The sequence below is a fragment of the Dreissena polymorpha genome, chromosome 1 (genome assembly GCF_020536995.1).
Source record: "Dreissena polymorpha isolate Duluth1 chromosome 1, UMN_Dpol_1.0, whole genome shotgun sequence".
Taxonomy (NCBI): Eukaryota; Metazoa; Mollusca; class Bivalvia; order Myida; family Dreissenidae; genus Dreissena; species Dreissena polymorpha.
In genome coordinates this window covers 87,440,345-87,728,702 of record NC_068355.1, presented here as the reverse complement: position 1 = coordinate 87,728,702, position 288,358 = coordinate 87,440,345, and the positions used below count along the sequence as shown (strand labels likewise).

Below are 288,358 nucleotides of genomic sequence, written 5' to 3'. Positions count from 1 at the left end.
AGAGGATAGGCTAGTAATTCAAAGAGTGTTTTAAATATTATAAGGTAATAAGACATTGTGAAGCAGGCAAATGAAAGCCATAATCACTTTTGATGTAAATTCGTCAAATAAATACCTTAAAAGCGCAATGCTCCATGCATTATTTTACACTTTTGCTGGCTGCACTAAATGTATGTTTGATATTTGTAAAAGCTGTTCTTCCTTGTTTTGTGTTTCAGTGTAAGTAAGACACCGCTGGTGTCTCGGTCCCTGCTCCAGGTGACCCCCCGCACCCCCACACCCTTCAAGAACGCCCTCGAGATGATGAAGCAGGCACAAAACAACAAACACATAGGAATTGTGAGTACCAGGCACAGATCCAGTGATTGTTATGCCCCCTTTCCAAGAAAGTTTTTGCACTGTCCGTCTGTAAGTCTGTCTGTCAGTCTGTCTGTCACACTTTTCGTGTCCGCTCTCTATTTCAAATACTTTTCATCCGATCTTTACCACACTTGGTCAGAAGTTGTATCTAGTCAATATCTAGGTCAAGTTCGAAAATGGGTCATGCCGGGTCAAAAACTTGGTCACTGGCTCACTTAGTGCATTTCAAGGATTTAGCATGGTAAAATGCTCATAACTTCTATCAAAGTGTTTATAGTAGGCATTTGTCATCCTATGGTGACAACTTTTGTTATCCTTTGTTATAAAGTCCCGGAAAACAGCACTTTCCCAATGGAAAAACAATTGAAAACAAGATGTGTTTGTGAAACACAATGTCCCCCTATATGAAGTTTGACCTTGTAGGATGACCTTGACCCTTCACCACTCAAAATGTGCAGCTCCATGAGATACACATGCATTTTAAATATAAAATTGCTAGCTTCAATATTGCAGAAGTGACATTACATGAGCAATTTTGACCCATATATTTGACCTTGAAGGATGACCTTGACCTTGACCTTTCACCACTAAAAATGTGCAGCTCCATGAGATACACATGCATGCCAAATATCAAGTTGCTATCTTCAATATTGCAAAAGTATTCATAAAATTAGCGATTTGGGCCACATATATTTGACCTCTGACCTTGAAGGATGACCTTGACCTTTTACCACTCAAAATGTGCAGCTCCATGAGATACACATGCATGCCAAATATCAAGTTGCTATCTTCAATATTGCAAAAGTACTCATAAAATGAGCGATTTTTGCCACATATATTTGACATCTGACCTTGAAGGATGACCTTGACCTTTCACCACTCAAATTGTGCAGCTCCATGAGATACACATGCATGCCAACTATCAAGTTGCTATCTTGAATATTGAAATACTGCAAAAGTGTACATTAAATGAGCGATTTTGACCCATATATTTGACCTTTGACCTTGAAGGATGACCTTGACCTTTCACCACTCAAAATGTGCAGCTCCATGAGATACATATGCATGCCAAATATCAATTTCCTATCTTCAATATTGCAAAAGTTATTGCAAATGTTAAAGTTGGCGCAAACCAACCAACCAACAGACAAAAAAAAAGCCCTAAAAACAATATGTCCACCACTACTATAGTGGGGGACATAAAAAATTCCCAATTGCTGTCCAAAAAAATCCCAATTAAAGGTTAAAAAAAATTATTCATCTTCATCGATTCTCTAAAGAAATATAATCTTGAATACAACTTAATTAGGGGGCTATTTTGCTCAAAGGACTTTAAAACAATTATAAACAATTGCCCCTGAACACTTTTAACACATAAACTCTGCTGATAAGAATAGTGTAACTTCCCGCTTTTACAGGTAATTATACCTCCATTACCATTGGTAATGGGGGCTATATAGGAGTCACTTTGTCGGTCGGTCAGTCTGTAGGTCTGTCCCGAAATTTCATCCGATCTTCACCAAACTTGGTCAAGTTGTATCTAGATGATGTATAGGTCAAGTTTGAATATGGGTCATGCCGGGTCAAAAACTAGGTAACAGGGTCACTTAGTGTGTTTTTTACCGAAAGTTTGTCCGGACCATAACTATGTCATTGAACGTTAGATTTTAAAATAACTTGGTACATTTGTTTACCATCATGGGATGGTGTGTCATGTGAATAAAGTACGTCAATATCTCCAAGGTCAAGGTCACACTTGGAGTTCAAATGTCAAATGCTTGTCCGGGCCATAACTTTATCATTTATTGTGAGATTTTAAAATCATTTGTCAAATTTGTTCACCATCATTGGACGGTGTGTCGCGCGAAAGAATTACGTCGATTTCTCCAAGGTCAAGGTCACACTTGGAGTTCAAAGGTAAAATGCTTGTCCGGGCCATAACATTATCATTTATTGTGAGATTTTAAAATCATTTGGCAAATGTGTTCACCATCATTGGACGGTGTCGCGCGAAAGAATTGCGTCGATATCTCCAAGGTCAAGATCACACTTTGAGTTCAACGATAAAAATAGCCATAAATGAGCTTGTCTGGGCAATAACAATGTCATTCATTGTGAGATATTAAATCCATTTGGCACATTTGTTCATCATTGGACGGTGTGTGGCGCGAAAGAATAACTTTGATATATTCAAGGTCAAGGTCGCACTTTAAGTTCAAAGGTCAAAAAGGGCCATAAATGAGCTTGTCCGGGCCATAACTATGTTGTTCATTGTGAGATTTTACAATCATTTGGCACATTTGTTAACCATCCAGGGCCCTCAATCTATCAAATCTGCCTCCGAATTTCGGCGGCAGTCCCCCACCTGAAAAGTATACTTTTTTCCCCTTTTGGGTGGGGAAAATTCCCCCCCCCCCCCCCCAAAAAAAAATAATAATAATATTTTATTTTTGTTTAATACAAAGATGTGTCTCATGATTATTATATCTCAATTCTATTTCAATTTAATCTTTTCAAACATACTAAATTATGAAAAATGCAATGAATATAGTGCAAACATGTACAAATGTAATAATGAGAGAGTAAGTAAAAAAAAAAACCAAAAAGGGAAACTCCGCAAAAATTCCCCCTCCTAAGGGCTGCGGACCCCTTCCCCCAAAGTAGTGTGAGGGCGCTGCCATCATTGGCTGGTGTGTCGCACGAAAGAATTACGTCGATATCTCCAAGGTCAAGGTCACACTTTGAGTTCCAAGGTCAAAAATGGCCATAAATGAGTTAGTCCGGGCCATAACTATGTCATTAATTGTGAAATTTTTAAATCATTTTGCACATTTGTTCACCATCATTGGACGGTGTGTCGCGCGAAAGAATTACGTTGATATCTAAGGTCAAGGTCACACTGTGAGTTCAAAGGTCAAAAATGGCCATAAATGATCTTGTCCGGGCCATTATAACTATGTCATTCATTGTGAGATTTTAAAATTACTTGGTACATTTGTTCACAATCATTGGACAATGTGTCATGTGAAAGAATTATGTCGATATCGCACTTTCCAATATATCGCGCTTTGGCTATGGCTCCCAAAAATCTGACGAGCCTGATCACTAAATGACATGTTTTAATCTGAGAATTCGCTAACAGCAAAAAACGGTTCTAGCTAGTATTAACACCCTTTATAACATGACTTACCCTCCAGTAGTGAAATAACGTAATGCTCAATTTTGTTTATTACACGGGTGTTATTTCACTAGTTATATAACTATGCAAATTAGCCGAATCACTTAAAAGATATTCATACGCCCTGTCAAAATAATCAAAACAAACATGGCCTGCTTTGACATATCTGTCAATGACAAGGTGCAGATTGATGGCCAAGGATATGGAATCGTAACAGAAATTGTTTTCCGCGGATTCGCCACACTCTACATGGTTAAAATTATTGACAGTGACTTTGAGGTAGAGCTAGAACGGGAACGATTGACCGTTTTGCCGAACGCTGGGACGAACGCTGACACGGATCGGATGCCGAGACAAGGGCCCAGCAGGTTTAATATCGTTTCTGACTTAAATGTTGAGAATTTTAATCATCAACAGACCAACAAAAACACTATCAAAAACTGTAAATGGCCTAAAGATATTGAAAGCCTTTTTTGCGGAACCCGAAATAAATGAATTCCGCGATATTCATGAAATCCCTGAAGCAGAATTATCATCATTACTTTGCCGATTTTTAGTCAGTGTAAAAAAACAGAACGGCGACGATTATGAGCCGTCTGTAATAAGAGGAATGGTGTCCAGCTTTGATCGCCAGTTACGGAGAAAGGGTTATGGCCAGACAATATCGCAGGGTCCTGCTTTTAAGAAGGTCATTGAAACTTTAGCCATGAAACAGCGTCAACTGAAATGGAGCAGTAAAGGCAATCTCCCTAAAAAGAGTGATCCACTGTCTGATGACGACATAAATCAATTATGGGCTTCGAAACAGCTCGGTGTATCTACCCCTGATACAATTCTTCAGACTTAATGGTTGTATAACACCATTCATTTTGGTTTGCCAAGCTGTCAAGAACATCGTGATATGTGTTGGGGTGACATTTCCCTGTTCACTGACGAACATGGCCGTGAATATTTGCAGTTCACCGAAAGACAAACCAAGACGCGTTCTGGTGAGAACCCTAGGGATGTGAGACTTGTAAAGCCGAAAATGTGGGCTAATACACAAAACCCTAATCGATGCCCTATTAGTGTTTACAAGACTTATGCCGACAAAAGACCATACAGTTATAGTAATGCTGATCATCCTTTTTACATTGCAACAACAACTGTTCACCTACCTTCACTCCAGGAAAAATGGTTCAAACGAAATCCAGTCGGAGTAAACAAGCTTGCCTCTATGTTGAAACGTATGGTGAAGCAGGCTGGCATGAATTCTGACAAACGACTGTCAAACCACAGTGCAAGGAAATACCTCGTCCAAAAACTAAATGACAATAACATTCCTCCAAACCAAATCATGCAGATCTCTGGTCATAGAAACATTGCCTCCATCAATAATTACAGTCACATAAATCCGATCCAGCATAGGAATATTTCACAGATCCTGCACTCGAATTCAAATGAAAACACCTCTATGAACTACACATTAAATCCCTCAACACAGCAGTCTACATCCCTCATGTCGAATGAATCTCGTTCAAATTTCCATGTAACAGGAGGAATTCAGAATATCTTCAGTGGCCCAATTCACGGAGGAACATTCAACGTGCATATTCATCAACACGCGAACGAAGCGGAACCATCCAGAAAACGCATTAGATGCATCAAAAGTGACACTGATAGTGAATGATTTTGAATCCGTGTACTGTGACCTCAATAAAATTACACGAAAAAGGCACGCGCGGAATACATAAAATACGTAGCTATGAATTGGATGTCGGAACATCTGATGCTCTTTTTGTTTGTTTTGTTTAAATTGTTTGATAAGCTTCACCCGATTAAATTCAATAAATATTGACAACTTGACACCGAGAAATTATGAGCTTTATTTATTTGTTATAAAAAACAACAACAACAAACACGAGTGTTCGTCCAGAACTACTTCTCATGCTCAGGTACACACAATGACCGCATTAATAGAATCTTGCATTCGTGGTCGTTTTGTATTGAATTTATTTAACTCGTCATCTAAATGAAGATAAAAACTTGGCAAGCCTCGTTTTTATCTTCATTTAGATGACTCATTTAATAAATTCAATACAAAACGACCACGAATGCAAGATCCTATATATATTTCGCGGCTTACTATTGAACGCAGTGAAGCGTGAAAAACAGTCTATTAGTGACAGTGTTGTTCACACACGGCTGAGGTTGTTTTTAACACTTAAGAAATAACCAATTAGTGTCATTGCAAAGGTAATAATGGCAGTTTAATGGTATATAAATCGTTAAATTTCGGTACTGGTCATGAATTTCTTTGTCCTGATAAAAAGCGCGCGAAAATTGGCGTGGGTGTATTTATTTGTAAATAAAAATTTCGTAGCGGGTACAACATTGAGATAATTTAATTTCCATTAAAAGTTTCGTTGTAAATATCAACTAAAGTACCGCGGTATCTCGCGAATTATGTGGCATTGACATTTCCTCTTAATAAATTATAATTCAAACATGCTGTATATCATTACCGTTACGCTGTTTCAATTCTTTCATTAGGACTATTTATAAGGGTAAATTCGAATCTATGCACAATTACATTTTATACGTTTTTTTTAACGGCAAGAATTCTTTTAGCTGATTCGCGAGCGATCGTAAATGAAAATAAAAATATAATATACATTTTGTATTTTATGATAAATACAGATACTTATGTAGTAATGAAAATGTTTATTGTAGAAATGGTTTGCAATTATTACTATACAAATATGTAGCAGTGCCATAAATTAAATGTAAACATTGGGGAAATTTGACAAATTAACCACAATACAATTAAGTTAGACATTTCCCGGGTTATATCGCGCGCAGGAAATATTGCGCTCGCGATCTTTGGACCCCACCAACCGCGATATATCGTCATTGCAGTGTATTTGGGTGGTAAAATAAACGCACGCTAATATGATATACGACAAGGCGTTTCTTTAAGGATAAAGACAGTATTTTTAAATACAGTCAGGTACAAAAAGGCTGTACAGGCCATTTATTGTCCCCTACCGGTTTTTACGCTCTGTGTGTCCGTCAGTGCGTGAGTCTGTCACACTTTTCTGGATCCTGCGATAACTTAAAAAGTTCTTAATACTATTTCATGAAACTTTAAACATAGATAGATAGCAATATGGACATTATGCACGGCATTTCATTTTGTTCCTACGTCAAAAATTCTGGTTGCTATGGCAACAAATATAATTAAAAAAAAAATATATATATATTTCTGACAATGGTGGCGCCGGTAGGGGACATATATTGCTTGGCAATAGTCTTGTTAGTTTTCCTTTTTGTCCCCTACCGGTTTCACCGGAGGGGACTTATGGTTTGCGCTCCGTCTGTCAGTCCGTCCATCCGTCTCACTGGATCCTGCGATAACTTTAAAAGTTTTTAATATTTTTTCATGAAACTTGGAACATGGATAGATGGCAATATGGACATTATGCACGTCATTGCATTTTGTTCCTACGTCAAAAATTCTGATTGCTATGGCAACAAATAGACTAGAAATACTGCTGAAAATGGTGGTTTTCTGGATCCTGCGATAACTTTAAAAGTTCTGAATATTTTTTCATGAAACTTGGAACATGGATAGATGGCAATATGGACATTATGCACGTTATTTCATTTTGTTCCTATGTCAAAAATTGTGGTTGCTATGGCAACCAAAAAAAATATCTGCAAATGGTGGGATTTCTGACAATGGTGGAGCCGGTAGGGGACCATATTGCTTGACAATAGCCTTGTTCTAAATGGAATTGCAAGTAGAAACATTTTTTTTGCGTTTTGAAAAATGAATTACTTGCAAACAAGTTAAATTTGAGTCCTGAAGAACCGGTGTTACACTTGTAGCTGTAAAAGTAAGTAATGGGTCCAGAAAAGTCTGTCAGCCATAGGAAAACATCATTTGAAATGCATGAAATAAAGAAAAATCCCAGAGAGCTGGCCATCATGGCAAACAAAATATTCAAGTCGAGCACCAATTTGCAGTTGACTCCCCACTAATCTTTAACTTGGGCCAGGCGTTGTTATAAATTTACCAAACTAAATGGCCAGCAATAGTTTTGGGACTTATGAAGAGACTAAGGATATGATGAAAAGTATTTTTTTGCTTAGTTTTAATGCATCCTGATCGATGGATCGGGGTATATTGTTTTTGTCCTGTCTGCCTGTCTGTTATTCTGTCCCAAAACTTTAACCTTGGTTAAAGTTTGATAACTTTTGCAATATTGAACATAGCAACTTGATATTTACCATGCATGTGTATCTCATGGAGCTACTCATTTTGAGTGGTGAAAAGTCAAGGTCATCCTTCAAGGTCAAAGGTCAAATATCATTGTATTTTTCTTTCCTAAAAGTTTTATCATAACTTTTTTAATATTGAACACATCAACTTCATATTTGGCATGCATGTGTATCTTGTGGAGCTGCTCGTTTTGAGTGATGAAAGGTCAAGGTCATCCTTCAAGGTCAAAGATTAAAAAATAAAAATAAAAAAATTATTTCTCCATTCAATCTCTTACTTCTCGTTGAGCTGCACATTTTGAGTGGTAAAAGGTCAAGGTCAACCTTAAAGGTCAATGGTCAAATGTATGGCTCTTCAGCGGCGCAGAAGGGGTAATTGTGTTCTGACAAACACATCTCTTGTTTGGTGATAATTTGGACCATGTTCTGGGAAAACAGGGCTTAAGAATATGCGTTAAGTGTCGTCTCATATTACATATTAGTTGTGCAGTTGACACTTTTTTTCAGGGACAACACTTTCTGCCCTGACTGGATTTTTGTTTAGAAGAGACTTTCTATAAGCTAAAAATTCCATCTAAGCAGAAAGTGTCCCACCTGAGACTTATCTGGAACAACGCTTTTTGCACATGCATTAAGCCCCATTAACCCAGAACGGTGCTTATGTTAACCCAGAACGGGGCCTAAATTTACCCAGAACGGTGCTTATGTTAACCCAGAACGCGGCTTGAATTTACCCAGAATGGTGCTTATGTTAACCCAGAACGGGGCTTGAATTAACCCAGAACGGTGCTTATGTTAACCCAGAACAGACTTGAATATACCCAGAACGGTGCTTATGTTAACCCAGTACGGGCCTTGAATTTACCCAGAATGATACTAATGTTAACCTAGAACGGGGTTTATTTACTCAGACACTGTGTTCACCCTGTAGAGCCCCATCCACCTGGATGATGTGGAGGCCATGATACGAGAGGACACTGGCTACGAGGCTGACATGTCCACCGCCACCTTCACACATGCCAGGCACAACAGGAAATTCGCACGGCTGGTAGGGGCTGCACATTGTTTTATTTAGTCTGAATCTATTTATTGTAGCTTGATTTAATTGAAAGCCTTAGGCTTATTAAAGCCTCTCAAGTTGGTTTCCTTGGTAGAGCCAGTAATTGGTTTCTTTGTGGAAGATCGTAGAAACTCGCCCACAGTGGGTATCGAACCCTTGACCTCTTCGTTGCTAGGTGGACACCATTTCCACTACACCAAAGAGGCTGCACATTGGCTTTAAGTGTTCAAAGATTGGGAAACCATCTTTGAATTCCATATTAAAGCTTTGACATTTCATTATTCCCGCAAAAGCCTAGGATATAGTTTTGGTGTTTTCCGTCCATCCATCAGTCACAAACTCTTTAGGGCTATATCTCAGAAACTAGAGCAACGTCGGCTATTATCGACAGTTTAAGACATTAGACCTACCCATTTAGATGACAGCCGCTGCAAAAAGAAACGAAAGCTATATATAGAATACTTAACGGACGCTCTTGCCATTGGTTGGTATAAAATATCGGCGCCAATTTGTATAAGTAAAAAAAGGGAGGTCATCATAAGTTGACTGTGCGGAGGGCGTTATTGACAGGATTCGGCTATTACAGACATCGTACACTTTTTCAAGTAAACAATTCAAAAACTCTTCTAACTTGTCATTATTTAATTCCATTTTATCGTGAGCAATTTAAACATAAACATTTGACGATACGACCGTCGCTGGACCAGGACGAGTCCTTGCCTCCAGGACACGCCCACTCAGCTTATCTAAGAGCGTTGACCTCGGCACCGAACGTCATGGCAGCTTTGCGTTTAGACATTGTCTTATTTCGAACGGCCTCAATAGCCCATTTTCTTTGGCGAATTATGGACTCTAACTTGTTTTGACATATATTTACCAGCAACAAAACAGATAATGCAGGTCATATTACAATGTTATGCACACCTAAACATCATTACATTTTTTACAATTTAGACGGAAGCAAAAGACAAAAAAAAAATTTACCCTTCTCCTGTGTTAATAGATCTAATTTTTCAGCAAACGAATTTCAAAGCATCTATATAAAAGAACCAAATTATTAAAGAATTAGCATATAGTAACCAAATTAAAGTTGAAAACATAGGGAAAATATGAGGACTCTCCTTTTGCCTGCTGCAAAGACGTACTAGAAGGCCTTTCTTTTATGAATCACATATCGCAATATCGATAGGTGCAAGATCTATAGCTGAACGCGATATATCAACACGTTTCAATTAGTGTTTAGACCTTTAGTTATTTTTTTTATTAAAATAAAAACCTGTCAATAATTGCCTATTGCATCAATTTGCGTCGGCATTTATCGACACATCTGATATCTGAAGTTTCAATGTCAAATCACGCACGATTTTGCTATGCGAACGTTGTTCCATGTATTAAACTTGTATTTAAGTAGAAAGGTATTCAATCGAGTGCAGCCAAGGACACATGACATTGGTACAGAAACGGCATCCTCCTTATCGTATGTGTTAACGTCATGAAATTTTAGTATAGTAAAATTGTACTTACTTGTTTTGTTTGCGTACACAGTTGAGCTCGTTCAAATCAAAAAGATCAAAAAGTGGCGTGTTCATGTATTAAGAAATTTATTACGTCATTTACCATCTTTCTTGGAATAAAAGGCCAAAATCAGGAATTGACGATAACTACCGACGGTCGATAATAGCCGACGTTGCTCTATATAAGATTTGAACAGAATCTTCATAGGTGTATAGATATAAATGAGGAGAAGGCGGGAATATCAGTTCAACAAATTTTCTTGTTTTGACATGTTTTGCAAAGGTTTATACAGTGTTTACTTTACCCTATTTATTTCTTGACCAAAGTGTTCGTCATGTACTTGTTATATAGGATAGTTCTGCCTTGAGTCATCAACAATTTTGTTTGACACTGTTGTAGCTCTTTGTTTTAGGCATCAGGGCTTTCCACAGGCCATTAAACGATCCCTTACCGGGGCGTTTGAATTTCGAAATCAGAGTCCCAGGGGCGCTTGAAACTTTCGAATCAGTGTTTTTTTCAGTAAAAGAAAGTGGAGATCGTAAAAAAAAATCAAGGTTTCTCTATCAGTGTATCAATATTCCCTGTTTTAAAAAAGCACTCAGTACCTACTTTCAAAAATAATCGCCATAAACACCACATGGTGTAATGGATAATCCACTGATAAGAGAACAGCATGACAAGCATATTGATTATTCTAGCGACATTACAGTCATTTAAATGCTGACAAGGATGTATCACATTAAAACTCTCAGGTAACTTTCCAGTCGTCAAACTGTGATGTTCATCGTCCAATCGGTTACGCGAATGCTTATGAGGGCGGGGTTAACTATCGACCATTATTTTTTATTGACGTTGGGCACGAAGTAAGAGTTTAATGCAGCTTGATCAGCAATATAGCAAGTAAGTTGTGCAAATAACTCCCGGCTAAAGTTATGCAGTAACGATTTAATTCCAGTACATCAGGCCTTTTTCTGTCTATTTTGGGAAAAAGTAACTAGCAAAATTGGGATTTTTCGAGTCGCGAAATCTTCCAAATTGGGAAGAATTTTCATCGACAAACGCATTATTTGGGAAATTATTTTTCTTATTTAATCTAATGTTTTCATACATAGGTATAGTTCCCAAAAATGCTAAGCAAGAACTAAGAAGTATTAAACTGTTTTTTACCATGCAAAAGTCATTGTCCACTGCTAACCTAAGTATGTGTATGATAAGAAAGAACACAGACTTTGTTATGCTTGGAGTTCAAATAAAATACATAGCTCGAGATGTCATTAAGGATTTTTTATGAATATTCACAAAGGACCTGCATCCAACGTATTTTTATTCAAAATTTAAGTTGCCAAATGTCTGAAGGCAACCATTTTTTGAAACACAAAAGTAAAGCTGAACATCATAAATGTACAGTATTGAAATGTTAAGAAGCTACAAAGGGTAGTAACTCTGAATCTGGCAGTGGCAAATGTTCATCACTTGCTTGCAAATGGGCGAGTCAGATTCTGGGTTAACCGTAGACTGACTGGCGGTAGTATTTCCCCACAAAACATCAGTTTTTGTGTGCTTTTAGAGTCATTTTTTTGTATTTTTCTATGAAAGTACTTCGAATGATGCGACCTTTTTTAGACTGCGTCCGATTTCCGTATTTTTTAACCAAATTTACTCTTTCGAACCACAGTAACGTTGAAAGTGAGACTAGTCCACATTTATTTACCTCAGACCATCGATATGGATTCTCAACCAATTTACAATAATCAATGCTTACACATGGTTATCACTTATACATACCTGATAATTCTGAATAATCAAGCACTTCAATATTTAAAAGCTAATTCTGACCAAAAATGACCGTAAATGTGTCTTAAAAAAGGCATAGACACAAGCGGCCGCCATTTTGTCTGAAGTCTTAAGATCGCAAAATTGCATTATGGAACACTCGATACGATGACATTCTACGCATTGGCACGTTAAAACACGGTGCCCGATTATTTAAAACACGGTATCTACTGGGAAACGCAATTTTCGGCTTCGATTATTTCTGTCGGAAATTGGGAATTTTTCTTTGATAATTGGGAAAAAACATCGATATTTGGCATCGGGAATAGGTCCGACTATCGGACCCGTGAGATAGGCCGAAAAAGGCCTGTACATGTATATTTCATCATGTCCCTTTATAGAACTGATTCGCCTCGTTTTTCTGACATTTATTCAACACATAATGCCCTTTAACAAATTTTCGTTGAATTAATTACGCACACTTGTAAATGTTTCGTCCGATAATCGATACTTAGAAGGCTGATGATGGCAACCGGTCGTAATCCTCTTGGACAACATGAATGTCATGCATAATTCCGTCAAAACATTTATTCGACTCGTAAAGTGTTTAAACAAATTATCGTTGAATTCATAACTCAACTGTTAATATTTGTTGAAATCTCAGATATGAATAATTAAATTTTTAATCCGAAACCCATTCCCGTTAGTCGATGTTAACGCGTTTTTAATCCGAAACACACTTCCGAATGCAAATGATACCGCAACCTTAAAATATTCTTGCTTCAAATTAGCAGTGCAAATTTATTTTGTGTCGAATCTTTTTCTCAATTAAAAAGAGCGCGAAAAGTATGCAGCATGTACAACGTCGCGTCATTTGCATAGAAAGCGTACGTGTATTGAGCGTTTTAACAAGCACACAACATGTCAGGGGATTGATACATGTTCAGAGGCAATATTTCATCAAATCTATAAATATTCACTTAAAATTTATTTGATACTATAGAAAAATGGCAAGGTTTGTGTTTAAGAAATAATTGAGAGCTTTTATCGTAAATATTTACCAGGAAGTGATAAAAACGGAATAAACGGGATTATCGGGTAATAAAAAGAGACTTGAAAAGTAGTAAGTATACAGTAATAGAGTCGGGTTAAACGTATGTATTGGGGAATCGTTTGAGTCGGGATTTTACTATCTGTGCAGGAAAGTTTTATAACAAACAATATAAAAAATTATTTATAGTTTTAAATGACTGGGGGATTTTCTTGAAGAGTCATAGCGCACCAAATGAATACTTTTTGCGCTGTTTTTCTTTGAGTTATAACGCACCATAGAACGTGAATTGACACGTTAAATTTTTTAAAAAATCAACGTCGTTAGGGGACACCCCTCCCGAACCACCCCTATCAGCCCCGGGGCGCCTGACAAAAATCCTGTGGAAAGCACTGGGCATGAATGTAAAGTTTGAGACAAGGTCTTCTTTCATTGAATTTGTTTTACTTGAATTGTTAACTAACTCTTAAATTGTCAACCATATTTCTTCATGTGATGTTCATTGTAAGTGAGAAGTAAAGGTCATTGCATCATCCAGATTCAAGGACTACATGTTCTTCAGTTACTATAACAACGGTAGACCCCCTATGGATGTTGTTAGTCCCTTATTGATGTTACATGGAGGGACTATAGGTTTACCCTCAGTCTGTCCGTGTTACCATGTGTACCTCAGAAACTGTAGACTGATAACTCAAAAAGTACTTAAGCTAGCATGAAAAATTTCAATATTTGCATGTTATTTCAGTTTTTGTCACGCCAAAATTGTGCTTGCTATGATTACAAAAATAATTGCATACCAAAATCTGCATCCTGCCATAACTAAAATAAAAAGTACTTTTTAAACATCTAGACTTATTACACTTCCGGATACCCTGTTTTTTTCTCCGACATTTCCCCGCTAAGGGACTGCTGTTCTGTCTGTCACAAAGCTCTTGTTTTCAGTCAGTGCCCGGCCCTAGGGGCGCCCGTCAGTCCCTCGGTGAGAAGTGGCCAGCCACTAGCTCCAGTAACCCTAGCAACGAGTTTTCTAGCAATGAGTCGCTTCTCCTGTCACCTGAGACTCCGGTAGGTGCACTGGCATTTAAAGTGGTTTTCCAATTGATTTTTTGAGTCGGCCCTTTTGCGACATTGTGAAAAATGTGTCGTAAATACTCACAATTGTGAAAACACATGAGAATGTTTTGCTAGTATCAAATGATAACTTGTAATATTCCTGTATTTAAATCATTAGGCATCCAGTGATGTGACAAAAATAATTCATTACTCATACAGCCAGGGGGGTTTCTACTATTTAAAAAAGGCCGTAAAACGGACCTGATCCCAAAGGAAACGGACCAGATCTCTAACCAAAATTATTTTAAAAAATCCCAATTCCCCCCCCCCCCCCCCCCCCCAAAAAATAAATATATATGATTTTTATCCAAAATGGCCAGGAAAAGACCTGTTGTGTCATGAATTGTTTATAAAAAAGATCCCAATAGGGTCCCTTTTGTCGATAAAAAATTCCCAAGTTTGCCACTTTTATCGATTAAAAAAATCCCAATTTGACCAGACTCCTTTTACCAAAATGGCTGGAAAACCCCCTGACAGCCCTAAAGGTATTTTTCATATTTTCGTCAATGATCTCACTCAGTTTTGTGACAAGGATTTACAACTATGAAAAAGGCTGTTTAGCTTTGGTGAAATTGCTGATAACAACTACATTATCAGGTCATTAAGAATAATTGAAAGCAATATACAAAATGTGTAAATTCTGTTATTTTTTCACCTACCGTCTCGTATTATACGTTCATTGAAAAACTAAATGTATATAAACATTTAGAAAGGCTCTTGGCTCGTAGAGTTTTTGCTTGGCAACCTAATTTCAGGATAAGGTTTCCCGTCTGGGCAACCAGCCATATCAATTTATTTTGCATCCCTGCATATATGTGTTTATGTAACAGAGCAAGTCCCTGATCGGAGACACAAGTCTCCTGTTCTCTCCACCCTCCATCATCAAGGAGACGCTGCCAGACAGAGAGCTGGAGGACGCATTCACAGCCCGCAGCAAACACATTGTGAGTACCAGATCTGGGCTAGCAGCGCTCTGAAAAAATGGGCTTAAAGGGGCCTTTTCACAGATTTTGGCATGTTTTGAAGTTTGTCATTAAATGCTTTATATTGATAAATGTAAACATTGGATCTAAAAGCTCCAGTAAAAAATCAAGAATAAAATTTAAAAAAGGAAAAAAAAGTAGACTGCATCAGGGCTCGAACCAATGACCCCCTGGAGTTCTGGAGTAAAAACCAATTAGACCGCTCAGCCATCCTGTCGAGTATATATGAATGACGTATTTGTACTTTATATAAGCAATCTTCGTAGTTTCACAAAGTTAAACGACAACAGAACTCTCCAAATTATTCAATCGTTTCGCGTTGCAACGCTTTCTAATTTTTAGGTTTTTAAATCGTCAAAAGATGCATATAATGGCTATATTAGACCATGGTAAATGTTCAGTATTACTGTTTCCTCACAAATATCATAACTTAAACGAAAATTTGTGAATCTGAAACAACTTTTTTCAATTTTGTCAATATACCAAAACGTGAAAAGATCCCTTTAATGCATGGTGTTTTCCCAGATTAGCCTGTGAAACAGGGCCCTCAATCTATTAAATCTGCGGCCGAAATTCGGCGGAAGTCCCCCACCTGAAAAGTATACTTTTTTCCCCTTTTGGGGGGAAAAATTCCCCCTAAAAAAAAAAAATTTTTTTTTTTTTTTTTTTTTTTAATAGAAAGATGTGTCTCATGATTATTATATCTCAATTCTATTTCAATTTAATCTTTGCAAACATACTAAATTATGAAAAATGCAATGAATATAGTGCAAACATGTACAAATGTAATAGTGAGAGAGTAAGTAAAAAAATCCCCCAAAAAGGGAAATGCCGCGAAAATCCCCCCTCCTAAGGGCTGCGGACCCCTTCCGCCAAAGTAGTGTGAGGGCACTGGTGAAGTTCGCACAGACTTATCAAGGACAACCCTTTCTGCCTTGACAAGATTTTTGTTTAGATTAGACTTTCTTAAAATGAAACATTCTATAAAAGTGGAAAGTGTTGTCGCTGCTGATGCAGTCTGCATAGGCTAATCTCTTATGACACTTTAAGATGATACTTAAGTCCAGTTTTCCCAAACCTAGCTCTGGGTCTTGCATCTGCCCTCACTCAAACTCCACAGCCTGGGGCTTTTCATATGCAATGTTATCCTATAACCAGATGAAAATCGATAGTATAACAACGATCGTATAAACTTTACCATTATACTATAGCTATTTTTAGATCAGATTTGGGTTTTTCTAAAACACATTTTTGTCAACTAGGGAAAGATAAAATTTTCAAAAATGCGATTTTATGATTATTAATCGAAAAAGAGAGGAAATACTAGAATAAATAGAATATTATGTGAGTTTTGGATAAAGATCAAGTTTAACATGCGAGGCTCGAACCGTGGTAGTGCTCGGCAAGCCTTGCGCTACCTCGGTTCTAAGCCTAGCATGATAAACTTGATCTTTATTCAAAACTCACAAAAATTCACTATATCTCTTTTCCCCCATAAGAAGCAAAGTGAAAATGGCTTTTGCAACCAGCATAAAACCAGAACAGCCTGAGAGTCTGTTCAGGTTTTATGCTGTTTGCTGCTCATCAGTAACTAAGGGGTGGAAATGAAGCCTTTAAACTTGAATTTAGCAAGAAGAGTTTTATTAAATTCATTTTTCTAAGGGACTACAAATGCTTCAAAATAGGTTTCTAAATGGCAAAGGGTTAACTCTCACTATGAAGTGTAGACGTGCACAACACTTGTTCATTCCCAGTTAATGCAGTGATCAACACATTCCTCAGTTAGTTGCCTATGAATGTTAGTGGAGTGTTAATCATGATTGTGACTAAGCTGGTTCTTTGGGATATAAGATATTTTTTTTAAAACAAAGCGAACAAAAAAGTTGTATGAATTTAATTAAATGTGTTCTGGATATGCAAAAAAAGTGAAGTGTGTTCTGTGAGAATGCTTGAATTATTGGAATTTGATATATCATCACATAATACTGTCTGTTTATGTTAACAATGCACGCTTTGAAGACTTAACCATTTCCCTCTCAGAAGTAAAATGAAAATGGCTATATGCAAACAGCATAAATCCAGAACAGCCTGTGAGTAACTCGCAGTCTCCTCAGGTTTTATGTTGTTTGCTGCTTATCAGTAATTGGGTTGGATAGAAGACTTTTACACTTGAATTTTGTAAGAAAGGTATTCAATTAAATCATCTAAGGGACTGAAAGCAGTCAAACTGTGTTTCTTAGAGTTAAAGGTTTAACCTTTGTATTCATGTTGACAGCCAAAGCCATCCAGAAAATCCATTAAGAAGATTCACTTCACTGAAACTCCAACAAAACGGACAAAAATTGAGGTACAACGTACAATAATCAAATACTTATTTTAACCCTTTCCAAATCAGAAGCAAAGTGGAAATGGCATGTGCAAACAGCATAAAACCAGAACAGCCTGCGAGTAAGGGTAAACATATCAAACCTCTTACCAGAAAGTGCAGCTAATTAATGTTATATTTAGGAACTTTTTATGTCCCCCAGTCTATACTGGGGGACATATTGTATTTGCCCTGATTGTTGGTTTGTTTGCGTCAAACTTTAACATTTGCCATAAATTTTGCAATATTGAAGATAGTTGGAATTGGAACCTTTCTCTGGGAAAACAGGGTTAAATGCATTTGTGTAAAGTGTTGCCGGATTAGCCTTGCAGTCTGCATAGGCTAATCAGGAATGACACATTCTGCTATGATGTTGTTTTTCCTTTAAAGGAAGTCTCTGAGCAAAAATGCATTGAAGGTGGAAAGTGTTGTCCCTGATTAGCCTGTGCTGACTTCACAGGCGTATCTGGAACAACACAATGCACATGCATTATGCCCCTTTTTCTCATAGCGTAGATCATTTATATATTGCAGACTGCGGACTGTTATTGTAAAACCAAACTTGGATGGAACATTCTTAAGTGGCTGTTATTACCTGTCCTGGCTCTTTATGCTTTTTCGAGAAATGTTATTTGAAAAAAATTGTGTTAAATTGTGTCCCACTTGTTATTCATTTAACCACTAATAATTTCAGTTAAACGCCAAGTTTACTGAGGTTGCATGCGGGCTGACTGCAGACCAGCGTCTGATGACGGAGCTGGCACGGAGAATCACCAATTCTTTGCAGCCCCGAGCACTGGGCTTCCAGTTTGAGAATGCTGTGTGAGCAGGGAACCGTCGTGTGGTTAACATTGGAGTCAAATTCTGGGAAAACTGGGCTTAATGCATGTGCGTAAAGTGTCATCCCAGATTAGCCTGTGCAGTTTGCACAGGCTAATCAGGGACAACTCTTTTCACTTCTATAGAATTTTTTGTTTAAATGAAGTATGTTTGAAGCGAAAATACTGCTTAAAGTGTTCTCCCTTATTAGCCTGTGCAGACTGCACAGGCTACTCTAGGACGATACTTTAGGCACATAAATTAAGCCCAGTTTTTCTCAGAATGTGTCTTAATGTGGCTATGGTGGTTATTCTTTGTGAAGGCTATGTGAAGACATTTGGAGATCCTGTATTATCACTGGCCAAGGCGTAGACAGTTTGAAAACACAATGTGAAGGAATTCAACTGGGAGTCCTGTGGAATGTTACAGTTGGATTCTGGGTAGAAAATTCTGTTGTTTGTTCCTAGTTGAATACGCTGGAAGTACTACCGTCCCATTATGACTGGCACCATGTGAGGTCTTGTGTGTTCTGCAAAATGTGTTTGCTTCCATTCTCACAAACTGGCCTATTTGTGTAAATATTAAATATAAAGTGCATTTAATATATTTCAAGTGACATTTATTGTGTATATATGGGACGGTCCGATGGACAGCTGTCATTCAGCTTAGTTTTCTTACTTTGAACTCGCACAGTCTGCAGGAGCTACCCCAAGAGTGATTGCACAGCCTGGCGTGGAGCTACGCCTGCTACACATGGCATAAGATCCATTTTTGCATGAAGGGGCTCGTTTATATCCAAGCTTTAAACATTATTTATTTATTACTGTACTTTGATAGTAGTTGTAACTTTTTGAAGCCCCATAAACACTCAAAATCAACATTTGTTTTCTTTAAAAAAAAGTTAACCCATAAAAAATCAATAAGAAACACTGATTTTTGTATGGATTAGCATTATATTTTTTAATATTTTACGAAATATTCGTTGATTTTGAATGATTATGGGGCTTTGAAAGAAGGCAGAAGTAAAGTGTAATAGTAACTCTGTTAGTGTCATATGTTTCTATGAACGGTCTTTCATGTTCAATGTTGAAGTTGTCACCTTCCCTTTATAAGCATGATAATGTGATTGTCACTTGTGAAATTCTGTAGACCAGCAATTTTCATGACTCAATTATTTTATATTGGTACTAACCAAAGATAATGAACTGTGGAAACTGTTGATTATTACATCAGTGCTCCAGCTAGGCCTTAATGAAAGGGCACTCCGCCCTGCCCTTCCAAAGCTCCGCCCGGACCTTTTTTCTATTAAAAAATAATATTTTTTTTAGACATATTTTAATTTAAAAATCTCATAATACATTGTTATTAATTAATTCCTCATTATAGACATTTTATTTGCATGGTTTAATAATAATGGAGATAATATATTCTAACAATTATTAATAATATAAAAATTACTATGCAACAGGGAGCATTACAGATACGACTGCATGCTGGAAAGTGCCCTTTTGACAAAATAGCACACACACACACCCCCCTGCCCTTTTCAAATCCTAGCTGGAGCACTGTACATTGTCTATGCTGTGAGTGAAATATTGTTTGTATACATACACCAAGAATGGCATTAGTTTAAATTTGAGATTTTACCAACATCAATTAATTGAAAATAAGTTACCAATCATACTTAAACATTATTTTGCTCGATTAAATTATTTCTTTACTTACCTAAGTCACATTTTATTTTCACCTCATTACAGGTTTGCCTCAAATAAAATGACATAAAAATTTTACTCCAACCTCTGAAACATATAACTGCACTAAAATGAATCTGATATTTGTTGGTGTTTTTTTTTTAAGGATAAAAGTGAATGCTTTTAATATCCTTTATTTTGTTATACTTTCATCATTTGTATGTGCATTAACATTCAGATGTATTATTTTGTCAAAAGCTAATATCTGTCTTATTTTTTGTGTTAATTTATTTGTGTTGTTTTTCACTGATGACATGGCAGGTATATATATATACCTATTAGAGGCTAACAAACACTAGTTATGATCATTCTGTTGGTAGAGTTATTAATGTTTTGTTGTGTTGTTTCTTTTGGAGTATGATTGTGTTATGTTTTGCTTTTTTAAGAGTTTTATAATATTTTATTTCATCATTGTGCTAATTATAAACAACTAATTGATATAATTTTTTGGTAATAATTAAAGAACATCAAGGTAAACAATAGCAGCTAATATTCATAAATGCTATTGTGCGTTTTTATGTGTTTATATTTAATTTTAAGTCACTTTTGAGGCTGACTATTAAACAACGTATATAACCTTGAAAAACGCTTATAAAAAACATTTCATTCTTTTTCTTTCAAAAATGCAAATGTATGTCTATTATACTGACCTGGTTGTTCTACAGCAAAGGGTACATTCAAATTTTTTTTTGGGGGGAGCATATAGTCGCCACTTCATCTGTCCGTCCGTTTGTCTGTCCGTGCACAATTGTTGTCCGGGCTATTTCTCAGCAACTAATGACCGGAATTCAATGAAACTTTATGGGAAGCTTTACTACCAAGAGGAGATGTGCATATTATCAGCAGGTTCTGGTCGGATGATTTTTCAAAGAGTTATGGCCCTTTGAAATTTTCCATTTGCTGTTCATATATTGCAATTCTTGTCCAGTTTATTTCTCAGCAACTAATGACCGGAGTTCAATGAAACTTTATGGGAAGCTTCACTACCAAGAGGAGATGTGCATATTTTCAGCGGGTTCTGGTCGGATGATTTTTCAAAGAGTTATGGCCCTTTGAAATTTTCCATTTACTGTTCATATAGTGCAATTCTTGTCCAGTTTATTTCTCAGCAACTAATGACCGGAGTTCAATGAAACTTTATGGGAAGCTTCACTAACAAGAGGAGATGTGCATATTTTCAGCCGGTTCTCGTCGGATGATTTTTCACAGAGTTATGGCCCTTTGAAATTTTCTATTGTACATATAGTGCACTTCTTGTCCGAGCTATTTCTCAGCAACTTATTACGGGAATTCAATGAAACTTTATGGGAATTTTCACTACCAAAAGGAGATGTGCATATTATCAGCCTGTTCTCGTCAGATGATTTTTCACAGAGTTATGGCCCTTTGAAATTTTCCATGTACATATAGTGCAATTTTTGTCTGAGCTATTTCTCAGCAACTTATTACGGGAATTCAATGAAACTTTATGGGAAGCTTCACTACCAACAGATGTGCATATTATCAGCCCGTTATGGTCGGATGATTTTTCACAGAGTAATGGCCCTTTGAAATTTTTAAGTTGCTAAACCATCCATTGTATTATTTTGTCCAAAGTTATGCCCCTCAAGACGTTTCCTTTTATCTGAATATATAGTGCAATATTGTGACCAAAAAAAATTTTGGGAAGCATCACCCATCTCCGACGGTTTCTTGTTTATAATAAAAGTAAAGATATTGTTTGTGCCAACAATATAACTAAAATATCTAGACACCATTAGACCAAGAATATACATAATTAAGCTGCCAATGATGTCATGATTTTTGTCTTAAACTCACCAATTAAAATTCCTCTAAAATGGTGTAATTTTTGTGTAACTTATTATTATTTCTCCTGTCCATTGTTAGCTCACCTGTGAAGGAAAGCTTTTGCGATCACCCTATGTTCGTAATCTTTTATTTTGTTGTGTGGGTAATCAACTAAAAGGTTTTTACCACTCTAGAGGCCACAGTTTTTACTTAGTCTTGGATGAAAATTTGTCAGAATATTTATCTTGACAATATCTTGTAAAAGTTAGATTTTTGGTCTTGTGTGTCCAAAAACTACATGTAGGTCTACTCTTTTTTTAGGGAATATTGTTACCACGAAAGAAGCCACATGTATAATTCAATCTACATTACTCTTGGTCAGAATGTTTATCTTGACAATACTAAGGCTGAGTTTAAATCCGAGTCATGCATGTCCAGAAAAAAGGTCACAAGGTCAAATTTGGAAAACATTGAGCTTGTTACTACTAGAGGCCACATGTATGACTCAATCTTGATGAAACCAGGTAGGAAAGTCCATCTTGACAAAATAAAGGTCATGTTGGAATCTGGGTCATTTGTACAAAAAGTAAGTCAACAGGTCAAAAACTTAATAAATAAAAATTAACGCTCTTTATCTTGCCATAGTCTGGAACAAGCTTAAATTTGGGTGGCCGTTGAACAGTTAACTCAGAAACCTAGTCAATTGTTATCCCTCTAGAAGCCACATTGTTGACTCGATCTTGATGCAACTTTGTAAGAATGTTTGTCTCAACATTATCAAGCCATATATTAATCAGCATCAAGTTGGGCTAACAACTATCAGATCAAGTCTTAAAAAAAGGACTGTGCTCTGTGAAAATGGGGTTTAATGCATGTGGGTAAAATGTTGTCCCAGATTAGCCAGTGCACTCTGCACATGCATTGAACTCCCTTTGTACAGAGCACGGCTCAACTGTGTACCTTGCACTCAGGTGGGCGCTCTAGGGCCATCATGGCGCTCTTGTTTCATTGCTGTGCTGCTGTTGTGTTAATGACTGCATTAATGAAAGATTTTGTACTTTTTCTTTGTAGTAAATGAATTTATAAAACATGAAGTGTTGCAGAGTATTGTGTTGTAGTTTAGTTGAAACCTTATTTATTTGTGTCTTGTTCTGTGAAAATTTGGCAAAATGCATGTGCGTAAAGTGTCGTTTCAGATTAGCCTGTGCAGTCTGCACAGGCTAATCAGGAACGACACTTTCCGCTTAAACTAGATCTTCGGTAAAAAGGGTCGTTCTTTAAACAAAAAATACCATTAAAGCGGAAAGTGTCGTCCCTGATTAGCCTGTGCAGAACAAGACACATTTTAGCTTGATTGCATTGAAAGTACATTCTACTTATTTAAAACACTCTTGAGACCGTTTCCTGGGCCTAGAACCAGTACTTGGTGTCTTTGGGGGAAATCTTAAGTAGGCTCCCACAGTGGGGATCAAACCTGTTACCGCCCGGTTGCTTGGCAGACACCATATCCATTACACCAGGGCAACCTTTGTTGTTAGTTTGAAAACTTAAGACAAGTTTTGCTAAACATGTTAACAATCATATGCTAACTGGCACGTTTATGGTATGACTTAAACTTGTTCCAAGTTTGATGTGAGCGGGAAAAAACCCATCCCATTCACATTCTTGATATCCTGTTAACGGGAAAAATGTTTGACATTTACAATGTTTGACATTTACATAGAAAAGTTTCCAAAATACACATGTGAGCCACGCTCTGTGAAAAGGGGGTTTGATGCATGTTTGTAAAGTGTTGTCCCAGAATAGCCTTTGAAGTCCTTACAGGCTCATCAGGGACCACACTTTCTGTCTTAATTGGAATTTTGCTAAGAGACTTTCTTGAAACGAAAAATATAAGTGTAAAAAGTTGTCCCTGATAAGACTGTGCAGAGTGCACAGGCTAATCTGGGACGACACTTTACACACATGCATTAAACCCCTTTTTCACAGAGCTTGGCCAACATGTATATGAAAATATAGGATTTTAAAATATTAGAATCAGTTGACAGGCTGAGTTAACCCTTTGACAGTCATGTCTGTTAATATGCAATGTTGGATCCTGGGACTTCTTAAAAAGTACTCAAGATACTTTGATGAAACTTACACATATAAACGGGAATGTGTAGATTATGCATGATCTCTTTTTTATGCTCCCTCAGTAAGAAGTCTAATTTGATGGAATTGAGTTTGCCTGGGTTCTTCTAGATGTCCATCATTCTGTCGTACTTCCTTTCTGGTCCAATTATTTTTCTCATATTTATTGCCCTTTGATTACTTCTTTCACTTTTGTTTAAGTGCGATATCTCGGAAACAAATGATCCAAATCCAATATAAATTGATATGTTGAATCAATATAGAGTGGACATGCACATCATTTTCATGTTGTTTTGGTCAAATGTTTAGCTTTAGCCCTTTTGAAATTACATGTCATTTTCTAATGGATATTTTTTGTTTCTTGTAAGATCTTTGGAACTAATTTCAAACAAGGATTTTATCAAACTTTCGATGCACTTACCAAGACGAGATGTGCATATTATCAGCCGGGTCTGGTCAGATGATTTTTCACAGAGTTATGGCCCTTTGAAATTTTCCATTAACTGTACATATAGTGCAATTCTTGTTCGGGCTATTTCTCAGCAACTAATGACCGGAATTCAATGAAACTTTATGGGAAGCTTCAGAGTTATGGCCGTTTGAAATTTTATATAAAAAAATTCTTGTCCCCCCAACTACTGTGCCCTCAAGACGATTCCTTTTATCTGAATATATAGTGCAATATTGTGACAAAAAAACAAACTTTGTGGAGCATCACCCATCTCAGAGGGTTTCTTGTTTATTCAGTATCCCTACACTGTTGACATGTTCATATTTTCTCTCCAGTGAGTTTTTAGGTAATTTCTGCTCCTTGATAACTTTCTACACAATTCATACATTGACAAAATGCATAATTGGAGAGCGTTCATCACCGATATTATTGAATTCACCAGACTTTAAAGGTTGGGTGAAAGTTACTAAAAATAGAACTCCACTTTGCTATTCACAGACTCATCTTGATGAGTATTTTAAAGGAACCTTTTCAGCTTTTTGTAAATTGAGAAAATTGTTTCAGATTTGCAAATTTTCGTTGTAGCTATGACATTAGCAAGGAAACAGTAATACTGAGCATTTACTAAGCTAAAAAATATTCATTGTATGGATCGTTTTACGATTAAAAAATTGGAATATTATAAAGCGTTAAAAACACAAAACAAATAATTTGGAGAGTTCTTTTTTATTTAATGCTTTCCGGTGGTTTATAGAGAAATATCAGTGAATTAAAACTGATAATTTCACTGTTTCAAACAGTGAAAATTATCAGTGAGAATTATCGATAATTTTCATTGTTTACTGTGAAATGACGTCATTTTTTTTACGAAATGATGTCATTATCCCAGGAAAATTCGTTAGTTAAACTCTTGAACAATGTTTATAAACTGTGAAAAATGCATTAAATAAAAAGAAAATTTGTTGGATTTGGTGGATTATCGACTTTAATTCACTCGTGATCATAGAAAACATATATTTTCACTCGTGGCTGCGCCACTCGTGAAAATATTATTTTCTATGATCACTCGTGAATTAAAATCGATAATCCACCGGATCCAACAAATATCCTCTATATCATTATATTTTGTGAAATTACGAGGATTGCTCATATACAGTATTAAATAAGCCACTCGCTGTATGAGCACAGATGGGTGGGTGGTTAAAGTGCTTGACGTTTACTCCAAGGGTCAGTGGTTCCTTGTTGAGAATTAATTTTTTTTTTTTTTTTAGCTCGACTATTATAAATGAAATATATATAGTGGAGCTATCCTACTCACCCCAGCGTCTGCATCTGCTTTAGCGTGCAAATGTTTAAGTTTTCGTACTACCCCAAATATTTCCTATGTCCTTTGACATATTGCTTTTATATTTTGCATACTTCTTTACCAACATGACCCCAATCTATAAACAACAGCAGACAACTGTTTCAAGCATTTTAACAGACTTATTTCCCCATTTATACTTAGAATATGCATATTATTGATAAATCTATGTTAAAGTTTGCGTACCACTCCAATTATTTCCTATGTCCTTTGACATATTGCTTTTATATTTTGCATACTTCTTTACCAACATGACCCCCAATCTATAAACAAGAGCAGACAACTGTATCAAGCATTTTGACAGAATTATGGCCCCTTTTATACTTAGATAATTAAACAGTTTGCTTAAATTGCCATAACTTCTTTATCTATAATCACATTTGATTCATACTTCGACAAAACAACACTTACCTGACAAACCATAATGCACTCCACCCAAACCATACCCCCATGCCCCACCCCAGAATCAGCCCCCCCCCCCCCCCCCTCGACAAAAAAAAATAAAAATATATCTTATTTTTGAAAGATCATCTATTAAATGGCCACACAATTTTATTCTTGTTTTTACTGGATCACTATAGTTCCAGTATTTACATTTATGAATTTTAAGCATTTAATACAAACTTCAATACAAGCCAAAATCTGTGAGAAGGGCCCTTTTAGTTTTGCAGAAAGCTCAGTCTGTTCATGCAATCATTCTGTTCGTGTTAAAAATGCGCCAAGTGCCGCCAAAGTCAAAATGTTAAACAAACCATGGTAACAGATTTGACATTAAATTTATAATATGAACAACATAACATTATTAAAACGAATCAGTGATTCAATCGCCATGAAATGAAACCCATCTTTGTTCAATACTTGATTTCTTCAAGGTGTTGTTATTGAAAAATAAAAAAATATTCTTTTTTTTTAAACCCAATGATAGTGTTCCCTACACCTGGGCTCAAGATATTTTAGATTTTCTTCTTAGAAATCATAAATACCAAGAAATGTGTCAATCCATGAATGACTTTGGGGCAAGAAAGGGTTTTAGGGCTGCAATTGCAAATATTCTGGACACAGAATTAAGACTCTAAAGCCTGGTTCACTTATAACGTTCAACATCTCTTTTTCAGGGCTGACATTTTCAAAACACTATGGAAGAAAATCCTACTCCTTACTACTGTAGTTTCATCAAAACTTCTCTCGTACATAGATCCAGACAGAAATATTTTTAAGTAATCGTGGGACTCAAAAATAGGTAATCATTTCAGACAAAGAAGAAGTCACATCCTTTACTATTACGCAATTACTAATTTACAATAACTTGTAAATGCTTTACTGTCTACCATGTTCAGTTGCTAATAAAATTTAAGTCAGAATGGGGGAAAGGAGGGGTGAACACAGACTCCATGATGTCTTATTTTGAAACACTTAAACTGACACAACATCAGTTGTCTATTTGTCTGCAAACATCAGTTGTCTATTTGTCTGCACACATCAGTTGTCTATTCATCTGCAAACATCAGTTGTCTATTTGTCTGCAAACATCAGTTGTCTATTTGTCTGCAAACATTATTTGTCTGCAAACATCAGTTGTCTATTTATCTTAAAACATCAGTTGTCTATTTATCTGCAAACATCAGTTGTCTATTTGTCTGCAAACATCAGTTGTCTATTTGTCTGCAAACATCAGTTGTCTATCTGCAAATATCAGTTGGCTATTTATCTGCAAACATCAGTTGTCTATTTATCTGCAAACATCAGTTGTCTATTGTCTGCAAACATCAGTTGTCTATTTGTCTGCAAACGTCAGTTGTCTATTTGTCTGCAAACATCAGTTGTCTATTTGTCTGCAAACATCAGTTGTCTATCTGTCTGCAAACATCAGTTGTCTATTTATCTGCAAACATCAGTTGTCTATTGTCTGCAAACATCAGTTGTCTATTTGTCTGCAAACATCAGTTGTCTATTTGTCTGCAAATCAGTTGTCTATCTTTCTGCAAACTTCTTCTCTAGGTAAATAACCCAATCTGTGAGGCTGGCTCCAGAGTCTGGAAGCTGAAATGATGACAATGTTTCAAAAGAAAGAAATTAAGGGAAAATTATCTGTTTTATACACAATCTTATTTTTTTTTGGACAATGCTGCCGACACTAAAACAAGATTTTCCTATTTGCAATGCAGGTGGTTATGCATGTAGAATTCAGTACACAAGCCACACTGTTTCAACATGAACCATTCACCATTATTTTTTAAATTATACTAATCATGTCAAGAAATACAAATAAAGACATCATTTCACTATGCACTTAAAAGAAGCGATCATTACCTTCAACTCAAAATAAAGTCATCATTTCACCCTCAACTCAAAATAAAGCCAATATTTCACCCTCAAATCAAAATTAACCAAAGATTCAACTTTCTGGTATAAAATAATTGCAAAAGTAACAATGATTCTGAATTTTTAAAGACAACACGTAGGTAATACAGAAGACAGGCAAGTTGAAATATAGAACTTTAGAAAAAATAGTTTGCAGTTTGTGAAAATGGGCTTCACGCATATGGGTAAAGTGCCATCTCAGATTAGTCTGTGCGGTCTGCACAGGCTTATCAGGGACAACTGTTTTCGCCTTAAGTGGATTTTCATTAAGAAGAGATTTCCTTTGAACGAAAAACTCTATAAAAGTGGAAAGTGTCATGCCTGATAAGGCTGTGCAGACTGCACAGGCTAATAGGGAATGACATTTTACCCGCATGCATTTAGCCCAGTTTTCGCAGAGCAAGGTTCAACTGCCTGCTGTGAATGAAGTGCTTACGTCCGTTAGCTGTAGAGCAGGTGTGTCCTGCAGAGTGATGCCCCTTGTTGCCGGGTAGTCTCGGGGCACGCTGAGGGTCACCATGGCCTTGCCACATCTCCCCACCAGAACACGCAGCTTGCACTCTTCCTATAGAAACCAGTAGAGCTGGGAAAACTGGGCTTAATGCATGTAAGTTAAGTGTTGATCCAGATAAGCCTGTGCAGTCTGCACAGGCTAAATTGCTGCTAATCAGTGATAATCTTGTAAACAAAAATTCAAGTGTCAGTGGAGAGTTTCATCCCTAATTAGACTGTGGGAACTGCACTGGCTAATCTGGGATGAAAGTTAACACACATGCTAAATGTCCAGTTTTCACAGAAAGAGGCTTACAATACAAAACATAATGTAAATTACTAGTGTCCAATCTTAAAACAAACGAGCGATTTCTGAACATCAATGCATTCCCTGCAAACAGGTCAAGAAAACAACATAACAAGTGTCTTTAACTGAAAACATGTTTTCCAGTTTATAATCAAAATGTTTTGTTTTGTTTTCAGAGAGTATACAATATCATATCTTAATTGTTTATTATACTGTATCCATAACACGAGTTTTCAAGAGAGTTGAAAACTTGGTTGATTAGAAAGTAACTTGATAAAATATTGGTAGATGAAATAATTGTCATTATCTTAGTATACTGTACAAGTTTTAATACAAGGTTTATCAGAAGGGGATAATCACGTTATAGTAAAGATGGCGCGACGTCCATGCTGTTTTATACCCTTTATTAATTTTTGGTAATAAGATAATTTTTCCAGCCATATCGTTAAGAAAAGTGATATGCGTTTATTCCATATTAAAATTTGCTAATTGTATCTTGACTATACTTGCTGCAAATTTTCTTAGTGGAGCTGTTATTAGGTCATCCCGCTAAGAAATTTGGCAACGAGTAGTCGAGATTTCGAGCGAATATTAATACGAAACAACTTTCTTGCTCATATGACTGGACAGTGCTTGGCATTAAACAAGATGTGTTTGTGAAACACAATGTCCCCCTATATGATGTTTGACATTGTAGGATGACCTTGACCTTGTGAAGGATGACCTTGACCTTTCACCACTCAAAATGTGCAGCTCCATGAGATACACATGCATGCCAAATATCAAGTTGCTATCTTCAATATTGCAAAAGTATTCATAAAATAAGCCATTTGGGCCACATATATTTGACCTCTGACCTTGAAGGATGACCTTGACTTTGACCTTTCACCACTCAAAATGAGCAGCTCCATGAGATGCACATGCATGCCAAATATTAAGTTGCTATCTTCAATATTGCAAAAGTATTCATAAAATGAGCGATTTTGGCCACATATAATTGACCTCTGACCTTGAAGGATGACCTTGACCTTGACCTTTCACCACTCAAAATGTGCAGCTCCATGAGATGCACATGCATGCCAAATATCAAGTTGCTATCTTCAATATAGCAAAAGTTATTGCAAAATGTTAAAGTTGGCGCAAACAGACAGACAGACCAACAGACAGACAGGGCAAAAACAATATGTCCCCCACTACTATAGTGGGGGACATAAAAATTAATACAAGTAATAAAGGGTATAAAACAGCGAAAAATACCTTTGTTGGCATGGACGTCACCATCTTGAATATCATGTGATTACCCCCTCTGAGTATAACAGCCCACTGCAGGCAGTGTACCTGTATCCAGTCAATGTCAGGCAGTGTACCTGTATCCAGTCAATGTCAGGCAGTGTACCTGTATCCAGTCAATGTCAGTCAGTGTACCTGTATCCAGTCAATGTCAGTCAGTGTACCTGTATCCAGTCAATGGTGTGTGTCAGTGTACCTTTATCCAGTCAATGGCGTTTGTCAGTGTACCTGTATCCAGTCAATGGCGTGTGTCAGTGTACCTGTATCCAGTCAATGGCGTGTGTCAGTGTACCTGTATCCAGTCAATGGAGTGTGTCAGTGTACCTGTATCCAGTCAATGGCATGTGTCAGTGTACCTGTATCCAGTCCATGGCGTGTGTCAGTGTACCTGTATCCAGTCAATGGCGTGTGTCCTGTTGAGCAGATCTATCTCTGACAGGAGTGGATAACAGCGGACCCACTTCTCTCTCACTGCAAGTATCAGGTACGGGACGTCTGTGCACGCCACCTCCTGGTCCACCAAGTCATCTATGTTGAAGAGTTCGTTGTTGATCTGATACAATAAAAGATTTGTGGAGGTTTACTTATAAAGGGATCATAAAACATTTTGAGGTCCTTAATTTTTCACAGATGCAACAAAAATGTCTGAGAGTGTTGCAGTAAAGATTTAACACAATTTAAGAGGCTTGGAGAACCATGAGCCTCTCACCCCCTCTCCAAAAAGAGAGCTATTTTTCACAGGAATAGCACCTGAGAAATCAGGGCGTTACTGGTGCCAATTATATTTAACAAGGGACAAAATTGTCACAAAACCAGGTTTTCAATCAAATATATTTATAACTAGAGCTTTGTCACAGACGTGACGTCAACCCCAATATGCTGCATTGACACAGAATATTTTGCATGCTGTCTTCACAAAACAAGAGAAGCTAATTTATGGCGATTTTTAAGAACTATTATGCCATTATCATTTATGGCCATTTTGACCTTTGAACTCTTGAATTCTTTCCCATGACACACCGTCCAATGACTGTGATCAAAATTACTGTACAGTCATTTTTAAATTTCACAATGAATGACATATTTATTGCCCGGACAAGCTCATTAATGGCCATTTTTGACTTTTGAACTCAAAGTGTGACCTTGACCTTGGAGATATCTACGTAATTTTTTCTTATGACACACCGTCCAATGATTGTGAACAAATGACTTTAAAATCTCACAATAAATGACATAGTTATGGCCCTGACAAGCTCATTTTTTGCCTTTTTTGACATTTGAACTCAAAGTGTGACCTTGACCTTGGAGATATCAAAGTAATTCTTTTGCATGACACACCGTCCAACAATGGTGTACAAATGTGCCAAATGATTTTAAAGTCTCAAAATAAATAACAAAGTTATAGCCCGGACAAGCTCATTTATGAGCATTTTCGGGACAGACCAATTGACCGACCAATCAGTTGCAAAACTGCATTTGCAGCAAAGTAGATAACAGCAGCTGCAAGTGCAAAAACATCTTATTTATGAGCCCTTACCGTAATTACTCTATGTTTTCGGACACTTAAAAATAAAAATAAAAATTCGTGTCCGAAAACTTAGATACAAACAAGATGTGTTGGTGAAACACAATGTCCCCCTATATGACGTTTGACCTTGAAGGATGACCTTGACCTTGTGAAGGATGACCTTGACCTTTCACCACTCAAAATGTGCAGCTCCATGAGATACACATGCATGCCAAATATCAAGTTGCTATCTTCAATATTGCAAAAGTATTCATAAAATAAGCGATTTGGGCCCCATATATTTGACCTCTGACCTTGAATGATGACCTTGACCTTGACCTTTCACCACTCAAAATGTGCAGCTCCATGAGATGCACATGCATGCCAAATATCAAGTTGCTATCTTCAATATTGCAAAAGTATTTATAAAATCAGCGATTTGGGCCACATATATTTGACCTCTGACCTTAAAGGATGACCTTGACCTTGCACCACTCAAAATGTGCAGCTCCATGAGATACACATGCATGCCAAATATCAAGTTGCTATCTTCAATATTGCAAAAGTATTCATAAAATGGGCGATTTTGGCCACATATATTTGACCTCTAACCTTGAAGGATGACCTTGACCTTGACCTTTCACCACTAAAAATGTGCAGCTTCATGAGATACACATGCATGCCAAATATGAAGTTGCTATCTTCAATATAGCAAAAGTTATTGCAAAATGTTTAAGTTGGCGCAAACAGACCAACAGACCAACAGACAGGGCAAAAACAATATGTCCCCCACTACTATAGTGGGGGACATAAAAATATTCACAAAATACAGGTGTCCGAAAACTTAGAGTCCAAAATTGAAGTGTCCAAAAATAGCGTCAATTGTATCAACGAATACCGGTAATAGCACGCGCTTGTAAAATACCATGCCGTATAGTATAAATTAGTTATATATGTTTGCAATGCATTTTTAATAATTTTAAATGCTTAATTTATTTGACAGAAAGTTACTACAAGGTTGTACTTTGACCAACGAGTTCAAAGATGAGCAAGTGATGTACCGATAATCGCTGTTATGAACCTGTAATTAACGCGATAAAAAAGCAATATATGTATTCTTTGTTTGTTCATTTCCAAATATTTGTTGTCTAACACCTTCCATCACATTTTGAAGCGTTTAGTATTTGTCACAGTTATTTTACTGAGAAGCTGTAGTACCATTGCGGTTGATAATTGAACTGTTAATTGGCACTACCCATGGTAATTGTCACAGCGCTTATGCTATCGGGCGAAACAATTGTTTAATACCGGTTTACAAGGTAATTTACACAATAACGCAAATGTAATGGTCCGTTGCCCTCAGGCATGCGCCTGCCATGTTTTATGATGTTAATCTGGTTGTAAAACCCCATGATCGAAGTGTCATTAGATATCAGAAACAGGAGCGACATTTGGTAAAATAGCGCTGGTAAATATACTGTCCGAAAACTTAGAGACATTAATTATGGTCGAAAACCCGTGTGTCCGAAAATTAAGAGTCACGAAAAATAATTATTTTTGCTAAAAAAAGGGGTGTCCGAAAACTTAGAGTGTCCGAAAACATAGAGTAATTACGGTAATTCCATTGATGTGCAAATAAACATTATGTATCCATCTAAAATGGATGATATAGTGGCAAGTGTTAATGTGTAGGAACCAAAACATGTTTGAATTAAGATTTCTTTATAAACACAGGCAATGATATTATGACAAGCATAACCTTGACCTTGAAATGGAGATTGCTTTCTGCTCACAACACACCAAGCATCTCACCATGCTTAATAATTTATTTTAAAATCAACAAGAGATGTGTTTGTCAGAAACACAATGCCCCCTATTGCGCAGCTTTGAAGCCATAAATTTGACCTTTGACCTTGAAGGATGACCTTGACCTTTCACCACTCAAAATGTGCAGCTCCGTGAGATACACATGCATGCCAAATATCAAGTTGCTATCTTCAATATTCAAAAAGTTATTACAAAACTTAAACGTAGGTTAAAGTTTTAGGTAAGAAAAATACAATGATATTTGACATTTGACCTTGAAGGATGACTTTGACCTTGACTTTTCACCACCCAAAATGTGCAGCTCCATGAGATACACATGCATGCCAAATATCAAGTTGCTATCTTTAATATTAAAAAAGTTATCAAACTTTAACCAAGGTTAATGTTTTGGGACACACTGACACAATGACAGACAGACAGGCCAAAAACAATATACCCCCGATCTTTCGATCCGGGGGCATAAAAAGGTAAACAAACATGATACATGTATAAACATATTATGCACAAACAGGGTTAAAGCCTATTACCATGAAATGAAAAACATGTTAATCAATACATATAGATGCAATTTGAAAATGTGCAAAATTGTCATTAAATCTATAGCCTAGTTAGCAAGTAATTTATTATTTTTTAAATGGTACCGCTTTTTAAACCAAAAGTAGGATTTCTAGACGCATACGTCTATTTCGACAAATGCTATTCTTTTTAAGTTTAAAAGCGCAAAAAAGACATTTCTACCTTGTAACCACCAGATATATTCTAATTGGCATAGATAAAATATGTTTCTTCTTTATACTTAAATTTACTATGCCAAATAAGTTATGTGGCTTTAATCATGCATTTATCAACAAATATTAAATACAAAAAAAACTCTAAAATATGAAACGCTAAAAAGTAATAAAAGTAACCTGAAACATTCATTTTAGTTGACTCCTAAACTATCATTGTATTAAGTAACAACAGATAATAACAAACAGAAGCTTTGTGTCCTTCTAGAGAATAACCATATGAATCAACTGGTAATTTAAATGCCAACATTTATAAAATTATAAGGTATTTTTGAAAATTATGACATTATATCAATGGAAGACATATGCGTGACGGAAGAATGCCTCTCATGAATTTTACCTGTATATGTTTTAATTTATTGTTTGCATGCATCTCTCTTTAATTTTGTAATTTATAGCTTATTTTATCATAAGGTAGCTACTTTCATTTGTATAATGTGTACTGTTTATCACACTAATAGAAATTCAATACAAGAGCACACCGCCTTGCCGGTGCAGACCGCTCATTTTTTTTTCTTTTTAAAGGTGAAGGAACCTTTCTCAATTTCAATCACAAAGGAAGGAGGGGTGGAGTGGAGGGAGGTGTATAGTGTGGGGTGTAGTCATTTATTACATTTTCTTCCAAAAATGAAAAAAAAATGCAATTTTGTTTTTTTTTGGGGGGGGGGGGATTTTGGGTGGGATGGTTGGACAGTATTTCAAAATAAAATAATACAAACAAATATTTGTGTTTTTTAACCATGTTTAAAAAAAAATGGGGTGGGGTTGGGTTGGGGGGGGGGGGGCGGGGGTATAGTGTTAGGGTGTGGTGGTTATTCATTAGATGATCTTTAAGGAAAAAAAACACTTTTTGGGGGGGGGATTCCGGGGGGGGGGGGGGGTGGGCTAAATTTTAGCAAAATTTAATAATTTGACATTGAGAGTCAAGGTCATTCAAAGGTCAAGGTAAAATTAAACTTGCCAGGTACAGTACCCTCATGATAGCATGAAAGTATTTGAAGATTGAAAGCAATAGCCTTGATACTTTAGAAGTAAAGTGGATCTAAACAAAAAATTTAACCATATATTCAAAGTTACTAAGTCAAAAAAGGGTCATAATTCCGTAAAAATGACAACCAGAGTTATGCAACTTGTCCTTTACTGTCCCTTTATGATAGTTTGCGAGTGTTCCAAGTATGAAAGCAATATCTATGATACTTTAGGGGTAAAGTGGAAAAATACAAAAGTTAACCAAATTTTCAATTTTCTAAGTATAAAGGGCCAATAATTCCGTCAAAATGCCAGTCAGAGTTACACAACTTTGCCTGCACAGTCCCCTTATGATAGTTAGTAAGTGTTGCAAGTATGAAAGCAATAGCTTTGATACTTTAGGAATAAAGTGGACCTAAACACAAAACTTAACCAAACGCAGACGCCAAGGTGATGACAATAGCTGATATTTATTTTTTTTAAATCGATGAGCTAATAAAACAAGAGATATGTTTGCCAGAAACACAATGCCCCCTAATGCACGGCTATGAATTTATTTATTTGTGACCTTTGACCTGGAAGGATGACCTTGACCTTCCAGCACTCAAAATGTGCAGCTCCATGAGATACACATGCATGCCAAATATCAAGTTGCTATAATATCAAGTTGCTATTATCAATATTGCAAAAGTTATGACCAAGGTTCAAGTTTTGGGACACATACAATGACAGACACATACAATGACAGACAGACAGGCAGACAGGCCAAAAACAATATACCCCCGATCATTCGATCCGGGGGCATAAAAACCCACATAAGATAAACCTAAGCTCTTGAACATGTCTGGTGTTTCTAGTTAAGAACCCATTCCTTATCCAACCTTCTCAAGGGGTAATAATTAACACACAATCATTGATTCCATGTAATTTATCAATATATACAAATCAGGTGACCCAAGGGATATGCAAAGTTTTGATGTCAGAGGCATGATTAGAACAATATTTGATTTGGCCTATATACCATGTTACACATCAAAATATTTTTGCCCCTACCCTTACATTTCAAAGATGGTGTTTTTAGTTATTTACTATATAAGCCTATATAAAATAGGTTTCTGCTGGGGCTTGGCCAGTTTTTATCAAAGTGGCAAAATAATAGCCATGTTTGTACAGAACCACTATAGAATGTTAAACAAATATTTTAAGCCTAACCATTGCAATTCAAGATTAAGATTTTATAGTTATTTTCTATAAGTCTAAAAAAATCATGTGACCTTTAGGGAATGGCCTGCTTTGACCCCAGGGACATGATTTGAAAATCTCTGTGGAGGTCCACTAGTAGATGATATTTAGCACCACATGTCAGCCTAGCAGTTTCGGGGGAAATGAGTTTGTAGTTCTGATTACCTACATATGCAACAGACTGGAACGATATTCCAAACTTTGAAAGAGGTCTGTGACTTTAGAAATAATTCCTGTAAAGTTTCATGAAAATCTTCAAAGCAGTTTAGGAGATGTTGTTTGAAGCAAAGTATTAACAAAATCCTAAGCACAACCCACCACACATGACAACAGGCGCCCGATGGCCACCGACCATAATAGCCCAAAATGGGCTCCTGGTGCTAAGGTGAGCTAAAGATCTTGTGTCTGAAAAGTCATTTTAGTAGACACACACAAGTAACCAAGCTAGTTGGAACAATACAATCATCCAGGTCTTTTGTAAAATATAAGAGGAAAAGATAACATTTCAGTGTTTATTTAACATTAATGGAATTTGTTATTCTACTTAACAAGACCAGAACTATCTCATAATTAAATATGAATACACAAATTTTAGCTGTGATAAATATCAGTATAGATTCACTTAAATTTTACACTGTGGGGTGTTAGCGTATGTTACAATCAGTTATCATGTATAGACAAGTTTAAACCTTAATATACCAAGAGGTTATCAGTTGACACTGTTCAACAAGAGTTTATCAGTTTAAAATGTTCAAAGCTCCTTTAAGTTTGACTAATTAGAGGCTTAAAATTAGTACCACAAATGTGTATTCAATGGAATACTTGTAAACAACATATCTTCAAGTTAATAACAGTGATCAATAACGATTTTAGGTGAAAAAAAGGTCCATAAATCTATTCAGAAAACAGGAAGTAATTTGAAAAACCTTTCAACAAAATGGCGACTGTTTTAAGTTCAGTTCAGAAAAGTTCTGATTTTGTGAAGGACTATAGTTGTGATGCTTGTGAAAGTAAACAGATCGTAGAAACTGCAGAGATGTATTGTGAAACATGTCTTAAGTGTTTTTGTGGAAAATGTATTTATCATCATAGTCAATTATTTGCTAACCATACCACTTATGGGAGAGGAGACATGGACAAATGGCCTCTCACTAAGGAAATGAACAACTTTATTCAGACATGCCAGGCCCACACAGACAAGAAACTAGAAATGTTTTGTGAGGATCATAGTCAGCTGTGCTGCAGCAATTGTGCTTTCCTAAAACACAGGTATTAATCAAAGCGCTGAAGGCACTGTACGTGTTCGCTGTTGTATAAGTTTAGACGCAACTCAGTTTAAAAAATTATGTTATAGCTTTTTATATTGCAAGTTTTATATGAACACAACCCATTCAAATTTATAAAAAGTGTGTCTTAAAACACAGGTCCAGATGTTGTTTTTTTTTTAAATCATTAATAACAAGAAATATCTTTAAAAAAGATATACGGCGTTGATTGTGGTCGATGTTTATGAACGATCAAAAGTTATCTCTATGAGATAAAAAGTAGCGGATGCCTTTTTTCTGCGCAGTTGTTAGCTACATCATAAGCAAATCAATTACGGGGTGTTGCGCCAGATTTCGTGGCTTATTTTGCTTTATGTGATATTATTACTCAGATATCTATATTTACAGAATAGAAAAACACAAGAAACATGAAAATAAACGAGTGCATATAGGTCAGCCGGCAATACTCGAATCTTATTTAATTGCATAATTATAGTATAGCGAATTATTGTGGTCATGCTTAATAAACTGGTCTAAATGGATAAATATTTCTAATTAATTTTATCAAAATTGGTCCTTATCATGCAAATTTTGAAACCATATTAAAAATCGATGATTGACATACCACAATAATATCGCCGAATATCTTTATTTAGTATCTTTCTGATCAAAACAGACTTCAAGTGCACAAAGTTTACGAGACGGCGTTTATATAAAGATTTCTGCAACTGACCGCAAACTGACCTTGATACCTTGCGGATTGGAATGCAATGCATTACAGTCACTACGTTATTGTCAGTTAGACACAATGATCGCAACCCCTTTTGCGAACTTCGGTGATGAACTGTATATAAACTCTGACTTTCACAAAATGACCGCGTATTGACCCGAAATCTCGCGGGTTGAAATGCAATGCAAGTAAGTACTAAATATGACAACATAGCCTTTAGTTAAACGCTTTTGCGCTGGTAATTCTCTGAAAATAAAAGGTGAACGCACAAACTGTATTTATGTCGAAAATTGATTGTAAAACTGTTCTATCTATTGGGCCTTTTCATTAGAGATAAAATTGTTTCATGCAGTAAAACAGTGTTACAAAGACGCGGATATGTTTCCAATGTTCTGGTGTTATACTCAAATCAGCCAATGGAATAAATGAAGTGCATTCATTCGTAGCTAGCCGCGGGAAATTTTATTTGAGTATTATTGGACACTTACAAAGGTCAAGTCAGGGTGAAAAGCTGGCTTATTCAGCTTACGCCGAAAAAAAATAATTTAAGCTTTATTTTGGGAAAACAGGGCTTAATGCATCTGCATTAGTTGTCATCCCAGTACCAGAGACTCTCTTTAAACGAAAAACATTTTAAAATGAGAAAGTTCGTCCTTGATTAGTTTGTGTGCATTGCACAGGCTAATCAGTGTGCACAGGCTAATCTTTTTTGACATGCATTAAGCCCCGTTTTCCCTGAAAGCAGCCAATATGTACAGATTTCAATGATAAACACTAGACTGGCCAATGTCGTCTTACAAGCTGTTAAACCCCATTAGTCATATACACCCACTGCAGTGTACCAGTGGTGAACTATAAACAGGCAGATGTGGTGGTTATCTTTCCTAGCAGATGCTCCTAGCATTTGTCGTCTGCATAATTTTACTGCAACAGGCAGTGGTTGTCTTTCCATAGCGTAGTTAAGCAGTTAAGCGCATACTGATTTACAAAACTTGCTCTGTAACATTAGTGAGCTAACGCACACACTAATAACATCTGTTTTAACTTACAGGTATGTTCAATTATCAGGGAGAACTTAGAAAAATTTGACTTTGACAAACATTGATGGATAGATGGATGGATGGATGGATGGATGGATGGATGGATGGATGGATGGATGGATGGATGGATGGATGGATGGATGGATGGATGGATGGATGGATGGATGGATGGATGGATAGATAGATAGATAGATGTGAAAGTGTCAATACTGTGAAAGTGTCAATACACAACTGTTAGAATAAAACCACTGTACACATGCAAAACCACACATCTGATCCAGAATTAGTCTTACGCCAGACATTTGAACCAGATTAAATCAAATATTAATGACATAGCATTAATATTCAAATAATAAATTAACAAAATATATTTCAACTGAAATACACTTTCATTAATATGTATAGTTGTATGTTCACAAGCAGATTTTTTGTACTTGACAATCTACTGGTACTCTAATTAGCAGTCTTGGTTGAAGTGGGGTTTTCCCTTTGAGAGATAATGATGGTTATTCAACAGAAACAAGAAATACATGAAAAATATATTCATAAAAAAACAATTATAATGCACTCAAAGCTAGTCAATTAGTAAATTAAGTTGGAAAAAATATTTACAACAAACAGTAGAACTAAAAGACTTGATTATAATATCTCACATTCCTCAAATGTTTATGAGATTCCATTTTAACTAGGGATGCAAAAGGACTTAAAGGTTAAAGAAATCATTAATCGGTCAACCTTACCGGTACAGTGAACAACCTTACAAAGTACAATTTTTATAGTATAAGTTAAAAAATGTCATATGGCTCATACATTCACTCTCTATAGAAAAGAAAGTAATTCAAGATCGATTGCATTGATTTAACATAAGCGGGCAATATATCAGTTTCTACATAAAAATGTATTATAACATTTATTTTACTAATTTTGTAAATGTATGTAAGATTTGTATATACTTTTTCCTTTGTAAACGCATACAAGTAAAAAGTTATAAGTACTATACAATGTTCATTTTCATGTGTCATTTTATTTTTGGTTGGAAAGCTTATGTAACGTTTGAGTCATATCACTAACAACAATATTGTGTTTCCTTGTTCATTCCGTTTTAATTTTCTAAACTCAAATTCACAGAATATAAAGAGGTTTAAAATAAAACTAATTTTGAAGGAAATGGAAATTATATATTCTAAATTATCAGTATATTCATTTAATAGCGGTGTGACTGTGTATTATGACCTCAAATTCTGCTACTTACTGTGTATTATGACCTCAAATACTGCTACTTACTGTGTATTATGACCTCAAATACTGCTACTTACTGTGTATTATGACCTCAAATACTGCTACTTACTGTGTATTATGACCTCAAATACTGCTACTTACTTATGTTTTTTAACGTACCGTACCACGCAACTTCGAAGCAATTACATAAATACTAAATTTAATGATTTTCTTTGATAATGTTTGGTCAGTGTTTTTGTGCTTAAATTAGTTCAATAATTTGCTTAAAACTTGCCTCAGACTGTAGTGGTGGCATTGTTTATTACTACTAATAATATTAATTTCAGATATTAATAAGATGTTAAATGGTCAAGATTAAAACAATGAATGCTATTTGGATAAAAACTGTTACTTATAAACACTTATTTTCGCGAGCAATCAGTGTTGGATATTGGTTAACAAACATCAAAATAAGTCGTCCAATGTCTCAATTGATTTTTATTGCATGTTAGATAAATGTGTCAATTGGAATACGGACAAAACCCCTCCCGGATAAAAACCCTCCCGTCATTTTCATAGGGGGCGGACGAAAACCCTCCCATGAATAAACATGGGCGGACAAAAACCCTCCCATGAAAAAAACGGGGGAGGACAAAAACCCTCCCATGAAAAAACGGGACCGGACAAAAACCCTCCCGTAAAAGAAACACTTAGTGTTGCATTCATTAATCCTATAAAATTACCCATTGTGTGTATTGTGTTTTCAGGGGTATGAAATTGAAAGAAAATATGTAATCATTAACTGTAAACATACCGCTTTCTAATGTGCATATATATCCGATAATCCAATATGATAACAACATCAATTAAAACATAAAATGAGGCCATTTATAAACAAGTGAATTTAAATTTAGATTGAATGCAATACGATACAGTGCAACGATTAGTCGCGTCATATGCTCATTCATGCAAAACACGTGCTTTCCGGGAAGTTTCTGAAAATTTTGCGAAATATTTAATTTTGCTTCGACTGTAACGTTTTCAATTGCATTTTTGCAGACAATATATAAAGCATACTGTATTGTCAAATATGTCAATGATTCAGTTATTTAGGCCCACTTATCAGCTAATCATAACAATTAACTAGTTAATGGCATACAATAATATGTATCAAAATAGCAAACTGTGAATCTGCAACTGCGGACAAAAACCCTCCCGTGAAAGCAATTAAACACCGACAAATGTAATTGCTTCACACATTGTTGCATTCATTAATCCGCAAAGTTTACTCAAAATATCAAATTGTGAATCTGCAACTACTTTTAGTTTTTAAGTAGTTTATAACAGAATCAATTAAAAGCAATTAAACGCCGACAAATGTATTTGCTTCACACAATGTTCCATTCATTAATCCGAAAAAATCACTCAATGCTGACAACACTTGTTCAAAATATCATACTGTGAATCTGCAATATATATAAAGCAATTTGTTTGTGTAAGGGCACACAAGTGTCTACAATGTTGGTTTTTGTTTATCAATTGATTATGCTTATTTGTCAATGAAAGTAACATTATACTGTCTAGACTTCATAATACTTGTTATAAAACGAAATAAAGAATGTCTTGGGAAGCCTGTGTCCGCCTCTGTTATTTTTGCGATGATGACTAAAAAAGAAACACGACTTTGATGTTCTTAATGCACTGGCCAGAGCACAATTTGATATTTTATATATTTTATAGAAACACCCTACTTGTTATTCATACTAAGTAATCATAAATATCGTAGTTCTTATCATACTAAGTTATAATACAAATCTTAGTTCAAACATATATAATTGAGTCAAATGGGTGTAAAATAACAACATTTCAATTCGGAAATATTTTAATTAGTCATTATATAGTGTAATGTTACCTACTGAAGTGAAGTCTCTATTACAAAAAATAAATATCTCGGATAACCGACAACAAAATACAAATGTCGGAAATGACCGATTTCGGATTAAAATTCATAAATAATTGTTGATAGTTGAATTCGTGGCTCAGATTTCACGGGAGGGTTTTTGTCCGGTCCCGTTTTTACATGGGAGGGTTTTTGTCCTCCCCCGTTTTTTTCATGGGAGGGTTTTTGTCCGTCCCCGTTTATTCATGGGAGGGTTTTCGTCCGGCCCCTATAAAACTGACGGGAGGGTTTTTATCCGGGAGGGGTTTTGTCCGGCATTCGTGTCAATTACGTGTAGGCTAATAGCCCCCTCTCCCCGCAGTGTTCAAGTTAAATTTTTGCAAGTAAAACAAAACAATAGTGCAAATTTTCAAAACATATCCCCTGTTTGTAATTATAAAGGAACTGATTTATTGCTTTATTTCTTTGTTTGTTGACACGTAATTTATAACCCTCGTAGGGGATGCATGTTGTTATAACCAGATGCTATCATAAGTTGACAGTATGTCGCGCACAAATGGTAAAATTATACGAGTTATTTCATGATAAAAACATTATTTATTTAAATACTCAGGTTAACCTTTTCAAAAAAATGTTACCGGTTAACTGATCATATTGGTGGGTTGACCAGTTAATCTTTTGCATTCCTTATTTTACCTTATGACCTTAAAATCTATAGGCATCTTCCCTTTCTCAGAAGTTATCAATATACCAATTTGCATGATCTAAGATTGAAGCATTCTCAAGGTATTGTACAAAAACAAATTTACAGAGACTAGCGCCAGTGGCCTTGACCCTTGACCATTTAACGTCAATAGCGATTTTACTTTCCTCCCAAGTAAACATTATACCCTTTTGCAAGGTTGTAGGTAAAAGCATTCCCTAGATATCAAATGGAAACAAAAGTTCTATGAATCGGCTTCTGACATACCTAACAACCTACCTACAGATGAACAAGTTTAAAGCAATATTCCCCCACTTCTTCTAATGGGGGGGGGGACACAATAATATATATTTTACCAATGCCATCTTATAATGTATTGATTTGTGTATTTCAGACAATGCAAGGAGGTGACTCTTATTTCCGAGAAAGTAAAAAGCCACTCGACTGATCTGCACAGTCTGACAGACAAAATTGAAACTATTCTTGACGAACTGAAACAGTTTCATAGCAAACAAGAGGCCACCATTCAGTCTGTGGAGAGTTCATACAAGCAAACACTACAAGAAGTCAGCGATGTGCGTTATAAATTAAATGCTGCTTTGGACGAGCTTGAAAAAATCACACTGAAAGAACTGGATGATGTGAGGACTGCACTGCAAGCCTCCCTCAACAAAGACGTAGATAACTGCAACCAAATGAAGGGTGAACTGAAACAACTCGGAGATGCTGCACAAGACCTTGCTGACAGGAGTAAGGAAGAACTCTCATTTATAGTTGAAATGAAATGTCTTGACAAGATTCTGGAGTCAGAAGAATACCTGAAGGAGATCAGTGTTAAAGCCGACAGGTCAATATCATTCCTAGCCAACACAGAAATTGAGCAGATTTTGACCAAACAACTAAATCTAGGGAAAGTTTTACAGACAACCCAGTCATTGGCAGTGCCACAGGACCCAAATCATGTATTCACTGTAAAACAAAAGAGTGAGTATGATGTAAGAATACCAAGTGATAAATTAACATGCTGTATCGCAGGCATTTGTGTTATCTCTGATGATAAAATCCTTGTAGATGACCACTATAATAATAGAGTGAAGCTGCTGGACAAGAAGTACAATGTGATAGCCCACTGTGATGTGCCAGTGTCTGAATGTGACATGTGTCAGATTAGCGCATGTGAGGCGGCTGTAACTGTGGATAATGGGGTCCAATTCATCTCTGTAGCTAATTTACAGCTTGTTAAAGGCAGGAAACTTCAGTTTCCACATCCTTGATAAGGCATTGCCCATCATGCAGGCAACCTGTATGTCACCTCCGGTAAGGCTCTGTACCAGTACACTCTGACTGGAACACTTATTAAGAAGATCTATGAAGATACTGCTCCTAGCACTCCAGGTGAACATACATTGTACATGTTATATTTCTTTATGATCATAATAAAATAACTATGATTAAAAGCAGGATGGTGCAATTTAATAAAAAATGGAACATAATTGTTTTTATTTTGTAAGTTTACACACTCATTTTTATTTATTGACTAAAACATTCAAACTCTACATTGTAAAGTCACTGGCACTGTCAGTAATTATAGGTGTGAAAATAGACTTCAAACTCACAGATGAGCACTTTCTTATTGGATGATACTGATAAAAACGAAGTAGAAATTGAACTGCTATCTAACAAGTGATAATTCCAAAGGTTCATATAAATCATGAATTTTGTAATTTAATTAATATATACAAATCAGAACAACAAACAACTTTGAAGTTACAAGAAGTTTGAATAAACAGTAATCTAAAAACAGTGAAATACTGTATGACATTCTGAAAACAAAACTTCTTATACAATGAATTCCACTCTATATATACATTCTTAAATATTATTATCATTATATATATATATTAAGTATTAAAGAATTGAAGTGTGAAAAGCATTACATGTTCATGTTTTCAGTGTGGAATTGTGCTGTGAGTCCAACTGGAGAAAAGATCTATGTCACCAACAGGTCAAAGAGCACGCTCCAAACACTGTGCCCAGATGGGACCCTGATATCCACCTTCAATGATCCTGAACTACAAGATCCGCATGGTGTCCATGTAACACCTGCAGGTCAGGTCCTTGTCTGTGGGTGCTACTCCAACACCATCATACAGGTGGATGGAGAGGGCAAAAGAAAGCTGGCTACTCTCGCTACAAGGAAGGATGGAATGAAGTACCCAGGGTCAGTCTGCTTCAACAGCAACACTAATGAAGTCATTGTGGGCGGATGGAATAACAACAAAATCCTTGTACTCAAAATGTAATAGCCAGCATTAAGCATTTGTATGTTACATACAACAACATCATTGTCTATATTACCTTTGAAGACATGTCATTTGTATTCAGGTGGACATTAAAAGCATGCATATTTCAATAGTTCAACTCTCCATTTTTACTTGAAATGCCAGGTAATACTCAGTTGTCTGATATGAAATGATAAGTTCAATGAGCAGTTGTTTTTTCCCTTATAATACAGTTGATTACTTTAGGAAAATCTAATTGTTCTTGTCTTATTATTATGTATACCTTATTGTCCAATCCACCATAAGCTATGTGACTCTGGGATAAATCAGCTGTTACACATTTTCTCTAAATTGTACAATTACTCACATATTATATCTCACTCTGTCACTTTCAATCAGGATCTCTTAAAAGGCATGATGACTTTCAAAATCTAATAAATAACAAGAGCTGTCTCCATCAGAAGACATATGCCCCCGAAAAACGCTTTTTCGAAACCTAAACGCAGATTTCGAAATCTAAACGCAGACCATTAGTTCAAGGTCAAGGTCAAAGAAGACAAAATGTGTGTGCGTATGGAAAGGCCTTGTCCATACACACATGCATACCAAATATGAAGGTAACATCTGAAGCGACATAGAAGTTATGAGCATTTATTTCGAGCGGAAACGCATTTTTTTTATGATTCAAGGGCAGTAACTCAGAAGTGCCTGGGCAAATTTAGCTGATTTTCGAACTTAACCTAGATTTTATTGCCTTACACATCTTTATGAAGTGAAGATCCGATGACAATTGCTGGAGTTATATTGAGCGGAAAAGAGAAAAAAATCAATTTTTGAATGATTCAAGTGCCGTAACTCAGGAGTGTCTTCGTCAATTTGGCTGAATATCGATCTTGAACGAGATCTCATGACCATACACATTTTCATGAAGTGAAGCGAAGATCCTATGACATTTGCTCAAGTTATTGAGCGGAAACAAAAAAACGCAATTTTTCAATGATTCAAGGGCCGTCACTCAGGAGCGTCTGGGTCAATTTGGCCGTTTATCATACTTAACCTAACTGTTATTGTCTTACATATTTTCATAAAGTTTGGTGAATATCCTATGACATTTGCTCGAGTTATTGAGCGGAAACGAGAAAAAAAAACAATTTTAAGATGATTCAAGGGCTGTAACTCAGGAGAGTCTGGGTCAACTTGGCAGATTTTCGAACTTGGCCAAGATCTTATTGCCTTACACATTTTCATGAAGTTTGGTGAAGATCTGATGATAATTGCTCGAGTTATTGAGCGGAAACTAATCCGGACAGCAGACTAACGGACTAACAGACGGACGTACGGTGCGATTTTCATATGCCCCCAGAACCTATGTTCTCAGGGCATAAAAAAAATGACCTGTTCAATTTTAAAACTCAATCTTTACTCACAACTGAGATATTCAAGTTTGAAAAGTGTTGAGTTAGAAAAGTCTCTAAGTGTATTCATTTCATTCATTAAGCTTGTTTCATGGTTTTGCCAGAAATTGCTAGTAAGTAGTATGCAGACACGGGTTAAAAACCACTAATTTGGTCTGTAACCTGCCTTTAATACTTAGGCAAAACATATTTATAATTAATATCATCTGAAAGACAATACTTTATTTAAATTTCACCTATAGTCTATAGTAATGGGTACTTAGGCCAAAAAAAGAGAGGTCCGTTTCTGGTCACCTTGGAAAAAAAACAGGGTCGGTAGGTAGGGATTTTTTAATTCTGGTACTAGAATGGAAGGCTACTAAAGCTTATAATAAAAAATACATGTATATGTGCTTTGTTTGCTTGATATTTCATCTTAAATGAACGAAAATGAACTCTTTTTTTTGGGCAACCCCAATAAAAAGTTGAGGGTCCCCGCCGATTCGGGAGACATGGTCGGGCTACCCGAAACAACCTATTTTTTTTTGGGGGGGGGGCTTATAATGCATACGCTACAAAAATCTCTACCGCTTTGTTTACATAAGTCAGTAATTTGCAAACTGTGCAAGGAATTGTTTGATTGGCTTTAAACAACTACACAACATCTTTAATATAGTTACAATCATTATCCCCACGCTTTTTGAAAAAAAGGTGGGGATATTGTGGTGATCTCCGCCGTCCGTCCGTCCGTCCGTCCGTCTGTCCGTCCGTCTGTCCGTCCGTCCTGGCCACTATCTCCTCCTACACTAAAAGCACTAGAACCTTGAAATTTACACACATGGTAGCTATGAGCATATGTGCGACGGTGCACTATTTGGAATTTTGATCTGACCCCTGGGTCAAAAGTTATAGGGGTTGGGGTGGGGCCGCGTCAGAAATTATCACTCATTTTTTTAGGTTATTTTACATTTACTTCTTTATTTCTACACCGATTCACTTCAAATTGATACTGGACCTCACCTATGACAATACGGTCAATCTCAACCATGCATGGCCCCATTCCCAACCCTGGGGCGCCCCGCCCACATAGGCCACACCCACCAAAAATTTCCATTTACTATAATTTTTTCATTTCTACACGGATTCACTTCAAATTGATACTGAACTTTTGTTATGACATTAGGGTCAATCTCAACTATGCATGGCCCCAATCCCAACCCTGGGGCGCCCGCCCACATAGGCCACACCCACCAAAAAAATCCATTTACTATAAAAAAAATTTAGGTTATTTTACATTAACTTCTTCATTTCTACACTGATTCACTTCAAATTGATACTGAACCTCTCTTATGACAAAACGGTCAAACTCAACTATGCATGGCCCCGTTGCCAACCCTGGGGCGCCACGCCCACATAGACCACACCCGCCCAAAATTGCCTTTTACTATAATTTCTTCATTAATACACTGATTCACTTCAAATTGATACTGAACCTCTCTTATGACAATACGGTCAATCTCAACTATGCATGGCCCCATTACCAACCCTGGGGCACCCCGCCCACATAGGCCACACCCTCCCAAAATTGCCTTTTACTATAACTTCTTTATTTTTACACCCATTCACTTCTAATTGATACTGAACTTCTCTTATGACAATACAGTCAATCTCAACTATGCATGGCCCCATGATCAACCCTGGGGCGCCCTTGGGTCAAACATGCGGCGTGGGGATACGCGTCGGCCTCTGCCGCGCCATTTCTAGTTCAATATGTCATGCTTTTGAACATGGAACCACTACTTGCAGTTGAAACTATAGATTCTGTGAATGAAAACATAACCAAGAAATTTATGATTTGGAATGTTTTTAGGTACTATTTACTATGATGCAATTAAAAAACAAATGCTGATGCATTTTTTATTTGCACACTCTTTGCAATATTTTCGTATGCTATACTGTATTTTATTACCTAAGTTGTGTCTAAAAAATGGTAATGCACAATATAAAGTGGGAACTATTAATGAATGGGTGTGTTTTTGATCCCTGACATGTGATATTTTATTTCCCTGCAGTATTTATGGTAAAAATTATGTTGTAAAGGAAAACTAGAGCATTGTCACAGACGTGACGAATACCCCCATATGCCGCATTGACACAGAATATTTTGCATGTTGTCTTCACAAAAAACAGAAGACACCATTCTCAATGTTTAAAACGCACTAAGTGACCCCGTGACCTAGTTTTTGACCCGGCATGGCCAATGTTCAAACTTGGCCTACACATCATCTAGATACAACTTCTGACCAAGTGTGGTGAAGATCAGATGAGAACTACTTGAATTAGAGAGCGGACATCATGCTGAATGTGTAAAACGTACTAAGAGACCCCATGACCTAGTTTTTGGCCCATGTTCAAACTTGGTGTAGAGATCATCTAGATAAAACTATTGACATTGGATGAAAACTACTTGAATTAGAGAGCTGACACCATACTCAATTTTTAAAACGCATAAAGTGACTCTGTGACCTAGATTTTGACCCAACATGAAGCAAGTTTGAACTTGGCCTAGACATTATCTAGATACAACTTCTAACCAAGTTTGGCGAAGCTCGGATGAACACTACTTAAATTAGAGAGCAGACACCATGCTCAATGTTTAAAAACACACTAAGTGCACCCGGACAGACAGACCAACCGACAGACCAGTTCACTGCTATATACCCCCCTAAACTTCGTTTGTGGGGGTATAATAATTTCACAGTTATAAATTATTAAGTAATATGTATTATTGCTCAATCTACAAATTGCCAAACTTTATCCTTCATAAAAAAGACATATTTCTTATATCTGAATCTTTATTTTAACAAGAGGGCCATGATGGCCCTGAATCGCTCACCTGCCTAACCAAATACAATCCCAACCCAGATTTCATCAAGATAAACATTCTGACCAAATTTCATAAAGATTGGATGAAAACTGTGACCACTATTGTCTACACAAGGTTTTTCTATTATTTGACCTAGTGACCTAGTTTTTGACCCCAGGTGACCCAAATACAATCCCAACCCAGATTTCACCAAGATAAACATTCTGATCAAATTTGATAAAGATTGGATGAAAACTGTGGCCTCTATTGCCTACACAAGGTTTTTCTATTATTTGGCCTAGTGACCTAGTTTTTGACCCCAGATGACCCAAATACAATCCCAACCCAGATTTCTTCGAGACAAACATTCTGACCAAATTTCATGAAGATTGGATGAAAACTGTGACCTCTATTGTCTACACAAGGTTTTTCTATTATTTGACCTAGTGACCTAGTTTTTGACCCATGATGACCCAAATACAATCCCAACCCAGATTTCATCAAGATAAACATTCTGACCAAATTTCATAAAGATTGGATGAAAACTGCGACCTTTATTGTCTATACAAGGTTTTTCTATTATTTGACCTAGAGACCTAGTTTTTGACATAGTGACCTAGTTTTTGACCTCAGATAACCCAAATACAATCCCAACCCAGTTTTTATCAAGAAAAACATTCTGACCAAATTCTATAAAGATTGGATGAAAACTGTGACCTCTACTGTCTACACAAACAAATTGTTGAAGGTTTTTCTATTATTTGACCTAGTTACCTAGTTTTTGATCTCAGATGACCCAAATACAATCCCAACCCAGATTTCATCAAGATAAACAATCTGACCAAATTTCATAAAGATTGGAGGAAAACTGCGACTTCTATTGTCTACACAAGGTTTTTTTATTATTTCACCTAGTTTTTTACCTAGTAACCAAGTTTTTGACCCCAGATGGCCCAAATACAATCCCAACCCAGATTTCAGCAAGATAAAGATTCTGACCAAATTTCATAGACTGGATGAAAACTGCGACCTCTATTGTCTATACAAGGTTTTTCTATTATATGACCTAGTTTTTAACCTAGTGACCTAGTTTTTGACCCCAGATGACCCAAATACAATCCCAACCCAGATTCCATCAAGATAAAAATTCTGACCAAATTTCATAAAGATTTGATAAAAAAACTGCGACCTCTGTTGTCTACACAAAGTTTTTCTATTATTTGACCTAGTTTTTTACCTAGTGACCTAGTTTTTGACCTCAGATGACCCAAATACAATCCCAATCCAGATTTCATCAAGATAAACATTCTGACCAAATTTGATAAAGAATGGATGAAAACTGCGACCTCTATAGTCTACACAAGGTTTTTCAATTATCTGACCTAGTTTTTGACCTAGTGACCTAGTTTTTGACCCCAGATGACCCAAATACAACCCCAACCCAGATTTCATCAAGATAATTATTTTGACCAAATTTCACAAAGATTGGATGAAAACTAAGACCTCTACTGTCTACACAAGCAAATTGTTGACGGACGCACACACGCACGCAAGCACATACAGACGCCGGACATCACACGGTCACATAAGCTCACCATGTCACTTTGTGACAGGTGAGCTAAAAAAGCATTCAAAAACTAACAGATAATATTGATCAACCAGTTACTAGTATACAATATGACATGAAAAATTGACATAAGTTAAAATTTCATGTGCCATTTTTTTTATCAGACCCATGCAGTCCCTCTTACAACCTAGATTAAACAGTGCTGAGTGGGGCAAATCATAACCTCAGGGGCACAATTAGAATAAACTTGGTAGAAGTCCACATTACCATGTTACATGAAAAATACCAAACCTTTGGGCCTTGTGGCTTTAGCGATGATTGTTTGCTATATACAATTACAAATAAGGAAAACAGGTGACCCTAAATTTGACCCCAAAATATTATTTGAACAAACTTTGGAGACCATTTTACTATGCTACGTAACAAATACAGACATCTGAGTCTTGCACTTTCAGGGGAGATATTTTAAAACTCCAATTTTTAGCTCGGATTTTTAGTTTACGGAGAAAACCTGAGGTATTGTCATAGCCAGCTCGTCCGCCATCCACTTCATGCTTAAACCTTAATATTGGCTCTAAAATCAAAGTGCTTCCACCTACAACTTTGAAACTTCATATTTAGCTACCGGTACCCCTTGATGAGTTCTACATGCCATACCCATTTTTGGGTCACTTGGTCAAAGGTCACTGTGACCTCTAATATATATGTATTTTTTTATTGTCTGACAAGCTTTCATTTATAGAAAACTGCACCCGCAGCCAAGCATTGGCACCTGCTATGCGGTGCTCTTGTAAAATCTATTTTACATATGTGGCAGACAGGAACGATTTACACAACTTTCAAAGAGAGGCACAAAGGATCATTTTATAAAAAAGTGGCATTCAAATTAGATTGGTTACCTCCCCTTATCTTTCGCTACTCTCTATATAGGGATTGGTACAAGCTAATTTTACCGGTCCAAAATTGGGCCGGTTATTTTTAGAAACATATCAGGGGAAATAATCCGTGTACTGTTTCCGGTTTATTTTCCCAAACTTTTTGACAGCTGACAGGTAAGAATGAAAGCTCGTTCTAGTCAAATAAGATTCATAATACATATGCAACTTGAGTACTACATGATACATAATATCCTCGGGTTACTTAAAAGTGGAAATTCTTGATTTGTGAGCATGTGAATTTTTGTATTTGATCTAGTTATCAATGGAATGATAGAGAGATTAAACAAAATAATCCGGGGAATGCCGCGCGCGAACCATAACATTGTAACGTCACGTCACGAACTGCGCTACCGATTGGTCTTCGCGTTACCCAATTAAAATCGCCGATACATTAGCCTGTACCTGTTGTATATTATAGTCAACGAAGTCAACGGTTATATTCAACGGGGGACCAGTTAACATTAAAATCTGCCCAGCACTTCAGAAAAAGATGTAAGAATAAACAGTTAATGCATTCACTGACTGGCAAAATTTTTCCTAAAAATCAAAATTAGCATCAACAACGATTTTCCTAAAAATCTAATTCGAAATATGTGCTCATGTCCTCTAAAAATGAAAGTATGCATGTGTTCCAAATATAAAACTTACCATAACAAATTATATTTAGGGTTTTTATTCATAAACAAATATGCATGATATTTGACCTTGAAGTATGACTTTGACTTTGTATCCAGGAACATGGGAGTTGTAAAGGACCCTTCGTCTGGTTACTGAGAAAAATGAATTTGATAATAATTACTTTTAATTTACCTACATATATTTTTTTCTTAGAACTCAACATACAATGTCACAACGTAAGAGATACAGTAACAAAAGCACAACATAAAAGTAGAAAATAAATTTACAAATTGAGTGTTTCCAAATTCAACCTGGAAAAAAAGATAACATTCAATTAAAAAAACAGTTTCTTTTTTTCATTCATTTACAGAAATAAACCATCTTACATAAAATAAAGTTTTTTGAAGCATGAACAAATCTACCACATCATGCTACCAGTATTAGAATCTGTTCTGATGACCTAATTACTTGAACCTACAAGTTTTCACCCTTTTTTTTGTCCTAAAACACTTTTTTGGATTTCAAGAATCATTGATGTTTATGAGTGGTGGGATAGATTTATAATATAGTTGTGTCCATTTTCATAGATAAAACACCAACCTGACAATACCTGATTTTCTAAAAGACAAAAAGCACAATAAAATTGATTGTGGTAAATCTAGCACATAAACAACAATTGATCGTGGTAAATCCAATAAACAACAATTGATCATGGTAAATCTAGCCAATAAACAACAATCGATCATGGTAAATCTAGCCAATAAACAACAATTGATCATGGTAAATCTAGCCCATAAACAACAATTGATCATGCTAAATCTAGCCAATAAACAACAACTGATCATGGTAGATCAAGCCAATAAACAACAATTGATCGTGGTAAATCTTGCCAATAAACAACAATTGATCATGGTAAATCTTGCCAATAGACAACAATTGATCATGGTTAATCTTGCCAATAAACAACACAACAGAAGTCCCCTGAATGATGGGCAAAATATTCCTCAGAAAAGGTCAACCCTTTACCTCTTAGATACAAATTTTCACGCATTTGTAGTCAATTAGAAAGTAAATTTAATTAAAGACTTTCTTACAATATTCAAGTATTAAAGGCTTTTTTCCAACCCTTAGATACTGATAACAGCAAACAGCATAAAATCTGAACAGACTGCAAGTTACTTGCAGACTGTTCTGATTTTATGCTGTTTGCACATAGCCATTTCACTTTGCTTCTGAGTTGGAAAGGGTTAAGTGAAGGATTATCAGTCAATATTAACCAATAGCCAACAAGTTGTCAGCATTATGGAAGCTATTGAACAGCCTGGGTTTAAATGCGCCTCATTCTGGGAAAACTGGGCTTTCGGCATGTTCTAAAAGTGTTGTCCCAGATTAGCCTGTGCAGGCCGCATAGGCTTATAAGGGACAACACTTTACAATTTTATTGCATTTTTTGTTTAAAAGACATCACTTCTTAGCAAAAATCTAGTTTAGTTGGGGCTGAACTGGCTAAACTGGGGTGACACAACACTCATGCATTAAGAACAGTTTTCCTAGAACTCTAATTAACTGATAATTAATAGATAATTAACTGATAAACATCACTAAACCAAAATTATTTCTCAAATTGGGTTTTACCTTCACACTTGCCAACCGTATTTCATCCCTGGATTCAGGGTCAAAGTTCAAGGTCAGCTGAAGTTTAAATTCTGCAGCTTGGTCGACGTTGGCGGACAGTTGTGAGGATCTGAGAAACTCAACTCTCAACCTCTCCGGGGACAACTCCACGACCCGGACCCCAGTCTGTGTCTCAAGGAAGGCACAAATCTCTTGTAATCTGGGAAATACGAACATTAGAACAGTTTTTTTACCCATGTAAGCCTAGTGGACTCTCCCATCCTTCTATATTGGATCAATTTATTTCCAAAATTAGGGATGTCTAATATATTTATTTCTATATTTAGAATATTTCAAACAGAAATTCCTTTAAGCAAACAGCGAAGACCCTGATGCGACGCCACATCATGCAGCGTCTCATCTGGGTCTACGCTGTTTGCTTAGGCCTTTTTTCTAGACGCTAGGCATAAATGGGTTAATCAAGCTGTAATTTATATAGAATGTAAAAATCCTGTAGTCATAAAACAGCATATTTCAAAAAAGAACAGTCCTAGTTCCATATTCGCATCCAAATACTAGTAACCAACCTTTTTAAAGACGGCCCACGTGTTTTCTTCTTCCCGGTTATTTTTGACATGGCCGCCAGTTCCACCCTCGCCTTGGCCACGCTCGCCTCCAACTCTGCCCGGTGAGACTGTAGACCGGCCAGCGTAGATCTCAGTGTAGCTATACTCTCATCACAGGTCCCCAGGGCCCGCTTCACAGCTGGAGGATCTAAAGCCATCCGAGACTCAAATTTGGCTCGCTGTATTAACAGGTAGAAAAACAGTATGTGAAAATTAAATACCTATTGTTTTTTATTCAACTTTGACTGACTGCCATTTTAACAAGCCAAATGCTTCTGTTAAAAGTATTTAAAAATCTGGCTACATCATACCACTTGTATGTTGTTCATTCAATACATAGAACAATTTGATTCTTATGTAAAACACTAAATAGAATAACATACAAGAACATGAAAGATAAGTACACATTTAGTAAGACTTGCCCAACATAACTATAGAGCTTCCAGCATGCAGTTTTCTCACCTTGGCTTCGAACACTTCAAGATTCCCCTCAACAAGCTTGATTTTCTCCTGAAGTTTCTCATAACCTAGAACATGATAGACACAACATGCCTGAAGTTTCTAATAACCTAGAAAATTGTAAACACAAGCCCGAAAATTCTCATTTCCTAGAAAATTGCAAACATAACATGCCTGAAGTTTCTTATAACCTAGAAAATTGTGAACACACCGTGCCTGAAAACCCTCATAAACTAGAAAATTGTAAACACAACAGACACTTACTTTCAGTCAGTGCCCCCATGCTGGCTCTGTACAGACTACTTACTGTCAGCCAGTGTCCCCATGCTGGCTCTGTACAGACTACTTACTTTCAGCCAGTGTCCCCATGCTGGCTCTGTACAGACAACTTACTTTCAGCCAGTGCCCCCATGCTGGCTCTGTACAGACTACTTACTTTCAGCTAGTGTCCCCATGCTGGCTCTGTACAGACTACTTACTGTCAGCCAGTGTCCCCATGCTGGCTCTGTACAGACTACTTACTTTCAGCCAGTGTCCCCATGCTGGCTCTGTACAGACTACTTACTTTCAGTCAGTGCCCCCATGCTGGCTCTGTACAGACTACTTACTGTCAGCCAGTGCCTCCATGCTGGCTCTGTACAGACTACTTACTTTCAGCCAGTGCCCCCATGCTGGCTATGTACAGACTACTTACTTTCAGCCAGTGTCCCCATGCTGGCTCTGTACAGACTACTTACTGTCAGCCAGTGTACCCATGCTGGCTCTTTACAGACTACTTACTTTCAGCCAGTGCCCCCATGCTGGCTCTGTACAGACTACTTACTTTCAGCCAGTGCCCCCGTGCTGGCTCTGTACAGACTACTTACTTTCAGCCATTGTCCCCATGCTGGCTCTGTACAGACTACTTACTTTCAGTCAGTGCCCCCATGCTGGCTCTGTACAGACTACTTACTTTCAGCCAGTGTCCCCATGCTGGCTCTGTACAGACTACTTACTTTCAGTCAGTGCCCCCATACTGGAACTGTACAGACTACTAACTTTCAGTCAGTGCCCCCATGCTGGTTCTGTACAGACTACTTACTTTCAGCCAGTGCCCCCATGCTGGCTCTGTACAGACTACTTACTTTCAGTCAGTGCCCCCATGCTGGCTCTGTACAGACTACTTACTGTCAGCCAGTGCCCCCATGCTGGCTCTGTACAGACTACTAACTTTCAGTCAGTGCCCCCATGCTGGCTCTTTACAGACTACTTACTTTCAGCCAGTGCCCCCATGCTGGCTCTGTACAGACTACTTACTTTCAGCCAGTGCCCCCGTGCTGGCTCTGTACAGACTACTAACTTTCAGCCAGTGCCCCCATGCTGGCTCTGTACAGACTACTTACTTTCAGTCAGTGCCTCCATACTGGAACTGTACAGACTACTAACTTTCAGTCAGTGCCCCCATGCTGGTTCTGTACAGACTACTTACTTTCAGCCAGTGCCCCCATGCTGGCTCTGTACAGACTACTTACTTTCAGTCAGTGCCCCCATGCTGGCTCTGTACAGACTACTTACTGTCAGCCAGTGCCCCCATGCTGGCTCTGTACAGACTACTAACTTTCAGCCAGTGCCCCCATGCTGGCTCTGTACAGACTACTTACTTTCAGTCAGTGCCCCCATGTTGGCTCTGTACAGACTACTTACTGTCAGCCAGTGCCCCCATGCTGGCTCTGTACAGACTACTAACTTTCAGTCAGTGCCCCCATGCTGTCTCTGTACAGACTACTTTCTTTTAGCCAGTGTCTCCATGCTGGCTCTGTACAGACTACTAACTTTCAGTCAGTGCCCCCATGCTAACTCTGTACAGACTACTAACTTTCAGTCAGTGCCCCCATGCTGGCTCTGTACAGACCACTTAATTTCAGTGAGTACCCCCATGCTGGCTCTGTACAGATTACATACTTTCAGTCAGTGCCTCCATACTGGCTCTGTACAGACTACTAACTTTCAGTCAGTGCCCCCATGCTGGCTCTGTACAGACTACTTACTTTCAGCCAGTGCCTCCATGCTGGCTCTGTATCTCTCCTTCTCTTCCTCCACTGCCTCCTTCATGGCATTCTTGTCCTGACGTGCCTCCTTCAGCTCCAAATCTGATATACAGGCATGTTTGTTTATTAGTCTTCTTGTTCACCACTTGCAGCAGATTATATTATGGCAGTAAGTTAAATACGTTCCTGGGCAAGCAAAGCTCATTAACCACTAAGTGTACATACTTACGTCAGCAATTAACGAACTTAAAATGCCTGTCATATTGCAAGTGTTGTGGGTGGATATATTTACTGATTGCAGCAGATTATTTCATGGTGGTCAGAAAACGAAATTTCCTGGGTAAGCTTTGCTAGTTTTACAGTACAAGAATACACGCTTATGTCCGTACCTAATGGCTGCCTTACTGGAATAATATCAGCCCATTGGTGCAAAAAGGTACCATGTACCTTCTAATTTCAATGTCACATGGTACTTTTTTGCACCAAAGGGGCGATATGTGGAGGAAAAAATGTAGAGATAGTAGAAAAAGAATGGATGTAATGATATAAGATATAACGGATGTAAAGATAGTAGAGAGATAAAAGGGATGTAGAGGTAGTATAGTTAGAATGGATGTAGAGTAAGAATGGATGTAGAGATAGTAGAGGAAGAATGGATGTAGAGACAGAAGAGGAAAAATTGATGTAGACAGTAGAGGATGAATGGATGTAGAGATGATAAAGGAAGAATGAATGCAGATATAGCAGAGGAACAATGAATGTAGAGATTGCAGATGAACAATTGATGTAGAGACAGTAGAGGATGAATGGATGTAGAGATGGTAAAGGAAGAATGGATGTAGAGATAGCAAAGGAAGAATGGATATAGAGATAGTAGAGGAAGAATGGATGTAGATATTGTAGAGGAAGAATGGATGTAAAGATAGAAGAAGAAGAATGGGTGTAGAGATAGATGAGGAAGAATGGATGTAGAGATATTAGAGAAAGAATGGATGTAGAGAAAACAGAGGAAGAAATGATGTAGAGATAGTCGAGGAAGAATGGATATAGAGATACTAGAGGAAGAATGGATGAAGAGATAGTAAAGGACAAATGGATGCAATGATACTAAAGGCAGAATGGATGTAGAGATAGTAGAGACATAATGGATTTAGAGATAGTAGAGGCATAGATGGAGAACGGATGTAGAGATAGTAGAGGAAGAATGGATATAGAGATAGTAAAGGAAGAATGGATGTTGAGATAATAGAGGGAAAATGGATCATCCATCATCCATCCCTTCTAGAGATAGAAGGGATGAATGGATGTAGAGATAGTAAAAGAAGAATTGATTTGAGACAGTAGAGGAAGAATGGATGTTGAGATAGTAGACGAAGAATGGATGTAAAGATAGTAGAGGAAGAATGGATGTAAAGATAGTAGAATGAATGCTGAGATAGAAGAGGAAGAACATTTTCTGCCTAAACTGGATTTTTGCTAAGAAAAGACTTTCTAAAAAAAAAATCATAAAAACAGAAAGTGTTGTCCCTGATTAGCCTGTGCAGACTTCACAGGCTTATCTGGGACGACACTTTACTCACATGCAATAAACCCTCTTTTCTCGGAGCATGGCACATTTTTGTTTGCTTTTCATTATAACGTAGCAATAAAATAGAAATGTGTAAATGAGTTAATATGACATATAGCCAGAGACTTATGCAGCAGAGCCTTGTATATTAAGCCTTATAGTGTTTGTACATACACATTATTATGGAAAAGTTGAATTGTGTTATTATCAGGACCAGAGCTATTTACACTCATAAAGCATTTTTAATTCTTGTCCACATCATCACACCTTGTTGTAAATTAGACAATTAAAAGCTGTGCTATGATTTTATCTAGTTAAAAAAACGATAATCTATATTTCTACATCATTTTGATGCAATAGTGTACTACAGTCAAAACTGAGAACAGCGGTCAGTCAAGGAAAATGACCAAAGTGACCGTTGTTGACGAGTGACAGCTATTATCGGATCACCACTTTTTAGTTGGTTGGTCAGTTGGTAGTATTGCCATGTCGTTTGCACACAGTGTAAAACAAAGGCCAATTGCCTATTAAATATTACAGAATAATGTCTTAAAAATTGATTTAATTTCATAACTGTTTTTAAAGTGAATTTATGACTTTATCAACGATAGAAGTGTTATGCATCTTGTTCATTCAGTAAATCCAAGAGTTCGTATAACATGCATTGGAATATATTTTTAAGTACAGATTGTCGCGTGTCATTGACGTCATGTCCAAACAAATATAAAAGCGGATTCGCTGTCATAAACCGAAAGTACAGTATAACTGTATTGTTCTAATTCAAAGAAAAAAACTACAAAATCTTGTAAAAAAATGTTAAGTTTGTTATAAAAGTTGCAATTCAATGTATATTTTTTTGTGACCAGTCGATCATCAATCCTTTTATCGCCTTCTTATAACAACACTTGCCAGGCCCAGCTTAGTGTTGTTTTTAGCACCTTATCAGCAATAAAGGTCACTTTTGTCATGCGCTCACGCTTCATCGTTATGAATGCAGCCGATAATTGCTCCTAAGACACAATTTTATTGTTATGCGCACCTGTTTCCTCTGTGTTCTTAATTTTCACAACTCGAAACGACTGACGCACGACCGTTGTTTTCAGTTCAAACCTTACTTTCGGAGTGAAATATATTTTCCGTTGGCCGTTATGGACAATTGACCGTTATTCTCAAGTGTAATATAGAGTGATTTTCGTCAGGGGGAATCCAGACTGACCGTTGTCTGCAATTGACCGTTATTCTCAATTGACCATTAGGTCAGTTTTGACTGTATTGAATGGTATGAGTTTGTTGAAAAGATACAGTCACTGATAGATCCCAACCAAGGTGTTGATATAATGTATTCAAGTGTAAGGTTTCATTACAACATTCAAATCATTTCAATTAGTTTATAAAAACTCGATGTTATCCTCGTGGAAATTGTGCATTTCATGCATAATTAAATTATATCAAAACATATATTTTTATGCATATTAACATTTAAAAACACAAACAAATTAATTATTTATCGTTATCGTCTTTACGATAATTAATTATTGAAATAATAACTGAGAGGTATACTAAATAAACAAAATTGGAATCGCTTATTAGGCGGACGTATTGTACAATTTTACTTTGATATGCGCACCCGTCGCTTACATCATGATTTTAACAAGATGGCGGACATTCAGAATTAAATTGTGACTCGGTAAAAATGGCAAATAACGTCGTAAACGATCGAATTAACTATGGAGATCATACATTTAGAAGGAAAAATTAATGAAATGTCTGCGATAATCAACGATGCATAAAAATGTTTTAGATAGCAACAACATATTTATTTGTAATCTACTCATTGGATGTATGTCACGGAAAGGAGTGTTTGCATATTGTAAGCGATCAGTTTACTCGCAATGACAAGATTATCGTTAGAAAATGGGATAAGACAAACATGGTTTCATTTGTATGTTAGTGCATCTGTGAATAATCAGATTCATATGCATATATTGCTTTATTATGTTTGTCGTGCTGTACAGTGTATTGAAATAGCATGGAACTTAAATGTACATTGCAAGGTAAATATATTAATATAAATCAAAGTAAGTTGAATACATCAATCACCATTAAATGTGCTTGTTTATATTTTGTTTTTTTCCACAACTGCCTCTGATGCGATTACATGTTTCTCCCTAATTCAGGTATTCACAGAATGTTTTTGCCCTTTTTTACCTAAACTGAGCGCTAAAATGCCCCTTTTTTAAAGTAATGTGCAATGCCCCTTTGCCCTCCTGGGAAAAACACTAACATTGGAGGCCTTGATATGAGGTTTCTACCAGTAAATATTAAAGTTTAATTACATTTCCTCAATTTATTGAGCTATTTTGCGACTGAGGCTACTGTGATTTATCAATCGATAGAGGAATAGGCAAGCATTAGGAAGATAAATACTTGGATAGATCACTTATATCCTGCTGGGACTGAGGCCATTCTGACTTGTCCATGGCCAGACTTACCTATATCCTGCTGGGACTGAGGCCACTCTGACTTGTCCATGGCGAGACATTCCAGGTACTTTTTCTTGCCATAAAGGGACATGTAGACATTTTTCTGTGGTTTTAGCTCCTATGAAAGGATGAAAATGAATACAGTAAATTGAATATTGGTTAATACACAACAACACTAATTACCGGTAAACCCTTTTTTTATGGGATTTGTTCCCCAATTTCAACAATATTTAAGTTATATCACCACGTCCAGTCAGTTAACCTCATCAAAATTTTCAAAGGTATGCTGGTTTACTATTACTAAGGCTCCATTGGTAATTGTCAGCTCGGGCACTACTTAAAAGTACCCCAGGTACTTTTAAGTATACTAAATTGTACCCTGGGTAGAGGAAATATACTTACACGTATCCGGGAATACTAACAGTAACACTTTATTGGTCATTGTCTGCTCATTTTTTTCAAATTAATTATGTTCATATTCATGTCAATATTTTGAAAAAAATGCCTCTTTATTATAGAAACTTGTACTTACAAAAGCATGTTGAGGACAGTTTTGAACAATGGGAACTTTTTTTCGTAACTTTTTGCGCCATCCGATTTTGGGTGGGAATAAAACTCTGATACAGTCTAGTATAAGCCGTATACATTCAAGTATATTTTCTGTACCTGGGGTATATTGTAGTTTACTTAAGAATACCCAGTTTTCTTTTACGAAGTACCCGAGCCAACAATGACCAATTGAAAATGTAGTGCACATACTTATAAATGTCAGTAGCTGAAAACTGCGGTACTTGATTCAAAGGGAGAGAATCATAATTTGCGGAGGAAGTAATATCATCCATAATATAATCTACACACATAATGTGGCCAGTCCACAACTTCAACCCTGGATCTTTGGATTTGTAGTTAAGTGCTTTATCAACTAAGCCCATATAATTCAAACAATTTTGAATATAAAAAATCAAAAATGTTGGCAATGGCACTTGTGAACTAAGAAAATAAACTATGTGTGATCTACCTCCTTCAGAATGTGATGAGATTTCATGATATCCTCCATTGGTGTGCTGTTGATATGGCACTGAGATTTCAGCTCCTCCAACACACTGCAGAAATAATTACCGTAATTAATCTATGTTTTTGGACACTTAAAAATAATTAATTTTTTTCTTGTCCGAAAACTTAGATACAAAAAATATTCACAAAATACAGGTGTCCGAAAACTTAGAGTCGAAAATTAAAGTGTCCGAAAATAGCGTCAATTGTATCAACGACTACCGGTAATAGCAAGCGCTTGTAAAATACCATGCCGTAAAGTATTAATTACAGTTATATATGTTTGCACTGCATTTTAAATAATTTTAAATGCGTAATTTATTTGACAGAAAGTTACTACAAGGTTGTACTTTGACCAACGAGTTCAAAGATGAGCATGTGATGTACCAATACTCTCTAGTATGAACCTGTAATAAACGCAATAAAAAAGCAAACTGTGAATTCTTTGTTCATTTCCAATAGTTGTTGTCTAACACCTTCCATTGTTCGTAAAACTTGCAATAGGGTGCATCACACTTTGAAGCGTTTAGTATTTGTCACAGTTATTTTACTGAGAAGGGGTAGTACCATTGCGGCAGATAATTGAACTATTAATTGGCACTACCCCTGGTAATTGTCATAACTCTTATGCTATCAGGCGAAACCATTGTTTAATACCGGTTACAATGTTATTTACCCAATAATGTAAATGCAATGGTCCGTGGCACTCAGGCATGCACCCACCATGTTTTATGATGTTAATCTGGTTGTAAGACCCAATGATCTAAGTGTCATTAGATATCGAAAACAGGACCGAAATTTGGTAAAATACCGCTGTTAAATATACTGTCCGAAAACTTAGAGACTTTAATTATGGACGAAAACTCGTGTGTCCGAAAATTTAGTCACGAAAAATAATTATTTTTGCTAAAAAAAAGGGTGTCTGAAAACTTAGAGTCTCCGAAAACATAGAGTAATTACGGTAGTTGGGAAAATCAGAGATTTAATTGAAGTAGAATTATGTTTTTTGACTAGTCCAACTTGTTGACGCTCTCAAATATTAAACAACTTTTTATACTGGTAATATATGCAGCTTACAACGGGGGAAAGACCAAAACAATGGTGGAAAGTTTTCCTTCTTTGTCTATATTGTTGGGCAAGTATCTTGTGCGCAACATTCAAGCCCCGATATCAGACAGTTAATATCAACGGATTGAAATAATTGTTACATACCTGAGTAGATAATTCATTTCTCGATAATGTTTCGCAAAAATTATGTAATGACACTTTGAATTGTGCACCCCTGAGCAATTTAAGTTCAACCACAATTCAAATTTTCAATATCTCTTGATTCCCTCGCTGTGTAGATATATATCGATAATGCAGCCTCGATATAAACCATGTGGTGTTAATATGAAGAATAAATGGCGGAAAACACAGTTTGCGCTCATCTGTTGTGGCGCAGAGCGTTATATAATAAAGCGATGTTATTATACTTTTATGGATTAATTGAACATTGTTTTTTTTCTAAAGTGAAAATTAAAATTTTGCAAATTCTGAAATAAATAACATCTTTTATTTGTATATGGTACATAAATAAAAGTGATAAAGATCCGGTGAACTTTTTTACCTGCGAGTCCTGCGTCCTGGACTCACAAAAACCTCTGGTGATGCAAAGTTTCAAGTTATGTGAGTCCGAAAAAATGCATTAAAATTTCTCCAAAAAAAATATTGTTTAATATTTGGACGCATTCTTTCAAATCAGGGACTCATAGATTTGCAAGTTATCGAGTCCCAGGACTCAGATGAGAAAATTTGTAAAAATATCATTGCAGATCGTGCAGTATACCGTCCTATGTAACATAAAATGTAAGTACATATAACAACACAGACAGAGATGTGAAAAAGACATGCATAAAAAGTAGCTGAAACTAAGAAGAGTGAATCTATAGAAACTGCACCATATCCGTTTCGAACATATGCTTATTAAATCGACAAAGATGAGCATACTAGATCTACTTAGGTAAAAGTCCGTGTTAAAAGCTTTTGTTAAATAAAAGTACACGTACACGTTACACTGTAATGCCTCCTTCTGATCGGTTTATATTTAAATCTGTTTCGTAACATGGCGAGGGGTCAGTGCGATTTAAGCAAAAGTTCAACTGAAGAATTAATGCCTTTCTAACTTCAATTTGACAATATTTGAGGTAAAAATGGACTTCTGAACTAAAACATTATGAATTGGTAATGTAATTTTGGAATTTTACAAAAGTTGATGAAAATTTAAACTTTCTGGTTTCCACCGCGTAATTGGTCCTTCGCCGATAAGATGTTTGAGCCCATATAAATTATAAAAAGTATGTCTAAATTCTTTGCGTGTCTTATAAATAAGACTCGTTTTTTTTACGTGTTTTGCATTTATTTCATATTTGACTGCTAGACTTTGATGCACATGTTAAATATCGTGTACATCATAAACATATATTGTGTCAAAATACGTAAATAAAATTATTCAAAATTTACAAAGCGACATTTGCAGAGCAAGTATCGTGACGTTACCTGTTTCCGATAGAGACCTATTTCCGATAGGTTCCGATGTTGCGCGTGTTTTTGTTTACTACATGATGTCACAGGTAAACAACTTGCAAGCAAGTGCGTTCGACATTGGTGATTTTTTGTATCCCACCAATTTCGTGAAAATGCTACGAATTAAGGTAACAAGTTTACTTTTTACAAAAGTGTAAGTTTTTAACTGGATTTCTAAATACACTTTTTGTGACATAGTAAACAAGGTCTCAACACATCAATTGCATATGAACGCTCAATACGACAGCCATGTTTTGTTCCGTAAACTCCGCCCACTGTAATGTCACGGGTAAAGTTCCTTAATGATTATTGTAAAATACTACACCCTGCTGTAAACACGGGTTATAGATTAACATGTTCTGCTTAGACTTATTATATGGGAATGGATTTCGATTGCTCATAATATGTTTTCAGTTATGTAAATTGACATCAATACATTGGCAAATCATACAACACATACTGCTACTCTGCTGGATAAGCAAAAAGGCAAAAACTGAGAGAAAAAATCTTTTTGCTTAAAGCTTTGATCTCCGACTTCCCGGGGACCCATGCATGCAAAGCGGCGTTCGTATTCACCGACAACTCTAACTAGGGCGTACATGGCAGTTAAAGAGGATAACATCCCCGTCTATAAGGCTTCTAAGATGTAGGGAGTGCCTCTAACCGCGTTGCGCGATCGCGTAGACAGCATAGTGTCGGTTGATACCGTGAAAAATGGACCCTGGCCGCTGCTTTGTCTCAGTGAGGAACAGCTACTGGTCGAGCATGTGAAAGGCCTAGCTCGTGTCAGGTATGGGTACACTCGCGCTGAAGTCTGCACCAAGGCGTCCGACTTTGCTGTTTACCTTGGGAAACGGGGAAAGGAAAAGAAACCCCTCAGTCTCAAATGGTTCTATGGCTTCATGGGCAGGTGGCCGGAACTCAAAAGTTGTTAAGCCATCCGGACTTTCTGAACAAAGAGCAAGGTGTGCATCTAAGGAGGTGATCCTGAACTAATTTGAATAACTGAAAAATATCTTCGACAGGTAGGAGTTGCACAACAAACCTCACCTTGTGTACAACATCGACGAAAAGGGCATCAATACCGAATATAGACCACCAAATATTGTAGCTGGCTTCGACGCACGTCCTCAGGTGATGGCTGAACGATCGAAAATAGTGACAGTGATCGGGGGAGGAAATGCCCTTGGTTCCCAGACACCGCCATTCTTTGTATTTCCCGGTCAAAGGATGCTACCCGAGCTTATGGTCCGAAAGAATGAAGGGACTGAGGGCATGATGACGCAATCTGGTTGGTCAAACAGCGAAGTGTTTCTTTGTATATGAAGATGCACTTCTTGAAATATGCCATGGGACGTAACCAAGAAGATATCACATTATTGTTGTACGATGGTCACAAGAATCATATCTCCATCGAACTCATTAAATGGGCAAAACAGAACAGAATAGTACTATTCATTCTACCACCTCACTGTTCCCATATTTTACAGCCCACGGATGTCGGTTGTGTCGGTCCATTCCAAAAGAAATACAGCCAGGAATGTTTATCATACTCCAGACTGCACCACCAATGTGTGACCCGGTACGATGTTTGCAAATTGGCGTGCAAAGCATACACTGTAGCTCTGTCGCCTGTCAACTTGCGAAGACTGGAATTTATCCGTTGCAGAATGCCATTGACACGGTGACTCAGGGTTCTCAATAAGAGCTGGCCGCTGGCCAAATCGGCCGTTTGAAATCAGATTTTGACCGGTTGAAAATCACTCAGATTCGGAAAATCGGCAATTGACTTTTCGAAATTTGCATGTCTTTTTGGTAATTTTGCTCCTTTTTGCTATAGGCAAAGACGTCGCTTGATTATCTCCCTTAATGCATTACAACAACAACAATAATGAAAAGGTGCAAATTGGAATCTGTCAAAAAGCAGTCAAATATTTTGACGTTCTTTTCATCACATGGTGAGTTTTTGTGCCTGATTGCTTGTGTTTTTTGTGTTAATGCAAAATTTTTGTTCTTGTGAAAGTTTGTTTTAATTCAGTTACGTTTCAAACTAGAAGTGTCACGCAAAATTTGCATGGTAGACAGATGATCAGGCCTTTTCTGCCCATTCCTGTAGGGCTGAATTTCGGCCCCTTTCCCAATCCAAAATCAAAGTTTTTTTCTTATCAGAATAAATTGACCAAATAGGAACCTTGTGCAAATAAACCCATCAAAATAGAAAAAATTGACCCTAAAAATCGAGTGCGATTACGTATCCGAAACATGTATATATCAGAATTATGATAAACTTTATTTGTGAAAAATCGTAGTAAAAGTCCAGAAATACGAGTTAAAATTTTACACAAGTAATAGAGCTTTTTTCATTTATCTTTTGTTAGTTAAAAAAGCTAAAATTCATAAAATGCACAAAAAATGCTCAAATTTAAGTGCCTGGTTGACCATTAAAATAGCAATAAAATGGCCTAAAATGCAGGAAATCAAATGCTCAATTTTAGAATTTTACGGGGGAGCATGCCCCCGGACCACCCTAGAAGGCCTGTTGGTTTCACATTTTGGCCTGTTGGCTCAAAAGTTATTGAGAATCCTGGTTACTAGTCTAGGCCATGCCATAGCACCTTCAGAGCTGTATGCACCCACATGCGAAAAGCTGGCTTCTGGTGCGGATAACATTATCCAACATGAACCTGACATAAACGACGGTGCAAAGTTCTTGAGTGACTTCCCCTCTGAAGTTTCGAAGAAGGTGTCAAAAACCAGCCGAAATATCCACAAGGTTGTTGGTGGCAAAGCAATGACGGAAGACAAAACGTTCGATGCTGTGCGTTAATATATTGCAGAGTATGCCACCCACCCATCAATCGCTGGCAAGGCAACAACTGCAGGCAGTCCAGTGGCAGGACCATCACGTGCAATATAGACCTGTGATGATGACTCCATGTCTGTAGATGAAGATGTGATGGACGATGGGAAATGTTGCGTGTGCATGAAGTACTACTGCACTTCAAAAGATGAACAGTCTCTTGCAATTTACACATGGGCGCAATGTGATGATTGCCAACACTGGACACACCTAAAATACTGCATACCAGTCAGAGTAGTCCGGAGCAACACTACTTTCAAATGCCCATGTTGTTAAATTTAAGTTGTTTTTGTTTGTTTTAGAATTGCTATGTCAATGAATAGTGTTCCTTATTTGAATTTAATTATAATGTTGGTGCATTTGCACCGCTGTTTCGTAAGTCAGTGCTTGAAATGACGCCACGATATGACTATTCATGCAGGTTTTTTTTTGGCCCTATTTTATAGCCGAAATTCGGCTATGTTCCCAATCCCAAAAAGTATACTTTTTTCCCAAAATGTGACAAAAAATTCCCTATTTCCCAAAAAAAAAATTTTTTTTTTTTTTGGGAAAGAAGTTTCTTATGCGTATTTTATCTCAATTTTATTTCAATTACATCTAACAAAGTATTTTATGATTTTGTTCTTTTAATTTGAATGATAATAAAGTGTTATATCAAATTTAGTATTTCCCTAATTAGTGGACTTTTCGTGTGGAAAAAAAAGGCTAATGAATTAATTTTCCCAATTTCATGAAAATGCCTATAAAATTCCCAATTCCAAAGCCATGGGCTATCTTCCCAAAAAGTGGGAAAAAAAATGATTCATGGAACTATCGGAAACCGGTGTCGCACTTTCTGTTTTACAGTTTTTGACCGGTATGACTAGATACCGAAAACAGTACTGTTTTCGCGAAAACAGTAAAATTTACCGTAAACAGTGTTTTATTATATGAAAACATTGAATATTCAGACAAAAACAGCGCTTTTTCCTATTCCTGGTTTAAAAAAGAATAGTAGTTTAAAGATATTTAATCATATATGTTAAAACTTTTTTTATAAAATCTGTTTTAATAAACATAATCCGCATTCAGTTTTTTTTTCATATACGAAAACAGTAAAATGTACTCACAAAAACAGTGAACAAATATACGAAAACTGTATGTATTTAACATGTTAGTTACAAATAGATATTGATGATACATAACCAATTCTATTTTATTAATTTGTTTAGATGTCTTTTAATTCAAAAACCCTTATTCAAACTACGAAACAAATAAATACTACCGAAAACAGCATAGCAAATGGGTGTCATAATTGATCGCTTTAATATATAAGTTTGTAAAGTCGGCAATGTTTGATTAACGTATCGGTTTGTGTGTTCTTACTTTTATATATATTTGCATTTTATTAGAAATAATTTCACATGATTTATTCTTGTACAAAAAGTTACTATAAAATAAACTATGCTTACTATGAATTCTTTGTTTGTTCGCCAGTCGTTGTCTAACACCTTCATTGTTTGTATAGCAATAGGCGTGCATTACGTTATTTTGGAGTGTAAAGTATTTGTCTTAGGTGTGAAAACATTGTTTAATACTGGCATACATGGTTTTTAACCCAATTACGCAAATGTAAAGGGCCATAGCCTAAGGGATTCATCTGCCAGGTTTTATTACTTTAATAAAAATAAAAATGCATGATCGAAGTGACACAAGATAAGTGAAAATAGGGAAGAAATATGGTAAAATAGCGCTGTAAAATGTCCTGTCCGAAAATTAAAAGTAATAATTTATGGACGAATATTAAGAATTACACAAAAGAATTAACCGAAAACTTGGAGTAATAACGGTATGTTTCATAGTTGTTTTTATCCTTTTCCAATATACAAACAAATTCATAAGTTTGTCGTTTTCATTCTTTCAGGTATGCCATACCTGAAGTAATTTTAAATACCAGCTAGAGTATCACGAAATCTCTTGAGAAAATAAATAATTAATATATAGCATAATTTAAATGCATACTGTAATAAACATTCATTAAATTAAAGTTTAACGCCACTATCATGATGTAAAGATGGGAAATCTTACTGATTTTGCTTAATCAACTGTTTTCGGTATCATGTCCGCGTATTATGTAATGCTTCCGTTTTTAATCAGGAATAAAATGCATTTTGTAAAAACAAATATCCTCCGTACTTCTATTACCGGTGTACCCGAATTACCGGTAATGTTTGTAAATACACTACTACGACACAGTATATTTTCATTTACAACTTCCGTCGGAGACTGTTTACTATTTTGCCGGTAGCTGTCAAAAAGAAAATTCCTCTAAATAATGTCTTTTCTTCGGGTAAGTAGGAATTAAAACACAAATGCCCATGTATATTTTCATTATTTGTACACACAATCTGGTTGATCATTCAGAAAACTATTGTTTTGAAAAGTCCGTCTGGGTGCGCGTTTCCATAACCCTGATTTACATATCTCCTCTTTGCATTACTGAGCGAAACTTCTCAATTGTCATGTAGACAAAGGAAAGGGCGGAAAAATCACTGGTCAAGTCTAAATGAACAATTACATAAAGTAAACCTATGATAATCACATGCTTGACTGACTTCAACTCTTAGACTGGCCACAGGATCACTGCTTAATAAGTAAACCATTTAAACACCACAAGTTAAAGGGAAATATTAACATTAAAACAGAACAAATGAACAGAATACTTGAAATGAATGTTTAAACCCTGTTACATCATTCATATTAAATGTAATTTATTGTTTGAAAATTGATCACAACATGTTTTAAACTTTGTTGTTTGTTTGTATATATTCGAGTAAACTGTGATTTTCTGAAAATGTCTATAGTCTGAGTGAAAACTATGTCATCACCGGTAAAAGAAGTAAACAGTAGAAACCAAAATGGCACAGTGACCTACTTCTATGATCGATTAAAATGAGTTTTCGTTAATATATATGGTAGGTTTCGTGTTAACTGGAGAAATTAATGATTCTGATAATTATATGAATTTTTTTTACGGAAGTTGAATTTAATATTATTTATTTACAAATGCATGCTTACGTCACCGGTAATACGGGTGCCCAGGATAATTAATATATAGAATCACTTAAATGCGAACTGGTGTAAACAGCGATTTTTTTCCTTCTTTATAAAGTACCGGCAGGGGTTTGTTTTAGAAAAAGGGGAAGACGCTGGACGCTGGGTAAAAGGGGAAAATAGAGCGCGAAAGAGACATATTTGGGGAAAAAATAAAAACTGTTAATTTCAATGTCTATAACTCACCTACAGACTTTAGTTTGTTTTTTTTAGAAAAAGAGGCATGTCTCTGACCTTTTTGTTCTTAAACACATGAACAAGTATGATATTAAAGTCAAAGTCCTAAATAAAGTTGCAGGGCTAGATCTAATAATGGGAAATGTTTTCAACTGGGGCCGGGGGACGATGTCAATATTGTGATTTCAATTTCATGATGAATGGGTAGATGATTTAGATCTGCTACAGTTTTGGAAGGGAAAGGTGCGGCAGCTGCCGATTGTGTACTTTCACTTTCACAATGTTCGATGTTGATTACATGTACCTCCGAATCCTGCTGTGTTTCAACGGTTTTTGATGATTCATTGTTAAAAAGTGCTTCGACGCAATCAATATTTTCTGAGTCCGAACGTTTTATTTTGTTTGTGTATGAACGCCAATTGTGAGACTTTTTTCTGTTTTAACGTTTATATCTTGGCTTTCACATAACCCGGATGAAAATTCGACTGGTTTCCGGTAATATATTGACGAAATACCCTTCTCGCGCAAGAACGGAATCCAGTAAAATAGTCACATGATTAATACGATTAGTTGCCCGGTTTCCATGAAGTAATTTAAGAGCTATATTTAGAATCACTGGTATTCCCAGATTCGAGTGTTCGTCGGGAGAGAGAGAGCGAGATCGTTGTACATGGTACAATTGGATAAGTGTCGACTTCCCAAAAGAAAAAAAAACATTTCTTTGATGGTAAAATATTATATTTTGGTGAAAAATTATATTTTTGGAGGGAAAATTGTATTTTTAGGGGAAAAATTCTGGTAGGGGAAGACGCCGAATATCGGCGTCACTTTCTTAGTAAAAAAAAACCCTGACCAGTAAACGGCACTTTCCCAATTACGAAAAATATGGTTTTAACCTAGGTAAATATAATATTGACAGCTTGAAAACACTTAGAATCAATTTTAAAATATTTGGGAGCATAAAATCAAATACACCAATTTCCCAATTTGAGGGTTTCACGACTCGATTTTTCCCAATTTTCAGGTTTTCACAACTCAATTTTTCTCAATTGGACCGGTACGGGTACTTTTCCCAATTGGACAAAAAAAAATCGCTGGTAAACATTAATTAAAGTCATAGTTTAACGCCACTATCACAGTGTAAAGGTGGGAAATCTAACTGTTTTCGGTAAATTTACTGTTTTGGCGATAACTTATTTTAAACAGTACTGTTTTCGGTATCTAGTCATACCCATTTTGACGTCCGTTTGTTTTAATAGTGAACTTCCTGTATTTTGGCTCGTTTGTTCCAGTTTTTCGTTGTTAATTACAATAAGAACATTCTTCTTGATGATGCGGTGTCACAAAAGACAACAATAAACACAGAAAACTTTTTAAGGTGAGTTGTATTGTTAAATTATCCGAAACTGGTTACACTACGTCACTAGGATAACAAAATGCATCAAGCAAATAACTTCAATTCTTGTTTCCGCCAAGGGTATAAAAGCTAAAATACCTTTCAATTGAATCCGTCATCTTTAATTTATCTAATAAAGCTAACATTCATAAATCAACGTCCTTCTATCTAGGTTTATGTTTTTCTTTAGTTTTTAATGTTTTTCTTTTGTTGTTGTTGTACGCATTTTAAATCGAGCGCTTTAAAATCGGATACACGTAAGCGCTTGCAAACCGTTATGTGTAAAAGACGGAATTGATAGCAATCACCTTGTTTCCGGCAATTTCTAGCAATAAACTCTGGATATGGATAGAAACGTCGCAGACACAAATTCTAGCGTTTTCGTACTAAACGACATTACGCAAACATATAAATGATAGAGCTCTATATAAAGTGACCAAAAGTGCATTCCGACTGATTATCTGTACAGACACAGTTAATGTTAAGATATGTATACACCTATAAATAATAAGACACAAATATACTTAGACATAGCATTTAACCATTTTGGTAAAATAACACGCAAACATTGTTTAACAAGTTGATGAAGGTTGCCCATAGGAGCATAAGCCTTAATGTTTTCCCTTATTTATAAAAAAGATTCTGTACTTGTACTGCACGACTTGTAGGCCAGTGTTCAAAATAAATGTTCTATGTCTACATCACAATGTAACAGGGTGACTTACGGAACAAATGCATACTTTATTACCAACTTAGTCATCGTTTGCCTCGGAATCAGGTGGTTCTGGGTTGGGTCTCCATACATACTCAGGGATAATTTGTACAATGTGCAAGTACATGATTGAACTAAGGCTCGATGAGTAATTGTCGGCTTGGGTACTACTTAAATGTACCCCAGGTATGGAAAAATACTAACACCTACCCAGCCAATTTAGATTGTACCAGTTTTATTCCCACCAAAAATCTGATGTCTTGAAACACGCTACGAAATACAAAACCAAAATTTTCTTTGCGCAAAACCTGCCTCAACTTTTTTTATTAGGAGTTGCAATTATATAAAGGCCATTTTACAGAATTTTGACATAAATATGAACATAATTAATTTGAAAAAAAATTAGCCTACAACTACCAATTTAGCATCAAAATTCCCTGGTAGGGTTCAGTATATTCTCCCTGCCCAGGATACATTTACGTAGCACCCGAGCCAACAATGACCGATAGAGATGAACTAATTGTATGAAAAAGGTATATTGTGGCTCATTTATTTTTGTGTGTTCGGAGATATCACCTCGTGTGTGACTGTGATCTGGTTCCCACAGCACTCTGTATTTTAAAGTTTATGATCTTTTCATGCTTCAGACTACATATTGGCCGTGCTCTGTGAAAAAGGGGTTTATTGCATGTGCAAAAAGTGTTGTCCCAGATTAGCCTGCGCAGTCCATACAGGTTAATCAGGGACAACACTTTTGACTAAACTGGAGTTTTGCTTAGAAAAAAAAATACCATAAAAGTGGAAAGTGTTCTCCCTGATTAGACTGTGCGGACTGCACAGGCTAATCTGGGATGACACTTCAAACACATGCGTTAAACCCCCTTTCCATGCTTCAGGCTACATATTATTTTGCAGAAAGTTTTCCATGGCTCAAACCTAGTTAACTATCTAGACTTGTTACAGTTGGAACGAATTTGGAACTTTAGCTCAACATTGCAGCTATTAAGATTTTACTGAAAGATATTTATTTTGGTGTGGCCAAGTGATGTGTGGTAAAACCATACCCAAATGAAACCTAACCTATCCAGCATTGAGACAACTAACCAAACTTGTTAAAATTAAAAGCTCCAAGAGTGAGGTTCGGCACTTAACATGTAGTCTTTATGTTTATATTACAAACTTAGGATAAAAGCAGCGTAATGGCTTTGCTGTTTGCACAGTGGTTGGTGTACGCGTTTCTCATCAAAGTGGCCCAGGTTCAAGGCCTGCTCAGAGCCTCCCGGCACATTTGAGCTTGGTCTGTAACAATACACGCTCATAATAAACACGGACACTATATATTTTATATTTTATCTAAATATAGTGACAAATAGAATTTCAGTAACAACATATAAATAAAATACCACAATGAACACATGCTTACATGTCAAATGTATTTACTTAATAATTATAACATTCATTTACGCAAATTATATTATTTGTGTTTGTTGCAAAAATTAAGTTTATATTGATGTAAGCAAAAAAATGCAAATTTAATATAATTCTATTAACAGCAGCACTTTACAATAGCACATTTTGAAACACTAACAATTTAAGCACCTCTTTGTTCAATGGTGCTTAATGCATGTGCAAAAAATGTTGTCCCAGATTAGCCTGTGCGCTCTGCACAGGCTAATCAGGGAGACACTTTCTGCCTACAATGCATTTTGGCTAAGATACTTCATCTAAACGATACCATCAAAGTGAAAAGTGTTGTCTATGATTAGCTTGTGCGCACTGCTTATGTACATGCATTAAGCCCAGTTTTATCAGAACCAGGCTCAAAACCCACACAGGCTCATCAGGGACGACACTTTCCACCTAAACTTGATTTTCCAAGAGAAGAAACTTCCTCTAAATGAACAAGAGATGTGTATGTCAGAAACACAATGCTCCCTTCTGCGCCGCTTTTATTTATATGATTTTAATCACTTGGCAGGTACAGATAATTTTTTGTTGAAGGGAAGTAATATTTTTTAAAGGGATTCAATAAAAAATATTACTTCCCTTGTAAAAATGATCTGTACCTGCAAAATGATATCTAGAAATTATCTCCCTTTAAAGCTTGTTGCTTCCCTTTGATTTGTTTTTTTGACCTTGAAGGATGACCTTGAACTTTCACCACTCAAAACCTGCAGCTCCATGAGATACACATGCATGCCAAATATCAAGTTGCTATCTTCAATATCGCAAAAGTTATGGCCAATGTTAATTTTTTTGGACTGACAGACAGTTCAAATGCTATATGCCACCCTACCGGGGGCATAAAAATACCATCAAAGCAGAACGTGCCGTCCCTGATAAGCCTGTAAAAAATGCACAGGGATGACACTATGCACATGCATTAAGCCCAGTTTTCCCAGGACAACAGTCAAATATATCCGAGTCCAGTTAGAGGACCGTATCAGCTACTTAATTTTCGCCAGCAATGCGGCCCGTCTTTCCGTGTTCTGAAACAAGGCGCGTATCAGCTGCTTTAATTCATTGGCGGAGAAGGCCACACCGAGGGGCCCCTTCCCCTCCGCCCAGCGATTAGCAATATCTGTCAGACTGGCATTTAGCACCATGTCCAGCTCCTTCAACCGCTGCCACTTGGACACATTGCGATGAATTTCCACGGCAACACTGATGTTGCTCGTCTCGCCGTCGATGGTGAACAGTTGGTCAGCGCGAACTACGATGGAGGTGATGAGACTGGAGATGTGGGCTGCGTCTGTAGACGAGACGTCCTCAAGAGCCACCACACTGTCTGTGATCTCCACCACCACACCGTTGAGTAGCCCTCCTGAGAGAGAAGAAAGTAATACAGTAGATATCATTAAGATGTAGTTTAAACCTGTTTTTTTTAGCTTGATTGCATTGTAAGCCTAGGGCTTATTGAAATTCTCTTGAGTACATTTCATGGGTTGAACCAGTACTTGGTGTCTTTGAAGGAGATCTAAAGAATGCTGCCACAGTGGGGATCAAATCCGTGACCTCCTGGTCGCTAGGCGGACACCATATCCATTACGCCACTTCAAACCTTACTTGACTATGTACATGAAAATATACATGCAGAATAGAGATCTTTAATAAGTAGATGTACATTAATGTAGATTATTTTTGCTGTCGTATTTATGCTACAATATGTGAAAAGATCCTTAGGTCTTAAATCCATTTTTAAAGGCTAGCAATCATAATAAGGTCATGTGTCATGTCACAGGACGTCTCTTGTAAACGAAAATCTAGTTTAGGCAGTGTCGTCCCTGATTAGCCTGTGTAGACTGCCAAGTGTCATCATACCAATGGCCTTCCTGTAGTTGGTAGGTGGCAGCACAGTCTGCCATATGTTGTGGAGATGCTGCAGCTGGTGTAGTACTTGCTTCACTGCCCTCTCACTGGCAGCCTGGGTTCCTGGCTCGGACACACTCATGAACCCTGAAATAGAGTCATGATAAGAGGGAAGGGGGGATTTAGGGAAAACCTCATGGGAGGGAAATACCCAAACCCCTGATTGGTTTCACCAAAACTCTTTACTTTAAAAAAGATTTTCACACTTCCATATCAATCACACTCAAGCAAAAATCACACTTAAGCAAAAATCACGTTCACATAAAAATCACACTCAAGCAAAAATTGCACTCAAGCATAAATCACACTCAAGCAGTGTTCTGCGGAGAAAGAATCTAGAAGGGGACATTTGTCCCATCAGCCCTAAAAAATTGGGGACATTCTTAAAATCAATGAGACGCCAAAAGTATAAGTGTGTTAAACAACTAGTATACCTTTTATCCTTCATCTGTGAGCCTTTCTGTCCCGTTCATAAAGCACTGACAGTTTCTTTAGTTACTGTTTGTAATTGAATTAAGTTTTTATTAACTGTTAACTATCAACTATGGTAAATGTAACTACCGGTATTAAATTTGCCAGTCACTTCATGCTCAAGCCAAGAATAATCACAAAGCCAACGTTCTTGAAATTTTCTTTGGGACTTTTTAACATCCATTTTATCAGACGGCTCCGGCTGACTTTTCGATGTGGACGGGATGATTTTCGGTTCATGTTGTACAGAAAGAGTCACAGGGCTATCGTGCACCTTCTCAGATGTAGCGGGGGGACTAACTTGCTCCTTATCCGAAGTGGTTTCTTTCGAACTAACAGACAATTTACTAAAAAACCTTAAAATTGTTCAAGGTTTTTTCTCTTTGGCGACAACATTTTTGGAACTCTTCATTCGGAGGTATGCCGTTATGGAACAAGCGTTTTCATTCGCCACCAAATGTGTGAGAATCGTATCATCCAATCAATACTGGACTAACAAAGTGGTCGCTGAGCAACGAGAACCAATCTGCTAATCTAAGAAACATTTAATGTGTAAGAATCGCTTTCTGATTCGTACTCAAGTCAAATCACCCATGACAAAATTCGCACAAGTTATTATTTTTACGCGACAGATGCAATTTCTGCGCGACAATATCGCGGAATCGCGGCCTCGGCAGAACACTGCTCAAGTATTAATCACACTCAAGCAAAAATCACACTTAAGCAAAAAAATCTCGCTCAATCATATGTTTTTATTGATAGCTTCAAGTGTTTATCAACATGCTTTGCAGCACATAATCATGCATTAAATGATTGGTCCTTAGAGCATTCAGGGTTTATTTTGTTGTTTAAACTAGTGCTAGATATAACAAGAACAGTCATTAAAGTTAACAAATTCCTCAAAAATTTCTTTTTCAAGCCGATGCAAAAATTGAAAAAAATTAATCTCAAAATTTTGTCGCTTGCTACTTCACATTGATTCCACTAAAAAAGTTTCAAGTTGAATCCTTTGTCCAAGGGCACATACCTCAGTTAAATAAAACTGTGTGACATACACGAAAATAAAGTCTTGCACTTCTAAATTTAAACATATGGAATTAAAACTACTTACTTCAAGTTTCATTTTGATACACAGAATTATACATGTTCAATAACTTAAGTATCCAACCAACTACCCACCAACTAAACAACCCGCAGAGTGATTCCTGTATACTCCCCAAAACTTAGTTTGCGGGAGAATGAATATAAAATAATAATTTTTGCTTGAATGCATTATAAGTCAATGTTTTTTCAAGTCCTTTTCCTGGATGTGACAAGTCCTGTCTGTGTGGGAGAGGTGAAGATGCTACAACAGTTGGATTTGCACCAGGGACTTTCCAATTACAATGATACCACAGTAACCTTCATCAGGGACTTTCCAATTACAATGAAACCACAGTAACCTTCATCAGGGACTTTCCAATTACAATGATACCACAGTAACCTTCATCAGGGACTTTCCAATTACAATGATACCACAGTAACCTTCATCAGGGACTTTCCAATTACAATGATACCACAGTAACCTTAATCAGGGATTTTCCAATTACAACGATACCACAGTAACCTTCATCAGGGACTTTCCAATTACAATGATACCACACTAACCTTCATCAGGGACTTTTCAATTACAATGATACCTCAGTAACCTTCATCAGGGACTTTCCAATTACAATGATACCACAGTAACCTTCATCAGGGACTTTCCAATTACAATGATACCACAGTAACCTTCATCAGGGACTTTCCAATTACAATGATACCACAGTAACCTTCATCAGGGACTTTCCAATTACAATGATACCACAGTAACCTTCATGCTAAAAAAGTTCCCATTTCTGCAAAATAAGAGCCTTCATCTGGCAAAACTGGGCTTAATGCATGTGCGAAAAGTTGTTCCAGATTAGCCTGTGCAGTCCACACAGGCTTATCATGGACAACACCTTCTTCCTAGACTGGCTTTCCTTTAGAAGAGACTTTCTCTAAACGAAAAACTCCAGTAAAGCGTGTCATCCCTCATTATCCTGTACTGACTGCGCAGGCTAATCAGGGACCACACTGTACACACATGCATTAAGCCCTGTTTTTCTAGAGTGAGGCTCATATGTTCACAATTGAGTCATGTTCTGAGAAAACTGGGCATAATGCTTGTGCGTAAATTGTCATCCCAGATTAGCATGTGCAGTTTGCACAGGCTAATCAGGGATGACACTTTCCACTTTTTATTACATTTTTTGTTTAAATGAAGTCTCTTCTTATCAAAATCCAACTTTGGCGGAAAGTGTAGTGTAATGTACATTTCACGTATTACATGTAAATATCATCCGAATTCATTCCTGATCCGAATATCGGTGCACATTATTTTTGTTGTTCGCATTTTGTCAATACAGTGCACTGCATTAAGCAAGATAACGTTCTCCAAGATCTAATATATTGATATATTTGTATTTACCCTGTGTTTAGTCCATTATATGTTGTTTGTTGTGAGAATAATCCAACATATTTGAAATTCCTGCACTGTCAAAATCGTTGCAGCAATGTATATTGATGACGTCATAAGTAGGAATATGGTGGAGTGTTATTGCATGCATTTGACTTTAAAACAGGCTGTAAAATTATAATATTCACTCCTCTATTTGTATAAAAAGATGATATTTATTATAACTCGCAAACGGTTTATTTATATTAATTGTTAAATCATAATAGTTTGCAGGGAACTATTTGAAACGGTGACTGCGTAAGAATTTCTTAAGTTTTCATGCTGCAGCATTTAATATTGTATTGTTATACATGCATATTTAAAGGTGTCTATTGTTTCAAGTCATCAAACTTATTGCCTTCTGTGATTAAGATGTGATATTTATGATGATTGTTGATTTATTATAATTAGAAGTATATTCCTGTTTACATGTAACCGCATTACTTCCATACATGGTGCAGGATGCTGCAGGATTGTGATTGGCTGCAGCTGAATCTTTGACTGCAGCCAAATCTGCAGCATCCAAAGGGTATATAAGGAAGTTCTCTGCATAGTTTTGGCAACAGTTGCTAACAACAAACATCACTGTTCGTTAAATTGAAAACCCTTCCAAAAGTAAAAAACAAACATTAATACTTCGTAAAAATAACATTTTCATTTCACGAATTAAAAGTAATAATCAGAATTTGTTTGATACATGAACTACTAGCAACTGGTATTTAAGTAAAACGAACGTTATTAGTAGATCTTTTTCGTAGAATATCCATATTGATACTATTTTATGATATTGACAACCTTAAAGCAGAGCAACTGTTCACCAAACGTCCATCATTTTTAAGTCAACTCTAACAGTTTAGAGATATTATTGTATTATATAATGTTTAATGCTTGTCTGAATAAAGAAGCATTGTGTAAAATGTTTAACAGTCTCCGTCATCCTTAGAGTTCGTTGCTGGACTCAAACTACAATTGAGCGCATAGAGATGAGCAATTGTATCTTCCATGTAAGGTAGCTTACAGAAGTCCCTGAACTGCACAGGCTAATCTGGGAGACACTTAACACACATGCATTATGCCCAGTTTTCTCAGAACATAACTCAATTTTACCCTTCAGTCCTTACCATTGGCTGCTGACAGATACTCGGACATTTGAGATTTCTGCTTCTTCAGTTGCTGTACAAAGCTGTCAGATCCCGCGCGCCGAATTTTCGGGACCAGGTCTACGAATGTGGAGTTTATGGTGCTGGGCAGCTTGCGACTGAACTGGTGGCCTAGCGTCATCAGGTGGTGGGCAATGTACATGCTGTTGGTGTAGTGAAGGGCTGCAACAACAAAGTAGTAACACTAACTTATTAAAGGCTTTCTGGTGGTTTATAGAGAAATATCAGTGATTTCAAATTGAAAATTCACTGATTCAAACAGTTAAATTAACATCGGAAATTGTCGATTTTTTCACTTTTATACTGTAAAATGACGTTGTTTTTATGACAATAGGGCGTTGTTATTTCAGCAAAAAATTAATTAATTTGTAAGCATAAATTAAAAAGAAAATTTCCTGGATTTGGTTTAATATCGATTTCAATTCACTTGTGATCACAGAATATTTTTTTCCATGATCACTCAATTAAAATCGATATTCCACCAAATCTAACAAATATCCTCTATATCTTCAAAGAGTTGCATGCTGGGAAAACTGGGTATGCATGGGGGAAGTGTTGTCCCAGATTAGCCTGTGCAGTCTGCACAGGCTAATCAGAGACATACCTCTCCGCCTTAACTGGACTTTGGTTTAAGACATTTCCTTTATACGAAAAATTCCATAAAAGCAGAAAGTGTCGTACCTGATTAGCCTGTGAGGACAGCACAGGCAATCTTGGATGAGACGTTGCACAAATGCATTAAGCCCAGTTTTCCCAGAAAGTAACTATAATGAGCAATAAGCCCAATACATGGCCAATCGTGCAAATGCTAAGATAACAAGGGCTGTTTGTAAAACATGCATGCCCCCCATATGGGCTCTCCGTTGTAGTGAGAGCAATTGTGTGAATATATTTTTTGTCACCGTGACCTTGACCTTTGACCTAGTGACCTGAAAATCAATAGGGGTCATCTGCCAGTCATGATCAATGTACCTATGAAGTTTCATGATCCTAGCCATAAGCATTCTTGAGTTATCATCCGGACACCATTTTACTATTTCGGGTCACCGTGACCTTGACCTTTGACCTAGTGACCTGAAAATCAATAGGGGTCATCTGCGAGTCATGATCAATCTACCTATCAAGTTTCATGATCCTATGAATAAGGGTTCTTCAGTTATCATCTGGTAACCATTTTACTATTTCGGGTCATCGTGACCTTGACCTTTGACCTAGTGACCTGAAAATCAATAGGGGTCATCTGCGAGTCATGATCAATCTACCTATCAAGTTTCATGATCCTAGGCCTAAGCGTTCTTGAGTTAACATCCGGAAACCATTTTACTATTTCGGGTCACTGTGACCTTGACCTTTGACCTAGTGACCTGAAAATCAATAGGGGTCATCTGCGAGTCCTGATCAATCTACCTATCAAGTTTCATGATCCTAGGCCTAAAGGTTCTTGAGTTATCATCCGGAAACCATTTTACTATTTCGGGTCACTGTGACCTTGACCTTTGACCTAGTGGCCTGAAAATCAATAGGGGTCATCTGCGAGTCATGATCAATCTACCTATCAAGTTTCATGATCCTAGGCCTAAGCGTTCTTGAGTTATCATCCGGAAACCATTTTACTATTTCGGGTCACCGTGACCTTGACCTTTGACCTAGTGACCTCAAAATCAAAAGGGGTCATCTGCGAGTCATGATCAATGTACCTATGAAGTTTCATGATCCTAGGCCCAAGCGTTCTTGAGTTATCGTCTGACAACCACCTGGTGGACGGACCAACAGACCGACCAACCGACCGACAGACCGACATGAGCAAAGCAATATACCCCCTCTTCTTCGAATTGGGGCATAATTATTAAATGTGTTACAATTATCACCATTCAGAAACCAAAGATATTTTTTTCAAAATGCTGTCAGGGCCCTCAATCTATCAAATCTGCAGTCCCCAACCTGAAAAGTATATATTTTTCTCCCAAAACTGATGTTCTCCCCCTCAGAAAATGAAAAAAAAATTCGCTGATTCATAGTTGAAAATTGAATGTTGTTCGCGCACTGAACTATCTACGCTTTTTTTCGTTCTAATGGACTTGGTGGTATGTAACCTTAATCGATTAGACGCTAATTAAAACATCAGTAAAAACCCACCAAGACAATCAAGAGTGGCTAGAAGGTGAAGGTCAAAACAACATCATGTCTCATAACAGCAAGTCTTATCGTAAAAAAGTCAACAGTAAAACATTCGCCAAGTGTAAAATAAAGCGATCTTCTGTTCAAGCAACAGTCCCTTGCCCAGTCAGATGCAGATGCATTTTGTTCCACTAGTACTACTAGTCTTGTTGCTAGTGAAGATGCCATGTCTTTTGATATGGCCCTGGTATGATAACAATTTTAAATAGGAGCATGGATCTTTTATTTTAAATTATTTCAATAAACGATGTTTATAATAGTAAACTGCTTTAATAAAGTTCATGTTCTTCATTTTTGTGCTGTAAAGTAAGTTCATGTATTAAAGGGAACACTACTATCAATTATAATAGGCTTTAATATTATTATACCGGAAGATGAAACCAGTGTTATAAAAATTTCCCCATTTACAAAAAATCCCCCCTCCTAAGGGCTGAGGACCCCTTCCCCTAAAGTAGTGTGAGGGCGCTGGCTGTATTCAATATCAGTGATTTTTTTTGCTCAAATTTACAGTCGATTTTCGGCTGCTTCCCAATCGCAAAAATACTAGTTTTTTCCCAAAAATCTGACCAAAATTTCCTCAAAAAAGCCCCCCCCCCCAAAAAAAAAAAAAAAAAATTTTTTTTTTTTTAAGAAAGAAAGAAGTCTCATATAACTTTATTATGATTTCTTAAATCAAGGTCTCAACTTTATTTTTTAAACATCTTACAAAATATATATAACTTGAATTTAGTCATTTTTGTCCATAAATCATTCCCAAACTTGCAACCTTTATTGATTAAAAAAAATCCCAATTTGACCAGACTCCTTTTCTAGGAAACTCCCTGAACATGCACTTAAAAACAATATCACTTCTGTTACTTATAATCCTATTTATAATGCTTAATTTTTCCCAATTTCATGGTTTATCGCGCTATTTTTCCCAATTTCATGGTTTATCGTGCTAATTTTCCCAATTCAAATGGCACAGGCTGTAACAAATTAAAGCAAAAAAAATCACTGAATATAATAAACACTTGAACAAACTTATTGGTAGGAAATAGTGTGATCACTAAATGCACAATGTCCAAGAGTGATGGTGGAAAAATACTTCAGCCTACATTTGATCATAGGTGATCAAAATTAACATCGCTCTGGTAAAAAGGGGGCTTAAAGTATCATCCCAGATTAGCCTGAGCAGTCAGCACTGGCTTACCAGGGACATCACTTTCCACCTGAACTGGATTTTTCCTAAAAAGAGACTGCCTTTACGAACAATATCATAGAAGCTGACAGCTTCATCCCTTATTAGCTTGTGGACTGCACAGGCTAATCTAGGAGGACACTTTACGTACATGCATGAAGACCCATTTTCCCAGAGCGAGGTTTATACGATGGCATAAGTGATCAAAATTAACACAAGCTCACCCACCGCTGAATTGAGGCAGGGTCTGGAGACTGCGCCTGTGGTAGATGGGGAAGACACTGCAGTAGAGCTCAAACATGCCACGCACAGCGCAGAACAGCTGAATGGCACACTGGGCAGAGCTCACGCTCGCTTCCTGTAGGGTCTCGTATGCCAGTGTGACCAGCTCCTGGATAGACGCACTGAAATATGGGGATAGGAATGGAATAAGTGTATGAAATAAAAGCACTGAAATATGGGGATAGGAATGGAATAAGTGTATGAAATAAAGGCACTGAAATATGGGGATAGGAATGGAATAAGTGTATGAAATAAAAGCACTGAAATATGGGAATAGGAATGGAATAAGTGTATGAAATAGACGCACTGAATTATGGGGATAATTGGAATAACTGTATGAAATAGACGCACTGAAATATGGGGATAGGAATGGAATAAGTGTATGATATTGACTCACTGAAATATGGGGATAGGAATGGAATAAGTGTATGAAATAAAGGCACTGAAATATGGGAATAGGAATGGAATAAGTGTATGAAATAGACGCACTGAATTATGGGGATAGTTGGAATAGTTGTATGAAATAGACGCACTGAAATATGGGGATAGGAATGGAATAAGAATGTGACATAGATGCACTGAATTATGGGGATAGTTGGAATAAGTGTATGAAATAGACGCACTGAAATATGGGGATAGTTGGAATAAGTGTGTGAAAAATAGGCACTGGAATATCAGGATATTAATTGAAAAAGTGTGTGAAATAGTGGCACTGGATTATGGGAATAATAATGGAATCAGTGTGTGAAATAGTGAAATATGGGGATATGAAGTGCATGAAATAGGAAATTTTAAAGTAATACTTTAATGATTGGGTGAAATTAGTTCTGTAAGGATAGACCCGATAGACCCACTGGAATATGGGGTCAGAAATGGAATAAGCGTATGAAACAGGAAACTCTGAATTAACAAGGCTATTGCCAAGCAATAAAAGTCCCATATCAGTGAAACGTCACCATTTTCAGCAATATTTCTAGTCTATTTGTGCCAAAGCAACCAGATTTCTTGACGTAAGAAGAAAATGAAATGACGTGCATAATCTCCATATTGCCATCTGTCCATGTTTCAAGTTTCATGAAAAAATATGAAGAACTTGTTAGTTATCTCAGGATCCAGAAAAGTGTGACAGACTGACAGACACACAGAGCACAAACCATAAGTCCCCTCTGGTTTCACTGCTAGGGGACTTATAACTTGGTGTTAAATAAGTTCTATTACTTAGCAAAAAGTATATATATAAATATATATATTCATATCTGGATTGAAATTTATAAATCCTCATCATACAAAAATGGAAGTTGAAAACAGTTATTTAAACATTCAACCACAAAGACTTGTGTCCATAGGACATTGATGTCCCCACATTTTGTCTCAAATCTCCACTTATGTCAAAAACAAGCTGTTTATGGCCAAATCAACTTTTGACCTCCAAGTGAGGTCTTGACCTTCCAAGTAAAGAGATGGGTATAACATGTAACACTCGAGTGTCCTAATGGTGGTCATTTGTGGTCAATTGTTTTGAAAAAGAATATTGAGGAATGACAAAGTCACCATCCAAACAAGCTTTTTCATGGCCAAAGCTTACCTTTTACCTCTATGTGACCTTGGACCTTTGAGCTAGGAAGACAGTTGCTACATAAAACATTTTGTCTCCTCATGGGGGCCATAAGTGATACGTTGAGTCGTGTTCTGAGAAAACTGGGTTTAATGCATGTGCGTAAAGTGTCGTCCCAGATCAGCCTGTGCAGTCCACACAGGCCAATAAGGGACGAAACTTTCCGCTTTTATGACATTTTTCGTTTAAATGAAGTCTCTTCTTAGCAAAAATCCATTTTAGGCAGACTGCACAGGCTTATCTGGGACGACACTTTAAAGGCTCTATAAAGGTGACAAATTCAATTATTATGCATATCAACTGGTCCGATTTGTACCGGATTTCAGTTACTCTTGCATAAAAACTGCTCATAAAACAGCTTAGGTACTACGTTGTCAAGAATTATGGAACATAAACCCGTTTTATAATTGGAAGAAATGTTTACATTTTTGCAACTAACATGATGTGAAGCCTCAGAGCGGTGACATATGCTAAAAATAGCCGAAAGAAAATTCAATTTTAATTCTATTTTAAACAACTTTTAACCAGCAGAAAGTAACTTATTAGATCACTACAAACGTTTCAACCATTTAGAAGAGACCTACTTTGTGAGTGATACCGGAAAACGTTAAAAAGCTTCGTTATATTTTTGGTGACCTGAGTCACTTTCACTTTCTCTTTTCCGAGTAAACAGCGATGTAAATAAACTGTTTGTTTGTTAACACAATTGACTTGGAGGAAACTTTTATTTTGAGCTCAAAACTAGTTGTATTGCTTATTATTTATTGTAATGTCTAATAGCATACATATATTGTTTTTTGATAACCTTTATAAATTAAATATGAAAAAAATATTAAACAAGAGTGCCAAACTGTCACAAGATACGCCCGTTCGAAGGTTTTGGACACCATGCTCAATGCTTGAAATGCACTAAGTGACCTCAAGACCTAGTTATTGACTTGGCATGACCCATATTTGAACTTGACCTAGATATCATTTAGATGTAACATCTGACTAAATTTGGTGAAGATCAGATGAAAACTACTTCAATTAGAGAGCGGACACCATGCTAAATGCTTTAAATGCACCATGTGACCTCGTTTTTGACCGGGCATGACCCATATTCGAACTTGACCTACATATCATCTAGACACAACTTGTAACCAAATTAGGTGAAGATCAGATGAAAACTACTTCAATTAGAGAGCGGACACCATGCTAAATGCTTGAAATGCACTAAGTAACCTCGTGACCTAGTTTTTGACCCGGCATGACCCATATTTAAACCTGACCTACATATCATATAGACACAACTTTTGACCAAATTTGGTGAAGATCGGGTGAAAACTACTTCATTTAGAGAGCGGACACCATGAAATCCTTGAAATGCACTAAGTGACCCCATGACCTAGTTTTTGACCCGGCATGACCCATATTCCAACTTGGCCTAGATATTGTCGAGACTCAACTTCTGAGCAAGTTTGGTGAAGATCGGATGAAAACTATTTGAATTAGAGTCCGGACAAAGTGGCGCCGTTGAAAATGCACTAATTGACCCTATGACCCAGTTTTTGACCCGGCATGACCCATATTCGAACTTGGCCTATATATCAACTAGATGCAACTGCTGACCAAGTTTGGTGAAGATCGGATGAATACAATTTGAAATAGAGTCCGGACAAAGTGGCCCCTTTGAAAATGCACTTATTGACCCTATGACCTAGTTTTTGACCCGGCATGACCCATATTCGAACTTGGCCTAGATATCAACTAGATGCAACTGCTGACCAAGTTTGGTGAAGATCGGATGAATACAATTTGAATTAGAGTCCGGACAAAGTGATGCCTTCCGCCCGCCGCCCGCCGCCAAGGGGTTTCACATAATACGTCCCGTATTTTATACGGGCGTATAAAAATCGGTAAATAATTACGGATCTTCACCTTTATAGAGCCTTTAAGCACATGCATTATGCCCAGTTTTCTCAGAACAAGACTCATTTAAAAAATATCATGATGAATGACAATTTTATAGTCTGAACAAGGTGTTTTAATTGCCAAAGTTGACCTTTAAGCTGGCCTTAAAATTATTTGGTAGTAAGACAAGTGTTAAACGCAACACATAATGTTATGATAATTTGCTGCTTTGCATTTGTGTTGATTTCACATTGTTTTGTCGTTTCTTTAGTAACTATTTGTTTAGTTTAAACCTATTTATTTTAGCTCGATTGCATAGAAAGTAATTCCTACTTATTTGAAATGCTCTCGAATCCGTTTCCTGGGCCTAGAACCAGTACTTGGTGTCTATATGGGAGATCGAAAGAACGCTCCCACAGCGGGGATCGAACCCGTGATCTCCCGGTCGCTAGGCGGACACCATATCCACTACACAACTATTTGTTTAGTCAAATATAATAGACAATATGGTTAAACAATTTAGTCACAACATAAAAATCATAACATTCCCTTACTTGTGAGTATTGGGAACATAAAGACTTTCATTATGAAATTTCAAGTTCATGTGTACATTTTGGAAAAGGCACAGCCCATCACCTCAGTGTCTTTTTCACTATTTTAGGAAAAGGGCCAAGGGCCTTTGACATGGGGAATAAATAACTTCAATTTTACTAAAAATCTTTGGCGATTTTTGCAATCAGAAATGCTAACATGGCAAATAGGAAATTGGTTACTTTGTTGTTTTAGCATATAAATATATATATATATTCATTTCAGGGTGTGTGTTTTTTCATCATATATTTACTAAGATTGAATTTATAGATGTATAGGGAAATAAAATAAATGTTAACATTTTTTTGGAAACCTTCAATTTGAATTATAGGCAGTAACATTTGTTAAAAATATATACTTTTTTAGATTGGGAATGGGGCTGAATTTCAGCCTAAATTTGACAAAAAACAACAGATTGAATAAGATACATTATAATGATCAAACAATTTAGTCACAACATAAAAATAATAACATTCCCTAATTTGTGAGTATTGGGAACTTAAAAAAGCATTACTTTCATTATGAAAACTGAAATTTCAAGTTCACATGTACATTTTTAAATGGTATAAAGACGCGGGTTCCCCACCTCAGTTTTTTTCCACTATTTTGGGAATGTGGCTGGGGAAAGTTGGATTAGAAAATATTGTGTCCTTTTGACAAAAATTGGGAAAATGTTTTTAGGCTTATAAATACTTTAAATTGAGAATAAATGTGTTTTCAATAGTATATATACTAAGGTTCAAGATTAAAAATATAGTTAACATTTATTGAACTTTTTTTTTATCTTCAAAGAGGAATTTGAGGCCGTCATTTAACCAATTTATGCCTAGCGTCTAGAAAAAGGCCTTTGCAAACAGCGAAGACCCAGATGAGACGCCGCATGATGCGGCGTCTCATCAGGGTCTTCGCTGTTTGCTTAAAGGAATTTCTGTAAGAAATATTCTAAGTATAGAAATAAATATACCATACATCCCTAATTTTGGAAATACATTGATCCAATTTAGAAGGATGGGAGAGTCCACTAGGCATAAATGGGTTAAAAAAACAACACTTTTTTGAGATTGGGAATGGGACCAAAAGTTTTACGAAAAAACACCCTCACTGCACCTGATCTGACATGTGGGGAGCCGGAAGGTGTTGACACTGAGGGGAGCCTGTGCGGAGGTAACCTCGTCTCTACGGGCCTTCTTCCCTCCAGACCCGTCCTTTCCCTCCCACAGGGGAGGCAACTTCCCAAGTGGACGATCTTGACTCACTGTAATAGTATTGTGCACCTCGGTCGTAACCAACTTATGAGCACGCTCTAAAATTTCCTGACATTTTTTGTTGGCGAAGAGTGTATTCACGTTCTGAACAAAGTCCTGCAATATTGTGTTGTCCTTGTTTATGAAATGCAACTCCATGAGTTTCTTGTGGAATTCGTTGGTGAGGAGTACGATGTTGTCCAGCTCTTGCAGGTCCTTGTGGCTGCTGGGTATGGCCCGCACCAGACATTGCTTCACAACCTGCTCAAGGCTCTTGTCAGCTATGAACCCTCCCAAAATTGACATCAATGTCTCTGGGACCTCATTTTCGCTGGATCCTTCAGTGACGATTATATGCAAAAAATGCTGATTTAAAAAGCTCAACAGTTTCTCTAAAGATAGGAACACCTGATGAGGCACAACAGGCACTACATCTGCCTCGTCAGAGTCCAACACTTCCACACTGAGTATCACACCCGTCTCTGTCTCAGAGCCTGACACCTCACATTTCGATCTAACAGTCACCAGCTGAATCATGTGCTGAAACAACTTCTCCCCGAAATCTCTCACCTTAGACTCAAGAATCTTCATCTTACTCATTCCAAGTACAGTCCTCCTCAGTAAATCCCCATTCTCACTCGCAGTATTAATCTTTAACCTCACGACCTTCGACCCGGTCTCGTTTTTCACTTTTTCCGATGGTACGTCCCACACGATGAGTTCCTTCCATTTATCGTTCAGCTCCATGTTAAGTCTCTCCTTCTTGATGGAGCACTCCTGCAAAATTCATGTAAGAATGTGTGTCTTGTTCTGAGAAAACTTGGCATAATGCATGTGCGTAAAGTGTTGTCCCAGATTAGCCTGTGCAGTCCGAACAGGCTAATAAGGGACAACACTTTCCGCTTCAACTAGATTTTCGGTAAAAAGGGACTTCCTTTAAACAAAAAATACCATTAACTGCAGACTGCACAGGCTAATCTGGGACAACACTTTACGCACATGCATTTTTCCCAATTTTCACAGAACAAGACACATGTAAATGAGCCTCCCTCTGTGCCTTAAGTGTCGTCCCAGATTAGCCTGTGCATTGTGTGCTGTCAGCACAGGCTAATCTGGGACAAAACTTTCCCATTTTATGTTATTCTTTGTTTAAAGAAAGTCTCTTCTTAGCAGAAATTTAGTTGAGGCAGACAGTGTTTCAAATCTAGCTCCTGTATAATTACATGTTTACATGCATATCTGTATTAAAAAAACACATATTTGTTATTATTATTTATCATGATTGTCAAATTTGTTAATCATTTAATCATTAATTTATAATGCTCAATTCCCTGTCTTGGCCATGTTTCGTTTGTAAATGTATATATGCACTTGGCCAAAGGCAGAATGTTCAATTCTCAATAAGCTATATCATGATAGTTATAATTGGATAATTTTAATAAACTTAAAAAGGCTTAGTTTATGAATGCACCTAAAAACATCTAAGAAATGTTCTTGTATATTTTTACAAATAATATACGAGTCGGGCTCTGTGAAAAGGGGTTAAATGTATGTAGGTACATTATCAACTGTGATAAAACTTTGCAGTCCAAACAGTGTAATCTGGGAAGACAGTTTACGCTTTTATGGGTTTTTTTGTTAAAAAACAAACACCTTTTTTAAGTAAAATTCCAGTTTAGGCGTAAAGTTTAGTCCCTGACTAGCTTGTGCAGACTGCAAGCATGCATTTAAGCCTTTTTTCGCAAAACCATGCCCAATTAAAAGAAACCTGTTGTATTGTGGACAGAATGCTCAGCTCATCTTCGTGGCCAAACACTTTCTGTGCCAGCAGTGACCGCACGCGGTCAAGAGTGTCCGCTGCCCGACTGTAGTCGTGAGCCTGAATGGACGTCTCCATCGCTTCTAGGCCATTCTGAAAACAGCCAGCACACAGTAAACAGATCTGTTCAGATCAGGAATGTATGATGAAGGAGATAGTGCATGGGTTTAAAGTCTGATTATGATACTAGACTCATTTTCAATCGACTCTGACATTTACCACTGATCACTGCCATGAAAGTCGTCCGTTTACATTTTGCGCAGTATGCAGTCACGACAAATTGGCTTATATCCCTCACAGGTACCCATTTATACTCCTGTGTGGAGAGGAGCAAGTCTGATTATTATTGCAATAGGTATTACACTAGAGGCTGCACAAGGCCTTGTTTAACGCTTTACCACTTAGATACATATTTAACCCTTCACCACTTAGATACGTATTTAACCCTTTACCACTTAGATATGTATAGTTGACACGCATTTGTAGTCTCTCAGAAAGTTACATTTAATCAAAGACCTTTCTAACTTGATTCAAGTTTTAAAAGCTTCATTTCCAACTTTAGATGCTGATGAGCAGCAAACAGCATAAAACCTGAACAGACTGTGAGTTACAAGCAGGCTAGGACAGAGATCGGGATAAAGGTGCGCAGTGCGTTCTTTTCCCATTAAAACGAAAAACTGCACATCATTTCCGTAATTCGATGCGCACCATTACGCAATACGATGCCCGTTGCATAAATCTTATCCATGTATAAGAAAAACTACTCTTACACAAATTATTTGATTGCTTACTCGACTTATGTGATCGTTAATGAAAAAATCCATGTAGATCGATCCCCCTGTCGTTGCTGTAATGTTTGCTTAAGTTGTTGTTGTCATGAAAACTCGTTGATTTTCAACGCAAAATGTCTTATTTGAAATGACACAAATTAATTCAATCATATTTTTCAACTTCGCTTTTGCTTTATTTTGATAATTTAATCCAAAGTTTAATGTTAGCAAGTGTTATTACTGGAATTGTAAACATAGAGTCAGTTAAAGTCTTTAACAAATTTGCACTCTGTGTGACTTGGCAGTTTGACGTCATCAAAGGAAAGCCGCTTCCTGTCTGAAGCAATAAAGCGACAAATTTCTCACCGACAAAATTGGCTTCTTTTGTGTAGCAATCAACATGCGGAACCAATCGTGTGTTTTTTTCTCAATGGCAATTGTCCAATTTAATAATAGCACGTGCATAGCTCCGCCTTCGATCTCTTTTGCAGAGAATGAGGTGGAGTTTAACTGTTAATTGAGCAAGTGTTTTACACAAGTTGAGTTCCGATTGGCAGAAATTACTAAGCCCTAAGCATTGAAACGACAAATACATTTATCAATGATTTTCCGAGATATACCTATTAAGTTCCGATTTACCAACTTTCTGTACAGTTCCTAACTTTGCCTATGGCGTACGCCCGTGTTTACAACATTCCTAAACACATATATCGTACATAATGGCAGAGAGAAAATTGTCACATTATACATAATGTTTCTAAAATTACAGTTACAAAATTAAAATGATTTTTGTGTACAAATTAGAGCTGTGCTGGTGGTAAAGGCTCTACTTATACTGTCAGATATATACTCAGATATAGGAGTGGGTTACCTGCAGGTTGACCAGCTTCTCAAGTACCACCAGTAGGCAGGTGATGTCCTCCAGGTTGCCTGTCAGAGTCTCAAACTCCACCGTGGACATGTGCAGCTGACTTTTGATCTAAAAACAACAAAGTTCTGAGTTCTGTTCACATTCATGATGTACTACTACATTCCACAGATAACAGAGGGGGTAATCACATCACAATAAAGATAGCAAGGTCTGTGCCGATACAGGTATTTGTGCACTTTCATTCTCTTTACTACTTTTATTAATTGTTTAAATGCCACTCACTTTCCAGACATATCAGCAAGAAAGTTACCTGAAAATATCCCCTGATGCACATAGATGACAGTGTTATGTGACTTGATTATTCGAAACGCACAACACGGTATCTCTTAGCAGTGGATAATCTCTTACCCTGTGTGGCATTTATGGCAATTACCCGTAAAAGTAGGTACTGAGTACTCTTTAATATAAGGGAATAATGATACACTTATAAAAAAAACATAGATTTTTTTTACCAGGACCATTTTTGTTTAAATTTTAAACTTGAATCGCCAGCTGAAAGATTCAATCGCCAATGGTGAGTTTGGTAATCAGAAACACTAACATGGTGACATAACAGTTGAAACCGTAAGAGACCATGTCGGCATGTCTGGATGCAAAATAGATGTTCAAATTTACCTTGCCCACTTCTTGCAAGCTAACAATAAGGTAAGCCTTACCTGATTCTCTCTACGGTCAGTGTTTTCACTGACTGACCTGTTTCTCTATCTGGTCACTGACTCACCTGTTTCTCTATCCGGTCACTGACTCACCTGTTTCTCTATCTGGTCACTGACTCACCTGTATCTTTATTGTGTCACTGACTCACCTGTTTCAATATCCGGTCACTGACTCACCTGTTTCTCTATCCGGTCACTGAATCACCTGTTTCTCTATCTGGTCACTGACTCACCTGTTTCTCTATCCAGTCACTGACTCACCTGTTTCTCTATTCAGTCACTGACTCACCTGTTTCTCTATCCGATCACTGGCTCACCTGTTTCTCTATCCAGTCACTGGCTCAGCTGTTTCTCTATCCGGTCAATGACTCACCTGTTTCTCTATCCAGTCACTGACTCTCCTGTTTTTATATACAGTCACTGACTCACCTGTGTCTCTATCCGGTCACTGACTCACCTGTTTCTCTATCTGGTCACTGACTCACCTGTTTCTCTATCCGGTCACTGACTCACCTGTTTCTCTATCTGGTCACTGACTCACCTGTTTCTCTATCCAGTCACTGACTCACCTGTTTCTATATTCAGTCACTGACTCACCTGTTTCTCTATCCGGTCAATGACTCACCTGTTTCTCTATTCAGTCACTGACTCACCTGTTTCTCTATCTGGTCACTGACTCACCTGTTTCTCTATCTGGTCACTGACTCACCTGTTTCTCTATCCAGTCACTGACTCACATGTTTCTCTATCCGGTCAATGACTCACCTGTTTCTCTATCCAGTCACTGACTCACCTGTTTCTTTATACAGTCACTGACTCACCTGTTTCTCTATCTGGTCACTGACTCACCTGTTTCTCTATACGGTCACTGACTCACCCGTTTCTCTATACAGTCACTGACTCACCCGTTTCTCTATCCGGTCACTGACTCACCTGTTTCTCTATCCAGTCACTGACTCACCTGTTTCTCTATACAGTCACTGACTCACCTGTTTCTCAATCCGGTCACTGACTCACCTGTTTCTCTATCCGGTCACTGACTCACCTGTTTCTTGATCCGGTCACTGACTCACCTGTTTCTCTATACAGTCACTGACTCGCCTGTTTCTCTATCTGGTCACTGACTCACCTGTTTCTCTATACAGTCACTGACTCACCTGTTTCTCAATCCAGTCACTGACTTACCTGTTTCTCTATCCGGTCACTGATTCACCTGTTTCTCTATACGGTCACTGACTCACCAGTTTCTCTATCCTATCACTGACTCACCTGTTTCTCTATCTGGTCACTGACTCACCTGTTTCTCTATATGGTCACTGACTGACCTGTGTCTCTATCCAGTCACTGACTCACCTGTTTCTCTATCCAGTCACTGACTCACCTGTTTCTCTATCCGGTCACTGACTCACCTGTTTCTCTATCCTGTCACTGACTCACCTGTTTCTCTATCCAGTCACTGACTCACCTGTTTCTATATCAAGTCACTGACTCACCTGCTTCTCTTATCCGTTCCCTGACTCACCTGTTTCTTTATTTGGTCACTGACTCACCTGTTTCTCTATCCGGTCACTGACTCACCTGTTTCTCTATATGGTCACTGACTCACCTGTTTCTCTATCTGGTCACTGACTCACCTGTTTCTTTATACAGTCACTGACTCACCTGTTTCTCTATCCGGTCATAGACTCACCTGTTTCTCTATCCAGTCACTGACTCACCTGTTTCTCTATACAGTCACTGACTCACCTGTTTCTCAATCCGGTCACTGACTCACCTGTTTCTCTATTCAGTCACTGACTCACCTGTTTCTCTATCCGATCACTGGCTCACCTGTTTCTCTATCCGGTCACTGACTCACCTGTTTCTCGATCCGGTCACTGACTCACCTGTTTCTCTATACAGTCACTGACTCGCCTGTTTCTCTATCTGGTCACTGACTCACCTGTTTCTCTATACAGTCACTGACTCACCTGTTTCTCAATCCAGTCACTGACTTACCTGTTTCTCTATCCGGTCACTGATTCACCTGTTTCTCTATACGGTCACTGACTCACCAGTTTCTCTATCCTATCACTGACTCACCTGTTTCTCTATCTGGTCACTGACTCACCTGTTTCTCTATATGGTCACTGACTGACCTGTGTCTCTATCCAGTCACTGACTCACCTGTTGCTCTATCCAGTCACTGACTCACCTGTTTCTCTATCCGGTCACTGACTCACCTGTTTCTCTATCCTGTCACTGACTCACCTGTTTCTCTATCCAGTCACTGACTCACCTGTTTCTATATCAAGTCACTGACTCACCTGCTTCTCTTATCCGTTCCCTGACTCACCTGTTTCTTTATTTGGTCACTGACTCACCTGTTTCTCTATCCGGTCACTGACTCACCTGTTTCTCTATATGGTCACTGACTCACCTGTTTCTCTATCTGGTCACTGACTCACCTGTTTCTTTATACAGTCACTGACTCACCTGTTTCTCTATCCGGTCATAGACTCACCTGTTTCTCTATCTGATCACTGACTCACCTGTTTCTCTCTGGTCACTGACTCACCCGTTTCTCTATCTGGTCACTGACTCACCTGTTTCTCTATCCGGTCAATGACTCACCTGTTTCTCTATACAGTCACTGACTCACCTGTTCCTCTATTCAGTTACTGACTCACCTGTTTCTTTATACAGTCACTGACTCACCTGTTTCTTTATACAGTCACTGACTCACCTGTTTCTCTATACAGTCACTGACTCACCTGTTTCTCTATCTGGTCCATGACTCACCTGTTTCTCTATCCGGTCACTGACTCACCTGTTTCTCTATCTGGTCAACGACTCACCTGTTTTTCTATTCAGTCACTGACTCACCTGTTTCTCTATCTGGTCACTGACTCACCTGTTTCTCTATCTGGTCACTGACTCACCTGTTTCTCTATCCAGTCACTGACTCACCTGTTTCTCTATCCAGTCAATGACTCACCTGTTTCTCTATCCAGTCACTGACTCACCTGTTTCTCTATCCAGTCACTGACTCAGCTGTTTCTCTATCCAGTCACTGACTCACCTGTTTCTCTATCTGGTCACTGACTCACCTGTTTCTCTATACGGTCACTGACTCACCTGTTTCTCTATACAGTCACTGACTCACCTGTTTTTCTATCCGGTCACTGACTCACCTGTTTCTCTATCCAGTCACTGACTCACCTGTTTCTCTATACAGTCACTGACTCACCTGTTTCTCAATCCGGTCACTGACTCACCTGTTTCTCTATCCGGTCACTGACTCACCTGTTTCTCGATCCGGTCACTGACTCACCTGTTTCTCTATACAGTCACTGACTCACCTGTTTCTCTATCCGGTCACTGACTCACCTGTTTCTCTATACAGTCACTGACTCACCTGTTTCTCAATCCAGTCACTGACTTACCTGTTTCTCTATCCGGTCATTGACTCACCTGTTTCTCTATACGATCACTGACTCACCAGTTTCTCTATCCCGTCACTGACTCGCCTGTTTCTCTATCTGGTCACTGACTCACCTGTTTCTGTATATGGTCACTGACTCACCTGTTTCTCTATCCGGTCACTGACTCACCTGTTTCTTTATACAGTCATTGACTCACCTGTTTCTCTATCCGGTCACTGACTCACCTGTTCCTCTATCTGATCACTGACTCACCTGTTTCTCTCTGGTCACTGACTCACCCGTTTCTCTATCTGGTCACTGACTCACCTGTTTCTCTATCCGGTCAATGACTCACCTGTTTCTCTATACAGTCACTGACTCACCTGTTCCTCTATTCAGTTACTGACTCACCTGTTTCTCTATTCGGTCAATGACTCACCTGTTTCTCTATCCTGTCAATGACTCGCCTGTTTTTCTATCTAGTCACTGACTCACCTGTTTCTTTATACAGTCACTGACTCACCTGTTTCTCTATACAGTCACTGACTCACCTGTTTCTCTATCCGGTCCATGACTCACCTGTTTCTCTATCCGGTCACTGACTCACCTGTTTCTCTATCTGGTCACTGACTCACCTGTTTCTTTATACAGTCACTGACTCACCTGTTTCTCTATACAGTCACTGACTCACCTGTTTCTCTATCTGGTCACTGACTCACCTGTTTCTCTATCTGGTCACTGACTCACCTGTTTCTCTATCTGGTCACTGACTCACCTGTTTCTCTATCTGGTCACTGACTCACCTGTTTCTCTATCCCGTCACTGACTCACCTGTTTCTCTATCTAGTCACTGACTCACCTGTTTCTTTATACAGTCACTGACTCACCTGTTTCTCTATACAGTCACTGACTCACCTGTTTCTCTTACCGGTCCCTGACTCACCTGTTTCTCTATCCGGTCCATGACTCACCTGTTTCTCTATCCCGTCACTGACTCACCTGTTTCTTTATCTGGTCACTGACTCACCTGTTTCTCTATCCGGTCACTGACTTCATTCATCTCCTGCTTGGTTGCCTGGACATCACTGACCAGCTGCTCTGTGGAGTTCAGCTTGGACTGAATGTTGGTGTACTTGTTCACGGTGACATCGTACACCTGCAGCTTCAGGCCGTCTATTTTCTTGTTTAGTTGCTGAATCTTCGATGAGGCTTCTTGAGTCTCTAGCTGACCTTTAAGACAATAAATAGACATCAGTGTTTTTTTCGTTCAAATTTAGGGCTGTATATGACCCTATTCATATGGATAAAAGTATACATTTTTCCCAAATTTGACCTAAAATTAACAAATTTGAAGCATTTGTTAGAAAAACAATAACAACACTTATTTCCCAATTTTAGTCACAACGCCACAATTTTTTCCATTCCAAAGGGACCCGGACCATTTTACACATTTAAGATATGTACCGGTAGCATCTTTTCATCACATTTATTGTCATTATATTACCTTCATCCCTATGACTGCTTTTGTAACAAAACACAATCGTAATGCATAGAACATCTAGTATATCTATTACTGTTTATCTTACTTAAGAATGCCTTATCTGTTTAACTTTAATAATCTAAATTGTCATTGTTTTCTGGTTAAACAAACCTTATCAAATGTTTGTTATATCCAGTTAATGCTTTCTCCATTATATAATCACCATTACTTGTAATTTGAATCTCCAGCTTTGAATTGAACGCGAGTTGAATGTAACAATACGTCCGCCATTTGCAATGTTGATGGTCATGACGTAGCTATTTAATTCTACTCGGATAATGTATATCTAATCGAGGAAATGTGTTTTTTCAATGTTTATGCAGAGAATAAGGATTTGTGAAATTAGTAACGGTACTGCAACTGACAGAAAGAAAAGGAGTAACGCTGAAAATCAATTAGTACCTGTACTACCATATCTAAAAATACAGGTAGTACTGTACTACCTGTGTTCTTGGATATCGAAGGGTGTATAACTGACTTTACAGTAACATTTGCAGCAATTATAATTAATATATTTTGTTTCTTAAACAGTTATTAGCAGGGGTGTGATTTGAGAACCACCTCAGGGGAGGAAAATACCCTACCCCCCTTACAAGGTACATATAAACTCTTTGTTTCTATATAGATCCAGCAGAGTTTACAACTATTTGTAAAATAAGTTTGACATTGAAAGGGAGGAAATCAGCTGAAAAGAGGAAAAATCACACCCCTGATTAGGTTTTCAATTCTGAATTATGATCAGGGCCCTCACACTACTTTGGGGGAAGGGGTCCGCAGCCCTTAGGAGGGGGAATTTTCGCGGCGTTTCCCTTTTTGGGGGATTTTTTTACTTACACTCTCATTATTTCATTTGTACATGTTTGCACTATATCCATTGCATTTTTATAATTTTGTATGTTTGAAAAGATTAAATTGAAATAGAATTGAGATATAATAATCATGAGACACATCTTTCTAAAAAAACAAAAAAAAAACATTTTTTTTTTTGGGGGGGGGGGGGAATATTTCCCCCAAAAAGGGGAAAAAAGTATACTTTTCAGGTGGGGGACTGCCACCGAAATTCGGCGGCAGATTTGATAGATTGAGGGCCCTGATGATCCAAATACAACTACACATTACAACTTATGACTAATTACTATTTCTTTATTTTACTTGACAAGAAAACACAAGCCAACTAGTAAGCTAAGTAAATGAACACTAATGTCACTGCCTCATCTCAAAAGAATTATTGCTTTACTAGTTTAGCAGTTAAGTGTCAAAGTTGGCATCGCAAATTCCACAATTTAACAGTAAAACGTCTTCTATTTTCTCGGTGACAAGCCAATCATATTTGGGTTTGCAATCTTCCAAAGTTTTTGTTTGGATCCGTTTCCCATTGTGTTTTCTTTTTAGCCACCGATGCAATCAAATCGTTTAATATCGGGGCGACAATATCTTATTCTGGGTTTACAGATTTAATGTCAGGATGGTAAGATGACAGTATGTAGCCATTATATGACAACAAAGTGTTTTTTTGAACCGCTTTCGGTTTATCCGGCCTTCCCTTGCACTCAGACATTGTTTTTGACGGGTTTACAAGTTACCGGAAATCATGCGACAGAAAAGACAATACTACCGGAACCCAGTCTACAGTTTTTTCGGTAATTTAAATTCACGAAAAGCGCTGTTAGATTAGAGACCAACAAATCATGCCGCGCTAACACGGACGTATCAGTACCGCCTGATTTTTTTCCGTAAGTGCGTAAAAGGGATATTAAAGTCGTAATTGCACGTCTAGTTTATAAAAATAAATGCGTTTAAACCTTCATGAAAAAGACGTATTTACGGCTGTACGGCCCTTATCTGGAGCTCTGGTTTATGTGTAGTATTATGACTTGTAAGTATACAAAATGAACTGTGATTCCAGTTTATATAAGATGGGTGTTTAATACTCGTTATTATCAGTGGATTAACAAACTGACAAAACTCGCTGGACTTAATAGTGGATCTACGTAATTAATAGACCTTTGATCAATTTTGTTTTTCTTTAATTATTTTTGCCGACTTTCTTTAACCGTGCCGTCTGCGAAAAACCTGCAATTATCGGATGGTCAATCAATTATCACGTTATCATTTGACAACTTACGGCACGCGCTAAGAGGCATGAGTGTATTGTTATAGCAACCAATATTATGAGACTGCTTTGTCACGGTCAATTACGATTCGTGCGGGGGTAAATTGTGTAAACGATAGATAAACAACAAATAATAAACTTGCAAATGCGTGCGGGCGGTAGCACGCATTGGCAATATTAATTGGGCAGCTTGCTTTTCGCTTTTTTGGTCTTGTTTACTAAAAAAAATTGGGCAACTTGATCTTCGATTTTCTGGGCTCGTAGGGCGATATCACGGGCGTAAGGGCGAAATTATCGCTCTAGTCGCCTGTAGGGTAGTCCCTGCATAGAACTGATTTACACCGTTTTTCAGGTAACAAATAATTTATTTAAATTTGGTTAGATTGATAATTTAATGCAATGCTTGTTGATACCAATAAATTTATGATGTTGTTCATTGAGCGAGTTCAGTTATTATGTGGTCCGGTCGTCATCGTTGTGCTGAAATTTGGCATAGTAGCTGGCAATTAAAGTGAGGTGTTACACTAGTGCATTTGTCTGCTTCACTACCGTATGCAATAATGCGAAAATTTATTGACAGGAACCTAAAGTGGTAAATAATGGTGAAATGTATTGAATATGGATAATTTGAATTATTTAAGTTGAAGTAAGATTTGAAATGCAAGTTTTTTCCTCATTTTTGTTGTATTTGTATGTTTTCAATCGCACTATTGATAGTAAAACAAAATTCAGGTCAAGAGATTTGCCTTTTTAATGAAAACAAATATTCTAAATGGAATTAGGTCTCCACAGAGATAAGGTCACTACATGATACTGGCGTTCTTCTAGACTAGAGTCTATTGGGATTCAAGCAGGCTTTTTCCGCTCCATTTTGGGAAAACGCCACACTGGAATTTGGGGAATTTCGCGTCGTGAAAACCCCCATTTTGGGGAAAAAAAATAATCGCAAAATTGGCTCAATTGGGAAAAATTATCGCATGTAAATAGTGTTTCTTATATTTCAAAGAAGCCGTTAACTGGTAAATAACGACCATTTGGATAACTTATTATTAAAATTTTACAAAATATTATGAACATGTGTGATAAGTGCAGGTTTTTTAATCTGAAATTGGGGTAAAGGCTTGGCCTTTTTTGAGGTGAAAAAATCGCGCGAAGCGCCGGATTTTGAGGAAAATAAGGAAAGTCTTAAATAATCATTAACATATTTTACAGTTTTTAAAACAAATTCAAGGCAACAGATAATTTAATTATGCAATACTTTCTATTTTCTACACCGGATCAGGTCAACTTATATATTTTAAGGATAAAAAAAAAAAAAAAAAAATATTATATTTTTTTTTTAATTGGGAATTTTTTTTTCAATTGGGAAAAAAACAACCAGATTTGCATTGGGAATGGGGCCGAATTTCGGACCCGTGGCATAGGGCGGAAAAAGCCTGTCAAGTGTTGGTTTTTAGTTGTTGATGCATCACAAATGGAAAAGTAATAATTCAAATGATTATGGAATATAGATGGATGGACATGAAACAAAAATGGAGTATGCTATAGTCTGGTTGAGTAAATATTTTATAAATATATGACCATGAATCATAATGAAAATAATCATTAACCTTTCTTCTTTAAGATGTGTTGTTTTTTCCAAATGTTTATCGTCTTTAAACATCAAAATAATCGACTGTGTTGATAGTGTCAAACTACCATCATGAAAATAAGCTTCCGGTTGATTCGTGGGTTCTGATTGGCTGCCAGAATTTCAAGATTTGCATAGTAAAAATAGCCTTTAAACTGACCTTGCAGGACAGGTTAATTTCATGTGAACAAATGTCAACAGACGATGTAGCAGGGTTAATACCATACATGCCATACATCCCGATCTCGGCGGGACAGTCCCGCTTTTGGGCCCTTTGTCCCGCCGTCCCGATATGAGACGATTTGTCCCGACATTCGTTAAAAACGATGTAAGGTCTATAGGTTCCCAATAAAATTCGCTATTCAAGCTCTGTTTCGCTAACACTTACCCCCGCTAATCCCTTTATTGCCCCCAATTAACAATCCGATTCTACTTATCGTGTGTACCAGTGTTGTTTATGACACCTTATCAGCGATTTATCGGCTAATTATTGATTCCATCAGGCATTCACACCATGGTGGTTTTCAAGATAGTGGTCGCTTATTGCTATCGATAGTTGTATTATAATGAAATAAATGTTGAAAATGTGTTTATTTTTGTATTTGTTTAAAACGGTTTACAAAACAATTGTTTTGTAAAATTAACTCTACGTCATTAATGAGTCTTTTACATTCAATGTTTAGTTCATAAATAGCGTGATAATCCGAATGTGCAATATACCAGAATCGCAACAAACAGTCCAATAAGTGATACCCATCCTGTCTAGTGTAATTGGGTGTAATTGTAATTAAAACAACGAGGTGCTATGCATGACAGTTTGCCCCTTCTCCAATTAAGCTAAAAACCAGGAGGTGCTATGCATGACAGTTTGACCCTACTCCAATTAAGCCGCGACAATTGACAAGTAACAAACTGCGCATGGATACATGCTTAAAAAACATCACAACAAACAGTAAAAGTGGTACCCATCTTGTCTTGTGTTATTGTAATAAAAACAACGTGTTGTTATTCATGACAGTTTGAAACTACCCCAATACAGCGCCTGACAATTCACAATTCAGTTTAATCTGTGTATATAAGAAGAAAACAAAATATGATTATTAACATTAGAGAAAAATAATTCGAGTAAAGCATCCATAGACTTCTTTTGTCCTTTTGTTTTTGTTGGCGTAAAAACAGTTGAGGCGTTGTTGAGAGTTAAAATGAACACAAAGATGGTTTGCTTCCACCAAAAACCTACCTCTGAAATGTGTACAGCCGCGCATTCCGTGTGTAACTGATGTAACTGTTCGGTAGATAGTTTACTGTAACCCATACTTTCAGAGTACTGGATAGCCTCCCCTGCGTTAATGTTTGCCATTGAAACTAATATAATGAGTATTGTTGTCGTAATGTTCTCGATTTTGTACTCTAAAAAGATGAATATTATCCTCGTTGTTTGCTATTGTCTTATTTTATAAAACTGTTATTGTTATGTTTTAGATTCCATGCTTCATATCAGATGTTTTATGTCTTGAATAAAAGTATCAAGAGTATTTGTTAGTACTATACTGACTACAGTAAAGGTGGAATGATAGATCGTTTTAGGTGTCCCGCTTTTGGGTCAAATGTCCCGACAATTTTTTATGGAATGTCCCGCTTTGGACCTAAAAAATTATGGCATGTATGGTTAATACTCATAAATAAACAATTTTGTGTTACTTTGAAACACTATATGAACAATACATAAATGAGGAAACACTTCATAAGGACCTATCAAGTTATGATGAATTACACTATTTACTTGTTTTTGACGCAATTTTGATCGGAAAAAATTGGTGACCGTGTCAAAACATTTTTCCGTAACGAACTGCACCATGTGCGAACGTTCTATCGCGAGATTTCACGCGATTTCTATACCCACGAATCAAACAGAAACCACGACTCAACCAGTAACAACCATATCTATAAAGAAATTTTAATGTTATAAAAAACTATTAATGCTAAACAAGTTCATTTGGCACTTGAAAGTAGCCCTAAAATCTAAAGCGTTGCATTATGTCTACTAAGGAAAAACGGTCCACCATTGATAAGATTCGTTGGCCATAGGGCTCGTGATAGAATATTATTGTCAACCAGAGTTCTACTAGTCACGCTACTTAAAGACATGAGATTTAAGAATATGCATGATACAAACACACGAAAACATCACTTCATTTTAAACCTGATAAATGGCAAGTGTAAATACTGTTACAAATCCAGTGCTATACCTGTCGTAGTTAATACTTCGGCTACAAACGAGGCCATTGCTTTAAATGATTAATTATAATTTTGCTCTGCAAAATATCTATTTGTAATGTAAGGGAAAGATTCTCAAAAAGTGCCAAATCTCAAATCATCTAAGTGCTCGAAATGCTTGACAGCACATGTGTATGCTACGGAGAATCCTTCGTGTTCGAGGATTTTCGGTGACAAAGTTTGTTTGTGTGATTCGCAAGTATTTTGGTTTTACATTAATTTTTTACATTAAGCATTGTTTAAATGAAATGTAAAGAAAGTGAAGTCGAAAAACTTAATTGCCCCTAAAATTTGCAAACATATTGAAAGTATTTCAAGGTGTGAATTTATCATTTTTTAAACTTTCACATTTTCAATGTAAGTCAATATAAAATGTGTTGGTATAAAATAAACAAAATCGACGCAATCAAAATGAATGATAAAAGACAGATATTACAACTGATAGCTAGAACACTTAGATGTTATCTATAAAATGTCGTTTACATATATAGAAAACGGTACGTTTTAAAACAGTCGCACTTAACCCATTTATGCCAGCGTCTAGAGAAAGGGCCTTGCTAAACAGCGTAGACCCAGATGAGACGCCGCATCATCTGTTTGTTTAAAGGAATTTCTGTAAGAAATATTCTAAATATACTAGACATCCCTAATTTTGGAAATAAATTGATCCAATTTAGAAGGATGGGAGAGTCCACTAGGCTTAAATGGGTTAACGATGCCCCTGTCATTACGGACTCACCATTATTAAGAATCTTACAGTTACAACTAATAAGTTGGAAACTGCAGCCATAATTCTAAATACTGTCCAAACCTTCGTGAGTCTCGTAAGCAATTTAGGTAGGATTTCGGGGACACATTCCGGGCTCACACATAATGCAGCCTTAGGCGCGGAAGGACCTCATGAACTTCGAAATACACACAAAACAGGGGATCATATTGCAATAATTCAAGCATATTTCAGGCGGGATGTTGAATGTTACCCACTTACACAATTTAAAGAATTTTGATTGCGTTTTTAGGTTTTGAATATGTTAATATACATTTCTAACTATAATACAGGCGTTGGAACACTTTGCTGTCGGTGTTGTGTTGTAGTTGGTACACTCGCTTCTCACCTAGTCGACCCGGGTTTAATACCTGCTTTCGGCGTATACGAGCTTGGTTGGTGTTCAACATACCTGACGGTTGGGGTTTTTGCCGGGTACTCCGTCCCCAAATCGCTCAAACCCTCGGCACAATACCACACCATATTTGAATATCTTTCATTATGAACTAATTATAAGAAAGTAACTGCTACAATTTAAAATTCTCCCCAGCATTCATGAGTCTATTAAGTTCACAAGGTCTGGAGTTTTGGGGCACACTCTGGGCCCTAGCATAATGCAGAACCAGGCGCATAATGACCACAAGAAAATGACTTTAGAATACACACGCGTATTCATAGGGTCTTTAGCTGGAAGGTACCGTTAAGCTGTTTTGCTCGTTACCGTTCCTTAGTGTCACATTAGCGGATTTTTTTATTACCTCGAAAGACTTCCGTCAGATGGGACATGCGATCAAAAGGACATGCAAAACAACCAATTGAATATAGACGTCATACAGCTAACCTACGATTCCTAAAATCGTAGATATCGTATATCGACCAAGTGCATGTTAACTACATGTATATATATGAATATATGTATCACTGTTTGAAATCGTATAATACCCACAAATTGTTGTTTTCAGCCACAAAAGTGCTACAACCAAAACAGGACGAAACATAAGGCGATTTAGCGTAACGGCTACACGGTGCATGCCACAACCATACACGCTTGCAACAAACGTAGCAGCCACACGAAAATAAAACTACCCGGTATAGTTATGGTCGCCGATAAAATAGTAAATTTTGCAAGAATACTTATTGACTTACAAATTACTAAGTGTTTTTTTCGGTACCTTCAAGAGCTACTGCGTTTTACTGCGTATAAATTATATCAAAATTTTAATATACCACACACTGCTCAGCCACTTATTACATGTGGGTATTCTCCTTGCTAGTTAGTTAGATAGATAGATTTATTTCGGTATCATGGTGCAAACACAATTAACAAACATGTTGTATTCATAAAATAATACATAAAAATACAAACATGAGAATTAACCATGTCATGCAACACAGTACCAATGATAGCACAAAAAAGATAGCGATCTGTTATTTCCATTGCGGTCCTTGTTACTGGTGGCATGACATAGAGGGACATGAATTGTTGCTTAATAATATATCACAATTTTAAACTGATCATTAACATTACTAGAATTGGTGGACATTATTGTAGTAGAATCACAATTAAAAATGTGCACATACAACATGAAGTTAATAAATGGCTAATTTATTAAAATAGTTCTAGCAAATAAAAATTTATCACATATAATTACAACATTAACATCACATACTGACTAGTGAAATGTAATTAAGAAGCGGAATGTATTAACAAAAAATGTACACGTGATACCGATTACTTAGTAAAAGAATATTATAAAATCTGACTTAAAAAGTGGTTTTTGACGGCAACCTTAATCCTTTGGGACTCAGATATATAATAGTAAAGTAGTAATAGAAGGAGGTAATCCATTTCATAGTTTACAACCCACAAACGCAAAGGATTTGATACCGACACGTTTAACCTTCGGAATTGTGAAAGAACCTTTTTCACTGAACCTTGTATTGTGACCATGTGTTTCCTGAACCAGAATGAAATGCTCACCCATATAATCAGGGGCTGTAACAGCAAGAATTTTAAATACTTGAGTCAGAATATTTTGATCGACTCGTTTGGATACTGGGAGCCAATTTTATAGTTTAAATTGCTCAGGACTAATGTGTGACCGTAAGTTTCTATTTTAATAGCTTATTTATTGAATTCCGTTGAACAGAGAAGCGTAGTTTACAATAATAACTATTATTAAGAAAATAAATAATAATAGGTATAAAACTTAAAACCATTAAGGATGTCCTTATGTTTAAATGAACTGTAATTGGGATAATTTGGCCTTTGGATTTGTATCGAAATCTATGTATTGACCTGCGTGTTACTGCCAGAAATTATGTAATGCCGGTGGAAATAAAATCATCCGATTACCAAGCTTTGCGATTCGTGCGTTTTAAATATTTTCAAAATCGCCAGGCGACCACACATATAAGGAAAGAAAAACGAAAAGCACCGACGCAGTTGTAGTTTTATGAAATAAAAAACTAATTTTTCCATCACAGAAGACGCCACTTCCAACCGTCATATTTTTAAACTGTGTATGATAACGTTTGTAACGCGATTCTATCATGATTGCATTATACACAATAAAATGAAACTATTAATTCTTTGTAGATGAACGTGCCTGTTCGTTTTGAATTCTTGATTATGTACGTTTCCATGTGTTTATATAGTCTGAAATCAATTAATACCGTGCACGGTTGATATAAAAAGACACGTTCAGAAAATCGACATAGTTACTAGTAGGTTGGCGTTTTCAAGCCCAAGTATAACATGCTAAAATATAAAATGCATCCAAACACATAAACACTGACTACTCTGAAAAAAACGTCACAATCCCGATGTGTATTACTTTACGAGACTTTAAAGTAAGGTAATTCTATAGGTAAGTTTGCCTCCGGATCTGAAAATTACTTAGTGTTTTTTTTGGTACCTTCAAGAGCTAGTTTTACTGCGAATAAATTATATCAAAATTTTAATATACCACACACTGCTCAGCTACTTATTGCATGTGGGTATTCTCCTTGCTAGTTAGTTAGATAGCTAGATAGATTTAATTCGGTATCATGGTGCAAACACAATTAAAAAAACATGTTGTATTCATAAAATAATACATAAAATACAAATATGAGAATTAACCATGTCATGCAACACAGTACCAAGGATAGCACAAGAAAAATGGCAATCTCTTATTTCCATTGTGGTCCTTGTTACTATTGGCATTACATAGAGGGACATGAATTGTTGCTCAATAATATATCACAAATTTAAACTGAGCATTAATATTACTTGAATTGGTGGACATTATTGTAGTAGAATCACAATTAAAAATGTGCACATACAACATGAAGTTAATAAATGGCTAATTTATTAAAATAGTTCTAGCAAATAAAAATTTATCACATATAATTACAACATTAACATCACATACTGACTAGTGAAATGTCATTAAGAAGCGGAATGTATTTAAACAATTGACACGTGATACTGATTACTTAGTAAAAGGATATTATAAAATCTGACTTAAAAAGTGGTTTTAGACGGCAACCTTAATCCTATGGGACTCAGATATATACTAGTAAAGTAGTAATAGAAGGAGGTAACCCATTCCATAGCTTACAACCCACAAACGCAAAGGATTTGATACCGACACGTTTAACCTTCGGAATTGTGAAAGAACCTTTTTCACTGAACCTTGTATTGTGACTATGTGTTTCCTTAACCAGAATGAAATGCTCACCCTTATAATCAGGGGCTGTAACAGCAAGAATTTTAAATACTTGAGTCGGAATATTTTGATCGACTCGTTTGGATACTGGGAGCCAATTTTATAGTTTAAATTGCTCAGGACTAAAGTGTGACCGTGAGTTTCTATTTTAATAGCTTATTTATTGAATTCCGTTTAACAGAGAAACGTAGTTCACAATAACAACTATTATTAAGAGAATAAATAATAATAGGTTTAAAACTAAAAACCATTAAGGATGTCCTTATGTTTTAATGAACTGTATTTGGGATAATTTGGCCTTTGGATTTGTATCGAAATCTATATATTGACCTGCGTGTTACTGCCAGAATTTATGTAATGCCGGTGGAAATAAACTCATCCGATTAACAAGCCATGCGATTCGTGCCTTTTAAATATTTTCAAAATCGCCAGGCGACCACACATATAAGGAAAGAAAAACGAAAAGCACCGACACAGTTGTAGTTTGTTGAAATAAAAAAACTAATTTTTCCATCACAGCAGACGCCACTTCCAACCGTCATATTTTTCAAACTGTGTATGATAACGTTTGTAACGTGATTCTATCATGATTGCATTATACACAATGATATAAAAAAAACACGTTCAGAAAATCGACATAGTTACTAGTAGGTTGGCGTTTTCAAGCCCAAGTATAACATGCTAAAATATGAAATGCATCCAAACACATAAACACTGACTACTCTGAAAATAACGTCACAATCCCGATGTGTATTACTTTACGAGACTTTAAAGTAAGGTAATTCTAAAGGTAAGTATGCCTCCGGATCTGAAAATAGCTGTATCGTAGCGTTCTCGAAATGGTCTCGAATTTTTACCTTTACTTAAGTTAGAGTAAATGTTTCGAACAAAATACTCTTAATGTCTCCGTTCTCTGATACGCGTGGTTGAAGAAGAAAAGAAAACAACGTTAAACGCTTCGCGGATTTGAGCCGTACCCCACCCACTCTCTAATTATGAGGGCCATCTTGAATTTTAACTAAAATAACGACTCTTTTTAATATTGAGTCACGAATTTAATGTATACGAATTTTTAATATTGAGCCTGGTATTACATAACTGTATGAGATGTGTGACAGTGCACACTAGGGTTTAGACTTTTATAAAAAAAATAAAGCTGTACTTATATTGACCATAGGAAACTCAATTCTTAGAAATTTTAACAGCACTATTCATAACACCTCTTATTCAACTGGTATCTGTTGGTAACTGCTATTACGCGTTACGAAACTGTGCTGTAAATAGTCATAGATTGTACGGAAATGCATGTGACAAACTTATTGTTATGCATAGGGACGCTGAATAACGAACTTGTCACTGACCTTATAAACTTCATACATCATACAGCTACTCTCTATCAATTCAGTAAATAGTTTCTTACTATGTAACTATTAGCATCATCTGAAGTATGTTTCTACTCAAATGGTGTCGTCGTTATAATCATAGCTGCTGCATGAGCAGACGCGACGATGGAGCGTGCGCAGAGGCCACACACAAAACGACAGTGAAATATATTGAATTATATTCTATACGCTAACGAAGGACGTTGTTACGTAAGAGGTTCCATACCAACTTAACACGGATTAAACCATGACAAATCAGATGGACGGTACGATGCAAAATTAAAAGAAACGAATAGAGCCAAAAACACAAATTAGTACAATATTCAAAGGCAACATTTGTATAATAAATAAAAATTGGAAACCTTTAAGCAGAAGTATAAAATTAATAAAACAAAACGCATTTGAATAATATTTGAACTCGGATAAGAAAATTTGTAAGATTAAAAACAGAACATGGTTGTTTAAAAATCATTGTCAGTACTTTTGCAAACAAGAAGACTGAACACAAAATCCATAAGATAAAAGAAAGCCTACAGACGGAAACAAAACAGATCAAAACAAAATTTCGTAAACTTTAAACCTAAAAGAAAACTGAACGAATTATATGGCTTCAAGTTGAAAACAACAACTTTAAAGAAAGCAAAGGTCTTGAACAGAACATCGAAAGATTCAACCAAAATATATGTCCTAAAACGAAAAATAATTAATAAAGAAAATTGACTGCAACTTTAATACGAGAGACAGGCTTTTGTAAGACAAAAATACTTTGTCTGAAGGGATGAAGGTGTCAACCGAATATAGCAAACTTTTGTATATATCACTAAATAGGCATAGAAGAACCGTCAACGATAACGAACACATTTTGAAAGCAAAATAAGAAGACTTAACGGGAACGAAGATGCTTCTTCGCGAATGGAAAACACAGTTTATGAAATTAGCGACAACATCTTTTGTAACTATACTGATAAGGTGAATCTACCACTGAAACAACATCTCATTACAGAACAAGAAACCACTGAAGCAACATCTTATTACAGAACATGAAACAACATCTCATTACAGAACAAGAAACCACTGAAACAACATCTCATTACAGAACATGAAACAACATCTCATTACAGAACAAGAAACCACTGAAACAACATCTAATTACAGAACAAGAAACCACTGAAACAACATCTCATTACAGAACAAGAAACCACTGAAGCAACATCTCATTACAGAACATGAAACAACATCTCATTACAGAACAAGAAACCACTGAAGCAACATCTCATTACAGAACATGAAACAACATCTCATTACAGAACAAGAAACCACTGAAACAACATCTCATTACAGAACAAGAAACCACTGAAACAACATCTCATTACAGAACAAGAAACCACTGAAGCAACATCTCATTACAGAACATGAAACAACATCTCATTACAGAACAAGAAACCACTGAAACAACATCTCATTACAGAACAAGAAATTCTCTTTAGGAACGAACCACTATAACCAGTACTGACATCTGAAGTGCTGAAAGCAATGGTCACTATTTTCAAGAAAAGTTTCAGATAATTATGGTATCTCCAGTGAAAATCTCACGCTTGGATACGTCGAATTAGATCAATTATTGACAAATATAATACAATTTACTTAGTTGGATGTATCAGAAACACTAATATGACAGAATACTTAATTTTAATAATTTATGACCAGACATTGTAATATGCTGTCTCAGGATGGACACTGATTCGTTGCAAATGTCAGTATCATTAAAGTAAAATGTGATTTGCAAACATTAGGAGCACTTTTAAAAGATGTACCACCGAAACCTAGATGGTCAATTAACAATGCGATCAACAAGTGCAGGCAGAACATCTGGCTTAAAGAAACCGCGTCAAAATTTTCCACAAAATATATGCAACTTTTGTCGAAGTGTCAACAAGTGTCGAACAACAAAGTACAGTATATGCCAAACTGCGAGTCAAAACCTCATGAGGCACAGTGAACTGAAATTAAAGCCCATTATTTTACTGATGCCGTAACACTACAAAGCAACACTGCCAAATCAGAATGCGGACCCCCATCAACATGCAACGTAGCCAGAAAAGGTATATCGCATTGATATCAGGGTTAATATATGAGCCTTGCTCTGTGAAAAGGGAGTTTAATGCATGTGCATTATAGTGTCAATCCAGATTAGGTTGTGCAATCCACACAGGCTTATCAGGGACGACATTTTCCGCTTTTATGATATATTCCGATTAAAAGAAAGTCTCTTCTTAGCAAAATCCACTTTAGACGGAAAGTGTCGTCCCTGATTAGCCTGTGCGGACTGCACTGGCTAATATAGGACGACACTTTACCGACATGCATTAAACCCTTGTTTCACAAAGCGAGGCTTTCAATATTATAGTATTTGAATATCACGCTTACCTCGGGCTGATGTAGTGTAATTATATTTTGGCCACTTCAGACTGTTCTCAAAGGATTTATTTACAAGGCAGCAACCGAAAAAAAAATGGAGCAAGATATGAATGGCTGGCGCCATGATAGTAAAGATAGGGCTGCGCGAAAGAAGTCTCGAAGCCTGACTTATGCAGCGATGGCATCTTTAGTGACACACGGATCAATCTCAGTAAACAGTATGTACTATATCGACATTACCCGTCCGAGCCTTTTATGTATTTTGTTTGTCAAGTTGTTAAATCTGTTTGTCAATCAGGTATAATTTGGTAAATTCTTTATGGAAACTGAAATGTTAAGATTTACATTACTTGTACATTTTTTTCTAGAGTTCAATGTTCCACGACTTCTGGTACAAAGTTTGTGAGACAAATTTACTTTGTTTTACATTTAAATATATCTTATGAAAAGTTCATATACAAAGTTACTTAAACTTTGCGTTATAACAGAAAAATCAATGTATGTAAGTGTCAGAATATTCATTGTATGCTTTTGATGCTCGTTCCTCCAAATACAATTTTACATTTCGATGCCTTAGATGGCCATACATATCCTTGTCGTTTTAATGTTTTGCAGTTTCCTTTATTCTGATTAAAATGTTTTACTCAGTTTTGTATCCAGTAGGGATAAATATAAATTTACACAGAACAAGTTCAACTCTTTCCTGATATATTTCGTCTAAATAGGCTTTTTCAAAGTTTGTTTTAACAAATTAACTACATTTTCTTTCTATTTCTCAACACAAACAAGTATATAATGACGTCAAAAAACAAATAAACAGGAAATGACGTCATGACGTTAAAATGGCAGTGACGCTATTTAGCGCCAGAAACCCATGCATGTAAAATTCACTGTCACAGTAATAATGATAATGAAAATATAAATATTCCTATACTGAGATAATTAATTATACACTAATTATTAAAACATAGATAATAATAATAATAATAATAATAATAATCATAATAATAATTCAAATAATAAATATAAATAATAAAAATGTGATCAATAATTGTATTAAAAATGTCATTTATATAGTAAAATGACAAGTATCATTAATATAAAAAACATATATTTTACTATTTGCAAAAAATACAACAAATGATTAAAGTAATTAAATTGATAAAAACGGAATCTATTTTAATTATTAATCAATTATCAAAATAATAATTATGCTCCTGCTTAAAATGATAATACATGTTTGTGTTATAATACTAATTATAATAACTATTTTATTAATAATAATTATAATAAAAATAATAATATACTAGTAATAATAACAATATTACCAAAACGTCATTTTATCTACTTACACTAATGTGTGGTTTGACAATGATAACACACATTTCATGCGGTGAATATGCGACTTACAAGTGAAAAAAAACAACAATAGTTAAACTTTTGTTTTCAATTTATTTATTTAGAAACGTAAATTGCAAACTTTATTTCAAAGTCAGCATTTACGCCGACTTCTTTTAAAAGATATGTCTTGTTGTATTTAGTTGTTTTTTAATATTCGGTTCTAGCGATTATAAAGCATTTTTTAGGGTGTCTATAGTATACATGTAGTAATTCGTGAACTCATGTTCAACGTTTTATAAATTGAGAACTGTGAATATAAAGAAGCTTAACCTTCTACTATTGCGTTGTTAGCACCCGTAAATACATAAGATCGCCACTATCTGTTGAGAACAAAATACCGTTTCCCAGAAATATCAAATTTAACCCCGCTATAGAAGCATGATCGAGATAACGAAACAGAACATTCTTGTTATATTGTATTGTTTTTTTATATTCGGTTAAAGCGATTATGAAGCATTTGTGTTGTTGTCTATCGTATCCCTGAAGTTATTGTTGAATTCATGTTCAACGTTTTATAAATTGAGAATATAAACAAGCGTAACCCTATACTATTGCGTTGTTTTCTCATATCTATTAATAGCCTCGGATTATGAATGACCTGTACTTCGTCATTAAGACGCAGCAGATATAGGAATATTTTAATAATTCATAAATAATTTCTCCCGCGACACGTATAATACAAACATTGTTTATTGATTATTTTCTATATAAGCTCCGTTCAAAAATATTCCATTTAACACGATATTCACATAATGTTTCCATTTGTGAATAAATATAGTTGGAGAACTCAAACCTCTTGCATAAATTATACAACTCTTCCCGCGCGAATACGGCAGGTGTGGCGGGTAGTAAGCTTTCCGTAGATAAGCCGAACTGACTTGAAATTTTTAGTAACAACATTAGCTGTTCGCTACGCGAGCAACTAAAAATGATACGCACGCAAGACCTATCAGACATCACGTGAATATCTTTGACGACACGAGCGTAGAATTTAAAAGACTAGCTGAAGGAAATGTCAGGCAACATAATTTGCACGTTAATCCACCATACACTATCTTCATCCATAAAATTGTAGTCATTGTTTCTGCTTTTTTCGGTCTGTGGTAAGATTTACCGAACCGTGACCACAGCTGGTGCCAATTCAAATGGATATAATACACAGGGTGTAAAAAGTGAAGCTTTACTCTTGGCCTTAAATGAAAACATTAAATAAAAAATAATCTTCCTAAATTGACATGCTTTTAAGGTGGAAGAAAAGATTACGCAAAAATAACGTATTGATTTGTCAGTCAATTACAAACTAGTCAATTAAATGTTCAACGTGGACATTTTAACATATTCTTAGTATTCGAATCGCTGTTGGATGCACATAGAAAAAAGACAATACAATGGTATAAAATGCTATTTAAACTTTCAATCCCATCTATTCTAAATAGCTGAATGATCGGTTTGAATATTTGAGTTAATTTCGGAAACACTCGGTTTTTTAGACAAATAAGCTATCACGTGATCAAGATATATTGTTTCCCGTTGGAGTTTAATATGATTTGTGCTGTTTTATCAGAAACAAATCGAATTCAAATTGCAATAAACATAGATTTCTATTTAGATTAAAATAATAATCTGCTGTGGCACTAGGCCTACACATTCCATAAATATATTCTCCCATATGAGAGTGATAAATGATGCTGTCACCGCATGTTACTTTTTATAATGTTCAGTCAGGAATTAAAGGTAACTATTAACAAATAAAAGACTTGACGATTTTTAGCTGTTTTATTTCCATATGTCAACTTATTGCATAACAAATAGAAACAGTGCTATACGATGATTTCTATTAAATAACGTTCCGTCATTAAATCTATATACTACTACTACTACTACTACTACTACTACTACTACTACTACTACTACTACTACTACTACTACTACTACTACTACTACTACTACTCTACTACTACTACTACTACTACTACTACTACTACTACTACTACTACTACTACTACTACTACTACTACTAGAAGGAAAAGAAGAATAATACAAATAAAAAGAATAACACGAAGATGGAGTAAAACGTTGAAAGACAGAACGTATAGCGTAAAAATCGATCAACTGGTCTTTTGGAAATACTCTGCTGGTTGACTCTCCGATAATTTTCTTGTATCATACGACGTCAAGCGACATTCAACTTTATTGTGACCTGTTCCGCACTTATATTTTGAAAAATTTAAACGAGTCATCTGTTAGTTTAACTAATTTTAACAATTGTTTCAAGCAACTAGTGTCGATTGCTATACAACGTTGGAACTTACACAATTGCTGCATATAACAATTCCCAATCCATTTTGCTTTCAGGTACATGTACATCCAGAGCCATATGCTGTTTTACGTGTACTCGTTTTTGGCATTAAAATGATCAAATAGGAAGTACAATGTAATAACAGATTACTTACTTTTTTCCCAATTGCATTTACATGTAAACGTATTATTTACGACCAGCAATCTTCTGTATGTATTCAGTTCTCAAATTGTATGAAAAGACAACTTCAGCAGTACAATTAATTTTAATATAGATAGTGATTGTAAGGCGATTTTTGAGGCCGTAGACTGAAATTTATTTATTATTTAACCAATTTAGGTGATCCCAAGTGGTGTCATTTTGTTTATTAAAAATAGGTTTATTGTTTGTTGTAATTTACAAACACAATTATTTTGTATGACGTCAAATTAAAATTACTATAACGCTTAATTAAAAAAATTAAACCATCGCTCCACCAGCACCAACAAAAACTTATAATAGCATATGGGTCTTTTAATTATGGCGAAAACCCAATTGGAAAACAGTCTGAAGCAAATCGAAATTACTTGACACAACACATAAACAAACACGCAGCAAACGCAACAAACACATGCGTTATTAAAACTATGGTTACCGTTTTGGAACGGTCAATGCCAAGAATTTGACATTCGAAATAATTGTACTTTAATTACTCAATGGACGGATGCACATAACAGCAATAGCATGGTTATTTTGTGAAATGATGAACATAAGTATCAACTACTAGTAGGTTTTAATTTTACAAAATAAGAAACATGTCATATTACTATTCAACTCTTATCTTATTGCCATGAAATTCCAGGCAAGATCAATAATGCTGGTTGTAAAATCCAGATTACATAGCCTTAGTATGTATGTTCACCGTCAACTGTAAAAAATACAAATTCTTAGAGTGTAAAGAGAGAACCTTTTTTGCCAATAACAATTGAAAACAATACTTTATATAAATAAACGCGATACCTTTCTTAAACAATTCTTAAAAACAGCAATAAGCACAGCAAATGACCTCCATGTTGCGTCACTTAGAAAGTAAAAATAATTGGGATTTTATAAGGTTATTTTGACATTTATACTTTAATGTTTTATTAATGTTTTTGGGAGAAGTATTTGGTGGCTTCAACAATGATTAACCCAAATATTCTCATAGCAGTGACCGAAGTTAAATTCATTTTTTGTCTAACGTTTGCTTTGCCTGTGCCTACTTGTTTGGCGAACGGACACGTGTAAAATCGTGGTGACCCGATTTCTCTTTTGCGGATTCCGTTGAAACTGTTCTTCAACTAAGCTTGTACTTGAATTGCGTGCCATGAAATAACTTCAATAAAAACTAACATTTGAAATAGCTTTTACGTTTTTAACCTGCTTTCATATTCAGTTATTCCAACTATTCAAACAGGTTCTTTGTTTCAGAAATTATATACCGATATACATTTATACAAACGCATGCAAATAGACAAAAACATGTTGGACTAATCTTATATTTATGTACATAGTATATCAACTATTTCTTTGTGTATTATTCACCGACATTGGTCTGCATATATAAGTCCGTCCGCAGGCCCAGTGCGGGTCTCAGGTTGCCGATTGTAGATGGTCTGTCAAACTCAATCACACAGGGCCGTATATCAGCAACGGGAAGCCATGGCAGTAACTGCTTTCTTACGCGTTTTGAATTGTAAATGCAAGAGACGTTCTTTAAAAACACATGGGAAAAATCTGGTGTCTATATTTTTATACACATGAGCTCAGATTAATGTTTTTGTGCAGGATCTCGAGTAAATGCGTATTTGCTGTTAAAAGACAATTGTTGAAAGATCGGCATATACAGCATCGACACTCAGTCGCAGTTTTAATGCAACAGTTATATATTTTTTAAATCATTTAGAATTTATCGATCACCAGTAAATGGATTTTTATGAAATCCATTCAGGTGTCACTTCACATATCACCTGTGTTATTTTGAGCTGTTTATGATGAGAAGTACTATTTTCATTTTGCACCAACTTGTTTTAGAGCCGCTTTCACAATTTCTTTAACGTCGATAAAATCGAACATTTTGACATACCGGTAGACGCCTTTAATTCAGTTTTAAATTATTTGTCTACCGGATTGTATGAATGAACAAACTTATATATGCTTTTATACGTATTTGGAAGTTAAAACAGAAATTACAATGAAACGTTAATGCACTTTTTTATACACAAATACATACATGATATAATATAATGTTATATTTATCAATTTTAAACATGGCTTTCATATGAATGATGGCACTTGTTTCACTTCCGCGGACTATTTTTTAATGTATGCACATTTAGCCAGGTCATGCGTGAGTAATCACTTCCTAGCATAGAGGTTTTCACACCCCTTGAATAAAATAGAGCTGGTATGCAAACATACGGATGTTTAAGAGATCGAGAAGCCTGCAACATGTCCACAACTATTATGGTATTTTAGTTATAAATTCTACAAACACGTTGATTCCATTCTATACATCTTCGTTCAATTTTGCAAATATTTTTGTTGAATGTTAAATGACATTTTTATTGTTGCGATCGGATTTTTTTTTCAATATTGAATGCGTATAATGTTGTACACCCATGTTGGTATAGTTATTCTTATGCAGTATAAAGTATTGTGAGTAATATCAATTAAGCGACGGATATAATTTGTAACTCAGTTTTTGATTGGTCTTTCATCAAATCAATAGATTGGAATGGGAACAAAATCTACACACTTAAGCCGAGAACAATAATTCCTACATCACTGGTTTCAAATGGTAGATGTTCATTTTAAAAGTAAATTTAAACGTCGGAAGGAGCTTTGCATCTTCAGCGTCGATGATTATGACGAAAAAGTACGGTTTCTCGAGCAAATGATAAAAACAAGCTTTTACCAATCGAAAACGGCGTTACATTGATACATTGTATGCTTACGTGATGTAAATCAGCATTCAAATTATCATGTTTTGGATCATTATGTTACTGGAAAATGTATGTTCAATGCCATATAAACAATCGTATCAATGTAGGCTAACAAAGTTAAGAGGTAAGTATACAAATAAACCTTGTTTAATATTGATCGTACAAAAACGTTAAATGAATATAAATGCATTCAGCATAAAAATAAAACATTATCTTATTGAATTATGCAACATTCTTCCTGCAATAAAATAGTCATATTTTTTTATTCTTCTGTTAGTCTTCGTTAATTTAGATGTTTGAAAAGTAATGTACCTGATATATATCTATAAACAATGAGGATTATTTTGGAACTGATAGAAATTCATTTTCTTTTACTTATGTCCCTACTGTCTCCGTAAACACTCGTATCTTCTCGGCGTAGACCGTCAAGTGAGGATTTTATTCTCGCATGAATATGTAAACAATAAAACTATGTCGTAGCCAATGCTAAGCAATTTTGCTTGAATGATTTTTTTTGCACTTTTTATGACCCTTTCATGTTATATAGTGATGTTCTGTATTTACAAGGCGGGTTTTTGAGATCTGCGAAGAGCTACTTTTATTGTGCATGAATTAAGTGGTAAATCGGAGTTTTGGGAATTTGGTTTTGGGCAACCAGCCAATTCGGATCGGCTCAGGAATTGGTATCATTACTATGGCCTTGGGGCTACGCCCCATGCCAAAAAAACTATAAGTAAAATCAGCTAAAGTTGTCAAATACATTAAGTTTTAATTATTTGAGTTATGTAATTTGCAACATTCAGCTACCTATGTAATTGTTTCCACATGTATTAAGTCAGTATTATAACTCTTAAGAAAATTGAATGAAAAGCTATGATTCAACAACACGTATGAAATTAAGCTCTTTCTTTTCATTTAAAGTAAAAGAAGATAATATCCATTAAGTTACTTCTCATAACATTAGCTTATGAACATCACTTAGCATCAAGCGAGACATAAAATGTGTACATATATTCACAACTAATTTCATACTAATGGTAATAAAATTAAATAAATCGTACAAACACGTCACTGTTTGTTTAAATGTTTCTGGTACTAAACATGTTTCGGCCGTAGCCTTCATCAGTAGTACATTAATATAAACAAATACAAAGGAAGTGACGTCAACGTCATACAATAACGTAACGTCGTTTGGCGGAAAAATATATAGTACATAATATTACATAATACATAATACAGAGATGGATCATTGCTGATACAACAGTCTATTAGTAATAATATAATTTATAAAAAAAAAATTATACTAATGGTAACAAACTTATAGTTAATTTATTACATGTATTCAAAAAGTCTACTTTTAGATTGGCTAAATCCCCATCTTCCGCAACCATAGCTAACAATTAATCATTCGACAATAACTGACAAATGGTACCACGTGTTAAACCGGCTTTTTCATATTACTTATAGGAGTATTAAAAGCTTTCAGCCAATTACCAAACATGTTCTCATAATTCAGAGCGAAGATAAATAATGTATAATTAAAAACAATTCATACACAGTTAAAGGTATATACAACTTGTAATGAGAGATTATTGTTAAATATTTTTTCGTCATGTTTTAAAAGAATTATTTTTCCAAATTCTTTAACTTAGCTTTTGTCGAGAGTTATCCCCAAGTCCCCATGAATGATAGTACATTAGTAGACGTATTAGACTGTCTTGTAGATCTATTGGCATGTTTGCTAGGACAACCAGATCAGCTGCATAGTGAACTTTTAAACAATTTTCCGAAATAAAAAAAACAATCTAGGATTGTTTTTCCATTACATACGAAAACAGTATGGGCCAAATTTAAATAATCGCCACTATTTGCAAACCTTATTTTTATAACACTTTTATACATGAAGTTAATTGGAATTGGCGAGTCACTGATTCTCCTGAAGCCTTCTTCGATTGTACAAGAAATGTTCCATTGCCTTTAATAAAAGAATAGTAGGTGTTAAGGTCTCTCCCGATAATATTTCTGGAGTTTCATTACTCCGATATATACAATTTTTTAATCATATTATGCTAAAAAAAACACAATTAATATTTTGAAACTTGTTTAACTTCATTGGTTGAGTTTGTTTTGTTATCGGACATGCCGAATTCGACCAAGAGCATAAATAACACTTGAACCTTAAATCATTAATAGTTGATTGAACACCCACGCCTTAAAGGGATCTTTTCACGCTTTGGTAAATTGACAAAATTGAAAAAAATTGTTTCAGATTCGCAAATTTTCGTTTTAGTTATGATATTTGTGAGGAAACAGTAATACTGAACATTTACCATGGTCTTATATAGCCATTATATGCATCTTTTGACGATTTTAAAACCTAAAAATTATAAAGCGTTGCAACGCGAAACGATTGAATAATTTGGAGAGTTCTGTTTTTGTCGTTAAATTTTGTGAAACTACGAAGATTGCTTATATAATGTATAAAACACGCCAAGCATGTGTACTCGGCGGAATAGCTCAGTAGGCTAAAGCGTTTTTACTTCAGGACTCCGGCAGGACTCCAGGGGTCACTGGTTCGAAACCTGCTCCGGGCAATGTTCTTTTCCTTTTTTTAATTTTATTCTTGATTTTTTACTGGAGCTTTTACGATACAATGTTTACATTTATCAATATAAAGCATTTAATGAATAAGTTAAAAAATGCCAAAATCTGTGAAAAGGCCCCTTTAAAATGAAAAAAAGACAATCATTAAAAAATGTCACCAGAATCCCCGCCCCGCGGCAAAAAGTGCAAAAGAAAAATCAGTTATATCCGTATACGTCATATGCACATGCATCACAAGAGAACATCATCCGTACGTGGTCCAGACATTTCAGTGAGTCACGGAGAAATTCAGATATGTAGGAAATGATCTCAATTCTAAAAATATGAACTTTTAACTTAATATCTTGAGCCGTGGTAGGAAAATTAGAATTTAAATAATTGCTTAAGAAGTGTGAGTTGGTTTAGAATCTGTATACAATTACTGTAAGAAATACATCATTAAATCAGAATTAAAAAAAAACACGACAGCATTATATTTTGTCCTGATTCAAAAATAAAGGGAACAGTTTGTTGACCGACCCATAGGAACAAAGATGATTGGATCTACGCATATTTTATTTTATATCTAAATTGGCAGTTTGTTATTCCCATAACATAATGCATATAACAATTCTTTAGAAATTATAATTAAATGTCAGATGTATCAATTTGATAGAGGTTTATTGCATGACCAAGGATCTTGTAAGGCATTGATTTAACTTATATCACGCAGTATAATAATAAGCAGATATAAATATAAATTCATATGCATTTTGTCGTGCACCAATATATCACTTCTATATTTAGTTTTAATAACATTCTGAATATATTCCGAAACGTATTTGTTTTATCAGTTTGTACAAATATAGACGCGCGACGCCTTTTTAGTAATAAAACAACATATGACTCGTCTATTCATATCTTAAAGACACACAACTTATTTGGCAAAGTAAATTTAAGTATAAATAAGAAACATATCTTATCTATGCCAATTAGAATATATCTGGTGGTTACAGGGTAGAAATCCGTCATTTTGCGCTCTAAAACTTAAAAATAATCGCGTTTGTCGAAATGGACGTATACGTCTAGAAATCATACTTTCGGTTTTAAAATTTAAAAAAAACTTGCTAACTAGGCTGTAGATTTAATGACAATTTTGCACACTTTCAAGTAACATCTATATGTATTGATTAACACGTATTTTGTTTCAAGGTATGTGGCTTTAAGAGAAAACGGTAAGAAACCGTGTCTTAAAGAACACAGTAGATCTATGGGATCTTTAGACTATTTTTATTATGTAATTTCCGTGTTGTTTTTTTCTTCTCCAGAGGGTTACATCGAAGCATTGAGTAATTTTAACAGTGATCCAAAAAATATATTTTTTATGTTTTAGCAGTACTATATTAACAAGTGTATACATACATGATTATATACGATATTATAGTAAACCTGCAAATTGCAAACACACAATTAATATGTCATCTCGATTGTATGTTTCATCTTACTTTCGTTCGTCGATTTATATCTTGGTCATACAGTCAAAATTCTAACGGAAATGAGAGCAACTCATTATATTAGGCAGAGAGTAATGTATCGCATGTTATTCTGAACCAGTATTGCGTTTCCAAAATTAAAGTTAAAACTGACCAGTAAGCTCTGCCCTTGTATTAACATATTTACATAAATTCCATATGAGGTATACAGCTAACCTGCGCATAGGGAACAAGCCCTGTAATGTGCAAAACGGACATTTTGTACTGGCGTCCGTCCATTTAATGTACTCAACGAGCTCTGTCGACGGCAAAACTCTAAGTGTAATGAAAGCGTCCATTTAATTTTTAGAAGTAAGTTTGCGCACTGGGAATGCACAGGTAATGTATATAAATTAACTTGGGCAAAGAGATCCGTCAATTAAGTGTATACAGCGACCTTTATGCACTGGGAACAAAAAATGGCATACAGAAAACGATCATTCGATTAGCCGTATTCACTGACTACCGTCCAATTAATGTATGCAAAGAATCTTTTACCTGCAACTAATAAGTTGATTTTAAACTAAAATGGTAATATTGTTATATAAGTGGCTGACAATATAAACAATGGTTAAATATATTGGTGTTTGTGATCGTGTATTATGGCAAATAAGCTAAATATGTTAAAGGGACCGTCAACAACGAATGACGAAAAAAGAAAAGTTCTAAAATACTTTGTACAAGTATTAGTTTATATTGATTAAAATATCACGACTGGTATATAAAATTCCTTGGAAAAATTATTAATCTTTCATATGTTCAGTATATTCGGTAATAAATTTTACTTGGTACAGGTACCAGGTAAACTACCAGTTAACTATAAATAACGCAAGTAGATTGATCATCATAGTCACGTGGTAAACCCAGGAATTCAAATTGCGCATGCGTAGTGAATTGTATATATTTTATAAATAAAATGATCGACTTACTTGCGTTATTTATAGTGTGTATATCGTAATGTCACCTATTTTCGTGATGTACTTTCGTTTTCACATCGCGAAATTTTATTACCAATATACTAAAATATGAACTTTTTTCAAGTAATGTAATATACCAGTCCTGATCTTTTATTCAATATAAATTAGTAATTGTAAAAAAATACGGTATTTAAGAACTTTTCTTTTTTCGTCATTCGTAGTTGATGGTCCCTTTAAACTTCCTTCAAAACACAATAAAGTATGTTTTAACATATGTTTTAATGACTACTTATAAACACCCACAAATCTTGTATTTTAAGTGACCACATGAATATTCAAAACAAAACAAGCCAAAAAAATACCATAAAAACGTCAAAGCATTGGGGGGGAGGATAACCAGCGTAAATGACACGTCGAAATTGACTTATTTACTTATACTTATAACTACAACGTAACATATTCAAACATCATATGACTTCAAAATGTCCGGTGATATTCATAAGGAGAAAATTTGGTGCACAAATTTAAAGGTGGCCGGCCGATGTACACTTATTTTTTTTCTTGAACATCTGCCTTTGCCAAAAAAAATATTATTATTTAAATATATAATATTCCTAATTTTGGTTTTTGAATATAATATAAACATGTTTAGCCGAACACGAATTTGTATTTTTAACTGCAAAATTTCATTTGATTTTCATTAGTGAAAGTCTCTATAACGCTCAAAATCAACGAAAATTTCGTTAAGTATTTCGTAAAATAAAGTTAACACCTTAACAATCAGTGTTCCTTAAAGCAATAGCCAAAATTTCTACGCTAGATGTGGTATGATTACATAGATTTTTGTAGATACAAAATGCTCGTTTGTATTTATTTATGGCCACAATTCATTCCCGCGAATATATCTATTCATACGACACACGAACACTAACCCATGTTAGTGTTCATGTGTCGCATGAATAGATATGTAAAACAATAATAACAAGAAATATCTTTAAAAAAGATATACGGCGTAAATAGTTTAATGAATGAGATCAAGTATAGCGAATGTCTTTTTCTGTGCAGTTCTTAGCTGCATCACACGCAGTACGGGATGTTACGGGGAGTTTTCGCGGCTTATTTTACATTATAACATATTGCTGGTCATAAACCTATAGATACAAAACAGAAAACCAAAAGAAGAATGGAAGCGAAATTTAAACATATGAGTCAACCGGCCACACGAGAAGTATCCGTATTTATAGGCGCGTTCTTCGAACAAACCTGTTTTAGTGGTTTGTCGGGCATTGCTATTTGATTCGATTATTAACAGTATCAATTATCATCGTGCTAATGCTTAAAGTGATATTATGGGCATTTTGCACTGTTGAATTGAGCTGAAAAGAATTAACAGGTCAAAATAGTTAGTTAAAATGTGGTTACTGATTAATTATCTGCAACTCACCTTGCTACCAGTTGTTTATAAAAATATATTTTATATTCGATATTCTTACGTGACCCACCCAGTCCTGTAAGCTGAAATGATCCGTAAAACAATTTCGTGTCTTTGTGTCGTATGAACAAATCTGCACTAAAACTAAATTTAGGTTCAACTCGTAAACGCATGATCAGTTGTCAAACGAAAGTACGGTTGATATTCAAATGCATTATTTTTCTCTTTTTCGTATATTGTTTTAGTATGATGATGCTGCATTAATTAATATAAGTGTATATGAAGTAGAAACATCAAAAATAATCAACGGTTGCGATAGACACCTATAAACTGTTACATGCTCATAATATCACTTTAGTACATTAGGCAATATGGACGAATAATTATTGTTAAATTTATCAACAATAATATTTATCATTGTATTGTTGAAAACACATTAAGAATCTATTATTTACATACCATAATTATATTGCTGAATATCTTCATTTAACATATTTCTGGTCTAAAGAAAATTCCAGGTCACCTAGTTCACGGATAGCGTCTTTATTATATAACGATTATTTTACTGGCCGCCAACTCCGGTGATGACCTGTATATAAACTCTGAATGTCCGCGAATTGACCCGATATACCTCGCGGGTTGAAATGCAATGCTTTAAAGTGAGGCCTCGCTTCCATTGCTCTTTATACTTTTACATGTTAACATGTTGACAGGAATAAGGAAGTAAGTACTAAATATGAGAACAATCAGAACATAGCCTTTTAAGTATAAACGCTCTTGCGCTGGTAATACTCTGAAAATAAAAGGAGTACGCACAAACTGTATTGATGTCGAGAATTGAGTGTAAAACTGTTCTATCTATTAAGCCTTTTCATTCGAGATAAAATTGTTTCATACAGTAAAACAGTGTTACAAAGACGCGGATATGTTTCCAATGTTCTGGTGGTATACTCAAATCAGCCAATGGAATAAATGAAGTGTATTCATTCGTACCTAGCCGCGGGAAATTTTATTGGAATTTTATTGGACACTTACAAAGGTCAGGCTAAGGTGAAAAGCTGGCTTAATACAGCTTACGCCGAAAAACGAGCATTTTATATCTACAAACATCTATTTTACCAGACCACATCTGACGTTGAAATTTCGGCAATTGCCATAAGGAACACTGATTTTTAATTGGTTTAGTTTATTTTACGAACAATTGTACGAACTTTTCGTTGATTTTGAATAGTAATGTTACTTGAAACTTTGTAAAATTTCAGCCGAGCGATAATTTTTATGTTTGTGGAAAAGTTAATATCTGCACTTGGCTTTACATTTTTTTATGAATAGACATATACTTGAAGTATAATTTAAAGGTTATATACAAATATGTAGCCGGAACTTAACTATGAGGCTTGAATTGGATAGATCTGATGTTCTGTATATTGCTTAAACGGCTTATGTCTTTAAATTTTCACAATTAAGTCTCAATTTGAAGATAACCATGTTCAAGATGACAAATATCCTAGTGATTGTACCTTCATTTAGTACTGATACTCAATTTAAGCAAGATAACTTCTTCAAATAAACAGCTGTGGCAGAAGCACGAACGCATTAACTCTTTAAAAGTCAAAGCAGTCACTAACGAAAATTTCACCTTGGACACGGTTCTCGTGTCCCCATCTCAAAAACATAAATATATCATAACAGATAAGGATGAGTTGAGAACTAAACACGCCTCGATACATTTTGTTTGTGACATTTCTAGAAATTACTAAGCGCTGTGAAAAAGACATCGGTAGGCAACGATTCACAATTTTTCCCTTGGTCGTCCAGCTTAATTTACCGGCCCTCAAACACTTATCTTTCATACGTCTCCTTCATTCATTTCCATAAAAGATAAAATGAAAAGTGTAGTGTTTTGAGTTCAATTGAGCTTGCAAAATTATTCAATTTGAAATTGTCGAATAATGTTTGCTAAATAGAAAACACCATCAGGGTCATTCTGTCCTTCATACCGCCTAGTTACCATTCATACATTTTACTTATCGCAGGCATTGAGTACCGTCTTCTACACATTAATGGGATGATCGGTCGATCCCTTAAAGGACAGAAGGTGTGCTTTTTCTTCAGTCACCTCCCAGTAACCCCTCAGACATATGACTCTTATCAGTCATCGAATTTGGTCCACTCCATTTTAGGGTTAACTGGTCGATCTCAAAAGGGCTGGAAGGCCCATAGTCTTGCTTAGTATTTCTTGAGTGGTACAGTTTTATGGACACGCATCATAATATTCACCCGTTTAAAATCAAATTTTGTATAACCTAAGAGATTTGAATCTTTTATTGCGGTGCACGTTTCAGTTTTTCGGTGTAGCTGTGGGTTTTTTACCTAGATTCATGCGATAATTATATAAATCAAAAACTATGGGAGACAAAACCTGCTATAAATCAATCATGCTTCATTCCATCATCCCAAGTTTTAACAGATTTGATCTTACTTTGTTGTAACGTTTATCCCACACCATTATATAAAAGTGTTACATTCTTGGTTCTTCTTATATTTTTAGAAATATTTACTTTTATCCCATTTTCACCGCGACATTAACGGTATAACAGCTTATGGAATATACTAGCCTGTCTCCAACACTGTGGGATATACCTGTCGCGTGCACGGACTACTTTTGAAATTATTCAACCACTGAATGATTTTTCGATAGAAATCTCTAGATTCGAGAAAACTTTGGCTTTAAAATTATAAATACAACCTACAACCTTTAGATCTAGTTGCGGGACACAATTTTTCGCCATCCGTAAAATGAATAGCTGATTGATTGCGTCATAAAATGACATACTTATTGCGTCATTTGTGTGATGTCATCTTTAGTAAACTTTAGGTGTACACGAAACAAGTATGCGATGTCTGGGAATAAAACATTGAAGACTCGCATTTTTTCGTGTCTATGTATCGATTCGTGGATGTAATTATGAAAAAGTGCATATTCTATGGACTACTTACCTCGGATGGAACCGGTGAGACGAAGGATTTAGGTCTACATGTACATCTAGCTAATTGGTGTTATTGATTTTCAGAATAAGCGTGCCTATTTTGATGTGAATTTGTGTGTGTAGAGCATACTGATGGTGTGTATTTTGGTTCAGTAGTCTATTCGTTTTGCTTTTGGAAGTAAGTAAACGTAAGGGTATTTTCTTTGATGAATAAACTTTGTATATGTGATTTTATCAAAGAAAGTCTATTCAGTAATAATAACCCGTTTGCAACAAGCTTTATATATTTTTTACGGATTATCTTGTGTTTGGATCGCAAACTAAAGGATGCGAAGGCTAGATCAAGACGTCATCAAAATCTGCAGCGTCCATGAACAAATAAGGCGAGTCGTTTTTTGATAATTTATGTTTAGAACGACTCTGTGTGTAAGTTGGCATCGACATCATTTTGTCAGGAGCAATCGCCGCCATATTTGATTTTTATCATTTTCTTTCGAAAATAAAATTAACAAAATCTTCCTTTCGCGGTCGTAATGTATTAAAATGTGCATGCTGCGTAAAATTGAATCGAGGCATATGGTGATGTTTTTTCTCGTTGTACGGTTTTTGTGTGGTTTTTTTAAAGACTATTTTGCGTACCAGAACAAATACATTGTATATCACTACGCATTGTTGCATTCGTTAGATTTAAAGCACTTTTAAGAATAAATTAAAATTATTGTTAAGGTTATTAGATCTATTTATTTTAAATGTCACGTTGAAAAAAAATGGGATAAATAGAATACTAGGTTAGCGTTAAATACAGAGAAGTTTATGTTGCTCGGCTCGAACACCGAAAGCGCTCGCCAAGGCTCGCGCTCCCGGCGTTCTAAGCCTCGCAACATAAACTTCTCTGTATTCAACGCTAACCTAGTATTCTCTATGTCCATCAAATGTGTAAGTGGCACTATCAATATGGTATCTGATAAATTTTAATATTTTGCATGGTTGTTCTATAAAACAAGTTTCATTTACTGTTTTACTGTAACACATCAAGTTCAACTGCATTGCGATAATTACGGATACAGTTGTATATTTCATATGTAAACCAGCATGCAAAATGATATATATTCCAAAAAATCATCGAACACCCATTAACCTATCGTTACTACAGCTGAAATGTTCGATAGCGGTGGTCATCCAACATTAATAATTTTTACCCCAGCCATCATCACTTTTCATATACATAAAATAATAACTTTATAATAACTTAACTTAATACAATAATTTTCATAACTAAAAGATATTCTTGATTAAAATGATTGATTGACGATGTTATTTTTGTAACACGCATAACGTTATTATATTGCAACCGGAAGACATCATTTTTGTCGGAATTCTGGTGCTTTGTGAAATCGATGATGCCAGTCAAAGTCCCGAAAGTGGAATAAAAGCGTTATATGGTGCGCATGTGACCCCACGCGCCTGCATATGTGTAGATAAGATTATCAAGATAAGATAACACGCTTCTTCTTGTCATAAGAAATCAAAATGAAAAACAAGACCTTATTAATGCTTAATTGTATTACTCTAAAATAATGCAGATGCAAATCTATATATCGAATACATATTTTTTTAAACAAGCATGAACAAAATGCTGATATTCACGACCATGACTGATGAACCGACAACCTAGTTTATCACATGACTGAAATTTCGGGAAATCACTAGAATAGACGGGAACTCGCGATAACAAAAAGCATTGCTTATTGAACGATATTTGATTCATGCAACACTCTTGCATTTATAGTCCGGCTGAAATAGACATTTACCCGACATTGTGGTGTATAGTTAATATCAAAATGTTATTTGTTAGTGAACATGTTACTGATGAAGAATCCAAATGATGCCGGGCTGGTATCTTTTTTTTTAAGATATGCAAGATGGCGTCCAAGATGGCCGCCATTTTCAGAATTTGAACGTATATGGTGATATAATCATGACTTTATCCATTCTTTTGGATCTTACCAGCCTAAAAAAAATGGTGTTATGATGGTTAATGTTTTGAAAGTTAATTATTCGAAATCAAATTCCCAATTATACGCAAGATGGCTGCCAATATGGTCGTCAGTGCATATAATTGTAGGCAATATATCAATTCCTTTACATAGTATCGGAATGTCATGCTATACAAACAAAAATAACTGTATTTTTGAATGACATTTTGTAAAGACCATTCAACATTACCCACTAAAATCCCGTAAATGTTTTATTTTACCTCTACATGAAGAAATTACAGACAAGTAAATTAAGAAACCATAATTAATATACAAAATTACTGCATAATTCCGTAGGTACAAATAGCATGTAAATCATGGGTAGCGTGTCCGCCTACCGATCGGAAGGTACGATCCCCAATGATTCGGGGAGCGTTTTCTAGATCTTCCCCAAAGACACAAAGTATTTGATTAAAGGCCCAGGAAACAGACGCGAGAGCGATAATATAAGCCAGAGGCTTTCGATGCAATCGAGGTAAAATAAATAGTTTTAAACTAGCATCTATTACACATATTCGTTAAGCACAAATTATTTACACCGATTTGATTTAAATCGGATATACATGGACTACGCAAATAAATAGATTATTAGATTATAATTCTTAAAAATGTTCCTCATACATTAAATTACAGTTTACTCAAATTACTTCCATTTTATAATTTTGAAACGTGTTTTAAGATCACTTGTGAGGTAATTGGGAACGCTTATGGCAAGTAGTCGGTTGGAAGAGCTGCTTAGGTCAACATTTGCTGTATTCTCCAAACATCCTATACGGGAAGAAATATCCACAGAATTAACTGTTATAACGAATAGTGAAAGAGGAATCGTTGCGCAATATATTCACTGATACTAATTTACAGACATTTGATGATCTAGAAATGTATCTTTTAGCAGATAGAGAAGATGATTGGCTGCTGTTTTTGGCATCAGATAAGCTAATGTTACCTTACTTTTAGCCGCTGCACATCCAAACTATTCAAGATACGGCCACTATTATAAAGAATGAAGACACTGCCTGGACGCGCACACGACAGGTTCTTAAAGTGTCTGGAATATCATATGGGGCGACATGTTCATACAAACAACTTGTATGACATATACCCATGAAATGACGCTTGAACCTGAAACTCTCAAGGGTTGAAGTTGGAGCCTGCATATTTGCAGCAGGATGGAAGAAGATCTGAGCGAAAGGAGCAGTGGCAATTTAGTGAACACTGATGAACAACTCAAAGAACAACAGCGGGGGATTAATTCTGATGGTGAGGATAATGCTAGTATTCGGAGAAAGTTGGCAGAATATATTGATCCGTTGGATCCTAGCAATCATCCACCTAGTCTGGTGAACACTGTGAACGTAACAATAGCACCAACGTATGCTTATCTTGATCAAGCATAAGAGATTGGTGAAGCACAAATGATTGAATTTGAAAACTTATGGCCGCACAATTTGTATGGGTCAATATCTAAAAAGGTTGAAACCAAGGTTGTGTCTAGAAAGCGCATTAGGGTTGCAGACACCAAAGTGTATGACATCAATCTGATTTAATAAAGAGTGATGGCTTACAAGCGGTTAAAAGTTCAAGGTTTAAATGCATTAATTAGCTCAGTTTTTCTCGTTTTCAGTTAAACCCGTTCTAAAAATACAAGAAACTTGCATGAAATATGGGAAACAAAATGATAAAGGAACATACTTTGAGATAAATGCCTTTTGCTTTCATCGAGTCACCCATTAATACTCAAAATCAACGTTTTTCTCATAAAATATTTCGAAAAATAAAGTTAACACAGAAAACACTAGTGTTCCTTATAGCAATGTCCAAAATTTAAAAGCTAGATGTGGTCTGGTAAAATAGATATCACGATATACAAAATGCTCGTTTTTATGTTTTGCTTGACAATATATTCCATTCCAATTTCAGGGGGCGAAATGTCGAAAGAAATATTCGTTGATTTTGAGTATTTATGTGGCAAGTAACATATTGCATAAACTGTTAAGGGCGATACATATAACACGAGTAGACATAGGATATACAATGATAAGAAATGAGATATCCTTCTTGAAACAACCAATTTAACCCATTTAAGCCTAGCGTCTAGAAAAAAGGTCTTGGCAAACAGCGTAGACCCAGATGAGACGCTGCATGATGTGGCGTCTAATCAAGGTCTGCGCTGATTGCTTAAAGGAATTTCTGTAAGAATTATTCTTAATCTAGAAATAAATATACTAGGTTTTGGAAATAATTTGATCCAATTTAGAAGGATGGGATAGTCCATTAGGCATATATTGGTTGAACTTTTTTGCTTGAAATGGTTTAAACACGCGCCGAACGAACACATAGCCCATAATTATTCCCCAAAACGTACACACAATAAACACAATGCATTTGCAATTAAACTTCAACTGACGAACATACTGACAAATTTGCACAACAACTTAAACTCTGAATGGGATAGTACTTACCGGAGAAACATAATTTTAACGTTCTGAGCGTTCTAAAGTAAAATAAGTATCAGTTAAATTCCAGTGTATATATATATATTATAAATATTTTAAATAATATTTCTTTTAAATAATGTATTATTTACATAACCGGTATATATATGTTCGTTATATTCAAATTACAATAGCAGATAAAACATTTTAATAATATTTTAATAACTGACATATTGAAAATATTTATCCATTCCGCGTATTTAACACTGGGAAAAATATGTGTTATTAAATGTACAAAATGATTCTTACATACTTTGTATATTAACACATTTCCACAGAGAGAATTCTCGCACAAATAAAATCGGGGGAGTATCTAAAGAAGCGAAGCATTAAAAAAGGCGAAGGACACTATTCGTGTTCTTTCTATTATTCCACTTGTTTCTTAGGCTTGCATATAAACGGATCCTTAGCAGCGTGTTTCCCAGTATAAAGGTGCTTATGTATTATAGTCCCATTCACTACAGACGGGCAATCATATGAAACAACAAGAACCGTCGTCACCTACGCGTTACAGAGCCAGGTTAAGGGACGCCAGTTTGGTGCCTTCCCGGATGAACAGCAAATGCCAGTGACCGCATGGTAATTTATTAAATTACAATTCTTAGCGAAACTGATTATATTTTAAACAGTATTGTAGTATTTCAATAAATTTCATCATGAAAATTAAAACGAATAAAAACTTAAATTCTAAATGAAATGTATACGTTTGTATTTTATCGTGTGTTGTCAATGTAGACAAGACAATAAATCTGATTTTCATTAGGTGTTAATTTAATAAATGGGACGAATAAATTTTTATTAAGACTATTTAATTAAAATTTAAACCAAACTATTATGTAGTAAATTGTATAAAAGAACGATATCACCAAATATTGTCCGTATATGTTTAAAGAACACTAATTTGGGTTAATATGCCATCAAAAATTATTTTGGCTATATTAACATCAACCATGTTTAACATTCTTCGTCCTCATTTCGGTTATTGGTTTTGTAATTAATAACAAAATGTTCTTCTTTAGCAATACATTTATTTGTTGTAACGCTCTTTTAAAAAAGTATTATGGGGCAATGTATGTAAATTTCCGTTGTATGTGAACTGTTTCACTTTAAAAAACAAAGATTAAAGTTACGTATTCATAGTTTCGACTTAATGTATGCAACCTCCGCGCAGAGATGAGACTGGAACCAGCATGGTTGGTTAATATCCCTGCCTTCATAACCAACACGTTATGATAGCATAGCCACGGGGTAAAATAATAATTTTACCGTTGCTATTTTTACCTTTTAAAATTTAGGTAATTTATTTTTTATTATGAACCTAAACTTATACACTATTTTAAAATATAAAAGACAATTAGACTACTTTTCATAATAAAATACTTGAACAGCACAAATTTCTTGTGATGGCAGAGATTATATTTGAGAGCAAGGAACGACAACTCAGCGTGGAGATTGGAATTTATGGTGACATAGGTTTAGTTGTCGGACTGATCTTTGGTAGATTTGTGTGTGTGTGTTATAAAACATACAAGTGTACACCAATCACTGTAAAACAGTATTTGATTAGAAAAAAGTGTTTAAAGTATTTTCAAGTTGTTGCTGTCAACTATGATCACCATATAATGTTTTTAAGCAAATTTTTAGACACCTTCGTTGACTCATACTTTATTGTACGTTGGTATTTTATATCCAGCTTTCCGGAGACAATCGTTTTGCAATATAACATGAACACATTTGTGTTAGCCGGTATGTTCAACAGAATGTAACGAGCATGATTGAGTAATACGTTTCAATATGTTTGTTTGTTGATATGATAGGTCACATGATAGGTAACATAGCGGAATACATTTCGGATACTTCGAGTTCGACTTTCTATGTGTGTAAACTAAACACTCCATTGCTACAGAACACAGTGTGATACTAGCAATGTAGACGAGTATTATAAGTACTTAAAACATATAGCTTTCTCAACCCAATAGAACACAATATTTCTGAGATAATGTATTATATGTTTTCACTTCGTATTCTTACTGGCGCCTTAATGCATGGCAAGTTCCCATCCCTTGGCACCGAAATGCGTGGCTAATTCCCGTCCCCTGACGATCTCAAGTTTCGTTCTGGTAGATTGACTGTCAAACACAATCAAGGAAACACATAATTTAATCCGCCTTCGAAGAAAACGCCAATGATCGTTCGCTGTACATTTGAATATGTAAAATATTTTCTCTTGTAATTTTTCTCAATTGTATTTGAATTTTCGTAAAATGGAATATATTGCCTTCAATCATTTACATAACGATATATAAGCGCAAAATCTTAAGGATGCATGTGGGGAAAACTTTACACACCTCAATAATTGACACCATAGAAATAACACATCTGCTTTCTGAACATGTATATAATTGTGTAATCATATTATTATTTTTACAAAAAGCATCGATTCATCGAAGCATTTTGTATTCAGCATTTTCATAGCCGTGTGTATGGATTCAGCTCCTTGTTTTGTAAGGCAAATCATCAAAAACAAAGTCGAACAACAATCTATTAAGTTTATCAAGAATATATCTTTATGGCTTGGGTATTGCACAAATTGCGTGAAAAAGGTTATATAAGCAATTAACCAGCCAATTTTCTGAAGACAAAAATCCGATCAATTGTGTAGTATTAATTTTTTTTCGAAACACAAGGCTTAAAGCTCTGTCATAAATAAGACAAAAGTTAAGATTTTTAACGCAATCGAATAACACGGTTTCAAAACATTTTTAAAACCAATCATCATTGTATGTTTTATTATTTAGTATTTTATTGTCGTTAGCAAAGTTCATAAATTCATGCACGGCGCGTGAATTTATCACAAGTTTCTACCTGAAACGATTTTATCGACAGTAAAAAGTAGTGTTTTAGACAGCCCATGATTATAATGATGTCTCGGTTCGCTATTTTTTGGTGTACAATTTACAATGCACTGTAGTTTTTTATGCAATCTTACCATACGACTTCTTGTAACAAAAAAAAAACGAATTTCAATCCAGAAGTTATTAACGCAATTTTTGCAATAACGCCGTTTGTTTAAAAACCGTCCGATCATATACCTGTATAGTTTTTCATAATTATTTCATATATGTTTTATCACAGTTTAGCTCATCTATTTTTTGAAAAAAAAGCTATTGTCATCACCTTGGCGTCGGCGTCTGGTTAAGTTTTGTGTTTAGGTCCACTTTTCTGATAAAGTATCAAAGCTATTGCATTCAAACTTGGTACACTTACTTACTATCATGAGGAGACTGGGCAGGCAAAGTTAGATAACTCTGGCGTGCATTTTGACAGAATTATGTGCCCTTTTTATACTTAGAAAATTGAAAATTTGGTAAAGTTTTGTGTTTAGGTCCACTTTTCTCCTAAAGTATCATAGCTATTGCTTTCAGACTTGGAACACTCGCAAACTATCATAAGGGGACTGTACAGGACAAGTTGCATAACTCTGGTTGTCATTTTGACGCAATTATTTCCCCTTTTTGACTTAGTAACGTTGAATATATGGTTAACTTTTGTGTTTACATCCACTTTTCTTCTAAAGTATCAAGGCTATTGCTTTCATACTTCTAATATGTTCATGCTATCATGAGGGTACTGTACCTGGCAAGTTGAATTTTACCATGACCTTTCAATGACATTGACTCTCAAGGTCAAATAATAAAATTTTGCTAAAATTGCCATGACTTCGTTATTTATAATCAGATTTGATTGATACTTTGACAAAACAACGCTTACCTGACATACTACAATAGACTCCATCCAAAACATCCCCCATGCCCGCTCCAGAATCCCCCCCCAAAAAAAAAATGTTTTAATTTAGCAATACATTATTAATGACCACACCCTCACGCTATACCCCTTCCCCCGACCCCCCCCCCCCCCCCCCCCCAAAAAAAAAAAATAAATAAATAAATAAATATATTTCTTTTTGAAACATCGTTAAAAAACTAAAATATTTATTTTTATTATTTTATTTTTGAAAGACCGCCCAACTATCCCACCCAAGAATCCCTCCCCCCCCCCCCCCCCAACTTTTTATTTCTATTATTTTTTTGCATTTGTAGTTCTTATTTTTGGAAGATAATGCAATAAATGACCACACCCCCACACTATACACCTCTCTCCACCCCACCCCTCCATCTTTTTTTATTGAAGTATTGAGATAGGTCCCTTCACATTTAAAAAGAAAATAGATGAGCAGTCTGCACACGCAAGGTGGTGCTCTTGTTTTAAAAATTCCTTCTATTTCGATTGTTTGTATTGCGATGAAGTGTTTCGTATTTATATTTTGTAAATCCTTGTCTGAATATGTTTCTTTTGGCTCAACTTTATCATTTTATGTTGTATACAAATCACACTTTGCCTTTTAATTGTCAATTTTATAATATGTCATCCCACATTTCATCTTTTTTAATAAAATATGTACTGTTGTTTCAACGTAGCGTTGATTGATAAAGTGAGGTTAACTATTGTGTTCGTTTTTCTATCTTTTGAAACCATGGGTCATCTAGAATCTCTTATGCGGTTCAATCTGCATTTTGTTATGCAATTGTTACTAAATTCGATTAACCCATTTATGCCGAGTGGACTCACCCATCCTTCTAAATGGGATCAATTTATTTCAAAATTAGGGATGTCTAGTATATTTATTTCGATATTTAGAATATTTCTTACAGAAATTCTTTTAAGCAAACAGCGCAGACCCCGATGAGACGCCGCATCATGCGGCGTCTCATCGGGGTCTACGCTGTTTGCCAATGCCTTTTTCTAGACGCTATGCATAAATGGGTTAATTAAGATTTTGAAAAATTCAATTTCGATTTCATTTAATAATTGTTGTTCGTTTTATATCTTAAAACATTTTTAATAATTTGTAAATCGTATTTACTTGACTAACGTTTCTAGAGAAAGCTAATAACTTATTGTTGAACGCAAGTCATTATTTGTTTACTGTATGACTTTTTTAAGTGTATATAATATATTCTGACAATTATTTAAAAAAAAATCTTCTAGTTTATTAATTGTACACGTTTAGTTATAACGGTTATATAATGTAACAAAGAGTTAAAAAAAACGTCCGAAGACCTTTATTCAAAGATGAATTTTAAAATTTGAGTAATACTTCTTCTTATTATAATAATGGTGGATCGAAACAAAATTCTGCAAATCATGATTTTAAAGAAGAAAACGATCCTTTCCCATAACTAGATAAACCGATAACGGTAGATAAATCACAAATACCTTGTATGGTGAAGCGACAAGAGCTATGAATAGATTGTTCTCTATAACAAAAGATATGGAAGTCCCAATAAACATCATGTTCAAGTTATTCGATTCATATGTTGTGTTAATTTTTATTTATAATCGTGAAGTATGGGGGCTTATAACTACCATTAATATTGAACGTGTTCACAGAAAATTTTGTAAAAGATTATTAAATGTAAATATGTCAACTAATTCATTGTCTTTGTAGGTGAAACTTGGTCGTTTCCCTTTAATTATTGGACGTTATTTAAGAATTGTTAAATATTTTCTAAAATTATATCAAACAAAGCAAAGTATATGTATTCTACACACTGTTATAAATATGCAAAGATCAGAAATTGTTAAACGAAATAATACAGTAAATTGGTCATCAAAAGTTCGCGATATACTTAACCATTCAGGATTTGGAGATGTATGGTTATTTCATGAATCTGTTAATATCGACAAATTCATCCCTTTATTAAAAATAAGATTGCGAGATCAGTATGTAGCTGAATGGAGGACTAACATTGATTCGTCACCATCTTTATATATGTATAAAGAATTAAAACCTACATTCGAAATGTCACCGTATTTAGATCTAATTGAAAACAAAAAACACAGAAGGATTATTGCCAATATGCACCTCTCATCCCATAAATTGTTAATTGAAACGGGCAGACATAATAATATTGACAGGAACGAAAGAATATGCCCCATGTGTAACTGTAATGATATCGAAGATGAGTACCATTTCATACTAATATGTCCGCAATACCTAGAAGAAAGAATCAAATATATTCCAGTATTCTATTACAAGCGACCTAGTATGTTTAAATTAATTAAACTCCTTAATAGTAATAAGAAAACGACACTTAGAAAGTTAGCAATCTATTGTATAACCTGTTTCAAAAAAAGAGAAAATAATTTGTTTATTATCACATGATTTGTTAAGAAGTACTATAGCTCAACTTTACAAACAATTGAGTGTACTATGCTCGTTACATGATGTTATTAACCATGTATGTAACATGTAAATTTGTTGTTGTTGTATTCCATGTCACATTATAACTTGTGATTAGAGCACTCTCACTGTCCAGTGATAAGTGAATTATTAATTGATCTATGTTATTTGAACATTTTTATTATTTATATCCAGCACGCATGTCTGTGAAATTTTCATGTATTTGTATATGACGATAAGCTTGTTATGCTTAAGTCAAAATAAATATTCTGTTCTGTTCTGTTCTGTTCTGATATAGTTATGAATGCAGCCAAAAGCTTAAATCGTTATAAAGCGTCTTGCAGCGATGTACGTTTAAAAAAACATTTTCTTGATAGTACTGATATTTTATCTTATTGGTTGCGTGTTGTGTTTAATAATAAATTAGTCTCTGGCTATTTTCCATATCAGTTGGCAGAAGGAATTATAATTCCTCTGCATAAATCAGGTTTAGTTGATGACGCTAGTAATTACGGGGGGATAAATATTGTTAGTTGTTTGTATCCGTTCTTTACAACCACTTGAAACACACGTATCGAATTTCTGAATGAAAATAATACTAAAAGTGTAAGTGAATTATGGTTAATAAAGCAAAAATCTGGTATACACTCGAAATTATTGAAAATTCTTATGTGTTAGATAACCTTTGCATGTATTGTTATATTTTGGGCGAAATAAAAATTCTTCAAAAACAAAAATTAAGATTTTTTGCAAAAGGGGTTAAATTCGACAACATTAAAATTGGACGTATACTGTTTTAAATGAAGAAATCGTAGATAGTTTAAACTATCTCGGCACTGTTATTGATTACACTGGTAGTTTCAGTTTAAAACAAGAACGTTTGTTGGGAATAACCCTCAAGGCTTTGAATATTTTACTTCATTCGTTAAATAACTATGATCTTTAGCTGACATTAATTTTTCAGTTGTTTGCTTCTTTTGTTGGGTCTATTATATGATATGCTTCTGAATAATGCGGTTTTCAAACATAAAAAGAAAAAAAACGCATTCATTTAAAATAAATATGCAAAAGTTTGTTAAATGTTAAAATAAACTCGTGTAAAACTTCAGTATATGGTAAGTTAGACAGATACCCGTTATAAAAACATCATTACGCAAACTCTATGTATCCAAGCATTTAATGATTGTAGTAAGGGATGCATAATTGGGGTGCAAATGTTAAACAATTATAAGAATACGAATTTTCCTTTTTTTAGCTTCCAATATAACTAAGGATCATGATTTTGAAAGGAAATTCAACGAATAATTATTGACAATCAGGAATGATTTTGTAATATGATCAGAAGTTATAAAAATGCTTAGATACAGATTGGGTAAAATACTTTTGAATAGTCATGTTCCATAAATATATTGCCCAATAACATACGTTTGCACTTCGTACAATAAAAGGCTTCTTATAGCACCTTGTCCACTCATTGAAACTTCAGACCAGAAGATACTCACGCAACAAAAGCCATGGTGAAAAACGTTGTTACCGTTGTTGTAATATATATATTCGTTGATTTTATTGAAATGTGAGTCACTTACTATGAACTAGCCAAACATTCACACCATGGTCTGCATTACAATATTGTAATTTCCTCCAACTGTGAGTCAAATCAATCTTAAGATAATCTGAAATAAATAACATCTTTTAACAATATGTCACGTGATCTTGGCACGAACGGTCGCAATTTTCAAGTGAGAAAGAAAATTTGGATTTTTAATTGTAAAATCGTGATAGTTTACGTTGATATACCCAGCTATAAATCTTTCAATTTCTTCAAAAAATTCCAAAATCGCAATGCGAAGCGCTCGAGTGGTGGAACTGTTCTTTATATAAAAGATGCAATTTCTCACGGTGTGAAAATGATTAGGAACTATTTAGACACTGTTATATGGATTAAATTGGATAAGGATGTTTTTCATATTGACAAAGATGCTTATGTATGTGATGTTTACGGAACAGAACAGAACAGAACTGTACTTTATTCGTTTTCACAGGTTACAAAACAGTGAAATTTTGTAATAACATGTGAGTTTATTTATCAAAGAATTACACAAATATAAAACAAATAGTATGGTGTGAAGATTTTCCAGCGTACAATATTTTTAATGTTGATATATTTGATGCTTTAGAATCAGATATTAATTTATACGACCCATTAGGATATGTTTATGTAGTTGGAGATTTTAATAGTCGTGTAGGCTCTAAATGTGATTATTATTATTTATGATAGAATGACTGATTGTTTTGATCATATCGATTATATTCCAGATGAACCACTGTACCGGGCCTCACCCGATAAAATTGTAAAGAACCATGGTGTTAAACTTATTGACCTTTGTCAATCAACCAGTGAACGCATTCTTAACGGAAGATCTCCCGACACAGACAAGTTTACATTTATATCGCAACAAGGCGCGTCGTTAATTGACTATCTGCTCACAAAAGAATGCAATTTTTCGCGAATTAATAATTCTACGGTTGAAGATCTTAACGTATATAGATACCATACACCAATTAGTTTTTCGATATATGTGAATTTTGATCATCCGAAAGAGATATATGAAAATTATGTGAACATAAAATGGGATCTATCTAAAAGGGATAAATTCAGAGGTGCTATTATTAGTCGACTTACCAAACTTAATAACTTGACCTTTAATCATAGTAATAGTCTACAAAACAGGGAGTCTATAAATACACTGCTGAACTCTTTTTACAGCAATTATGCGTGAAGAAGCCGATCCGTTGTTTTTAAACCATGCTGTACATAAAAATGTTTCTTATAACGACGAAGCGCATGTTAAGAATGCGGACTGGTTCGATTATGAGTGTGCTCAATCAAAAAGTATATATTTACAAGCTCTGAACAATTTTAATAGGTGTAAACCATAAGAGATTATACTTTTACTTTGCGCACACAAAGCAAATTATAAATCTGTAATAAATAAAAAGAAACGATTATTTGAAAATAATAAACTTTGCGAATTAGAGAAATTAAAGCACGCCAAACCTAGGGATTTTTTAAAGCATTTAAACATACTAAGAATAGAAAGAGTAACAAAATTTCTAATGATGATTTTTATAACTATTTCTCGACCCTTAGTAATGATATTTCACAATGTTCAAATGACGAGGCAGAGCAATTTTGTCGCTCACACAATTTTAATAACTGTGATGTCCCGTTCCCAGAGCTTGATAAACCTATCACCACAGACAAAATTTTAATTGCCGTTAGGTTTTTGAAATCACGTAAAGCATGTGGCTATGATAATTTGCTGAATGAGTATTTCCTGGAAAGAGTGGATAATTTAGGATCTCATCTGTGTGATATATTCAATGCTATTTTAAACTCGGGGTATTTTCCTGATAAGTGGACCGAGGGGGTAATTGTGCCAATTCACAATAAAGAGCTGCGCCATGAGCGCATGATACGCCCGTCGTTCGCCAATGAAGTAGTAAGGTAATAAATAACCCTTTGAATCATTTTTTTACTTCAGTTTATTTGTATTTGAATACATGGTTTATTTTATAAGTACATGAGCATGGAGCGCCGTCTCCTTGACATTCAACAAAGTCCCATAACTGTGGAACAACAATTCAGAATTCCGTCAAAAACGAAAGGGGATCAGGGTTTATCAATATTAAGATTGTGTTGAAATTTGAAAAAAATCCATCGAAGGATATTTGAGCTACGGTAGGACATTCAATGAAATAACGAAATTTTGACGAACAAAGTCCCATAACTCTGGAACGACAATTCAGAATTCCGTCAAAAACGAAAGGGGATCAGGGTTTATCAATATTAAGATTGTGTTGAAATTTGAAAAAAATCCATCGAAGGATATTTGAGCTACAGTAGGACATTCAATGAAATCACGAAATTTTGACGAACAAAGTCCCATAACTCTGGAACGACAATTCAGAATTCCGTCAAAAACGAAAGGGGATCAGGGTTTATCAATATTAAGATTGTGTTGAAATTTGAAAAAAATCCATCGAAGGATATTTGAGCTACAGTAGGACATTCAATGAAATCACGAAATTTTGACGAACAAAGTCCCATAACTCTGGAACGACAATTCAGAATTCCGTCAAAAACGAAAGGGGATCAGGGTTTATCAATATTAAGATTGTGTTGAAATTTGAAAAAAATCCATCGAAGGATATTTGAGCTACAGTAGGACATTCAATGAAATCACGAAATTTTGACGAACAAAGTCCCATAACTCTGGAACGACAATTCAGAATTCCGTCAAAAACGAAAGGGGATCAGGGTTTATCAATATTAAGATTGTGTTAAAATTTGAAGAAAATCTGTCAAAGGATATTTGACGTAGCGTACGACATTAACAGACGGACAGACGGACGCGGGGTATACCATAATACGTCCCGTCATAGACGGGCGTATAAAAAGGGGATACTGAAAATGCTTGTAACTACCGAGGTGTAACACTTGTAAGCTGTTCGGATTTCGGAAAGGGAGATCAACCGTTGATACCGTTTTTTGCATAGGTGCGTTTACGCACCTATGCTTATGGTATATACCACATTTCGAAAATCCACATCGATCGGTTGCCCTTTATGAAGCCTTACCTGATCAAAAATCAGACGAAATATCTATTTAATTTAGTATATGGTCATTCTTACATTTTTTTTTTTGAAACGTTTTTCTAACGTTTTCTTCCAAGAATATTGCTGACACCGTTTTTAGTGAATTTTTCTAAGACCGTTTTATGTTAAAAAATCTTCTTATAACCTAAAACAAATTTCGTTCGTAAAACAATTCTATCTGCACTATAAATCTCAATCTCCTACGCAGTGGCCTCCCTTATACTAGAAGTTACTGACCGGACGAAGCAAGGGAAGTAACTGCTGTGAGGAGTTTCTATAAAAGTCTGCATTCAGAAATCTGTATTCAGAACTCAATCTGTTGTGCACGTCTGCATCTAACACTTACCACAAGTTTTACGACAAATTCTTGACGCAGACGAATAGGGTAGCGTCTATTTTCATTTGTGAAAAGAATAGTTCGATACAGATCTGTCCATGCTTAAATTTTGAAAGGCTTTGGTAATTATTTTTCATAAGCGTTTCAAACACTGATGTAAATGGAAAGATTATCTATTTAAATAGTCGGTAATTGTTTGAAATTATTGATTTGAGAAATTCGCGGATGGCGATATCGAACTACATTATACCACGTGACGCCATTCTTCCCTGTATCTTGCACCTATGCTTTTAACGCCATCGGCGCTCTCGTTATACTTTTGTCAGTAATCCAAAATTATCTGAATCATAATAAACGTCTTTATGTTATTTTTGTGGACATGTTTAAATGCTTTGACTCAATTTATCGAAATGCCTTTTGGCTGAAAATGTACAAATCAGGAATCCAAGGTAAATTGTTAAGAATCATACGTGATATGTATAATAAAGTAAAATCATGTGTAAAATCATGTAACACCTACTCCGACTTTTTTGAATATGCAGTTTGTTTAAGGCAGGGGGGGAAGGGGGGGGGGGTAATCTCGCCGATCTTGTTTTCATTCTTTGTTAATGACCTTGAACTTTATTTGCAAATGAACCTACTTCGGGATTATTATTTGACGATATTGTGTTAGTGCTTTTACTTTTTGCAGACGATATGGCCATTTTTGCGAAATCGCAAGATGAATTGCAAACCAATATTAATCATTTGCACTCTTATTGTAAAACATGGGGACTTACTGTCCACACAGACAAAACTAAAATTATGGTTTTCAGGAAGAGGGGCAGACAAATGAAAAATGGAATTTTGATGGCAAAGAATTAACTGTTGTAGACGATTTTAATTATCTTGGCACTGTTTTCAACTACACAGGGAGTTTTACGCTGAATCAAGAATATTTAGCAGGTAAAGCGATTAAGGCATTACACGTACTATTGCAACATTGTAAAAAGTACGATCTAAAGCCAAAGATACTGTGTCAACTTTTTGATTCATTTGTTGGCTCTATACTTAAATATTCAGCAGAGGTATAGGGATTTACGCAATCAAAAGAACTAGAGATAATACATCTGAAATTTTGCAAACGTATTTTAAAACTTAAAGCTAATACATCTAATGCGGGCGTATATGGTGAGTTAGGTCGATACCCTCTGTTCATTACAAGGTATATACAAATTATTAAATACTGGAGTAAAATTATACACACAGATAATATTATTATTAAAAATGTTTATGAGCAGGCCAAAGCAGATTGTAACGCTGGCTTAAAAAATGGGTATATAATGTTAAGTTATTGCTAAGCAATCATGGTTTCTCTTATATTTTTGAAGACGCTGAAAATGTCGATTTTAAATCATTTATTTGTATTTTTAAACAACGTATCATTGACAATTGTATTCAGGAATGGTCCCAGAGCAAGCAGACAAACTATGTTCTTACTACTTATGTAATTTTCAAAAACAATTTGCATTACGAATCATACCTCGATTTATTACCTAGCAGCCTAAGAATGTTTTTCTGTAGGCCAAGACTATCGGTTCACCCACTAAGAATTCAAACCGGTAGATATGGTAGAAATAGAATTGCTAGGGATCAGCGATATTGTTTATTTTGTAATTCACATGATATTGAAGATGAATATCATTGTATGCTTATATGTCCATTTTTAGAGGAGATACGCAAAAAATATGTACCAAAGTATTATTACCAACGCCTATCGATGTTTTAATTTTTGGAAATGTTGGGCATTTATAGCAAAACCAAATTAATTAAAATTTCTCTTTTTATTAAATACGCATTAAATAAAAGAAACTAATCGTTAAATCTAAGTTCATCCTCGTAAAACAAGGACACATACTTTAACATTTTGAATATCACAATATGTATGTATATCACAATTAAATGTAATAAGTTTTATAATAAAGACCAGGTAAACCGTATATACAGGTACACCGATGTTACTGTAAATATGTGATTACCGTGACATGAATGTTCTTAATTATGCTTTGTTTGTTTTGTTATATTGACGATGTACACTGTGCAAGTCATAATAAAACACATGTTCTGTTCTGTTCTGTTTATTCGATTTTACAACCTACAGGTAAAGTAATCGCTTTCATAAATGGGTTTAAACAATAAAATAGCAAATTTACGCTCACAAATGGGACGACGTTCAATAACGACGTAATCTTTCAAGTATAATTGCTTTAAAAGACAGTCTGTAAATGGCTTATTTAGGCTAGTTCTACACCCACGTCCCCAGTGTAAAATGCCATATATCGGAAATACAGTTCAGTGAATTATGAGAAACAACCTTTGACGTTTGTTGTTCTTATGCTGTGCCTATAAACCATGCAGTGATCATCGGGCGATCTCAGGCTTTCCGGCCGTTGAGGAAACACAGCAACTACGAGGGGCATAGATCAGCCAGTATATGAGTAATGTTGTATGTCCAGTCAGTCAGGATTTGCATTGGAGACTGGATGTATATCATATGTAATATATTTATATGTTTACCTTTAGTTTTAGTGAATCAAGCCTCATCAATTACAGTCGCAATTTTCGCAATAACGACACAAATTTAAATTGCTTACATATTTCAATAATTTTATGGTACGTTATTAGTTTTATTCGACTTAACTTAACCATACAAATTGGTTCAATAACCGTCATTAAAGTATGCTATTGGCAACAATAATTTCATATCGTATAACCGTATTATTAATTCAGAACCTTTACCAATTAGCGCGAATAGATTGATTTTAATGAAACGGGTGTCAAGATTATAGGTGATATATTGATATTAACCCATGTATGCCTAGTGGACTCTCCCATCCTTCTAAATTGGATCAATTTATTTCCAAAATAAGGGATGTCTAGTATATTTATTTCTATATTTAGAATATTTCTTATAGAAATTTCTTTAAGCAAACACCGCAGACCCTTATGAGACGCCGCATCATACGGCGCCTCATCCGGGTCTACGCTGTTTGCGAAGGCCTTTTTTTCCAGACGCTAGGCATACATGGGTTAAGCAACTCCCGATTGAGTTCCTATTTGACACGTGTTATATAGATAGATTTAAAATAATCAAGATATTAACCCATTTATGCCTAGCGTTTGGAAAAAAGGCCTTGGCAAACAGCGTAGACCCTGATGAAACGCCACATGATGCGGCGTCTCATTAGGGTCTGCGCTGTCTGTTTTAAGGAATTTCTGTAATAAATAATATAGAAATACATATACTAGACATCCCTAATTTTGGAAATAAATTGATCGAATTTAGAAGGATGGGAATAGTCTACTAGGCATAAATGGGTTAAATTGTTTCAACTTAGTTTGCTCTCCTACATAAACCCATTAGACCTACTAAACATGTACATTTATCATAATAAACGGCTCGAAAGCCTCTTAATGATTGTTATCATTAACTATACTTAATACATTAAACCACTGTTGTATTTTTTACAAGTTAATTAGTTTAAACAATATCAGCAGCACTTTAAACTGACATAATAGAGACATAGCTTAATCCTCGAGCTTCTTTCTCAATTATGTCGAATTGTACTTTGAAATCTTAATGCTAAGCATATTGTGTCAAAAGTATGAATGTTTGTATTGTATAGGCTACATGTGCTTACACATAACCAAATATGTATTGTTCAAACAAAAGCACTCCACCACCCCACCCCACACACTACACACAAGGACTACCATGCCTTAAAGGGATGGCATACACAGCCTCAGGTTGGTCATATTTCTGTGTGACACGAGTGGCGAAATGCGAGATTCTCAGTTGGAAAGCTTCATGATCAACTACTCTCACCATAACAACATTACGTGAGACTGGTAAGAAACTATTTCCAGCGTTAAAAGATGTATTTCCAAGACAATTTAGCTTCCATTGTATAGTACAAACCTTACCATTGTGGACACAAGTTGCGTGCAACACCCTATTGCGTACGGCCATTGCCAACGGGGATGCGATTCGCCTATAATTACTTTACCAGTTTTTGCAATATTCCGATTGTCTTGTTATTCTGTAATTTTGAGTATCATGCCATGTTTCCCGCGAGAAAACAAATCGCCTAGTAACGCAGTTGCGTTTAGCTCGCGCATGCGCACTATTATTGACAGAACGCAGGAAATGTTCTGCATACGCGCTGTGGTAGTTTCGAGTTTTTAAAATTGTCCTATTTGTGGATGTGACCACGTGACTCGGGGCTACTTAAGGCAATTTTGTAACAGCGTTCCGTGGAAAGAACATAAACATCCAACAAGAACGATATCACTTTAATAATCGTTCAAAAAATGGACAGACATTACTAAAGCAAGAAAATTAAGTTTAAGAAATTTTAGAATTTTTGTGTTGATCAAAACGGAGAACGAAGCATCTGACAAGCTTGAAACAACTAGGTAAGTGTATGTTTTAATGGTGTTGGAAAATAAATGTAACGCGTAATAAGTATGTGTATAAAATATATAAATATTACAAAATACAAACTACCTGCGTAAAATTGTTTATAATAACACGGACTTCTTTTTCAAGTCCTTAAACTAAACTTTGTTATATACATTAGATTTTGACGAAGAAAATATGAAATTAGAATTGATTTTTTTTTATATTCAACTGCTATTTTTTTTAGTTTGTTTGCTGTATTGATAGTGTACTCTTTGTTCTTTTATTGGCGAAAATTTATCTAAGCTTACTAAGTCGATTTCTTGTGAAGAGAGACTTCTTCAAGTCTTATATTAGTGAACGGTTCCGCTGCAGCAAAGGTTCTTGAACCTTTGTTTTTTGTTGCTAGTAAAGCTAATTTGTAGACAGATATCTTTTAAATGACAAAGGTGATAATTCAAAATATTGTTTTACCATTGGTTGTATCTGCACATACTCTTCCTTTATGAACTTATTGCGCTGTAAACTGATGGAAACTTACGTTTCCTGTTTTATCTCGCTGTATTCGGAATGAAACTTACGATTCCAGTCGTATTACATTGTAAACTGAAGGAAACTTACGATTCAGTCTTGTTGCGCTCTATACTGAACGAAACTTACGATTCTGTTTTAAGAAAGTAAACTAATGACTTTAGTCTTAATATAGAGCTTCTATGTATTACAAATTGAACTAATACTATGTACCACTGACGTGTGAAGAAATGCATTAAAAACGCATATACTTGGAACGAATAATTTATGGGGTTTTAACATTCTTTTACAATGCTTCAATATCGTTTGGGTCTTTAAAAATATTTATACTGGTAATGGCATATAAATAAAAAGGAAGGTTTTGACAATACGTTTTTTTTTCAGCTATACTTAAAAATAATATTTTAAGAGAAATATGTGTGTATAATATTTAAGAATACTTTTTGTATTACAAAATACTGTTAATTCGTCTTAAAAAAATCTCGAATGCAGGTCTGATTCCATAGGTCAGTTGTGTTTGACAATAAAATTATATTGGAAACAAAATTCGACGTACATTTTGTTCCTGGTTTGATATCTAAGTATGTATGTGTGTTGTTGTTGTTGTTTTTTCGGAGGAAAATGTTATTTTGTCTCACGATATGTGCCGTTAAAATGATTATAATTACAATTAAAGGGGCCTATTCACAGAGTTTGACATGTTTTGAAGTTTTTCATTTAATACTTTATATTGATAAATGTAAACATTGGATATAAAAAGCTCCATTTAAAAATCAAGAATAAAATTTAAAAAAGAAAAAAGGTAACCCTCAGCAGGGCTCGAACAACTGACCCCTTTAGTCCTGGAGTAAAAAGACTACCACTTGGACCACTCGACCATCCTTCAGGACACAATGTTAGGCGTATTTTATACTTTATATAAGCAATCCTCGTTGTTTCCCAAAATATAACGACAACAACAGAACTCTCCATATTATCAATTCGTTTCGCGCTGCAACGCTTTATAATTTTCTGGTTTTTAAAACGTCAAAAGATGCATATAATGGCTATTTTAAAGCATAGTAAATGTTCAGTATTACTGTTTCCTCACACATACCATAACTAAAACGAAAATTTGCGAATCTGAAACAACTTTTTTCAATTTTGTCAATTTACCCAAACGTGAAAAGGCTCCTTTAAATGACTGCTTTGGTTTTGGTCAAACTTTCATACAATCAATGTATTTTATTTTCATTGAAACAAAAACATGTATAAGAAAAACCAAAGCATTTGTTTAAAAAAAAATAACAACTAAAAGCACGCATCGGATTTCGGTACATTGTAGTTTGAGTATAAACAACAATTAAATATTCACTGAATATCAAATACAATATTCTTATAAGAAATACGTAATTGTTTCAAAAATCCCAATATTTAAAGCGATAAAAATTGTGTAAAGGTGTTGTGAAGACAAGTCTATATGAGCCGCGCTCTGTGAAAATGGGGTTTAATGCATGTGCGTAAAATGTCGTCCCAGATTAGCCTCTGCAGTCCGCACAGGATAATCAGGAACGACACTTTCCGCCTTAACTTAATTTTTGCTAAGAAGAGACTTTCTTTAAACGAAAAATATCAAAAAAGCGAAAAGTGTCGTCCCTGATTGGCCTGTGCAAACTGCACAGGCTAATCTGGGAAGACACTTTACGCACATGCATTAAACCTCGTTTTCAAAAAGCACGGCCCATATATAGAACAGTAAGGATTTCCCAACAGTGCTCATGCTTTCGTACATAAATGAGTTTTCTTATTTACAAGTGCAATTTTTTCGACGGTATATAACTAAAATTTCGTTCGTTTTCTGTAACCGTTCTTCTGAACTATTGTAATAGTTTTATAAAACAACCATTTATCTGTTTTGATTTGTTTCTCTCAATAAGATCTCGCTTTAAAAATTCTAGTTGTAAATCAGGTTTCGGTAAATAAAAACCTTTATGTGTTTAGCCGTTTGTTTAATAATAATTATAACGATTTCAAAGATTATTTTCAAATATTGTGTAAGATGTTAATACAAATAAAACACATTTCTTAATGTAAAACTTTTCAACATAGACTATGACATACACTACAAACATGCAATTATATCGTGAAAATTATATTGTAAGAAATACCTGCTGCATATTATATGTGTAGATGAATCGTTTTTTAATTGAAACATCAACTGCATATTTAAAAAAATGATGATGGTGATAATGATAATGATAATAATAGTAATAATGCTATTTATAATAATAATAATAATAATAATAATAATAATAATAATAATAATAATAATAATAATAATAATAATAATAATATATAATAATAATAATAATAACAATAAGCTTCTGATGTGACTCTTAATAAGTTATTTGCTATGTTGTATGTATTGTCTTGTGTCGTATATGACCAGCTGGCAAACATACACATATGGTGCTCTGGGAAAAGGGGATTTCATGCATGACCGTAAAGTGTCGTCCCAGATTAGCCTGTGCAGTCCGCACAGGCTCATAAGGGACGGCATTTTCCGCTTTTATGATATTGTTCGTTTCAAGAAAGTCTCATTTTAGCAAAAAATAAGTTTGTGCGGAACGTTTCATCCCTGACACACAGTTTGCACAGGCTCACATGACACACAGTCTGCACAGGCTCATCTGGGACGACGCTTTACACACAGTCTGCACAGGCTCACCTGGGACGACGCTTTACACACAGGCATAAAACCTCATTTTCACAGAGCACGGCGCATATATATGTATATGTCAAACATTTCTCTTGTGTTTCTTGAATGTCAATACTCGTGTATTCAACACTTGCATTTGGAAATGTACTATTGTAGCCACTGGCTACTTGACTCAAGGCCATTGCTATATCGTTAAAATGTTAACTTTTAATGCGATTTTATTGACACTTCAAAATCGAATCTGTATGGTTCCCTCTAAGGGGGGAAATACCGTTAATTTATTGAAATGTAGTATATTGGCATCAATTATCTGTTACAATAGCCTCCACATTATATTTATTCAAAGTAATTGTATCAACTGTGACATTAATTCATAGCGTACGCGTCTGCCGAGCATCACTGTTCAATTAACCCATTAATGCCTAGTGTCTAGAAATAAGGCCTTGGTAAACAGCGTAGACTCAGATGAGACGCCGCATGGTGCGGCGTCTCATCAGGGTCTGCGCTCTTTGCTTATAGGAATTTATTTAAGAAATATTCTAAATATAGAAATTAAGTATACTAGACATCCCTAATTTTGGAAATAAATTGATCCAATTTAGAAGGATGGGAGAGTTCACTAGGCATACATGAGTTAAATACCGTTCCAGAAGGCCGACCAGAAGGTCTTTCGTATACTGACCCAACATTTTCTGGCGAGAAACATGTTACAATAAGTGGTTATATATTGGATGTGACAGACGGGACGGGCTTATAGATTACTATGATAGGTGTCAGTTATCATACAATCTAATGTCAATGACCTATGAATTAGTAGTTTCTGTTGAGTTTATGACCCTTTCATTATTTTTAGAATAGTCGATCATTATCTAAAATTTACAAAATCTTGTTAACCCATTTATGCCTAGCGTCTAGAAATAAGGCCTAGGCAAACAGCGTAGACCCAGATGAGACGCCGCATTATGCGGGAATTTAAGGAAATTTATGGAATTTCTGTAAGAAATATTCTAAGTATAGAAATAAACTTACTAAACATCCCTAATTTTGGTAACAAATTGATCCAATTTAGAAGGATGGGAGAGTCCACTAGGCAGAAATGTTTAAGCAATTGTGGCGTTGAGGTATTCCAAACTCCGTTTTTACATATTTATAATTGTGCGCATTTACAGGCATGCGGGCATGTGGTCAATTTAACAAAACAACAGAACAAATTTTTTATTCACTTAATCATTTTACAGCTCATCGTGATCAATAAAAAACATTTATACATGCGTTAAAAAATAGTAATAAAGATAATAATAAATCATGCGTGAGAGTATTGTGTGGTGACATACACACTTAATTGAGTATTTATACCCAACTATATATTGACAAAAATCAGTGGAAGCAGCCAAAAAATCACATTCATTTAACACCATATCTTCTTCATAACATGTTCAGCAGGCAACATACAATCATGTGAGCTGACCCACCCCTGCACTGTAACACTTGTAATCTCGCTATATTCCTTTTTATCTTGAACTATTAATATACATACACAAAATTGAGTGCAAGACCTAAATTATTGGGCATATATTGGAACACACGCTTTCCTAGTTAGAACATATATTTCGATACTGTTTTTTTAGATTATTATATTCATTAAAAAAATAGCATGGATAACTGTACGTACGGTATTATATTGTGAAAGCATATTGCATTTCATTTCATATGTGGTGTTATATATTTTACATTTTCAAACATATTTCATATATTTTACATGCAAAAGTCCTATATACTAGTAGTAATTTTTAGAGGAAATAAAACCTATTTGCTTTTATATGGTACCAAATAGTTATATGTATCTTTTTTTTTCACTTTTATTTAAGTTTCAGAGTTGTGTTTACAATATGTAATCGCAAACATAATCCGGGGAATTTGAAATCCCGGAGCATATTTCTCCAGTTGCGTTTAAGACATGTTTACAACAATGAAAACCTCGTGTATTCCATTAGTGAAAATACAAACAAGGAAGACACTTTATACGTTAATAAAATGCAGACATGTTTATGCAAAACGGCAATTTGCTGTCATAAAATATTCCATTTTTATGTTTCATGCAATAGAAGAGCAAAAACATCAAATCCTCGTTAAAATGTTTATCGGTAATGTGTGTTCGTCAAATGCATTTCTTTAAGTTCACGTTTAAATGCGCCATGATACAATTATAAGCGAGTACATATAAGGTCGTTCAGAATAATTTGTTCTCATCATCAAGTTCTCTATTTAAAGCAAGCGACCAAATGCTATGCAACACAATAAAAATTGCATGGAAAAACAAATCATACAAAACCATAAATAAAACAAGCTCGTATGATAATTGCTTTGGTGGTAATTGTGTGTATATATAAATATATTGTTTGCTAATCTTTCTTTCGCAGCATAAACATGCAACGTGTTTCCTTTTTATTCCGTCAATACAGAATAATGAACCAGAAACATATCTCTAAACACAATTTTCCAAAATGACATTGTTCCGGATTCCATCTTCGTTAATATACTCTATAACAATTTGACTTGTGTTTTAGGTAAATGAAAAAAGTACACAAGAAAGATTAAATCATATAAAACTAGACAATTGTAGGTGCAGATGGTTTGCGGAAATATAATATACAATCAAACCCATAGAGGGACGATGTATTGCGCCTTAGAGAATTGATAAGAAAGTCAATACACAAAATGAGTGGGACAGGTCATGCGAGATATATCCCACCCCAGAGTATTTGTTGATGTGCGGATAGTTAGTCACTTTTGTTCAAATGAAGTTTATGCACTAATTAATATAATCAATGCGACCCCCCTGACTGAAGTTTACAGTAGTTTTCTGCTGCAGTCAAATCATAGATTACCGTTTCAGGTTTCAGCACTATATATGGTGCTTCAATACACTCTCGTCTTAAAGCATTTTTTTTTGCAAATGCTAGTGGTTTTCGTGGCGTAAGCGTCGGTGAGTGTCTTTCTAATTTACTGGTTTAAATACTTTACATGTTTAGGTCACGGCATCTTATGATAGTTGTCAAGCATTAACTGTTTTATTTTTATTTTTTCTTGAACTGTATTATTAACATACAACAAAGAGTTAACGCTCCTTGATGCGTTCTTTCCACACAGAGAATTACGGCGAGATTTAATGCACGTGAGTGAAGTGTTGTACCAGTTTAGCCTGTTCAGTCCGAAGACACTTTCCGCGTTTATGATAATTTTCGTTTAAAAGTTTGTTTTTAGCAGCAATCTAGTCAAGGCGGACAGGCTCGTACCTGATTAGCTGTGCGGACTGCACAGTCCTATATAGTAATTTTTAGAGGAAATAAAACCTATTTGCTTTTATATGGTACCAAATAGTTATATGTATCATTATTTTTTTTCACTTCTATTTAAGTTTCAGAGTTGTGTTTACAATATGTAATCGCAAACATAATCCGGGGAATTTGAAATCCCGGAGCATATTTCTCCAGTTGCGTTTAAGACATGTTTACAACAATGAAAACCTCGTGTATTCCATTTTGCTCTATCTCCCACATTTTTACAAACTGGTGAATGCTGTACTGCACCATCTCCGGGACTAAGAGCATTTTTAGAGAGGATTTGTTTATTTATTTTACCAGAATATCCATACATAAAATTACAATAACATTAACATAGTATTTACTAAAGAAAATATTTAATAAATATTTAAATATATTTAATTATATTCATATTCTCCGTTTGCTGATAAACCCTCTGGTATATTTTTGTCCACATACATGGTAGTTAGAGCACTAAAGCAATCAAGCGACGACTTTACGCACATGCATTAAAACCCCTTTTCACAGAGCGGGGCTCGTATGGAGAATTACGGCGATCAGTGCCACCTGTCGACTCTTTAGTAGGATGGTCACGTAGGGGGCGGCTGCCGTGTATTTATTTCTTGTTTCTGGATAATAACTGACATTTTAGATTTCGCTAGCAATATGGTTGCATGCAGGAAGACACTTATGATCCAATCTAAAGACCGACATTCTATTTTATCGATACGCGGTCAAAAATCTATTCTTTATTTCTAAGAACGCCCGAAAAGGATAGTAAACGTCGGAATATAAAAGTACATCGAAAGCTTTTAAAACATTTATGCATAGTGGACTCTCCCATCCTTCTAAATTGGATCAATTTATTTCCGAAATAAGGGATTTATAGTATACTTATTTCTATATTTAGAATATTTCTTACATAAATTCCTTTAAGCAAACAGCGCAGACCCTGATGAGACGCGGCGTCTCATCTGGGTCTACGCTGTTTGCCAAGGCCTTTTTTCTAGATGCTAGGCATAAATGGGTTAAAACATGTTTTAAAAAGTCTATTATCGATTTGACTATGCTTAATTTTTACGATTTAGCATTCGTTGTTAAGAAATGTATCATTCTAGATCAGCCTGTACAGGCCGCACAAGCTATTCGGAGACGAAACTCTCCGAAAGTAAATTTTCGCTAAAAAGAGACGTTCTTTACACGAAAAATTCAATAAACGCGGAAATGTCGTCCCTGATTTGGCTGTTCGAACTGCACAGGCTCATCTTTAACAACACTTTATGCATTAGGCCAAGTATTTCAAGACCGAGGTTCAACTATATACTGCTTCACAATGCATAGGACAGCTACTATCCAATTTCATTGTCTTATCTGGAAACACTTGGAGGAGACATTATGAACGCACCCTTGGGATATATAGATTACCTTAACTATCATAACTGGTAGATCTTCGTCAGTATTGATGCTATGTGAAAACAGTGCTTAATGCATATGCATTAAATTTCGTCGCATGTGAAGTCCGTACAGGCTTATCAGGTACGACGTTTCCCGCTTTTTTTTAAGTTTCCATTTAAAAGAAGTCTCTCCAAACCGAAATTCAAATTTAGACGGAAAGTGATGCCCATGTGAAGCCTGTGCGGATTACACAGGCTACTCTTAAACGACCTTTTCGCACATGCATTTGGACCAGTTTTCCAAGAACAAGGCTCATATATGAGTCGCATAATGCATGTGCGTAAAGTGTCGTTCCAGATTAGCCTGTGCAGTCTGCACAGGCTAATCAGGGACGACACTTTCCGCCTAAATTGGATTTTTGCTAAGAAAAGACTTCATTTAAATGAAAAATGTCATAAAAGCGGAAATTGTCGTCCCTGATTGGCCTATGCGGATTGCACATAATTATGTACTACTTGACAATTCATAGGGTCGATACTATTCAATAACAAAGTCGCATCTGGTAACAATACGAGGAGATATAATGGACAGACCCGGGGGAGATATAGTTTGATAAGTCCATAACTTGTAGAGCTACGTCAGTAATGATGCATAGCACGAACGCACCCGTGCTAGCAACGTCTTTGACGTCCCAATTGGAGACGATAAAACAATTAAGATTTGATAGATGGCCGCAGATATTTCCATGGGAACAATATCCACGCCGGACCGCTGGTACACTTAAGTTATTAAATAACTGCCGTATTTGCATGCTATGAAACTGTTGCCAAAGCGAATCAAAAACGCATGAAAGACAAATAAATTAATCAGTATTTAGTAGTGATTACATTCGTAGTGAAATTACTTGTGAAGTATCAAATTTGTGGCTGCAATCTTTGGGGAACGCTTCAGTAGCACGCGAGAAATCGTGTTTTACAGGAATTAAGCAATGTCTTAAAGCAACGTTTCTGTAATCCAACGCCTATTGAATTAATATGCATTTACTGTATTTGATGATTTTTTTTTTATTGTTTACGGAAGATTGGCGTGTTGTTAAGCGCGGGCATTGATTCAGTAGCCTGTAACATAATATCATTAAGAAAAACAAATGGACCTTTGTTTCGAGAGTTTGTGTGAGATGAAATACGGTTTTGCGATTAAGGTTCACGAATCATTAAAGTGTCTTCTTAGAACCAAATATTAACTTTTGTTTTGCATATAATTTCAACTATTTTTTAAGATATAGTACATTTGTTTCATGTGTGAAATTGTTTTGTTAAATATGAATATATTTCATAAAGAAAAAAAACGAAAAACAATAATTATATTTAATACGTGCAAACGGGTAAAATGACAAACCCTGGTATACCCAAACTTGTTTCTTTAACGGACTTGTTCACAGATATTTGTCTTGTTCATGTCTTAACATGATATTTTTAACCGAATTTAAGAATTGAAGAACAGCAACAAGACACGGTTACCTAAAAAAATGTTGTCCTTCCATTAACATGCTTTATTCATTTCATAATACATATATATGTACATGTATATACACACAATGTACAAAGTCATGAACAGTCATATACTTTATTAACCATATGTTATGTGTTTTCACTATATTATTACAATTATTACACAAACTGAATTAATTTCATACCATCTACAGCCTTTTTACCTTTTGTTTACTTAATTTGAAAAATTATCCATTTATAACTCAATAATATAACGAATGTTGAACCCACCGGTTATCGAACCAGGGTCATCCGTATGACGAGGACGCAAAATTAACCCATTCATGCCTAGTTGACTCTTCCATCCTTCTAAATTGGATCAATTTATTTCCAAAATTAGGGATGTCTAGTATATTTATTTCTATATTAAAAATATTTCTAACAGAAATTCCTTAAAGCAAACAGCGCATACCCTGATGCGGCGTCTCATCTGGGTCTACGCTGTTTGCCAAGGCTTTTTTCTAGACGCTAGGCATAAATGGGTTAAACTCACGGCTTTTTTACAGTTTCATTTGTTTATGCTTTGTTAATGTGATCTATCAAAGTGTGGTCACAAGTTTTAACACAAGCAACAGGAGCACTCCAATTATTCGATAGTTTCATACATGCTAATAATTTCATGAACTTCAAATGATGAATACTCATGCACGTGCAGATTTTGTAAGTATATATATCTGTGTGCAGTGTTTTGAGCTATTGCATTCTTTGGTCTTTTATCAAATATTTTTTCTCAAAAGTTGCGAAATTTACAATTCGTCAATATGTTTACAAGTCAATTTACACTATTGAGAGTCATGTTAATTTACTATTGTAGAACATTTCAAAAAAAGGGAACGGTAAAGCGTAACTCTGATTTCATAGTGTGGTGTCGTTGAACAAATTAAGGTTCCAAAATAGCACATGTTATGCTTGGATATAATCGGATACGCGGAAACTCATTCACGACAACATGACGTATTAAATATAACCGGATATACGTGGATTGGAAATAATAGACAAAATATCCATGACAACGCCCCGAAGGGAAGTGGTGGGGTAGGTGTTTATATACGGGATGCTTTGTATGATAAATTCTTAATTGAAAAGCATAACTACGAAACAGATGGAATTTTGAGGATTAACCCATTTACGCCTAGTGGACTCTCCCATCCATCTAAATTGGATCAATGTATTTCCAAAATTAAGGATGTCTAGTATATTTATTCCCAGAATTATTTAGAATATTTCTTGCAGGAATTCCTTAAAGCAAACAGCGCAGACCCTGATGAGACGCTGCATCATGCAGCGTCTCATCTGGGTCTACGTTGTTTGCCAAGGCCCTTTTTCTAGCCACTCTAGGCATAAATGGGTTAAATTGAGCGAAAAGAAGACAGCAGAAATCCTTGTGATATGCACATGTAACTTACCACCAGCAAACTCATCTAGGCATATACAAGTGAATGAATATTTAGATACACTAATGCCACAGTTATACCAGTATCAATCAGAAGGCATTGTCACAGTAGTCGGAGATTTCAATGTCCGAGTTGGCGACAATGACGATTTTATAAGAGGTGTGGACGATCTGATAACATTTTTATTTTTACCATATTTTTATATGTGTATCTGTAATACCATGTACGAAAGTGAAACGTTAATAAACTATCTGTCTTTCTGTCTGTTAACAAATTAAAATGCAAGGAACCCATTTCAAAAGAGGCAATGTTCGAATTAAATGGTATTTATTGGTAATTTCATAAACCAAGAAATGTGACTTTTCCCCATATTTCAGGTCGTTTATTATAAAAATTGGATAAGCAAATATTTGAAACCATATGTGGTCGTTATTCACAGCATTATGAGAACCGTTCTAAACAAATTATGTCTACTTTCGCATTGAAATTTAATATAATTTTCATTTTACTTGGACTGGATCATCGTTGATCTGAAGGTGTTTGCCTGAAACCTTCAACTCAAAGACTTGTGCAGTTAAATATAGTCAACACTTCAAATATATGATTTACATGCTCATTCAGGGCTAAAAGAGTAAAATGAAATAAGTGGGCATGTATATTGCTTGGTATAAAGTGAAAAAAGCCGTACTAATAAGCAAAGTAAACTATGTAATGTAATTTATACATACTATAAATAGAGCCGATTGGTGATTTCCCGCTAATGAATAGTTTATTTCACTGTTGCAATCTTGACGTTTAAACAAGAATTTATCAATACCGAAGATAAACATTTCGTTGAAAAAGGTATACTTTTTTTACATGTGTAAAGTGATTAAAAATCAATTCTTCAAGGCTTTACAGTTCAGAAAAATACAAATTTCTACATTAAACCTTTAAAAACAATATTCAATATATGGTTATGTCATAGTTCTTAAAATCAAAACCTCTTACTTGATTCATGCTCAGAACAACAACATGAAAAGCAAAATGATTTGAATAAATGCAGATAATGTAACGTGCCCTCATAAACATAGAAGTAATTGACACCCAATAGGCAATAATTCCGGACGAGATAAACGAATAACTGGTCCAGACAACGATAACAATGAATAACCCATCATCAGAGGCTAATATCGCAGAGGTTTATATGATGCAATAAACGTTACGTCTCGATAAATATATTTGATCTATAAACACACAAATATTTATCCTAGATATAGCATAATTTTCCTCATAAATGTGTTCTATAGAACGTATGTAAAGAAAACACATACACGTGTTATAATTTTTACGAACAATTATTTTATTTTAGAACCAGGGATATTTGTTCTAACAGTACATTTTGTTTTCACTTATAAAAGTTCTTACTATTTCATTCACAAGGATTTGTAATATAATGAATATATCATTCATTTAGGAAAACAATTATATTGGGAGACTTAATCAAAACCGAGCGTCGAAACCTGAAACTCATATTTTTACGCATTTAATGACATTCAAAAATATATCAATTAAAGCCATGGTTTGACGCCATGAAGATTTTTTCAATTTTATTTGTATCCATAAACCATTCGCGGATCTGTTAAAATGCTTGATACGTTCTTTCAACGCGTCCCGTGGATAAATGTTGTTGTTAAAGGAACGCGATAATGTTTGTTACTGCCCTGTCCCCTGGTGGTATCTCTGGGTGTCATAGCTCTGGTGGATGATACATACCATTATTTGTATCGACGTCCTGGGAGACGCTGGTCCTCTGTCTTATGCGTTAAAGAGAAAATAGACTACATTCGTGTTATCCCATAACACTAATTTATTACGACCGTCAATGCAGATATATGCAAACATGAGATCGTTGCCAAGTTTTAAAGAACATCAACATGTGCAATTTTCACATAAACTGAGACATGCACGTGCTTTAACTGTCGTCCGAGTAAAGGGGACGCAAATGAATTTACCTCGCCTACATCGTTTGTTTAAATCGAGCGTATGGCAAGAGACAAAAATACCGATGCATGAACAGGATACTCATGAGTTTCATGGGAGAAAATTCGAAACAGATCTCAATAATTGTTACTGAATGAGTTGATTAGAAACTGTGGGTGTCGTTTCTGACAGTTATCGCTTTACAACTCGACTAACGATGATAAAGGGGGGAAGAGGTTTTGAAATTCAATTCACTGTACAGTTCAAAAGATACAGTATATATGCTAATATGCTAACATAAATCACCATTCATAAAATGGATCAATTAAGTGTTTTCCTCGTAAAATTGAAATTTAACGTACGTTAAAATACTTTGCCTCTGTGTTGAGCATAACTAAAGATTATTGCTTATTTATGAGAAACTATAAATGATGGCGAATAATCCCATGCGATTAACAGCTCTATTAAGTAATACTATTCCCGATGATCTATAAAAGTCATCCATTATTAATAACTTATTTGAAAATAAGTCTTAATGCACACGGTCGTAAAACCTTATCCTATTCTACGCTAAGGTTGCGTAAGATGACATTCTATTGTATAATTACGGACGCACAAAATACGAATGATTGTATAAATAATGAGGAATAAAACACGAAGGGTTGTTTGATATAAAAACACACAATACGACGTGTTTTTTTTTTATAAAAGCACAAAATAAGATGTGTTGTTTCATATAAAAGCACAAAATACGAAGCGTTGTATGATTAAAGGCGCTCACAAATACGAATTGTTATATTATCAAGAAAGCACAAAATATGAAGTGTTGTATAATAAAGAAAGCACAAAATACGAAGCGTCGTATTATCAAGAAAGCACAAAATTCGAAGTGTTGTATTATCAATAAAGCATAAAATACGACTCTAATACAAAGCTGTGCACCAACTCATGTAGAACGATGTTTGTTTCAGGTGTTCTCCATACTGAAGAAATCGCCGTCAACATCAGCTAAAAACCGTCCCGATTTCCATAATAATCTCGTCAGGCAACGCCTCCCTAGCAACCGTCCCTAGCAACCAACCCGACCCCCGCGATGAGACAGTGGACGTGCTTTGGGCTGTTCATAGCCCTTTTCGCCAAATGGATCGCAGGAAAAGTGTCCGCGGACGAATTGATGCGGATATGTGGTGGTGAAAATCTAGAAGACTGTGGCATTTTTGAAGGTATGTTTTATTTTATTGCCGTTTTAAATTTGCCCCTTTGTATTTTGCAAACTTATCATTCCTGTTCTAACAAAGGAAACATGCATACATGTTTTACGCTGTTTAATATAGAATCCATCGCGTTTTGTATTGTTCTTTTATTTTACACGCAAGAGTTCCATATGTGCTGAAATATGAACCAAATGAAGGAGGCATACGAGGATGGTCAATTGCATTATATGTTTGATAACGATCATCAATACCTTTATTTCGTAAAGTCCTATCCACGTAATACAAAACTCAATGTTTATTTGAAATTTTTACTAATGCTTTGCTCTTGTTGTGTGGTATAACGGATACAGAAATGTAGGTTATACATTTATCGACGTTGATAAACACTTTCCCTTCTTTTTCGGAAGATCTGCTTGTATTAGATATATAGCTTTTGTACGTGGTGAGGACGTCCAATTTTAAGAGCAATACATCATCGTTAACCGACCATGTGCATAATATCCTTATTGACTCCTCATTGGTCAACATTTAACACCGCTTTATGGTCTGCCGTTTCACCTTGTACCGTTCAATATTTCAGTCTGGCTTTTCGGATGGTTTGAGCGGAGTCCGGCTATATGAGCCACATTATACGAAAATAGGGCATACCGCATGTGCGTTAAGTTTCGTTCCAGACTAGCCTGTAATGTTCGCATAGTCTAATCTGAGCAGACACTTTCCGCCTGTGTTGGGTTTTCGTTTAAAGAAATCTCATCATGGCGCAAATGCGGTTTATGTGGAGAGTGTCTACCCTGATAGCCTGTGCGGACTGCACAGGTTAATCTGGGACAAGCTGTATGCACATGCATTAAACCCAGATGATTAAACTCATATATCCCTGTATTTCATACAATTTGCATGTCAATATAACGGTAAAATATTTATCAACAGTGTCTGTTTGCCTACAAATTAACTTATTTCAACATATACACTAAATCATCTTTCCTCAAAGGAACAATGTATTGCACAATTTCTCTATATTTTTTCCATTATTATCGTCACAGTTGTTTCAAATATCCATGAATCAAGACCATTTCCATATTTTATTGATATTATGACCTTTCTTAAACAAAGAACAATTTCATAAATTGTCTTAAAAGTGACAAGTGGGATTGTTGTAATCTTTGTCTGACTGCAGCTGACTTGGCTTGCTTGTAGATCATTGTTTCCGTTTTGCGTAACTGCCAAATCATTGTTTGAGAAGAAAGTTGAACATTCGGTACCCCGCGCAGATTATCTTAATCGACGACTTATCCGATGTTTGACGGAAAGGGCCGAGAATGTGCGATTGGAAAGTTGAAGTGATCCGCGCTCTGGGAAAACCGGGCTTAAAACGTGTAATGTGTCATCTCAGATTAGCCTGTGCAGACTGCACAGGCCTATCAGGGACAATACTTTCCGTCTAAACTTGATTTTCATGTAGAAGATACTTTTTTAAACGAAGGATTCCCAAAAGCGTGAAGTGTCGCCCTTGATTAGCCTGTGTGGACGACACTTTACACACATGTACAAAGCCAAGTTTTCCCAGAACGCATCGTTTCATATTTGAGTAACTGCCATATGATTGATTGAGAGGAAACTTGAAATCAATGTTGGCCATATAACTTTCGGAGCGTAATAGAGGCAGTCCAGTGTTTGACTTGTTACTTGGCATTCCTTCTATTGTTCCAGCTGTTACGAGTCCCACTTGGTACATGATAGCTTTGCGCATCTCTTAAGTAGACAGAGAGAGCCTGTTACGGAGAGTTTTCATGATATCATGGCCTGGGAAAACTGGGCTTTATGCAAGTTTTTAAAGTACACCCATATTAGTAATATCGATTGCCGCCTACACTGGAATTTTGGTTAGAAAAAGCTAGGCCTCTTTCAAATGAAAAATTCCATTAAATAGCGAAAAGTTTCGTCCCTGATTGGCCTGTGCGGACCGCACAGCCTGATCTGGGATAACAATGTACGCGCGTGCATTAAGACCGGTTTTTTTCAGACAGTGGCTTACGGCTTGGTCCTGTTTCAAGGTTGCATATGCCTTTGTATGACGTAAAGCACGAAATTTTTCTTTTTCTGCTGGCGTAAATTACGAAATGTGTTCTGTTGTTTGTTTTGTTTCGCTTTTGAAAATGTATTTAGGGCAAATGGTTTATTGATTCAAAAGTTGAATGCATAGGGGAATGCGTGAACGCGTATTTACGTTGTTCGAAACAGTTTCTATTAGTTTGCATTTCAAAGTTAACGCTTCAAATCTATTCAATTTAATATACAAATTCATATTAATGGTATCAACCAAACTGTGAACAATGTTAAAAATGTCAGATATTAAACGATTACAACCTTCGATTTGTACAGAGGACTGATTTCTTTGCGGAAAGTTTTTCTTTCCAAATTTCACAATGATTTTTATTCTGACGATGATAGTCTGTGTATATAAATACTAGTTTAACCCATTTATGCAAAGCGTCTAGAAAAAAAGCCTTGGCAAACAGCGTAGACCCAGATGAGACGCCGCATAATGCGGCGACTCATCTGGGTCTGCGCTGTTTGCTTAAATGAATTTCTATAAGAAATATTCTAAAAATAGAAATAAATATACTGGACATCCCTAATTTTGGAAATAAATTGATCCAATTTAGAAGGATGGGAGAGTCCACTAGGCATAAATGGGTTAACATATGAGCCTTGTTGTAAGAAAACTGGGCGAACTGCATATGGGTAAAGTGTCGTCCCATCTTATCGAGCATCCAGTTAAAGCGTAAAGTGTCGTCCAAGAGTAGCATGTGCGGATAGCACATGCATTAAGCCCAGTTTTTCCAGATCAAGTCTCATATATGTCATCGATACATGCTTTCGGCTATTTCCTAAGCTGATCACGTCAAAGTGTATAACAAGAAGATTATTAACATACAAGATTCGCAAGGGCGTGTAAGAAACGATTGCAATACAAACAATACGCGAAATAAACGTTTAATTAAGAAAACTTGACGTTAGGTTAACCCTGTATTAACCCCCCTGATAGACGGTGTCGAATCTTGGCGTTCTTTGACAGAAAGTCGCTGCACCGGTGGAGCGTGCTATTGAGAAACAGCGCGGTGTATTGGTTAATGCAAGATGCGTTTAGGGAATCTTGTTAAATGTGTTCGATTTCTATTTCTTTCTATACAAGTTGGACTTTGGGCTCTTTTTTGTCTAAGAATTGAAGGTAGACGTTTGTTGATAATGAAAACTGAGAAGTATTTAATTGTATAGATTACATTATTGAAACCAGATTATCTGTCAAATATTATTCTCAGAACTAATATAAACTTATGTTTGGAACAATTTTAAACCAATACATAAACCAAATAGTGTCATGTCGTTTATATCATTATCAATAAGGTACAATTTCTATTAAGATTTTATATTGGGTATTTGACCGACATGGGAAAGCTTTCGATTAGATATTTAAACATATCTAAAATTATTTTTTGTTCAAGTTCAGGTCTATAACATGAAATCGTATGAAATACATGAGCTATATTTAAATTCTATATGATGCATTAGAATGATGTAATTTTGACTTGCTGTGTAAGTGACGTTTTTTAAGTGTTTACAATGAAAGTAATCACGATACGGTGTTTTGGTGGGTCTATAAATTCATTATTTATATGAAAGAAATCCCAAGGGTGTGGGTGTGGAAAAACGGGGCTTAATGCATGTGCGTAAAAAGTCGTCCTATATTTGCCTGTGCTGTCCACTTAATCAGGGACGACACTTTCCGCTAAAACTGGATTTTGGGTTAGAAGAGACTTCCCTTAAACGAAAAAAAAACAACACACAAAATAAGAGCGGAAAGTTACACTAAATGCCATTAAGCCTGGTTTTCGCGAGACTCGTTACACTAAACGCCATTAAGCCTGGTTTTCGCGAGACTCGTTACACTAAACGCCATTAAGCCTGGTTTTCGCGAGACTCGTTACACTAAACGCCATTAAGCCTGGTTTTCGCGAGACTTATTTATATTAACCCTACTCGCGAAGGGGGGGGGGGGGGGGCAATAAAATTGCATCTAATATCAGAGGTCTGCCAGACACAGGAAAACCATCGTTCATTTCTGTGAACGTGTTCAGCGTAACATAAAACGGATTTCGTAGCAAGTTTTCACTTCAGAATAGGCTAAGTTAATTATCGGATAAAATCCTAAACTGTCTTCCAAAGGAATGGATCCTGTCAAACTTGAATGAAACAGAAAAAGATCATGATATCGTGTAGAAAAGCACACATCTTCTAAAACGATGACCTATTGATGTATAACGATCCTTAGATTAATAGCAAATAAACCGTCTTCTTTACAAAACAAAGCTAATTTTGGGGCATAACTCTTCTCACAGTCGATAACGAAAGTATCAGCTCAATTACAAAAATATGTACAAAGAAAGAGACCATGAGAACACCAGACTACTTACCAGGAGAGAAATTCTCATTAACACCCACTTGTCTTCAATCGAAGACAAGTTACTAAGAGTGTAAACGAAACTCACTATACATGCGCTCACCTCAGTCTCAGCTATCGTTTAATTGTATATAAACGGGACACCATATTACAAATATATTGTGTGTGGGTCGCGCTCTGAGAAAAGAGTGTTTAACGCATGTGCGTAAAGTGTCGTTCCAGATTAGCCCGTGCAAACCGCACAAATAAACCTGGAAGACTTGCTATAAACGAAAAATAAAAAGCGGTAAGTGTCTTCCTGATTAGCTTGTGCGGACTGCAGAGGCTAATCTGGGACGACACTTTACGCACATGCATTAAATACCATTTTCACAGAGCGCGGCCAATATATATTGGTCAGAATCTTTTGGCATTACTTTCAAGGTCTGCTACAAACCACCATTGTCATAATAACACCTGTTTCATGACTTTGTCGCCTTATCGATTGATAATTAGCTATCTAAAGTGCCCTTTGCTACACGAAGTACTGGTACAATGGTACAATGGTACAATGGTACATGTATTCATGGTCAAGTTGACATGCGCATGTGTTAAAATAATATATTATATTCAGATACTGTAAGTACTTAACTTTAAAAGATGATGTTACTAGAATGGACATTGACAAGTTACTATAACCAATTATAGTTTTGATCATTGTTTACTTTCAACATCAGTCAGTCCTATGTTAACACATATTTGAAGTATATGTCAAACTTGAAATGAAAAGTGCAGAGTATAAATTGTGGACGTTGGTCAGAATTATAGCATGGTTCATTGGATCGGGTTGTTCTGCATAAATACAATAGTATTAATATATGGGGATAAAGTCGCTTTTCCAACATATAATGATATCTTTAAATGGATTAAACGCCTTATATACATTTCGTGCAAATCACAGACGCGTGGTTTTTATTGTTTATTATAATAAAAATTATAACATTAATATATTAATTAATATGTAATAATAATAATAATAAATATAATATAAAATTATATTAAAATTATTATATACGTCATATGAACTGTTGGAACACTTATGACCGCATAGGTTGATTTAAACATGAATGATTTATGTGAATATTTTTGAAATTGACCACAGGCTCTGGCCCACAGGTGGCCGAGCACAGTGTCTGTTTACATAATTCAATAACTATTAGACCGTCTTGAATAGTAATGCTATAATCGGATTTCCCTCCGGTCCCGTGGGTCCCGTAAGCAGGTTGCTTCCCTATTGTTCTGACACGCGGACACAATCAACGTCATAGGCTATATATCGTGCTGCAGGGCAGAGTGTCATGTGGTTGCCAATGGCGACAATGGGTTACGTGTAAACATAATCATTAGGCGCGTTATGTCTATAATTATCATATTTTATCAAAGCTACGCGTTATGTCAATAATTATAATAATTAATATACTGCCACTAGTTAGTTTACTGGCAATATTGAGAAAATGAAGACGTAGGCACTGTTGGTATAATCTCATACTTATAAATAAGATGTATGTAATGAGTGGTTATCAGTATTTTTCATAACATTGATTTATAACAAATATAAGCATACAGTATATTTGAAAAATATAAACGCTGTCTAGTATGATTTATAAAATATAACGTTCAACGCAACAGTTGATTTTCAAAATAATTGTATGCATTATTCTTGAAATGGCTTTTTACGCCTTATTGGTCTACTTCGCTGATGACCTGTCTGTTTTGTATCAAGTTACAATGGACACAAGGTCCCAAGTCTGTAAATATTTATGTTATATACCATGCGGGTCAGGAAGAAACTGCTGCTAGGTGACGACTTGAAAACTCAGGAAATGTATACAATAATTTCTCTTCTGTATGCAAAATGACAATGTCTCCCGCGGGAGGGCGATCCGGGACGTTCCTAGCACGCATGCGCTGTCAGCTTAGTAAATAAGCAATTTTGAGACTAATCAGTCACCCATGAAAATGATTAGTCTTCACACGGCAATCTTAATCTGCACGCAATTGTGACTTGATGTTTCATAATAGCTGCCCTGTTTTGTGAGGGTGTTGCTTGTCTGTCTACGTCTAGCGTGCGTGCGTTAAAACATTTCAATTTTCGAAAGGAAGCTCAGCAGTAAAAAAAATGGAAATATTGTATAATGCTGCCCAATTGCAGCCATGTCAGTGCACGGTCCGGTTTATTGTTTCAGAAGATTTTTTTTTTGTTTCGTAATGCATCACCATAATTTGGGGTTACAAGCAGCGAGTATGATGTGATTGGGGAATTATTCTTCTCAGACACGAACGTGTCGCCCACTTACCTCCGCGCAGAGATTTGACTGGAACTAGCTAGCTGGATCAAATCCATGCCTTGATATACAACCACGTGATGAAAACTTTACCGTTATTTTATTTTATTTTTTAATTTAGGTATTTTTATTTCTAATCGAAACTTATTTACTATTTTCAAAATATAACAGAAAATTTTACTGCTTTTCATAATATAATACTTAAACAAAACAATTCCTACCCAATTTGGTAGGATTTTCTTGTGATGGCAGAGATTGTATGTGAAAGCATCATGAGCATGGAACGACAACTCTGCGTGGAGATTGGCTGCCTACAACAACGTTCCACATGTCCGACTTAAGATCCCCTCTTTCTTGAACATTGTGTCTTGCTCTGATAAAACTGGGCATAATACATGTGCGTAAAGTGTCGTCCCAGATTAGCCTGTGCAGTCCGCACAGGCTAATCAGGGACGACACTTTCTGCATAAGATATATATATATATATATATCGTTTCGCGTATATTTGGTAAATTTACACATGGCACATGAAATCAATGGTGAAAGGCATTGATGGGTGATGGAGAGGGGCGATGAGTAGAAGTGCTGCAATAAGTAATAAGTGTCAAGTGTCATTGATTAAAAAACATATTCCAGCAAGGTGAACAATAAGCTTGAGATATAAACATACATGTACATTGCATATAATTTGGCTAGTGCAAGGTTTAAAATATAAATCACAATTTGCTAACGACATTTATAAGTAAATCAGTAATTTCAAATTTATGACATTGATATTTGTTGCCAGATTGAAAAAACATGCGTTAAAATATTTTAAACATGCAAAGTGAATGAAGTTAGGTATTCAACATGAACTATGATGTAGTAATACCAATATGTAAGATGATTAATTCATCTTATAAAATATTAATTGTTTGATTGAGACGAGATGCAAAAAGTACTGCATTAGACATGATTTTGTTCTCTACATAAATAAATTTATCAACGTGTTAGCGTTTAAAGTAATATTTTTGTGGATATGAATTAGTCTTATGAAGTTTAATTGTTGAAATACATAAAAGATTACAAACATAATTTAACATATACACCAAGTTAAACTTATCAGCGGGTTAATGTTTGAAATAATACTTTTATGAATTTACATAAATTTTTTAAATCCTTTAAGGACCTTGTTGTCAACAATTCTTTAAATTTTAGCGTATTTGTTCTACAGTAGTAGTATTTTTTTATAAACTTCCTTCTATGTTCATTAAAAAAGGGACATATAAGCATGTAGTGAAATTCATCCGCCACATCTCTGCATGTACAATGAGGGCATGTCCTCTCATTTATGTCTTGATTGGTCCATCTACCTGTCTCATTTGGGAAAAAGTGATTACCAGTTCTAAGTTTAATAAATAAAGATGATTCATATTTAGTTAGTGTGATTAAATATTTCTCTAATTCAATCTTATCCTTAAATATTGAATAGTTTAGGCCTTTTGTTGAGTTTTGAAGTGAGGTATGCCAGGTTTGCTGGTATTGATCAAGTAATATGCCCTTTATAGTGTACTTTATATTTTTATTTTGGATTTGATCTTGGTTTAGCCAGATGTAATTTCTGCCAGTTTGTGTGAAGATATTTTTTACATAATTTATCCATTTAGATTCAAAGTTAGGAAGGTTTAACATGTATTTATATATGAGATATGCTAATTTATCCGGTTTCCCAGTTATTAATCTATTCCAGTATGCAATCATTCTGCATTTTATAGTGAGATCTATGGGGTATCTTCCGAATTCTGCGTATATCATATAAAGTGGGGTGCTTTTTCTTAGATTGAAAATTTTTCTCAGAAATTCATTGTGTATTTTCTCTAGTAAATCAATGCTTTCATAGCCCCAAACCTCTGCAGAATATGTTAATATTGGCAGGATAGTGTTATCAAAAAGTTTTAATATCAGATCTATTGGTAAATTAAGGTTATTAATTCTTGAATAGAGTAGGTGCATTGCTTTCCTTGCTTGTTGTGCAAGATGTTTCTTGGCAGTTAGGAAGCTACCAGATTTTGCTAAAAAAACACCTAGATATTTGTATGAGTTAACAATTTCTAGAGACGTGTTGTCTATTTTAAAAGAGAAGTTTCTATTTTGCCTTGATCCGAAAATCATTACTTTTGTTTTATCCTTATTTATATTTAACTTCCATGTTTTACAGTAATCAGCAAAGTCATTCAGACAGTTTTGTAGTGTTTGGGCATTTTCAGCAATTAAGACTGTGTCGTCTGCATATAATAGTACAATTATTTTGAGAAAAGTAGCAATATCGTTTTCTGGATTTGTAAGTTCCATACCATGGTGGCCTTTAGATTCTAAGTAATTCCCAAGGTCATTTAGGAAAAGGGAAAAGAGGACGGGCGATAAATTTTCTCCCTGACGCACGCCGCAGTTACATGAGAAAAATGGGGAGTTTTGAGTTCCATTAGAGTTACATGAGAAAATTGGGGAGTTTTGAGTTCTAACCGAGACACAGGATTTTATATTAGAGTACATATTCCTTATTAACCTGAGAAATTTACCATTTATGTTGTAATTAATAATTTTTGTCCATAACAGTGATTTTTTTTGCTCAAATTTACAGCCGATTTTCGGCTGCTTCCCAATCGCAAAAATACACGTTTTTTCCCAAAAATCTGACCAAAATTTCCCAAAAAAAGCCCAACTTCCAAAAAAAAAAAAAAAAATTTTTTTTTTTTTTTTTTTTTAGAAAGAAGTCTCATATAACTTAATTATAATTTCTTACATCTAGGTCTCAACTTTATTTTTTAAACATCTTACAAAATATATAACTTGAATTTAGTCATTTTTGTCCATAAATCATTCCCAAACTTGCCACTTTTATTGATTAAAAAAAAATCCCAATTTGACCAGACTCCTTTTCTAGAAAACTCCCTGAACATGCACTAAAAAACAATATCACTTCTGTTACTTATAATCCTATTTATATTGCTTAATTTTTCCCAATTTCATGGTTTATCGCGCTATTTTTCCCAATTTCACGGTTTATCGCGCTAATTTTCCCAATTCAAATGGCACAGGCTGTAACAAATTAAAGAAAAAAAAATCACTGCATAAACCCACACGCCAAACAGAATCAAAAGCTTTTGAAAAGTCTATGAAACATACAAAGATTTTCTTTTTGTAGTGCCTTAGTATTTCTACTATTGAATTTAAGGTGAAGATGTGATCAGTTGTAGAATAATTTTTTCTAAAGCCAGCCTGGTTTTCAGAGAGTACTTCATTATCTTCAAGAAATTTACCAAGTCTGTCATTTAAAATGGCTGTGAGAAGTTTACTTACACAACTTAAAAGAGTAATTGGGCGGTAATTTTCTGGAGCTCCAGTATCGCCCTTATTTTTATACAGTGGGATTATGGCCCCTTCACCCCATTGGTCTGGTAGTATACCTGTTTCCAGTATTACATTAAATAAGGATACATATAAAGGTAACATCTTTTCTTTTGAGTGTTTAATGTATTCATTTACAATGCCATCCAAGCCCGGTGCTTTATTATTTTGAAGTTTATTTATACATTTATCTATTTCTTCAGCTGTTATGTTTACATTTAATATATTGTTATCATTTTCAATATCAATGCTATTTATTATAATGTGACTCATCAGTATCATGGTCCTGGTTGCTGGCTTTTTCAAAATAGTTATGTAATAAGTCTAGAGGTGGCGTATCGGCATTTTTATTTTTTGCTTTAACTTTATTTAAGTACTTCCAGTATTCTTTTGGCTGTTTTGTTTGCATGGTTCTAAGGACACTTTCCCTATTTTTGTTATATTTATTTATGTGAGTATTCATTATTTTCTTATATTTTTTACATGCTAGATTTGCACTAATTTTATTGTATTCTGTTGGATGTTTATTATATATTTTTCTTGCTTTTACATATATTTTCCTAGCCTTTTCACACTGTATGCCAAACCAGGGTTTATATTTTTTGCCTTTTCGTTTTTTGCTTATTTGGACTTCTGGGAAGCTTTCCTTAGCACTATTTATAAGAATATTTGACATTTCATGTGTTATTCTATTTATATTATTTTGGTTTGCAGTAAAGTGGTCAGATTCCATTTCTCTCACTATGCTATTTATAGCTTCTACATTTACATTTGACATGAATGTTTCACAAAGGGATTCTTTCCATTTTGGTCTGTAAGTTTTTGTTTCAAAAGTGTTATTGTTAATGCCGGCCTCAACTTTTATTTTATAGTTAATGAGAGCATGGCCATCTGAACTTAGTCCGTTCACATTCATAATTTCAAATTCCTTAAGAATTGAAAAGGCTTTAATTGTAGATATTAAATAGTCAATTACGGATATGTTTCTAAATGTCATTTTGCCAATAAATCTATCTTTACCAAACCTACCATTGATAATATTAATGTTGTTATTTTTACATAAGTCTAAGAGGCGATATCCATGGTTATTTTTCTTTTTATCTTGAGAAACCCTTCTTAATGGTATGTTACAATTTTCCATTTGGGCCTTTTGATCGAAAAAAGTAATAGTCTCATTATCAAGATTAAAAAAATCTGTCAAAAAATCATCATTTTCTGTATAGTCAGATAAGTCTGCAGTTTGTGCGTTCATATCGCCGCAGATGTAAACATGTTCAAAGCTGCTGCATTTAATAGCTACTTCGTTTTCAAAAATTTCATACTCATCATTATTATAGAACCTCGAATGCAGTGGTGGTATGTAAACAATACCTATAACAATGTCGCTACCAATATGAGTATAATCATTTCTAATTTTCAACCATAAAACATATTCTGACTGGCTGTCTATTACGTCAACGTGTTTGTAAATACTATTTTTTATCAAAGCGCCTATACCACCAGATTTTCGTTTGTATTTTTGTTTTCTGGTTTTACTAATAAAAGAGTAATTATCAATTTCAATTATGTCATTGTCATCAAGTTTAACTGAAGACGGGTTAGTTTCGTTAACTGTAATTATGATGCATGTATATAAAAACAATGTATCTTGATATGCAAGAAAGCACGTACTTAATTAAAACAGAAATGCTTACACTTGTAGATTTTTTTTATTTTTCAAAAATGTTTGACAAACATAGTGATATGTTGTCCAGCGTTGATATTGTACATGCGTAGTTTGGGAAATAACTTTTAAGTATGAAAATATCTTGTACGCATTACAATAACTTGTATCGTTGAATAAACATGTACGCATAAAATTAACTTGTACACATTAAAATAACTTGTACACATTAAAATAATATGTACTCATTTAAATAACGTGTACACATTAATATAACTTGTACACATTAAAATAACTTGTACTCTTTAAAATAACATGTACGCATTAAAATAAAGTGTACGCATTAAACAAACATGTACGCATTAAAATAACTTGAACGCATTAAAAAAACGTGTACGCATTAAAATACCAGGTACACATTACGGTGATTGGCCGTCTATGTTTGTAAGAAAATATTTATTTATAGGAATATCATTGTTGTTTGACAGAGATTGGAAGCTCAAATTAACCAGTGCGTATTTTACGCGACTTTTGCCTTTTATAAATTTTTTCGTTAAAAGAGGTTGTCTTTTAAACGAAAATGCAGTATAGGCGGAAAGTGTCGTCCCTGTGCAGACTTCACAAGCTAAACTGGGATAACACTTTACGCACATGCATTCAGCCCAGTTTTTACATAACAAAGCTTATTTGTTTAAATCTATCAACGGTTTCTGAGCAGAAGCTTATTGTATTGTATGTTCTACATGTAACATAAAAATATAATCGCACCATATGATCTTCTCTCCTCAGACGACTCGACACTTCCGGAGAAACGGTTCCTGCGGATCGGGCGTGCCCTGAGCGGCGAGGGCTTTTTCCGGTTCGGAAAGTCCAGCCCCAACAACTTCCTGCACGTAACTAGGGGCAACGAGATTTACCCGATAGAGGACAAGCGATTTCTCAGGTTCGGTCGTGGCAACACGAACAGTGTAGACAATCTCTTAGCGTCCCTCACGTCTAGACTCAGAGACTACGAGGTCACAAATGACGTCAGTTTAAAACGTAAAAGACGCTCAGCGGATACCACCGGTGCGGCGTTGGAAACGAATATAGCGGAGACAGCCAACAGTGTCGAAAAGCGTGAAGCGACTTCTGCTGCGGAGAAATCCGACGCCGACAAGAGGTTTATGCGGTTCGGTCGAGATAACACCGGATTGAAAGAGGAGGACAAACGTTTCATGCGCTTTGGAAGGAATCCGGATGAGCTTGAAAATGAAAAGGAGGATAAGAGATTCATGCGCTTTGGAAGAAACCCCGAGGAAATGGAAGAGGAGAAAAAACGGTTCATGAGATTCGGGAAACGATTCATGAGGTTTGGTCGCGGCGGGGACAGCTCCGGTGAGGAAGAAAGCCAGGACTCCGATGATGTTGAGAAGAGGTTTATGCGTTTCGGCAAGCGTTTCATGCGGTTTGGTAGAAACCCAGACTCACAAAAACGCTTCATGCGTTTCGGACGCTCCGGACCGGAAGTTGACGAGCAGAAGGACATGGCCAAGGAAGACAAGCGCTTCATGAGGTTCGGTCGCAGCGGGGAGTCGGACGAGGACGGGAATGAGGAGGAAAAGAGGTTCATGAGATTTGGAAGAGGTCAGTAGGTAACGAACGCACTAATGAGCAATATACTCACATTTTGGTAACATAGAAAATGTTGATGAGATTCGGAAGAGGTCAGTACTTCACGAACGCACTAATTATTAATATACTAACAATTTGGTAACAAAGAAAATGTTAATGAGATTTGTGAGGGGTCAGTACTTCAAAACAAACACAAGCTAATGACATACATGATTTATGTACGCTCATTTTGGTCATGTACGAACACTTTAAATAACAGCCAAACATTTTGTTTATGTACGAACACTTTAAATAACAGACATTCATTTTGGATATGTACGAACACTTTAAATAACAGCCAATCATTTTGGTTACAAACGAACACTTTAAATTAAAGCCAATCATTTGTATTGTATACGAACACTTTAAATAACAGCCAATCTGATCAGCTTTTGGTAGATACAGACTCGAAATGCAAAGTTTTTAACTATTTGTTTGCAATAATTACACATGAAAGTCGATAAATTATACGTTACGATTGAAAGTAAATACTTTGTCCTAATATTCTGAGTTCAATCTCCAAAAATTGAGCCTTCTTCTCGGAAAATCGGGCATATTGAATGTGCGTAGATATCGTCCCAGATTAGACTGTGAAGTCCACAAGGCTAACCAGGGACGACAGTTTTCGCCAACACTTGATTTTTCGTTAAGGTTATACCTCCTTTTAACGAAAATTTGTATAAACTCGGAAAGTGTCGTGCCTGATTAGCATGTGCGGACTGCACAGGATAACTTTCGACGACAATAGCCGCAACAAACATTCAGCCCAGTTTATCGAGAATGCGTCTTTATTATACTTCATTATGCCAATTCCAGGCGGCGAAGACAATGCATATGACGCTGATATGAGTGACGACAAGCGCTTTATGAGGTTCGGGAAACGCTTTATGCGTTTCGGTCGCGGCAAAGAGGACGATGAATCGGCCGATAAACGCTTCATGCGTTTTGGTAGAAATTCCATTGACAATGAGGCAGACAAACGGTTTATGCGTTTCGGGCGGAATATGATGGAGAGCGCCGATAAACGGTTTATGCGTTTCGGGCGGGGCTTCACTGATAGCGAGGCTGACAAGCGCTTCATGAGATTTGGTAGAGATCCTAACATTGAAGACAAACGCTTTATGCGCTTTGGGAAATGAGCAGGAAATCTCGTGTCTAGAGAATTGTATTATTTTGATAACAAATATACAAGAATTAAACTAATGTATTAATATGAGTATGGATGTATGACAAAGTTTAAGTAATAAGTAGAAAACATTTTCATTAAAAGATTCACATATTCAAATCACAGACGAAATGTTAATGCCACGTGTATATTTTGCAGCAAACTGCTGTTGCTTCTATGGTGTTTTTTTTATCTGAAAGAAAATCTTTCTCGCAATTGATTTGCGGCCATATAAATATATTAGAAACAATTAACAAATGTAATATTTTTATTTCCATACAATTGAAATATTTTACAGTGAGAGTTTTTGGAATCATTTGTGTTTGACATTTTACTCTTGAATTTTACATATTATTCATAAAAAGCTTGCATGTTTGTTCAGACAATTCTTTCTTGTCTTGCTAATAGAGAATATTAGATCATTTCTTAATTGTCATTACTATATCTTAAAATACGCCTGCCTGAGAACGATGTGATTTTGTTACTTTCAAATATTTTTTTGTTAATATAAATACCATTTGTGATATGTATGAACAAAATCGGTTGCTACTTTTGTGAGCAATTTCGAAGTTGCAATTAAAATACGTGATGAACAACACGTGGATCAACATTGAACTTTCATACAATATGGGGCTTTTTGGAGTGTCTTTGTTTTATTTGGATATATATTAAATAAAATATGTCAGTATGCCTATTTTCAAATACATATTCACTTATTTAATGACTCACATGAAAATTAGGGAATGTGTTGTTGTTCTTGCCAGTCATCTCACCTGTTCAGCATCATATTCCAGCAAGTCTTAGTATAGTAATATCTTTGGTGGAACACTTTGTTGTTAATAAAAAGGACTTTTGAAGAGATGCAGTCGTGTTTTCTTCGTCTCCTTATAACCACTGTTTTGATCAGCACAACAATGTTTTCAATGAAGATATTTTGTTTTGTTTTTAAAGTTTTTAACCCTAACAATTCTCAAAACTACATGAAAGAAAATTACACGAGTATTGTTCTGTGAAAACTGGACTTTATGCAAGGTATCGTCCCAGATTAGCCTGTGCAGTCCGCGTTCATTCATTAATTAACAAATTACATGTAACACAAACCAAGGGAGGAAAAAAGTTAATCCTTTAAGGGGCTTGCTGAAGTCGTGGACTGCGCAGACTAACCTCAATACAAAGAATCATTTGACCGACGTTCGTCTGTCGTATATACAACTTGATATCCCGGTATATACCTTAGCTTGTTTGATATCCCTGATGTCATACCTTACCTTGTTTGATATCCCTGATGTAATAACTGACCTAATAACTGACCTTGTTTGATATCTCTGATGACATAACTGAGCTTGTTTGATATCCCTCGTGACATACCTTAGCTTGTGTTATATCTCTGACGACATACCTGGGCTTGTTTGATATCCTGGATGTCATACCTGAGCTTGTTTGATATCCCTCTTGACAAACCTTAAAAACACAATTCAAACATAGCATCTTAAAATGTATTGAATTTAATACAGTAAATTACTTTGTTTATTAAATATCATATAATATGGTGGAAAACATTTACAAATAAAAACACACATGATTAAGTGTTCGTTTTTTATTATTATTGTTTTATATCAAGTTTAATTCATAGATTAAATTTGTTTACATTTCCATATGAATATGCATATGTATCTGTTTATACACAAGTCCACTAAGATATAAATCAAATCGTGTTTGTATTTTTTCATTTCAAAACGATACTCTTCTTAAATGTTTTACTTTGCAAGTAGACTGAACTCTTATCTTCAAACACTGGTTTTTGCGACACATTCACTGTGCAGATTTCTAATAAATATTTGTTGTTTGTATCCAATCATTCATTAATCATTCAATTATTGACACAATCATTTCATTATTAAATACTAATTTTATGATGTCCGTCGTTAGTTCAATTGTTATTTGTCATGTTTAACGTACGTCTTTATTTCTTTTCTTTTCCGCTTGTCCGCCGTCTTGGACGATGCCCTATGAAACAGGTATTCTTGAACGTGATGGGTTAGATTACACTAGTTCAAATTCCCATAGGGTCCCATTATAAATTATAATACAGCCAACTTTCAAAGCATTTTCTTGCATTTTTCTTGCCTTTCATACGCATCATCTTTTGCGAACCGGAATCATTTTACAGATAGATCTGACCTCTTCCAATGACTGAAATCAAAATCATACCGTCTCAAAAAATAAATCGCTGTTGAATGCATTTACCGTCGAAACAGTGTTTCTGAAGCCTTATTTCGATACAAGGCCCATACAACAGAAAACACACCCCAACAGTTAATATTTTAAGTAAGCCTCCAATCCAAAGAATCAAAGTACTCCAAAAAACATACGCCTGGTGCAGAATCAACGGGATTTTCAAGGGTTTGCACATGGGCTGGCCAGAATGCGAACACCCATCGTTAAGAACTTTATTTTTGCAAATATCTCAAATTATTGAAATACATTTGCAAACATCTTTAGTGCATAAATGACAGTTGTTCTTGCAGTTTGTGCCGATATCTTAAGGTGTAAAATTAATCAGCGAATCCGTCTGAAATCGGTGAAAAATTTTCACGATGCGTGAAGCATAACCGTGCAGCACACGTGACATTTTTTAACAAGAACACATGAGGTGTAAGCGATAGAGGACAAGCGGGTTTTCATGTTCGGTCGTGGCAACACGAAAAGTGTAGACAATCTCTCAGCGTCCCTCACGTCTAGACTCGGAGACAACATGGTCACAAATAATTTCAGCTTAAAACATGAAAGACGCTCGGCGGATACCACCGGCGCGGCGTTTGAAACAAACAAAGTGGAGACGGCCAACGGTGTTGAAAAGCGTGACGCGACTACTGCTGCGGAGAAATCCGACGCTGATAAGGAATTCTATTGACAGTGAGGCAGAGGAACAGTTTATGCGTTTCGGGCGGAATATGATGGAGAGCGCCGATAAACGGTTTATGCGTTTCGGGCGAGGCTTCACTGATAGCGAGGCTGACAAGCGCTTCATGAGATTCTGCAGAGATCCCAACATGGAAGACAAACGCTTTATGCCTAGCGTCTATATAAAAAGGCCTTGGCAAACAGCGTAGACCCTGATGCATGATGCGGCGTCTCATCAGGGCCTGCGCTGTTTGCTTAAAGGAATTTCTGTAAGAAATATTCTAAATATAGAAATAAATATACTAGACATCCCTAATTTTGAAATTAAATGGATCCAATTTAGACGGATGGGAGAGTCCACTAGGCATAAATGGGTTAAAGACTTACGCTTTACGCGCTTTGGGAAATGAGCAGGAAATCTAATATCTAGAAAATGTATTATTTTGATAACAAATATACCCCGCATTAAACTAATCTGTAAGTATAAGTATGGATGTGTTTTTCAAATGTAAAGTACTAAGAATATAGAAAGCATTTTGATTCAAAGACTGTCACAGATATTACTGGACACTACGTATTCAATTTATTCATGCGTCGAACATAATATATTAAGAACTGCTGTTGGTTCAATAATTTTTGGTTAATTCGTAAGAAATGTTAAACGCCACGTATCGATGGCCTTATAAATACTGAAAATAATAACAATTGTAATAAAAACTATTCTTAAATCCAATTGAAGTATATCGAATATTTTCCCCAAAATCATATGCTTTTTAACTCGTTTTCTTCAATCATAAATAGTATTTATTTATGTGTGTTCAAACCATTCTTTCTTGTCTTGTAAACAGGGTATATCTTTCTTGTCTTGTAAACAGGAAATGTCTTTCTTGTCTTGTTAATACGGAATAAATTGCTTGTTTTGTAAACAAGGAATATCTTTATTGTCTTGTAATCAGTGAATATCGTTCTTGTCTTGTAAACCGGGAATATCTTTCTCGTTTAGTAAACAGGGTATATCAGACCTGCTCTGTTGTCCCTACTATATATTTAAACATGCCTGCCTAAGAACAATATGATTTTGTTTACTTACGGATTAACATATGTTACACAATCTCTATTTTCTAATTCATATTCAATTACTTAATCAAAATGCAAAAGCGGGACTGATTTGTTGTTCTTGCCAGTCATCTGACCCGTTCAACATCACATTCCAACACGTCTTAGTATATTAATACTAACGCTTTGTTGTTGATAAAAAGGACGTTTTCAGATCCGCGATTGCGTTTTTATTTGCGTCCTGATTTCCAAAAATTTAATTAATAAAATTCCCAAGCACATCTTGCATGATAATTAAACTGTTTCATAAAAATGTATGGTGTTAAAATCTAGAGGTTTATTGAGAGGTTTACAGCCTATCATCCAAGGAACGGTCATTCATTCATTAACACAAGTCATGTTACACATTCCAAGAGGGTTTAACGAAACCCATTCATTAAATCAAAATAAACCTTTAAAGGGGCTTGTTTAAGCCGCGGACAAAGCCGACCAACCTCAAAACCAAGAATCATGCGAAATTTATTTGTCGACAGTATAGTGAAAAAAAAAAAAACAACACATAGATATGAGCTTATGACGGAACCTATGATTGGAACCAATAAAAACCGGAACGTTGTCTTTCTCCCCAAACTCAGAAAATTATTCAAAGAATAATGAACTATGCATATTAGTGCACGTTTTAAATTTGCACAACTCAGCCTATTTAATATCAATGAACAACGTTGAGCGTTGGTACGTTGAATGAACAACGTTGAAAGTGGGTACGTTGAACGCCATTATGTATACATAATATTTTTGCAGAAGAGACAATTTAATAAGCATCGCAGGTTTATATTTCCGATTTCGAAGATACTAAAGTTTGAATCCGAAGTTGAATAGTTTTCATTTGTTGTGTGTGTGTGTTTGTGTGCGTGCGTACGTGCGCGTGCGTGTGTGCGCGCGTGTGTTTGCGTGCGTGTTTTCCTTAAAGGGGACTTTTCACAGATTTCGACATGTATTAAAGCTTGTCATTAAATGCTGTATACTGATAAAGTCAAACATTGGGCCTACAAATCGCCAGTAAAAACAAACAAGAATACAGTTAAAAACGGGGAAATAAGTAATCCTCAACTGGGCTCGAACCACAGACCCCTGGAGTCCTGGAGTAAAAAGTCTACCGCATGGACCACTCGACCATCCGTGCTTATACTGTGAGTGGATGTGTGTTTTTACTTATATCATCAATCCTCGCAGTTTCCGAAAGTATCACAACAAAACTTTCCAAATTATTCAATCATTTTGCGTTGCAACGCTTTATATTTTTCAGGTTTTCAATTCATCAAAAGATGCAAATAAATGCTATCTTAGAGCATGGTAAATGTTCAGTATTACTATTTTCTCTTTTTAACGACTTTTTTAATTTTGTCAATTTACCAAAACGTGAAAAGGCCCCTAAGGACGCGACTGCAAACTGTATTTTATTCAGTTTTAACTTAATTTAGCTCGATTGCAAAAAAAGCCTTATGGGTAAGGGTTATTTGAAACGGCTTTTCAAAGGCTTATTTGAAACGCTCTCGAATCCGTTTCCTGGACAATCCCCACATTGGGGATCGAACCCGTTACCTCCCGATCGCTACGACATCTTATCCACAACATCAGTGCGACCAGTTTTGTATTTGAAAGATTAATTTTTTATTGTTAAATAATATGTAATAACGACACAATATAATTCAATACGTGTCACGACTGATGGAAGCATGCAATTATTTTATGTTGATGAATTCAATCTATGTACCTCGTGGAACGTTAACGTGGCTGCGATGATGCGGATATGATAACTGCCCATGCAAGAGAAATGCATCTGAACAGTTTTTTTGCTTGTATTTGGCGTTTGGAGTTTTACGAGTTGAGTAATATAATTAAGTACATGTATTGTGTTGCGCTTTAAGTACATAACTCCATTTAAGTATTGAGCAACATATCTTTAGGTATTTAGCTAAACTGTATAGTCATGATAGAATATGCTAGTGCATAAACAAGCTTAGTATAAAACAGGAGGCTCTGATAAACTAAAGAGGAAACTATTTCACACCACGTGACATAGTTTCAAAGTAGACTGAGATTTCTGTGGGGCATATGTTCTAACCAAGTTTCATAAAGATTGGACAATAAATATTGTCTTTATCGTGTTTATTTGACTCTTTCAATAGTTCAATAACAATCATAGAATGTGATTTCATAGAAAACAATACAGATCTTGAACAACATTTTTGTCTGACACAATTAAAAGCATACATTGGCAATGGTTGCTTATAACCGCACGTGAAAGGTTAGACAATAAAAACGATTAACTTTCAAAACAAAACATTACATTCGATATCATAGTGCCTAAAACATTTGGGATAACGAGGGAGATAACCCCAACATGGACGGACATGATACTTGATCACAGAAGCTATACTGGTTAAGTACAACAAGACCTGTGTTTGTAAAACACAATGCCCCTTACTGAGCTTTGAAGTCGCACAACAGTTATTTCAGAGAAAATTTTCAACTTGGCAAAAAATCAATGGACCGGAACGAAACTCACACTTCATCTGTACGTCATGTAGGTAGACTCTCATAAAAAAAAACAGTTAAATATCTGAAAGCGTTTCTTAAAAGCACTCCGGAAAACGGTTATTATACAAAGAAGTCCAAGGCCCATAACTTCGCCAAAAAATAATAAAGCGGAATAGTAGACTCACATACCAAAGGCTAGTTCTGGCTACCATAACTTTAAATGTCGCTTTTTATGATTTTTGACTGGCGCGACTTTATAGTTATGGACCAACCCCATTAGGAAAGTCAACCAGAAATTCCCTAAAAGTTGACAGTTAATAAATACCGGTCCAAAAAAGCTTTTAAATGCAGTTATTTTCCCAAATCAACCCCTTGATCGGAAAGATTGACATTTTTTACATTTAACTGATATAATCTTTCACAAAATACTATCTTAAACATTTAAAATTTATCTATTCTGCTTTTACATATCGAGAAAAACAGCGATGTGTCAGACTTACTTGAAATGCGAATCTCCCGAGATTTCACGGTCATATGACGTTATTTCTATTTTTAGTAACATACCATGTGCTCAAGTGTTTTCAAATTCAGAATGACATTTCCCGGTATTTTAGATTATTCTCGCTTGTTTTGTAAACAAATTGTAGTGTAAATACAAACTCAAAGTAAATATTATTTAAAACTACCGGATTCACGCTGAAATCAGTCTTTTAATCCACCAGACGTAAGTTGTTTATCACAAATAATAGATTTCAGAAAACGAAAGTAATGTTTACAATTTCAGCAAATAATGTCAAGGTCGATCTGAAAGTATCGAAATGAAAACTCGTCACGTGACAAAGCGACAAATGGCGTCAAAATTGTGAATTTCAGACTGATGCGAGTTATTTTCGTATATTCAAAGATCTATTAATATATCTTTGGTATATTGTAAGATGCATTTGAAACATTTGAACCTTAAAATAATCCCCGATGCAGTATTTTATATCCATTCACCAATATATGTAGAAATGTTTCCAAGAAAATGAGCTTTCTTTGATTTATAGCGTGACATAAATATGTTATGACTCTGGTTGACTTTCGATACGGGGTTAGCTTCAGCGTACAGGTCTGTCAATACAATGTAAACTGTACGCTGAAGTTTCTTTAGCTAACCAAAGGCCAGCTCAATATCTGAAAGCGTTGTGTAAAAATCTCCGGAAAACGGTAATTATAGAGAACATTTAAAAGTTCAAGGTCCATAACTTCGCCAAAAATTAATGAACGGGAACGAAGCTCACGATTCACCTGTAAGTCATGTAGGTAGACTCACATACCAAAAAAGCATCCAAATATCTGAAATCGTTGTGTAATAAAACGTCCGGAAAGCGAATAGTTTCGAAGTCCAATGCACATAACTTCGCCAAAAATCAATTGACCGGAACGAAACTCACACTTCATTTTTAGGTCAATATAGGTAGACTCACATAACACAAATATCTGAAATCGTCGCGTAAAAAACCCGCCAGAAAACGGTTATTAAAGAGAACATTTCTAAGTCCAAAGCCTATAACCTCGCCAAAAAAAAAACAATGGACCGAAATGAAACTCACACTTCATCTGTAGGCCATGTAGGTAGACTCACATACCAAAAATCAGCTCAATATATTGAAGCGTAGCGCAAAATATCAACCTCCGGAAAACGGAATGCCGGGCGGGACTGACTCTACGACTGCTATATGCCTTTGTACTTTTTTTTCAAAATCAGATATCCATGATTGTACGTGTCCACAACTATTTATTTTAATCATGACATTTAATACCATCAAATATAACTGAGGTTACAGTATATGGGAATGATTCCTATCACTTTCTCTTCTCAATAACTAAATTTTACATCCCTCTCATTTTATAATACGAAATATCAACAGACCATATCACAAATTCAATCAGGTTTTTAACCAATGGAAGACAATTTTTAGAAAAAATTTCACTGAAATGCAAGTTAATATGCATAAACAGTCAAAGAACTTAAAGTGATATTATGGCCATTTTTCACTGTTGAATTGAGCTGAAAATAATTAACAGATCAAAAGAGTTAATTAAAATGTGGTAACTGACCAAGTATCTGCAACTCAAATTGCTACCAGTTGTTTATACAAAATATATATTATATTCTATATTTTACATGACTCGCCCAGTCCTCTAAGCCGAAATGATCCGTAAAACAAAATAGTGTCTTTGTGTCGTATGAACGAATCTGCACTAAAACTAAATTTAGATTCACATCGCACATCGAATCATTTCTGTCGTCAGTTCTCAACACGAAAGTACGGATGATATTCAAATGCATTATTTTTCTTTTCCGGGATATTGTTTTAGTATGTTGATGCTGCATTAACACATAAAAGTATATATGAAGTGAAAAACACCAAAAAATAAACAACGGTTGCGATATACACCTACAAACTGTTAGATGCCCATAATATCACTTTAAATTATTAAAACATTATTGGTAATATTTGTGTTAGGTCTGGATGAAGTCTGTAGAGGTGGCCCAAACATGTTATTCACACGCATCCAAACGCTCCATAATGTGAGACCATATGCACGCAATAATGCTACCAACATCAACATAACACTTGAAATCCTACATCGTCCGCGTGAGCACATGTGAATAATTAAGTATCCATGAGATCTTGGGTTTCATTTACTACTAATGTGAGGACACACACTTAAGTGATTATACAAGCGTTGATATGCTCCATTAGGTTACTGCCTATATGAACCCACAAAGCGCCCCTATGATGTGCCAAGTATTTTCCTAACCTTATTCTTAAATGCAAAGGACCATTACCATAAGATATGGGACATGAATCTGTCTTCTTAGTTGGAACGTCCGACAATTTCGAGGACTGCAGTTTGACTACTCAAAACACACTTATTCCTGGGATGAAGTCCGAGGCAATCTTAATGCTTGGTTTCAACAAACATTAATGGAAATCTAATTTTCACTACATGCCCGTGGAAGTGCCAATGTGATCCAATACTAATGTGAGTCCATAGTGCTAAAGTAAGTGATAACATAAAACTGGCATTGCAATGCCTTTGAGAGAAGGAAGGCAATGTCTGCCCCACTAATTTGACCCTGTTTCCAGCCAATCTAGTTGGGTCTCCTCTTTTCCCTACATAGTCCATAACTCTTCCCCACCTTTGAGGCCCCTATTCCCGCAGAACGTATTTCCCCCTGATCTCATTGGTCCTCCTTCTTCCTCTGTATGAGCTGCATCATAACGTTCTTCTGCCCCCAAATTATATAGCCCCAACCCTCTCCCTGTTTAGCCCTATTTTCCCCCGATCTCATTGGTCCTCCTCTCTTCCCTCCACCTCTGAATGAGCTGCATCATCTTGTCACTTCCCCCCACACCCTTTGTAGCATCTATTTCCCCCGATCTCCTTGGCCCTGCTCTCTTCCTTCCACCTCTGTATGAGCTTCATCATCTTGTCACTCCGCCCCCCCCCCTATAGCCCCTACCCCCCCCCCCTATGTAGCCCCAATCTGCCACCCATATAGCCCCTACCCTCCCCCTATGTAGCCCCAATCTGCACCCATATAGTCCCTACCCTCCCCCTATGTAGCCCCAATCTGCCCCCCATATAGCCCCTACCCTCCCCCTATGTAGCCCCACTTTGCCCCCCATATAGCCCCTACCCTCCCTTATTTAGCCACTATTTCCCCCCGATCTCCTTGGCCCTCCTCTCCTCCCTCCACCTCTGTATGAGCTGCATCATCTTGTCACTCTTGTCTTGTTGCTCCTCAGGCTCCATCCGGTCAAACTCCCCTGGCTCTAGCTTCTTGCCAAACAACTCGATCTGTGTAAACAGAGTATTGTCCTTATTCCAGACACATTCTGGGAAAATGGGTCTTAATACAGGTGCGTAAAATGGTGTCCCAGATTAGCCTTAGCATTCCTCAAAAGCTTATCAGGGAAAACACATCTTTTATGGTATTTTTTGTTTAAATAAAGTCTCTTCTTAGCAGAAAGTGACGTCCCCGATTAAAATGGGCAGACTGCACAGTCTAATCTGTGGCGACACTTTATCTATAAAGCCCCATTTTCTCAGAGCGCGGCTCATTCAAGATTGACATATATGTTGCTGACCAGGTTGATGTGTATAACAAACTGCTTCATTTGAATGATGTGCAGCTATTCTTAGCTAAGTTTAAACCTACATATTAATTTTATTTAGATTGCATTAAAACTTTATAAGTCTGATGCTCATTGAAACGCTCTTGAATCCGTTTCCTCGGTAGAACCTGAACTTGATGTCTTTGGGGCTGATCTTTAGAGCGTTGCCACAATAGGTATCAAACTCACGACCTCACTTTTGATAGGGGGTTACCATATCAACTATGAAACAGTGACCTGATCCTTCTGGGTTTATTGAAGGAATTCTTACTACAGTAACAGATGTTGCAAAACAGATTGAGCTGTGTAACAAAAGGCTTGCTTCGCATGGGGAGGAACAGATCTGAGTTAATTAGCTCAATCAGCACAGTAAACGGTATGTCTTGGTGGTAGTAATAATACTAGTATAAGTACATCCAACTGTGCGTGTCTAATGGCTTGGTCTTAGTAAAAAGACGCTTGCTTTGAATGCATTGTAACCAATCCTGTAGCAAACAGTTTGATTAACATATTTGCATGACTGTAGAATAAAAAGTTGAGGTCAACTAACTCAATTTAGCCATCAAAAGCATTTCTTGCAAGAAGTGTAAATTATCATGCATTAGAATCTAATAAAAATATGCACAAAAAGTTGTACACTGTGCAAACATATCATACAATTTAATCAGACTTCTTATGTTCCTCCAATACTTTCTGAATTATGCTCTGCACAACATTCCATAGCATACCTGAGCTTGTTTGATATCTCTGATATTCTGATGCAGAAATCCCTCAGTCTTCTTGTCTAGGTTTGCCTTGTCTGCACCCTCAGCATGGGCAACTGGAAACAAGGCAGTAAATAACATAGACATGGCAACTGAAAAGAAGGCAGTCAATAACAGTGACAGGGAAACTAAAAACAAGCAGTCAATAACCGAAACAGTGCTACTCAACACAAGGCAGTCACTGACAGAGATTGGGCAACTGGAAACAATTCAGTCTGCTACAGAGACATGGCAGCAGAGAACAAGGCAGTCTATTACAGAGATAACTGCAAACAAGCAGTCAATTTCAGATACTGGGCAACTGGAAACAAGGCAGTCTATTTCAGATAATGGGCAACGAGAAACAAGGTAGTTATTTCCATAGAATGAATAACTTTCAACAAGGCAGTCATTTCCAGAGACTAGGCAACTGCAAACAAGGTAGTCATTTACAGAAACATGGCAACTGAAAACAATGCAGTCAATAACAGAGATTGGGCTACTGGAAACAAGACAGTCAATAACATAGATTAGGCAAGTGAAAACAAGGCAGTCAATAACAGAGATTAGGCAACTGAAAACAAGGCAGTCAATAACAGAGATTGGGAAAGTGAAAACAAGGCAGTCAATAACAGAAATTAGGCAAGTGAAAACAAGGCAGTCAATATCAGAGATTGGGCAACTGGAAACAAGGCAGTCAATAACATAGATTAGGCAAGTGAAAACAAGGCAGTCAATAACAGAGATTAGGCAACTGAAAACAAGGCAGTCAATAACAGAGATTGGGCAAGTGAAAACAAGACAGTCAATAACAGAGATTAGGCAAGTGAAAACAAGGCAGTCAATATCAGAGATTGGGCAACTGGAAACAAGGCAGTCAATAACATAGATTAGGCAAGTGAAAACAAGGCAGTCAATAACAGAGATTAGGCAACTGAAAACAAGGCAGTCAATAACAGAGATTGGGCAAGTGAAAACAAGGCAGTCAATAACAGAGATTAGGCAAGTGAAAACAAGGCAGTCAATATCAGAGATTGGGCAACTGGAAACAATGCAGTCTGTTACAGGGACAGGGCAACTGAGAACAAGGCAGTCAATTTCAGAGATAACCGGAAACAATGCAGTCAATAACAGAGACATGGTAAATGAAAACAAGGCAGTCAATAACAGAGAATACTGGAAACAATACAGTCAATTACTGAGATAATTGGAAACAATGCAGTCTATAACAGAGTAGGGCCTACTGAAAACAAAGCAGTCAATTACACAGATAACTGGAAACAAGGCAAACAAAAACAGACACTGGGCAACTGAAAACAAGCGGTGTCTTATATCTGAGATAACTGGAAACAAGGCAGTCAATTTCAGAGACTGGGCAACTGACAACAAGGCAGTCAATTTCAGAGACTGGGCAACTGGAAACAAGACAGTAAATTACAAAAGACCCTACTATTATTATGTTTAATTGTGTGTTGTTTGTCTTGTTTTACAATTATATTATAACATGCTTCTCTAACATATTTTGATGGTTGGAAAACAAAATAATGTCAAACTATTTATAACTAAATTATAAGTAAAATAAAGTTCATCGGAAAATATGTGTCATATATTTTAATGTCTAAAAATGCTTGTACAATAGTTATTATTCAGTAAATTAACCATTCTGCTTTTTTTACAATTTAATATGGGTTCTTCTTTGAGGTTAAGTTGCTTTACAATACTGTTTTATAATGAGTGTGGGTGATTGATTTGTTTTGTACAAGCATTTATACAATAAATTGTGCATTTATTATAAATTGTTATGTGTTTCTGCGCCTTAGTAAAATGGCAACACTTATCAGAATTGCTCTTTCCTATCTTAAAGTCACTATTTGTGAATGCTTTATGATCAAATGCATAAATGGTAAGATACTGAAATTCTGATAAATGCATGAATGTATTGTACAAGCATATCTGTATGTTCTATTTTAATCATCATATGTTTTATATAAATCCATCATATTCTATGTATGTAAAATAAATATTAAAAAAAATATTAATATAATGTGTAAACATTGTTAGTTTCAGGATGTCTTCATTTCTGGAATTCCATTTAACAAATATACATATGCAGCACTAATATAAAGTAGACACACTCTGATAATGGTTTGCTGGCTTTAAAACTCAACGGACAAGTTGAACCCACACATTTGGAGCACTATTTACTTATGTGTAATATATTAATACCACCAGTGTTACATTGAGTTACAAAAATTACCTGTTTTCACATTTTAGATCAGCAAAGTGACGGTGAGTGTGCCAAAAAAATTCCTTACCAACTGCATCATGTGCAAAATTCTATTAAGGATTTCACACGATCTCTATAACCATGACTCAAAAGGAACCTATCATACATAGTTTCGTTTTCATTTTTAACCAAAACAAAGTTTTACATTTTGTTTTTACTTATTGGACACGAGGACCAACAGTTTTGCGAATACTAGAACTCAGCAAATGTTATCGGAAATGTCAGAGGCCCGACATCTTTCATACAGGTTTAAAATTGATGAGCTTCTGTTTTAATAACTTTGTCTGAAATTCTCCTGATTTATATATATTCCAGGAATCAGAATTCATAAGCGTTTTATGACCCTGGGATCTACTCATGCTGAGAGGTATTTTCCATCCATTCATCCGTCCTTCGGTCCATTTGTAAGACGTCAACCCAAAATGACATTTTTCGTATGTGTTGAAACAAAAGCTTTAATACTTGCATGAATGCTATCTATGAATATCTCAAAATGACCTGAACTCATTTAGACCTTGACAAAGGCCTACTTTCGTACTTTGGAGGGTCAAAATTCTTGGTGAAACCAAAATGAGGTGTTTCATTTAACTTCAATGCTGCTTGCTACACAAATTTGAAACTTGCATGGATGTCATATGTGAACACTTTCAACACAATCACAAAACCTGACCTCAATTTCACCTTGACCTTGATCTTACTTCAGACCAAGACTACTTCAGGAGGTTACAATTCTTTTTTTGCGAATACGTAATTTGCTTAAAATCAATAATGCTGCATAAAAAACTTCCGAACTTCCATTCCACACTCAGCATACTTGTATCCCCTGACCTCATTTTGACCTTGACATTGACCTTTGGACCTCAACTTATTCAATTGAGCCAATAAATCAATACTGACAAGGCTTCCATCTATGTAAACAAATTATATAGACTATCCAATATTATTAATTACATAAACATCTTTCGAGTAATGATAAATAGACATTTAACTACAAAAAGCCTGGATACCAACCCTTTTAACAAACTAGGTGAATGATCACTGTTTTAAATAAAGGTTATGTTTTCTGTGTTCTTTATGTCATTTAATGACACTGTAGAATTATAACTGAATGTACTCTTTCACCAGCAAACTCTTTACACTTGTAAATGACAGATTGTTTGCAAAGTATCATAATTGATCACAAAGGGTCACTTTGCATGTGTATGTGATATTTAGTGACACATTGTTTTTGCTCAAGTATGGCTATGGGGCACAATAACAAATAATTTGCATATGGCACGTTTGTAGGTTAAATATAAGACACCATTTGACACACTGTCTGTGCGACCTCTGTGTGAGATAATTGAATATTCATCTTGTGTGTTCAATATTTACGAAAATAGTATTTAATCATTAAACATTATTCATGCAAAGATCAAATACATAACAGTATAATATTTCCTTCATACCTTAAAGGGACTTGCTAACAGTTTGGATGAATGATGATTCCCCCCCCCCCCCCCCCCCAAAAAAAAACAACAACCCATCATAGATTAAAAATCAAAGTACTGAAAGTACTGGTTTGACGATGCTTTTGAAGAGGATGGATATATAGAAGATATTTGTTGGATTCGGTGGCATATCGATTTTCCCAGAAAAAATGCGAAAAATATCAATATTTTCACTGTTATTTTTCACTGTTTAAAAATGTGAAATACCAGTTTATTTCACTGATATTTCTGTATAAATCACCGGAAAGCATAACATAAATAAGCCTCCATTTAAGTTAATCTACATCACCGCAATTGTGTATTTTTTATTGCTTGTCATTTATCCGCAGGCCAATAGTTAATGGTTGTGGTGCAATCATTTTCGTTCTTGGACACTGCATCCCTTCAATCAGTTCAATGAAATTTATTTACCTAAATATCTCATATTTGAACTTAAAATTCCTTTGGGAGAAATGGTCCAGACAACTGGATAAAACAGCAACAATATGGTAACCCATTATTTTTCGAGGAACATAATTGAGAATTCCTGTGCTAGCCCCCAATCACAGTATGTTGGTGTATAATAATAATCAAACTTTGTTTTTCTTCTCAAAAGATTGTCGTAGATAACAAACTGATGAATATATCATCCAAGACTACAAGTTTTAGAAAGCCATTTTTTTCATTTATTTTTATTGATAAACAAGGTTTTGTAACAATCTATACTATACATAGATAGCTTTAACAGCACAATGTGGCTCACCTGAAACTGATTGTTTCCTAGTGGTGTTAACTAATTTTTCATGAAGATCTAGAAAAAAAGGCATTGTGAGTATGAACAAACTATTTGCGTCTATCCGATCTAGTTGAGTCTTGTTACCAAGATCCTACTTTTATTTATTTGAACATTCTGATCAACTGCCATGAAGATCAGGTAAAAAATGTAAGTTTTAACATGGATTTTAATGATTTTAGTTATTGATCAACTGCTTGGAAGCACATGACCCACTTTGGAACGTGACCTGTTAATCACTGAGACTAGACCTTGTGACCTAAATGTTAAATATGCTACTTTAATGCTTGACTTGAAATCATTTAAAATAATGTTCTTACCAATTTACAAGTGGATCAGAGAGAGAATGTGACCACTAAAGTATTAACAGACATTTTCTTATATTTGACCTAGTTCCCTAATTTTTGATTAAATATGAAAACAAAAATGACATAGAGGTGACTAGTTTCATAAGAATCTGGCAAAGAGGTGACAACCAAATTATCTTATGTGTTCACAATAAACTTTGGATAAAATACAACAAAGAGTGATAACAAAAGCTCACCTTGTCACATCATAACAAGTGAGCAAAATAACCAAAACTATGACATCATATAATTGCTCAGTTAATTCCAATAACAATAAAATGTTACTTTTGAAACAAATACAATACCTTCCCTTTCTTACTACAGGCTGCTCTAAAACAAGATAGACCTGTATCGCTCACCCAAAACTCCTTCTATAGTGTCAAAAACTTGTGTATGATTTGACTAAGTTGTAACCTAGCTTTAGCCTGCCAGGACCAACTTGCAAATTCAGCTTTTGATTTGATTAAGATCATTGTAAGCAATTTTCATGAAAATCAGGAAGATAATGTGACCTGTACAAAAGGTAAAGGAAGTTTTCTATATTTTAACCTAATGACCTAGTTTTTGACAAACTACCAACTTTCAAACTGAAACTTTATTTCATCGAGATAACATTCAATTCTGTCCAATTTTCATGAAGATCTGGAAGAAAATCTGACCTCTGGAGTGTTCACTAACCTTTTCTGTGATTTGGTTTGTTGACCTAGTTTGGACCACATATGACCTACTTTCAAACTTAACCTAGAATTGACAGAGATGAACATTTACCAACATAAGACAAACAAGGGCTGTTTGTAAAACATGCATGCCCCCCATATGGGCTGTCAGTTGTAGTGGTATCCATTGTGTGAATACATTTTTTGTAACTGTGACCTTGACATTTGACCTAGTAACCTGAAAATCAATAGGGATTATCTGTCAGTCATGATCAATTTACCTATGAAGTTTCATGATCCTAGGCCTTGCTTTTCTTGAGTTATCATCAGGAAACCTTTTTACTGTTATGAGTCACTGTGACCTTGGACCAAGTGATATGAAAATCAATAAGGGTTATATACCAGTCATGATCAATGTACCTATAAAGTTTAATGGTCCTAGGCGTAAGCATTTTTGAGATATCATCTGGATACTATTTTACTGCTTTGAGTCACTTTGACCTTGACCTTTGACCTAGTGACCTAAACATCAATAGGGGTAATCTGCAAGTCATGATCAATGTACCTATGAATTTTCATGATCCTAGACGTAAGCATTCTTGAGTTATCATCCGGAAATCATTAAACTGTTTTGACTCACTGTGACCTTGACCTTTGACCTAATGACCTGAACATCAATAGGGGTCATCTGCGATCATGATCAATGTACCTATGAAGTTTCATGATCCTTTGCGTAAGCTTTCTTGTGTTATCATCCGGAAACCATTTTACTGAGTCAAGTCACCATGACCTTGACCTTTGACCTAGTGACCTATAACTTAATAAGGGTCATCTGCGAGTCATGATCAATGTACCTAAGAAGTTTCATGATCATAGGCGTAAGCATTCTTGACTTATCATTTGGAAACCATTTTTCAAAGTTGAGTCACTGTGACCTTGACCTTTGACATAGTGATCTGAAATTAAATAGGGATCATCTGCGAGTCATGATTAATGTATTTATGAAGTTTCATGATCCTAGGCATAAGTTTTCTTGAGTTATCATCCGGAAACCATTTAACTATTTCGGTTCACCGTGACCTTGACTTTTGACCTAGTGACCTCAAATGGGGTCATAATTTATGCGAGTCATGATCAATGTATCTATGAAATTTCATGATCCTAGGCATAAGCTTCTGAGTTACCATCCGGAAACCATTTTACTATTTCGGGTCACCTTGAACTTGACCTTTGACCTAGTGACCTGAAAATCAATAGGGTTCATCTGCCAGTCATGATCAATGAGCCTATGAAGTTTCATGATCCTAGGCATAAGCGTTCTTGAGTTATCATCCGGAAACCATTTAACTATTTCGGGTCACCGTGACCTTGACCTAGTGACCTCAAAATCAATAGTGGTCATCTGCGAGTCATGATCAATGTACCTATATAGTTTCATGATCCTAGGCATAAGTGTTCTTGAGTTTTTATCCGGAAACCATTTTACTATTTCAGGTCACCGTGACCTTGACGTTTGATATAGTGACATGAAAATCAATAGTGGTCAACTGCGAGTCATGATCAATCTACCTATCAAGTTTCATGATCCTAGGCATAAGCGTTCTTGAGTTATCATTCGGAAACCATTTTACTATTTCGGGTCACTGTGATCAAGACATTTGACCTAGTGACCTGAAAATTAATGGGGGTCATCTTCGAGTCATGATCAATGTACCTATGAAGTTTCATGATCCTAGGCATAAGCGTTCTTGAGTTATCATCCGGAAACCATTTTACTATTTCTTTTTTTGTTAAACATCGTCAATTATAAATTGTATATAGATTTCTCTATAGTTTGAAAAACATTTAGGCAAATATTTCTCATGTAAGATAAAATGCAAATAATTAATATAACATTCCCTTTTAATCAGTATGTTGGTTTATCGGTCAATAACAATATCACTTTGAACATTGAATTATTTAAAAGTTATAACAAACATTAAATGTTCTCCGAACAAATGACTCATAACACATATAACAGATTGATAGGAAGATATGAACAAATCAAGGTTGCTAGGTTGCCTGCCTAGAATGGTCCTTTTAGTATGGAAGTACTTGATATATAAATTTATTAGCCAGTCGGTGTTGTAAAGACATACAATATTTTATGAATGTCTCAAAGTGTAGAATTATTTTGCATTTAGTAAAAGAAAGGCAACATATAACCCTTAAGTGGCTGACAAGAACTTGTGGCTAAATACAACTAAAAAGAGGCATTATGATTCTTGAAAATAAAAGTAAACATCATTATATATGAATTTTCTGATCAAAAGTGTTATTTTTAGTGAATAGGGGAAATACATTTTCAAGAATAAACAATATAATTATAAATGTGTTGGCGAGGTGCATCATAGTATTATCATAGTACCAGTTTTGGTCTAAAAAACCAGTAACATTTTTTAAATTTCATAACACCTTGTTGCAAAAAAAAATCATGAAAAATAGAATTTTCAGAGAAACCTATTAAAATAAAATAAACAAGGGCTGTTTGTAAAACATGCATGCCCCCCATATGGGCTCTCCGTTGTAGTGACAGTCATTGTGTGAATATGTTTTTTGTCAATGTGACCTTGACCTTTGACCTAGTGACCTGAAAATCAATAGGGGTCATCTGCGAGTAATGATCAATGTACCGATGAAGTTCCATGATCCTAGGCTCAAGCGATCTTGAGTTATCATCCGGAAAACCACATGGTGGACGGAGCGACAGACCAACAGACCGACCGACATGTGCAAAGCAATAAACCCCCTCTTCTTCGAAGGGGGGCATAAAAATGCTTTATATGACCTTAGATATTATTTTTGCAATCATTTTTCATCAATTACAAATGTTTAAAAAAAAATTGTTTCATGCTACTCATGGTACCAGTTTTTGTCAGAAAATTATTCACATTTTTTAAAAATGCATTACCCCTTGTTGCCAAAAAAATCATGAAAAATATAATTTTCAAAGATATCCTTTAAAACAAAAAGAAAATGCCTTCTTACACCTTAAATATTATTCCTTCAAGCATTTTACATCAATAATTTATGTTTGAAAAAATCATTGGTTCATGCTAAATACTGTTTGATATACTGTAAATAATGTAACTACACATCCAAGTAGTGAGTCCATCAAACTATTGCAACCGAAACACCTGGTGTGCCAAGGTACCAGCCGAAGTCAAATGCCTTCTGACTTGGTGCATTTTACTATTTATATTTGTATGCATTTGTATGTGTTTGAAAAAATGTATAATCTTTAATGACATCTTCTAACCATGCATGTCCTAGATTTCAAAATCCAGGCCCTGGTCTGACACATTGGTAACATTAACATTAAACTGTTACCAGGCTTTTGAATTTAATTAGCCAGGTCACAGGAAAAGGGCAGTCTAATATGTATCCAATTAAACTATTTGTCATTGTCAGAAACCGCTCTTAAGCAAACAGCTTTCAAGCAACTGCAGGCTGAACTGGATCTAAACTGGCCACAATCGCCTCAATGTCTCTTTTCCCGGGATATGGTTCATTGAACTTTAAAGGGATCTTTTCACGTTTTGGTAAATTGACAAAAATTGAAAAAAGTTGTATCGGATTTGCAAATTTTCATTTTAGTTATGTTATTTTTAAGAAACAGTATTACTGAACATTTACCATGGTCTAATATAGCCATTATATGCATCTTTTAACGATTTAAAAATAATAAAGCGTTGCAATGCGAAACGATTGAATAATTTGGAGAGTTATGTTGTTGTTTAATTGTGTGAAACTACGAAGATTGCTTATACTAGGTATAAAATACGTCAACCATTTATACTTGCCAGAATAGTCGAGCAGGCTAATGCGTTTTTACTCCAGGATTAAGGGGGTCACTGGTTCGAGCCCTGCTGCGGACTACTTTTTTTAAAGAATTTTATTCTGGATTTTTAACTGGAGCTTTTAATATCCAATGTTTACATTTATCAATATAAAGCATTTAATGACTTACTTCAAAACATGTCAAAATCTGTGAAAAGGCCCCTTTTAACATAATATCTACTCCTATAAATATGAGGTCAATATACATGGACTAAACGGTAAATTACGTCTAATTATTTGGACTGTAATGACATCAACTACTTAAATAGAAAGAAGAAAGAATTCATACTTACCAGTAAATTTGAGTAAAGAGTTTGTATTCAATGTTGTATTTCAGGACAGCTTGGTGATATGCAAATCCCATATGACATGTTGATATCGGGTATCAGCCATTCAATAAGTCGCAAAATGGTTAAACAAAATTTATAAAGCAAAATGTGACTTAAATTGATAACTAAAAATACCAGTATCATCAGTATGCCAGTTTTGTGGAGATCCAGAAAGTGCTTCATTCACATTGAATATATCCTTCGAATTCCATTAATTGTTGCATTACTAAATAGCGAAACAAGCCGATTTAAGCTGTAAGAAAGTTTTGACATGAGTGTTATCAAGTCTCTCATGGGCGAAGCCATAGAAAGTGATCCATTCGCATCGAATATATCCTTCGAATTCCATCCTTTGTTGTCATTAGCGGAGATTTAGTGAATAAATAATTCATATATCATAAATGACAGCTTCTAAATAGCGAAACAAGCCAATTTATGCAGTAAGAAAGTTTTGACTCGAGACTCTCCTGGGGGCGGCCATTGTTGAATGTTGAAACACGAACGACAACTCTGCTAGGAGAATGTGATCAATGACGAGCAATCTCCTACGCAGTGGCGAATGCAAAAGGGAAGTAACTGAAAAATCGAGTTATCTCAATCGAACTGGCTCGGTCTTTTACATAGGTCGCCATTGTGAGAAATTTTTCTACTGGTTATGAAACCTTGGACGACGCAGTTCCAGCATCGTCAAAAAGCAATGGCGATATTTTTCTCAGCCACATAATTGTTAATAGTTTGATATCACAAAATGAAAGTGAAAGTAGAACTGTCAAAAATGACAACCTGTCAACGTGTTGTTTTTGCTGGCACGAGAGGGCGATTACACTCAATGTGTTCACATTTTGACCATAGGCTTTGTCAATGACCTTTATAGTATGGGTAGCTTTGATATTATTTATTGCTATCATGTAACTGCATGATTGTGTATATGTTTACAATACACAAAGCATAAATAATGATATAAATATACTGATTGAGCTTATAATAATCTGAGAACTATAGCCAGGTCAATTAAGGACTTTAAATACAATTTTGTGTCCTGATTTCATGAAGAAATGAACATGCATGTCCTAGATTTCAAATTCAAGGCCCTGGTGTGGCACATTGGTAGCATTACCGTTAAACTATTACCAGGCTTATGAAATTAGTTTTTATTGAACTATCTAAGGAAATCTAAATCAGGCACTGATTTTTCTTGTTTTAATACAGTCATAGATCAGTTGTGGCCTCTGGGTAATGACCAATTTTTGCTTACTTGTCACCCTTAAAACTTTCCACACGTCTATAATAGCAAATCTGGATTTAGGCGATCTTCAATGGTACATTTAAACTTTAGCTCTGTTACAAGAGTGCTGGTAAAGTCCAGTCACATATTTAAATCTAGGCCATGTCAAAATCAAAGTGTCAAAGACAAATGAAAGATGCGTTCATTAATTATTGTCCAGTTGTTTACTACTGCTGTAAGTTTTTATATAATATGACTGATGAACATCATGTGAGAGAAAATTCACATTATCATTGTAAATCAATTTAGCAACCTTTTAGATAACAAAGAATGCTAGTTTTCAATGTCGCTTCTGGGGATCAAACCCGTAGGGCTTTTAGGAAGATTCTGAAATTTTCGATCCCTCGAGAGCAACAAAACCAAAAATTAAGTCAAATATTGCCGACTCGGTTTTTTGAGTCGGTTCATGAGGGATAATGGAGCTTGATTGGTCATTGTCGGCTCTGGTACTACTTACATGTACCCCGGGTACTCTTAAGTATACTTACATGTACCCTGGGTACTCTAAGTATACTTACATGTACCCCAGGTACGGTAAATAAACGTAATTGTACTCGGTCCATATTAGACTGTACCCGAGTTGTATTCGCGCCTAAAATCCGATGTCGGCGCAACCGATTATCTTAAACACACTTCTCTTCAAAAAACACTGCATCAACATGCTTTTTGAGTATGTGTTCCGATAATATAGAGGCCATTCTTTAGAAAATTGACATAAATGTGTATATATAATTATTACAAAAAAATAGTCGACAACAACTGATTTAAGGTTAAATTTCCTGGGTACATTTTAGTATATTTACCGTACCCGGGATACATGTAAGTATACTTAAGAGTACCCGGGGTACATGTACGTAGTACCCGAGACGACAATGAACAATCAAGCGATACTGGAAGGTGCAACATCTCTCACGCCCCCTAGCATCGCCTTTAGCAGTATTCAATTCTCAACAGGAAAGTGCTGGAGTCATTGATCCCGAGGGACAAGAAAAACAATTGATTAATGTTCGAAATAAATAATTTGATTAATGACAATTCTGTAATTTGAGCCAGGTCACAGGAAAAGCGCAGTCAAATCAGTTTCCAATTAAATTATTTGTTATTGTCAGAAAAACGCTTTTAAGCAAACAGCTTTCAAGCGACTGCTGGCTGATCTAGATCCAAACTGGCCACAATCGCCTTAATGTCTCTGTTACTGTGACACAGTTCATTTAACTTTAAAATGATAAAAAGTACTAACACTAAGAAAGAGTACTAACCAGTAAAGAGTTTGAAATCAATGTTGAATCTCAGGACCGCTTGGTGATCTGCAAATCCCCGATGAAATGTTGATATCGGGTATCATAGTCATTCAATAAGTCGCAAAATGCTCGAATACAATTTATAAAGCACAAAGTGACTTATATTGATAACAAAAAATACCAGTAATCAGTATGCCAGTTTTGCTGTGTCAAGCTGATACGATCCAGAAAGTCCTTCATTCACATCGATTATATATCCTTCGAATTCCAACTATTGTTGTCATAAGCGGAGATTTAGTGAATAAATAATTCATATATTCTAAATGACAGCTTCTAAATAGCGAAACAAGCCAATGTATGCAGTAAGAAAGTTTTGAATTGAGACTCTCATTAAGGCGGCCATTGTTGAATGTTGAAACACGAAAGACAACTCTTCTAGGAGAATGTTATCAATGCTCCTACGCAGTGGCGTATGCAAAAGGGAAGTAACTGAAAAATCGAGTTATCTCAATCGGACTGGCTCGGTCTTTTACATAGGCCGCCATTGTGAGAAAATTTTCTACTGGTTATGAAACCTTGGACGACGCTGTTCCAGCATCGTCAAAAACAAACACACAAAATTACTTTCCAGACTAAAATTTTTTAAGATTAATAATTTATAAATTATAATCATCATTAAAAATCTGTAAAATAATAAAGTACTATAGATGTATTGGTATGAAACCCAGGTAATTCTCGCGTGTATCGGTGCTATACACTGAGCACGTAAAAGAACCAAGGGATCTATTCGCAAAGAGCTAGGGTATCGCACCCGGATTCCTTGTATCCCAATATTGTCTCTTCTGCTTGCTGTCCCTTCAGCAAACACCAAAGGACCCCATTGGAAATAATTGCGTGCACTTTCAGGGGTATCCTTGACTGCAAAGTCAAAATAAATACAACTACAAGAACTACAACAAAGCATTTGTATCGCTTTTCCTAAATTATAACATGTATTACTAATATAACGTTTATAATTAGCAAAAAATCTATAGCATGCGTTTTGCAAAATGTTTTCACTACTTTTTGCTTTAAGAGGTGGCAAGTTCAGGTTTATTGTACTTTTTTTCTTGCAATTGAAATTAATTAAGACTATTGTAGATTATAGATTTGTTATAGAAAATATTTTAAATAATTTTTTTAAGATGAAAATCTGTGAGCAAGACCCTTCAAGGCAATACAACAACATGAAGTTGATGAATCAATGTTTTTGAGAAATATATTGAAACAGAACTTTAAATTTCATTAGGATTGATTTTTTATGAAAATTGACTATTTGCTATATAAATGATATTAATGTAAAACAGATAGTAGATATTCATTTATCTTTGGCAAATCTTGTTTATAGTCATTACAGGCTCTTTCTGTTTTAAGTATACCAATTTATTAATGTTTATGCATCGTTAACTGTTTCCAAAACAAAATATGGATTATGGGCTAATGTTAGGTTTTCTTATTTAAAATGTAACATTGTTTACAAACATGTTATCAAATACTACCACAATCATTTAAGATGACAAATACTCTTACAATTGCTCTTTAGGTGCAAAACTTGAATATGACTTAATTTGATGTCAAAATTGTGTTGATTGCAAATCACCAAATAGTGTGACATCCACAACAAGAGGGCCATGATGGCCCTGTATCGCTCCACTGTTTTATTATGTGAAAAAAGCGTGCAATGCGCATGGGTTGAAATGTACTCTAGCATATGACTTTCTCTTTCCTTCTGAAGAGTTTGTTTTCGTTTTGAAAACAGGACTTCCGGTTTCAAAAAGGAGAAGTTGCTCATGATGAGCAATTTCTCCTTTTATCACAATGATTTCTACCCCACCCAGACAATTTATAAATAGTCCTTTACAATATTATTTCTCGTCTGCAATCTCTTTCAATTTGGGGCAGTCCAAAATGTGTCGTTAGGTAAAGGGTTAACATTTATGGATAATTAACATGTTGGTCTACCTTTCATGCTTGACATATATGCATTTATTTCTTATAATTAAAAAGTAATTCCAAGTGTATTTTGATAAACTTTTAGTTTGAGAAGAAAATAGTTTATTCATCCCATAATGAATAAATAGCAAAAACGCATAAACATGCACAGTTCAACGACTTCCTGTGGCCATGTTTTTTGACGAATCAAATTTTCTTGAACAACTTTTTAATGGGAGCCTTCAAGGGATAAATTTGGACCCAGGGGCATAATTTGAAAAAACTTGGTAGAGAACTATAAGATGTCACTACATACCAAATTTGGTAGCCCTAGGCCTAATAGTTATGGACAGAAAGATTTTTAGAGTTTGCACAAAAGAGGCTTTATATAAGCATATGTTCAGTTTTGTGACCCCCGGGGCAGGGTCAAATTTGAGCCCATGTGAATAATTTTAACAAATTTGGTAGAGGACTATTAGATGTCACTACATACCAAATTAAGTAGCCCTAGGCTCTATAATTATGAACAAGAAGATTTTTTAAGTTTGCACAAAATAGCCCTTATTTAAGCATATGTTCATTTTTGTGACCCCCGGGGCAGGGTCAAATTTGACCCCAGGGGCATAATTTGAAAAAACTTGGTAGACAACTTTAAGATTTTAATACATACCAAATTTGGTAGAAATAGGCCCAATGGTTATGGACAAGAAGTTTTTAAAGTTTGCACAAAATAGGCCCAATATAAGCATATATTCATTTTTGTGACCCCTGGGGAACGGTCAAATTTGATCCCAGGGGCTTAATTTGAACAAATTTAAAAGAGGTTCACCCCAGGAACGTTTGTGAGAAGTTTTATCAGAATTGGACTTGAAGTTTAGGAGAAGAAGATGTTTAAATAAAAAGTTAACGCACAGACGCACGCACGCATGACAGATACAGGACCATGACATAAGCCCTGCTGGCCTCTGGCCAGCCTGCTGGCCTCTGGCCAGTGGAGCTAAGAATTAAGTTTTGCATTTCTATGAAGTATAAACAACATTCATATAAAGTTTCTTTTTGCTACACAGAAAACTGTTAGCAACACTCAATGTGCATGTACAATGATTCATCAGCACATCGCATCTTCACAAACAATTTTTTGACATACACAAAAAAATGTCTTGAACTTTAACATAGCATATATGATGTGTCTAACACGTTTCATGCTGATATGCAAAAAACGGAGAGACTTGTTACTGACTCAGATAACACATGTACATTGATGAGTCGCATTCTGAGAAAACTGGGCATAATGCATGTGCAGAAAGTGTAGTCCCTGATAAGCCTGTGAAGTCTGCTCAGGGTTAACAGGGACAACACTTTTCGCCTAAATTAGATTTTTGCTAAGAAGAGACTTTATTTTACCGAAAAATGTCATAAAAAGTGGAAAGTGTCATCCTTCAGATTAGCCTGTGTGGACTGCTCAGGCTAATCTGGGACGACACTTTACACACATGCATTATGCCCAGTTTTCTCAGAACATGACTCTAATGTAAGTATCCTTACTTTGCCTTCGTTCAAAGTCACATAACTATGCATCAAATATTTTGTCATGCATCATACAGATCGTTTTCCAGTAAAAAAATTCTACAAGTTACATTTTTATAAGCAGAAAACCTAAAGACATGTTCGCAATACAAAACACACATGTAGAATTATCTGAGTTTTGCAAATTGTATTCCCAAAAAGATTAAAGATCACACATCTTCACAAAAAATATTGTGACGTACATGACAATAATGTCTTGCAATTAGAAATAGCATATAACAAATAGTTATAATTTTTCAGGTTGATAAGCAGAAAATTGAATGACATAAACCCTAATGTAGGTATCCAGAACTTACAAAAGTTTAAGCGCATATAACTTTGCAACTAATACAGCAACATACACTGTTAATAACATCTTGCAATCCTACGGTTAGCTATACATTTTACAAATGTGAAGCGTGACAGAACAAATGCTGAACTGTCCAAACGACCAGCTGATAACTAACTGACAGGGTGATTCCAGTATACTCCCACGCAAACCTTGTATGTGGAGGTCATAAAAACATACTGATACGCCCTGCCATAAAACCATCAATGATGACCTAACTGCAAGTCAATCTATCAAAACTAAAATATTATATTAATCAGGATTTTCCGACAACAATCAATAATTTTCCATTATTTCATGCTATTGAAATATGAAAAGTTTTTTTTTTCTAAAAGCTGTAGATATATTCACAAACTTAATTTCCCTAGAGTACTTATCTGACTTGACTCTAGCACTACTGATCACAGGTGGTTAGCGTGTGGCTATGATATTAATTAGTGAAAACATCATTTTGAATGATAAATAATCATATTATAACGAAAAATTAACTTTTCTGAAAAAAAAAAATTCACTATCAAATATATATATAACAAGGTATGCAACTCAAAATCACCCCAAAACGGGGTGCATCGCTTTGAACAGCCATATCTTCATCAATTGTGCAGCGATTTTCACGATCTCGGTCTTATTCAACGCAGAAATGAATTTCCTTTCTGGAAATGTATATGTCTTGCAATATTTTTACAAATGCTGGGTCAACTTTTAAGAAATAACACGATACACAACACGCATGACCCAGTTGACAGTGATCATGTATTCTTTATGAATGAAATCTCCAGTTGTAAAGACACACCTCCGCATTGGACCAATGAAATCACTCGTATGTTTAAAATGTCAGTTAGTTGAAATGTATGTAAACAAAGGTTTCAAACGGCGCTGGACAGTTAGTCTTGATGCAGAATGTAACGACAAGAACGGTAATAATGTTTTTTCATACGTTTTATTGAATTATGGTATCGAACTACATGAACTTTGTAGGGAAGTTGCCCTTTACTCCGTGAAGATTTCAGTCTTAAAGACAGCATGATCACTGTCAACTGGGTCATGCGTGTTGTGTATCGTGTTATTTCTTAAAAGTTGACCCAGCATTTGTTAAAATATTGCAAGACATATACATTTCCAGAAAGGAAATTCATTTCTGCGTTGAATAAGACCGAGATCGTGAAAATCGCTGCAAAATTTATGAAGATATGGCTGTTCAAAGCGATGCACCCCGTTTTGGGGTGATTTTGAGTTGCATACCTTGTTATATATATATTTGATAGTGAAATATTTTTTTTTCAGAAAAGTTAATTTTTCGTTATAATATGATTATTTATCATTCAAAATGATGTTTTCACTAATTTATATCATAGCCACACGCTAACCACCTGTGCTACTGATTACTATCAGTTTGTTTTATGTTAACAATTTTAGCTGATAACAGTAGTTTGTAATTTTTTGTTTGGTGCATGGGACAGCCCCAATGCTTTTAACTTCCATGAAAAATAATTCTCTAGTGAAGATTGTGACGATTTTAAATATAATATAGTAGCTCAATTGCAAACGATTAAATAAGCTTCATTCTAAGAAAACTGGGCTTAATACGTGTGCATAAAGTGTCATCCCAGAGTAGCCTGTGCAGCTTGCATGGGCTTATCAGTGGGGATGGGAATAAATACTAAAAATCGTATCCAAATATTTGTTTTCATTATTGGGATATCAATTTTTTATCCTTAGATTTAAATGACCAAACTTATGAACATCCGAAAAAAGTACTGTTCCTATTTGGCACAAATACCACTATTACCATAAATGCAGCTTTTATTAAGGGGATAGAGTAATCATTTCTGAAAAAAATAATTGATAATTATATTTTCATTGTCACAGTATTCTTTAAATTAAAAAAATATTTAAAGGATTTAACTTGCTTGAACTCTAAATTATAGATGTATCTAGAACATATAGCAAGTTTGAAATGAATGTTATCGACTCTACATAAATTGAAACCAAACAAAATTAATTGGTTTATAATTGAGAAACTCAATTCTGATATAAAGATAATAATGGGTTAAATGTATCAAATACACGGCCATTAATCACGGGCGCCACCTCTTTTTTGAGATACATTGATAAATGAGCTTATCCCACTTCAAAGGTGGTGCTCAGACTAGATGTTTTGAAATTTAACGGATAATTTTACAGGGTGATTAGGCTGTAAATTTTTTTCAACATATTTCGCATAATTTTAAAAAATCTGCCGATATAATGCTATTCAGAGAAGATAAATTCATCCAAAAATGTACATAAACATACAATCACAACCCATTTGGAAACATGAAGACCTTTATAAGTTGTGGCATGGTAGAATTCGTATAAGGAAAACGATTTCTTTTGCCTGTGTGACTAAAAACATTCCCAACCTATAAAATCGCTCCTTACATAAAACAATTGCTTTGAACATGTACAAGTTAATGCATGCACAAAAACATCGGCTTCTAATAAATACATTTGCATTATTCTAAAAAAGATGGAGCCAATGCCAAGGAGGTGGCGCTAAGAATAAGAGGTGGTGCCAATGCACATTTATAGCTTTTTTAAAGTGACATTTAAGTTATGGTTTCTATTGTGTTTACAAGACTTACATTTATTTTTGTAAGTTGACTACTTCAGCACATTTGAGTCGTGTGAGTTTTCAATTAGAAAAAGTAGTTTTCTAATGTCTTGATCGATTTAAACGAATGTTTTTGTAAGATTTGTTTACCATGGCCTTTTAGTAAATTAAGCATTATGATTAAGGGGCACAAATCATCGTTACAAGAAGAAGTATTATCAAATATTTATTTTGTGAATTATAATACTGTATACAAAAATTGATGTCAATGTACTATTTTGATAATGTTGAGGATTTATAGTTATTGATTTTATTGAGTACAACAAATTTTCAGTATATATCATACAATATGTTTTATTCATGTTGGTGACTTCTTAATTGAGTTGATAAATTATATATTTAAACAAGAGCACTGCATAACGGATGCCACGCTCAGCTGCAAAAGCTTGTCATATTTTTTTTTTTTTTAGAGGTCACAGTGACCTTGACCTTTTACCTAGTGACCCAAAAATGGGTGTGGCGTGTAGAACTCTTCAACATATGAAGTTTCAAAGTTGAAGGTGGAAGCACTTTGATGTTAGAGGAAAATGTCAAGGTTTGAGCACGGCGGATGCCAGACGGCGGACAACGAGCTGGCTATGACAATACCTCGGGTTTTCTACGAAAACAGCAGAGCTAAAAACTACATCTTATTTATTAAAGAATGTTTTTATGTTCTGTAAAGATTTGGGTCATCATATGAACGTTGAAAAATAAATATAACAAATAACATCATCTATCAAATGTACATCATGTGATGATGTCATTGCGATACGATTGTTAATTGATACATCCTGCATTGGCACCACCTCCTATCATTAGCGCCATCTCCTTAGCATTGGCTCCATCTCTTTTGGCCAATATTTTGTGCATGCAGCATCTAATAAATATAGTATGCAATCGTTTGATGTCTTAAGCGATTCAATTGGGTAGAAATTTGCTCGTCACACAGGAAAAACTCATCAAAATGCTTTTTAAACGCCACCATGCCAAAACTTAAAAGGTTTTCACGTTTTTAAATGGGTTGAGAATGAATATTTCTGCACATTTTGGATGAATTAATCTTCGCTGAATCGCAGTTCATTGCCCGATTTTAAAAATAACGAGATATATGCTGAAAAAATATTTGAAACCTAATCACCTTGTAAAATTATCCATGAAAAAAACAAAAACATCCAGGTCTGAGAGCCACCTCATTGTTGCATTGGCTCATTTATTAATGAATCTCAAGAAAGAGGTAAAATATATTCGCCTGATTTCGAATATTTGTCCCCATCCCTACTTATCACGGAAGGCACTTTCCGCTATTGAGGTTTTTTTCGTCAAAAGGATGTCTCTTCTAAACAAAAATCCAGTGCTGGCGGAAAAAGTCGTCCCTGATTAACCTGTGCGGACATTGAGCGAAGCTCATATGAAATATACAGCAGCGCTTACTTGCGTTCTGTGTTTTGGCAACCTTCTGTATGAGACACTTCATTGCCTCGTTGAATAGTTCCGTTGGCGTGGCAGCAGGTGTAGGGGTCCTCTGGGCGGATACGGGTGGGGGAGGGGCCATGGTCAGGCGGGAGGCAGCTGTGGGAGGCGGGGGCACCAGGATACGACTAATGTACGAGCTGATGCTGTACACTGAGGGTGGCCGCGATGGCTGTAAAATCATAGCAGTCTAGTTAGCAAATACTGCTGCGTTGGCTATAATATCATAGCAGTCAAATTTACTGCTTTACCCTTTCCCACTCAAACATGCATTTTGATGCATTTCTAACCCATAAGAAAATCAAATCAAAGATCTTTCTTGCTAGATACCAATTTTAAAGGCTTCATTTCCAACACTAAGATATTGATGAGCAGCCAACAGCAACTCGCAGGCTGTTCTGGTTATATACTGTTGCATATAGCTGTTTTCACTTTGTTTCTGAGCAGGAAAGAGTTAAACCCCGTGAGTTGCTTTAAACAGCATTGGTTACAAATGATCATATTTAATACTGATATTTAATACCAAACTGTTTCAAAATTTAAACCTTATCACATTTTTTAGCACTTCAAAGTGCTTGATTTTTTCCAAATACAATTCTGATGATTATCACAATGACTTTGATGATGATGATTGTGTGGATTGCAAATCACCAAATAGTGTGACATCCACAAAAATTAAAGTTTGCATTTCAATGAAATATAAACAATATTCAAATAAAGTTCCTTTTTGCTACATAGAAAACTGTAAGCAACACTCAATGTGCATGAACAATTATGTTAGCATTTAAAATGTGCGTAAATTCATTGACAAATCGTAACACCACTAAGAATATTTTTATACCCAAAAATACATTTTTTATAATGATGTTGACCTTGATACAAAAGTATTTTATGATGATGATGGATATGATGATGATGACAATGACACAAAAGTATTCGATGATGAACATGTTGACAAAATCTTTGATGATGATGATGATGATGATGATGACAATGTGCTGCCAGTATCCCCATACTCATGCTTACCTGCCGTAGCTGCATCAATGCCATCTCCTGTCTAAGTTTCTCAATCTCCTCATTGAATCTCCTCTCTGCCTCCTCTCTCTTCCTTCTCTCCTGAAAAATTGACATATAAATTTTTAGGTCTAATATACAGATTGGGTTGAAAGGTCTACATAGACACATTAGTTTTTCAGGTCTGCATAGACAGACTGGGTTGTTCGGTCTTATAGACTAATTGGGGTGTCTGGTCTACATTACATATACAGGTTGGTTGTTCAGGTCAAAATATACAGATTGGGCTGTAAGGTTTAATAGACACATATGATTGTCATGTCTAAAGGACAGATTAAGTTGTAAGGTCTACTTGGACATATTGGTTTGAAAGGTCTAAAAGACATACTAAGTAACAGGTCTACTTGGACAGATTGGGTTGTCAGGTCAAGTAGATTTACAGATTAGGTAGGCAGGTCTACATAGATGGATTAGGTTGTCAGGTCTACATAGACAGATAGGCTTGTCAGGTCTAGTATACAGATGGGCTTGTCAAGTCTAGTAGACAGATTGGGTTGTCAGGTCTAATAGAAAGATGGGCTTGTCAGGTCAAGTAGACAGATTGAGTTGTCAGGTCTAATAGACAGATTGGGTTGTCAGGTCTAATAGACAGATGGTTTTGTCAGGTCTAGTAGATAGATTGAGTTGTCAGGCCTAATAAAAAGATTGGTCTGGCAGGTCTAATAGACAGATGGGCTTGTCAGGTCTAGTAGACATATTGGGTTGTCAGGTCTAATAGACAGATTGGGTCAGCAGGTCTAATAGAAAGATTGGGTTGTCAGGTCTATTAGACAGATTGGGTTGTCAGGTTTAATAGACAGATTTGGTTGCCAGGTTCAGTAGACAGATTGAGTTGTCAGGTCTAGTAGACAGATTGGGTTGTCAGGTCTAGTAGACAGATTTGGTTGTCAGGTCTTATAGACAGCTTGGGTTGTGTGGTCTAATAGACAGATTGGGATGTCAGGTCTAATAGACAGATGGGCTTGTCAGGTCAAGTAGACAGATTGAGTTGTCAGGTCTAATAGACAGATTGGGTCATCATGTCTAATAGACAGATGGGCTTGTCAGGTCTAGTAGACATATTGAGTTGTCAGGTCTAATAGACAGATTGGGTTGTCAGGTCTAACAGACAGATGGGCTTGTCAGGTCTAGTAGACAGATTGAGTTGTCAGTTCTAATAGACAGATTGGGTCATCAGGTCAAATAGACAGATTGGGTTGTCAGGTCTAATAGACAGATTGGGTCATCAGGTCTAATAGACATTGACGCTTTGTCGGCACCCAAAACCCGTGCCAGCAAACTCCCAGAAAGTACTGCGACGGTACCAAGATCGTCTGGGCACCTGTAGGAAACTCCTAGACAGTCTGCAACGGTTTCAAAAGGTCTCCCAGACCAGCTGGGCACCTGCAGGAGACTCCAACAGTGCAAAGACCATCTGGGCACCTGAAGAAGAGACCCAGACAGTCTGCAACGGTGCCAGTCTTAAGGACTGGCGAGGCTCCTGCAGGACACTCCCATAACATGTGTGACGGTGCCAGTCTCCAAGACCGGTGGCGCACCTGCAGGACACTCCCAGAAGTCTGCAATGGTGCCAAGACCGTCTGGGCACCTAACGGAGAATCCCAGACTGTGCCAGACAGTCTCCTAGACCTCCGGGTCACCTGCAAGATACTCTCAGACAGTCAGCGATGATGCAAATACTGTCTTGGTACCTGACGGAGACTCCCAGACGGTGCCAGACGGTCTCCCAGACCATCGTGGCACCGGCAGGAGACTCTGACAGTCTGTGATGGTGGAAAGACCGTCTGGGTGCCAGCATGAGACTCGCACACGGTGCCAGACAATATACCTGACCGTCGGGCACAAGCAGGAGACTCCCAGACAGTCTGTGACGGTGCAAAGGCCGTCAGGGCACCTGCATGAGACTCCCAGACGATGCGAGAAATTCTTCCAGACAGTCGGGCACCTGCAACAGACTCTCAGACAGTCTGCAACGGTGCCAGGACTGTCTGGGCACCAGCCGGAGACTCCCAGACAGTCTCCCAGACTGGTGGGGCATTTGCAGGGACTCCTAGACAGTCTGCGATGTTGCCAAGTACGTCTGAGCACCTGCAATAGACTCCCAGACAGTCTGCGACGACTGTCTGGCACTGTTTCAGACTGACTGGGAGTCTCCTGAAGTTGCCCAGACGGTCTTGGCACGTCGCAGAATGTATGGAAGTCTCTTGCATGTGCCCTGACGGTCTTGGAGACTTTTGGCACCGTCTAGGAGTCACCTGCAGCTGCACAGACGGTCCTGGCACCGTTGAAGACTGTCTAGGAGTCTCCTTCAGGTGCCTCCCCGGTTTGGAAGATTTTCTGGCAGCATTGCAGACTGTCTGGGAGTCTCCTGCAGGTCCCTTGACGGTTTTAGCACCGTCGCAGATCGTCTAGGAGTCTCCTGCAGGTGCATCACCGGTCTGGTAGAATTTCTGGCACCGTCACAGAATGTCTTGGGATCTCCTGCAGGTGCCCAGATGGTCTTGGCACCGTCGCAGAGTGTTTATGAGTCTCTTGCAGGTGCCTTGCCAGTCTGGGAGAAGGTCTTGGCACCGTTGCAGACTGTCTGGGATTCACCCGCAGGTGCCCTGCCAGTCTGAGAGACTGTCTGGCACCGTCGCAGACTGTATGGAAGTCTAGTGCAGGTACCCAGACGGTCTTGGCACCGTCGCAGACTGTCTGGGAGTCTCCTGCAGGTGCCAAGGCGGTCTTGGCACCGTCTCAGACTGTCTGGGATACTCCTGCTTGTACCTTGAACGCAACGAGTGGTCAGTCTATTGCATTCCTCTTTATGCCCAGTAGCTTTTTTTACATGTGTCTGTTGTCCTCAATACCACCCCACACGCATTTATGGCTGCCACAATCTCCTGCCAATTTTTCCGCTTGTTTGACTCGGTCACCAATGGCCTGTTCTTTCCCTGCAGCAGGTTCTTGCTCTCGATAACAAGCTCTAAAATGATATCCATCTCTTTTTTGGACCATATATGGCACTCGAATCGTTGCTGTCTTCTTCCATTTTTGTGTGTATTTTCGCCGTCAGATGTTGATGGCGGAAGTGGTAATTTTCCTAAAAATAGCGATTAACACGACCGCAGTCGACTGACCACACCGTCGTGCGACTACAGTCGCGACAACTTGCTCCTTAAACACGATGAATGGTCAGTTGGTGGCCGACGAGCATTGGTGGACCACACAGTCAACCGACTACAGTCGGGTTTTGTAGTTTTTTATTAAACTGGACCCAGGTCTAATAGACAGATTGGGATGTCAGGTATTATGGACAGATTGGGATGTCGGGTCTACTAGACAGATTGGCTAGTTAGGTCTAGTAGACAGATCATGTTATCAGGTCTAGTAGAAACATTTGGTTGTCACATCTTATAGACTGATTGGGACTGACTTACCACTGCATATTACTGGCCATTACGCACAAATGACAACTAAATACAACTTACCACTAAACACAAATGATGATTATATACAACTTACCACTATCTATGACTGACCACCAAATACAACTAACCACTACATACAACTGGCCATAACACACAACTTACTACTTCAAACAATTTACTTTTACACACAACTGACCACTATAAAAAACTGAAAACTTCATTCAACTAAGAACTACACTCAACTGACAACTACACAAAACAGACCCCTACATATAACTGACCTTTACTCACACATGACAACTACACTCAAGAGACCACTACACACAAATGACCACTGCATTCAACTGACCAGTACATACAACTGACCACTACATTCAACTGACCACTACTCACACCTGACCACAACACATGGCTACATGACTGACCACTAAACACAAAACTGACCACTACATACAAATGGCCATACTGACCTCCATGACTTGGTCCTCCAGTAAGGCCTTCTCTTGCTCCATACGCTGGCGTTCCAGAGCTGTCAGTCTCATAAGCTCTGCCTCATCCTTCCTGTAACATGCCACATACAAACCTTGAGGTGCATGTGAAATATCTGGGATTCATTCAGAGATATCTGTGATTGTAGATATATAACCCTTTGAATGCTGGGGACTTTGTCGTCTGCTAAAATGTTGTCTGCTGAATTTCTAAAATTAGCATTTTCTTCGATTTTTTTCAAAGAATACTATCAGAATAGCAAACATTTTAGATCCAGATGAGACGCCACGTTCTGTGGTGCTCATCTGGATCCAAACTGTTTGCAAAGGCCTTCAAAATTTGGTTCCAGCACTGAAAGAGTTAAACTTCAAAAGGCTTTTTGTCCCCTATCGGTTTCACCGGAGGGGACCTATGGTTTGCGCTCTGTGCGTCTGTGAGTCTGTGAGTCTGTCACACTTTTTTGGATCCTGCGATAACTTTAAAAGTTCTTCATATTTTTTCACAGACGCACAGAGCGCAAACCATAGGTCCCCTCCGGTGAAACCGGTAGAGGACAAAAACACATTAAACAAGAAACCGTCCGGTGATGCTCCCCAAAGTTTTTTTGGGTCACAAAATTGCACTATATATTCAGATAAAAGGAAACCTCTTGAGGGGCATAACTTTGGACAAAATAATACGATGGATGGTTTAGCAACTTAAAAATTTCAAAGGGCCATAACTCTCAATAAATCATCTAACCAGAACCCACTAATAACATGCGCATCTCCTCAATGTACAATGTAGTTAAGCTTACCATAAAGCTTCATTGAAGTCCAGTCAGTTATGGTTGGGGAGAAATAGCCCGGACAAGAATTGCACTATATGTACAGTTAATAGAAATTTTTTCAAAGGGCCATAACTCTGTGCAAAATCATCCGACCAAAACCGGCTGATAATATGCACATCTCCTGTTGGTAGTGAAGCTTCCCATAAAGTTTCATTGAATTCCTGTGATAAGTTGCTGAGAAATAGCTCGGACAAGAATTGCACTATATGTACAATGGAAATTTTCAAAGGGCCATAACTCTGTGAAAAATCATCCGCCCATAACCGTCTGATAATATGCACATCTCCTGTTGGTAGTGAAGCTTCCCATACAGTTTCATTGAATTCCCGTAATAAGTTGCTGAGAAATAGCTCGGACAAGAATTGCACTATATGTACACTGGAAAATTTCAAAGGGCCATTACTCTGTGAAAAATCATCCGACCAGAACCCGCTGATAATATGCACATTTCCTCTTGGTAGTGAAGCTTCCCATAAAGTTTCATTGAATTCCAGTCATTAGTTGCTGAGAAATAGCCCGGACAAGAATTGCACTATATGTACAGTTAATGGAAAATTTCAAAGGGCCATAACTCTGTAAAAAATCATCCAACCAGAACCCGCTGATAATATGCACATCTCCTCTTGGTAGTGAAGCTTCCCATAAAGTTTAATTGAATTCCGGTCATTAGTTGCTGAGAAATAGCCCAGACAAGAATTGCACTATATGTACATTTAATGGAAAATTTCAAAGGGCCATAACTCTGTGAAAAATCATCCGACCAAAACTGGCTGATAATATGCACTTCTCCTCTTGGTAGTGAAGCTTCCCATAAAGTTTAACTGAGTTCCCGTCATTAATTGCTGAGAAATAGCCCGGACAAAAATTGTGCACGGACGGACGGACAGACGAAGCATTGACTATATGCTCCCCCCAATTTTTTTGGGGGAGGATCATAAAAATACAGCCATTTCTTGAATTGTCATGCAGTGCAGTGCTGATATAACTTGTGCCAAGTGTTAATTAGGAAAATTACAAAATGTGATATTGAAATGTATACGTTAAATGTGTTTTTGTAATTAAAAAAACACCTGCTGATGAATTGAAAGACGATTTTCTATAACAAATAAAAGTGAAGAAAATAAGCATCTTGTATTATACTTTCAAATGCTAAAAAGAACATTAAATCAGAACCTTACTTTCAATGTATAAAAAAATCATAAATAATAAAACAGTTATAACACTTAAACGTTGCTTGATTGATTTCTAGGTTTCTAGGGGCATTACAAAATTAAGTCTATTTAATGTATGGGTTTATTTTGAAAGCGTGGTTCCGACATGTGGTCACTTTTTAAAAACTCTGCCTTTATTATAGTTAAATAACAAGAGCACCACATAACGGGTGCCACGCTCAGCTGCGGGTGCAGTTTTGAATAGATGAAAGCTTGTCAGATGTTTTTTTTTTTTAGAAGTCATGGTGACCTTGACCTTTGACCTAGTGACCCAAAAATGGGTGTGGCATGTAGAGCTCATCAAGGTGCAGCTACATATGAAGTTTCAAAGTTGTAGGTTGAAGCACTTTGATTTTAGAGCCAATGTTAAAAACCTTGACAAAATGTTAAGGTTTTAGCACGATGCGGATGACGACGGACACGACATGGCACGACGAGCTGGCTATTACAATACCTCCGGTTTTCTCCGAAAACAGCCGAGCTAATAAGCAGGATGCTGCAGTACTGTTGTAAAGCTTGAAAATATTGTGTGTGGAAAATCATGCAAATATCAAAACTGACCCCGAATCACTGTGGGCAAAATGTACACTGGACAATGTTTACAGAAAAATCAAAAGCTATTTCACTGTAAGCTGCAGTCTTGGCACTCGTTTCAGGGCAAGTTTCTACCTATCATACAAACAACAAAAGTATCTAGTATAGCATAAATGATATATTTGTTGAATTCCCTGAATGTTTACCTTACATATGATACTTTGATTGTAACAGTTAATGCACTTAAAGGACTAATTTGTTAAAAACGACTCAATCACTTCTGGAAACTGGTATCTGATGTCACTATAAATTACTATAAGCACAATTTGAAATTACCATCTTGTCAGATCTTCTTAACCCCTTACCACTTAGATACGTATTTAACCCTTTACCACTTAGAGTTAGATACGTATTTTTACGCATTTGTAGTCCCTAAGAAAGTTAAATTGAATTAAAGACCTTTCTTATTAGAATCATGTTTTAAAGGCTGGAATTCCAACCCTTAGATACTGATGTGCAGCAAACAGCATAAAACCTGAACAGACTGCGAGTTACTTGCAGGCTGTTCTGGTTTTATTCTGTTTTCACATAGCCATTTTCACTTTTCTTCTGTGAGCAAGATGGTAAAAAAAAGTCAGTACAAAGTGCAGACTACTTATACCCACAAAAAACAGTTAAACATACCACATGGCCAGTTTGGATTTTGTTGGCAATGTTATTGATTCAAATATATGATGAAATGTGAGAAACGTCCGGAAAATGTAAGACCTGTTTCTTATTCAGGACCAATAATTTGACAAATTGAATAACGCTACTGCCATCTCATGGGGCTAACAAACACAAATGTTTCATGTTGTTTAATGTCAAGTGCGTAATATTTAGCAATATATCGATGGTTCTGATATAGAATAAAAATTGCAAAGGAAGACAGTCTATATTGTCCTTTGTCTTAACAAACTATGTTATGTATAAACCAGTCTGGGTTTTGTTAATAATAATCTAGTTATAATTGTTAATACACTGAATTGTTTTAATTTGGAATAAAACATCAAACTTAGAATGGCATCATTTTGATAATTTGTCACCTTTAACTGATAATTTTGAATGTGGTTTATTCAGGTTTATTATATTATCTGTATGCTTTCAGTATAATAAACTCTTTTCTATGTCTTCATTTAAAATGATTTTTTTATAATATTTTAAATGTATTTTCAAACTATGTTCATGCATGCATGGGTTTGATTTTTTTGGATTAAAAAAAAATCCATTCAAAAATACAGTTTTGAGATAAAATCAGTTATAAAAATGTAACTTTATGGATAGGTGTCCACTATACTTATTATTGGTAAAAGTTAATAAATGCAACATAAGAAATGCATAATATGAAGCATTTTTTTTAAATAATACAGTTTATTCCAAAAGGGGTGCCTTATTCCAAATTCACATATTAGTGTGTTCTACAATGATTTTCATTTCTTGCAATTACAAGCAATTCCCTGCATTCTGTTGGGTTGGGTACCACCTACATTATGCAAGTGTTCTTCAACAATGACACATGTGATATATAAGTGCTATGATTGGGTTATATTGCAGATTAAAAGTTGATGTTGATAATCATTTGTGTCTATTGTTAACGTTGCTGCTATCAAAGCAAAAAGAGACAACTTACACCGTCCCGCTGGTCCTAACAAATACCATACTTCAAATTAAACCCTCTACCAATTAGATACGTATTTTGACGCATTAATAGTTGCTTATAAAGTTAATTTAAGACGTTTCTTACTAAATTCAAGTTTTCAAGGCTTCATTATCAACCCTTAAATATTGATGAGCAGCAAACATCATAAAACCCAAACAGAATGCGAGTTACTCGCAGGCTGTTTAGATTTTATGCTGTTTGCACATAGCCATTTTCACTTTGCTTCCGAGTGGAAAAGGGTTAATCCACTCTTCCATATCTTGTTCTAATAAATATTCTCATTTTCCCTCCACATGCTCATCTAAGCAAGTCTTTGTACAGGATATACCATGTTATTCCTTGTAGTATAACCATTTCGCAATCAGCTACGCCTTTTGGCATGTTTGTAGTCACTTAGAAAGTCAAATAAAACTAAAGATCTTTCTTTATAGATTCAAGTTTTTTATGCTTCATTTGCAACCCTAAGATACTTATGAGCAGCAAACAGCTTAAAGCCTTAACAAACTGTGAGTTACTCGCTGGCTATTCTTTTTTTGCTGGTTGCCTATAGCCATTTTCAATTTGCTTTTGAATAGGAATGGGTTAACCAGTATGAATATACTGGATCTCACGCTAAAAAATTAAGTAGTTATTGAGCCCCTGCAAGCACGTAAAACATTTGACACTTTTCTGTGAAAATGGGGCTAAATGCATATGCATAGTGTCTAATCTGGGACTACACTTTATGCACATGCATTACCTTGTGCAGTCCACAGGCTAATCTGGGACTACACTTGTGCAGTCCACAGGCTAATCTGGGACTACACTTTATGAACATGCATTACCTTGTGCAGTCCACAGGCTTATCTGAGACTACACTTTATGCACATGCATTACCTTGTGCAGTCTGCAGGTTAATCTGGGACTACACTTTACGCAAATGCATTACTTTGTGCAGTCCACAAGCTAATCTGGGACTACACTTTATGCACATGCATTACCTTGTGCAGTCTGCAGGTTAATCTGGGACTACACTTTACGCAAATGCATTACTTTGTGCAGTCCACAGGCTAATCTGGGACTACACTTTATGCACATGCATTACCTTGTGCAGTCTGCAGGTTAATCTGGGACTACACTTTACGCAAATGCATTACTTTGTGCAGTCCACAGGCTAATCTGGGACTACACTTCATGCACATGCATTACCTTGTGCAGTCTGCAGGTTAATCTGGGACTACACTTTATGCACATGCATTACCTTGTGCAGTCCACAGGCTAATCTGGGACTACACTTCATGCACATGCAGTACCTTGTGCAGTCCACAGGCTAATCTGAAACAACACTTCACTTGCATTAGGTCCCATTTTCCCAGCTCAAAATGAAATCTGGGAGGAATGTGCATCACAATATTAATATGAACTTCAACAGCAAAACTGCAACTTATGTTTACCAAAATATTATAAACAGCTGGAAAACGGTAAAGAAGGTGTACCCAAATAAGAACTTCAACAATAAAACTGCAAAGATTTAGAATAGGGAAGATTAAAAGAATAAAGGGAAACAGTTGTAAACAAACATCACACATGTGAACAGACATACCCGCTGTTTGTTGTATGAAATTGAAATGATTATGCAATATAAACTGTGTGGATAAATGGCAGAGGCTTGACAGGGCTAGTTTACTCCTTGTATTGACTGGTTTACAAGTCATATAGACAATTATATTAACTGGCAAAATTGGGCTTAATGTGCCTGAAGTGTTGTCCCAGACTAACTTGTGCAGTAAATTTAAATTAAATGTATTTTTGGTTTAAAAAAAGTTGTGAAATGAAAATCCAGTCAATACAGAAAGTCTACTGAGAAGGCTAATCTGGGGCGACACTTAACACACATGCATTAAAACCCTTTTTTCCAGAGAGTGGCTCATTTATAGATCAATAGTGTCTTGTTCTGAGAAAACTGGGCTTAATTCATTTGCGTACAGTGTCGTCCCAGATTAGCCTGTGCAGTCCGCACAGGCTAATCAGGGACGACACTTTCCGCCTAAACTTGATTTTCGGTGAAGGGGACTTCCTTGAAACTTAAAATACCATTAAAGCGGAAAGTGTTGTCCCTGATTAGCCTGTGCGGACTGCACAGGCTAATCTGGGACAACACTTTTCGCAAATGAATTAAGCCCAGTTTTCTCAGAACAAGACTCAAATCATCAAACTGTTATATAACTTTACAAGATGTATGTTTTATACACTTGTTATAAGAGTTTTTGTATTTAAAAGCAAAATATGTTCACTTTTTTCTATTAAGTTTGTTTGTTTTATTATATTATTTGTCTATTTATAGTATGCCACTTGGTCTGTCTTCTTCAGTTAATCAATGCAATATTGCTTAGCTCTATAATATTGAAATACTGAGGTAGCAACCACCTCAAACAAACCTGCAAGTCAAAAACTAGTTTCTTTCAAATAAAGACACATTGAACTAACACAATATTTTTACAAGAACCTAATGACTTGTTCAGAGTATTTGTTAAAATAAAAATTGACCATTTTAAAGACTTGTTCACAGATTGGTAAAATGAAAATTTAATAAATAATTGTCATAAAATAAAACCTTATATTATGTTTAAAAAAAATATTCCTTTATAAGTTGATAATCTCAATTCAAAATCGGTAATATTTTAAACCGTTTGCAACAGTTTTCCTAAATATTTTGGAAAATACTTTTAACACTTAAAAAGAGTTTATAATTCACAAATGAATATTAAAGCCAGCATGGCACAGTGTGAGGAAATAAGCTTTCAGAGGGTGCGAGTTTAAAATAAGGGGAAGGCAATATTTTGTATACAACTTTTTCCTTGCTTTTGTTATAAGTAGAGACTATTCAAAACATTAAAGATTTGTTAGTTCATATATTTAAGGACATTTAAAAAAAAATACAATAATCTGTGAACAAGTCCTTTTAAAGCAAAAATGCACATCCAGCAATGTTGCATATATACAGTTTTCCCAGAACGAGGCATATGGTTGTGTACCATCTCGCCTGCTGGTCCCTCTAATTGGTACAGTGTAATAACGGTCAAGGTAATTTCACATGGGCCTCACACAGGCTTATCTGGGACAGTACTATCAACTTTTTTGGATTTTTTTTGTTCAAAAGAAGTCTCTTTTTAACAAAAATCCAGTTAAGGCATAAAGTGTTGTCTCTGATGAGCCTGTGCGGACTGCACCAGCTTATCTGAGACCACAGTTTATGCACAGAAATTAAGCCCAGATTTCCCAGAACAAGCCTTATATAGTAACGCACCGTCTGGCGTGCTGGTCCCTCTCCCTGTTGGCCGCTGCCTGGTCCCGGAGTTTTTGACCGAGCCGTTCCCGCTCCGCCTCTCGTTCCTCCCGCGCCGTGCGCCGGTCTGCCGGCTGAGTGTATGGAGGGATCATATCATTGAACCAGTGCCGCCATGCAGGGTGCATTGCTGAGGAGGAATTAAATTCAAATTTGAATATCCCATGGTGTTCTTGTTTTGTAAACACATGATAATAAACTATTTATTTTAAACTCTTGAGTCATATCTGATTTTTTCAATTTCTTGACTGGATGGAAAAACGCATAAATAAAATATGGTTAGAGAGCTTTGTATGAATGGCTGAAGACGGAATAGGGAATAAAATTCAAATTTTAATGATTTAATTAAAATAATTTTTCCAATTGAAAAACATATATATATATAAATATATATGTTAGAAAGAGTCTTAATGCATTAGGGTGAAGTGCGTCCAAAATTCTCGTCCTTACTTGATTTTGGTGACGAAATCACTTCTGTTACACTAATAATTTCATAAAAGTGGAAAGTGTTGTCCCTGATTAGCCAGAGCAGACTGCGAGGGCTATTCTGCATTGAAATTTTACTGACATGCATGCATTAACCCTGGTTTTCCCAGAGCGAGGTATTTTTTTTATTATAATATTTTTTGGTGTAGAATGTGGTTGAATTTCTTAATGGTTTGGGTGTAGAATGTGGTTGAATTTCTTTATGGTTTTGGTGTAGAAAGTGGTTGAATTTCTTAATGGTTTTGGTTTCAAATGTGGTTGAATTTCTTAATGGTTTTAGTGTAGAATGTGCTTGAATTTCTTAATGGTTTTGGTGTAGAATGTGGTTGAATTTCTTAATGGTTTTGATATAGAATGCAGTTGAATTTCTTAATATTTTTGGTGTAGAATGTGGTTTAATTTCTTAATGGTTTAGGTGTAGAATGTGGTTGAATTTCTTAATGGTTTTGGTGCAGAATGTGGTTGAATTTCTTAATGTTTTGGTGTATTGTGTTTGAAATTCCTAATTGTTTTGGTGTAGAATGTGGTTCAATTTTGTAATGGTTTTGGTATAAAATGTGGTTGAATTTCTTAATGGTTTTGGTGTAGAATGTGGTTGAATTTCTTAATGGTTTTGGTGTAGAATGTGGTTCAATTTTGTAATGGTTTTGGTGTAGAATGTGGTTGAATTTCTTAAAAGTTTTGGTGTAGAATGTGTTTGAATTTCTTAATGGTTTTGGTGTAGAATGTGGTTGAATTGCTTAACAGTTTTGGTGTAGAATGTGGTTGAATTTCTTAATGGTTTTGATATAGATTGTGGTTGAATTTCTTAATGGTTTTGATATAGAATGTGATTGAATTTCTTAATGGTTTTGGTGTAGAATGTGGTTCAATTTTGTAATGGTTTTGGTGTAGAATTATAATGGATGGCTGTAGGAAGATTGAATGTTTGATTTAATTAATGTAGAAGTTTTGATTATAAAATTGTTAAATGATTGATCTAGGGCAAATAAATATGTGTTCACACGATACAATAAATATGTTGTTTTACCAGTGTTGTCAGGCGGAAAGAATGGCTGAAGGAAGACAGAAATTCAAAGTACATAAATTCTCTGTCTCAACCTTCAGAATAACCTTAGCTGCCAATTACACAAACGGTTAATAAGACAGTGGCAATGTTGATGACAGGTTTTCCTGCTTATACTTGGTCTGAGATGGAAAACTTTCACTGACAGAGGACATTTTCTAATTTGACAACTGTACAGCCGTCTTGGAAGTTAAGATGGTCATTGCCAATAATTTCCAGTATGGTATGATGCTAGGATATAAGTTGTTGGACATAATTTGCAGGATACAAGAATGGTATGATGCTTGATTTATAAATTGTGATTATTATTTAAAACAATTTCTGTTCGATCTATTTTATTTTCCTGGAAAAGTGTCGAAAGCATCCCATATCACATCATTTAAAAGCAATAAATGCATATTTTAATACTTTAATACATTTTACCATCAAATACTTTCACATTACAATATGAAAATTAACATTCTTTTGCTGTGATTGGTTGGCTGTTTGACACATAGACCAGCTGACCTAATGATGAGTCAAGTACTGACCTTGTGTGAGGTCAAGTACAGGACTAGCCTTATGTGGTGTAAAGTACAGGACTGACCTTGTGTGGGGTCCAGTAGAGCATTTACTGTGTATGAGGTCAAGTACAGGACTGACCTTGTGTGGGGTCAAGTACAGGACTGGCCTTATGTGGAGTTAAGTACAGAATGATTGACTGACATTGTGTGGGGTTAAGTACAGACTGATTGACTGACCTTGTGTGGGGTTAAGTACAGACTGATTGACTGACAGTGAGTGGGGTCGACTACAGTCTGCTTGACTGACCTTGTGTACCGTTGAGTACAGACTGATTGACTGAACTTGTGAGGGGTCGAGTACAGACTGATTGACTGACCTTGTGTGGGTTTGAGTACAGATTGATTGAATGACCTTGTGTGGGGTCGAGTAAAGTCTAATTGACTGACCTTGTGTGGGGTTGATGACAGACTGATTGACTGAATTTGTGTTGGGTTAAGTACAGACTGATGGACTGACCTTATGTGGTGTCGAGAACATACTGTTAGGGGTTGAGTACAGACTGATTGACTGACCTTGTGTGGGGTCGAGTAAAGAGTGATTGACTGACCTTGTGTGGGGTTGAGTACAGACTGATTGACTGACCTTGTGTGGGGTTCAGTAAAGACTGATTGACTGACCTTGTGTGGGGTTGATGACAGACTGTTTGACTGAATTTGTGTTGGGTGAAGTACAGACTGATGGACTGACCTTGTGTGGTGTCGAGAACAGACTGATTGACTGACCTTGTGTGGGTTTGAGTACAGACTGATTGACTGACCTTGTGTGGGTTTAAATACAGACTGATTGACTGACCTTGCGTGGGGTTGAGTACAGACTGATTGACTGACCTTGTGTGGGGTTGAGTACAGACTGAATGACTAAAATTGTGTGGTGTAGAGTACAGACTGATTGACTGACCTTGTGGGGGGTCAAGTACAGACTGATTATCTAACCTTGTGCAAGGTCCAGTACAGACTGACTGACTGACCTTGTGTGGGGTCAAGTACAGACTGATTATCAACCCTGTGTGGGGTCAAGTACAGACTGATTGACTGACCTTGTATGGAGTCAAGTCCAGACTGATTGACTGACCTTCTGTGGGGTCTAGTACAGACTGATTATCTAACCTTAGGTAGGAGTACAGACTGATTTACTGACCTTGTGTGGGGTGAAGTACAGACTGATGGACTGACCTTGTGTGGGTTCGAGTACATTCTGATTTACTGAACTTGTGTGGGGTAAAGTACAGACTGATTGACTGACCTTGTGTGGGGTCAAATACAGACTGATTGACTGACCTTGTGTGGGGTCAAGTACTGACAGATTGACTGACCTTGTGTGGGGTCAAGTACAGACTGATTGACTGACCTTGTGTGGGGTCTAGTACAGTCTGATTGACTGACCTTGTGTGGGTTTCAGTACAGACTGATTGACTGACCTTGTTGGGGTCGAGTACAGACTGATTGACTGACCTTGTGTGAAGTCCAGTACAGACTTATTGACTGAATTTGTGTTGGGTCGAGTACTGACTGATTGACTGAATTTGTGTGGGGTCGAGTACAGACTGATTGACTGACCTTGTGTGGGGTCGAGTACAGACTGATTGACTGACATTGTGTTGGGTCGAGTACAGACTGAATGACTAAAATTGTGTGGTGTAGAGAACAGACTGATTGACTAACCTTGTGTGGGGTCAAGTACAGACTGATTGACTGACCTAGTGTGGGGTCGAATACAGACTGATTGACTTACCTTGTGTGGGGTCAAGTACAGACTGATTATCTAATCTTATGTGGGGTCAAGTACAGACTGATTGACTGACCTTGTGTGGGGTCTAGTACAGACTGATTGACTGACCTTGTGTGGGTTTGAGTACAGACTGATTGACTGAACTTGTGTGGGGTCAAGTTCAGACTGATTGACTGACGTTGTGTGGGGTTGAGTAAAGACTGATTGACTGACCATGTGTGAAGTCGTGTACAGACTGATTGACTGAATTTGTGTGGGGGCGAGTACTGACTGATTGACTGACCTTGTGTTGGGTAGAGTACAGACTGCTTGACTGACCTTGTGTGTGGTAAAGTACAGACTGATTATTATCCCTGCCAATTATTTTTTAAAGAGGGGATATAGTAATTGGTCCTGTCCGTCTGTGCATCTGTGCGTCTGTCTTTCCCTCCGAAACTTTGTCCAGAGCATAACTCCAAATCTATTCAACAGATTTACTTTAAACTTAGAGTATAAACAGATGGCAACTTGGAGAAGTGCAGTGACCAAGAACCATAACTATCTTCCTTAGTTTTTGAATTATCTCCCTTTATATAATTTCAAAGTAAATTTTTGTCTGGAGCATAACTCTAAATCCAATGAAGGGATTTACTTGAAACTTAAAATATAAACAGATGGCAAGTAGGAGAAGTGCAGTGACAAAGAACCATAACTCTATCTACCTTAGTTTTTGTATTATCTGCCTTTATTTAATTTCAAAGAAAATATTTGTCTGGAGCATAACTCTAAATTTACTGAAGGGATTTACTTGAAACTTCATATATAAACAGATGGCAAGTAGGAGAAGTGAAGTTACCGAGAACCATAGCTCTACATACCTTAGTTTTTTAATTATCTCCCTTTATTTATTCATTTTTTTATTTTATTTATATTTTATTTTATTAATGATTTTAAATTATATTTAATTTAATTTCATAGTACATATTTTAGGTTTTCAATTTTTAATATTTCACTTTATCTTATTTAACAATAATGTTTTAATTTGAACACTGAAGTATTCACTGTTGAATGAATAGATGAGTTTAAGGAAAAATACAGTGACCAAGAACAGTAATTGTTTATAGTCTTCTTTTTTAATTACCTCCCTTTCTTTCATTTCCATATATTTTATTCTCTACAGCATAACTCCAACAAGATATAACTAATTTATCATTGAAATATAAATAGATGATACAGGTGCCATGTTTTACTATTATTTTTCTACTCTCTAAAACAAACGTTGTCATACAAGCAAACACATTTCAGCGGGGATTCGGCACTACTGTGACAAGCTCTTGTCTAACCTTGTGCGGTGTAGAGTACAGACTGATTGACTGACCTTGTGTGGGATCGAGTACAGACTGATTGACTGACCTTGTGTGGGATCGAGTACAGGCATGACAGACTTGGTGTGGGGTCAAGTACAGTACTAACCTTGTGTGGGGTCAAGTACAGACTGATTATCTAACCTTGTGTGGGGTAGAGTACAGACTGAATGACTTAAATGTGTGGTGTAGAGTACAGACTGATTGACTGACCTTGTGTGGGGTCAAGTACAGGCTGATTGACCGACCTTGTGTGGGGTCAAGTACAGACTGATTGACTGACCTTGTGTGGGGTCGAGTACTGCTTGATTGACCTTGTGTGGGGTCAAGTACAAGCTGATTGACTGACCTTGTGTGGGGTCAAGTACAGGCTGATTGACTGACCTTGTGTGAGGTCGAGTACAGACTGATTGACTGACCTTGTGTGGGGTAGTGTACAGGCTGATTGACTGACCTTGTGTGGGGTCAAGTACAGACTTATTGACTGAACTTGTGTGGTGTAGAGTACAGACTGATTGACTGACCTTGTGTGGGGTCAAGTACAGGCTGATTATCTAACCTTGTGTGGGGTCAAGTACAGGCATGGCAGACTTGGTGTCCTTCTGTAGCATGGTCCACAGGTCCTGGTAGTGGTGCTTCTTCACCTGCACAGTGTTTCATATTTGATCATTGTTCTTTGAAATCTGGGCTTAATTCATATGCATACATTGTCATCCCAGAGGCTTATCAAGGATGTCACTTTCTGCCTAAACTGGATTTTCACCAAAAAGAGTCCTTCTTTTAACAAAAATTTCAACTAAAGCGGAAAAATATTGTCCCTGATAAGGCTGTGCTGACTGCACAGGCTTAGGGACAACACTTTACGCACATGCATTAAGCCGAGATTTCCCAGAACGAGGCTTATATATTTTTGATGAACTTTTGTTAATGGACTTGAGAAGGACAAATATGAGGGAAATATTTTCCCCTTATAAATTGTTACACAATAGATAAAATAATGCAACTTCCTAATAAATCATGGGAATGACAATTTGTTTTAAAAGTTGCGAACATAGTTGTAATAATCCAAACTAACTGTTCAAAAAGTTACGCAGTTCAGAGTATACTGGTGTTTATCTTTATAATTAAATTCAGGGCTTTTTCTCTCTCTTTGGAACCCGCCGAAAAACGACCCTTTAAACTTTTAAATACATAAGTTAACCTGATCCAGCATAGAAAATATAACATATTGCATAATTAAATTATCTGTTGCCTTCAATTTGTTTTAAAAACAGAAAAAACATGTTAAATTGATTATTTAAGGCTTTACTTATTTTCCCCAAAATCTTACGTTTCGCGTGATTTTTTTTCCCAAAATCCGGCATTTTGCTCGATTTTTTTCCCCTCAAAAAAGGCCAGGCCCTTTCCCCAAAATCAGATAAAAAAACCCTGAAATTGAATGTTCAAGGAATTACCTCATACTGGAACTGGGTTATGGTCAGTTTGGGTCCCTTACCTCATAGCGGAACTGGGCAATGGTCAGTTTGGTTCACTTACCTCAAACTGGAACTGGGCAATTGTCAGTTTGGGTCCCTTACCTCATACTGGATTTGGGCAATGGTCAGTTTGGGTCCCTTACCTCATACTGGAAATGGGCAATTGTCAGTTTGGTTCCCTTACCTCATACTGGAAATGGGCAATTGTCAGTTTGGTTCCCTTACCTCATAATGAACTGGCCGATTGTCAGTTTGGTTCCCTTACCTCATACTGGAACTGGGCAATGGTCAGTTTGGTTCCCTTACCTCATACTGGAACTGGGCAATTGTCAGTTTGGGTCCCTTACCTCATAATGGAACTGGGCAATTGTCAGTTTGGGTCCCTTACCTCATACTGGAACTGGGCTATGGTCAGTTTGGTCCCTTACCTCATACTGGAACTGGGCTATGGTCAGTTTGGTTCCCTTACCTCATACTGGAACTGGGCTATGGTCAGTTTGGGTCCCTTACCTCATATTGGAACTGGGTAATGGTCAGTTTGGGTCCCTTATCTCATATTGGAACTGGGCTATGGTCAGCTTGGTTCCCTTACCTCATCTTGAACTCGGCAATGGTCAGTTTGAGTCCCTTACCTCATACTGGACCTGGGCAATTGTCAGTTTGGGTCCCTTACCTCATACTTGAACTGGGCAATTGTCAGTTTGGGTCCCTTACCTCATACTTGAACTGGGCAATTGTCAGTTTGGGTCCCTTACCTCATACTGGAACTGGGCAATGGTCAGTTTGGGTCCCTTACCTCATACTGGAACTGGGCAATGGTCAGTTTGGGTCCCTCATTCTTCAACATGCTCTCCAGCTGTACACTCTGTAATGGACCCATAGCAATGTCTATGTTTAACAAAAGCAAACAGAAAAATGTAAATTATATGCAATCTGTTCAAGCTTATCAGAGATGACATAATCCGCACAAACTGGATTTTTGTTTAGAAGAGACTTCCTTTTAAATAAAAATCCATAAAAGCCAAATGTGTTGTCCCTGATTAGCCTGCGCAGACTGCACAAGCTAATCTGGGACGATACTTTACACACATGCAATAAGCCTGTTTTCCTAGAGCCGGGCCCTAATTAATTTGCAGTATTATCCAAGGATTGCTCCTACAGCATTTGATTGCTTCATTGACGCTATGGGTTTGGCACATAGTACATCTTTATGGAGTGCATCGGGATTGACACTAATGTTAAGGATTGATTTCTTTATCTTGACCTTTGACCTTGAATGTTATCCTTGTTCTTGGGACCTAGAGACCTTGCTATGAAAGGAACATGCCTCCTCACAATGCTGGTCACTCTGTAATATAATTTTTAAATCACTCAATGCTGGTCCAAGGTCAGCTGCGAACATATTTTTGTTTAATTTCATGTTTTACACTTGACCTTTGAACTTCGCCAATGACCTTAAGACACAGAAACTTGATCATTGTGCATGACACTCCCATGAACCTCCCAGCCATCTGGGTCAATCACAAAAAAGGTCCATTGTTTTAAACAGGGGTGCAAAAAGCATGTGAGAATCCATGTGTGTGATTCTTTTATGAATTTAAATTAATCTTGGCTGAGACATCATTGGAATAAATGTGCTGATAAAGCATTAAAAAGATGGGCTACACAAGATGGCTTCTAGTATGCCATTTTGACTTTTATCCAATGAAAGGCCAGTAGTAGTTTCCTGAATGAAGCTTTACGTTTTAAAAATCAGCTGCTGCTCTACAAATGTTTCTTAAGACACAAAATAAAATCTGTCCAACATTCAGATAGCCATGGACTGATAACACCTGACCCACTTTATAATTTGGCTGAGAAATGATTGGGACAAATGGTCTTGCCAAGATTTATCAAGATTCGACACTGGCCTCTAGAGTGTTTACATGGTAAATGATGACAAATGTCGTCAGATGAGAAACAAATGGGAATTGCAACAGCGCACAATAAAAGATATTGCAGTGTGCTAAAAATGGAATAATGTTGTAAACCTCAAATAAGGCAATAAAAATGCTGTGGGAATAAAAATTCTTACTGGTGTGAACAGATATCTCCTGTTCCTTCCTTTTGTTATCATACTATTGAACAAGCAAATATGTTGAATTGATATCCCCTGCCAATATACTTCATACTTATATATATACACCTACCAAGTTACAATGAAATCCGTCAAAGCACTTCCAAGATATGGCTCCGGACACACAAAAAAGCATTTTTTCAAGATACAAAGGGCCATAACTCCGTTATTATCCAATGGCGTAAAATGCCATTTGGCGTGCATCATCCTCTTACCCATATATATACTCCTATCAAGTTTCAATGAAAACCGTCAAAGCACTTGCAAGATATGGCTCTGGACACACAAAAAAAGCATTTTTTCAAGATACAAAGGGCCATAACTCCGTTATTATCCAATGACATACAATGCCATTTGGCGTAAATCATCCTCTTATCCATATATATACTCATACCAAGTTTCAATGAAATCCGGCAAAGCACTTCCAAGATATGGCTCCAACACAAAAAAGCATTTTTTTCAAGATACAAAGGGCCATAACTCCGTTATTAACATATGGTGTACAATGCCATTTGTCATGCATCATCTTCTTATCCATATATATACTCATAGTCATACCAAGTTTCAATGAAATCCGCCAAAGCACTTCCAAGATATGGCTCCGGAAACAAAAGTGCCGGACGGACTGAAAGACGGAAGGAGGGAAAGACGGACAGATGGACAGACAATATGCCAAAACAATATCCCTCCGCCTATGGTGGGGGATAACAACCATGCATGACCATTATGAATCCTTTAAACAGTGTATTACCTCATCCAATTGAAAACTGTGTCCATCTTGTAAACCAGATAATTTCACTGAACAAAGCCATTCTATTATTGATGGCTTAAGCCAACTTCACATAATACACTGTTTTTACATTTAAAGGAAGGGACATTTTGAAAAAAGATTGCATAAATGGAAGGTAACTCTTTTCTCTTCTATATGCATTCTGAAGCATTTGTAGGTCCTTTAAAATCAAATTCAATTTAAGATATTTCTTACTAGATTCTAGTTTTAAAGCCTTCATTTCTAAAACTAAGATACTGATGAGCAGCATACAGCATCAAACCTGAACAGACAGCGACTTATTCAGGGACAATACTTTCTGCATTGGACTGGATTTTTTGTTAAGAAAAACTTCTTTAAAACAAGAATATCATACAAGCCGGAATATGTTATCCTAATTAGCCTGTGCAGACTTCACAGTCTAATCTGGGACCACATGCATGTAGTGCTATTTTTACAGAGCTTTGCTGCATTGATAGGAAGTGATACTTTGAAGATCATGGAAATAGCAGTTCTCTAAGGGCAAGGTCAAGGGTTAAGGTTGTACCGTTGTGCATTCCTTGAACTTGTCCTTGAGGAGCCCTAGAATAATTGCCGTGACGATGGCGAGCCACTCCACATTGAAGCCCGGGGTGTCCAGCCCTATCATGTACTGGTCCCACACGTACAGCAGTGTCTCCATACGCAAGTAACCTGCAAATGAAGGGGCATTAATATAGTGTTTGCATTCCTGCAAATGAAGGGGTATAAATATATTGTTTGTATACCTGCAAATGAAGAAGCATGAATATAGTGTATGCCTGCAAATGAAATGGCATACATAAGTGTTTGTATGCCTGCAAATGAAGGGGCATAAATATAGTGTTTGTATGCCTGAAAATGTAGGGGCATAAATAAAGTGTTTGTATGCCTGCAAATGTAGGGGCATAAATAAGTGTTTGTTTGCCTGCAAATGTAGGGGCATAAATAAGTGTTTGTATGCCTGCAGATGTAGGGGTATAAATATAGTGTTTGTATGCCTGCAAATGTAGTGGCATAAATATAGTGTTAGTATGCCTGCAAATGTAGGGGCATAAATAAGTATTTGTATGCCTGCAGATGTAGGGGCATAAATATAATGTTTGTATGCATGCAAATGTAGGGGAATAAATATAGTGTTTGCATGCCTGCAAATGTAGGGGCATTAATATAGTGTTCGTATGCCTGCAAATGTAGGGGCATAAATAAGTGTTTGTATGCCTGCAAATATAGGTGTATGAATATAGTTCCCAGTCCTATAATGTTCTGGTTCCCAAATATAGAGCAGCGCATTAATATAGTGTATATAAAATGTTAAGTAGGGTGACATATAAAGAGCACTTATATTGCCTTGCTGTATTAGCTAGCTTTTATAGCAGCGCTGTAGAGTACCTGCCTTAGAACCAGGAGGGCCCGGGTTCAATGCCCATTGTGGTCAGATATTTTTCTAGCTGGATACATTTCTACTTGCCAGTAGGTCCCAGGTTAAATCCCTACTCTAGGAACATTCTTAACATCTCCTTATTCCCCAAGTAGTGTTTCTACCCAGAATACGAGCTTAAGAGTGTTTCATTTAAGATTTGGTCTTAAATGCAATTGAGCTAGAATGAATATTACTGAAACTTAATGGAAGGGCAGAAAGTTTCATATCTTAAACACACTACATCTATATTTAACAGATTCTCAAGGAAAGGTTTAATTTCTTTAAGAAATTACATATTGGCCTCACTCTGTGAAAAGGGGGTTAAATGCATGTGTCTAAAGTATCGTCCCAAATAAGCCTGTGCAGTCTGCAAAGGCTAATCAGGGAAGACACTTTACGCACATGAATAAACCCCCCTTTACACAGAGCTAGACTCGCATACATGGTAGAGAATCTTCAAGACAGAACATCTTTACCGCAAAGAATAACCAAGAGTTACCACCTACCTACAAACATGGCCCTTATTAGGGGTCGTATTAAGATGGTCAGTCCATCCTTCAACACAGCAAAGCTGCCGGCCTCTGTGGCCACAATTTTGTCTGCAATACAGTTAGAATGATCTGTTGCAGTGTGGGTGCATTATCTTACAGAATAGTAATACATGTTAAAACAAAATATAACAAGATGTATTTATGAAACACTATGTCCCCGTATATGACATTTGACCTTGAAGGATGACCTTGACCCTTCACCACTCAAAATGTGCAGCTCCATGAGATACACATGCATGTCAAATATAAAATTGCTAGCTTCAATATTGCAGAAGTGACATTACATGAGCAATTTTGACCCATATATTTGACCTTGAAGGATGACCTTGACCTTTCACCACTCAAAATGTGCAGCTCCATGAGATACACATGCAAGCCAAATATCAAGTTGCTATCTTCAATATTGCAAAAGTACTCATAAAATGAGCGATTTCGGCCACATATATTTGACCTCTGACCTTGAAGGATGACCTTGACCTTGACCTTTCACCACTCAAAATGTGCAGCTCCATGAGATACACATGCATGCCAAATATCAAGTTGCTTTCTTGAATATTGAAATATTGCGAAAGTGTACATTCAATGAGCATTTTTGACCCATATATTTGACCTTTGACCTTGAAGGATGACTTTGACCTTGACCTTTCACCACTCAAAATGTGCAGCTCCATGAGATACATATGCATGCCAAATATCAAGTTGCTATCTTCAATATTGCAAAAGTTATTGCAAATGTTAAAGTTGGCGCAAACCAACAGACCAACCAACCAACCAACAGACAGGGCAAAAACAATATTTCCCCCACTACTATAGTGGGGGACATAAAAATCTTCATTTTCAAATCATGACCTTAATTATAACTAAGTAGTAAATATCTTGATTATTTGGTTCAATCTATAAACTCATGATAAATACTTATGCAGATATTGTATCAACAAATTATTTCCTAATACCATTATAAAGCATTTTAAATATGGTATTCATCTATACTAAAAAAGCCATGATTTAAGAAACCTGGGCTCTTTGCAAGTGCGTAAAGTGTCATCCCAGTTTAGCCATTGTAGTCTGCGCAGGCTTATCATGGATGACACTTTTGGAATTTCTGGAATCTTTTATTTGTAGTGTCAGCTCTAAATAGACTGTGTGGACTACACAGGCTAATCTGGGACGACACTTGAAGCCCATGCAAAGAGCTCAGTTTTCCCAAAGAGCGGCATATTTTTAATGCGCTGGTTCGATTGTACTTTTCAATACTTAATATAATAAGATTTTATATTGCAGAAATATCTTCAAAAAATCCTCATTAATAAAACATATGAAGCAAATTAGAACCTACAACAAAAATAGAATATTCCTATGGGCTAGTAGGGCAAGACCCTTAATAATGTTTTAACTACCCGTTTTAAAACACATTTATACTATTTATCGTGTTGTAATGTCAAAATGTCATTTATATGGAAATCTTTACAAAAATGAAGAGCTTGAAAAATCTGCACAGGCTAATCAAGGACAACACTTTCTGCCTAAACTTGATTTTTGCTAAAAAGAGACCTTCAGTAAACAAAAAATATCATAAAATCGGAAAGTGTCGTCCCTGCTTAGCCTGTGCAGACTGCACAGCCTAATTTGGGATGACACTTTACACACATCCATTAAACCCCTTTTTCACATAGCACCGCCCCATGTGTATACCAAATTAGTTTTATATCTGCTTTTTACTATGTACTTGATCACATTAACAGTACCTTTGGAGGGTACATATTTCTCTGCGATAAGTTTTGGGGTCTCTGGGAAGTATTTCTGTAGGAGACGTGCCACCTTGTCCACAAAGCCCCGCATCTCTTCCTCATGGGTCTAAAATTAGGTAGGATTTCACAATGTGTGCTGTTTAGTGTTAAAGAAATTGAGCTGTTACACCAAAAAATAACAAGTTTAGTTACAACAATTAATTTAGCTGTGTTCTGGGAAAACCGAGCTTACTACATGTGGGAATTGTGGGAACAGTATTGTCCCAGATAGCAGTCTGCACAGACTAATCAAAGAAGACTTTTTCCAGTTTAATTGTCTTTTTGCTAGGAAGAAACCTATTTAATGAAAGCTCTGCGGTCAGAGACAGATGCCCCCCCCACCATTGACACAGGATTTTTTGCAACAAAACTGACCATACAAGTTACCTTGATGCTTTAAGTAGTGACCCCAATTTCAATAGGGGTCATCTACTGCCCAAGGACAACGCGCATTGGAAGTATCAAGCCAATCTGTTGACGAGTAATTGATCCAAAACAATTTCACATTTAGTATGACAGTGATCTTGACCTTTAACCGAGTAACCCATATTTCAATAGGGGTCATCTTTTGGCAAAAGCTAATGCACATGGAAAGTATCAAGCCCATTGGTCAATCCCTTCACAAGTTATTGATCGGAAACGAACTGGTCTACTAACAGATCGACTGATCGACCAAATGATATCCAGCAAAACAATATATCTCTTTTCTTCGAAGGGGGGCATACAAATAAAAATTCCAAAAAAGGAAAAATTTGTTGTCCATGGTAAGCTACTGAAAACTTCACCTACATGCATTTAGCCCTGTTTTACCAGTAAAAGGCTCACAAAGTCCTATTCAACTTATCATATGAACATAAACCACCCTTTTATCATTAAGATAGGAATGTGAAGTCTGCACAGGCTTTACAGGGAAGACACTTTCAGACTTTTTTCCGTTTTAATGAAACCTCTTCTAATTGAAAATCCAGTTAAGGCAGAAAGTGTTGTCCCTGATTTGCCTGTACGTACTGCACATGCATTAAGCCCCATTTTCAAAGAACATGACTCATAACAAAATGAAGTGGTTTACCTCTGACCCCGAGTCAATGACAAATCCTGGTCTTGACTCCTGGAAAGTCAGGAACTCTTCAACAAGAAGGGCCACAGTGCGACTGGTTGGAGGATCTTTTCTGTGAGACAACAATTAAAACTCATTAAAGTAGTGACGATGTGAAAAAATGTGGATCTATTATGTGAGAGAACAATTAGAACTCATCAAAGTATTGATTTACAATGTCAAGAAAGATATGCTGTTCATCTATTTAGATAAATATTATTTTGCCTCCATCATTTATCAGGTTTTACACGATATATGTGAACCTCTCCCTGGCAAACTGATTTTTGTTAAGAAGAGACTTTTTTTTAAACAAAACAAAAATCCATACATGCACATGCATAAAGCCCAGAAATAGATTCATATGAATTAGATGATGAGTGTCTTTGTGTGTCAACAAAATGAACATTGGAGCCTGAAACAGTTTAAACTGACTAATTAGGGACCACACTTTCCATTTGTATGCATATTTTTGGTTTTAAAGAAAGTTTAGGCAAAAGTGTTATATGGATGTTATAATATTATATCTTAATGCTTTGATCCCAAATTGTACAAACAATTTTCAAGCAGGAAAAAACTAAGAGATATTACCTTGGAATATTTGGAGCTCCAACAAAGGAAAAAAAAACAATTAGATATTACATGGGAAATATTTGAAACTTCAAACAGGAAAAAACAAAGAGATATAACATCCAAAATCGTAAAAAAAGAAATATTACCAGGGAATATTTGGCGTTCAAAAAAAAAAATTACCTGCTAATATGTGAAGTTCTTAACAGGTAAAAACAAATAGATATTACCTGGGAATATTTGGAGCGGACACCATGACAAATGGAAAGACCAGCATGTGATCTACGTCTCTGAGCCGCTGCTTGGTCCTCATGGTGGCGTGAAAGTACGACAGGACCGCCTTCATGGCAAAAAACACGCCTACAAAAACAGCACATCACAATGACAGTTCTGCATGAATATATAAAAGTAATATTAAACAAATATTTTGGTTGCCATGCATAAATCATCTTTAATACATACAATAATACATAAAGCGTTAACTTTTATGTCATGTTGTCATTTAGCCAGGACAAACCACTGTATGAATATAGGACACAATACAAGCATGCCATTAAGGTTAATAGAGTTAACTGGTATCATGTTAATATTTTCAAGATATATGAGTTGTGTTCTGAGAAAACTGGGCATAATGCATGTGCGTAAAGTGTCGTCCCAGATTAGCCTGTGCAGTCCGCACAGGCTAATCAGAGACAACACTTTCCACCTAAATTTGATTTTTGCTAAGAAGAGACTTCATTTAAATGAAAAATGTCATAAAAGCGGAAAGTGTTGTCCCTGATTAGCCTTAAAGACAACACTTTCCAACTAGACTGTACTTCCTTTATAAACAGACTTATTTTAAACAAATAATTCCATAAAGGCGGAAATGGTAGTCCCTGATTTGCCTGTGGCCACTGCACAGGCTAATCTGAGAAGACACTTTACTCAAATGTGTTTAGCAACTTAACATCTTACCTTGGGACCCTCTGAGATCTGAGAATGTTTTCTCTGAGTTGAGAAGCTGAGCACATTTCTGGTCAATTTCATAATCGTACTGAGATATGGCCTTCCTCGGGTCAGAGTTCAACAGGTCAATGTACTGTTTACGCACTGGAAAAGCAGTCACATGAAAATAGATATATGGGTAGCAAAAAAAGAAAGAAAAATATGAAGGGAAAAAATCCCCACTGACTAAACATTTTGCAACAGCAACACATTTTTTATTCAGATTTTGGATAACTGTTTTCTATAGATAAACAAATGATATATTTATTAGCTCCATTTATATGTTCTGCTAATTTAAATAAAACAGGTTTTGCTTGTGTAAAAATTGTCAGCGTGTGCACACAGGCACTTGGCATAAGTTGCTATTCCCCCACACTACTACCCCCCTGCCCGCAGCTGCGTACGCCCCCCCCTAAAATCTCCAAAGTAAAGTAAATTCATTTGATGTTTTATACTTAACTAGATCTAAATCACCTATTTAAACTTGTCACGGCCTTCAAAATCACTAAAATGGTGGAGCTTCCGGGGGGCTTTGCCCCCCTGGACCCCCACAACTATAAACTATGCACTTTTTTGACATAAGAAGGTACTTTGATGAAAGTATATAAGGCGTGACATGCTCGAGAAGTGGTTGATAAAGCCTTCAAAATCACTTAAATCGTGAAGATTCCGGGGGGCTTCGCCTCTCTAGACCCCCTAAACGATAAACTATTCATTTTTTGGCATTATACGAAGGTACTTTGATGAAAGTATATAAGGCCTGACATGCTTGAGAAGTGGTTGTCAAAGCCTTCAAAATCACTAAAATGGTGGAGCTTCCGGGGGGCTTTGCCCCCCTGGACCCCCACAACTATAAACTATGCACTTTTTTGGCATTATAAGAAGGTTCTTTGATGAAAGTATATAAGGCTTGACATGCTCGAGAAGTGGTTTTCAAAGCCTTCAAAATCACAAAAAACGTGAAGCTTCCAGGGGGCTTTGCACCTCTAGACCCCCTAAATGATAAACTATTCATTTTTTGGCATTATACGAAGGTACTTTGATGAAAGTATATAAGGCCTGACCAGGGATCTTATTTTTTTCGGTTTTGTCGGTCCAAGACCGATTGGGGTCATGAAAGACCGATTGAAAATCCCAAACAATCGGTCCTATTCTGTTTGCTAAAATTCGCATGCCATGAAATCGATTACACAGTGAACATGCTAACACCCCCTATTTACATTCTTATCTTGATTAGGTGTGATATACCATTCCCTGCAGTCTCTAAACCGGTCAGGACCAGTTTATTGCATGTCAGCCGACTAGTATGACGCCAAGCAGCGAAGATTCGCGCGGTTGTGTATTAGTCATGCATGAATAACCCGTGTCAATATCAATCGATAATTCCAATGGCTTATACCTAGCAAACTAATTAATCGGTCCGTATTTTTATTTAGTGTGTACTCGTGGAAATTGTGCATTTCATGCATGAAACAGTAAACTTTCATATAAACAAAGAAGAAAATCGGATATTCTGCAATAATTGTGGGCGGACCTTATACACTGAAAGCACGCGCTGTAACTTAACAAAACATGCCGATACATTTTCCACCAGCGCAATAATCCGGCAATAAATGAATGAAAGTCGCGGATCTGATAGTCAGAACAGCTGAAAGTTATTTTATGGGCGGAACTTCACACAAGTACACAAGAAAAATAATATAATTACATTGTATAAAGCTTTAGTAAAAATCGTGTTAGAATCGAAATAATTCGTGTACTTTATTGTTTGTTGTTGAATAACCACGACCGGATGTTTAGACGCGTGGTATCAAATCACACAGATTAATAATATTGACAACGATGAAAAAAGTCAGATAAAACAGCACACCAAACATGAAGCGTATATTGACTCATCTGAGTCCGTGCACGAAGCAACAATGAAATAGCGAATGATAAAACCAATTGATAAAACTCGTATTTGCCGTTTAAAAAAATGCCTAAGGGAATTTAACTTGTACTTTTATTATACCACCTTCATGAATGGCAAAATCAATTGTATATATTTTAACGTAATTTGTCATGATTTCGGATATAAATTTTCGGAAACATTTTCCCCAGTTAAATCGAGACCGATTGATGTTGCCGGAAAATATGATCCCTGGGCCTGACATGCTCGAGAAGTGGTTGTCAAAGACGTCAAAATCACTAAAATGGTGGAGCTTCCGAGGCCCCCCTGGATCCCCAAAACTATACACTATGCACTTTTTTGGCAATATAAAAAAGTACTTTGATGAAAGTATATAAGGCGTGACATGCTCGAGAAATGGTTGTCAAAGCCTTTTAAATCGTAAAGCTTCTAGGGGGCTTCGCCTCCCTGGACCCCCTAAACAACAAACTATGCACTTTTTTGGCATTAAAAGAAGGTACTTTGATGAAAGAATATAAGGTGTGACATGCTCGAGAAGTGGTTGTCAAAGCCTTCAAAATCATAAAAATCGTGAAGCTTCCGATGGGTTTCACCCCCTGGACCCCCTAAACGACAAACTATGCACTTTTTTGGCATTATAAGAAGGTACTTTGATGAAAGTATTAGGCATGACATGCTCGAGAAGTGTTTGTCAAAGCCTTCAAAATCACTAAAATCGTGAAGCTTACGGTGGGCATCTCCCCCTGGACCCCCTAGCAGAGCTTGCCCTGCACCCGCCGGGGGCCCTAGCGGCCCCCTTGATCCCCAGCAAATCTTTCAATATCCCGCCCCCCTAACCCGAAATCCTGGAATCGCCCTTGGGGGTAGCAGCTGGGGGAAGGGGAGAAACAGAGGGGGCGGTAACAACTAATGCCAAGTGCCTGTGGGTGTGTATACTCGTACAAGGATAGATAATATGCTTCCATCAGCTTAACCATAAACAATATTCCATACAAAGAGGTGTCGGCCATCTACCGGTAAAAGAAAACACATCTCCACTGAATACCAATTACATGTGTATTTGCAAATGTATGGAATTTTAAAAACATGCATGAATGTTGAGTAAAAGTAACATTTGTTGGTACTTAAAAACGTAAATCAAATCACTAGTCATTACTTGTGGTTCAGATATTTAAAAACTTTCTTAATAAAACTTTTTTTATCACTACCATATTGTCAGCTATGTAAGTGCATCCATACCACACACATAAGCACACTGCCTGAAACCATGTGCACGGGGACTTACCTGAGTCTAGGAAAAACACTACACAATGAAGCAAGGAAAGGATAAAACAAATGAGCCGCGCTCTGTGAAAATGGGGTTTAATGCATGTGCGTAGAGTGTTGTCCGAGATAAGCATGTGCAGTTCTCACAGGCTACTGGATTTTTGCTATTAAGAAGAGACTTTCTTTAAAGGAAAAATGCCATAAAAGCGGACATTTTCATCCCTGATTAGCCAGTGTAGACTGGGAGAACACTTCACGCACACGTAGCAAACCATCTTTTTACAGAGCATGGCCCAAATATAAATTTTGTAAATCTTTTTTCTTCTTCTTTTTGCTTTTCTGCTGATATCAAAATTATTAGTATTTAGCAAAAAAGAATAAGTATTCATTAGTCATTTTATAATCAACTATTAAAATGTATCTAACCACATATAAGTACAATAATATAATACTAAAAACTATTTCAAAACACTTCTCACAGTAACTTTTCAATTTTCAGTATTAAGCAAAGCAGTAATAAACTAGATGGTTTTTCAAACATCTGACATATAAGACATACATGCCATAATTTTTCAGACCAATTCCGGGACATTGAGTTAAATTGTCCGGGACTTTTGACGATTTTCCGGGACATGTATAAAATGTAGCGATATTTATAGACATATGCATTTTTGGTACGTTTTTTTTGTTTCGCATCGTTTATTGCAAACCTTCGAAAGCCTATCCGAAATACAATTGATCTATTAACGTCAAATTAAACATTACTACTTCCGTTACTAGATACAAGCCACGTGTTTTCAGTGTAAGCGTTATAAACATAGATGGTGACGTCACTGCGTTATTGTTATTAAGACCGGTGTGTAACGCGTAGTTGTTGAAACGCCTTTATTCATTCATTCACTGGGGGTTTAGAACAAGACAATAATAAACCTAGTGAGGATGACGTTTTTATATGCTTACTTTTTTACTCAACTTCTTTGTCGGTTAAATGTGCGAACATAAACTGCATTTAATTTTTTACTCAGCGATGTTGGACTTCAGATGTGTGAACAACTATCCTTTGCCCTTATGCAGCGGGAAATAATGACGTAGTAGATTAAAGTCAATAAACAAACGCATTAAACAATGCCGCCTTTTCGGTTTGACCGCGAACATGAGACAATCGATATGATAACAGGACCCCTGTTAATTGATCGATTTTGACACGAAGCGTAGTCTGCCTATTCGGGTAGGCATTGTCATGGAGACGCTGCAGATATACACAGATTCGAGGTGCAGTTAAGCCTAAAATAAGGTACATGCATATATGGATTTTGTAAATTCCGGGACATTTGACAGATTTCCGGGACAGCGGGACAAGTTCTTCATTTCCGGGACTGTCCCGGACAATCCGGGACGTATGGCATGTATGTATAAGATCTTAATTTTCTTTATTTAATATGATTTTAAATTGTATTTAGTGTTAATCCTTCTTTATTTAAAAGATTTTAAATCATATTAAGTGTAAATATTTAACATTTCCACTGAAATATAAAGTACATGTCAAAGCCATCATTTTATATCAAAAATACAAATTATACAAGGTAACACAGAAAGTTATTTTTCTTGTTGATACTAGCCGTATAAAATGCCTACCTTTGGTGTTTGTTAGATACAGTCTCCATGCCAGCTGGCGCACTTTGAATGGCAGGGGTTGGTTCAAGCAGAAGCATAGCTTGCTCTTCATATCGGGCCATTTTGTAAGAAGGCTAAGGGCCCCATCCTCCGCAAAGTCGATAACTAGGTCAGACTTCGTGCCAATGGGGTGCTCCTCAAGAAGTTGTCGCGAGACTTCCTCATTTAGATTCTGGTCGAGTAGCACAGAGCATTTCTTGTAGAGATTGTTGTATGCAGAACCTTTATCAGAATCATGAGTTTTGTAATAAGTGTTTTTTTCATCATTTAGGGAATGTGGCAGGGCACTTCTGATTGGGGAAAATCACCTTGTGTTGACAATAATTGGGAAATTGGTGTTTTGGGGAGTTTTTAGGCTTACACTTGAGAATGAGCAATAAATATTTTTAATACTATGGTATACTCACTAAGGTTCAACGTATAGACATGGATAAGGAGATGAACTTAATTTCTATATTTATTGAAATAAAATTAATAAATAAATAAATGTAAAACCTCTTTTTAGGAATTTTAGGCTGTCATTTGGGAAAATATTTACTTAAAGTTTGCCACAAAAACACAGATTATCACAACTTTATAAAAATGTACAGAAAACTATATAAACAGCTATATATTTATCATTGATTATTATCAGTGTGCCATTTTCTATATTTTACATTCAATCAAAGCAAACAAATGTCAAAAATCACAAGTAAAACCAGGTCTACTAGCCTTGTTTTGACCTATGCCTGGCCTTCCATTTTTGAGAATTATTTACGTACCATAAAGAGTGAAAAAAGGTTAGACATTTTGATGATTTACTTGGACTTCGGGGGAAATTGTATCACTGCAAAGAAATTATCTTGTGTAAGATGTCTATATGAGCCTTGTTCTGAGAAAACTGGGCATAATGCATGTGCGTTGAATGTAGTCGCAGATTAGCCTGAGCTGTCCGCACAGGCTAATCAGGGACAACACTTTCGGCCTAAATTGCTAAGAAGAGACTTCATTTAAACGAAAAATATCATAAAAGCGGAAAGTGTCATTCCTGATTAGACTGTGCAAACTGCACAGGCTAATCTGGGATAACAATTTAAGCACAAGCATTATGCCCAGTTTTCTCAGAACAAGGCTCAGATTATATGAGCCTTGTTCTGGAAAAACTACTTTTGTGCGTCAAGTAACATTTTAGATGAGCCTGTGCAGTGTTCACAAGCTAATCAGAGACAAAACTTTCTGCACAGACTGGATTTTTGTACACTGGACTGCACAGGTTCTGGGACAACACTTATGACATGAATTATTGACTCCTGCCCTGTTACCATTTTCAATGGCCTTAGTGGCCCTCTGCATGAAGAGTTCCTTCTCTGCCTCTGACAGGTCACTGAAGTACTGCACATGGCTCTCTGTGAGCTGCTGTTGTATGGCATCATGAAGCTCGTGCAGAAATGTACCCCATTCCTGAACAGTATGAAATTGAAATGGGAAAACTTGACTAATGCATGTGTGTAAAGTGTGCATAAAGTGTGAAGATTGCAAATGCTCATCTGTGATGACACTTTACTCGCATTTTTCCAAAGAGAGGATCATATGTTAAAAAAACTTACAGGGACAGCACTTGCAATCATCCAGTTTGCATTGATATTTACTGGTTGAGAGAATTATATCCTGTATAAAAAGTTTGTTTACTCCATCTTTTGGGATTAATACTTCTCATAATAGGATATGCTTGCATGAAACAATATACATGTATTTATCATATTCTGTTTTATTTAATATAACAGTTATATGTTTTGTTATTAAATAAACAAGATTTAAAACATATTTATTGCATCTAATTACATTTTCACATAAATGGTTATATAAGTCATAAAAGTTTACTATGAGAAAAGCAGCCAGCAAATTCTGTTTGTCCTGCAACAAAGATATGATCATAGAAGCAATGCAATGTGTGTGCCCTGATTGTATATGTAGCTTTAATGCAACAAAAGCCTCAACCTTTTTGAAGCACTGTAAGCTTTACATAGGCTTGATTGGTCATTGTCGGCTCGGGTACTACTTAAATGTACCTAGGGTACACTTAAGTATAGTAACATGTACCCTGGGTACGGAAAACAAATACTTAAATTATCCCCACCAATTTAGACTGTACCCGAGTTTTATTCCCGTCAGAAATCCGATGTCGTAAAAGGCGCTATTCGATATAAAACAAAATTCTCTTTGAACAAAACCTGCCTTGTTTTCTTTTTTGAGTATCAGTTTTGATAATATAGAGGTGATTTTACAAAATATTGGCATAAATATTATCATAATTATTTATTAATTTAAAACCAACAACACCCAATTTAGCATTAGAATTCCCGGGTACGTTTTTTGTATATTTTATGTACCCGGGGTACATTTAAGTATACTTAAGAGTACCCGGGGTACATTTAAGTATACTTAAGAGTACCCGGGGTACATTTAAGTGGTACCCAAGTCGACAACTACTATAGTCGAGCTTTACTTAGTAACTTACTTAGTGTCTTTTAAAAGTCTCTCTGAATAGAAGCCATGACATAAGCTCATTTCATATTCACTTAGTAAACTGTTGCAACATTGAGGACTTCAAAGGAGAACTTTTCATGTGGTTTGTAGTACCATAATTTATTTTATTAACTGTTTTTGTTGCCCACCAATGTGATGATATATCCTATACAACTATGTCCCAGAGCGGCACAGCATTGGAAGGAGTTAGTGTGTTTAATATTTATCTCACAATTTTAAAAATTACAATATTTCCAACATATATTTAGGAATATTAGACTACAACAACCACACCGGCAGTTAAAATATGGATATATGTGGGCTAATTCACAGCAATTTCTTTTGGAATTAATGTTTGATTTCGATTGAAATGATATTGAAACATAACCAAATGTCATCATCTATCATGACATCCGAATATGTTAAGTTGGGCACTAATCAACAAAGGGCAATGTGTCAAAACATTAAAATCAAACGAAAACCATACCAATAACAATTAAAAATTAAATAAACAGATCAGTATAAAATGATAAAAACTCCTACTTTTGAGCCAGATATATTTTCCTTGCTATCCAATAACCATTTAGGATATCCTTGTGTAGCAGCCATTTGTAAACAACCTGTCAAAATACTGCGCGGTTGTCTCGTAGATTCTGATTGGCCCAAGTTTAAGATCAACAAATCAGAATTCAAGTTTCATTTTCCGTGAGAACTGTCAAGATGGTTGGATACGTGGACATGATCACAAGTGTATCGCTCTTATTTCTTTGTAAGGACGCGGCATTAATTTTATTTACTTTGAACACATATGATTGATTCATGTCTTTATTAATAAAAGCAATATTAATGCTCGTCATACAATGATTACTTGCATTATTTATAGTAGCAACATTATTTCGCGACTTATATCGGTATTTGTTATAGGTTAGTTATCACCAATAAATAGATTAATTATCACTTATAAATGTAATTATTATAAACAATGTCCTTTCGTATATAGTAGTCGGCTCCTTTGGTAAATAGTAGTCGGATGGAAATGGAAACGAAATTCATTTTTTTTTCATAACTTTTTGTTTCAAATAAGTTAAAAATAAGTAGTCTTTGTCCACACATGGTTCACCTTCAGGGTTGGTAGTCTCATATTATCCCTTCACAACGAACGCTATAAACATTTAAAGATATCTGATAAAACAAAACCTGAAAACAATCATTCCATATGAAGATAACTGCATCCAAGACCCTACCTAACATAATAAACCTATGAAAAAAGTGTAATGAATATATGTGTAATTGTGTAAACTTATTCTTATTAACATATAAGATATTAACATATGGTGGTTGAAAAGCTTCGTTGGATGTCAAGAGTTTTCTTGACAGTTCTTAGTTAACCTATACTGGTGGAGAAGACAAAGAGATAACAAGGTTACATGACTGTTCAAGACTGACGTCATTTAAAAATAATGATCGCCAGTTAACCCTGCCCTTATGATACGCATTCTCGTTACCGATTGGACGCTGAACAGCACAGTTTGGCGACTGGAAAGTTACCCGAGAAGTTTTTGTGGTGCATCTGTGTCAGCATACATTGCTGTGTAATGTGACCATTATTTGATATTAGACAAGAATATCATTGTGGATTATCGGATGTCCTAGTGACTTCCGCCATTTGTTAAAAGGACGTAATACAGCCGATTTTGGGGGTAATTTACGGCCGGAAGCGCTGACTGAATGGGTGTACATTTCGATATTTTATTGTATTTAGAATTGTTAAACATTGTGAATGTCATAACGATTAATCACTATACAATGTATTTTTATTGTTTGTTGAAAGCAGAATAAGGTCTGGTAAAATGTGGTGAGGTCCGGTAAATTTTAAAAGTTATCGGACCTCGTGTCCGGTAAGATTTTTTTGTATTTTTGAATGGGTTGCATTAATCTTTCACAATTTTTTATTTCAGATGTGCTCACCTCAAATTTTGCATTTGCAAAGACATTTGGTAAGGACTTTCTTTTTATTGTTAGGTAAAGATAACTAAACTGTGTGTTTTGTATCCTTAAACGGCCTTATTTTAAAGATATAACATACTGTTCTGTCTTCAAAACCATTTTTCCAAAATGCCATAAAAATAATGTTTTTAGTTACTTGTCTGAAAAATAGCTTTCTTAAGTGCCTACATATATTTTGATTGCATGGTTCTTTGGTATTTACTGAAGCACTTTTAATGGAAAAAATTATGTTCCATCTTGTTTTAACACTTTTAACATCAGTGCAATTAGTTATTAGACATTGATATTCTAATAATATAGAGAAAGTAACTAAAACACACAGTTTTTAAACATAAATTGATGTTAGAATAGTGGTATCTTTGTAAATAACAATTCTTAAATTCTTTCATTTTTTTACATAGGCTGATAAACTTCACAAAGTTTATAAACATAACAATTGAATAAATAGAAATTGAGATTTCATTATTCCCTTTAAATAATTTATCAATGTAATACTGTTGTCACTGTGTATTCCTCAGATATAAACCCATCTTGGCATGCTCTGGGAAAACAGGGCTATGTGCATGTGCTTAAAGTGCCACTCTAAATTATCACGTTCAGTATGCACAGATTTAGATTTTTTCTAAGAAGAGACTTCCTTTAAAGAAGAAATAGCAGAAAGCGGAAAGTGTTGTCCGTGATAAGCCTGTGCAGACTGCACTAGCTTATATGGGACAAAACTTTATGCACATGCATTAAGCCCCATTTTCTCAGAGCATGGCTCAATTAAATATTGCCTACCAGACACCAAGCTGTCCGATGTCATTATGGTGGTGGTGTCCCAACCCAACCCGTACCACGCTGGCCGGGCCAGGGAGCTCCAGTTGGACTTAAAGGATCAGATCAAGGGGCTAGGTACCAACAAACCGACTGTGTACCTCACACATAAGAAGTGGCCAAACAAGATGGGTCTCTGGACTATATTCCCATTGCTGGAAAAGTGAGCTCGTTAGAAAAGCATTCTTCTTCTACTTCGTACTTCCTATAGTCAATTGCTGACAATTACATGAAGGCCTATTATAGGCAGATATGGACACTGTCTAGTCTGTTTCCTGGGAAGAACCAGTACTTGGTGTCTATGGAGGAGATAATGAGAACGCTACCTGAAAATGGAGCAAACCCACAAACTCATATCGCTAGGCGGAAACCTCATCCACTACACCACGCCCCTAAAGACTGACTTCAATTTTTCAGAAATTTTCAGCAATGAATATCTCACTTTTCATTTAAACAATAGGTGCTTAGGAATTACCATTTTGTTCTAAGGAATAGGATAATTTATATACATGTAATAGCTGGTGATACCATTGGAGTAAATCATCTATTTGCTCTTCATTAGTAACAAGCAAACAGTAAAGTATGTGTTCCAATTGCACATAGTGCTTTCAAACACATACACAGGACTACACCCACAGGACTGCACAGGCTTATCTGGCATGACACTTTACGCATATGCATTAAACCCCCTTTTCACAGAGCGTGGCTAAACTACAAAAACCTGACATATGTTGTAAATCTGTCCCTGTGTTCAGGCTCCAAGAGACCTCATCAGTGACCAAATGGGTGTTGGTATGTGAGGAGGAGACCAGAGTTGACCTGGGCAAGCTCCAGACATTCCTGCAGCAATACGATCCTCTTGAGGTTTGCTAGCATTCTTATTGTACTGTATATATTCACGTATATCACGCAGTTTTTATTCTGAAAAACTCTTGAGGTTTGCTAGCATTCTTATTGTACCTTAAATAACCACGTATATCACGCAGTTTTTATTTCAGAAAACTCTTTTGGTTAGCTAGCATTCTAAGTGTACCGTTAGTTACGATATATACAGGGCTTAACACTAACTTTTTTTCAACTAGCACATTCGGGCTAGTAAATGCAGAACCTACTAGCCCTGACCAATCTTTCATGTGCCCTGACCCAAGTATTATCAAAACCTTTATATTTATCATTCAACTTGTATTTTCTTGTGCGTGGAGATGCGCAATTATGATTCAATCATTCTTATTAGCTTGTCTTACTAATGCTAATGAATTCAATATTCATCTACTTAAAACATCTATTTGTAATCTTCACGCCATTTCGGGAGAAATTTCCTTGTTTTTTTTCCTCATACTTTCTCTTACTTTCCTCCTTCCCTTTTCTTTTCTTATTCAAGGAACCCCCATCCCCACCTGTAAAGCCAAACTTAAACAACGACATGAATGTTAAAACCTTTTTTACATAGATTGCCGCGGTTGCCGTCTGACTACAAATAGTAAGTGAATCTTAGGTGTCACAAAATAACGTGTTATGGTAGTCGTAACAATTGTACAGGGTTAACTCTCTACTAAAAGCCGGGATCAACCACTAATATTAGTTTTGCTAATTGAATTGCGTAAAAAAGATTGTCAAAACACTTCCAATCGATCAAACAAATTTAAATAATTTAAAATTGATAAATAACTAATAATTTTTATAGTAACTGTGTATTTATGTCGAGTTTTATACCTTCATCGATCCTGGACGATCCTGGGCGATCCCGGCTTTTAGTTTAAAAGGTATTTTCATCGTGAAAACACGTCACTTCGAGGAAACCAATCAAAAACCGTATCTAGAGGACTTCCGTTTAAAAATAGGTACTGACGTGTTTTACCAGGAAAACCGCCGGGAATTTTCTGAATTGTCGGCCTCATTTTGATTGCAATCAGGGGGTTCCAATATATTTCGAGATACGATCCGTTTATTGTTTCTGGGATTGAATTGTCATCTGATCATACTGTATTAAGATTTCTGCATCTTTGAAAAGCTTATTTAAAACACAGTTTATTGATATAGAACACATAGTCCCGCCCAAAATACACATGACCAGTCGGGCATGTTCCTGGGACATTGGCTAGCCCGGACCTAGATACAGGCAGTGAATGTCGTTCGGACGTGCCTTAGTGTTAAGCCCTGATATAGCACACAGTTTTTATTCCAGAAAACTCATGATGTTTGCTAGCATTCTTAGTGTACAGCAAGTTGCCATATGTAGCACGCAGTTTTTATTTCAGAAAACTCTTTCGGTTAACTAGCATTCTTAGTGTACCGCAAGTTACCATATATAGCACGCAGTTTTTATTCCGGAAAACTTTTGAGGTTTGCTAGCATTCTTAGTGTACCTTAAGTTACCATGTATAGGGCGCAGTATTTAACCTCCAAATTGCAAATTAAAAACTTGGTGTGCGCACCATGTCTTATCAATAATTTTGTAAACAAATGAAATTTCCAGATTATATATTATTTTTTTTAAGCGAAATGTTTAGTTCATATCCATATCAAGCTCTTATGAGTTGAACTTTAGAAAATTTAATGGTTAAAATCATTTATTCTCAATTTACTAATTTAAGTTAGAAATTTTCTCTCCAATTTAAGTCAAAACAAAACATTTTCCATATCCAAAGGGGGAAAAAATGTATTGAAAGTTGTATCTAACCCCCCTTCTCATTATATTTTCTGGTATCACCTCCCCCTTCTCATGATATTTTCTGGTATCTAACATCCCCTTCTCATTATATTTACTGGTATCACCTCCCGCTTCACATGATATTTTCTGGTATCTAACCCCCCTCTCATTATATTTTCTGGTATCTAACCTCCCCTTCTCATTATATTTTCTGGCATCTAACCTTCCCTTCTCATTATATTTTCTGGTATCACCTCCCCCTTCTCATGATATTTTTTGGCATCTTACCTCCCCTTCTCAGTATATTTTCTGGTACCACCTCCCCCTTCTCATGGTATTTTCTGGCATCTAACCTCCCCTTCTCATGATATTTTCTGGTATCTAACCCCCCCCCCCCCCCTCATTATATTTTCTGGTATCTAACCTCCCCTTCTCATTATCTTTTCTGGTATCACCTCCCCCTTCTCATGATATTTTCTGGCATCTTACCTCCCCTTCTCATTATATTGTCTGGTATCACCTCCCCCTTCTCATGATATTTTCTGGCATCTAAAATCCCCTTCTCATTTTATTTTCTGGTATCTAACCACCCCTTCTCATTATATTATCTGGTATGAACCCCCATCTCATGATATTTTCTGGTATCTAACATCCCCTTGTCATTATATTTTCTGGTATCTAACCATCCCTTCTCATTATATTTTCTGGTATTTAACCTCCCCTTCTCATGATATTTTCTGGTATCTAACCTATCCTTCTGATTATGTTTTCTGGTATCTAACCACCCCTTCTCATTATATTTTCTGGTATCTAACCTCCCATTCTCATCACATTTAGTTGTATCTAACCTCCTGTTCTCATCACATTTAGTTGTATCTAACCTCCTGTTCTCATCACATTTAGTTGTATATAACATCCTTTTCTCATCACAGGACTGGTTCATTGGTCACGGTCTAGAGGACAAAGAGGCGACCATTATTCACCACTTTGCGCCGCCCAACAAACTCAAGTTTCCAGACTTTGCAGCGGGGTTCATACTCAGTTTCCCACTCATCAACAGGTCAGACATTTATCATTTGTAAGGTCAAAACAAAAAAAACTAGCAAAATTCCACAACATTATCTTTTTAATGGGATTGTTCAACAAACTTAATTTGTCAGATTGTCTAGGTAATGTTTGCCGAATATGTGCTTGATATTCTAATGTGGCACTTAAAAAAAATGTCATGATAAATCTTCTGGTGCTAAGATGTTGGTTTAAGATAACCACATTCACCAAAATCTTTACCTGCTAAATATCTGTGTGACAAACTAAAAAACCTTGTTTATAGCCTTAGCCTCTTGCTTGCAATGATTTGTGTCGTGTTCTGAGAAAACTGGGCATAATGCATGTGCATAAAGTGTTGTCCCAGATTAGCCTGTGCAGTCCGCACAGGCATATCAGGGATGACACTTTCCGCTTTCATGACATTTTTCGTTAAAATGAAGTCTCTTCTTAGCAAAAATCAAATTTAGGCGGAAAGTATCATCCTTGATTAGCCTGTGCGGACTGCACAGGCTAATCTGGGATGACACTACGCACATGCATTATGCCCAGTTTTCTCAGAATGCGACTCTTAAGGTCAAACATGTGTATAATGAAGCTTGTTACATAGTTACAAGCTCTATTTACCATTGGTTCAAAATGTTTGTTAACAGGAATGTTGTATTTATGCCCCCGGATGGATAGATCGGGGGTATATTGTTTTTGTTCTGTCTGTGTGTCATTCTGTCATTCTGTCTCAAACCTTAGTTAAAGTTTGATAACTTTTGCAATATTGAACATAGCAACTTGATATTTACCATGCATGTGTATTTGATGGAGCTGCTCATTTTGAGTGGTGAAAAGTCAAGGTCAAGTTCATCCTTCAAGGTCAACGGTCAAATATCATTGTATTTTTTTCCCCCTAAAACTTGAACCTTTGTTAAAGTTTTATCATAACTTTTTTAATATTGAACACAGCAACTTCATATTTGGCATGCATGTGTATCTCGGGAGCTGCACATTTTGAGTGGTGAAAGGTCAAGGTCATCCTTCAAGGTCAAAGGTCAAAAATAAAAAAAATAAAATTCATTTCTCCATTTAATCTTATACTTACTTCTCATGGAGCTGCTCATTTTGTGTGGTGAAAGGTCAAGGTCAAGGTCATCCCTCAATGTCAAAGGTCGAATATATGGCTTCAAAGCGACGCAATAGGGGGCATTACGTTTCTGACAAACACATCTCTTGTTTGTTTAATGTAGTAGTAGTATATATACCAAAGAAAATATAACATATAGTTTGTCCTTACTACCTTTAAAATTATTATGTTTCTCCTCTTCAAAATCGGTTTTGTTGTATGTTGTTATTTTGTTTTAAAATGTCATTGTTTGCTTCGTAATTTCATGTAATCTACTTAAATTTATAAATTGTAATATTTATTTGTCTTAAGTATACTGACACGTTACATTACTTTATTTATAATTATATGCATTTTTTGTTTGTAAGCTGTACCTAAATGGTTAAAGATTTCTATCAAACTTAGGCATGATTGTTGTATACCAGAATGTTATCCCGCTGGCCAGATGAAGAAAACTTCAGAGCAGATTTTACCATAGACCCAAAACATGAGGTATTACACACAGTCATTCCCTTTTTATGTCCCCCACTATAGTAGTGGGGGACATATTGTTTTTGCCCTGTCTGTTGGTCTGTTGGTCTGTCTGTTTGCGCCAACTTTAACATTTTGCAATAACTTTTGCTATATTGAAGATAGCAACTTCATATTTGGCATGCATGTGTATCTCATGAAGCTGCACATTTTGAGTGGTGAAAGGTCAAGGTCATCCTTCAAGGTCAGAGGTCAAATATATGTGGCCAAAATCGCTCATTTTATGAATACTTTTGCAATATTGAAGATAGCAACTTGATATTTGGCATGCATGTGTATCTCATGGAGCTGCACATTTTGAGTGGTGAAAGGTCAAGGTCAAGGTCATCCTTCAAGGTCAGAGGTCAAATATATGTGGCCCAAATCGCTTATTTTATAAATACTTTTGCAATATTGAAGATAGCAACTTGATATTTGTCATGCATGTGCATCTCATGGAGTTGCACATTTTGAGTGGTGAAAGGTCAATGTCATCCTTCAAGGTCAGAGGTCAAATATATGTGGCCCAAATCGCTTATTTTATGAATACTTTTGCAATATTGAAGATAGCAACTTGATATTTGGCATGCATGTGTATCTCATGGAGCTGCACATTTTGAGTGGTGAAAGGTCAAGGTCAATGTCATCCTTCACAAGGTCAAGGTCATCCTACAAGGTCAAACATCATATAGGGGGACATTGTGTTTCACAAACACATCTTGTTTTTAAAGCCGGACTGCACGATTTTATCAAATATTTATGAATTTTTATAAAATGTGTAAAAAACTTTTTATGCATATATTTCAATATAAATTAAAATAAAAGTAAAAGAACATGTGTCGAAAAATGCGAAATAAGCCAGGTATTTAATTCTGAAATCGAAAATGTCTGTACAGTCTAATTCGCCAGCATGTATATCATGCTTGTGCGATGTGAATCTAAATTTAATTTAACGGATCATTTTAATTTCCTGCAACGATATCTACTCATACAACACACAAACACTAACTCTGATCCTAATAAAAAGACGAATGCTTCGGTTATTGTAGGAAAATATGTACGAAATATCTTCATCACAATCGGCTCTGGGCGCTAATTTGTCTTTGCTGCATTTTATGAAATTTGTCTTCTTCAATGTTTACTTGTTTATGTCTATTTTGTGTTATTGTAACATATTTTTATCAATATATTACAATTAAACAAATATAAAAATCGTGCAGTCATGCTTTAAAGAAGATATTTAATAATTAGATGAAAGTGTATTGCCTGATATTCCAAAGGAATCTTTAAGTTAAAATGTTGGGAAAGTTATCAAATAGTTTTGTAAATCAGATTCCATCCAAATAAAATCACAAAACATGCTGCCATTTTCTCTGGCAATTTAAGATAAAGGTGAATTCACAGAATTAATAAGAGAATGCAATTAAGTCAAATTAAAACAAATGTTATCAAAAAAAGAACAAAGATATAACTCATTTATATTTGTTGGTTTGGAATTTTGTGGTTTTTATCCCTCGCCAAAGGTGGAGGGATATAGAATTGGTGTTTTCTGTCCATCCGTTCGTTCATCTGTCACAAAACCTTTGAGTGCTATATCTCTGAAACTTTATAAGATATCAACACGAAACATTATAGGTGTATGATACTTGTATCAATGAGGAGAAGTTCCAATGCACAAGAGCTGTAACCCTACACTTTCTTTAATAAGTGTTATTGCCTTTTGTTTTTTATTTGATGAAACTTTAAGGGCCATATCTCCGATACCATGCATTACTTTAACATAAAACTTAATAGGTGTATTGATATTAATTAGGAGAAGTGCCATGATTAAGAACCATAACCCTTCACTTTCTTAAATAAGAGTTATTGCCCTTAGTTGTTTTTTGTATGATGTAACTTTTCAGGGCTATATTTCACAGGGTGCAGAAACAACGGGCTTTTTAGGGTTTTACACACATGCGGGACAGAGTGTAATCACATCGTTAAGAACTTTATGTTTGCAAATATCTCAAGTTTTTGAAATACGTTTGCAAAATCTATAGTGCATAAAAGACAGATTTTCTTGCAGTTCATGCCAATATCTTAAGGTATAAGAATGAATCCTTGAATACGTCTGAAATCGGTGACAAAATTTTACCTTGCGTGAAACTTTATTGTGTACAATGAATGCAGTAAAAATGAACTTTTTGAACAAGAACACATGCTTATTAAATAAAGTAATTCTGATGTTTTTCACATTGCCATAAGCAGCATGTAAATCTGTCCGTCCAATAAATCCAATAAAGTTAAAAGTTGGAACCCCAAAAAGTGTGCATAGGCTAATCAGGGACGACACTTTCCGCCTAAAGTGGATTGTTGCTAAGAAAAAACTACATTTAATCGAAAAATGTCATAAAAGCAAAAAGTGTTGTCCCTGATTAGCCTGTGCGAGGCTAATCTGGGACAACACTTTACGCACATGCATTATGCCCAGTTTTCTCATAACACGACTCTTATTGAACAGTTTATATGTACATTCCAAGAGTTTATTTCACATACCATGACACTTTCGATCCACCATTGGTGAATCTTCATCAGACTGTGACTTCTCTGGAAGTAAACATCACAGGGCTGGCTTACTGCCAGCATTCCCAGCAGTAAGCAATGGCCTGTAGATGGGGCTCAGTTGGTAGCCCCCCTCATTCTTGTTCATCACCCGTCCTTCCTTTGCTATCTCTACTGCTTCCTTAAGTTTTCTGAGTGCGGTGTTGTTTTCCCTATCCATAACTTTCACCCCCTCCCAGTCAATGACATGGTTGTGCCTAGCTGTATGGTTCGTAACTGCACTGGAGTGTTCTGTTGTTTCCGCTTCTTTCCTTCCTGACCGCCTGAAAACTTGTGGGCTGTTCTTTGCGTTTTTTTTGTGCTCATTGATCCGAGTACCAAGTTTGCGACCTGTTTCTCCTATGTACACAGTTTCACAATTCTTGCACGGAATCTTGTATACACAGCCGCACACCTCTTCCGGCTGCGTCTGTCCTTAGGGTGTACATGAAAACGTCTGAGAGTGCTGTGGGGTCGCATTGCTACACTAATGTTGTGCTTTCTGTAGACTCACGCCAGTGCCTCAGATACATTTTATACATAGGGAATAACTACCATACCCTTTGACTTGTTCTTGGTTTTATCCCTTTCTTTCCTCCTTTTACCCTTCCCCTCCTGTTTTTCTGATATCTTCGTTTCAATGTCTTTTATCACTTTGTTTATTGTCCATTGTGGATATCCACACACTTTCAGCGCTCCTTTGATGTGGTCAAGTTCCCTTTTCTGATCCTCTTTATCAGTCACTATCGTAAAACACCTGTCAACTAGAGTTCTTACCACGCTCATTTTGTGAGATAACGGATGGTGGGACTCGAATTGCAGATATTGATCTGTATGAATCACTTCCCGTGGATTGAAACTGTCACGGTATGTAAAATAACTCTTGGAATGTACATATAAACTGTTCAATAATTTTTAAACACATTCCTAACCAGCTTTTGTCGAGATCTTAGAACGCAACTCATTTTTCAGAATTTAAAGAAGGATTCTGTTGTTTGCAGCTTGCGTCTTACATTCTGATGGATGATGTTAAACTGACCCATGCACCAGAGCTGTGCTTGGCAGAGCAGGGAGACCATTGTGTGTCATATATCAAACAGAAATTCCCACAATGTGTAAGTGAATTTGAGATTTCCTAGTTTGAAAACAATTTGGTTTATATATTTTATCTAATAATATCAACATATTTTAGCTGTCTGTATTGGACTGATTTAAAATAGTAATGTAAAACCTAAAAATTGGTCATTGTCAGCTCAGGTACTATTTAAAAGTACCCCGGGTACTCTAAAGTATACTATATGCACCCGGGGTACGGAAAATACCCTATAAGGCATCCAGCAAATATTAGACTGTACCTGAGTTTTAATCTCTCCCAAAATCTTATGTCGTAAAACATTACGAAACAAAATTTTCTGTAAACAAAACCTGCTTTTTAGCTCACCTGAGCGATAGCTTGAGGTGAGCTATTGTGATCACTCAGCGTCCGGCGTCCGTCCGTCCGTCTGTCTGTAAACAATTTGTAAACATCTTCTTCTACTAAACCATTGAGCCAATTTCAACTAAATTTCATGTGGAGCATCCCTAGGTCATGGGACAAAAGAATTGTTAAAAAAAATGTGATCGCATAACCAAGATGGCCGCCATGACCATATATGGTAAAAACCTTAAAAAATCTTCTTGTCAGAAACCACTCATCAGATTTTCAAAAAATTTCACAGGGATGACCTTTGAGGGCTCCCCTGAAAAATTTGTTCAAAGAAATTTGATTCGTCAAAAAACATGGCCGCAGGAGCTCGTTGAACTTTGCATGTTTATTCGTTTTTGCCTATTTTGTGAAAACTTTCAAAAATCTTCCACATTTTTTGTCCGATCCTTTCCAAATTTGCACAGTGTCTTTATATCAATGAGGACACGAACCCTACAAAAAATGAGCATTATTGGTCCATGAAGTACAGAATTACCTCCCCTTGAATTGAGAAAATGGTGTTTATGCAATGAAGTCCATTTTTCATCCAATTCTTTCCAAACTTGTAAGGATTTAGCATGGTTCAAACAAGGGAAACAACTACGGTTTATGCATGTTCTTTTTATTACAGATTTGCCTCCTTTTAATTCATTCAAAATCTCATTTTACAGCAGAGATTCCAAATCTGACCTGTAAATGAGCCCCATATTTACTGCCAGTGCTAGGTTACCTTTTCCCATTTGATCATTCTTAAGTATTGGTCTTGTAATGCTGCTACTGCTTCTGCTACTGCTACTGCTACTACTTCTACTACTACTACTACTACTACTACTACTACTACTACTACTACTACTACTACTTCTACTACTACTACTACTACTTCTACTACTACTACTACCACTACCACTACTACTACTACTACTACTACTACTACTACTACTACTACTACTACTACTACTACTACTACTACTACTTCTACTACTATTACTACTACTACTTCTACTACTACTACTAGTACTACTACTACTAGTACTACTACTACCACCACCACCACCACCACCACCACCACGTCTACTATTACTACTTCTACTACTACTGCCACTACTACTACTACTTTTACCACTACTACTACTACTACTACTACTACTACTACTACTACCACTACTACTACTATTACTACTACTACTACTACTTCTACTACTACCACTACTACTACTACTTCTTCTACTACTACTACTTCTACTACTACTACTACTACTACTACTACTACTACTACTACTACTACTACTACTACTACTACAACTACTATTACTACTACTACTACTACTACTACTACTACTACTACTACTACTACCACTACTACTACTACTACTACTACTACTACTACTACTACTACTACTACTACACCACCACCACCACCACCACCACCATTCACAGTGACAAAAAACGTATTCGCACAATGGCTGCTACTACAACTTATAGCCCATATAGGGGGGCATGCATGTTTTACAAACAGCCCTTGTTTCTATGGGATTTTAACCACAACTGTTCATGTTTATCTCCGACACATATTTTTAGGTCACCTGTCATGAAGTGACACGGTGAGCTTTTGTGATCGTGTGATGTCTGGCGTCCGTTGTGCGTGCCTGCGTGTGTCCGTGCGTGCGTCCGTCCGTCAACAATTTGTTTGTGTAGACAGTAGAGGTCACAGTTTGCATCCAATCTTGATAAATTTGGTCAAAATGTTTATCTTGATGAAATCCGGTTTGGGATTGTATTTGGGTCATCTGGGGTCAAAAACAAGGTCACTAGGTCAAATAATAGAACAACCTTCTGTAGACAATAGAGGTCACAGTTTTCATCCAATCTTTATGAAATTTGGTCAGAATGTTTATCTTGATGAAATCTGGGTTGGGATTTTATTTGGGTCATCTGGGGTCAAAAACTAGGTCACTAGGTCAAATAATAGAAAAACCTTGTGTAGACATTAGAGATCACAGTTTTCATCCAACCTTTATGAAATTTGGTCAGAATTCTTGATGAAATCTGGGTGGGATTGTATTTGGGTCATCTGGGGTAAAAATCTAGGTCAAATAAATAGAAAAACCTTGTGTTGACAATAGAGGTCACAGTTTTCATCCAATATTTATGAACTGTGGTCAGAATGTTTATCTTGATGAAATCTGGATTGGGATTGTATTTGGGTCATCTAGAGTCAGGAACTAGGTCACTAGGTCAAATCATAGAAAAACATTGTGTAGACAATAGAGGTCATAGTTTTCATCTGATCTTAATGAGTCAGGTGAGCGATTCAGGGCCATCATGACCCTCTTGTTTTGTGTATTAGTTTTGATAATATAGAGACCATTTTACAGAATATGAAAATAATTAATTTTTTAAAATGAGCTCACAAAGACCAATTCAGTACCCTGGTCACATGGTAGTATACTTAAATTAACCGGGGTACTTTTAAGTAGTACCAGAGCAGGCAATGACCGATGGAGACAAAAAGACCTATTAAGTATATATTTCAGAAAAATGACAACACAATTTTTTATTACTTTTTGAAACCTTGATGTTAACGTTTGTGTTTATGACACAATATTTTAAAACACAAGTTTGGCTTAAATTATTGGGTCACTGTCATTATTTAACGATGTCAAACTATGAAACTGGTTCCAAAATGGCTCATATTTATTATTATATGTAAAAAAACTATAGTAAGAGCACATATTGGACAACATAATACTGACTAATCATGACAACATGAACCTGGTTGAGCAAAAACGGTACTTGATTTCATTTGTCCAAACTGTCGTCCCCTAAGAGCCTGTGCAATCCGTACAGGCTAATCAGTGACAACACTTTCTGCCTATACTTTATTTCGCATTCAGAAGAGATCTCCTTTAAACAAAAAATTAAAACAAGCGGTAAGTTTCATCCAAGATTAGCCTGCATGGACTGCACAGAATAATATGGGACTACACTATAGGCACATGCATTAAGCCCAGTTTTCTCAGAGATAGACTCGCATCTGTATATGTCCTTACGTAGGGAGAGGCCATACCAGATGATGACCTGTTTGTGGCCGTGAAGACGTGTGAGAAGTTCCATACAGAGAGAGGTAGGCGCCACACCATGGTGGGCGTGAGAATGAAGTCAACTAGATATAGGGTTATGGGCCTTTTAGCCCAAAAATATGTAACCCTTTACCACTTAGATACGTATTTAACCCTTTACCACAGAGATACGTATTTAACCCTTTACCACTTAGATACATATTTTGACATATTTGTAATTTTTTAAAAAGTTAAATATAATTAAAGGTCTTTCTTACTTTATTTTAATTTTAAGGCTTCATTTCCAACCCTTAGATATAGATGAGCAGCAAACAGCATAAAACCTGAACGAGCTGCGAGTTACTCGCAGGCTGTTCTGTTTTTTTTGCTGTTTGCACATAGCCATTTTCACTTTGCTTCAGAGTGGGAAAGGGTTAAGTTAATTCATGTTGTATCCTGACTCAACGTTGATTTTTATCTTAAGTTTTGAGATTAGCTTGATCATAACGCTCAATTTAATGTTTAAGAAGTTGGTTTTTATGTCCCCCACCACTAAAGTAGGGAACATATTGGTTTTGCCCTGTCTGATGGTTTGTTGCTTTGTTTGTTTGTTTGTGCAAACTTTAACATTTGCTATTACTTTTGCTATATTGAAGATAGCAACTTTGTATTTGGCAGAGCTGTGTATCTCATGGAGCTGCATATTTTGAGTGGTGAAAGGTCAAGGTCATCCTCCAAGGTCAAAGGTCAAATATATGGGTCAAAATCGCTCATTTAATGTACTCTTTTGCAATATTGAACATAGCAACTTAATATTTGGCATGCATGTGTATCTCACGGAGCTGCACATTTTGAGTGGTGAAAGGTCAAGGTCATCCTTCAAGGTCAAAGGTCAAATATATGGGGACAAAGTGTTTCACAAAGCAATCGCTTGTTAGTTTTAAGTCTGACACAACCCTGAGTTTGTGGAGGAATTTGTGCAAATTGTTATAGCTAAAATTTGAGATTGTTCATGCGTTTACCAACATTCTCAATACTATGATGTGTGGAATCTCAAATAATTTCTTCTGAATTAAGCTCATAAGTTAATAATGTTCATGATACTGGGTCCGCCCAAGTGGGTGGAATTTAGAATATCAACTGGATATTGGGTGCATGTGTTTAATGGGTTGTCATTGTGATGTCCTGCAGATCGGTTGTCATGGTGATGTCTTGCGGATGGGTTGTCATGGTGATGTCTTACACATAGGTAGTTATGGTAATGTTTTACAGATGGGTTGTCATGGTGATGTCTTACAGATGGTTTGTCATGGTGATGTCTTACAGATAAGTTGTCATGGTGATGTACTACAGATGGGTTGTCAAGGTGATGTCTTAAATATGAGTTGTCATGGTGATGTCTTACAGATGGGTTGTCATGGTGATGTCCTACAGATGGGTTGTCAGGGTGATGTCCTACACATGGGTTGTCATGGTAATGTCTTACACATGGGTTGTCATGGTGATGTATAGATGGCTTTTCATGGTGATGTCCTTCAAATGGGTTGTCAAGGTGATGTCTTAGATGGGTAGTCAAGGTGATTTCTTACAGATGGGTTGTCATGGCGATGTCTGACAGATGGGTTGTCATGGTGATGTCTTACAGATGGGTTGTCATGGTAATGTCTTACACATGGGTTGTCATGGTAATGTCTTACAGATGTGTTGTCATGATGTCTTACACATAGGTAGTCATGGTTATGTCTTACATATGTGTTGTCATGGTGATGTCTTACAGATAGGTTCTCATGGTGATGTCCTTCAGATGGGTAGTCAAGGTGATTTCTTAGATGTGTAGTTAAGGTGATGTCTTACAGATGGGTTGTCATGGTGATGTCTGACAGATGGGTTGTCATGGTGATGTCTTACAGATGGCTTGTCAAGGTGATATCGTACAGATGGGTTGTCATGGTGCTGTCCTACAGATGGCTTGTCAAGGTGATTTCTTACAGATGGGTTGTCATGGTGATGTCTTACAGATGGGTTGTCATGATGATGTCTTACACATGGGTTGTCATGGTGATGTCTTGCAGATGGGTTGACATGGCAATGTCTTACACATGGGTTCTCATGGTAATGTCTTACAGATGTGTTGTCATGATGTCTTACACATAGGTAGTCATGGTTATGTCTTACATATGTGTTGTCATGGTGATGTCTTACAGATAGGTTCTCATGGTGATGTCCTTCAGATGGGTTGTCAAGGTGATTTCTTAGATGTGTAGGCAAGGTGATGTCTTACAGATGGGTTGTCATGGTGATGTCTGACAGATGGGTTGTCATGGTGATGTCTTACAGATGGCTTGTCAAGGTGATGTCGTACAGATGGGTTGTCATGGTGCTGTCCTACAGATGGCTTGTCAAGGTGATTTCTTACAGATGGGTTGTCATGGTGATGTCTTACAGATGGGTTGTCATGATGATGTCTTACACATGGGTTGTCATGGTGATGTCTTGCAGATGGGTTGACATGGCAATGTCTTACAGATGGGTTGTCATGGTGATGTCCTACAGATGGGTTGTCATGGTGATGTCTTGCAGATGGGTTGTCATTGTGATGTCTTACAGATGGGTTGCTCAGGTGATGTCTTACAAATGGGTTGTCATTGTAATGTCTTACAGATGGGTTTTCATGGTGATGTCTTACAAATGGGTTGTCATGGTTATGTCTTACAGACGGGTTGTCATGGCAATGTCTTACAGATGGGTTAGCATTGTGATGTCTTACAGATGGATTGTCATGGAAATGTCTTACAGATGGGTTGTCATGGTGATGTCTTGCAGATATGTTGTCCAGGTGATGTCTTACAAATTGGTTGTCATTGTAATGTCTTACAGATGGGTTTTCATAGTGATGTCTTACAAATGGGTTGTCATGGTTATGTCTTACAGATGGGTTGTCATGGTGATGTCTTACAGACGGGTTGTCATGGCAATGTCTTACAGATGGGTTAGCATGGTGATGTCTTACAGAGGGGTTGTCATGGTAATGTCTAACAGAGGGGTTATCATGGCATTGTCTTACAGATGGGTTGTCATGGTTATGTCTTACAGATGGGTTGTCATGGTGATGTCTTACAGACGGGTTGTCATGGCAATGTCTTACAGATGGGTTAGCATGGTAATGTCTTACAGAGGGGTTGCCATGGTGATGTCTTACAGATGGGTTAGCATGGTGATGTCTTACAGATGGGTTGTCATGGTGATGTCTTACAAATGGGTTGTCATGGTTATGTCTTACTGATGGGTTGTCATGGTGATGTCTCACAGACGGGTTGTCATGGCAATGTCTTACAGATGGGTTGTCATGGTGATGTCTTACAGACGGGTTGTCATGGCGAGGTCTTACAGATGGGTTGTCCTGGTGATGTCTTACAAATGGGTTAGCATGGTGATGTCTTACAGATGGGTTGTCATGGTGATGTCTTACAGACAGGTTGACATGGCAATGTCTTACAGACGGGTTGTCATGGCGATGTCTTACAGATGGGTTGTCCTGGTGATGTCTTACAAATGGGTTGTCATTGTAATGTCTCACAGATGGGTTTTCATGGTGATGTCTTACAAATGGGTTGTCATGGTAATGTCTTACAGATGGGTTGTCTTGATGATGTCTTACAGATGGGTTGTCAAGGTGATGTCTTACAACTGGGTTGTCATGGTAATGTCTTACAGATGAGTTGTCATGGTGATGTCTTACAGATGGGTTGTCAAGGTGATGTCTTACACATGGGTTGTCATGGTTATGTCTTACACATGGGTTGTCATGGTGATGTGTTACAGATGGGTTGTCAAGGTGATGTCTTAGATGGGTTGTCATGGTGATGTCATACAAATTTGTATCTTGCTTTGAAGTTCACAATGATAAGTTTAGTTATAAGACTACAAGGAATATGGCTTACTTCATAATATGAGCCTCATTATGTGGAACACTGGACTAAATGCACTTCGTTCCAGATAAGCCTGTGCAGTCCACACAGGCTCATAAGGAACAACACTTTCTGCTTTCAAGTTAAATGGAAGTTTTCATTTAATGATGTGTCTTCTAAGCTGAAAGTGTTCTCCGAGACTGCGCAGGCTAATGTGGGACGCACATGCATCAAGCCCAGTTTTCCTAGAATGTGGCTTATTTGGTTCTGTGCCTATGTTCCAGTACCTGTAGTGTTGGACACCTGGGCCAAGGAGACAGGTCACATTGAGTTCTACAGTGAGACAGCAGACTCATCCATACCTACCATTGACTTGGGCGTGCCCAACACAGAAAGAGGTAGAGTGTTCTTGTCTGGAAATGTCAGATTAATGTAAGCTGCAATAAAGATTTTTAGCTTGATGGGTGTACAGTTTTTGTAATTGATTCTGTAAAATGTCAGCCACAAGGAACAATCTAACAAACCTCAGAACATGTGTTTAAAATTATAAATTATTGATACTTTTATGTTATTGATTCCTATCTTATTGTTGCCTATACATGTATATTATTGATACCTTAAATATTCTAAATAACTATATATGATTGATACCTATATATTACAGATACCTAAACAATATACATACCTACATTGGTAATGGGGGCTATATAGAAGTCACTTTGTCGGTCTGTCTGTCCGTCGGTCTGTCAGTCTGTCATGAAATCTTGTCCGGGCAATAACTATGTTGTTCATTGTGAGATTTTAGAGTAATTTGGCACATTTGTTCACCATCATTGGACGGTGTGCTGCATGAAAGAATTTTGTCGATATCTCAAAGGTCAAGGTCACACTTTGAGTTCAAAGGTCAAAAATGGCCATAAATGAGCTTATCCGGCCCATAACTTTGTGATTTATAATGAGATTTGAAAATCATTTGGAACATTTGTTCACCATCATTGAACAGTGTGTCGCGCGAAAGAATTACGTCGATATCTTCAAGGTCAAGGTGTTCTTTGAGTTCAAAGGTAAAAAATGGCCATACATGAGCTTGTCCGGGCAATAACTATGTCGTTCATTGTGAGATTTTAAAATCATTTGGCACTTTTGCACATTTGTTTACCATCACTGGACAGTGTGTTGAGCAAAAGAATAACGTCGATATCTCCAAGATCAAGGTCACACTTTGAGTTCAAAAGTAAAAAATGGCCATAAATGAGCTTGTCCGGACCATAACTATCTCAAAGGTCAAGGTTACACTGAGTTCAAAGGTCAAAAATGGCCATAAATGTGAGATTTTAAAATCATTTGTACACCATCATTGGACGGTGTGTCGCACGAAAGAATTATGTCGATATCTCCAAGGTCAAGGTCACACTTTGAGTTCAAAGGTCAAAAATGGCCATAAATGGTAATGGCATAATAATTCTTAAAAATTGCCATAAATTAGATTTTCTTGTTTTGTGAAGACAGCATGCAAAATAGTCTGTGTCAATCCGGCACATGGGGGTATACGTCACGTCTGTGACAAAGCTCTAGTTAATACTGATATATTATTTATGCCTTTATATGATTGAAACCTATATATTATGCATACCTTTGTACAGAACAGTTGAAAATTGTTGTTAAACTGCCAGCCATTCTTATAGTGTTAAACTATGCTTGGTTGAACTGACTACAATGTCTAATTAAATCTGACTACAATGTTATTATAATGACTAATTAAATCTGACTACAATGTTATTATAATAACTAATTAAATCTGACTAAAATGCTATTATAATGACTAATTAAATCTGACTGAAATGTTATTATAATAACTCATTCAATCTGAATGAAAACAGTTCAATCTGACTGAATATGATTTAATCTGACTGAAAACCATTCAATCTGACTGAAAACAGTTAAATTTGACTGAAAAAAGTTCAATCTGACTGAAAACAATTAAATCTGACTGAAAATGGTTCAATCTGACTGAAAATGGTTCAATCTGACTGAAAATGGTTCAATCTGACTGAAGATGGTTCAATCTGACTGAAGTTGGTTCAATCTGACTGAAGATGGTTCAATCTGACTGAAGATGGTTCAATCTGACTGAAAATGGTTCAATCTGACTGAAGATGGTTCAATCTGACTGAAGATGGTTCAATCTGACTGAAGATGGTTCAATCTGACTGAAGAAGTCTTCATTTGAGCCTATGGGAAACCGAGGCGGAATGCATGTGTTGTCTCATATTAGCCTGTGCAGTCTGCAAATGCCTATCAAGTATGACACTTTTGGCTTTTATCAATAAAAGGAAGTCTCTACTCATAACAAATCCAGTCTAGGCACAAGCTATTCTGGTATGACACTTAACTACCCACATGCATTAAGCCCAGTTTTCCCAGAACAAGGCTCATAATGGCTGATAAATGGTTCAATCTGACAGTTTGACATTTTTAAGGTCACTGTGGGAAGACGATAGCCCTGATGAAGCGAGCAGTGACAGAGGAACACATTCGAGACAGGAAGTGGCTACTGGTCGCTGATGACGACACACTCATCAAGTAAGTAGACATGTGAGGCACAGGCTAGTAGAAATGTACGGCACAGGCTAGTGGAAATGTGTGACAAAGGCTAGAGGAAATGTATTACACAGGCTAGTGGCAATATGTGGCACAGGCTTGTGGAAATGTTTGGCACGGGCTAGTGGAAATGTGTGGCACAGGCTAGTGGAAATGTGTCACACAGGCTGAGTGGAAATGTGTGACACAGGCTAGAGGAAATGTATTACATAGGCTAGTGGAAATATGTGGCACAGGCTAGTTGAAATGTGTGAAACAGGCTTGTAAAAATGTTTTGCATAGGCTACTACAAATGTGTGCCATAGGCTAGTGGAAATGTGTGACACAGGCTAGTGGAAATGTGTGGCACAGACTTGTGTCAATTTGATTTTTGGGGGTGAGGGCCATAGCCTTGGTAGGGTTGGAAATATAATCATTTGCATGTTATTATTATCCACGCCTAAGGCAAAGGGATATAGTTTTGGCGAAGGGATATAGTTTTGGCGTTGTCTTTCCATCAATCCTTCCGACTGTCACAAAATATATATGATTTCAACATTACACTTCATGGGTGTATTGATATCAATGAAGAGAAGTGCCATGTGCAAGAACCATAACCCTACACATTGTAATTTTTAGCTCGGCTGTTTTTGGAGAAAACCCAAAGTATTGTCATAGCCATCTCGTTGTGTCATGTCATGTTGTGTCAGTCGTCGTGTCCGTGTCGTGCTAAACCTTAACATTTTGTCAAGGTTTTGAACATTGGCTCTAAAATCAAGTTCTTCAACCTACAACTTTGAAACTTCATATGTAGCTGCACCTTGATGAGTTCTACATGCCACACCCATTTTGAAGTCACTAGGTCAAAGGTCAAGGTCACTGTGACCTCTAAAAAAATAAAATAAAAAAATTCTGACAAGCTTTCATCGATTCAAAACTGCACCCGCAGCCGAGCCTGGCACCTGTAATGCGGTGCTTTTGTTAAAGACATTGCCCTGTTCATCTATCTCCATCCATCAATAGACAAAAGGTATTTGGCTGGGCATATCAGTTTAACTAATTTGCTTGTTATGTTTTACAGATTTTGTTAAAGCTTTGCAGACATTTACCTGAATACTGACACTTACAAATTAATTGAAGGATATTGATTAAAATATTATTATGTGGAACATTAAGTTCACATTGTAAAGGCACATTTAGTTCTGCTCATAGAATTTACTAGTGTAAAGTGAATGTATTCAAGATATTTAAAATATCCAACAGTGGATTAGGTTGTAAAACTGAATAATAAACATCAGTAACAAAAATGTGAACCTTCCTCTGGGAAAACGGCGCTTAATGCATATGCACAGTTTCTTCCCATTTTATCCTATGCAGTCTAAACTTTCAGCCTCAACTGGATTGTTTTAGAAGAGACTTCCTTTAAACAAAAAATTTCATGAACAGCACAGGCTAATCTGGGATGATATTTTTCGCAGAGCTTTCCTATAGTGAGAATCATATTTGTTCCATCTTAAGACTTTCCCTCATACGAAGAAAAGTGAAAATGGCTTTTGCAACCAGCATAAAACCAGAACAGCCTGCGAGAAACTTTCAGTCTGTTCAGGTTTTATGCTGTTTGCTGCTCATCTGTATAATCAGGTTGAAATTGAAGCCTGTAAAACTTGAATGTAGTAAGAAAGTAGTTCAATTAAATGTAACTTTCTAAGGGACTATACATGCGTGAAAATACATTACTATGTGGTAAAGGATTCAGACTTAAAACCTGTTTCCCTGTCTTCCAGCATTCCCAGACTGCGTCAGTTGCTGGCGTGCTATGATGCTTCTAGCCCTGTTGCCCTGGGAGAGCGCTACGGTTACCAGGTGGCCAAGGGTCAAGGGTACGAGTACATCACAGGGGGAGGAGGGTACGTATTGTGTTTGAACTCGCTGGTTTGAGTCTGTACTAAATATCAAACAAAGCCTCTTGGGAAAACCGGGCTTAATGCATTTGCGTAAAGTGTTGTCCCAAATTAGCCTGTGATATCTGCACAGACTTATCTGGGACAAAACTTTTTGCCTTAACTGGAATGACTGCTTAAGTAACTAAATTCATTGATTTACATGTAGTTATATAAATCAATAAAATAAGTTACTTAAGCCAGTTATTCTTAAACAAGGCCAAACTATTTTTGTGAAATTGGGGTTAGGTGGCATTTTTTTTTTTTTCATACTTAATACCAGTATAATTTTTTTTATTGTAAGCTAACCTTTAATAATAGGCCTAAGTTATGAGCCTCTTTCTGGAAAAACTGGGCTTAATGCACGTGCATGAAGTGTCACCCAAGATTAGCCTGTGCAGTCCTTATCAGGGACAACTCGTTATGCGTAAATTGGATTTTTGTTAAGAAGAAACTTCATTTAACAGAATAAACGGAAAATGTTGTTCCTGATAAGCTTTTGCGTCTGCACAGGCCAATCTGGGATGATTGTTAACGCATGTGCATTTAACCCCGTTTTCCCAAACTGAGGCTAATTAATCTTTCGGGAATCGGGGCTTCAGTAAAACAAGAGCATAACATGTGTTAGCAGTCAGTCTACTATAATACTAAAGTGGAGACGTCTATATTTTTGTATCCTATTTTAATATGAGTGTAATAGGAGCTTAATTGTAGCAGATTGTATCATTCCCATTTTTTTATCTGCTGCCATGTTTCTTGTTTGGACTGTATGACATGCACATGTTCAAGTTTCTGGTCTTTCCCCAGGATGGTGTTCAGCATGCCCATGGTGCGCAGGCTGGTAGATCAGTGCACATGTCCCCAGAATGACTCCCCCGACGACATGATCCTCGGCATGTGTCTGCGCAGGCTAAACATCCCCATTACACACGTTCCTTATCTGCATCAGGTAAGAGGGCCATGGCCTGGATGGGGAATAATAAAGCTAATGGATATGTTATTTTTGTTTGTTTTGTGTGTTTTTGTGTTTTTGTGTGATGTACACTGTAAGTTTACCCTATACCACTTAGATACGTATTTTGACGCATTTGTAGTTCCATAGAAAGTTTAAGTTCATTAAATACCTTTATTTCTGAATACAAGTTTTAAAGGCTTCATTTCTAACCCTTAGATACTGATGAGCAGCAAACAGCATAAAACCTGAACAGACTGTGAGTTAGTCGCAGGCTGTTCTGGTTTTATGCAGGTTGCAAAGGCCATTTTCACTTGGCTTCTTATGGGGGAAAGTGTTAATCAATGTAAGTATTGTAGGTTAAGTCCTCTTTAATTTTCATGACAATAAGTGTTTTTGTTCAGTCTCTATTAGTAGAACTTATCTATTTTAGCTCTATTGAATCAAACGCCTTAGGTTTATTGAAACACTTTTGAGTCAGTTTCCTGGGTAGAACCAGTGCTTGGTGTCTTTGTGGGATTCCTAAAGAACGCTCCCACAGTGGTGATCAAATATTTGACCTTCAAATTCTGGCAGACTTTGCTCTGGGGATTTCCCCATAATTTTATGTAGAACAATGTCAAATATATAAAAGTGATATTTTATGAAAGCCTGAACTAATCTAGTCTGGTAAAGTCATTTTTGTTCGTCATCAAAAAATGTTGTGGTTAAATTAACAAGACTTACATTGACATTAAAATTTGTGAATATCTAATTTTGGAAAAAAAGAGTGGGAATTTGTGTTGGTCATTTTCCAACATGATTGTGTTAAATTCATGTGATTGTGTTAAAATGCATGAGACTGTGTTAAATTCATGAATCTGTCAAGCCACTAAATGAACAAAAATCAATGTTCCACAAATAATAATGCTTTTTATTAGCTCTGCATTTTAAGACACTGTTGGAGAGTTATTTAGTGACTTTGGATTAACTGTAAAATTGTTAAAGAATTTGCTTTGCTTTTGAAAGCCCAATAATCCAGTATGTCTGGTTTGTGTCAGGCCCGCCCAGACGACTACTCTGATGGCTTCCTCAGTCGCCATATACCGGTGTCCTTTCACAAGCACTGGAACTGTGACCCTCGAGCGGTGTACAGGCTATTGAAGAGCTATGATGGAGTCGAGAGCAGGGGAGACCACTCTAAACAGACCCACGTAGAGTTGTGAGGATTGAGGGGCATAGGTTTTATCATGTGCTGAATTGTATTGAAAATAAGCCTCACTTTGGGATAAACAAGGTTAATCCTTAACACTCAGATATGCATTTTGTAGTCCCTTAGAAAATCAAATCAAATTAAAGATATTCATTCATGTTTAAGTTTTACAACTTCTTTTTCAACCCCAAGATACTGAAAAGCAGCAAACAGTATAAAACCTGAACTGACTGCGAGTAAATTGAATACTTTTCTGGTTTTATGCTGGTTGCATATAACCATTTTAAATTTGCTTCTGAGTAGGAAAGGGTAAAATTCATATGGTTTAAATTTTGGTTCAGATTAGTTTGCACAGGCTTATCAGGGATGACATTTTCTGCTTTTGGTATTTTACGTGTAAAGGAAGTCGCTTGTTAGCTAAATTTCAGTATAGGCAGAAAGTGTAATCCCTGATTACCGTAATTACTCTATGTTTTCGGACACTCTAAGTTTTCGGACACCCCTTTTTTTAGCAAAAGTAATTATTTTTCGTGACTCCTTATTTTCGGACACACGAGTTTTCGTCCATAATTAATGTCTCTAAGTTTTCAGACAGTATATTTTACAGTGCTAATTTACCAAATTTCGGTCGTGTTTTTGATATCTAATGACACTTCGATCATGGGGTTTTACCACCAGATTAACAACGTAAAACATGGCAGGTGCATGACTGAGAGCAACGGACCATTACATTTGCGTTATTGGGTAAATAAACCGGTATTAAACAATGGTTTCGCTCGATAGCATATGCGTTATGACAATTACCAGGGGTAGTGCCAATTAACAGTTCAATTATCTACCGCAATGTAGATGACAATATCAATATACGCTCTGTGCGCAATGGTACTACTCCTTAGTAAAATAACTGTGACAAATACTAAACGCTTCAAAGTGTGATGCACGGTACCCTATTGCAAGTTTTACGAACAATGGAAGGTGTTAGACAACAACTATCGGAAATGAACAAACACAAATTCATAGTTTGCTTTTTTTATTGCGTTAATTACAGGTTCATACTAGCAAGTATCGGTACATCACATGCTCATATTTGTACTTGTTGGTCAAAGAACAACCTTGTACTAACTTTCTGTCAAATAAATTAAGCATGTAAAATTATTTTAAATGCAGTGCAAACATATATAACTGTAATTTATACTACACGGCATGGTATTTTACAAGCGCATGCTATTACCGGTAGTCGTTGATACAATCGACGCTATTTTCGGACACTTCAATTTTCTACTCTCAGTTTTCGGACACCTGTATTTTGTGAATATTTTTCGTATCTAAGTTTTCGGACACAATTTTTTTTAATCATTTTTAAGTGTCCGAAAACATAGAGTAATTATGGTAACCTGTGTGGACTGTTTATCACATTATGGGGCCGTAGGGGCAGTAATTGCCAGATGTATTGAAACGTTTATAGATACATGTGTTCATACTTATGTAGTCAGCAGATTTACATGAAACTTTATGCTGTCAAATATTCTTGGTATCTGTTAAGGAACACCAAGTATTTTATACAACATAACTCAACTGTTATGCCTTTGTATGTGCTTTACATTAAACATGTCCAGTGTCTGCAGGTTATTTCTAGTCACAGAACTGGTAAGAGGTTTAATTGATTATTACTTATGTATTTGTTTGTAGACAGGAGAAAAAATCTAATTGGCCACCTGATATTTTTTGTTAAATACATGCATGTAAACTGTATACGGTATATTCAAAATATATTCTTTTACACATTAAATACAGGTCAATGCAAATATTTCCTTAAAATATGTCAATTAAATAAGTCAATCAGGTGCAATGAATTATTGTATTGCAATCACCCTGGAACAGAATATTGCAAAATTGAGCCTTGTATCACAATTAGTATCAAAAACAATTGTGAAACATTTTATTCAATTAGTGTATTTTTAACATATGCAAAATACACTGATTTAAACATGTTTTATTCACACCAACACTAGTCTTCTTAGATGCTGTGTACCATAAATAACATCTTAAAACATTGCTAAACTAATTTACTCAATTTGTGTATTTAAACTATAATGTTATATGCAACATGTCTTATATTTACAATGGAAATAAACAATGGAATTTCAAAAAGAAAACAATTAACAAAAATTGAGCCTCATTCTGTGAAATCTGGGCTGAATGCATGTGCCTAAAGTGTCGTTTCATATTAGCCTGTGCTGTCCACACAGGCTAATGAGGGATGACGCTTTCTGCGTTAACTGGATTTTCATGAAAAAGAGAGTTCCTTCAAACAAAAAATTCCATAAAAGCAGAAAGTGTCGTCTATGATTAGCCTGTGCAGACTGTGCTCTGATTAGCCTGTGCACAAGCTAACTTGGGATGACACTTTATGCACATGCATTAAAACCACGTTTTTGTAGAAGAGACTCTTTAAAGCAAACAATTTATGAGACACATTTCATAAGTTTTATTGACCTCAGTTCCCAGCAGACATAGCCTACATCTTCAACTTATATCAAGCATTCCAAAGCCTCCCCTTTGTTCTCCTGTACACAGTCAGGTCATATATTTTAGTTTCTTTTATTACCTTATCTTATTTTTCTAATTACCCTTTCTTGTTACCAATGAAGTGCAATGCATTTGACCATTTGTTAAGCAATGCATGTGATTTTAGTCCAAAACTAGACATTGAGCCATCCATTCTGCTTGACTATGAAAAAATCATGTTTCATAATTTGAATCAACAGATAAATGTGTAAAACAATATATTGCAAAATGTCATTATTTAAATGTGTTGCCCCAAAATCACATGTATAAAATGTATGTTTAGTGTGTTGTGATATCTGTTAATTTGCATTCCATAATGCACTTCATTTTTTGATGTGAAGGGTGATCACACAAAAGCCATGGTTCATAATTAATAGATGAAGGTTGAGAAAAATTACTTCAGGATGATTTTAAGTTGATCTCACACTTCCATAGTTCAATCTTGTATAAATCAAACATAAATATCAAATGTATATCATATCCATGCACCTGAAATTTATCTGTTTGCATATTAATAGAAGCAAGTAATAAAGTTGCTTATATTAATACAATTCAACATTTACACATAGGCCATTAAATTTCCTTGAGTTTGTAAATCTTTTCAGTTTCTGCCCTCTATCAAGTGTAAATCTTGTCAGTTTCTGCCCTCTATCAAGTGTAAATCTTGTCAGTTTCTACACTCTATCAAATGTAAATATTGTCAGTTTCTGCCCTCTATCAAGTGTAAATTTGGTCAGTTTTTGCACTCTATCGAATGTAAATCTTGTCAGTTTCTGCCCTCTATCAAGTGTAAATCTTGTCAGTTTCTGCCCTCTATCAAGTGTAAATCTTGTCAGTTTCTACACTCTATCAAATGTAAATATTGTGTCAGTTTCTGCCCTCTATCAAGTGTAAATCTGGTCAGTTTTTGCACTCTATCGAATGTAAATCTTGTCAGTTTCTGCCATCTATCAAGTGTAAATCTTGTCAGTATCTGCGCCTATCAAGTTATAAACGTGTCAGTTTCTGCCCTCTATCAAGTGTAAATATTGTGAGTTTCTGCCCTCTATCAAGTGCATTTCACTCAACAGACTTATTGTGTCTACTCAAGAAATATTTTTGTGCAATGTATGTAACTAAAAATATATTATTTACAATAGTTGAGAAATATTGTATATATTTTGTTTCAGACTGTACATTTACTTATGTACATGTGTAACTGCATTAAATGTTTGCCATGTAAACTCTCACCCTAAACCATGTGTTTTTACCAGGGCTAAATAAGCATGCATCATTGGTAGTTGATCTGTCAGTTCTAAAAGAAATCTCAACTAGTATTACTTTTATGATGTTTCATGGATATTGAATAATTTATACGCAGCAGGCAATGTATTTTATCTATAAGAATCATGTACTTGTATGTGATCATACAACTAAGCTTTCACAATGTATTAAACCTTTTTCTCGTCGCACATTTGTATTTATTGTCAAAAGCTCTTGTCATGATCTAATAAAACATAAATTATGTATTTGGGCTGTTTATATAAAAAAAATCCACCGATTATTTGTTGTATTAAAAATACCATTAACAGGATATAATAATAAACAGAATAAATTCATAACCCACGATTTTAGTTTGTTTTCACTATTTATGCCACCAAATGCAGGCATATAGTAATAGCATTGTCCATTCTTCTTCGTCTGCCCATCAGTCCGCCCCACTCTTCATAGTGGTTCGGCTGATTTCATGGGCAGGAGAGTGTAGACAGCGGTACCGTGCGATGCATCTATTGGCACCCGAATACAGAACAACTGTGGGACTGGAGCCGGAGACGTTGAATGCGTTCCATCCATGTACCATACCTCAGCTCTCTCGAGGAGATCGAGACAGCCTCGCTGGCAAATACTGTTAGTATAGCCGTTTCTGAACCATTGTAAAAGGCAGTGTTATTTTGAGCAACCCAATTCGAACACTAACGCTGATTTTAACAGGCCCGTTATCATTTAACGGTCCTTTAAGACTTAACGGTGCTTTGAGCAACTGGGCCTATGGAGAGTAAGTTGGTTCCTTTTTTAGGAAAGCATCCATTCAATTTTTTAAGTAAATAAAAAAAAACTAATACATTTACTTCATTTATTACAATACAAATTCACATTTGTTCTTAGCGCTTGCACAACTATAGTTTAAACCGAAGTGGCATTTTCTACTATAATTCTAATTCACATCAACACAATCTTAAGCCTACAATATTATTATACATCAATGTGAGAACAATGTAATTTGGCACATTTCAACATGTTCGTTTTTATTTATAGTCCAATTCCTTTTTCGTGGTTGAATAAGGAAAAAGGAACCAGTTCCTTATTCCTGTTTCAAAGCAAAAAAGGAACTGGCATTTTTTTACTTAAAATGGATCCAAATTGTACAACATATAAATGAATCATTGAATTTATATGTAAGATAATGAAAATATTTACTGCAATACATTTCTACTTAATTAAACTTCAGGATAACTTCAAATCCAATAAGGAAAATGGCATTTTTTTTCTTACTAAAATAAATTAAAATGAACAAAACCAGACACATCAACCAATTAAAATCTTTAGAAATAAAAGTTGGGTATCAAAAACATTTATTGAAGTACATTCTTACTTGGTTTTATTAAATGATAATCCAATGCCTTCTTCGGTTTGAAAAACGAATAAGGAACTCGTTCGTTATTCCTCATTCAGATTGAATAAAGAACTGACCTTGTATTACTAAAAAAAAATTAAAATAACAAAAAGACAATTGAATAAATGAAAATAATTTTTAATGAATCTGATCACATGAAGAGTACAGCTTGGCAAGATCGCCTCTATGGTCACAGAGACGCTGGACAGACCTCCTCGTGCCCTGGGACCGCCCTGTACAATCTTATCCAAACCTGGCTTCATTACAGCCACACCCATCATTTAAGCTTATTTTCTAGGAAATATATCAACAAATGGTGTCAATTTTTTTGTTATTTGTCTTCACTAAACATATCGGTGAATTTATGACCACATAAAATATTTACCAATATCAACAAAATTTAAATGCACATGTATTCGAATGTATTCAACTCACTTGGTAGCATTAATAATGTATGTTGATATAGCTCCTCAATAAAAACAAATTGTTTAAACAACAACTTGTCATAATTTTTAAGATGCACAGGCAAAGCCTCACACAGTGTCCTTTTGTTTTTAATTTTAATACCAAAAAGGACTAAAACATTTTTTGTTTTTTTGGCGAATGCTTTTAGATTACGTATTTAACGAGCTGCGTCGTTAATTGGTCCTATATCAAGCTTGTTCCATTTACTAGTTAGTGGTTATTGTGTAGTAAAACCTCGGGGTCTTATTGTTTCGTAAGACTTATTTGACACCTTGACCGGACGACCAAGTGTTTTCTTCGCTATGTTATATGTATATTAATACTGGAAAGAAGTTATACTCTTGTTTTATAGATTTTAGTAAAGCTTTTGATTATGTAGAAAGAAATAGTTTATGGTATAAATTGATTAAATTTGGTGTAAGAGGTAAAATGCTTACTGTAATTAGAAGTATGTATTAACTCTCGTGTGAAATATGACAATACACTTAGTAATGAATTTACATGTATGCTTGGTGTTAGACAAGGGGAATGCCTGTAACCTTTCCTCTTCTCTATGTCCTTGAATGATATTGAAGAGTATTTGATTTTGAACAATTTTGAAGGAATAGATACTTACATGACACAATTATTTCTTCTATTATACGCTGATGATATTGTTCTTTTTTCTGATACAGCAGATGGATTACAAAAAGGTCTGGATTTACTTCAAGAATACTGTAACAGATGGAAACTGAAAATAAATGTTCAGAAAACTAAAGTCATAGTGTTTAGAAAATCTGGAATGTTGCCAAGAAATTTTAAGTTTGTTTTTAATAATGAAAATATTAAAATTGTTAAGTCTTTCTCCTATCTGGGTATTGTATTTACTCAAGGTGGGTCTTTTAGCGAAACTCAGAGTACGTTAGCTAGTAAAGCACAGAAAGCAATTTTCAAATTAGACAGTTATTTATTGAACTTCACTGATGTGTCTATACTTCATAGATTAGAGTTGTTTGATAAACTTGTTGTACCTATTCTAAGTTATTCATGTGAAGTTTGGAGGTTTTACAATGCTGTTAACATTGAGAGAGTACATACTCTATATTGTAAAAGAATTTTAAGAGTTAAACGTTCCACACAAAACGATTTTGTATATGGCCTTTTAGGTAGATTTAGTTTATCAAATCAAAGATATATTAGAATTGTTAGATATTAGTTAAAATTGTTAATCAGCAATGACAACAAATACACTCGAATAGTATATAATATGTTAAAAGCTGGTGCAGATATGTACCCTGATAAAACATCTTGGGTTACTTTAGTCCGAGATTTACTGACCTCAATGGGCTTCTACGAAGTATAGCTTTCCCAAGGAGTCGGTGATATTGATGTTTTTATGTATGTTTTTAAGCAACGTCTTCATGATAGTTATATCCAGTTATGGCACCATCGTCTGTATAACTCGACCCGAGCAACGTTTTTTCGGGAGGTAGTCGATTTTGATTTTCAAACGTTTCTTAATTGTATTACTGTTCAAAAATTCAGGATTGCTTTCACTAAAATAATTGTTTCTTCTCATAATTTAAAAGTTGAGTCTGGAAGGTGGCATAAACCAATAAGTATCACATTAGAAGATAGAAAATGTACTGTTTGTGATAAGCTTGAAGACAAGTTTCACTTAATTTTAGAATGTTCGTTATATCATGATTTACGCAAACAATACATCAAAAAATAATTTTGGTGTAGACCTAGTATGTTTAAATTACAGCAGCTGTTTGAAAGAAAAATGAAATTGTACTTCGGCGTCTAAGCATGTTTATATTTAAATGTTTTGAAATCAGAAAATCTGTAAATGATACATAATTTGTAAAATACACTCTTGTCTCTTTTGATAGTGCAACGCACAATATTGTATTATCATTCGTTCATGTGTATTGAGTCATATAATGATATGATTTCTCGTTCACCAAGTTTCTACTGGTAATTTATTGATAAATACTCAACACAATTACTGAAATATTATTATATTTTACTTTTGTAACACATGTGTTTATTGACAGATCACGGTGTCTCTTTAAAAAAATTAGAATAACGAAATGTGTTCATGCATATTGCGTATCTTTTTGGACAACTTTGTAAGTAGTCATTAAATTATCAACATAATTTTGTCTTTTGAAATTTACGATTATAAATAATAAATGTATACAGATTCGGATATATACGAGAAGCAAATTATTGTGATGTATAATAAATTATGTGTTATTTGTATATAACCGTTGTATATATTTTGTGTTGACATAAACTAAACGAACAGAGATATAGAACCTACAGAGATATAGAACCTACAAGACAAACATATAAAATTATATACACCTTCCCCGCATATTTGCGTTTTGTCCGATAACCCCCCTTTTGTGCCTCTGCTCGTATTATTAATCGGGATCTTTGTTATATTTAATTATTTAGCACAACTCATTCCTTTAAATGTATTGGTACTTGATTTATTTCAACACAACATTTTTTTTTATTTTCATTGTGTCACGTGACTTGCTATTACTGTTTATGTACATATCTGTATGTTCACATGGGCCTATGGCCTACTGATTCTGAAATAAAATCTTCTTCTATGTGTTTTTTTTTCTTACGACAATATTGAATAACGAAATCTTAAGTTACGTGATATCGGAGCACAACACTCGTTCAGCACGTGGGGCACTCTGGGAGCATAACTTAGTACAATCAGAAGTTCTAATTGCTTATATTTACCTGTTCCGGTTTCTTCCCTCTTGATCAGTTTTGCACATTTAGTATATTTAAGTGTTTTTTCTTTATATGAAAAGGTTACAGTTTCGAATACAAAGTTAATTTGAGATTCAATCGAATCTGGCTTGATCAAAAATTGAATTTTGAAATCCAAAAAAGTTGCCTTTCGGCCTGGGGTCTGTCCGAGTATTTGAAAACAAAACAACCTTTGATGTAACATAACCATTCTTTTTTTTTAAATGAATTACAATTTTACAAATATAACATTGATGAACATTAATTTAAAATCTTAATATATTCCAAAATGAACGGAGCGGTATGTGGACACAATCTTTTGGACGAAAGCTTTCTCTTACAATTTGAGCGGGCGTGGAAAAAGTTATTCCGCAAATTTACGGGTTCACCAAATGACAAACGCGAGTTCGCGGTCGCTTTCCGATCTTCATCTTTCCAAGCCGAGAAAGCAGCGGCACTGTACATTCAGGCCTTGTTTGTATTGCACGCCTTTTTTCGGCATATAAACATTTGGATGTTGCTCCCATACATCTTAATATTTTGCTTAATTTTACAACTAGCATACTCATTTTAACACTTACTTGCAATACTACATCTAATCTGAAATACACGTTAAGTGATATGAACACTTATCGTTCGTAATTGCAATTATATTCGTGTATAGATAGTGCATGTATATTGCACACAGTGATATTAGTACATATTTCATATTTTACTTCTATAATAGAAATAGGTGTGTGAAATTTCATTGTGAACAAAGCTGTTTTAGGCTAGAGCAGGGTTCTAGCAATTTCAATCTCCTTAGTATATTAAAAAAAGTTGAATACTTGTGTGATTTAACTTGTACAGACACACATTGGGACAAGTTTTAAGGACAATTACAACAAATAATATTTGATTGATTATGCCTTGTAAATTGTTTAACTCAATTTGATATAACGTTCCTCTTTCATCTTTTGCTTTAAAATTAAAGTTTGTATTGCCATTTGTCCTGTGTCGTGAATAATTGAATACGTACTACTTTGATTAACGGGTGAAGAAAGGCTTGCCCTAGTACAGCCAAAACATACATTATAAGTTGTTACAGTCGATATTACCAAGATCAATCAAAATCTGGTTAATAATCAACATGAAATAAAAAAATAACTGCTTAATAACACCGTTCTGCCATCATGCACCACTGCTCAAACATCTATAGTTCAAACGAAAGTAGCTTAATTAGCCTTGTTATTGTTTATGTCATCATGAGGTGTCATATTTCATTTTGCAAAGTGTATTTTTTATTCTTCGCAATACGATATTGAGCTGTTTTGATGAAGGAATTGCAGAAGCGTTTAATGTCCTAGACAATGCCCCATTTATCTTAATAAAACGTTTATAAGAAGTTGAGAAAAACAACACTGAATGCCGTGTGACATAATAGTGACCAGTCCTAAATTGTATATAGACCGTAGCCGAAATAATTTTGATGTCAGCCTGTGTTAGGTACACATCAGGATAAAAGGCATAGCTTTTATCCGAATAAAGAGCACGATAAAAAGCTTACAAGAAATTCCAAAGACGTTTAAAGTACTTACGGTACTGATTTTGTAATACGACCCCAAAACAATAATTGACTATTCTCGACTGTCAAATGCACAATGTCCCATTAAATCAGAATTTATGTTTCAATCTTTATAGATTTTGGTCCGACTGGTAACCTTGACACAACCAAGGCAAAGTTCAAATCTGGGTCACATGAATTCTAAAACTTGTTCACCAGGTTAAATCTTTGAAAAACATTGTTATCACTCTTGAACAAACATGTACAGCTCTCTTTTAATGATAATTAATCAGAATACAGTACATTTATATCTACTTTTTTAATCTGGGTCACCAGAGTTTAAAAAACTAGGTCACCAGGTCTAATGTTGGACTACAGATGAGGCCAATGATTCAATCTTGATGAAACTTGGTCGGAATGTTCATTTTGTCAATACCTGGGCTGCATCCGAATCTGTGCCACGTGCATAAAAAACTGCGTCAACAGGTATACAAAATGCTACCACTCTATAGGCAACATGTATGACTTAAAATTGATAAAAATCGGCCAGATTGTTATCTTGACAATAACTTGGACACGTTTGAATCTGGGTCAGATGCATTTTCAAACATGGTCACCAGGTCAATCTAAAAAAAATCAACCACTCTGAAGTAACTCTATTCACTGATTTTTTAAAGAAACTTCAGAATGTTTATCTGAGAATATGAAGGCCTATTTTGAATCTGGGTAATATGTTTAACAAAAAAATGGTAAAGTCTTCAGCAATTTGACTCAGTTGAGCTCTTAAGGACCATCATGTCCCTTTTGTTGATGTATATTTATTAAATGAAAAAAAAAACACATATTTGTGTATATACCTTTAATAACACTCAAAGTAACGTTAATTATGTACTATATACTTTTTCTTTTGCTAGATGCGTTATGTGTTGTAGAAAATCACATTAAAACATGTGACACTATATTCTAAATACATTATCATATTTGAATCAAGTTCAAAATTTAGTGCTTCTTTATGTATTGTAGTATCTACTTCAATAAGTTTATGCAATTCAAAACTCGCGTCATGTTGACAGTATTCAATTACACAAAACAGTATATAAGAAACCGTAGACAATTGTAATTTGCATCAGCAAAGTCTAAAATTTCGGATTGCATAGCTTGAAAATAAATGCAAACTTTATATATCTAAAACAGTATTGTACTTAAGGTCGCTACATCGAAAATGTATTAAATATAATATTTTGCTGCTGCTGTTTAATTGGCTGCATGGCTGATAAAATAAAGTCTACAGTTCATATATATTTTATCAATTCTAGGATGCAGGCGTTCTATTTCTATAATTGCAATACTGCTCCAGCAGCTGGAGTTTCACTTATTTATGTTGTATGTCATTAGTGATTTATTACTGTGTATTATCTTTACTGGGAAAATAATGTGCACGAGATATATAAATCAAAAATCATTTTGACAAAAAATACCGTTTTGAATCAAAAATATTGTACAAACTTAATTATTTCTTGCTATCGTTTTGATGAACTTTTTTTTCGGAGAACAGCCTATGATCACGTGAAGTATAACCACGCTAAAACAACCGCGAAAAAGACCACATTACAAAAAAGCACGCCAAACACCAAAACAAATACCATGTGTCTACGACGTCGTATTTTTATAATGCACTTCCGCGGTACGTTTTATTTGGAAAATCTTCTGTAAAGCCTTTGTAAAATTCTGTTTATAACCAACCAATGAAATTCAATATATCCAGTTGCCAGGGCCTTACAAATGGGATTATGTAAGGATGACCTCTTACTTAAGTAAACAAAGGAGACGTAGCGCCTAGTTGATGCTTTCTCTGTGCGAATGTAGGTTGATTGTAAAGTGTACTGTTTGCTATCGTATCTCACGAGAAACACTAGACAGATGCAACAGTTCGCCTTCAATACTCGATGTTTCAGCCCTGCGACCAAATGCCTTAGCTAATCTGCTCAACAGGTGGTTAGCGTGAGTGTACCCGTCGATTTGTTTGAGTCTAACAAAGAATGAACCACAACATAATTATAATACTACCTGTATTAGTATCATCTTTATTAACATGTAACTCCTCCAACCCCCTTTTGTACGAAAGTAATATCTACTGCAATGTACTACTCGTAAATCGACGTATTTTTCTAAAGTTTCAATCGGCCAATGCTTTCTCATGAAATACAGTTAGAAATGTAACGTTTTTAGATAATATGGTTGATAAAAAGGTTTCAATTGTTGTTGTTTTTGTCACTTGTTAGTCGCATATTCACCGCATAAAATGTATGTTATGAGTTTAAGCAAATATGGATAAATTATTGGATAAATTATACCGGTTGTCACACGATGTTTCTCAACAGCGCAATACAGTGATTATAATCATGCAGTGTTTCTTTCTAAACAGGATAGAAAACGAGAGCGCCGATGGCGTTAAAAGCATAGGTGCAAGATACAGGCAAAAATGGCGTCACGTGGTATAATGTAGTTCGATATCGCCATCCGCGAATTTCTCAAATCAATAATTTCAAACAATTACCGACTATTTAAATAGATAATCTTTCCATTTACATCAGTGTTTGAAACGCTTATGAAAAATAATTACCCAAGCCTTTCAAAATTTAAGCACGGACAGATCTGTATCGAACTATTCTTTTCACAAATGAAAATAGACGCTACCCTATTCGTCTGCGTCAAGAATTTGTCGTAAAACTTGTGGTAAGCGTTAGATGCAGACGTGCACAACAGATTGAGTTCTGAATACAGATTTCTGAATGCAGATTTTTATAGAAACTCCTCACAGCAGTTACTTCCCTTGCTTCGCCCGGTCAGTAACTTCTAGTAAAAGGGAGGCCACTGCGCAGGAGATTGAGATTTATAGTGCAGATAGAATTGTTTTACGAACGAAATTTGTTTTAGGTTATAAGAAGATTTTTTGACATAAAACGGTCTTAAAAAAATTCACTAAAAACGGTGTCAGCAATATTCTTGGAAGAAAACGTTAGAAAAACGTTTCCCAAAAAAAATTGTAAGAATGACCATATACTAAATTAAATAGATATTTCGTCTGATTTTTGATCAGGTAAGGCTTCATAAAGGGCAACCGATCGATGTGGATTTTCGAAATGTGGTATATACCATAAGCATAGGTGCGTAAACGCACCTATGCTAACAATACAATATCTTCAGCCAGAAGTAATTTTCTTGATCCTTGCACTACATTGGGCTTATCAGAGATTTATTGGCTCATAATAAGATAGTAAGCTGACACTGCAGCATTCTTGTGATGGTCAATTTGTTCTGCAGCAATTCACAATCAGATTTGATTCTTTCTTTTACCCTAGTCCTACAACTGTATAGTTGCAATCGATCAATACTTTCTCATCGTGTGCGTTTACTCCGATTTAAATTTTTCATCCTAAAATACTTCATGTACTGAATTGCACGTACATATAGTTACAGGACCTGCATGCACGATTTTCATGCATGGAACTTGACAGATGACAGCAACTATTTTGAACCCTTATAAAAACACGTTTTGGGCCTGGGGCGTAGCCCCAAGGCCATAGCAATGATACAAATTTCTGAGACAGTCAGAACTGGCTGGCTGCCAAAACCCACGAATGAATAAATTCCCAAAAGTCCGATTTACCACTTACCGGTAATTCATGCGCAATCAAAGAAGTTCTTCGCAGATCTCAATAACCCGCCTTGTAAATACAGAACATCACTATATAACATGACAGTGTCATAAAACGTGTAAAAAAATATTATTAAACAAAATTGCTAAGCATTGGCTACGACATAGTTTTTATTTTTGTTTGCATATTCATTCGAGAATAAGTTCCTCACTTGACGGTCTAGGCCGAAAAGATACGAGTGTCTACGGCGACAGCAAGAAGAATTTTTTTCTGATACATTTTTGAAGACATTTGGTAGTTATAAACATTTTTTAACATATTGTTATTTTATTTTGCGTTAACGAGACATTCAATCAAGAAAAAAAATGAAAAAAAAACAACAACAAATATTCATGATCATTCTCGGAAATATACGAAGTTACCGGATATGATATTTCACTGCGCAGATCGAGCACGAACAGTTCTACGTGAGACAACGTTCACAATCTGTACACCGTTCTTTATCAGGGTAAAGGCCCAGTCTCACTATGATGCCGGCGGAGCCCCTTTGCGTGATCCGGGATCTACCGGGATGAACCGGGGCTCTACCGGGATGAACCGGGGCTCCATCGGGGACGACCGGGATGAACCGGGGAAAACCGGGGCTCCACCGGGAAAGTATTTAAATGTTTAACACGTCCGGGATGAACAGGGAGTCATCGGGAAGGACCGGCAACGACCGGCGCGGCACCGGGAACAACCTCGACGGCACCGTAGCTCCACCGGGGCCCATACAGACCCCGGCAGAGCTACGGCAACGCACCGGTGAATGCCGTTAGAGTCCCGGTAAAACTATGGTATATAAGAAAATGGGCGCTCTGCCGGAACGCCACCGTTTAAAGAAAGGTTATCGTTTCCACAACCAGTATCGTGTTGTCCTCCACCGTCTATGTACACTGTAGTATATACACAACTATTGTCTTGTCTTACAGTCTCTGAGCTTCTGCACTCAACCGCTAGGGTCAAACCGTATGAATTCGGACAAAGGGAGAAATTCGGACAAACACCGTAAATGCAGTTTACGTCACACTTAACCTAGCCCCAGGCCTTCAGCGCCTACAGCGCTTTGATTTTTCGATGCGTACGAAGGGAATTTAATCAGCAAATATTAACAAATGACTATAAAAAAGCGAAATATACATGTCCTGAAATTAAATTGCTACCGTGTAGATTCCTTAATGGTTGTCGTTTTCACAACTTACTCGCCATAAGGATTCGATTGCTCACCCTTTGCTTTTAACTTTTCATAAGTAGCTATTGTCTACAGTTAAAAGGTGTGAAGATAACCTATGTCTTTAATGTACTGTATTAATTACCGTTTTATATTACGTTAATGGTAAAACTGTAAGTATGTGTTCAACAATCTGCGATATATTTCAATACGATATCTTGTCATAAATAGTACATTAGTTGAATTGGCATACCATCGGAAGATTCACCTTGTGTAACTAATGAATGATATTCATATAAAATAAATAAACTTCACGTACTTTCGAAAGTATAGATAAAAACGCCATGATTAGTCAAAATGGTCATATTATTTGTGTTCTGTGACACATTTACTATAACCTTGACGTTGCATATATATATCATAGTAATGTTAGCGTGAGTGCTTGGGGTTTCATATTGCTAACATTGCAGAACCAAATCGATTTTCAAAGTAAACATTTAAAAGCGTCCTATTTGTAACAAATTCAAGCAGCTACGTTATAAGTTTTTAATGACAACCAGATAAATGCCGTTCTGGCATCGTGCGTCTCATGATACATTCGATCGAGCTTACTAGTTGATCAGATAAATGCAGCTCGGTGGAAGTTAATGGTTTTTACAAGTAATATTTAATTTGTTGTACGCACTCATGGGGACCGTCATAATGTTTGTAAAATCCGAGTAAATAAATTATGCAAACTTATGCATTTTTTAATTTAAATTGTTATATTGAGTTCTATCGAGTATCTAAACATTTAAGTTAATATTTTACCTCAATTCCATGACACAATATACTTGATATTAAAGACATATTATTTGTATGAAAAATAATTATTTTAGTCGGTGATAACATTTTTAATAGTCTTATAAAGAATGTGTTGCAAATTATCTTCGATATGCTGGAGGAAAGATTGCAAAAAGTGGTGTTTAATTTTAATTAACATTTCACAATAACACGTGGGACAATCAACACTGTTTAAAAAATAATATATATACATATATAAGGTAGCGAAAGTAAACTCAATGTGCTCAGTTCTCTTATATTCGTTTACGTTCATAATTTTTAGAAGGTGCGTAACCATAATAAGTAAAATCGTGGGATTATAAGACATGTGGGTGCATATTGCGAATCATAAGCCAAGATTTAACAAGTTCATAAATGAAGAACTGTGACCAAATGAG

The 288,358-nt window shown here is 36.0% G+C and overlaps 6 protein-coding genes and 1 long non-coding RNA gene across 12 annotated transcripts in view; 3 read left to right on the top strand and 4 right to left on the bottom strand.

The window, feature by feature from the left end:
• LOC127839238 (myb protein-like) overlaps positions 1-20,917 on the top strand; it is a 57,815-nt gene extending 36,898 nt beyond the window's left edge. For both annotated transcript variants that reach the window (XM_052367531.1, XM_052367530.1), the window contains exons 11-16: positions 219-339; positions 8,733-8,849; positions 14,143-14,265; positions 15,144-15,257; positions 17,572-17,643; positions 18,356-20,917. In XM_052367531.1, coding sequence (XP_052223491.1) covers positions 219-339; positions 8,733-8,849; positions 14,143-14,265; positions 15,144-15,257; positions 17,572-17,643; positions 18,356-18,487 — 679 coding nt within the window. In that variant the 3' untranslated portion in view covers positions 18,488-20,917. The remainder of the gene's footprint in view (positions 1-218; positions 340-8,732; positions 8,850-14,142; positions 14,266-15,143; positions 15,258-17,571; positions 17,644-18,355) is intronic.
• A 5,562-nt stretch (positions 20,918-26,479) lies between these two features.
• Positions 26,480-73,450, bottom strand: LOC127839218 (uncharacterized). Of its 3 annotated transcripts, XM_052367504.1 has the most exons (11): positions 73,290-73,450; positions 63,065-63,149; positions 62,056-62,164; positions 57,997-58,098; positions 55,973-56,037; positions 55,472-55,689; positions 54,906-55,104; positions 53,558-53,581; positions 30,805-30,969; positions 28,764-28,892; positions 26,480-28,006 (listed from the first exon to the last, which is right to left on the bottom strand). In XM_052367504.1, the coding sequence occupies exons 1-11, from the start codon at positions 73,334-73,336 to the stop codon at positions 27,938-27,940; spliced, it is 1,212 nt and encodes a 403-aa protein (XP_052223464.1). In that variant the 5' UTR covers positions 73,337-73,450; the 3' UTR covers positions 26,480-27,937. The 3 variants fall into 3 exon arrangements, with proteins under 3 accessions (XP_052223464.1, XP_052223477.1, XP_052223471.1); XM_052367517.1 differs by lacking the exon at positions 28,764-28,892; XM_052367511.1 differs by lacking the exon at positions 53,558-53,581.
• A 1,786-nt stretch (positions 73,451-75,236) lies between these two features.
• On the bottom strand, positions 75,237-105,609 carry LOC127839203 (centromere/kinetochore protein zw10 homolog). The gene is made up of 9 exons (XM_052367477.1): positions 105,516-105,609; positions 99,011-99,213; positions 93,864-93,971; positions 92,172-92,315; positions 90,267-91,180; positions 85,007-85,182; positions 81,382-81,582; positions 77,224-77,358; positions 75,237-76,726 (listed from the first exon to the last, which is right to left on the bottom strand). Exons 1-9 carry the CDS (start codon positions 105,550-105,552, stop codon positions 76,350-76,352), a joined length of 2,295 nt encoding a protein of 764 aa, XP_052223437.1. The 5' UTR covers positions 105,553-105,609; the 3' UTR covers positions 75,237-76,349.
• LOC127839211 (uncharacterized) lies at positions 78,775-79,769 on the bottom strand. Of its 3 annotated transcripts, none has more exons than XR_008030228.1 (3): positions 79,431-79,769; positions 79,185-79,307; positions 78,775-79,143 (listed from the first exon to the last, which is right to left on the bottom strand). It is a non-coding gene; the product is annotated as an uncharacterized LOC127839211 (long non-coding RNA). The 3 variants fall into 3 exon arrangements; XR_008030225.1 differs by having other exon boundaries at positions 79,472-79,769; XR_008030229.1 differs by having other exon boundaries at positions 79,226-79,307; positions 79,472-79,769.
• A 58,367-nt stretch (positions 105,610-163,976) lies between the features above and the next one.
• Positions 163,977-180,455, top strand: LOC127839199 (FMRFamide-related neuropeptides-like). Its single transcript, XM_052367473.1, has 3 exons — positions 163,977-164,224; positions 176,841-177,677; positions 178,521-180,455. The coding sequence occupies exons 1-3, from the start codon at positions 164,095-164,097 to the stop codon at positions 178,841-178,843; spliced, it is 1,290 nt and encodes a 429-aa protein (XP_052223433.1). The 5' UTR covers positions 163,977-164,094; the 3' UTR covers positions 178,844-180,455.
• An 8,613-nt stretch (positions 180,456-189,068) lies between these two features.
• LOC127839191 (uncharacterized) lies at positions 189,069-247,103 on the bottom strand. The gene is made up of 17 exons (XM_052367461.1): positions 247,007-247,103; positions 245,260-245,398; positions 243,920-244,180; positions 239,080-239,214; positions 238,353-238,482; positions 237,529-237,628; positions 236,418-236,526; positions 234,628-234,720; positions 233,228-233,373; positions 230,592-230,660; positions 228,880-228,964; positions 223,095-223,263; positions 215,517-215,607; positions 211,586-211,675; positions 210,521-210,731; positions 190,268-190,359; positions 189,069-189,222 (listed from the first exon to the last, which is right to left on the bottom strand). The coding sequence occupies exons 1-17, from the start codon at positions 247,070-247,072 to the stop codon at positions 189,079-189,081; spliced, it is 2,130 nt and encodes a 709-aa protein (XP_052223421.1). The 5' UTR covers positions 247,073-247,103; the 3' UTR covers positions 189,069-189,078.
• Positions 247,104-248,427: 1,324 nt separating this feature from the next.
• On the top strand, positions 248,428-276,457 carry LOC127839154 (beta-1,3-glucosyltransferase-like). Its single transcript, XM_052367392.1, has 12 exons — positions 248,428-248,460; positions 249,254-249,449; positions 250,042-250,150; positions 252,869-252,996; positions 254,520-254,586; positions 258,189-258,302; positions 261,707-261,776; positions 265,904-266,017; positions 268,100-268,202; positions 269,984-270,106; positions 270,947-271,088; positions 272,132-276,457. The coding sequence occupies exons 2-12, from the start codon at positions 249,277-249,279 to the stop codon at positions 272,294-272,296; spliced, it is 1,308 nt and encodes a 435-aa protein (XP_052223352.1). The 5' UTR covers positions 248,428-248,460; positions 249,254-249,276; the 3' UTR covers positions 272,297-276,457.
• The last annotated feature ends 11,901 nt before the right edge of the window (positions 276,458-288,358 follow it).

What these genes read in the sequence shown, in the direction of transcription:
- LOC127839218 (XM_052367504.1), bottom strand. Translation starts at nt 73,336, where the DNA reads ATGTTAGCTTTATTAGATAAATTAAAGATGACGGATTCAATTGAAAG. An exon ending in TTGAAGTGTTCGAAGCCAAG is followed by an intron (nt 55,690 to 55,972) that starts GTGAGAAAACTG and finishes CTGTTAATACAG; the next exon opens with CGAGCCAAATTTGAGTCTCG. An exon ending in TACGGTTGGCAAGTGTGAAG is followed by an intron (nt 53,582 to 54,905) that starts GTAAAACCCAAT and finishes CTTTTTTTCCAG; the next exon opens with GTTGAATTTGGAAACACTCA.
- LOC127839203 (XM_052367477.1), bottom strand. Translation starts at nt 105,552, where the DNA reads ATGGCCTCGTTTGTAGCCGAAGTATTAACTACGACAG. An exon ending in CTCCCCACATGTCAGATCAG is followed by an intron (nt 85,183 to 90,266) that starts GTGCAGTGAGGG and finishes CCCATATTTCAG; the next exon opens with TGCGTCTATCCAGGAGCTGG. An exon ending in GTATCTGTCAGCAGCCAATG is followed by an intron (nt 77,359 to 81,381) that starts GTAAGGACTGAA and finishes ACTCTATTTCAG; the next exon opens with GGTTCATGAGTGTGTCCGAG.
- LOC127839199 (XM_052367473.1), top strand. Translation starts at nt 164,095, where the DNA reads ATGAGACAGTGGACGTGCTTTGGGCTGTTCATAGCCCTTTTCGCCAAA. An exon ending in AGACTGTGGCATTTTTGAAG is followed by an intron (nt 164,225 to 176,840) that starts GTATGTTTTATT and finishes TTCTCTCCTCAG; the next exon opens with ACGACTCGACACTTCCGGAG. An exon ending in GTTCATGAGATTTGGAAGAG is followed by an intron (nt 177,678 to 178,520) that starts GTCAGTAGGTAA and finishes TGCCAATTCCAG; the next exon opens with GCGGCGAAGACAATGCATAT.
- LOC127839191 (XM_052367461.1), bottom strand. Translation starts at nt 247,072, where the DNA reads ATGGCTGCTACACAAGGATATCCTAAATGGTTATTGGATAGCAAGGAA. An exon ending in TTGCCCAGTTCCAGTATGAG is followed by an intron (nt 228,965 to 230,591) that starts GTAAGGGACCCA and finishes AACACTGTGCAG; the next exon opens with GTGAAGAAGCACCACTACCA. An exon ending in CATTGATGCAGCTACGGCAG is followed by an intron (nt 210,732 to 211,585) that starts GTAAGCATGAGT and finishes ATGATTTTACAG; the next exon opens with CCATCGCGGCCACCCTCAGT.
- LOC127839154 (XM_052367392.1), top strand. Translation starts at nt 249,277, where the DNA reads ATGGTGGTGGTGTCCCAACCCAACCCGTACCACGCTGGCCGGGCCAGG. An exon ending in CCATAGACCCAAAACATGAG is followed by an intron (nt 254,587 to 258,188) that starts GTATTACACACA and finishes TGTTGTTTGCAG; the next exon opens with CTTGCGTCTTACATTCTGAT. An exon ending in AACAGAAATTCCCACAATGT is followed by an intron (nt 258,303 to 261,706) that starts GTAAGTGAATTT and finishes GTCCTTACGTAG; the next exon opens with GGAGAGGCCATACCAGATGA.